The sequence below is a fragment of the Podarcis gaigeae genome, assembly GCF_964106915.1.
Source record: "Podarcis gaigeae genome assembly, chromosome: 17".
Lineage (NCBI taxonomy): Eukaryota > Metazoa > Chordata > Lepidosauria > Squamata > Lacertidae > Podarcis > Podarcis gaigeae.
The window spans coordinates 4,948,715-5,237,072 of NC_139694.1; the positions used below are offsets into that span (position 1 = coordinate 4,948,715).

General features: G+C 44.4%; 1 protein-coding gene and 1 long non-coding RNA gene across 3 annotated transcripts in view; both read right to left on the reverse strand.

Moving 5' to 3' along the window:
• Window positions 1-62,275: 62,275 nt before the first annotated feature.
• CPLX1 (complexin 1) lies at window positions 62,276-216,131 on the reverse strand. Of its 2 annotated transcripts, none has more exons than XM_083720011.1 (4): window positions 215,764-216,131; window positions 213,556-213,670; window positions 118,790-118,965; window positions 62,276-68,762 (listed from the first exon to the last, which is right to left on the reverse strand). In XM_083720011.1, exons 2-4 carry the CDS (start codon window positions 213,584-213,586, stop codon window positions 68,565-68,567), a joined length of 405 nt encoding a protein of 134 aa, XP_083576137.1. In that variant the 5' UTR covers window positions 213,587-213,670; window positions 215,764-216,131; the 3' UTR covers window positions 62,276-68,564. The 2 variants fall into 2 exon arrangements, with proteins under 2 accessions (XP_083576137.1, XP_083576138.1); XM_083720012.1 differs by lacking the exon at window positions 215,764-216,131 and adding an exon at window positions 215,513-215,735.
• A 66,020-nt stretch (window positions 216,132-282,151) lies between these two features.
• Window positions 282,152-288,358, reverse strand: part of LOC310835251 — a 6,824-nt gene continuing 617 nt past the window's right edge. Inside the window, exons 1-3 of the long non-coding RNA XR_014559454.1 lie at window positions 287,577-288,358; window positions 285,634-287,421; window positions 282,152-284,805 (exon numbers count right to left, since the gene is read on the reverse strand). The exon at window positions 287,577-288,358 is cut by the window's right edge and continues 617 nt beyond it. This is a non-coding gene — a long non-coding RNA (uncharacterized lncRNA). The remainder of the gene's footprint in view (window positions 284,806-285,633; window positions 287,422-287,576) is intronic.

The following is a 288,358-nucleotide window of genomic DNA, read 5'->3' on the forward strand; positions in this document are numbered from 1 at the left end:
TCAGGTCTGCCACTAGGTCCCAGCTCACAGAGGACCAACGCCCAGTGGATATTATATACAAAAGTCTTTATTGAAGTTTAGTTTCCATTTCCAAGCTCTGGGCGCGCAGGCCCACGTCTTAACGCTAGACCGGCTAAGTCCCCTCTGACTCACTGCTCCACCCACACCAGTTTAAGATTCTAGCCCGGCTCCACCTCTTGCGCTGCTCTTTCCTGCGTTGGGTCCTTCTGCCCTCTGGGGTTCCCTCCTTCCTGGACTCCTCTGACGCGGAGCCTCCTGAGTCTTGCCCCTCCCTCCGGCGGGCTTTAGGACCTGGCTCCCTTCCCGGGCTCCCCGCTGTGCCGCGCTCCTGTACATTTGAACTTGGCGCGCGCGCCCAGCCGGTGACTTTCCTTCTGACCGTTTCCCCGCTTCCTGATGTGGGTGTTGCCAAACCTGACTCCTCTCCTCCCTCTGGTGGTGAGGACACTGGTCCCGACTCCTGGGACTCCCCCTCCCCACTGCGCTCTGGTGGAGACGCTGGCCCTGATCTCCAGCTGCTGTTCAGGGACTCCCCGCTGGCCCCTCCCTCTTGAGGTTTCTCCCTTGGAATCTCCCTTGCTCTGGCCACCGGCGCTCCCTTCTGTGAGTCCTCCGATTCGCTAGAGAGGCTTGTGGAATAACTCTGGCCACTGTCACTGCCTGCGCCCCCCTCGTACTCCTCCTCCTCACTCTCCATTTGCTCCCCCTCCTGTGTCTCTCCTTCTGAACCCCTGACACATACGCTTCAAGTTACAGACTCTGCTAACCCAGAAATAGTGCTTCAGGTTAATAACTTTGCTTCAGGATGAGAACAGAAATCATGCTTCAGCGGTGCGGCAGCAGCAGGAGGCCCCATTAGCTAAAGTGGTGCTTCAGGTTAAGAACAGTTTCAGGTTAAGCACGGACCTCCAGAATGAATTAAGTACTTAACCTGAGGTACCACTGTATCTACACCAGGATTGAGGAACTTTTGAGCCTCTGGATTTTGCTGAACTATAACTCCCATGCGCTCCAGCAACCGTAACCAATGGCCAGGGAGGTGTAATTCAGCAAGATGTGGAGGTCCACATGTTCCCTGCACCTGTTATACATGATGGCTTTTTCAGACATTCAAGCCTGATGCTGCATATCATACAACAAACCAGCCCTGATTCAACATTTATGCACAAACTGGCCACTTTAGGGCTATAAATAAGGGGATGTGCTCGTGTCTAGACAGCTTTATTGTTGAAATGGCAGGCAAAGAAAGCTACAGATGTTTTGCTCACCTGCTGTTTGTTTCCACAGTCATGATTGTTAGCCTAATGCTTTTTGGTGTTTTTTTTTTAAAGGTCTGTACTGAACTGTGCCATGGTTTCTTCTGCAGCGCATACATATGTTACAGGATGCTAAATTTTCGCATCTCTTATTTGATGGTGCAGTAAGTTAGGCTTCATCAGGCTGGGACACCTCCTCCCACCCTAGCTTTCTGCTGACATAAAAAGGGGAAAAGTGCTCTACTGTAATAACTTTCTTCTTTTCTCATAGCCAACTGTGAGCAACTTGAGTAGAGCAAATGGGGGAAAGATGCTCTCCAGAGACATAAAGGAATGCTCTCAGTATCCAGTAGAATTATGCGATATTAGCATTTCAAAGCTTCTGAATGTGCAGTTCATGGTGAGACTTGAACGCTGGAGGAAGCAGCAACCTGGGTGGAATTGTTTGTGCTTCATCTGTAGATGACAGTAGGTGTTTTGCAGAGCATGGAGAGTGTCATTGAAATGCCGGAAGCAAATATGGTAGCCTCTTTTTCTTGTTTTTTGTTTGGAAGGAATGGGAAGTTGACTCCCATAGTAATGAAAATTAATCACCTTCTGTTTAAGTACTACTGTACCTCTTTGTCAGGGACTGGCAGGACGCTGACAAATGTGCACTGGGGGAGGAGAGCTGAAGTCTGACTTGGGAGAGGAGGCCAGTGATTTGTGGGGAACTGTACAAGCCAGGAGGCAAGAGTCGGAGGCAAGGGAAGCTTCAGAGCTGGAGCACAGAGGTGGAGCACAGGATGCATTGGAAGAAGAGAAAGATGAAGCAAGTCAGGCAAGTGAAGGGCCAAATGCTTCCTCTCCTTCTCCTGCACCACTGTCTCCCAGGACTGGGAGGGGACTGAAGAGAGAAGAGCAGAGGCAGCTTCCACACAGGCATAGTCTCTGGCTGCATGCACATAGCCTATCGGGGAAGGTAGTGGAGGAGGGGAATGTTGCTGCAACTGCTCCGTAGAGCATAGACCACAGAATAGCTGCCTAGATGGCAGATTGGTGTGGGTCAGGCATAGGCAACCTTCGGCCCTCCAGGTGTTTTGGCCTACAACTCCCATGATCCCTAGCTAACAGGACCAGTGGTCAGGGATGATGGGAACTGTAGTTCAAAACATCTGGAGGTTGCCTATGCCTGGTGTGGGTGGGTAATTGGAGCTGTAGAAATGACTGTAACTGTCCACTTTGACAATAAATAGCACCCTTGACACTCTAGGTTTTTCAGTTGGTCTCCCCCACCTCCGCCTGTAATGATCTCAGGCAGGCAAGCAGGCCCTGATAAGAATTAATGACTCTCCGGCAGTTTTATGTTACGTTTATTTACAAAAACACATCCAGAGCATGACTTCTCGCCTGCTCGTATTGACGAGAGTTGGTCAGTCTGAATCTCTGCCCCTTTCACAACAGGAAGGACATCAAATTCCCGCCCTTCCCCTCTTGCCCTTTCATTGCCTTCTGACCTTATCCAGTCTCTGAGAATGAGGACTGAGAGACTGGCCTCCCCCTTCCCCATTTCCACTCGACACAGTCTCAGTTCATTGCTTATCTGCTGATTGCCTAGCAATGCTCTGGCTGCCTCCTAACTCTCCCGCTTCTTGAGAGCTAACAGTGTCTTCTTCAGTAAGGGGAGGTCAAATTCCCCCCCTTTCCAGCTCTGTCAGCCAGCTTCCATCTGCAAAGTTGGTCACTCTCTCACTTGGATCAATTTCTGAGTCTGACTGTTCCCCTGCGCTCAGTTGAGCCATGTCCCTGACACCCCATAGTGTCCTAACTCCATGTCTCGAAAGGCTGAAGCAGACACAAAGATGCCCCATGTCTCCTTCTTCCCAGAACGTTCAAGAATGCCAAATGTGTGCATAGCATGCCTGCATGCTATGTGTTTCCTTTGCCTCTCCAAGCAGCCACCAATACCACAGAAGAAGGATGGGGAAGCTCACAGCCAGGACTGAATGCCTTTGTATAACACAGTAAGCTGAACTATGGCTTACTGCAGGGGTGGGGGACCTTGTGGGTCCATCACCTGCCATCACAAGGATGCCATGTGTGAAGTGCTTTGAAGTCCTGAAGTTGGGACTTCAAAGCACCTTATACAGCACTGCTAAAAGGATTCCTTCCCCTCCATTTCTCTGAGACAGGCAGGGGTTTACATGGAATCCTGCCAACAGCTTAGGATTCACCCCACACTCATCGACTGATGTGGGGTGTGCTAAAGCTTGCTCAATTTGGCTGCCTGTACTCACTCACTCACCTGTCACTGCTATTGGTATATCTAGCCAGCTGTCATGGCAACACTACCCCAGGAGTTACTCATGTTGGGAATCAAGCCTCTATCGGGAGAAGCTGGCAACTCTCCCAGGCACCCGGCTTGATCTCCAGTGACCTCCCTGGCTGCATTCCCCAGCAAACACAGGCAAGGTATCTATAGGCGACCCTTCCCAGCGTGGGAAGAGCACACCCACTCTTTCCTGCTCCCCCGGCAGGGAAAAGAGATAGTCAGAAACATGTATTTACATGGTTTATTTTTGACTCTTCAGCATTACAGAAAACATGTCTGCTCTCTTCAAACATCAGCAAACAAGTGAGTAAGACTTCCTGTACAATCACAAGAGGAAGGTCTCAAATTACACTCTGAGCAAATTCCGGTGAACTGCTCTGTGAACTGACTGGAACGCTGTTTCCCACAGTCAGCCAAATCACATGATGTCAACAAGCTAGATGTCTGCAGCTGCGATGAGCTCATATGCTGACAACTAAGGCCTTCTGTTTTTGGCATGCTACTTCAGTGGAGAGAGGTGGATGAGACTGACATCCCTCCTTTCTCCCCTTATCTGGAGCTCTCCTGGTGCTGCCCAAGCTAGGTAACTGTTTTAAAGGCAAGCAAAAGAGGCACTTGTGGGAATTAGGTGAGTGGAATAGAGAAGGCTTCCCCTACCTCTCTCCACCAAGTATTGTTGGACTACAACTCCCATCATCCTGACCATTAGACACGTTGTATGGGGCTGATGGGAGTTGGGGTTGAACAATTTCTGAAGGGCAATGGGTTAAGGAAGGCTGAGATAGAGGGGCTTGTGGGAAGGCTGGCTGAGAGAAGGAAGAGAGGAATTCTTCTCTGGCTCAGATCTAAATCTGAGCCAGAGAAGTATTTCTGGGCTCTTCAGGATCACCTCTTACTTGAGTCAAGCGTTACGAGACCCGAGACTTGTATCTGCACCCTGATATGATGAGCCCCATTAGCATCTGTAGCTGAAACGTCCAGGTTAATTAACATGCAGACATTGTACCCTATTGCTTGCCATTAGCCACTCTGATGCTGTAGTAGAATATACCACCAAAAGATTGGAGGAAATTTTATTTCATTTTTTTTTTGCAAACCATCTTGGCTTTCTCACACTTATATCGGCTTATATCAGCACACATCTGCCTGCTAAGACATCGCTTCGGTGACTCCTCCACTTCTAGAAGCTGACCCCAGACACCCAGGGAGCTATAACTTGCTTATTAACGTGCCCTTGAATGTGATAAAAACATAACTATTCTTTACTTCGAGCATTTGTGCAAGATGTCATCCCTCTCACGAGATGAAATCACAAGTGCCAAGGCAGTTTATTTACTGTGTGCCATGAAGCAGACTTAGGTGGTCATAAGCATCAGTTTTCGAGGAACTGAGACAATTACAGCAGGGATATTAGGAAGGAAATGAGGGAAGAGTGGGTATCCCCATTGACTTCCTCTGTTGTTTGGTGGGTCCAGCTTGTGACACATGAAAAAATGATTATGGCATAGAACTAACAGAGGAGGTTTTTTTATTACTCACTATCACAACTACCACATGGGCAATCAGCCAGGTTTGTTTCCCCTCCCCCTTTACTTTTTCCAGGCTATCATAAAATCATAGAATCATGGAGTTGAAAGGGACCCTGAGGATCATCTAGTCCAACCGCCTGCAGTGCAGGAATATGCAACTGTCCCATATGGGGATCGAACCTGCAACCTTGGCGTTATCAGTGCCATGCTATAAGCAGCCGAGCTATCCAGCCTAGCTATGGTGGGCTAAAGCAGCTACAATAGCCAGCCTCTTTTTTTGGGCCCAATGGCAGTACAGAAGAGTCTTGGGGGATTTTTAGCATGCATGCTGAAAGAGGTTTGCCCCAAGCCAATGTATTGAAGTTCACTTGCGCAAGAAAAACAGCTGTCTGGAATACCAGTGGTTTGGTTTATTTTTATTTATCAGAGTTTATACTTCAGCCAAAAACAAGCCTCTAAGCAGTTTACATACAAGAATCCAAGATACTCACTTAGAAGGAACTGATAAAATCAAATGTTTAAAAGAAGTTGGCATAAGATTTGTCAAAACAGAAATAAAACAGTATTAAAACAAATCTACACGGCGAAGTTACACGTTAGAAATAAGCCTTAACGGAGACCCTTTTTTTGCCACAAACAATGCAGCGACGGACGGCTAGGAAATGAATTCTTTCACATCAGATTATTTCTGGGATGGATTATGTAACATTTGCTCATCTCCATCCATCCAAAACTGCTCAGGCAAAGCAGCCCTTTATCCTACCGCCCTCTACTCCAACTGGCTTACGGTGGCTGATATCAAGGAAGATTTGCATCACTTTCAGAGAGGAAGGAAGGAAGCTTTTCTTGTTTATTCTTCTTGCTTTGGGACAAACCATCATCCCTGGCACAATTGTTTTGACTGGTGTCCCTTGGAAGAATGCCAGACAGCAGCTTGAATACAACCCTGAGCTTCACTCACATGTCACTTCACCATCTAAAGGATATTGCTGCAGGCTTCCTTTATACAGAGGGATTATTTTCTTTTTTCTTTTAATAGAGGGAGATTTTTTTAAAAAAATAAAATCTTATTTTATTGCTTTGACAAAGGCTAGCACTGCTTTGACAGCTGCCGTGTCACATAAATGCTAAATGAGGAAATGTGAGACACAACACATGACAGACTCATGTTTTTCTAGTGGCTGCTGAAGTATCCCATCCTAAAGAGGACTCCTTAAATTTTGGCCCAGGCTTGGTGTCAGGGACTGGAATGAGAAGAAATGGTGGAGACCACCCCCCCCTCCTCCTGAATCTTTCCAAGAAAAGGAAGACAGTATAGATTTAGAACAGTGGTTTGCAGAAGGGCATAGTTCAGAGGCTGCAGATGGGAGAAGCTGGGAAATATAGGGAGAGCGGCAGAAAGCAGAAGCACCAGGGGAGAGACAGCTGACAAACTCAGTGTCTTTAGAAAGCATTCCCGACCCCCGCTCCCAGGACCCAGCATGCATTGAGAGTAGTAGAACAGAAAGCTCAGAGGCAGAAAGCACAGATCAGTCAACACAGGGATGATGTATCTCCCTATTTCCTATAAAGCAGGCAGGCAATTTAAAATGCTGTCTGAGGCGAGGGGCTGAATCTGCCCCTTTTTACCCTCTATCCTGCATTTTTGCTCCCCGGCAGTTTCTCTCCTGGTTGGCTGCAACCTACACCGAGAGAAAAACAGCCGGTGGTGGGTTGTTTTTGTGGGGGAAGCCTAAGCAGGGGAAGGGGTCAGTGTCCCACCCAAGCCATCAAGCTGTGCTTTTTTAAAATTGCCCCACTTGTTTTTCATTGGAAGTGGACGCACAGCCCATTGTGCTGCCACAACGCCTAATTTGTTGTTCCTCAGCGGAGGAATCTAAAGTGCCATTTTCAATCCAGCTCTTTTCATTTGATTCACAGCGCAAATTAGAACCCGCCCCCTGAATGTTAGCTTATTTATTTATTTATTTAAACCCCTTGTCTATTTAACCCAAACACTTACAGGCTCTTTAAGGGTAATGCGTGTTGAGAGTTGAAAACAGTTTGTAAGTGTTTGTAACAATGCAACCTCCGCCTTTTCCTATGACTCACCGCCAGAACATTGCAAAGGGGCAGGGAGTGATGTCTGGAAAGTTTGTCCCTGAAAAAACTCCACAACAGCCTAATGGAGGTTCAAAACAAATTGTACCAATTAATTTACAAGAGGAGACACCCTCCCCCCAAATACTCAATGATAACCAACGCTGTGAGAACAACGTGAAATAGAAGCAGAATAAGTGTTATTCAGGGTTCCTTAAGCATCCTTATACTTTCTTCACAACAACTTTCCCTGGCGTACTGCAAATTGCATTCTTTTTCAGAGAATTCAGTCTGAGCAGACTTTGGGCACAATCCATCTCCTTGCATGAAGGCAGCCTTACATGTATCATTCTTTTGAAGTGGCTATTTGAAGCTGTGGCGACAGGGATCACCTTTCCCTACAAATGCAAACAGAAGCTTCAGAGGGATTTTTCTCCGGGTTGCAGCAGGGGAGAAAATGGTTAACTTTAACCCTAACCCTGGTGCAGTCCCAGTAATGATCAGCTCCCCTCAATGGATGCTATCTGCATCCCCCGCCTCCCCAAAAAAGGGCATGTTAAATGCAAGGATGGCATTTAAAATCATGTAGGTAGCTGTGTTGGTCTGATGCAGTCGAAATATATATATAAATAATAATAAAAAATGTCCAGTAGCACCTTAGAGACCAACTAAGTTTGTTCTTGGTTTGTTTCTTGCATGCACACGAAAGTTTATACCAAGAACAAACTTAGTTGGTCTCTAAGGTGCTACTGGGCATACACACACACACACACACACACACACACACACACACACACACACTATATATAATCATGTCTAGGTTTGGCCCGCAGATGTCCCTGTGCAACACTTACTTATATATCCCTGGATCTGTAATGCATAGATTTGAAGATACCACTTCCCTGACCATCTGTGAGACTTGCTTCGAGCAATGAGACTGGGTAGTTTTTCTTACTAGCAGTTGAGAGCAAGTGTGTTAGAGTTGTTGTTGTTGTTGTTGTTGTTGTTGTCTAGTCATTTAGTCATGTTCGACTCTTCGTGATCCCATGGACCAGAGCACGCCAGGCACTTCTGTCTTCCACTGTCTCCCGCAGTTTGGTCAAATTCATGCTGGTAGCTTCGAGAACACTGTCCAACCATCTCGTCCTGTGTCGTCCCCTTCTCCTGTGCCCTCCATCTTTCCCAACATCAGGGTCTTTTCCAGGGAGTCTTCTCATCTCATGAGGTGGCCAAAGTATTGGAGCCTCAGCTTCATGATCTGTCATTCCAGTGAGCATTCAGGGCTGATTTCTTCAAGAATGGATAGGTTTGATCTTCTTGCAGTCCATGGGACTCTCAAGAGTCTCCTTGTCTTTGTCCATTGGGTTTTCTTGGCAGGGATACTGGAGTGGCTTGCCAGTTCCTCCTCCAGGTAGATCACGTTTGGTCAAAACTCTCCACTATGACTTGTTCATCTTGGGTGCCCTGCACGGCATAGCTTCTCTGAGTTATTCAAGCCCCTTCGCCACCGTAAGGCAGTGATCCATGAATCTGGGTTCTAATCCTCACTAAGGCACAAAGTTCACTCCGTGACTTTGAGTCAGTCACTGTCTCTCAGTCTAACCACCTTGAGCTCTTTAGAGATAAGCTGGAATATAAATGTCATAATAAATAAAAATACATTAAATTATACTAATCTAATATAATGCTGCTGCTCATATTTCAAGTCCTGCTGGCTTTTTCAGCTCATTATAGTAGATCTTTAAATACTCTGTAAAAGGTCTCCAGCAGTGATTTTTTTCTGCGGCTATACAGGAGTACACACACCCCTAAACATTTTGTGAATCTTTGTACTTTGTCCATTTACTGTATTTATTTTTTTCCAGTTTGAACTATAAAATGGTGATTTTATTGAGTCAAACATTTTTTTTAAAAAAAGAAAAAAAGCACTGGTCCCTAGTCCTCAAGGAATTTTGCGTCACTTTGGTCTCTTACCTCTGCTGTTAATTTTGACAGTTCCTCATACTTCATCATTTTCAAAAGCTATTCTTCCTTCATTGGAACCTGGCAAAACTTTGGTTCCTATTGAGAGTGACTCTAAGGTGACTAAACTCTGGATAAAGTTGCCTGTCAATAAACGTTTACAGAAATATATTGCATGCTTTTAGTGCATTGGGTTTCATTCAAGCACACTCCCTCTGACATTCCTGTCCAGTACAGTGGTACCTCGAGTTAAGTACTTAATTCGTTCCGGAGGTCCGTTCTTAACCTGAAACTGTTCTTAACCTGAAGCACTACTTTAGCTAATGGGGCCTCCTGTTGCCGCCGCGCCGCTAGAGCATGATTTCTGTTCTCATCCTGAAGCAATGTTCTTAACCTGAAGCACTATTTCTGGGTTAGCGGACTCTGTAACCTGAAGCGTCTGTAACCTGAAGCATATGTAACCGGAGGTACGACTGTATATATCCTGGGATATAAATAAGCCTGCAATTAACTCTGGAGGTTTTGGGATGTGAGCTCAGACCAGGTATCACAAATGCCGAATGCCACTTCAAAAGAAGGCACAATTAAACATCTACAGATACCTGGTGCTGGAGGAAAGAAACTGTGCAGTTTCCAACTTGTTCCTCTTAAGTCTTTCTAACTGTACAACAAATGACAGATCAACAATGTTCTTTTGGAAAGATGCCATTTGCGACTCCATCAGTAGAGACTCTGCGTCATGTTGCTGAGTGCAAGCCTGCGCTTCCAAGCTCTTTGATCAGCACCATTTGCTGTGCTGTAATTCATGCCAATCGCCATCATTGCTAGCCATTAAGAATAAGTAAGGCTGCCAACTTTATATTTTCAAAAAAGAAACGCCAGAGCTCTGGATGGAGGCAGACAGATGGAGAAAGGGAATCCATGAATCTGGAGCCTAGGAAACAGAGCATGGGCAGAACTCTGGTGATGCTAAGCAGCTGAGTGCACAGACAAGCCGGAATTTGGTAAGTAAGCAGGGGCAGCCCTACCCTGAGGCAGAGTGAGGCAGCTGATGCTGAGGGGCAAGGGGTTGACAGAACGGTGTGTACCATGTAGCCTGCCCTGTGTCCCCTAGGCTAGCTTTCTTCAGGTGCAGCAGATGTTGCTGTCCAGTGTTGCCAGCCTAGCAATGAGATTCATCTGCTAGTGTGGTCAACTTTTATTCATGGAATAAGGAGAAGCTTCCATTCTGTCTTTTGCCTCAGGCAGCAAAATGTCTTGGGCCAGTTCTGCAAGTAAGGAGTGGAGTCTGATCGGCCTCAGATGGAGTCACCACGGAACGTGCTTGTTCCTGACAGATCCTGGCATTACCTGGCTTTTCAGAACACAGAATACAGTGGTACCTTGGGTTAAGAACTTAATTCGTTCTGGAGGTCTGTTCTTAACCTGAAACTGTTCTTAACCTGAGGTACCACTTTAGCTAATGGGGCCTCCCATTGCTGCCACTGCGCAATTTCTGTTCTCATCCTGAAGCAAAGTTCTTAACCCGAGGTACTATTTCTGGGTTAGCAGAGTCTGTAACCTGATTCGTCTGTAACCTGAGGTACCACTGTATTTACAGTGGCAAACTGTGGGCTTTACAATTTCAGCGGTACCCTGGGCAACGCCAAAATCTGGTACCCCAACCCACCTCGCCTCTCACTTTCTGTTATTAATCATTGTTGCAGCACCTTCTGTGGTGCCCTCTAGGCTTGGCACCCATTGTGGTTGAACTGGTTGTGTTAAGTTGTGGGTGAACATATCTGTAATGGTTCTAGGGGTTGCTCGTGCGTAAGCCGCTGCAAACACCTGGGTGTATTGCCTGAGTGAACCTTTTCTGTCCGGACAGCCACTCACCCGTGGCTGTCTCAATCGCTGGCAGAATCCGTCAGTGGGCATTTCTTAAACTTCTTCCAGCAAAGAAGCTCTTTGACGCCTAGTCTCCTCCTACTCTCCCTGCGCGAAAGCCTTCTGCGCAAGGAGGGCGTAGGCAGTGGAGGACCTCTACTCTCCCCGCTGGTCCCCAGCCAGGAGTCATGGGACCGCCTCACCGCTTCCCCCATCTGCCCCCCTTCTCCACTGGTGCTACGCTGATTCTCTTCTCCAGAAGATGGGCTGCCTCTCCCAATCCCGGGATGCTCTCTGGAATCCCTCTGGATTTTGCTCTCTCCCTCCGGCACTGATGGCAGTTCCCTGACAATATCAGATGACACAGCGATTCTTCAAACAGCTCTTGTTTATTCACAGGCCAGAACAGAACTGAACTGAAGGGTTCAGCCAGCCTGCTTATATAGAGCTCCACTACAACGCAACAGTAACCACTTTCTGTAACTATCCAATCACTGAACGTCACTTTTAATCCCTTATTTGCATATGTGGACCTGAGTGAAAACTATCTACAGTATCCCCCTGCAGGCCCAGGGTGAGAACTTCAATACATAGCAGGTTGTGCTCCCTAATTTTGCCTCTGCTAGTTACCTGGTGTAAGAGACATTTACTCAGGGCTGGATTTAGGCTTGATGAGGCCCTAAGCTACGGAAGGTAATGGGGCCCTTTACATGTCCAATTATCCTTTGTCAACAACAAATCGTTGCTGTTCAACTGTTGAACCTACATTCAAATGTGCTGCATGGCAGTCTGCAGCTACACGCTACATGTTGCCATGAAACCAGTCCATGCAGAATGAAGGCACCCTATATATAGAAATGAGCAAACCAGTGATATTTTAGGGAGCAGGTGGGGCCCATAACTTACATCATAGGAGCCTACACAACACAAAACACTGTTGCTGTATGTAGGCTTTATTTTATTTGTTTTTTATCTTATATTTTGGAAATGTACATCCAGTTTTTCCCTGTTTATTTTTTTGGGGGGCCCCCAAGAGAGTGGGGCCCTAAGCTATAGCTTGTTTAGCTTATATGTAAATCTGGCACTGCATTTACTGGATAGACCAGGAAAATACCGCCTGACAATAAGTGATTTTGCAGTTGGGCTCCCTAATCTTGCTTCTTGTGTTTTGACATATGCTTGTTTCAAAGTCTGCATTCTGTCCCAATTTGGGGAGCTTCCATAGCTAAGTTGATAGAGCATGAGGCTCGTAATCTCAGGATTGTGGGTTTGAGCTCCACGTTGGGCAAAAAGATTCCTGCATTGCAGGGGGTTTGACTGGGTGGCACTTGCAGTCCCTTCTAAATCTACAATTCTATGATTCTACGATGAAGCAAAGTGAAGTGACTGTTTCAGGAACAGCCCCTGGCCATTCCCATCCTCCTGAGCTGAGCGAGCTGGGTGTTTCCTCTCAGTGCAGACAGTTAGAAAAATCCATTGGCCAAGGAAGCATAGACCATATAACACCAGCCCTGAAAGTCCTACATTGGCTCCCAGTACGTTTCCGAGCACAATTCAAAGTGTGGGTGCTGACCTTTAAAACCCTAAACGGCCTTGGCCCTGTATACCTGAAGGAGCGTCTCCACCGCCATCATTCAACCCAGACACTGAGGTCCTTCTGGCGGTTCCCTCACTGCAAGATGTGAGGTTACAGGGAACTAGGCAGAGGGCCTTCTTGGTAGTGGTTCCCTCCCATCAGATATCAAGGAAATAAACAACTACCTGACTTTTAGAAGACATCTGAAGGCAACCCTGTTTAGGGATGTTTGTAATATCTGATGTTTTAGCATGTTTTTAGTATTCTGTTGGGAGCCACCCAGAGTGGCTCGGGAAATCCAGCCAGATGGGCAATGTATAAATTATTATTATTATTATTATTATTATTATTATTATTATTAAAGGGCATTTGAGCTGGTATCATGGTGCAAACTGTTTCCATTGCTGCTGCATGGCAGCATTTGTTTGAGTGGTAGTGATCGTAGAATCTGAGAATTGTAGCGTTGGAAAGGACCCCAAGGGTCATCTAGTCCAGCCCCCTGCAATTCAGGAAACTCAGCTAAAGCATCCATGTTTAGGATGACTGAGCTGTGTGAACCCCACAATCTGCCTTGCACCCCTAAGCTGGCCTTCTGCTCTTAGACACAGTGGGGAGCCCACCGTGCTGTCAGCATTGAAAAAAGTGCCACCTTGTCCTTTGCCTCAGGCAAGCCCTGCCTTCACATCCTTCCTGTTAAAACAGAAAGCATTTATTTTTCCCCAGCCAAGGTTCCTTCCCATTGGGAAGGGAGCATTGTAAATACGCGTCGTTTACATACTTAGCATTTGTAATGCTTTTGAAGCTTCAAGGAGCAATTAGGTAAATAAACTGCTGCTGCTGCTACAGGGAACAATTTGTTGTTGCTCAAAACTACCAGAACTCTTTCCAAGTTGGATGCTTTCCAGACTCCTTTTAATGAGATGTAGGGCAGAAGCCCTGTAAAGGGTCCTCCCCATAGCAGTTCACCGTGGTTAAGGATTGGTGCTCCTGTGAGAAAAGAAATCAGAAGCTGGTATGGTAGTTTTCAGATCTATATTAGAAAAATCAGGTGCCACCCGCACTCTCTGCCGAGCTGTAGCAAAATTCCAAGGGGTTCCTGGCACTTGCCCACAGTCTGTGGTCCTTTGGAGAATTGAGACACGGTAGAGACCATTGCATCTTTAAGAAATATGGTTTATTCACCTATTTACACCATCAGTCTCCATGGAGAGTCATTTCGAGAGGAGCTGTCCCCCACAGCAGTGCAGCCAGCCTTCAGCCAGCCTGCCCAAGATGGATCCCAGTTCTTCTTCCTCCTTCTTCTTCCCAGCAACCCCTGCTCATGTCTCTCTTTTCTTGTCACCTCACACCCAGTTACCCTGGTAACTTTCCAACCCCCCCACCCCGTTCACACCTCAGAGCAAGGGGGAAGGACAGTTCTCTTGCATTGTCAATGACCCTCAATGGCCCTGTATTGTTTCTTAATGGCTCTAGCTTGGTCCCTTACCTTTCCTGCCCCGCCCCAGCCATAGTGATCCATACGACGGTCACCTCCAGGCTTGACTACTGTAATTCGCTCTACGCGGGGCTGCCCTTGAAGCTGTCCCAGAAACTCCAGCGGGTGCAGAATGCAGCAGCGAGGTTCCTCACGGGGTCTCTGCCATGGGAGCATATTCACCCAGTGCTTTTCCAGCTGCACTGGCTCCTGGTGGAGTACAGGGTCAGATTTAAGGTGCTGGTTTTGACCTTTAAAGCCCTTCACGGCCTAGGACCCTCATACCTACGGGACTGCTTCTCCTAGTATGCCCCACGGAGAGCCTCAAGGTCCATAAATAGCAACACCCTAGTGGTCCCGGGCTTTAAGGAAGTTAGATTAGCTTCAACCAGAGCCAGGGCCTTTTCAACACTGGCTCCGGCCTGGTAGAACGCTCTGTCTCACGAGACCAGGGCCCTGCAGGATCTGATTTCTTTCCACAGGGCCTGTAAGACAGAGTTCTTCCGCCTGGCCTTTGGCTTGGAGCCAGTTTGATTCCCTCCCCCTCTTTCTTTTTTCTTTTTCCTTTCTCCTCCTGTGATGAGGCTGCATTTTAATATTTTAATGTTTCAACATTTTAATGTTGTATTTTAATCTTATTTTTAAGTTGTATTCATACAACTTGTTTTTATTATTGCTTGTTAGCCGTCCTGAGCCCAGCCTTCGCTGGGGAGGGCGGGGTATAAATAAAAATTATTGTTATTATTATTATTCACAAACTGATTCAAAACAACCTCTCCAATCTTTGGCTCTGGGGTCAAATGCATTTATGCATTTTTAAACATGGCATATTATACTACTGTTTGAGCTAGGCAACACTTTTCCTTTCCCCTCACTAGTTGCAAGATTCCTCCTTTGAAAAACACCCTGAAATGTATGTCAGAACCACTCTATTGTGATGTGTATTTCAAAGCTATGCTTTTCAAAGGCAGTACTGCAATTTTGCCCTCATTTGCAAGGCTTCTATTGATGTGACGTTAGCAGTCACTTCTTGTTTTCGCCAAAATACCTCATCAAATTGAGGAATGATTCTATACAATATGAAACACTCTGCTAGCTTCTCCTTTCTGGCAATTTGTGGATGGAATCTCTCCCCCCCCCCCCCCCCAGGTCACATACCAAGGTAATCTCAGAAAGGTTTTGCAATTTGTTGTCGTTTTATTTCTGGGCATTTGATAAGAATGTTCTAAATTGTTGTGTGGACTTGCATTGCACATGGCCAAACTATAGTGTGGATCTGCAAGCATTTAGGTGATCTCTGGCTTATCTGCCCAAGTGCAAATCCAATTGTTGGGTTCAAATGCACCAGGGTGCAACTGCCTCAGCTCCACCAAACTGTAGCTGTCTCAGCAATATATTGTTTGTGCTACAACAGCAATAAGCAACATGAGGCCCCCTAAGTGAAATACAACTCCCATCAGCTCCTACCACAATGCAAATGGTCAGGGGTGATGGAAGTTGTAATCCACCAACATCTGGAGGGGATCACATTTGCTACCTGTCGGGTGGCAGGGGAACCAACCCCCACAGCAGGTTGCCAGGAGCAGATAAGACAAGGAAACATCCTTATCATCTGCTTTTTATTCAATATTCACATAGAGAGGCTTGGGAATGCAGCCTCTCAGAATAATGGCGTAGCTCCACTCCCTATGTCTCTCCCACTTACTCGTGAGTCATTGCTATGGGTGCTGAAAACTGCCCTCTGCCTTTGAGCTCTTTGCTCAAAGGCAAAGGCTCACCAGGTTCTGGGAGGGGGGGGGTCTGAAATGCTTTCTAAAGACACTGTTTCCATCAGCTGTCACCCCCCCCCCAGGTGCTTCGCCTTCTTCCTCCCCTTCTCCCATTATTACCTAGCTTTTCCCCTCATCTGCCTCTGAGCTGTGACCTCCCTTAACCCCCTGTTGTAGTTCTGAATTGTCTTCTTCTCTGGATGGGTCAGGCTGGGGAGGTGGTCTCCACCATTCCTCCTCTGCCCAGCCCCTAACACTACACTGGTGCTTTAAGGTACAATGTGGAACAGCATGTCCTCAAAGTGTCCTGATTTTTCAGGGATAGTCCTGGAATTACACTGTTTCCAACCTCTACCTTTTCACGAGGATCCCTCTCAAGCAGACAAAGGCTGTGTCAAAGGTGTGGGCTCCTCTCCTGGGCCTGTCTGACCCATTGCTCAGCAACATGCAAGACTCTCCTCAAGCTGCATGTCAGGTGGGGAGGAGATCCAGCAGGAATTGGACTGTCCTGCTGCTGTGTAGAAAGGCCAACCTCCGACTCCACTCTGTCAGACTGTGCTCACACTGATACGCTCAGCTTCCAGCCCTGTCCTGGAATGGCCTATTGCCAGACTTCAGGGAATAGGCTTCCTCCCCCGTGGCAGTAAATAAGCAGGTCAAACGAAAGGAAAGTCTTACCAGTTAGTTTCTTTAATAAACACAGCGAGAGACAAAAGAAAGTATCTCTCTAGAATGGCAGTGCTCCCAATTAAGGTTTACCCCTCTCTGTCCCTATTAATCTACGCCATTCCTATGTTCTGTAATCTGTGCTTGTATCCTCTGCGCTTTCTGCTCTAATACTTTCTGAGCTCTCCTCGTCCTTGGGGATGGGGGGAATGCTGTCCAGAGACTGTGAATGTGTTAACCCTCTCCCTTCCAGTGTTTCTTCTCCTAGCTGTTCCCCATCCAGTATTTCCCAGCTTCTGCCTTCTGAACTGCGCACCTCTGCAAACCACTGTTCTAAATCTATGCTGCTCCTGGGAAGATTCAGGGTCAGGGGGAGGGCGTGGCTCCCACCATTCCTCCTTAGTGCAGTCCTCCTCCACATGGCCCCTGACATCTGCTTCTCCCGATCCCCTTGATCACTCAAATCTCTTGCTTCTAGCACCTCCCAGCTCGTTCCCTTCCCCAAACTACTCCCCAGCGTCTACCACCACAATCCAGGGTCTAAGCCTTCTGTGTCCTCCCTGGGGGGCTCTTGTGTGGGTTTTCCCTCCACTCTTCCTTATTCAGCCAGTCCCAGACCGGCTGTCTGTTGCAGCACTGTTACCCATTGCTAAATTCAGATGTCATCCTTCAGGTCCTAGGTACAAACTAGCCCTTGGATTATAAAGGCAACCTACTAGTTCTTATCCTCAATGGGGGTCCTGGTTTCTCTTGCCATCTGTGAACCAGCCTAGTAGAAAATTTAATATCTCTTTTCCCAATTTCCATACTGCAAGGATAGTAAAACCAATGTTCGGCTAATGTGTGGCCCTCCAGGTATTCCTGGCTCCCATTATCCTTGACCATTGGCCATGCTGCCTGAGGTTGATGAGAGTTGGAGTGAGGGATCAGGGAGAAATGTGATTCAGATCACATTTAAAGGTGAACTGACCTAATCCACACTTCCCAAAACAATATGCAAAACAAACTAAACACAGCCATCCTTTGAAATCTGCACTACTTTGAATTTTGCAATGCAGTTTTCCACCCAAGTAATGCATACAAAATTGCATACACTTAAGTGTGCATAAAAATCTATACATGAGTGAAAATTTCATACAGAAATGCATTACAGACAGGCAGAATCACATACAAAATGTGTGTATCAGGAGAAATTCATGCTAAAATATTGGTACATTTCCACAAGGACTTCTTTCTTCTTTAAAAAAAAATGCAAACTGATACAGAAATGTGGAGAACAGAATTTAAAAATCTAGAAACTGAGAAACCAGAACAGATTCCCTCATCCTTTGGAGTCCAGTAGCGTCCAGAGGGTCACAGGATAGTCACTGCACAGAGATGCGCTGCTTAAGTAAAGTTCCTTTCGTCATAATCACCAGTCTACCATCTGCATCACTTATAGAATGTGCATCACTTATAAAATATCGCACAACGCATTACGGACTTGCTGTGCATGGAGCATTTCCTTCCTTTGCGACCTCGAGCTGCAGTGGAGACCTGGCCTTGGGTCAGCCAACCTCTTCTTTTTCATTAAAGCCAAGTGACCGCTTTCCTTCAGCTTGGCTTGGATGATGAGAAGCAAAGGAGTGGAACCCTCGAGCTCCAGCACATTTCCTCCTCTGCCCATTAGCACATCTTCATTTGCTTTAGCTGAATGGCTTGCTGACAAAACACCAGACCATTAAATATGCAGGCCCATCTTCTCTTGCGCCAGAGAGATTAATAAGACTTTTCAGTAATCTGCACACTTCTGATTTGTGTAGACTGCGGCTGCACTGAACAATTTAGCTGTGTTATTCGGAGATGTCACATATAATAATGTCCGCAGATGTGCGATGATGGGAAAAGGTGAAAAAAGAAAGAAAGGGGGGGGAGGAAACAGAACTAGTGGAACATCAGAAATAATTTTAAGCTCAATCGGAGCTTTGACCTAACTCCATTTTCCTACATGAAGGTGTTTTCTGATCTGCATGCTGAAATGTATCTTAAATACCACCACATTGCAGCATAATTTGGGAACATCTGAGCATGTCGGATACTTCTTTTGAACACTGAACTTTACCACAAAACATGCAGTCGAGTGCGTTGCATTTGGGCAAAATCGCAGGGGGTCAGCAATTCAATGCCTATTGTATTGCTTCTGATCAGTGATGGCAGGTGGTCATATAACTGCTGACTGACTGTTGTTTAGTCGTTTAGTCGTGTCCGCCTCTTCGTGACCCCCTGGACCAGAGCACGCCAGGCACTCCTGTCTTCCACTGCCTCCCACAGCTTCGTCAAACTCATATTTGTAGCTTCGAGAACACTGTCCAACCATCTCGTCCTCTGTCGTCCCCTTCTCCTTGTGCCCTCCATCTTTCCCACAGATGTCCCTGTGCAACACTTACTTATATATCCCTGAATCTGTAATGCATGGATTTGAAGATACCACTTCCCTGACCATCTGTGAGACTTGCTTCCAGCAATGAGACTGGGGAGTTTTTCTTACTAGCAGTTGAGAGAAAGTGTGTTAGAGTTGTTGTTGTTGTTGTTTAGTCGTTTAGTCGTGTCCAACTCTTCGTGACTCCATAGACCAGAGCACGCCAGGCCCTCCTGTCTTCCACTGCTTCCTGCAATTTAGTCAAACTCATGCTGGTAGCTTCGAGAACACTGTCCAACCATCTCATCCTCTGTCATCCCCTTCTCCTCGTGCCCTCCATCTTTCCCAACGTCAGGGACTTTTCCAGGGAGTCTTCTTTTCTCATGAGGTGGCCAAAGTCTTGGAGCCTCAGCTTCAGGATCTGTCGTTCCAGTGAGCACTCAGGGTTGATTTCCTTCAGAATGGAGAGGTTTGATCTTCTTGCAGTCCATGGGGCTCTCAAGAGTCTCCTCCAGCACCAGAATTCAAAAGCATCGATTCTTCGGTGATCAGCTTTCTTTATGGTCAAGCTCTCACTTCCATACATCACTACTGGGAAAACCATAGCTTTAACTATACAGACCTTTGTTGGCAAGGTGATGTCTCTGCTTTTTAAGATGCTGTCTAGGTTTGTCATTTGCTCTTCTCCCAAGAAGCAGCCGTCTTTTAATTTCGTGACTGCTGCTGCCCTTATTGATATCAATGAGGCTTCATCTGTATCAGAAGCTTACTGATTTTATATAATGAGATAGTAAGCAGAGGTGGTAGACTTCTGGACCATACCACTTCACAGTTCTACTACAAGGCTCATATAGCGATGGGGTGGGTTTCAATTCTGTTTGCATTTAAAGTCAACTTTATCACATCCCCCAAAACAACATGCCACCCAAAACACAGGTATCCTTTGAAATTTGCAATTATCTGAATTATGTGGCGCATTTCTCCAAACAAACACTAGTTACAAAAAATGCATATTTTATTAAGAAGTTGATCATTCCTGTAGTCCTTTCTGGAGTCAAGAATGGCCCTGACAACAGAACTCTTTCTCATTTGTGTTGAGCAACCTGCAGGGAACAGAGGTGGTGGCAGCTGGAAGCTGTTGTTGAATGCTGGCTGGCACAGGGATTTCATTTTTCTTAAACATCCCTCTTTTATTAATTTCGGTTATTAATGAAACCCCCACTGGTACCGGGTGCTCTAGAAACAGAAGCGACAAAAGCATTAACAAATGGGGGGCGGGGAGAGATTACACAAATTATTTGCATTGCTTTCCCTTCCTTATGCTTCCACCAGCCTACATGCTGGCAGCTTTTTCTTCCAAGTGAGTAGTACTTTAAAACCAAAGGAATTGAATCAATGAGGTTTTAAAGAAGCTCTTCAGCAGCTCTTCAGAATGCAAGTGGTCTCCCCTTTTCTGCTGAACAAATAAACCGCAGTGGGATGTGAAGCTGGATTTGAAGCGGCATCAGGAGCCAGACCAAAGAGACCTGACTTGCTGTCCTGTATTTTGGCAGGAGACTACCTTGAGATACTTAAGGATTTTCTTTTAATTGGGAAGTAATCTCTTTTCACTCACTGGTTTGACAGGATCCATCACTTTGCAATTGTGCATTGCATTACCGATTATTTGGCATTGGGGCACGTTGAAGGACACTCCAGGTGTATCTGAGTGGGGTGGAAAGGATTTTATTTTATTTTTCCTGCAGCACTGCAGAGAGTTGGCACGTGTCAAGTGTAAAGGTGCAGGGTCCCACTGTAAGAGACCGCTGGGTGGGATTTTATTTTTATTTGTTTTATTTATTAAATTCATATAACGCCCTTCATCTGAAGATCACGGGAGGTTCGCAACAAAAATAAAAAATGAAGACAACAAATGCATATTAAAACAAAAGCAAAGGAAACCAATAACCCTCCTCCTCCCAAAGACACAGTCCTCCAGTCTCATAACATCTAAATATTCCACTTGGTTGTTGCTGGTTGTTGCACTAATCCTGGTCACATTTCTTCTGCTTCTTCCTTGTAGGCACACCTATGGCAGTGGCATAGCATGGTTTGCCAGCACCCCGGGGCCATGTGGAGCTGGGTAGGAGGGAGGGAAATGGTCAGAGTACACATGCACATTCAACTGCCTAACAGTGTCTGCATCATCCAGGATATCACAGCCACAGAGATAACAAAAGAAGAGTCGTTCCATTGACTGGAGAGGTCACTCCTGGGTTCGCGTTGAGAAGCTGTTTTCAGTGGAACCCAGTGTCAGGGACTGGGGAGAGGGGAATGGTGGAGACCGCCTTCCCAGTCTGACCCTTCCAGAGAAGAAGGAGACAGTTCAGAATTACAACAGGGGTTTGAGGGAGATCACAGCTCAGAGGCAGATGAGGGGGAAAGCTGGAAAATAATGGGAGAGGAGGAGGAAGAAGTGCCAGGGGGATGACAGCTGACAAACACAGTGTCTTTTAGAAAGCATTTTAGACCCCCCTCTCCCAGAACCCAACAGGCCTTGAAAGTAGGAGAGCAGAGAGCTCAGAGATAGAGGGCACCAGTAGTGTTGATGCATGAAGGGAGAGATAGAGGGGGTGGAGACTCATTCGGGGCAACACCATTATTCCAAGAGGCTTCATTTCCAAGCCTCTCTCTGTGAATATTGAATAAAAAGCAGGTGGTAAGAACTTTTCCTTGTCTGCTCTGTTCCTGGTGACCTGCCGTGGGGGTTGGATTCACTGCTGTCTGACATCTAGGAACAGAACCATGCAGCTGTACTGAGGCAGCACTGGGTATTGAAATTTTGTGCCCCTTAACAACAGCCCCCCACGCTATGACACTGCCTGTGATGGCCTGGGATTCGGACTCAGAGGCTGAACCTGAGGAATCCCAGCCTGCACAGGAGTCCCCGCCTCCAGAACCAGCTGAGCCAGGGCTGGGGCTTGAGGCTGAAGGGTCCTCACCTGTGCTGGATCCTCAGGTGCAGGCATCAGCTGAGTCTGCTCTGGCTCCTGAGGTGATGGAGGACCCATTGCCTGCAAGTGCTCCACTCTCAGCCCCGTCAGGAGAAGCTGAAGTTGCCTCTGGGTCCAGTAACCCTCCAGCCTCTCCTGAGCTGCAGAGGCTCAGGGCAGAGAGGCGGAGGGAACTAAGTTCCCGCAAGAGGAGTGCTCGCCTCCAGGCCAGGAGAGGCGAGTCACCTGTGGACCGGGGCCGCCCTATGCCTCGGGGCAGATAAAAGCCAGCCAGCCCCAGTCCCAAGTTGCGGGAGCAACATTGTTGGTAGCCTGTTCCTGCCTGCACCCTGTCCTGCTCTTCTGCCGGAGCTCCTGACCTCACTCGACTCCCTGCCTTGGACCCAGCTTCAGCTTTGACGGACTGCCTCCATATTGCACCCTCAACCTTGGACTAGACTCGGACCTTGCCTCACAGTTAACCCACGGGAGCAGCACACTGCCTTATAGAGAGACACCCTTGGAATCAGTACTGCTGACTCCAATGAGGCCCTCCTTCTGCTCCCAGATTTCTTGCTCCAGCCTTTATCTGTAGCAGTGGGAGTACACACAGTTCCTTGTTGCTTTGTAATAGAACGTTCTGCATTCTCTCTAATTCCGCAGACTAATAAATTCTCCCCAATCAATTAGCCCGCATCTTTGTCTGAGAACTCAATGCACTTGCACTTGGAAAACAGCTTTAAAATATTGACAATTCTTCCTTTAGTTTTGTGAAATTAAATTATACTGTACCAGCATTTGCTAAACCAAGAGGATATTTGCAAAAAAACTGCACACATTAATAAATGAATGAGCTCTCAGAAGAAACATGAAAGCGGGGGTGGGGAGGGGATAATGCGATTGTAAATAGACAATGCCATCATTTTCCTGCAAGGAGGGGAAATCATTTCGCATTCCTTTGAATCCTTTCACTCAAAACCATCTGTCTTTAGCTTTGTTGTGGTAATATGCTTGGGCACTGCAGGAGGATAAAGAGTTAATATTTGCAGATAATACCTAAAATATCGGAAAGTTAAATTGGGTTAATTGGAATGTAGACCACAAAAAAAATATGTAACACAAATGTAGGGGGAAGAGAAAGCAGGCCTTTCTAGTTGGGAAAGAAGGTGTTTGCATGTGGTAGCCCAAGGTCAAATTAACTACGCTCTGCCATTCAGAGCATCTGTTCTTTCAAGAGAAAAGCAATGTCCCAGTAGACACATATGTTTCTGTTGCTGCCTTGCAGGCTGTGAAGGCCAAGCTGCAAAGGAAACACAGTGTTCCAGACTAAACGTTTCCTTAGAAATGCAATTTTGTGTGTGTTGCAGGGCGGGGTGAGGGGTGCAGGAGAACATTTTGGAAGAGAATTAATTGGTGGGAGAGAGTACTTAACCCATTTCCCACCTACCAATGCTCTTGTGCCAATGTCCTCACAGTCTTTTTTTGTTGGAAATACTTTTTATTTGATTTTACAAGTGTAAGGTTATAACAATACCAAGCACATATCCATATACAGTGGTACCTCGGGTTACATATGCTTCAGGTTACATACGCTTCAGGTTACAGACTCCGCTAACCCAGAAATAGTACCTCAGTTAAGAACTTTGCTTCAGGATGAGAACAGAAATTTCGCAGCATGGCAGCGCAGCAGCAGTGGGAGGCCCCATGAGCTAAAGTGGTGCTTCAGGTTAAGAACAGTTTCAGGTTAAGAATGGACCTCTGGAACGAATTAAGTTCTTAACCTGAGGTACCATTGTATGGAGATTTCTCTGAATCTCCAGACTTCCCACCCTCTCCTCCGTGGGTCCTATTGTCAACACTTTCAACTGCATATTATTTCATAATCCATGTTTTACATCTCTCCATATTGTACATAGTGTTTGCTATATTACAAGTGTGATTAAAATCCTGCTAATGTTTTCATCAGATTACAGTGGTCCCCTAGATAAATTACGGTATAAATTTTCCCCATTCTTAAAGTTTTTGTCTTCTTGGTTCCTGAGCTTTCCGGTCAGTTTTGCCATTTTGGCTTATTCCAACAGCTTGGTTTGTTATTCCTCTCTTTTAGGGACTCTGTCTTCTTTCCATCACTGGGCTAGTAGCATCCGTGTGGCTGTTGTTGCATTCATAAAAAGTCTTTTCTGGTCCTTTGGAATATCGGTACGTACAATTCCTAATGAAAAAAGCTTCTTCTTTCTTTTTTTACGAAGGTTATTTTGAACATTTTTTTCAATTCATTATCTATCATTTCCCAGAATGCTTTTATTACCTTACACGACCAGCACATATGCTAAAAGCTACCTTCTTTTTCTTTACATTTCCAGCAAGTAGTTGTACTTGTGTCCTCCCAGTCTTTTTAAAATGAGTTCCAAAATCAGAACTGAGCCTAGCTGATGGGAAACCAGTTGCGGATGGGCGAGGAACATATTGGCAAAGAGGGTCAGGAATGGGAGGGTATAAACATTCATTTTTTACAGCTTAGCAATCTTGTCATCCACGTATGTGGCCCCATCTATGTTATCTCAGACCAGAGCCGGCCCATTCATGAGGTAGAGGAAGCACTTGCCTCAGGCTTCAGAAGTGCAAGAGGAGGTGATCTACAAGCCCCACTAATTCAGCCACCTAGAGGGAGATGTTCTGGCATTCAGCCTTGCCTCCCATCTTCCCAGTCCCTGGGTAGAGAAGACAAGCAAGCCGCAATGCTTTGAGGACCGCCCCAGCTCCCGCCAAGTGGGCAAGAGCCATAGCTGTCAACGTTTCCCCTTTTTAAAGGGAAGTTCCCTTAGCCTTTCTCCTGGGCATGGTCGGCCAATTGGTGCCAAAGAAGGATAGAACTTTCTTTTTGTATGCTACAGCAGCAGCAAGAATTCTTGTTGCAAAGCATTGGAAGACACAGGACCTACCCACCTTGGAAGAATGGCAGATGCAAGTAATGGACTACATGGAAATGGCAGAAATGACTGGCAGAATACGAGATTAAGGAGAAGAGCAGGTGGAAGAAGATTGGAAGAAGTTTAAAAACTACTTACAAAAACATTGCAAAATCTTTGAATGTTGAGGACACTGAAATGAAAAGAAGAGGTTCAAGTAACTAAGATAAATAAGAATATGAAAGAAGGGATAGATATTGGATGAAAATTTGAATAATATAATATTTGAAGGAACTCTTAAAGGATAAAACTAATATAAATGAATTTGCTAAATTAAATTTGAAGTGGAATACAAGAAAGGAGAGCGGGTGGAAGTCAAGAAAATAAGGATATGAAGGACATGAATGTGAAAAGAGTGTTCTTTTTCTTTTTTGTTTTTTTTCTAGGTTAAGTGTTTGTATTTTTGTGGTTTGTATTTTTCTTTTTTTGTGCTTTTCCTATTTATTGTGTATTGTTTATAATTTTTTTACTGTGGAAATTTAATAAAATATCATTTAAAAAAATAAAAATAAATAAAGGGAAGTTCCCTTATTCCGAATAGGATTCCTCACAAGAAAAGGGAGAAGCTGACAGTTATGGCAAGAGCTCCTTCTTCAAGTCCACTTATTGTTTCATTTATTTATTTTGTAAAATCTATGCGCCGCTTGCTTGTAGAAATGACAACAACCCCTCAAAGTGGTTTACAAAGGGAATAAAACAATAAAATTAGCAGTACAGTGGACGCTCGGGTTGCGAATGTGATCCATGCGGGATGCGCATTCGCAACCTGCAGCGGCATATCTGCACACGGGCAAGTTGCGATTCGGCGCTTCTGTGCATGGCGCAAAGCGCGATTTAGCACTTCTGTGCATGCGTGACCGCCAAAACCCAGAAGTAACCCGTTCTGGTACTTCCGGGTTTCGGCGGTCTGTAACCCGAAAAAATACAACCTGAAGCATCTGTATGACTGTAAAAGTAGTTAGAAGAAACTGTTTAAAACATTCAGAATAGAAAACCAGCAATATACTAAAAAACAGACTAAAACACACGCCAGCATTTTACATATCTGGATAGGCTAGTCTAAACAAAATTGTTTTTAGCAGGTGCCGAAAAGAATATGCCTGCCTGATGTCAATAGTTAGGGAGTTCTAAAGTGCAAATACAGCTGGGGAGCTACTTATTGATTTCTTAAAAATGTTGGATGTGTGAAACCTGTAACAGTGTCAGAGCTGCAGGATGCCTTATCAGGATGCATTTAATGTCACACCTAGGTGGAATCTAAACACGTATAAAAACCGTTCTGAAAATGCTTTATTTAAAGCCTTTTAAAAAATAATTTGAATTTTCCATAAGGCTCACCATCGCAATCTAGTGTCACATTGTCTATTGCACTTAAAACACACTTAAAACTAGTTACAGGTAGGTAGCTGTGTTGGTCTGCCATAGTCGAAACAAAATAAAAACATTCCTTCCAGTAGCACCTTAGACACCAACTAAGTTTGTTATTGGTATGAGCCTTCATGTGCATGCACACTTCTTCAGATACCAAAATAATCAGGATCAGAAAATAATTCCATTTGAAGCTCAACCACATGTTCTACTTAGCTTCCATACACTGTCCTTTGATCTCTTATTTAAATTTACATTGCACACACTTAAAACGTTCTATTTGCTGAGTCCCTAATCTGGCCTTGAGTTAGCTGGCAGCAGTGGGGAGCTGAAGCTTCAAGAAAATATCTGTTACACATGGGTTTTGGAAATAATAATATGCATCTTAAAGGTAAAGGTACCCCTGACCATTAGGTCCAGTCGTGACTGACTCTGGGGTTGCGGCGCTCATCTCGCTTTACTGGCCGAGGAAACCAGCGTACAGCTTCTGGTTCATGTGGCCAGCATGACTAAGCCGCTTCTGGCGAACCAGAGCAGCGCACGGAAACGCCGTTTACCTTCCCGCCGGAGCGGTACCTATTTATCTACTTGCACTTTTATGTGCTTTCGAACTGCTAGGTTGGCAGCAGCAGGGACTGAGCAATGGGAGCTCACCCCGTCGCAGGGATTTGAACCACCGACCTTCTGATCAGCAAGCCCAAGGCTCTGCGGTTTAACCCACAGTGCCACCCACGTCCCTTGTATTATGCATCTTAGGTATGCACTTAAAGGAACTTACATGTTCACCTGAAAACTGTTTGAAGTGGAGATTTTAAAACACACACACACACACACACACACACACACACACGAATCACAATTCTCCTAATACAATCTTGAGTGTGGTGTTCACAACCCGGTGTAATCTTAGCACCAAGTTTAATCTGTCCTCTCCCCCAGGAATCTTATACACTGTGTTCCTTCTTATCTCAGGCAGGCAAATCTTTCCTTCTTTAGGAACGGCAGATACACAATCCAGGTACACATTACTTAATTCAACAGGCATCTCATGCAGGCATTGTTATGATTGCTGAGACTGAATTGGCAGTCACGACTCCTGGCTCCATTATGCAAGAATAGGGGAGAAACATTCATAATTCATGGAGGTCATACTTTTTATGGGAGCTCAGGAAAATTATTAGAATTTTTTTTACAAAGGGCTAGACGTCCGGCTATGGAAGCCTGAGGTCAAACGTGGCAGTCTGTATCATTTCAGACTACAGGAGAAGGATGTGGAGGGGAGCTGCTTACGTATCGCCAAAAAGGGGGAAAGCATTAGCAAAAAAGGATGAAATCAAGGACGCAAATTTGCATAGAATCACATTTAGCAACAATGGTTACAATTTCAATAAAATATTGTACCTCTCACCATAGTGGGGAAGACTGCGAGCTGCTGACCTGCATGGCATTAAAGTTTTAACTGCCATTAAAGGTAAAGGGACCCATTAGGTCCAGTCGTGGCTGACTCTGGAACTCATGGAAACGCCGTTTACCTTCCCGTTTACCTATTTATCTACTTGCACTTTGACATGCTTTTGAACTGCTAGGTTGGCAGGAGCAGGGACAGAGCAACGGGAGCTCACCCCATCGCGGAGATTCGAACCGCCGACCTTCTGATCAGCAAGTCCTAGGCTCTGTGGTTTAACCCACAGCACCACCTGTGTCCCATTGAACTGCCATTAAGGTTTTGTTTTATGATTGGGAACTTGAGGGCGGATTGTCTCAGTACTGATATTTCGAAACCACTCTGACTATCAGTCTTTTGGGCAGTGTATAAGTTAGGGCTGATTTGGGCAGAAATGCAGTTTGGCTGACTTGGCTGGATGACCCCAGAGCAATTCAGGGCTGTCAGAGGGTGGGGCGTTGGGAAGGAAAAAGGAGTTTAAGTTGCATGTGCCTGATCCCTGCAAACACAGTCAAACTGAGCAGAAGCAAGCCCTCTGCTTGCCAGAGGATTCTCTCCTGCTGGTTGTAGGGTTGCAGTTCTGCATAGGAAAGTTTTTGGGTTTTTTAATGTTTCATGCTTTATTGTGTTTTATATATGTTGGAAACCATCCAGAGTGGCTGGGACAGCCCATTCAGATGGGTGGGTATAATAATAATAATAATAATAATAATAATAATAATAATAATAACGGGAAGTGGGTGGCGCTGTGGGTCGGCGGTTCGAATCCCCGTGACTGGTGTTTCCGTGCGCTGCTCTGGTTCTCCAGAAGCGGCTTAGTCATGCTGGCCATGTGACCCGGAAGCTGTACACCGGCTCCCTTGGCCAATAAAGCGAGATGAGCGCCGCAACCCCAGAGTCGGTCACGACTGGACCTGATGGTCAGGGGTCCCTTTTACCTCCCTTTTAAATAATAATAATAATAATAATAATAATAATAATAATAATAATAATAATGGAATAGGATGTCCCTATTTTCATCAGATATGTGTTGGAGGGTATGCTATTTTGAAAATACATTGATGCTTTAACTTCTTCTGGCAGAGTTTCCCTTTTTATTGAAGGTTAAGGCAACTGGTGCATAGCTGTCAACCGTCCCTTATTTGGCAGGAAACTCCCTTATCCCAGCGCCGTGTCCCGCTGCTGTCCCTTATTGATGATGTCCCTTAAATTTCCCGGGTTTCAAAGGAAGCAGCTCCTCTCCCTCCCTCCCTGCTGGCCAGGGAGGAGGGAGGCTCCAACTGTGTTGCTTGGCTGCATTGCTCACCCAATAAGGAGTCTAAGAAAGACTGGGGGTGGTGGAGCTTGCATGCCTTGTGGCGATCAAATCGGCCACGTTGCCTGGGGACTCGCCTTTGCTCAATGCTTCCTAGCGGAGAGGTGACGGTGGTTTTCCTTGCTGTGTCCAGGCACTGCAACCGTCTGCAAGGGATTCCCACATGGCAGGGTTAATGTTGCAGGCCTTCATGTCATGTCTGCAGACAACTTTGTAATGCAGTTGGTTTGCTAACAGGCCTAGTTTCCCATAGGGCACGTCCTTGAGGATCCTGCCCTCTTCCATTCTGTGTACATGACTGTGATGGCCTGGGATTCCAGTTCTGAGAGTGAACCGGAGGAATCCCAGCTGGCACAGGAGTCCCCGCCTCCAGGGCCGGCTGAACTGGGGCAGGGCCTTGATTCTGAGGAGCCTGCACCTGGGCCGGATCCTCAGGAGCAGGCACCAGGTGAATCCATTCTGGCCCCAGAGGTGGTTGAGGACTCAGTGCCTGCAGGTGAGTCTCCCCCTGGGCCCAGTAACCCTTCGGCCTCTCCTGAACTGCAGAGGCTCAGGGCAGAGAGGCGAAGGGAACTGGTTTCTCCCAGGAGGAGTGCTCGCCTTAAGGCCAGGAGAGGTGGGTCTCCTGGGGGCCAGGACCGCCCCTGGCCTCAGAGAAGATAAAGGCCAGTCAGCCCGGTCCCAGGTTGCGGGAGCAACGTCGTCATTGAAGAGCTGTTTCGGCCAGCATCCAGTCCTGTTCCTCCTCTGTTCCTGTTCCCCGCCCGGCTTCTTGCTTCTGATCTTCGAGTGTTCCTGTCCCCGCCCGGCTCCCTGCTTCGGACCTCGCCTCGCACCTTGTGGACTAATTCCAGGCTAGTGACTCAGGACTGTACTTTGACTACGGTAACAGTAACCTTCCCCCTGGGACCAGCACAATGACCAAGCCAGCATAGACGTCACTGAGACAGAAGTGCATACATGCCACATACCTCCCCACTGCAGTGGTACCTATTTATCTACTTGCATTGGCGTGCTTTCGAACTGCAAGGTTGGCAGGAGCAGGGAAAGAGCAATGGGAGCTCACCCTGTCACAGGGATTCAAAGTGCCAACCCTCTGATCAGCAAGCCCAAGAGGCAAAGGCGGAGGAAGGAGGGTGCGGTTCCTAAATTGCCATATTGGCAATAACCACAATATGGTATACTTATCTTATGATGTTCCACGTATCGCTGCTTTGAGGAGTCTAACGTTCCTTGTAAGTAGATATTGGATCAGATGGAAAACCTGAAGGTATGCCAGCGTGGTGTAGTGGTTAAGAGCGGTAGTCTCGTAATCTGGAGAACTGGGTTCCCGTCTCCGCTCCTCCACATGCAGCTGCTGGGTGACCTTGGGCTAGTCACACTTCTCTGAAGTCTCTCAGCCCCACTCACCTCACAGAGTGTTTATTGTGGGGAAGGAAGGGAAAGGAGAATGTTAGCCGCTTTGAGACTCCTTGGGGTAGTGATAAAGCGGGATATCAAATCCAAACGCTTCTTCTTCCAGGATAATACCTTGTTTTGCCCAGCAGGGCTTCGTCAGCCGTGCATACTCTAAATTAAACAAACCTTCAAGTTTTCCATCTGATCCAATATCTACATACAAGGAATGTTCTATAGATAATCCTGGGTTTCAATGTAGGTAGGAAGGAAGGAAGGAAGGAAGGAAGGAAGGAAGGAAGGAAGGAGAAATTCTCAGGACATTGAATTTTTTATTTAGTCACTCATTTATTCTTTCGCCGTCTGTGTTCTTCTGAGATTGGCGTACAAGCAGTCCTGCCACAGCTGTTCATCTGAATGTATTGGCAACGACTGAATAATTGGTGTGATTGCAGTAATGAACAGAGAGGCCTCAAATGCGAATCAAAACGCGTTGTAAGCAGGCAAAAGGCATCCATTTGAACGGCTGAAGGACATTTTGCACATTTTGATGCCTGAGGTGTATATTTCTTAGGACCACCCTGTTTTTGTGATTGCATGTTGCTTTAAAGTCTTCTCTGCATTCCAATTTAATTGGTGTCTCCACCCCCATCGTTCTGCCCAGACACTGAGGTCCAGCGCCGAGGTCCTTCTGGCAGTTCCCTCACTGCGAGAAGCGAAGTTACAGGGAACCAGGCAGAGGGCCTTCTCGGTAGTGGCGCCCGCCCTGTGGAACGCCCTCCCACCAGATGTCAAAGGAAAAAACAACTACCAGACTTTTAGGAGACATTTGAAGGCAGCCCTGTTTAGGGAAGCTTTTAATATCTGAAGGACTATTGTATTTTAATATTTTGTTGGAAGCCACCAAATTGTTGTTGTTGTTGAAACCCACCCTTGGACCTTGGAGTGAAGGGCTGGCAATAAATAAATAAATAAATGAACAAAGCGATGGCAAAAATGAAAGTACTCATACAACAGGACTCACTCCAGACTTGAAGGGGCCTTGGCAAAGTTCTATGGTGACCCCCTTTTTCGTTTCCTCCCTCCCCTCCAGCTGTGGGCTTACTGAATGGCAAAAGCCAATGATTACAAGACGCCAATGAATATTTCCCACAATGCCCTGGTGTGCCTGACACAATGTGACTCTGAGACACAGTGGGAAATTTAAACATTGGCCTCCAGTGGTAGTGATGCTGGGCCTGACATTCCACAGATGCCAGGGGTAAACATATTGAGCATGGTCTGACTCATGTGAGCTTTCCATGCATTTTAAATCAAAATGCTGTATGTGTGGACCAATAATAATAATAATAATAATAATAATAATAATAATAATAATAATTTATTTATACCCCGCCCATCTGGCTGGGCTTTCCTAGCCACTCTGGGCGGCTTCCAACAAAACACTAAAATACAATAACCTATTAAACATTAAAAGCTTCCCTAAAGAGGGCTGCCTTCAGATGTCTCCTAAAAGTTTGGTAGTTATTTTTCTCTTTGACATCTGATGGGAGGGCGTTCCACAGGGTGGGTGCCATTACCGAGAAGGCCCTCTGCCTGGTTCCCTGTAACTTTGCTTCTCGCAGTGAGGGAACTGCCAGAAGGCCCTCAGCACTGGACCTCAGTGTCCAGGTAGAATGATGGGGGTGGAGATGCTCCTTCAGGTATACTGGACCGAGGCCGTTTAGGGCTTTGAAGGTCAGCACCAACACTTTGAATTGTGCTCGGAAACGTACTGGAAACTTTAGCACATCAAAGATCCCTCTGGGCAGCTAACTGACTGCTTGAATGCTAAGTTAATATTTGTATGGCCCAGTGTTCATTGTAAATATATTTAAGGGTGACTACATACAATTCTTCCTTTACAAATCAAGCCCTGGTGTGAATAATACAAATATATGCCAACACAACTTTTTCTACACTGGTTGACACTTCAGATCATTGGTCTTTGTCTCCTTCACACCTTGTTGCCCAGTTTGACAAGTGTTTGGAGACTTGTCACATCTAACATCATAATGACAGGAGATGGACAGATGGGCTCTCCTGTTCACCTATCAAAGTTGGCCCACAGGACTGAACTTCTTGCACATCTGCTGATGCACACGGTTTACTGTGTTGCTTTCTGGAGTGATTTGCAATCACATATGTTTGTTTGTTATATTCAGCTTTAATAACTTAGGGCGATGGGGTTTCGTGTTCCAAGCTGAAATGAACTCACAGAGTTCATTCATATTTGAAAACATTCCGAACTTTGCAAGGCATGAGTGATATTTGTCAAAGTGAATAAATTAACAGATTTTATTTTTTTGAATTGAGAAAGGGTTGTGTGTTATTCTTTGGTTGTGGCCATTTAGATACAAACTTGAGTGAACTATATGTCTTGGCAGTGAGGAACTGAGGTCCAAAAGAAAAAAGAGATTTTTCGCTTGTGCACTTGCGGTAGTCTCATGGTACAATCAGAATAAATTTTAAAAGAGCTCTCCAGATCACAGTATTCTACCTTGGGAGGAAAGGGTATTTTCCTCCCTAGAAAGTTGCAGTGGTTTGATTCCTTCTGTTTCTTGCTCTGTGGAATGAGTAGAAATGTTGAAATGTCATACAAGAATGAAGATATGTTCTTCAAGCAGCTTGGCTGCCTCTTTAAATTTTCATCGGTGAAGTTACGCATGCATGAATCCATCTGTCTAGGACTTTATAACTTGGCCTAGAGTTAGCACGCAATAGGTTCACTTCAGTGGAAAACTGGGCATGTAGGCTACAACCCTGAATGGTGTGAATCATCATGGTTTTGTAGCAAACTAACCATTGAGGATCCGATGGAAATCTGTCCTAGTCATGGATGTGAAAATGTAATTATGTGCAGTGTGTTGGTCAGTTTTGCTAAGTGTGGCATGAAAGATAAAAAGTCTAAAGGTCACAACCATCTGATCCATAGCTGGCTGCCCAGCCATACTAGGCAGATATAAGCCCCTCATCACAGGCAGCTGATTATTTGTTGTTGTTTAGTCGTTTAGTCAGGTCCAACTCTTCGTGACCCCCTGGACCAGAGCACGCCAGGCACTTCTGTCTTCCAATGCCTCTTGCAGTTTGGTCAAACTCATACTGGTAGCTTCAAGAACACTGTCCAACCATCTCATCCTCTGTTGTCCCCTCCATCTTTCCCAACATCAGGGTCTTTTCCAGGGAGTCTTCTCTTCTCATGAGGTGGCCAAACTATTGGAGCCTCAGCTTCACGATCTGTGCTTCCAGTGAGCACTCAGGGCTGATTTCCTTAAGAATGGAGAGGTTTGATCTTCTTGCACTCCATGGGACTCTCAAGAGTCTCCTCCAGCACCAGAATTCAAAAGTATCAATTCTTCGGCGATCAGCTTTCTTTGTAGTCCAGCTCTCACTTCCATACATCACTACTGGGAAAACCATAGCTTTAACTATACTGACCTTTGTTGACAAGGTGATGTCTCTGCTTTTTAAGATGCTGTCTAGGTTTGTCATTGCTTTTCTCCCAAGAAGCAGGCGTCTTTTAATTTCATGGCTGCTGTCACCATCTGCAGTGAACATGGAGCCTAAGAAAGTGAAATCTCTCACTGCCTCCATTTCTTCCCCTTCTATTTGCCAGGAGGTGATGGGACCAGTGGCCATGATCTTCGTTTTTTTTTTTTTTTGATGTTGAGCTTCAGACCATATTTTGCGTTCTCCTCTTTCACCCTCATTAAAAGGTTCTTTAATTCCTCCTCACTTTCTGCCATCAGTGTTGTGTCATCTGTATATCTGAGGTTGTTGATATTTCTTCCGGCAATCTTAATTCCGGCTAGGGATTCATCCAGCTCAGCCTTTCGCATGATGAATTCTGTATATAAGTTAAATAAGCAGGGAGACAATATACTCCTTTCCCAATTTTGAACCAATCAGCTGTTCCATATCCAGTTCTAACTGTAGCTTCTTGTCCCACATAGAGATTTCTCAGGAGACAGATGAGGTGATCTGGCACTCCCATTTCTTTAAGAGCTTGCCATAGTTTGCTGTAGTCAAAGGCTTTTGCATAATCAATGAAGCAGAAGTAGATGTCTTTCTGGAACTCTCTAGCTTTCTCCACAATCCAGCACATGTTTGCAATTTGGTCTCTGGTTCCTCTGCCTCCTCTAAATCCAGCTTGCACATCTGGGAGTTCTCGGTCCACATGAGGATTACAAAGCTTAATAAATGCAAGCAAACATTTATTTGCTGAACATTGGACCATAGCTGTCAACTTTTCCCTTTTCTTGCGAGGAATCCTATTTGGAATAAGTGAATTTCCCTTTAAAAAAGGGAAACGTTGACAGCTATGCATTGGACAGGATGATGTATTGTCATGCGCATGGTCCTCTTGCAAATTCTGTGTTTGAATGACCTAGGACTGCAGCTGGCATATATTTTCAGATCCATAGAGAATCAGCATCATGCTTTTCTCAGGAGTGCCTTCATTTCTAGATCACCCCCTGCTGAGAAAGCTTTGTTTCCTCGTTTAATCTGCCCACCACCCCATTAACTCAAGTTAAATCTAATTATAGTGGCATTTTACTTCCATAATTAACTTTGAAAGCATAGCTGATTGCTGAAATGAGTAACTTGCAGTGCCAAATAGGGGAGTGTTAGAGCCCACCCAATGACACAAATAAATACATGTTTGACTAATGGAACTTTTGCCAATATAGTCCTTGAAGGGGAAAAAACCTGCTGGAAGGTCTTTTTCATCTATGACTGACTATCTTTGTGAGAGGAAAAGAGCTAGAAAGAAAATCCAAAGAATGAGACAGATGTAAAGGTGGTTCATTTATTTCCATTAAAGCGTTTCTCTACATTTCTATATCTTTTTGCGTGCAATGTTGGATTTTTTTATATGCATGGCATTTATCAGGTCGCCCCCCCCCCCAATCTATGCCACTGGCACCCAGATAATATTGCCCTTGACATACTTTCAACAAGTACCCATTTCCTAATAGTATCAATTTCTGCATATTCCATAAGTTTTTGTATCCATTCTTCCTTTACTGGGACTTCTGTTTCTTTCTATTTTGAGGCAAGTAACATTATTGCTGCTGTAGTAGTGTACATAAATAAATTTCTATACAATTTAGGTAGTTTTGTCCCTATAATTCCCAAAAGAAAAGCTTCTGGGTTTTTTTTTTAATAAAAGTTAATTTTAACATCCTTTTCCATTCATTATATATAACTGGAAATGATATGTTACAGATAGGTAGCCGTGTTGGTCTGCCATAGTCAAAACAAAAAAAATTCCTTCCAGTAGCACCTTAAAGACCAACTAAGTCAGTTCTTGGTATGAGCTTTCGTGTGCATGCACACTTCTTCAGATACATGGAAATGATATATAATGGCTTGCACTCTTTATAAAAGATTTGAGGAGTGAGGTTATTATCCCTCTACTACTATCCATACCAGATTGCTCAACCATTGCTACTGTGTTCTTTCTTTGAGTAGATCAAGATGATCAGGTAACAGCAAAAACTACAAGGGGCAGTTAGAATAACATCTATTATTTGATTATTGATGTAAACCTCCAAAATGTATTTTGTGTAGTTAAGTTTATACCTCCGTCTTCAGTACATTTTATTTTATTTTATTGTGATGGCTAGTGGCTGATTCTTCTGATCTTCTGAGGAAGAACACAGAAGACACATACATATGAGTTTTCCTCCAATAAAAAATATTTATAAGTATATATTATATGCATTCCTGACAATACCAGGAAAAATTGGAAGCTGCAACATCTTTTTAAAGCAGGCTCTCAGTGCAATCCTATTTTCCATTTATCCTAGCTAGACAGGAAACTTAGCCCTTATATACCAGCAAACAGCACACCGTCAATGTAACTGGACCATGGAATAAGAATAGCCACCCATCCCGCTGTGATTTCAACAGGCATGCAAAACCATTGTGATTTAGTGGACACTATTACTTACAGTCAAACCTCATTTCTCAAACAGAATCTGTTCCGGAAGCCTGTTTGGCTTCCGAAATGTTCAACAACCGAGGCACTGCTTCTGATTGGTTGCAAGAGCTTTTTGCACTCAAGCAGAAGTCACATTGGAAGTTCAGATTCTGAAAATTGTTTGAAAACCAGAGCATTTACTTCTGGGTTCAGTGTTCGGGAGCCAAAACGTTCAAAAACAGAGCCTTTCGAGAACCGAGGTTTGACTGTCCTTCCTTCCTTCCTTCCTTCCTTCCTTCCTTCCTTCCTTCCCTTTCCCCAGAGTGGGACTCAAGGCAGCTTACAGATAAAACAGAAACAGCTAAAAACATAGAGAAGATACTAATGAAAAGTTATTAAACACAAATAAAATTAAAACAACATATTAAAAGATCTAGTAAAAATATAACAAAAAACAAAACAGGAACAGAATGCTCTGGAGTCCTTTGGTTGGTCCTTATTACTGAAAATGAAATAAATAAATTTAAATCCCAGGCTAAATATGGACTCCTTGGAATAAGGCAATTCATGGCTTCTCTTACCCTTTGGGGAAATGGCTTGCATGAGCTCTGCTGAAATTAAGGAAGGCTGTGCAGGAGAGAGTATCCTCAGGACTCATGCCTCAATAACATGCTAAGGAACCATTGCTTCCATTAGAAAACATGTATGTACTTCTTGCTAGAAATTCCTGGGACCAGCTTGTCTGACACATTGGCAACAGCCAGTACCTCCCCATTTTCTACAGAAGCTTCGCATACAGAGTCATGCTGCTTTGTTACTGGCAATGTTCTTTTTAACAGCTGTTTCTTCTGGTGCAAATTATCTTAGATCCTGCTCCCAGTTTACACAGCAACACTTAAATAATCATCAGCTGCATTTTTATTTCCGGAGTGTCATTCATCCATCTGCACAGAAGACAAAACAACTGCTTTACGACCTTTGGAAGAAGAAATGTTGTGCTCAGCCTATAAATAAGAAGGGGAATGAGCCTTCTCTCTCATTCAAACAAAATGACTTGTTTACACAGTGAGGCTACCCTGAGATGATGCTCCATTAAGTCAGCACAATTACTGCTTTGTCTATGTGTTAAAAGGGTTAATTGCAGTGAGCCCATAATGAGGGCAAAGACTGAAAGAATTGGAGACTGCTGAGTTGCCTCTGTTTTATCTCAAGGTCGAGTATTTAGAAAAACCTTGGTGTGACTGATATCTCAGGCATGGTGAGTGAGGCAGAATTCGGAATTTATTGCCTGCATGCAAACACACACAGCCAAGGTAAGGGATCGTGTCTTGGAGATTATTTTGCGATCTTCTGTTTGAAGAAGAAGAGGAGTTTGGATTTGATATCCCACTTTATCACTACCCGAAGGAGTCTCAAAGCGGTTACCATTCTCCTTTCCCTTCCTCCCCCACAACAAACACTCTGTGAGATGAGTGGGGCTGAGAGACTTCAGAGAAGTGTGACTGGCCCAAGGTCACCCAGCAGCTGCATGTGGAGGAGCGGAGACACGAAGCCGGTAATAATAATAATAATAATAATAATAATAATAATAATAATAATAATATATTTATACCCTACCCATCTGGCTGAGTTTCCCCAACCACTCTGGGTGGCTCCCAATCAAATGTTAAAAGCAGTACAGCATTAAATATTAAAAACTTCCCTAAACAGGGCCACCTTCAGTTGTCTTTTAAAAGTAAAATAGTTGTTTATTGCCTTGACATCTGCTGGGAGGGCGATCCACAGGGCAGGCGCCACTACCGAGAAGGCCCTCTGTCTGGTTCCCTGTAACCTCACTTCTCGCAATGAGGAAACCGCCAGAAGGCCCTCGGCGCTGGACCTCAGTGTCCGTGCTGAACGATGGGGGTGGAGACACTCCTTCAGATATACTGGACCGAGGCTGTTTAGGGCTTTAAAGGTCAGCACCAACACTTTGAACTGTGCTTGGAAACGTAATGGGAGCCAATGCAGATCTCTCAGGACCGGTGTTATGTGGTCCCGGCGGCCAGTCCCAGTCACCAGTCTAGCTACCGCATTCTGGATTAATTGCAGTTTCCAGGTCACCTTCAAAGGTAGCCCCACGTAGAGCGCATTGCAGTAGTCCAAGCGGGAGATAACTAGAGCATGCACCACTCTGGCGAGACAGTCCGCGGGCAGGTAGGGTCTTAGCCTGTGTACCAGATTACGAGTCTACTGCTCTTAACCACTACACCACACTGGCTCTGGGTACCATTTTGTGCAGACACCATCTGTGTGGTTATTCCTCTGGGAGCCCTATATTTCTGGCTTACTCCCTGGTTCTATTGCCACAATGTCATGCGACTGACAGGGAAATGCTGAGTCTCTGCAGGCCAGGAAAGGGTTGGAGGTTTGGAATGCAATGGACTTCTGTTTACAGAAAGTAGTACAGCGGGGGTCTCCCTGGCTTGGCTCTTTCAGCATGAGATGTTGCTGGAAACTGACCTCTGGCCCCGTCTTACTCCTCTAGCCTCTCACTCTGGAGCCCTCCCCAGCTGATGGAGACTGTGACATGGGGGTGAGCTCCTCCTCTGGGCCAGGCTGACTTGGCAAAGCGTGTTCACCTTCATGGAGAGCACGTGTTGCGGTGGGGGCCGACAGGACACTCCAAAGTTGTGGGGCAGGCTAATTGATCGTTGGCCACTGTTGTGATTGGGCTTCCCTTGTTGTTGGGAAGAAGTTAATGTTGCCATTTGTTGATTGACAGCCAGAAATGCTAAAACTCCCTGCACGAGGCATAGAGCTTCCTTCTTTCGCTCCGTGCATCATATTGCCCGTCCCCCCTCCCTATATTTAGGGTTGTTCGCTTTGACCTTGCTATGCCTGTCATGGGGTCGTCTGCACTTGGGGCAGGGGCCCAGTAGGAATTTTGTCCATCTGGCTGATTGGATGGGGCCATTTGGTTTTTGCCTACTGCGTAGCAAATCGTCACAACTTGTAAGGTTGTGGTTAGGCATTGGTTTATGGTTTGGTTGGTTGAGGGGCATGGAATGGCTGTGCCTGCCCCTCTAATGCTGCTGCTGCAGGGTATTCCATTAAAGGAATACAGGGGCTCAACATTGCTTTTGTCCGAACCCTGTCAAGGGGCTTGGGCCACGCAAGAGCCCCTGGTTGCATTTGGGGAGGGCTGAGGGCAGGTTCCCTGCTTCATTGCTACCCCAATGTGTATTCCCCTTTTCTGACTTTCGCAGGCGTGCAGAATGTCAGTCTGTCCCCCACTGGAGGGCAGATAGTCGCAACCAATGCCTAAGCAACCACTCACATTTTTGTATTTAATAAAGTTGTGGCCAAAATTATGCCAAAAACCTTAAATAAAATTTCTGTGTGATGTGTGAGTTATTTGCGGTGGCCCTGGGGACCTCGACACGCAACATGCAGGACTCTCCTGGAGTGGGTTGTGAAAGGAGGAGAGCCAGCAGGACTGAGACTGTCCTGCTGAACAATTTGAAGATTGGGAAAAACTGTGGAGAACGGATTTAAAATTTACAGACTGTTCCCTTTTGAAAGAAAATTATATGAAAATGATGTATAGATGGTATATAACTTCAGTACAGATTGCGAGAATGTATAAAACTGGGTCAAATGTATGTTGGAAGTGTAAAGAAAAAGAAGGGACATTTTACCATATGTGGTGGGACTGTAGAGAAATTAAAAAAAGGGAAATGATATATAATGAGTTGAAGAAAATGTTTAAATTAACATTTGTTAAAAAAAACCAGAGGCATTTTTGTTAGGGATTGTAGGAAAAGACCTGCCAAGGAAAATAAAGAATATGTATGCGACAACGGCAGCAAGAGTCTTAATAGCACAAAGATGGAAGAATGAGGAAACCTCGACAAAAGAAGAGTGGCAAGAGAAATTGATGGGTTATGCAGAACTGGTGAAATTGACATACACACTGTGAGATAATGACAACTGTGACTTTAAAGAAGAATGGGAGCTTTTCACAAACTACTTAAAAAACAACAAAATGAATTGGACTCCTTGGCAGGTTTTGAATAAGCATACACAAATTTATTGACTGTTAATATAATACATAAACAATTCAAGGATTTTTATAATTTTACAATAAGCAGAGAATAACATATGTTAAAAAATCAGAGAGAGGAACTGAGGGAAGTCTTGGAGGGAGATGGAGGGTTCTTTTTTGGGGAGGGGGGAAATTGGGGGGGGGATGATGAAGATGATATGTTATAATAATTTGTTACATTATTAATAAAATTATTTTTTTAAAAAAGAGACTGTCCTGCTTAGGGATGACTGGTGTACCCTCTGATTCCCCCCTGTCTGCGCTCACACTGAGACACTCAACCTCCAGCCCTGTCCTGGAAGGGTCTTATTCTTCTGATCCCCCCCCCTCCTGATCGCTCCAACTCCCAGCTCATCCCTTCCACGGTTTCCTTCCCAGGGTCCCACCACCAGGACCCAGGGTCTAAGTCAGCGGTTCTCAACCTGTGGGTCCCCAGATGTTGTTGGACTACAACTCCCATCATCCCTGAGCTCTGGCCTTGCTAGTTAGGGGTGATGGGAGTTGTAGTTCAACAACATCTGGGGACCCACAAGTTGTCTTCCTGGGGTGTGGGTGGGCGGGTGTTCCTGGGCAGAAGGCTCCCACCACTCTTCCTTATTCAGCCAGTCCCTGACACACAGTTATTGTAAAGAATGACATGACCATATGCTTGTGTTGACAACACAATGTGTTGCTAGCATGTCTGGAGGTCTCTGCTGGACCAGACCAATAATCCATTTCGTCCTGAATCCTGTTCCCCACAGTGGCCAGCGAGGTGTCTCCTGGTCATGCCTAAACAGAACATGATGGCAATCGTCCTCCCCCATTATTATATCCATATATACTTATGAGGTATGAGAAAGCCACCATGACAGATGCTTTTAAAATTTGCTATTATTATTTTTTGCAATCTCCTTTCCTGTCTCTTCACCACCCCTGCTGAAATATGAAGATGGCACCTGTTTTCTTTCTTACTGGGGACTTCACAGCCTTCCCCAAATGAAACTCGGTCAACTTCTAAAAAGAGAAGCATATGGTTGTCTTTTCCAGAGGCAATGAAAGCTTTATTTCACCCTCCCTGTAGATTTTGTTATGTGATGATTTCTTCGATATGCATCTTTCCAGCGCGAAACCAAAAGCTGGATAGCTGCCAATTGCAGAACTGGCAATGCATATAAAAATCTGATTTATGCATCTGCAGGATACGGCCCCTGAGAGAAACATGCCCACTGTTGTTGACTTCGCCCTTCACAGAATAAATCTCCAGTAGCATCAGCGAGTCCCAGATGGATGCAAATTCAGCAACTGGTTGACAAGAAAAAACTCCTTGCCAACATATTAGCACCTTCGCCACCTCTTTTGCAGCTAGCCTGTCCCATAATCTCTTCCAACTGCGGCTAGCTGATTTAATGTGGCCCTCTTCATCGTCCCTTCTCCAGAGACCCTGATTGGTTTAGCTTTTATCGCAGGGTCAAAGGCACGAGGACTACCCCAATTAATGCCCCCTTCTGCCTTGAAAAACACGAATCCCATGTAAACACAATCGAGCGATTTGTCTAATTTTGTGCAGATTCCCAAGGCAAAACTAGTAATGAAGTTACTTTGTGTTTAGTTGTACACAGCAGCTGGTACCTTGGCAAGGCTCCCTCTAATCTTCCTTTGGCTTCTTTGCCGCTTCTCAAATGGGTAAAGGAAAATCTTCTGTCAGGAAAGGAGGATGCGGATAGATCAGAGGGTGTGCATTTGCTGGCAAGTGGCGCTGTGGGTAAAAGCCTCAGCGCCTAGGGCTTGCCGATTGAAAGGTCGGCGGTTCGAATCCCTGCGGCGGGGTGCGCTCCCGTCGTTCGGTCCCAGCGCCTGCCAACCTAGCAGTTCGAAAGCACCTCCGGGTGCAAGTAGATAAATAGGGACCGCTTACCAGCGGGAAGGTAAACGGCGTTTCCGTGTGCGGCTCTGGCTCTGGCTCTGGCCAGAGCAGCGATGTCACGCTGGCCACGTGACCCGGAAGTGTCTCCGGACAGCGCTGGCCCCTGGCCTCTTGAGTGAGATGGGCGCACAACCCCAGAGTCTGGCAAGACTGGCCCGTATGGGCAGGGGTACCTTTACCTTTACCTTTTTTACTTTTGTGTAGCTTCCTTCTCTGAATGCAAAGCTCTTTTAATTAGAGATGCTCTTAAGATTGCAAGGGAGGGGGGAAGGATGTGATTCATTAGACAAACAAATCCCAATAACCATTTGTTAACTTAAAATGGATGGTTGCGGTGTGATATTTCTCTCTCTTCAGCCTTAAAGAATTTGCTTCTGCTTTTCTTGCAGGTGGGGAAATAGAGGTTTTTGTTGAAAGAGGTTTGATTGCATTAATAAATGCAGGTATTTGCCAAGTTGTGCCAAGTTTTAGGTCCATTCCTGCTGAGGTCTAGTAGTGAGGTAGGAGAGGTGGGGGGAAAATCACATCTGGCAACCAATGTTCTCCTTTGGTTTCATACAGTACATGAGTAAGGTAAAGGTAAAGGGACCCCTGACCATTAGGTCCACTCATGACTGACTCTGGGGTTGTGGCGCTCATCTCGCTTTATTGACCGAGGGAGCCGGCGTACAGCTTCCGGGTCATGTGGCCAGCATGACTAAGCCGCTTCTGGCGAACCAGAGCAGCGCACGGAAACACCATTTACCTTCCCACCGGAGTGGTACCTATTTATCTACTTGCACTTGACGTGCTTTCAAACTGCTAGGTTGGCAGGAGCAGGGACTGAGCAACGGGAGCTCACCCCATTGCGGGGATTTGAACAGCTGACCTTCTGATTGGCAAGTCCTAGGCTCTGTAGTTTAATCCACAGCACCACCTGCGTCCCACAGTACATGGGTAAATAAGTCTAAAAAGCCCGAGTCCAGCCACAATGTAACCCAAGCATTATCAACTACATATAATGTGGCCCTTATAAGAGAAACTGCATTACAAAATTCAGAAAAATTGACATTTTGAAGGATGGCTGTGCTTCAGTTCTCAGCTTGTTTTGGAAACTATGAATTTGGCAGATTTGCCTTTAAATGTGAACTGAATCAAATCCCTCTTCCCATCCTTTTGAAGCAATATAAGATGCTTCTCAGGTCAGCTAGATGCTAAGCATTTGTACAACTGCAGTCACAAGTGTCTGCTTATCTTTGTGAGGGAGGAGGATGGGGAGGAACCAGAACAACTTGGCCACACCTCCACGATCTCATTGGCCACATCCTTGTGACCAATGCGACCATCCTTCTAGCAAACCTACCAGGCCAAATGGCATCAGCAGCCACTGATACCAAGGTGTTTCAAGCTAGGTGGGCTCTACATCTGAGGAGCAGTTAAGATCACCCTTTAACTTCTCCAGTGTTCAATGTCCATTTCCCAAAACGTGGTGGTGGGAGTGAGTATGAAGGAACAGAAACAGGAGGAGATTCATTTTTTTCTTTCCAGATCAGATTGGGTGGCACCGATCTTCTGTTGAAGCCAAAGTTCTCATGATCCCTTCAATTCCTGGAGGAGAACCATGGAGCAAGACACAAGAACTACCCACTCTGGAAGAATGGCAGACGAAGGTGATTGACTATATGGGACTGGCCGAGATGACTGGCAGAATCCGTGACCAAGGAAAAGAGACGGTGGAGGAAGATTGGAAGAAATTTAAAGTTTATCTTAAGAATGATTATAAAATTAATGAGTGCTAAAATGTCGAGGTTAGAGAAAAAAGAAGATTACAGCTGTAAATGATTAGGTAAGAGAGAAGGGGGGGGGAAAGAGTAATTAGTTAAACTAAGTGAGGATTTGCTGAAAGAAAATTGGAAATAGGGATGCAGAAAGGAGAGGTATGGGGAAGTCGGAGAAGCAAGGTTTATGAAAAGAAGGTTTTGAAATTATATATGTTTTCATGTGTTTGTTTGTCTTTGTATAGTGTATTGTATTGTGTTTAATATGTGTTGGAAAATCAATAAAAATATTATATAAAAAAAGAGAACCATGGAGCAGTGACCCTGAATGCTCCCTGAAAGCCACCAAATTATGATGATGCTGCCCATCTGACTAGGTTACCCCAGTCACTGGGCGGCTTCCAACAAATTAAAACATTATAAAAAGATCATAGTCCAGTTCTCAGGAGAAAAGTGCTCTGATTTATCGATGATGGAGTTTAAGCTCCATTTTAATCCAGTGCAGCAAATCAATAATTGTCTGTGAAAAGCTTTAGCAAGGGTCAAAGGTCTGACTGGCAATCAAATTGATTGCTGGCATTGAAGCCTCAGCAATTTGATGATCCTGAAAAAGGGGAAGAAAAGAAGAATCCATAAAAAAAAACCTTGATGCTTTGTTGTGAAGGCCAGCATTAGAGGATGACTGATTAGCAGGCAGAAGGTAAAACTAACCTTTCCTGAAAGACCTGAGTCTTGCACCTGAAAGGTCTTGGAAGACGTTCCTGGGGCTACATTGACAGAGATAGCAGCATGCTGTGTGCCAATGGCGCTGCGGCATTTCTCCTGGATGAAGCTCCATCTTGTCACAAAGAGCAGGAATGAAATGAAAATGTTTTAGGCAGAGGTCTCTCCCAGACCTAACTGGAACTGCTGGAGATTGAACTGGACCTTTGGCAAGCAAACAGATACTCGACCCCGGACTGAAATTGAATGATTCAGTTTCACCTGAAACAATAACATAGCAGAATCTCATATCTATCTATATCGATCTACAGTGGTACCTCGGGTTACAGACGCTTCAGGTTACATACACTTCAGGTTACACACTCCGCTAACCCAGAAATAGTGCTTCAGGTTAAGAACTTTGCTTCAGGATGAGAACAGAAATTATGCTCCGGCGGCGTGGCAACAGCGGGAGGCCCCATTAGCTAAAGTGGTGCTACAGGTTAAGAACAGTTTCTGGTTAAGAACAGACCTCCGGAACGAATTAAGTACTTAACCCGAGGTACCACTGTATATCTATTTATCTATCTATATATCTATATGTGTATGTGTGTATGTGTATTTCTGTTTAGCAATCACTCTCTATACAGTATCTTGGAACAATTTAACACCAACAGTATTAACAATTAAAAGAATTTCAAACATTAATACAGTGGTACCTCAGGTTAAGTACTAGGTTAGCTGAGTCTGTAACCTGAAGTGTATGTAACCTGAAGCGTATGTAACCTGAGGTACCACTGTACTAATTTTAAATACAATGTAGATCCAAACTGGGATAATAAAATGACCTGCCTTGTGGTGAGGAGGTGGACTGTCAAAAGACAATGATATGCAATTTTTTGGCCTTTTTTAATTTTCCAAATTTTATGCAAATTGGTATCCTCTTTCATTGTATTTTCTTGGTGATGCAAATCCTCTTGTTGGCAATGCAGAATTGCACACCCAATGAGGGTTGGAGTCAGAAATCAACATGGCCAGGTACCTGCTGAGCCCACACTCCTTTTTACAGGATGTAAACTCCTTTTTAAGCATTCCCTTAACTCAAGGGAAGTGACCTCACACAGTGACCTCTCTAGTAATCAGGAACTCTGTGAGTCTTAACCCTTTCACATCCTTATTTAGCAAACATGCTGGGTTATATTGACTGCAAATTCCCACAGAAAGGATCTGTAGAGCTAGGGAACTACACCCATGTCTCATGGACTCCCATAACACAGTAACTGCATATTCCCCCCCCCCCCCACTAACCACCCTGGAGTCTCTTAGGTTGGCTGAGGAGGAAGACTCCTCTACCATTTGAGGCAGGGACAACGATACATTCTCCTATATTATTTGACTGCCAAGTTTGCCATGTTCCACATCCATCCATACAAAGAGGAAAAGGAGCTGCAAATGGATACATACCAGGTCAGCATGCAGCTGCCATTTAAGCAGGCTCTTATGTGGCTGGGATGCATATCAGAAAACAGATTTTCCAGTGAAAAGAAGGAAGCCTGCAGTGAGGACCCTTTAATGAGGAGCCTGAGACAATTCAGCAAAAACAAATCGATTAAATCAGAGATACAATGGGTATTTCTTTACAGGAGCCTGCCACATGCAGCTTCCATTGATTTGTGAGGACTCAGCATCGCTGGGAGAGAAATACAGCAATAATCTAGTTTGTGGGGTTTTAGCTTTCAGTCTCCCACCAGCTGGAAACACCTGCAAAAAAGATCTGGCAGGTTCAGCCCCAGAAAGGCTGATGTTTGGTGCCATTACACTAAGAACATAAGAAGAACGTAAGATGGATGCTTTAGTTGAGATTCCTGCATTGCAGGGGGTTGGACTAGACGACCCTAGTCTATGATTCTTATCATCCTTGGGATGCGGACCATTCAAGGGCCTCAAGGGCCTACTGGGAGCCCCAGGGCATCACAATATTTTTATGTACAGCCGACAAGAACAGCCTGTAAGGCATAGAGTCCAACATTTCTCCAATGAAAATAGGGACATCCTATTCCATAGTAATGAGAGATGTGGGTGGCGCTGTGGACTAAACCACAGAGCCTTGGGCTTGCTGATCAGAAGGTTGGCGGTTCGAATCCCTGCAACGGGGTAAGCTCCCGTTGTTCGGTCCCTGCTCCTGCCCACCTAGCAGTTCGAAAGCACGTCAAAGTGCAAGTAGATAAATAGGTACCACTCTGGCGGGAAGGAAAATGGTATTTCTGTGCACTGCTCTGGTTCGCCAGAAGCGGCTTAGTCATGCTGGCCACATGACCCGGAAGCTGTCTGTGGACAAACGCTGGCTCCCTCGGCCTATAGAGTGAGATGAGCACCACAACCTCAGAGTCGTCTGTGACTGGACCTAACGGTCAGAGATACCTTTACCTTTTACCTTTATTCCATAATAATAACAAAAGCCCTTAAGGAGGAATTCAACATGGCGCTACGGCATTCATTCCACCAGGGCAAGCTTTTTGCCTTGCCAGACAGAACAATCCCTCCTCTCCTTCCTGCACATGCTGCTCTGAGGGTTCTGACCCCACAGAACCAATTTGGGGGGCAGGAGAGGGGTTGGGAAGCCCCACTGTGCTAGCAGAAGTCCTTATGCAGGTTTCTGCTGGCAGAACCCACACCAGCTCTTGCATTTAGACTCACAATCTAGGTTACATTTTATACTGAAACCTCCTTGTGTCAATGGCCTGTCTTTCGTTACAGTGTAAAGCCTCGTGTGCCTTCACAGTAAAATACATAAATACATAATATAGCAGCAGCTGTCAAAAGTTCTTGAAGACCCTAAACTTCTGGATAGTTTAAATACCTAAAGCTAGATATTAACAACCTGGCAATGAAACTCTGAATACAGTCCAGCTGAAGCAGCACTTCTGAGACCTGTTGAAATTAATCGGCAGAGTTAGTCCCATGATTCCTTTCTTTTATTAAGTGACTTTTAAAAACCACATTTCAGGGCACCCTGCAGCCTTAATGTGGGTGTACCAATGTATATATGAGCATCAGATTAAAGCCTACATTGCACTGGGCTAAAACGAGCAGTGGCAATTCCTCAATTGTTGTTGTTTAGTCGTTTAGTCTAAACAAGGCTGATCGCCGAAGAATCGATGCTTTTGAATTATGGTGCTGGAGGAGACTCTTGAGAGTCCCATGGACTGCAAGAAGATCCAACCTCTCCATTCTGAAGGAAATCAGCCCTGAGTGCTCACGGGAAGGACAGATTGTGAAGCTGAGGCTCCAGTACTTTGGCCACCCCTCATGAGAAGAGAAGACTCCCTAGAAAAGACCCTGATGTTGGGAAAGATGGAGGGCACAAGGAGAAGGAGACGACAGAGGATGAGATGGTTGGACAGTGTTCTCGAAGCTACAAACATGAGTCTGACCAAACTGCAGGAGGCAGTGGAAGACAGGAGTGCCTGGCGTGCTCTGGTCCAGTTGGTCACAAAGAGTCGGACATGACTAAACGACTCAACAACAACAAATTATTATTTTCATCGGAGAAATGTTGGAGGGTATCCTTGTACCAGTAAAGGTTGATGATGCATCCAATATTTAATGGCTTTTCCTATGCCCCCCCCCCAACACATGGCTCTCCTCTTGCACTTTGCCTGCTAAGCTGCTGCCCCCCCCCCCCCCGGTGCCTGAAGGACATATTAATCTTACCTCCTTGTCCTGACCTGAGATAGCCCTACAAAAGTGGCACAAAGCACCTTCCTGTTATGCATATTCAGATCCAATCATTTTAATGCTCCCTTGTCACAAAGAAAAGCCAATTTCTTTTCTAAAGAGCTATTACACAGCAATTCGGAGAAGAAGCTTTTTCAGGCGCTGCAAAAGTACCCTGCAGGGTGGCTTCACATCCCTGCTGCAGTTTTCCTCTCCCTGCTCCTTCCTTTACGGTCTTGGAGAGGCTGAACGCAGCATAAGAACTGCATCTTTAGAGCGGTTCCTGGGTTGTGTATGCAATGAGGAAATGCATGGAGGTGTTTGGGGGAGAAGTGATTTGATTAGCTTGCTTATTGCTGAGGGACTCATCCTTACCCTACAACATCTATCCGTATTTGTGTTAGCAACATGTATGGTGGGGTTTGGTTTTTTTTTTTTTTACATTTTTAATAAAAAAGTAATATTTACAGAGTACAACCCCGGGGATGCCTACTGTCTACAGAGGTGTAATTATTTCTGAGATGCCTATTTTGCTAAGCTGAAGCACGGCTTGCTTTTTCATTTCTTTGGTGCAGTGTGATCTATCCTAGTTTAGACTGGAAGCACATTGGGGTGATGTATTTATTTTGAGATGTGCCACGCACTTTGGGGAAGGGCTGTGATTCAGTGGCAGAACATCGGCTTGCATGCAGAAGGTCCTCAACACCTCCAGCGTAGGGCTGGGAATGTCCTTAGTCTGAATTCCTGGAGAGCTGTGAGCACTGTACTAGGCGGACCAATGGTCTGACTCCAGTTCTTTTTTTGGACTACAATTCCCATCATCCCTGACCACTGGTCCTGCTAGCCAGGGATGATGGGAGTTGTAGTCCAAATACAGGTGGAGACCCAAGTTTGGAAAACTCTGATTTAGGCCATGCCCTTCAATGTAGAAACATTTTCAGGGCTCCCTACAGCAAGGACGCTAATGTAGGGATCTCCGCTGCGACCAAGCTGATAAAGCTCATTTTCCTCCGTCCGAGTCCTTCGGAATCGCCCCCGACGATAATTAACGACCTGAGCCTTTGATGAGGCCTCAGGCACATTCCTGTTCAGCAGAGAATCCAAAACAGCACGCGAAAGTGATGAGATTTATGGCTACATCGCTATGCTTTATTTCTTACTATGCAGACAGCAAAGAAATATCCATCCTCTCTCTATGAAAGCAGTGAGCAACTGAACAACAAAGAAACAAAGGAACAGGCAACCAGTAATGTCACATCCGTCTCTCGTCTCCCGTGAGAGTTCCAGCAGTATGGAATGTGTCTGGAATCTAAACAGAGTCCTGTGACTCTAAGCAGCTGCTCAGTGGCAAACAGAAACTAACAGCTAATACCAATGATAATATCAACAATTTAAAAAATAAACAGAATAAAAGCAGTGTTAGAAGGATTCTTATGGGCTGCTGGGACTAGGGATGCCAACTTGAATAAAACATTGGAGGGCCCAGATAGGTAAAAGGTAAAGATAAAGGACCCCTGGATGTTTAAGTCCAATTAAAGGTGACTATGGGGTTGCGGCGCTCATCTCGCTTTCAGGCCGAGGGAGCTGGTGTTTGTCCACAGACAGCTTTCTGGGTCATGTGACCAGCATGACTAAACCCCTTCTGCCACAAAAGGGACACCATGACAAGTGCCAGAATGCACAGAAACGCCGTTTACCTTCTCGCCACAGCGGTACCTATTTATCTACTTGCACTGGCTTGCTTTCAAACTGCCAGGAGCTGGAACAGAGCAATGTGAATTCACTCTGTTGTGGGGATTCGAACCACTGACCTACTGATCGGCAAGCCCAAGGGGTGACACAGCTGGGGACTTGCCTGTGTAGAGGGGAGAGCTCGTAATGAGCCCGCAAAAAGGAAAAGGCTTTGGTGGGCAGGCGCTCGGGGCCCGCAAGAGATTGCTTTTTCAAAATTGCCTGGGGGCCATTTGAAACCAGCCCGGGGGCTGCAACTGGCCCCTGGGCTAGACTTTGGACATGCCTGGTCTAGCAGATTCAGAATGAAATATCTCAACTACAGTTGTTTTAAATTACTTTCTTTTGACCCCAAGTGCTCAGAAAAATCTTTCAAAATCTTTCAACAAATGTAACTTTTAGTTAAGCCCATGCTAACAGTTTAATCAAAGCTGCCCAGAGTTGCTGGGGCAACCCAGTCAGATGAGTGGGATATAACAGTAATAGCAATAATAATTTATTATTTATACCCCACCTGTCTGGCTGGCTTTCCCCAGTGACTCTCGGCAGCTCCCAACAGAACACTAAAAACAGAATAAAATTCAAACTTTAAAAACTTCCCTAAACAGGATTGCCTTCAGATGTCTTCTAAAAGTCAGATCGTTGTTTATTTCCTTGACATCTGAAGGGAGGGTGTTCCACAGGGTGGGCACCACCACCGAGAAGGCCCTCTGCCTGGTTCCCTGTAGCTTCACTTCTCGCAGTGAGGGAACTGCCAGAAGGCCCTCGGCGCTGGACCTCAGTGTCTGGGCAGAACGATGGGGTGAGATGCTCCTTCAGGTATACAGGCCTGAGGCTGTTTAGGGCTTTAAAGATCAGTACCAACACTTTGAATTGTGCGCAGAAATGTACTGGGAGCCAATGTAGGTCTTTCAGGACAGGTGTTCTATGACCTAGGCAGCCGCTCCCAGTCACCAGTCTGGCTGCCGCATTCTGGATTAGTTGTAGTTTCTGTAACCTTCAAAAGTTGTAACCTTCAAAGGTAGCCCCATGGAGAGCCCCATGTACCCATTGCAGTAGTCCAATGTATTGTTCTGTGCCATATTCTCTGTTTTAATGAATTTGTATGTAGCCATTTTAGGGACGCGGATGGCGCTGTGGGTTAAACTACAGAGCCTAGGACTTGCCGATCAGAAGGTTGGTGGTTCAAATCCCCATGACGGGGTGAGCTCCTGCTGCTCGGTCCCTGCTCCTGCCAACCTAGCAGTTCGAAAGCACGCCAAAGTGCAAGTAGATAAATAGGTACCACTCCAGCGGGAAGGTAAACGGCGTTTCCGTGCGCTGCTCTTGTTCGCCAGAAGCAGCTTAGTCATGCTGGCCACATGACCCGGAAGCCGTACGCCGGCTCCCTCGGCCAATAAAGCGAAATGAGCGCCGCAACCCCAGAGTCGACCATGCCTGGACCTAATGGTTAGGGGTCCCTTTACCTTTATGTAGCCATTTTACTGCATTTTTAATTGAAAAAAGAAATTAAATTGCTGTGATGACCAACCTGTCCTCCTGACTGCATCGGGACTTCAAAATGACTAATTTAGGCTCGCTCCCACCCCTTGGTGGGTGCTATGTAAGCGATCATGGTATACCTAAATGCGTACATATGTAGAAAGAGATGTTCTTAGTGCTAAATTCTACTTCTAACATCCCTTTCCATTGCAATTGGAATGAATGCCTGTGCTGGTTCACCAAAGAAGATCAAGCGCCTGTATTTCCGGTACTTCAAAGTAGGAAATCGCCTGCTGAGGGTGCAGGATGCTTTGAACTGCAGCTTTCTCTGTATCAAAGGATCAATAAGGGGTACATGTGGGAAGATTCACCTTCAGCAATCCGTTTTAAAGAAGCTACAGCCTCCTTCGTGGGGTGAGCCTCTCCTTTTTCTCCCTTTCCTAAAAGGACTAAGAAAGTACGTGGAAGGTCTTCCTGACCCCACCCTTTTATCCTTAAAAAAGGAAGAACACGGTGTGTTCTATTCTTTTCTTGGGTTCCTCTTATTTTAACTTATTCATCGTCTGCTTCGCTGTAAGTTATATCGCAGGGCGCCATTGATCTGCACATTGCCCTTCATCTAATATTTCCCCACCGTCATATAATCACGTAACAAAAAGTTGGGATCCAACTTTAAATTCTATACACTTGTCTCTCAGCCTGTTTAAAATGATTGTAATACAGTGGTACCTCGGGTTACATACGCTTCAGGTTACATACGCTTCAGGTCACAGACTCCGCCAACCCAGAAATAGTGCTTCAGGTTAAGAACTTTGCTTCAGGATGAGAACAGAAATCGTGCTCCGGCGGCGCGGCAGCAGCAGGAGGCCCCATTAGTTAAAGTGGTGCTTCAGGTTAAGAACAGTTTCAGGTTAAGTACGGACCTCCGGAATGAATTAAGTACTTAACCCGAGGTACCACTGTATAACAAATGCAAATACAAAAGTATAATTAACATATAGAAGATAAGTGCTAAAGTTCAAGAAAGAAGATTCCACCTAAACATTAGGAAGAACTTCCTGACAGTAAGAGCTGTTCGACAGTGGAATTTGCTGCCAAGGAGCGTGGTGGAGTCTCCTTCTTTGGAGGTCTTTAAGCAGAGGCTTGACAACCATATGTCAGGAGTGCTCTGATGGTGTTTCCTGCTTGACAGGGGGTTGGACTCGATGGCCCTTGTGGTCTCTTCCAACTCTATGATTCTATGATTCTATGATTCAGTAACTAAGGAACATCCAAGAACTATGCTGAGGATAAATAAATAATAATATTTATAAATAATATTTTATTCTTTTTCCATATTGAAAATTACATGTCCCGGTTACAGATAGGTAGCCGTGTTGATCTGCCATAGTCAAAACAACGCATCATCAGAGATCTACAACCTCTCCTGGACAATGACAGTTCTCTTTCTCAAGCTCTGGGAGGAAGACCTTTCATTGCCTACAGACAGCCACCCAGTCTTAAACAACTCCTAACCCACAATAATACTACAACCAGACCTAACACGGACACTGGCACCAGAGCCTGCAATAAACCCAGATGCCAACTTTGCTGCCACATACACCCGGACAACACCATTACTGGCCCCAACAACATCACACATACCATCTCGGGACTATTTAATTGCTCATCGTCTAACATTGTGTATGCCATCAAATGCCAACAGTGTCCTTCAGCTCTCTATATTGGACAAACAGGCCAGACCTTACGCCAAAGAATAAACGGGCATAAATCGGACATCAGGAATCACAAGACAGAGAAACCAGTAGGAGAACACTTCAATCTCCCAGGACATTCTATACAAGATCTCAAAGTAGCTGTTTTACTACAAAGGAATTTCAGAAATAGACTGGAAAGAGAAGCTGCTGAATTACAACTTATCACCAAACTTAAAACCATGGAGAAACCTGGCCTGAACAAAGACCTTGGATTCTTATCTCATTATACATGACAAAGCCATTTTTCACCTTTTCACCCCTTGCTTCTTCCTGTAAGACCTATTGCAGTCGTTAAGAGTCGTCAACAGGCTCATCACAGCTATCTGCCAATCACCCATTCCCACCACCCTTCTGAGTAGTACCCCTCCCCACCTTCTCACTATATAGAAGGGTCTGGAAACTTCTGTTTCAGTGTATCTGAAGAAGTGTGCATGCACATGAAAGCTCATACCAAGAACTGACCTAGTTGGTCTTTAAGGTGCTACTGGAAGGAATTTTTTTGTTTTGAAAATTACATGTGTTACTCAACAGTTGTATTCCAGTGACTTCCCACTCACCCAACATCAGTGTTTACAACCCAAATTGCATACAATTACATTTTAAGGTTCCGTCTTACTTATTTTCATCCTCTGTAATGTGTTTCTTAATATACTCTGCTGTTTTCTTACGCTTCAACCCCTGCTGTGGTCTTCACATATGTGAAACAACTTTTTAAATAGACCAGAAAAGGTTTCCAGTCTTCTTTAAAGGATTCTAAATTTGTGCACTTCAAACGTCAAAAGCCAGCAGGCTGCATTAATGAAGGTGCCAGATGTAACTCTGTGGGAAGGGGCTTCCACAACTTAGGGGCCACCACAGAGAATGCCCTCTCCTGGCTTGCCATCCCCTAAGCTTCTGAGGGTGGAGGAACTATGAAGAGCGTCACCAAGTTTTGCTATAGTCTATAGTCTTAGTCTTTGACCAAGGAGACTTGGTCCTCCCTCAGCCATGAAGCTCATGGGGTCACCAGTCACTATTGCTTCTTAGCTTCCTCGATCAATCTGTTGATGTGAAGATGGAGTTGCGACTTGTATAGGTAAAAGGGAAAGGACCCCTGGATGGTTAAGTCCAGTCAAAGGCAAGTATGGGGTTGCGGCACTCATCTCGCTTTCTGGCCGAGGGAGCCGGCATTTGTCCGCAGACAGCTTTCCGGGTCATATGGCCAGCATGACTAAACCACTTCTGGCACAATGGAACACCGTGACGGAAACCAGAGTGCACAGAAACGCCATTTATCTTTCTGCCGCAGCCGTACCTATTTATCTACTTACACTGGTGTGCTTTTGAACTGCTAGGTTGGCAGAAGCTGGGACAGAGCAACGGGAGCTCACCCCGTCACGGGGATTCGAACCGCCAACCTTCCCATCAGCATGCCCAAGAGGCTCAGTGGTTTAGACCACAGCACCACCCGCGTCCCATCTGTTGATGTGAAGATGGAGTTGTGACTTTTATGCCGTCGTTGAGCTACTTTGGAAGAAACATGGAGTTAAGCTATCATTAAAAAACCATGAGAAAATGAAATTTCATACTATACCCCCAAGTCACCAGCCTTCTCAGGTTTAATTTGACTTCATCTCCTCACACAAAAGAACTATGAACAGCAGCATTAGCTTATGACTGCCAACGAGTAACTTGCTCATCTTATTGCTTGGCCATTTTCTGCTTCGGATTCAGTAAGCCTTAATAGAATAAAATAGCTGCACATTCCATTAACGCCGTATGCAAATGACAGGCCTGCGTTCCAATTACTAATAATTTACAGAGCACTTTGGTGTACAAAACACTTTATGACAGTTATAAACACAAAACACCAGGAAACGACGAGGCCCATTTAATCTCTGTGTTTTACAAATGGGTAGCTAAAACTATATTAAAGAAACACGCACAAACGGTCTTGTCCAAAGTCACATAATTGGAAGGAGGTTCTGCTGACATGCCAGTGGTGCTTGCATGGTAAGGTCTAATATTTGACAATGTGGCTGCAGGTGAGGTACTGAAATAATAGAAACTCAATTCAGTCTTGTATGCTTGTGGCATAATGACACGTATTCTTCCTGACCAGTCTGACAAGCCCCCAGGCTGTTTTTCTGTGCCACCTGCTTCTGGAGCTATTTGAAAGAAAGGGGTTTTAAATTTCTTGCGCGTACAGAACCCCCAGTGCACAGGAAAGGGCTGAAATGGAGGAGAGACTTCTTCATGAGCCAATGTATCAGCTGTCAGCCTGCCAAGGTCACAAAAACCCAGTCAAATAGTTCTGTGGGGGCTTAGTTCTACTGTGGAACCCTTATATTTCAGACAGGTAAAGGGACCCCTGACCGTTAGGTCCAGTCGTGACCGACTCTGGGGTTGCGGCACTCATCTCGCTTTATCGGCCGAGGGAGCCGGCATACAGCTTCCGGGTCATGTGGCCAGCCTGACTATGCCGCTTCTGGCAAACCAGAGCAGCGCATGGAAACACCGTTTACCTTCCCGCCGGAGTGGTACCTATTTATCTACTTGCACTGGCATGCTTTCGAACTGCTAGGTTGGCAAGAGCAGGGACTGAGCAATGGGAGCTCACCCCGTCGTGGGGATTTGAACCACTGACCTTCTGATCGGCAAGTCCTAGGCTCTGTGGCTTAACCCACAGCGCCACCCGTGTCCCATATTTCAGATAGCTGGTCTAAATAAATCCCCTGCACATAGAAAGCTAGCCTGTCAAGGAGAAGGCTCGTTAGGTTGCATGCAGATTGGGGCTCAAAAGACTCAGTCGGTTAGAGCATGGTGCTGATAAGACCAAGGTTGCAGGTTTGATCCCTGTATGGAACAGCTGAATATTCCTGCATCGCATCCCTCCCAATCTATGATTCTAGGATTCTTCCATACAGAAAGAAAAAAAGAAAGTTCCCTGCATCTAGAAAAGTAGATGCTGTGGAGAAGGGCTCTAGTCTAACATGCATCCACAACATGCTAGTTTCATATATGTAGTGTTCTTTTCCTTCATGGGGTAGCTTTGAATCATGTGAGCGATGACTTGGGATATTTCTAAAATTCTTGTCATAACAAGGCTTTGCCATAGCCTTCTGTCACGGCTCCCTGCTGGTGCCTGGCTTGGGAGAATGGCAGGATATAAAATAAATGTTTGTATTCTATGTTTTGAACATGTTTATGTGTTTTAACATTGGTGATTTTTTTCTGCTTGTACAGTGGTACCTCGGGTTAAGTACTTAATTCATTCCGGAGGTCTGTTCTTAACCTGAAACTGTTCTTAACCTGAAGCACCACTTTAGCTAATGGGACCTCCTGCTTCCGCCACGCCGCCAGAGCACGATTTCTGTTCTCATCCTGAAGCAAAGTTCTTAACCTGAAGCACTATTTCTGGGTTAGCGGAGTCTGTAACCTGAAGTGTATGTAACCCGAGGTACCACTGTAAATCCTTTCTGGTCCTTTTGTAGTGGGAAACAATGCATAAATTGAACCAGGGCAGCGCACGGAAGCGCCGTTTACCTTCCCGCCGGAGCGGTACCTATTTATCTACTTGCACTTTGACGTGCTTTCGAACTGCTAGGTTGGCAGGAGCAGGGACCGAGCAACGGGAGCTGACCCATCACGGGGATTCAAACCGCCGACCTTCTGATCAGCAAGCCCAAGGCTCAGTGTTTAGACCACAGCGCCACCCGCATCCCAATGAGGTTGTACATATGGCTATATTCTCATTCTTTTCATGCAATTTACCATTCTGGAGGATCGTAGGCAATCCTCAGTAGAACGCCACACAAAAATAATCTGTATTTATTTAGGTATATGTAGTCATGGCAAGATGTTGCTGCCTCAGCTTCTAAGCAGTTTTATTTATTGGCTGGCATCTGTCTGTCTCAGGAGACCATGGAGGAGTGCTCCTTTGGGGGTGAAGTCAATCTGTTGGAAGGTTACAGCGCCTTTTTATTTATACAGGGTGTTGAATTGCAGTGATTATGGCAGTGAAAAACATGATTATTTCATTGCAATTTATTTTTGGACTTATGTATCAACATTGGTTTTGCACACAGAGAGGCTATAAATAATAAATTGTTTTAATTTGTTGTTTTTAATGATCAAAATTGCTGTTTTGCAATCTTTTATTATCGTGTACTTCATGCATGCTGTTACAACACAAAGGAAGGAAACAATGCTAATGAACTGATGGAATTCAAAGCTCTGTCCAGCTCTGTATGCTGGTTTTTTACTCTTTAAATTATTGTATTTTTATGGTGTTTTTGAAATTGTGCATTTTGGGGAGACTGCCCACTGGGTAGCTGTGGGCTGGCTAGGCCCCCTAGATTTAGAGGCCCTAGGCTTCAGCTAGCGGGTGGCGCTGTGGGTAAAACCTCAGCGCCTAGGACTTGCCGATCGCATGGTCGGTGGTTCGAATCCCCGCAGCGGGGTGAACTCCTGTCGTTCGGTCCCAGCGCCTGCCAACATAGCAGTTCGAAAGCACCCCCAGGTGCAAGTAGATAAATAGGGACCGCTTACCAGCGGGAAGGTAAACGGCGTTCCGTGTGCTGCGCTGGCTCGCCAGATGCAGCTTGTCACACTGGCCACGTGACCTGGAAGTGTCTGCGGACAGCGCTGGCTCCCGGCCTCTAGAGTGAGATGAGCGCACAACCCTAGAGTCTGTCAAGACTGGCCCGTACGGGCAGGGGTACCTTTACCTTTACCTTTAGGCTTCAGCCTACTTAGCCTATACACAAATCCGGCACTGGTTGTTGTATCATCTGCAGTGACTGGCCTCTAACTACTGAACCACCTTTAGTGTTTCGTTGCTGACATTTAAATCCCTAAACAACTGGGGACCAGTATGCCCAGTAGGTTAATACAGACCAAGCCGATTTATAAGACCTTCCAAGGGGAACTTGCAGGTTATTTCATGGTTTTTGCTTAGGGGTTATCCACACTCGCCTTCCCACCAAGCTTTCCAGGCAGGGTCCATGCTATAAAGCTCCATTTCTGAGCACCCATCCCCTTGTTTCAGAGTTTTCCCCATGTAAATCTGTTCTTTACCGCTGAATCGGAACAAAGGGCAATCTGCTGAAAACCTGCATTGCCATTTGTTGTTCAGTGGTACCTCAGGTTAAGAACTTAATTCATTCTGGAATTAATCTGAAACTGTTCTTAACCTGAAGCACCACTTTAGCTAATGGGCCCCCTGCTGCCGCTGCGCTGCCGCCACACAATTTCTGTTCTCATCTGGAAGCAAAGTTCTTAACCTGAGGTAATATTTCTGGGTTAGCGGAGTCTATAACCTGAAGCGTCTGTAACCTGAAGCGTCTGTAACCTGAGGTACCAATGTAATTCGTTCTGAATCTGTGTTCTTAATCTAAATCTGTTCTTAACCTGAGGTACCACTTTAACTAATGGGGCCTCCCACTGCCGCCGCCACGCAATTTCTGTTCTCATCCTGAAGCAAAGTTCTCAACACGAGGTACTATTTCTGGGTTAGCGGAGTCTGTAACCTGAAGCGTCTGTAACCCGAGGTACCACTGTATTTCAGGTTTTTGCGGGGAATGCTTCAGGCTGGAAAATGGATACAGGGGTGTAGTGGGGTGTGTGTGTGCCAGGCGACCGCCTTGCAGATGAACCCAGCACAGCCTGGCCCAGTGCTTCTCTTTGCCCGCAAAGGGCTGCGTCAGCTGGCCGGGTTTCCCCCTGCGTGGGCAGGCAGGCGGCTCAGCGCAGCCCCACTTTGCTCCAGTGGGGGTAGGGTCACTCTGACGGTGTTGGTGGCAAGGACTGGAGACCACCCCCCCAGCAAAGTGTGAGTGGGTGCCTGTCCAAAGTGCCATCGGCCGAGGTTGCTTGGTCATGGAGTTTTAAAGTGCGAAACTGTGCCTGGAATGCAGGGGTCAAAAGCTATGTGTGAATAAGCCCTCAGTGACATTGCAAAAACAGGCTTCTTTGGTGATAGCCACCACCATCTGGAATGCCCTCCTTTGGGTAGTTCATGAGGCTTATACAGTAAGGACCTTTAAACACTTCTTGAAAACATATGTGTATATCCAAACTTTCCTGGACTTTGACCCTTAATTTTTAATTTGCTATTTTTCACACATCCCTGCTTTGCGATATATACAGTGGATGCTTGGGTTGCGAACATGTGGGATGCACTTTCACAACCCGCAGAGTTTGCAACCCGCGTCTGTGCATGTGCGGGTTGCGATTCGAGGCTTCTGCGCATGCACAAAGCGCAATTTAGTACTTCTGCGCATGGGTGACCGCCGAAAGCCGGAAGTAACCCGTTCCGGTATTTCCGGGTTTTGGCGGTCCGCAACCCGAAAAAAACTCAACCTGAAGCAGCTGTAACCCGAGGTATGACTGCACTGGAGTCTCTGTTTTCAGCTCGTTTATAGGGAATTTTATCGAATGCCTAAAAGATCTGGATATCATCAGGCGTGTTGTGAAATTTTGTGTTATGGCAACAAAACAAGACAGGCCGCAGTGACAGTGATGGCCGAAGAATGAGTACTGATTTTAATCTCTGGAATACAGACGTCAGCTGAAGAAGTGCTATTTTTTGATGTAAATGAGTTTATAGAGAATTTTTAATTCTATTTCTTGATGCAGATGTGGCATATTGTGCTGGTCCCGGGGGGGGGGGGGGCTACCGAGAGGCGTGGTCAAAGTCTGGTCCTGGGCCGAGGGTCTGGAGACTGTCCACCAAGGGGGAAGCGGGGTCCAAAGCAAGAAGCCGGGTGTGGTCGGGAACTCCGGATAAACAGGTCTGGGTGCTGGCAGAAACAGGTTTCCAATGTCGTTGCTCCCGCAACCTGGGACTGGGCTGACTGGCCTTTATCTCCTCTGAGGCCAGGGGCGGTCCCGGCCCACAGGTGACCCGCCTCTCCTGGCCTTAAGGCGAGCACTCCTCCTGAGAGAACCCAGTTCCCTCCGCCTCTCTGCCCTGAGCCTCTGCAGCTCAGGAGAGGCTGGAGGGTTACTGGACCCAGGAGCAGCTTCACCTTCCCCTGACAGGACTGGCAGAGGTGCACCTGCAGGCAATGGTTCCTCAATAACCTCCGGAGCCGGAGTGGATACATCTGGTGTCTGCTTCTGAGGATCCAGCACATGTGCGGGCCCTTCAGATTCAAGCCCCTGCCTTGGCTCAGCCGGCCCTGGAGGCGGGGCCTCCTGTGCAGGCTGGGATTCCTCAGGTTCAGCCTCTGAATCAGATTCCCAGGCCATCACACATATGTTGTTGTTAACTTTGCTGTCTGGTCTTTGATCGCAGTTGGACTTCTGTCAAGTATGGGAGTTCCCCTCTCCCTTCTAGTAGCTCACCGATAAGAAGTAATGGGTATTTGGTAGATTTAGTAAATTTATTACAGCATTATGTTGCAAGCACAAACAGGCAACCCTCTGCAAGGATATCAGTTGCCTACTCTGACTCCTCCTCACTTCCACAGCAAGAAACAGGCCAACAGGAAGTCCCTCCCCCCTGCGTCTCCTTTGTTCTCTGACACACTCGGACCTTCAAGTTTGGGGAGAGGGAGGGGGTTCCCCCCACTCTCGATTGATGTATTGCCCAGCTGCTCCCTCCCTTCTGGTTGCTTAGCGACTATCTCATAGCTGGGTAGCTCCTCTCTCAACTGTGCAGCTTCTGTGTCTGCCTGTCTCTCTGCTTCTGGAAACACTGGAAGCAGGGGGTGAGGGTGGTGAATATTCCCCATCCTCTTCTGTTAGGAGCTGATCTCCCTGTGATTGCATTCCCCAATCTTCCGATCCAGACCAGCTGCATACACTGCCCCAATGTGCCTGCACAGCGCTGACCTCTCACTGCCATGCGCCATCTACTCTCCCTCCTGGTAAGCAGCAGTGATGCCACTGCCAAGAGGCCATGTGTGCACAGCCACCCCTCTCACTGACTGCTGCTGCATTTTATTGCTTTCAATAGGTTGCACATTTGAATGCACCCCTCTGTCCATATTTGGATGCAGCGGGACATGTTGTTAATATGTCCCAGTTTTAACATCTCTACAGCTGGACAGCGATGTTAGGGTACAGGTAAAAATGCAACCACAGAGCCTAGGACTTGCCGATCAGAAGGTCGGCGGTTCGAATCCCTGCGACGGGATGAGCTCCGGTTGCTCAGTCCTTGCTCCTGCCAACCTAGCCATGGGGCATTTCCATTTATTGTTTTGCTATTCATTTGCTATTACTTTCTTTGCTGTTTAAACTTCTTTTTTTAATACTTGTTTCTATTATACTACGTACATCACCTTGAAACATACATGTGGAAGGTTATTAATTGATTAATAAAAATAATACCATGGCTGTTTGGATACACAGGCATTGTACAAATACATACACCAGAGAGCTGGGATCGGCTGCAGTTTTCTACAAAGTGTATCCTTGGTTGGAAACCCAAATTTCGAATCATGGGATGTGTGGCAAATCCTATATTCTTAATTCCTAATAGGAATTCCACAGGAAAGCATGGGGGAGGGGGGAGGGATGAAATCACTTTTATTATTACCATTTGTTTGTTTGTTTGTTGTTGTTGTTTATTGGCTGTGATTCCATTTGAAAAGAACATTGTACCATTGAACCCACATCATGCAGGAAAAGGTAGCAGGCAGATTACAAACAGAAATTACATTCACAAAGTCTCTACTTGAAGTCACCTTCTGGCTGCTTCCGAAGGTGCTGCATGCATTCCAAAGAGGGGGAAAAAGAGCATTTTGTTGGTTTGTTTCGTTTCACTTATTAGAAAATGCCCATCTAGTTAGTGTTCTGCGCTTTTTTATTATTAGTATTATTAGTATTACGCGAGTGTGAAAACAAGCATTGTTTAAAAAGACATTTACTGAAAGATGTTGCTGACTGAGCACATAGAACCGGAATCTCGGTTAACACAGAATAAAACGGATACAGGTAAACGGGTTCAGAGAGATACATAGGACATTACATTCAGATCACAACAATGGAATTCCTAACAACAATTGGTTCTAAGAGCCTGTTCGATTGATGTACTGAACATCACTGGTATGTTGAAGGACTGGGCAGATGGAAACTAAGCTAACATATTGTACCGGAAACATAGACAGAGAAATGCCGAAGGGATTTAGCACACAATGCAAAGTTTGTTCGTTGGTTCGTTTAAAACACAGAATAGCATTCATAATGAATATTGCAGTCTGATTTCATATGGCTTTCTCTAAAGATATATGCATGAAGCTCAATGCCAAACTCACTCATAATCACCTGGCTTCCCCCGGAAGCGAAGGCCTTTTGATTAATGCTGCTTTAATTTATTGATTGTTTAAAAATAAAACAGAAAGGCTTTGGGAGAGGGAGGTGAACAAAATGCAGAAATGGGGAACTGCCCAAGCTTTCCATATCAATACAAACTATTTTTTTCTTAAGGAAAAAAAGAAACCCATATACCTGAGATTGAACATATTGTGATTTAATTCTTTTTAATAATAATAATAAAAATGCTGTGGAAGGAGAAAGAGATATTCAGAACCCAAGCGAAGAATCACACTTCTCTTTGGTGTTGGCTTGTGCCCATCAAGTTCCCGAGTGCTAGGTGTTAGTGTTTTATTAGTGGTCCTCAACTCCATAGATACCAGTAGCAAAGAACTGAGGGGTTGTGCCGACATTTCATTTCAGGGAAGGGAAGTGCCCATTGTGACTGTGTTGACAGCAGTTTAGGCACTTTGGAGGCCAGGGACCTTAAAGTTGTAGAGCATTGCTCCTGGCCATTGATTCAGGGCTGATCTGGTCAGCCAAACCAGGTGGCAAGAGTTCTTCTTGGAATGTACCAGTTCATATTTCAACAGGTGATGGGAGAATCTCATTTCTGAATACAACCCCATCTCAAAAAAATAAAAAAATAAAATCCTTGCATGCTGAAAAGCAGCACATCAAGAAGATTGTCTGGCTAGAACCTTTCTGCCTGGAGTGCTAGGTTTGGATGTGCAAGGGCTTTCTCCTAACGTTAGAGAACATTCATAACTTTGAGAAGTTACCTGCTGCCTGAAATGGAACAAGCCAGGAAAAAAATACTACTATACGATTCCAGTGGCTTCAAGTCCATCTATAGAAACATCGTTGGAGAGAAATTCACTCGCTCTGCTTTTAGCAGAATAGCATGTCTACCTCTATTCCTAGAAAAATAAAATATTTAAATATATGTCTCTGTTAATGGGCCAGAATCAGGGGTACACCTCATATAGAACTATTTCTGTTTCTTCATGTTTATAGCTGCAGTTTGAACTCCACTAAACCTGGAGTAGCAAACCCCATTGCATGGGGTTTACTTTTGAGTAGATATGGTTAGTATTGCAGCCTTAATCTCTTTTTTTGGGCCACAGTCAAGCAGGTGCATATGGCCAGCATGCAGAATGGAAGCTGCAAAGCTGGCCGTAGGGTAAATCAGTTGCCCAACTGCTCTTCTGCAAGGTGGGACACTGTGGACTGAAAAGAGATTGGTATTTCTTGGATCAGCCAGACAAAAGCATTGCTATGGACAGAACCAGCTGGAAGGCATACTGAGTGAACTCACCATTCAGCAAGGGCAGATTTTGTGTGAACTGGTCCTTAATAGGGGAAACCTTGCCTAAGTGGTTGTAGATAGACAATACACTGGTTCATGGTTGGTGAAGGAATAAAGATTCCTTTGCCCAAACAGCCAAAGACTCAGTCACTATGAGAATTTGAATAAGAGCACACCCCACATTTACAGATTCTAATAGGTATAACAGGAATCACTTTCCCCCAGAGAACTCTGGGAATCTCAGTTCTGTGAGCAGGGTTAGCGGAAGCGAAGGATGCACTGCCAGGGAATGTTCCTCACCTTTACCAGACTTAATTTCCCAGGATTCTTTGGAGGAAACCAGACCAGTGACATTGGCACATGCCAACAGAAAGCTCATATTCATGCTATAGATGAGGTTTCAGAAACCTGCGGCCTCAACTTGAGACCTGGCATTTGGGAAAGAAAGTGTTAGGACATCTCAGCAGCCTTTTGCTGGCATGGAGGGATGAGTAACACAACACAGTGAGGGAATGCAGACACCCTAAATCTCGTTACACTACCAGTTCACTGAAAATGAAAAGTTTACCTCAGGATTCATGACAAGCCCACTTTCCTCTCATAAGGTTATCTGGTGGGGCTTTCCTTTTGACCAGAAATGCTGGCCACCAGAAACAGTGTTCTCAGTTTGGAACTCCCAACCCAGAAGCCACGTTCAACCTGCTCCCTTATTGCTTTAAGAAGATGGCAGAGAAGCAAACGCTTTCAGAGGGTGCTTGTGGCCCTGTGTAGACCAGGAATGTTAGATGTACTGTATTGTATTTGTATCTGCTATTGATTCTTCTCTTATTCTCTATACTTGTAGGGTTTTGTTTTTTTAAAAAAAGAATTTAAAATAATTAAAGTATAAGTCTGTTTTGTGAGGGTTTCAGTATGTCATAAACCACCTGTCTTTGAACCTTAGATGGGGCATATGTTTTATAAATGCAAAAATTGTGACCTTACCCCCAAACTGCTGGGATTCAAGGGAAAACATACCTAGTATTATCTGTGGAAATATGAAGGTAAGGTTATTGTTGTTTTCAAAAAATAACAAAATTCTAAACTGGATTAAGCAATGTGCTCCAAGTCAGTTTTTTAAACATTGATCTAGATGGGGCTTCAGAATGGAGTTGTTCTGCCTGGACATAGCATATCCTTAAAATTTCTTTTCTGGCATTATGGATATATAACGATAGTCAACATTTTGGAAATTAATCTGTCTTTGTACAATAGGTATGGCCAATATGCTAAGCTAGAACACAGCAAAGCAATGAACAACACCCCACACCTGCCACCTCACACCTTAGGATGCTGGGTGCTAATAAATCTTATTTTTAATATGCACACACATTCAATATGCCTGCTGGTCTTGCCACTGTCTGGCGAAACTGACTTAGCGCTTGGCTGATTTCCAACTGAGCTTTTATTCTGGGGCCAATGCAGATTTGGCCATTCAGACTGGGAAACTTTCAATAACAGGACTGAGCTTCACAATTTGCAGGCTCACATTATATATCTGTTGTTAGTTCGGAATACAGGTGGGGAATTCGAATATTTAAAGGCATTTGCTGGCTCAACCCCTGTTGCTCCATCCTCACCCCCCTCTACCCATGAGCACTGGACTCCCTGTGTGATTCTAAATCATGGGGGGAACCGATCTGTGCACAGCTAGACCCCTGCTCCAGACCTTCAGCCTCAATGCATGCAGAAGCAGCCCTTTGAAAATGTGACTGTGAGGGTTGGGCCAGTGAGGGCGACACCCATTATTCTGATGGGCCGTAATGCCAGAAGATTTCTATTCAACCATTCAGGTTGGAATTCAATTCAGTCACAAAATCCCATCTGCAGAAGTGTATCAGCTTGCAAAACTGAGTGATCCTCTTCCCACTGTGTGTCATTCTGGGGGTTCTCCTTACACCATCCCAGACAATTTAGGGGGCAAGGAAAGTACACACAGGGAGGAGAGGGGGGGAAGCCTCCATGCACAAGTTGAAGCCCCCTATCAGTCTCCCACTTCCTTGCCTACCAGTAGTGGTATAGCTAGACCAGCGACAAACAGGCTTTTCACACGGTCCTGCTGACCATGTGTTTCAGCTCCAATTCCAGGATCAGACCTGGGAATGTTACACATGGGAAACAATGAACACTGAGTTCCACCACACCAGCAAGGTAACCTCAGTTCTGCAACTGGGACAGAATAAATGTTGGTGTGCAGAAGCTGATCTCCTGAAGTATCTAGAAAGCCAACAGTATCTAGAAAGCAGAAGCACCAAGAGAGAATCTCCCTGCGCCTGCTTAACACTTTTGGCTCATCTAGTTCCATATTGCCTTCTTGGCTAAGCAAGAGCTATCCCAGATCTCAAACAGAAACCACCCCCCATCCCTCTGGGATTTCTTACCTCCGCAGTATTGCTATGCCAGTGAACTATGGCCCTTCTCTGATTTGGGATAGGCATCAGTGTTTTCAAACTTCAGTTTCACAAGTGAAAAATTGGCCATTGTCATTGGACAAAGGCTCATACCCATTTGTTTCTGAAGGGGGTATGAAGAAGGATGCCTATCACAAGCCAATACAAAGCAGAGAAGCCTCATATCTACATTTTAATAATAGTTTAAATGACCAGTACCCACCAACTTGGAGCAGGTTTGCTTTGAAATGAACAACAGGGTGGAATATTGTAGTGTGCACTTCTGCTCCCAGTCACTCTGTTAAATAAAGCATTAGAGGTGCGCTTTCGTTTTTTAAGACCTTGGAAATTCAGCCAAGGGACCCTCTGTATCTCCAAGGAAGCATGGTTCCTTTAGCCCTCCCCATCTGGCCATGAAAAACAACTTGAGGGCTTCAACGTGAGTTGACTGGATAGTGCAGACAATCTAAGTGTCTCCAAACAAGCTGGAGACTTTCTAGATTAGAGGAAATGTACTGGCATACTTTTGTTAAGCTAGAAAGGGAAGGCAGCACATTGCAAGCCAAAACTGTAGTTCTATATTCACTTACCTGGGAGGAGTAAATTTCACCATACTAAAAGTGCCTTCATTGGAGATTTTTAAGCAGAGGTTGGACGGCCACCTGCTATGGATGCTTTAGTTGTGATTCCTGCATTGCAGGGGGCTTGGATTAGATGACCCTCAAGGTCACTTCCAACTCCACAATTCTCTGATATTGTGATTTACTTCTGACAGGCATACATAGGATTCTGCTGTCAAGAAACTTCCTTGCTAGCTTCCTATTATGGCTGTTTTCAAGGCTACGAGACCCTTGCCTAGAAGATTCTGAGGCACGTAGATGCTTTCTTATAAAGTGCAGTTGAATGCAGCTCTTCCACTGACATCTGGGCTGGAATTATGGGCAGTGAATGGTCCAGCTTCGACATTATCTCTTATCAGTGATGAGGAATAATGGGAATAGCAGAAAACAAACATGTGTTTCCATTTCAGCTGGGCTGGAGACACCCTACAAGGGCAGGGCTTTGCCGAATATCCTCCCATTTCCATTTTGGGGCCAAAAGTAGTGATTTGTGGAGGCTGAAATATTTGTTCCAAAGCAGCGGTTGTGAATATATTAATGGCCCTCATTGTTTTTGACACTGGCCATTGTTCCCTTAGCTGCTCTGCTTATCTGCCACTTCCACCTGCCTCTATCGCCTTCTGGGGTTAGTCAGGCTGGTCATTGGGACAATGCCCTATTGCTATGTAGCCAATGACACTTGGCATTTTGGTGGCATCGCTGAGGAGAAATCTAAGAGAGGAATGTTGCTTAGATTAATCATGGAAGTGATCCCAGCCAATCAAACATCTCACAGGGAACATGGCGATATTACTACATTATGCAGCGGATCAGTTTTGTCTATGTGGTGATGTCGCTGAGGGCAAACCAAGTCAGTTGGAAGAGAGAAGGAGGGTGGGCAATGTTACTGGAGAGGGGAAGAATTTCACAGGCATTGCCCCGCCCCCATCACTCAAAAGAGGAAGGTGGTTCTTTTTTTATACTATCCAAAAACAGTGAGTACTTTCAACTTGGACCTATAAAAGGGCAACCTAATGGGTGCCTTGAATCTCTGTTAGTTACTAATTCAGTAAATGAGGTGCGTGTGTGTGTGTGTGTGTGTGCGCGCGCGCGCGTGCAAGCCACCTATCATTCACTGTGGGTGAACCCTCCCTCTTGCTGGGAGACAAAAACGAGCATGCTGTAGTCCCTTTCCTCTGCTTAATGTACACCTGCCTCTGTTTAACATACGCAGAACTATGGCTTTATAATAATAAAAAGTTGTGTAGACTGCAGCTCATTCATCTTTACATCCACTTGGAGGCATCGACTAGATGTGAATATGTACAAATTAAGGGATGGATGGGAGAGGGAGGAGGGTGTGGGTCAGGGTGGGGCTTGAGTAAATGGCAAGGGGCTGGAGCTGTGGGTGGGGAGAGGTTGCGTGATGTGTGGCAAGTATAAATTCCCCATTTGGTCAATGGGAAATCCATTTCCTTTACTGTCCACGGACAGACTGGCAGTCTGTAGCCATTTACTTCTTGAACATGTCCTGGAGGGGACCAGGCAGGTATTTGATAACGGTGTCTAGAATGCTCTCCTCTTCCTCTTCGTCCTCGTCGCCACAGCCAGGGGGGATGGCCTTCTTTGGACGTGTCAGACTCCCTTCGGCATTGGCTTCCAGAGCAGCCTGCGCTTCTGCTTCCCTTTCTTCCTTCTTCTTTATTCCGTACTGCATCAGGGAATAGGGGGGGAGGATTGTAGGGAAGTAGAGAGAAGGAAGGGAAAAAAACACAATTTTGTCACTCTCACAGCTAACACCAGGAATTAAAGCAGGAGAGGATGCCGTACCGAATGTTAATATTTGCTTCTTGCAAAGATCTCATCTCTGCCATGGCCTGTTGGTGGTCAATATTGCTGAGCCTTTAAATCAAACAGCCTCTTTAAAATGTCAGGCCAGCCTTGAATGACAAAGCTGACGAAAGAGGCATGACCCCTAAAAATCAAGGAACATTATATAAAGAAACAAATCCCTCTTAATCCCCTTCTCGGTTGCACAAAAGTTGAATACAGAAGACTGAAGAAAAAAAAGTCCCAACCCAACTGGTAATTTACTGAGTGGATTTTCAACCATATGGAATGCTTCTCTGTGGCTGCTCTGGGGAAGAATTATTCATCACACACTCTCCAGGTTGCCTTGGGTAGATGAATGTCTGAAGGGCTGATCATGAAGAAGGTGGAGCAGACTCGCCCTCTGTCACTTCAGAGGGAAGGACTATGGCAAGAAATAAGCTACATTTTAGGAGAGCTGTTCTGACAGGAAGAGCAGTTTGATGTAGAACGGGCAGCCTTGGGGAGGCAGGGAGCTTTTTCTTCACTGGAGATACCTAACACCAACTCCTCCGTCACCTGTCAGGGATGCTGTAGGTGTATCCTAAAGCATGGGCTCTGCATGGCATAGGGAATTGGGTTAGATATGCCCAAGATACCTGCAAACTCTAAAATTTAAGCTTCACCAAACTGGTTCCCTCTAGATGTGATGAACTATGACTCCTACAAGCCCTGTGCTGGGTGGAGCTGATGTGTTCCAAAACATCTGGAGGACACTAGGTTGGCAAAGACTGCTATACTGTAGTTCTGGTGTCTACCAGCTCCATCTGGTACGCAGGCTGAGACCCTACCTACCCACAGACTGTCTTGCCAGAGTGGCGCATGCTCTAGTTATCTCCTGCTTGGACTACTGCAATGCGCTCTATGTGGGGCTACCTTTGAAGGTGACCCAGAAACTACAACTAATCCAGAATGTGGCAGCTAGACTGGTGGCTGGGAGTGGCCACTGAGACCATATAACACCATTCCTGAAAGACCGACATTGGCTCCCAGTATGTTTCTGAGCACAATTCAAAGTGTTGATGCTGACCTTTAAAGCCCTAAATGGCCTCGGCCCTGTGTACCTGAAGGAGCGTCTCAGCCCCCATCATTCAGCCTGGACACTGAGGTCCAGCTCCGAGGGCCTTCTGGTGGTTCCCTCACTGCGAGAAGTGAGGTTACAGGGAACCAGGAAGAGGACCTTCTCAGTAGTGGCATCTGCCCTGCAGAATCCCCTCCCGTCAGATGTCAAGGAAATAAACAGCTATGTGACTTTTAGAAGACATCTGAAGGCAGCCCTGTTTAGGGATGTTTTTAAGGTTTGATGTTTTATTGTGTTTTAATATTCTGTTGGGTGCCACCCAGAGTGGCTGGGGAAACCCAACCAGACGGACAGGGAATATATAAATTGTTGTTGTTGTTGTTCTACCAGTGTTGGGTGGTAAAATCAAAGTTTGACAATTATGCTAAATTTTAACTTTGGGTATGAGCAGTTGAGAATTTCCAGTCCCATTTGAGCCCACAGCTAGGGTTGGGAAAGACTCCCTGTTTGAAACCTTGGAGAGCTAGTGTAGACCGTACAAATGTAGATGGACCAACGGTCTGACTTTGCAGCTTCCTGTGTCCTTATGTAACAGCTTCTGTACTTTCATCATTATATAAAAAGGGAACTGCTGCAGGGTATGTTAAGCCTGGAAAAGAGACTGAGAGGAGATTTGAAAGCCACCTTCAAATACCTCAAGGACTGTCACAAGGAAGATGGAGCAAGCTTGTTCTTGGGTAGGACTCAAACCAGTGGGTTCAAGTTACAAGAAAGGAGATTCCAACTAAACATCAGGAAGAACTTTTTTGACAGTAAGAGCTGTTCAACAGTGGAACAGACTCCCTTGGAAGGTGGTGGACTCTCCTTCCTTGGAGGTTTTTTGGAAGAGGTTAAATGGCCATCTGTCATGGATGCTTTAGTTGAGATTCCTGCAGTGCAATGGGTTGGACTAGATTACCCCCAGGTTCCCTTCCAACTCTACAGTTGATGATTCTATGATTCTATGTAGCTGTTGCATAATAAAATGTTGGCATATTTTTTTAAAAGGACTCCCTAGAAATAAACAGTCTAGCATTTAAAAAATGAAATCAGTTAGCAATCCAGATCCCTTCAGCTCAGACTTACATGAAAATCTATAGCTTGGGAAATGACCTGCTTTTGGCCACTCCAAGCCATTTCAATTATGCTGAATTAAGAAGGCACTTCACCAGCGAAAGGGCACAGAGGGTGTCAGATTATCTCCTGCAAAAGAACTCATCCACCTGATCCAAAAATAATTGCTTTGTCCGAATGATCCCCACCTTTCCTTTCACTTTTGCATTCTAATTAAGCCACGTGTTGGAATCAAGATGAAATTCAATATACATGATTCGCGGGATAACTGTTATGGACAAACTCTCCGCAAAAGCTAGCAAAACACTTGATGAGAATGAGCAGCTTCAAAAAGAAAAAAAGAAAATTACATGGGATTTACAAAGGAATCAAAGGATTATCCTGGGACAAACTCTTCAGTGTTTCCCCTGGACTGACTATTGTAAGTTGCAGGTGCTCTTTTGACAGCTGGTCTGCTGAAACTGCCTCCCGCATTAATGTGACCAGCCAAGTGTCAATAACTCAACTCCACTTTTTCATAAACTCCACCGGGGAACAAGGTACACTCAACATGACTCCAGTTCCTCCGAGACCCTTCTTTGTGTTCCTCCTCCACTAGAGCTCTGGATGATGGCAACATGAGAATGGGCCTTTTCTGCAGTGGCCCCCCATTTGTAGAATGCTCTCCCCAGGGAGGTTCGGCTAGTGCCTTTATAATACTTCATAATTGTTTAGGTGCCAGAAGAAGACATTCCTCTTCAACCAGGCCTTTGGCTGCTTGACATTTGATGCCCTTTTAAATGTATTGTGGCAAGGGGCTTATTGGTTTGTTTCTGTTTTTGTTTTTATTATGTATTTTGCATTCTTTATATGTCATTTTACATTGTGAACCACCCTGAGATCTGCAGAAAAAGGGTGGTATACCATTATTATTATTAATATTATTATTAGCCAAGAGGATTACAAGAATAGCTCCACTGGCAAGTTTGCACCCCTCTGTGATTCATCATCATCATCATCATTATCATTTTATTTGCACCCTGCCCATCTAACCGGGCTGCCAATAAACTCCTTGCTACTTAATAAACATTTTCCTACCGTTTTCTTTTTCTGTTCTTTTTAATCCCTTCCTTGTTCCAGGCAGAGCAGTTGAGCGGCTGAGTCACAGAGGGGTGCAAACTCACCAGTGGAGCTGTTCTGGCACTCCTCTTGGTGCCGTCCTCCCCATAGCCTCTCCTACCCTCTTCTCCTTCCTGGTAAACAGCAAGTGACTCTGTCGTTGGGAAAGCAACGCTGGCAAAGTGCTTATTGAGCTGTGCTGAAAATAACCAAATAAGGCCCAGCATGCCCTGCCTTTCCCCAACTATCTGACCAGGCCCTTGGGATGCAGGTGGCGCTGTGGGTTAAACCACAGAGCCTACGACTTGCCGATCAGAAGGTCAGCGGTTCAAATCCCTGCGACGGGGTGAGCTCCTGTTGCTCAGTCCCTGCTCCTGCCAACCTAGCAGTTCAAAAGCACATCAAAGTGCAAGTAGATAAATAGGTACTGCTCTGGCAGGAAGGTAAATGGCATTTCCGTGCACTGTTCTGGTTCGCCAGAAGTGGCTTAGTCATGCTGGCCACTTGACCCGGAAGCTGTACGCCGGCTCCCTCGGCCGATTAAGCGAGATGAGCGTCGCAACCGCAGAGTCGGCCACGACTGGATCTAACAGTCAGGGGTCCCTTTACCTTTACCTGACCAGGCCCCCTGAGTCCTCATTCTCACTTGGACCCCTAGTGATCACCATCCTTGACCTTGCATAAGGCTCACAGGATTACCAAGGGGCAACGCTACAATGGATCAACAGCCAAGTGGTTGTGTGGTACATTACAGTGTTGCCAAGGGGTAAGCCCACCAATGTGGGGCTCAGTGTAGGCAGAGCTGAGCAAGAGGGACCAGTGACCTGACTCGGTTTAAGGCAGCTAATACGTTCCTATGATAAGAAATGATTCTGTTTTGCTCTTTTGGTTCATTTCCCCAGTACTCCTTGCTTTCCTTCCACCATCCAAATGACCCTCACCTCTTCCCTGCTAAGGTTCTTCCTACCGTGATTACAGATTTTGGCAAACCACACGGGTATTGTTGGGACTTGAAATAAATTGACACAGCCAGCTGGATGTCAGTGCTGACCTTTAGTGCCACATGCCCTGGAACACAAATGCTCACTGGCATATGGGGATGTTTAAAGGGGTGGGGAGGGGATCGGCTTTGGAGAAAGGAGCTCTTCCAACAAGAAATTCATCTTTCATTGATAATCAGCTGGCATCAACTACCCCAGATAAAGGGAGCAGGGAAGTCACACCTTAGTTGCTCTCTTTTGATTGCAATTTGATATGTATTGTATAACCATCTGGAGCACTTTCATTTGTAGCTACATTTTGTGGACTTCCTCTGACGTTATGGCTTTCCTTTGCAGGAGTGTACACATGCAAGGGCTGTACACTGATTCCTCAAAATCTGATTTCTGGATTGGACCTGATTCAGACCAGATCAATCTGAACATCATCTGGTCTGCCCCAGATAACAAAATACAAATATTTGGAAATTGGTTTGATTTGCATTGGGAAACCAAAATAACCATACCTTTCTTGTTTTCTACCAAATCTGCAGGCATGCCAGCCCCTACAAAATTGTAACACTGCAAAATTATAGACAGGAAGCTCCAGGTTGTTGTTGTTTTGAAAAAAAAGAGAGACTGTACTGCGCTGATGTTTGTAATATTACACAATATTTGTGCAGCTTAGTACGCTTGACTGTATACATTGTACTCAAAGGACTCCCACCCTCACAACAAAGTTCTAATAAAGAAAGACACCTTTAAAAGAACACAGCTGTAAGCAAACCTTGTCTAAAAACTAGAGCCAAAACTGGGGGAGAGGGATACTAAGACACAGACAGCAAATGTTTAAAAAAGAATCGGAAGATTGGGAAAGGGTGGAAAACATTCAAACAGATATATACTGTGATGGAAACAAATCACAAGCTGAACAAATGACACCAAACTTTTTCTAAGAGACAGAACTTATGCATTAAGACTTCAGCATCCCTCCCCTCAAACATTGCAAATGGAGATTGATTGAGCCCTGCAGCTCTCAATAAGCAAAGTCCAGCTCTCCTCTCCTCCCACCCTGGAGTTTGCCATATATGGTGCTGTAATTAATAACTGCAACAATTTGGAGACTGTCTGGCTTTCTGAGAGACAGTTTTGAGCAACAGATCCACTATGTAGCAATTGGTAGCTGCTTCAGCAAGGTGCAAGTTAGCCTGAATCAGTTCAGGATTCAGCCAAATCCGATGCACAGCCCCAATACATGCAAGCTGAGAACCTGAGCAGCAGTGGTCAGTCACATTACTGCTGCTTACTAGGAGGTAGAAGCAGAGAGGGAATGAGGGAGCGAGGAGGTTGGCACAGTGCAAACACACCCGAGGAGCTAATCTGGCGTTCCTGTGGGTTTGTTTGCACCACACCACCCTCCCTGCCACCTCCCCTTCTACCCTAGAAGCAGCAACACTACTCTCCAGAGGTCAGGTGAACAGCAGCACTCCACCATGCCATGTGTTACTGCCTTATAGTATAGTTGTAATAGCTGCAGCAATACAGTGATACCTTGGGTTACATACGCTTCAGATTACAGACGTTTCAGGTTACAGACTCTGCTAACCCAGAAATATTACTTCGGGTTAAGAACTTTGCTTCAGGATGAGGACAGAAATCGCTCAGTGGCAGCAGTGGGAGGCCCCATTAGCTAAAGTGGTCTTCAGGTTAAGAACAGTTTCAGGTTAACTACAGACCTCCAGAACGAATTACGTTCTTAACCCGAGGTACCACTGTATAAGGTTTGGTAAGCACTCAGGACACTTGAGAGTGCTGTATCTCTTGAATGAATTTACCTGAATTCCTTCCAAACATACGCAGAAAAAACCATCAAATAGCTACCTCCTGCCCTCACATATGGCAGTCTCACACCTCATTTAAAATGGGGTTAATAAGGAGCAAGGCTTCCGGGTCAGAAAGCATGCCTTCTATGCAGGTCTCTAGCCTGGCAACCTTTCTTAGAAATGGATCACTGCTCTGCTAGCCCTATCCCTCTCGGAACAAATCCCCACAATTCCGTCAGAAGCTTTTGAAAATCAGCCTATTCATTTCAGAAAAACAACTTTCAGCAGCCTGGGTACATAATATTGTTGGCTTCTCAAGTATAATTAAGCACATTTTGTTTTCGGCATTCTTCTCTTCTCCATCCTGTGGATCCCTTTCACCTCGCCTGCAGTTTGGAGGACAATTCTGACAGATCCAGCTGTCTCTGTGTACCCCCCCCCCCAAATCACGGACTGTGCTACAGCTTGCATTTTTCAGCGTGCATCATGAATATTTATTCGTTTCTCAAACACACTTCAAAGTTCTTTATTACGCCTTAGGGAATCTGCAGCATGGACGGTTCTGGAGGGAGGGGAGGCTGGGCATTTGCCAGGGCTCCAAGACCAGCAAAGAGCCCATTGCCTCAGGGGGATAAGCAAATGTGTCAACTTCAGTTTCTCTCCATTTCCCCTTTCCCCAGTCAGAAATTCAAGCCCATACATTTCTGCACCGCATTACCATTTCCTTCAAAATCCCCACAAATTAATTGTCTGCATTTCGGTGCAAGTTTCTCCTGATATCACAGGCTGATTTGGGGGAGGGCAACCGGTTTGGTCGCACTGGGCGCAGAGCCTCGGGGGCACTGCAGGGGGTCCCACAATTATTATGTAGAATGAAAGCTGAGAGGTGGGCGGGGGGATTTGGCCTTGCACAGGGCATTGCTGAAATTTGAGACCCCAGGATCTGCCATTGCTAACATACACATTTTTCATGCAATTTTGCTTTTTATACCCCAGCATACCCTTTGGCTAATTCAATTATAGCTCATTGTATAGCATGATTAATATTGTTTTGCAGCAATGGGTCTAGACCCGTGGTTCCCAATGTGGGGCATGCACCCCACAGGGGGGCAATTTGATTTTTAAGGGGGGTATCGAGAATGAGTCATTAACAGTGAATGGCACTTTAGGCTTCCTCATTGTGAATAGTTCACTTTTTGAAAAATAAGAATTATATGTCATGGGGGGTGTATGTCAGGATTTTAGACATGCTTAGGTGGGGCATGGCCAAAAAAAAGGTTGGGAACCACTAGTCTAGACTTTCAAAACCATTCTCCGTAATTCAAGCTAATCCCCTGGCAGTCAAAACCTACAGAGTTCAGTGGGTACTTCCAAGTATGGATGCAAGGGACAGCAACTTCTGGAGTAGAGGGGAGACTGAACTATTTTATTTTATTTTCTTAGAGCCAGTGGTGGCCACAGGTTTTTGAAGACCTTTGGGCAAGACATCCTCAGTGACCGTTGGCTATGCTGGCTTCAGCTGTAGGGAGTTATAGTCCAACAACATATGGAAAGCACTGGGACTTGGAAGCCTGCAGGAACCCACCACTGACAAGCGGATGTGCTTTTGCAACAGATGAAAGCTTGAGGGGAAATCACCCCTTGCACTGATGAGCTCAAGTATAGTTGTTCTTGTTTCTGTCTCCTTGCCTTGCCTTGGGATAGATAAGACTCCTCCCTGCTTTCATAACAAGGATCTCTGCCATAGCCTTCCCCTTTCCACTGCTCTTCTCCCTTGGCCTCCACTCCATTCCAGCATCTCCTCAGGCCACCAGAACTCACATTCCCTTCTATTTTGGGTACAAGGAGTCCAACTCATGGACAGATAACATTATTTTGCTCTCATCAACCACACCACCCATAAGGGTTGATCGCTGCTGCTTCCTCATGGCTCAAGGTCATAGCATCATCAGGCAGTTGCTGAGACACCCACTTCAACAGGGGACTCCACTACTGGTAACAGAGCCCCCTGGACCTGTTGCTGCTCCCCTTGTCATTGCCACCTCCTTTGTCCCCTTTGGCCAAGAGGGAGGGAGAGAATACCAAAAAGGAATGGGAGTGAACAGAAGGAACAGCAGCTGCCACTTCCACCTTGGTCTTCTGCTTTGCCCTCATGGAATGTTGGAGTGTATGGGATTCACACCATTCCTAATGGTGCGAATCATGCCAGATCACATCTGGCCCTAAGTCTGTGGCTCAACCAGACTGTTCACTGGAGGGCAGGTTTCTTTTCCTTCAGGAAGCAATTTCAACCTGTTTCCATTTGTAGCTTCGGGTGGCGCTGTGGTCTAAACCACTGAGCCTCTTTGGCTTGCCGATCAGCAGGTCGGCGGTTCAAATCCCCATGACGGGGTGAGCTCCCGTTGCAGTTTGAAAGCACACCAGTGTTCATAGATAAATAGGTACTGCTGTGGCGGGAAGGAAAAGGCCATTTCCTTGCGCTCTGGCTTCTGTCATGGTGTTCCATTGCACCAGAAGTGGTTTAGTCATGCTGGCCACATGACCCAGAAAGCTGTCTGTGGACAAATGCCGGCTCCCTCGGCCTGAAAGTGAGATGAGTGTCGCAACCCCATAGTCGCCTTTGACTGGACTTTACCATCCTTTTTTTACCATTTGTAGAGAAGGGTGTAGAAATGTTATGACGATACTTTAAGCCTTAAATTATAAAGACATGGGAAGGGCATTGAAAGAGAGAGAACTCCTTGGAGTGAATTGTGCCTGAGTTTTGCTTCCCTCCCCAGCAACACTAGGCCACGCTAAGGTCATTAGGTGTGATATTACTTCAGTACAATTAAGCACCAAGGACGCTCCATTAATTTACATTAGGCACAGGCATCTGCTTGGCAGTACGCTGTTCACCAGGTGTGAAGAGCTCAATTCCCCTTCTCATAAGCTCATTCATTATCTTCTTCATTATCGTGGGAGCTCACTTTGCTCCAAGAATGCTGCCATAAGGACCCATACGGATTGCCCTGGTGGTAGAATGGGGATGAGTCAATAGATTTGCCATCCAGCTTGAGCCATGAGGCTGAGGCACTGAAGCAGGAAATGAAACATACTCTCTTGCCCCCCTAAGAGTGGGCGGGAGAGGAAAGGACTAATATGCAGCCTTTGAAGGCTAAAAAGAAATTAACTCTTTCCTTGTTCTATGTATTTCATCATGGTAAAAGACTTCACTGATGGAGGGCTGTGCTAAATAACCTCCCAATTTCTGGCATTCATGTTCCAAGTAGAACATTCAGTGCTGTCAGACAAATCACTGGGAATGTATATATTGCCAAATTATTTTGATGTTGTTTGGGAATGCCTTTGTCCCCCACCACCCAGTTTTGACTTCTCAGTACCATTTTTCTTTGCTCTCACTCATCAGGGCCTCATTTGCCCACTCTTCAATTCAGCTGACTGCAGCAACCCACATTATTTTGTGTACAAGCCTCCATCCCATCGTACACAGCAACACAACATCCCTGACAAAATCATTCTGCCTGCCACCTCCAATGGGGAGCAAGGCCAGGGTGTGCCCATGACACCAAGGACAGTGACGGCAAATGTTTTTTCAGCAGATGCTGCACTCCCCGCCCCGACAAAACCCTTTCAACACTCACAGAAATGAACACAAAATTTAGGCGCATAGTTTCAACTCCGTTCTCCACTGATCACGGATGATTTCTCTCAGGCAAGGGGTCAAAGTCAGAATAATTTCACAAGCCGAATCACAAATTTTCATTTGTATGCAGGTTCAGCTGAGTGATTCAAAAACTCTGTGTCTATTTAAAATGTCAGGGGACACATTGATATCAATACACCTTTGCATACTCTAAACTTGGTTTCAGATTATCCGAGCATTAATAAGGAAGCAGTGGTGAAGATCCAGTGACACTTCCACTTCCTGAGGCCTGCCCACTAGGATGAGGGGGTAGTCTGACCAGGAAGGAGACACAGCTTTTCCAGTCTGGTTTTTATTTCCAGGTGCGTGTCTCCGTTTTGCTTTTTTATATTTTCTCTTCCATTGACATCAGCTGGAGGGGAAACTGCTATCCCCACCCCAGGGCTGGTGCGTTAATTTATCTGCTACTCATTTGTGGTATCCCCTAGTGGGGATCTATTTATTTACCCATGATTCCTTGGAGCCAGCAGCAGGTGAGCCCATGAATGTAAGAGGGAGCCCACCTTCCCATCCTATTCTGAACAGAGGAGAGCTGCAAATAACTTCTCTGTATGAGGGACAGTTATAGTGGCTAATGTAGGTGCCTTTTTCATTGATGGAGTGGCTGTTGGTGGTGGGGGCATCATGTCCACCCCATTTCATGGTTTTGTGTCTTTTATGCTCTTTTAGATGTGGCAGCCTGTGATGGCCTGGGATTCGGACTCGGAGGCTGAACCTGAGGAATCCCAGCCTGCACTGGAGTCCCTGCCTCCAGGGCCAGCCGAGCCGGGGCTGGGGCTTGAGCCTGAAGGGTCCTCACCTGTTCTGGATCCTCAGGTGCAGGCACCAGCTGAATCTGCTCTGGCTTCTGAGCTGATGGAGGACCCATTGCCTGCAGGTGCTCCACTCTCAGCCCTGCCAGGGGAAGCTGAGGTTGCCTCTGGGTCCGGTAACCCTCCAGCTGCAGAGGCTCAGGGAAGAGGCAGAAGGAACTACCGTATTTTTCGCCCCATAGGACGCACTTTTTCCCCTCCAAAAATGAAGGGGAAATGTGTGTGTGTCCTATGGGGCGAATGCAGGCTTTCACTGAAGCCTGGTGAGTGAGAGGCATCGGTGCGCACCGACCCCTCTCGCTCTCCAGGCTTCAGGAAGCTATCCGCAAGCCTCGCGCGCCCGGTGGGAGGTCCCGCCAGGCGCACAAGGCTTGGGGCGGTAGCCTGCAGCCCAAAGCATGGGGCGCCCTCCGGAGGGTGCCCCGTGCTTCAGGCAGGTGTGCACAAGGCTTGGGGTGGCAGCCGTGGCTGGGGGGGATAAATTTTTTATTCATTCCCCCCCCAAAAAAAACGAGGTGCGTCCTATGGGCCGTGTGCCCTATAGGACGAAAAGTTCCTGCAGGAGGAGTGCTCGCCTCCAGGCCAGGAGAGGCGAGTCACCTGTGGACCGGGGCCGCCCTATGCCTCGGGGCAGCTAAAAGCCAGCCAGCCCCAGTCCCAGGTTGCGGGAGCAACATTGTTGGTAGCCTGTTCCTGCCTGCACCCTGTCTTGCTCTTCTGCCAGAGTTCCTGACCTCACCCGACTCCCCGCCTTGGATCCCACTTCAGCTTTAACGGACAGCCTCCATACCGCACCCTCGACCTCGGACTGGACACGGACCACGGTTAACCCTTGGGACCAGCACAAAACCATGTTGTGTTATGCCCTCCAAGGCAGTCATTTTGAGACTGATGCCCATGCCGCTTTTTCAAAATTCCTAATGTGCCCACTGGCCCCAAAAGTTTGCCAGTCCTTGCTCTGTGTAAAGGGTACATTCTCCTGGTTCCCACTTACTATCTCACAATGACTTCCAAGAAAACTTCTTAAGCCTGGCTATCTGTGGTCTCTATTCAGGCTACTGAGGGTATGGGTGAAGACGCCATGGCCATTGGCAGAGATATGGCACCCCTAGAGGAACTGGGCCAGGAGAAATCTGCCCCCTTAGTCTGAAGACACTGGTCAGGCCTGCCTAAATACGAGATACTTTGTGGTGATAAAAACCAGCTAAATCCTAGCATTTGGTGAAACGAAAAGAGATTCTTCCAAGTTTCTGAAGCCTTGCAGCAGTAGCTGCAGCTCCAAGCGCTGTTTATGCAAGATTTTATTGCACACAAAGAGAAGAAATCTACTTGGATGCCAAATCAAATGTAAAACGGACGCAACTGTTGATGCAAGGAAGGAGAAATCTCACCATTCACTGCCATGAAGAGAACCTAAGCTGTCATTAATCCAGAGAACTGAGCCCTACAATATCAGACCACAGGTGTGTAAATAACTAAAGCTATATGTCAGCCTTGTCAGCCTGCTGCAGTAAAGGAAATGGAGTTTTTAGTACAGAGCGAGAAACCAATAAAAAAATATGGTGGGAAATAAAAAGAAGTTCCAAACAAATATCAAAGGGTGTATCTTCAAAGTTAGGCTTCCTGTCTGCTGGGGATATGATGGAGTTTTTAGCCAGTATGGGTGACAGATTATAAAAGACTTTTCCAAAAATCATGGGGCATATTGTACTGATTGTTAGACTAGTGCTCTTTGCTGTGAGTCTATTAAAATGGATCGGTGCTTCAGCTTGCATCACAAATAGAGAACTGGCATTCCTACTCAAGGGCGGATGCCACTACTATTTCAAGGAAGACCTTAAAAGCGGCCATCATCTTTTTGGTGAGTGTTCCTGTACCTTGAGCAGCTTTGTAGTAAAGCTAGTAACGCTTCACTGAGGTGCCATCTCTCCTGAGATGAAACTCAGAAATCGGAGTCCTTACAGACAGCACCACCAGCTTGAGGTACGTATCAACAGCTGGTACAGATGTGCATAGAGACTTAGGCATGGTGTGATGGCTGACGAGAAGCTGAGATGTTGCTGATGCATTGCACATCAAGCACCACTCATCCCGTAAGCTCTTCTCCATCAAATTCGGACCCTGAGTTGTCATCTCAGTGGTGAAGACCTGGATCTGGCTGCTGAGATAGATCCTGACCATCTCCACCTCCCTATAGGCAACGTTGACAGGTGAGTGGGGCTGCCCACCTGTCAATCATCTGACATCATTAAAATCTCCGGTGGCTAGTTCAAAGGGGCTTGCTGATTGGCTGTGACGGTGTGCCTTCCAAGGGGATTGCTGTCAGTGCTGATCAGCTGATGGGCGCTGATAGGGAACCCTGCTTTGTCCATTTGCAGACATGGTTTGGATTCAAACTGCAGCTGCAAATGGACATTTTTTTCCCCCTCTGCAAATCTGTATGCAAGAGGGAAAATGTCCACTTGCAGGCTCAGTTTGCACACAAGCCATAGTTGCAAATGGACAAAATCAAAGGGGCTCACCATTAGCCTCTTGGTCCTCTGATCAGAGTGTCTTCAAAGGGGCTCTCTGTTGAATGCCAGTCAGCAAGACCAGTGGTCAGCGATGTTGGCTGCCTATGGCCTAAAATGTACCTTAGGTTCTGAAGATGGGACACCTGTTAGAGAAAAATTGCCTTGACTGAAATTCAGAGTAAATTTGCACAAAGAACCATTTGAGAAATTTTGAGGCACACCCAGATTCAGTAAGACTTGCAAATATCTTAAGGAGATGGGGGGGGGGGCAGAGAGGGCAGAAACTTTTCAGCATTTTTCCAGATGGACAGAAGCAGTTAGATCAGAGTTTATACAAGCATTTTGTCTGTGTGGTGATTACTGTTTTAGGATAAAAAGAGTGGCCCTCTTCTTTGTTATTCCATATCTTAAGTTGTTGTATCACAATTACTTACTTACTTACTTACTTACTTACTTACTTACGTACTTCCTACATATATGCCAAAAAGTTTTCTAAGTGGTTTACAAGTATAAAATCACTACATATTTAGAAGACACAATAACAAAGCCCTCAGGGCCTTAAAACATCCTTTATTAAAATATACAAAGAAAGCATTTAAAACAATAAAATCGGAAATTCTCTTCAGGGCAATGCTTGCCTATATTATTATTATTATTATGCATGTACCGCTTGTATATGGCCAATGACATTGTTTTCATCAATTTAATTCACCTTATGTGAATTTGCAGGTGTATTTTTAGTTCGGATATTCAGGGAGAAGGTCTAATAGGCTAGTTCACATCCAACAAGCTATTATTTGGTTCTCTGGAACATGCTCCATTTCATAATTGCATGTCAGTGCTATCTCACAAACCATCAGCTGCAGGAGCTCAGAGGATGTGTAGCGGTTTTCAAAAAAGTTGGGCAGAAATTGTATTTTGTTGCTGTTCCTGTTGGCGTTTGGGGGGAAAAATGGATTTTGATAGAGATCTCATTGCCTCAGCATTTTTAAAAGCATGTGAATTGCCGTTGAGTACAGGCTGCCATTGCAGCCACGCAGCTGTTAGCAATTGTGGAAAGTTACTGAGAAAGGCATCACTTTAAATTACAAACTCTAGAACATGAGCATTGGATTTTTGGCTAATTGAGTGAAATATACTCAGAGTCGAGAGTGGATTTCATGCTCTTTATTCAGCTCATAGTGGTGAGGAGGAATGAAAGTCCCCTCAAAGTATCTGCTTTATATACATTATTTACACAATGGGCCCCACGTGATTGGCTAATTCCAGAGTTCTCCTGTAGGCCAATCAGGTTGTGGATTCACTTCCATCTGGAGCTGGATTGGGTGGCTCCTGCAGACCAATCATACTGCTGCATTGTTCTGGGACCAATCAGACTGCTGCATTTTGGATCCTATTGTCCTGGGACCAATCAGACTGCTGCATTTTAGATCCTATTGTTCTGGGACCAATCAGACTGCTGCATTTTGGATCCTATTGTTCTAGGACCAATCAGACTGCTGCATTTTGGATCCTATTCAACTCAGGACGTAACATTGAGTTAATTGACTGCCCTCTGTACCACATTTCCCAGATTGTCCAGTGGCTTTCTCCTGCGGAAATTGTAATAATGGTTGGCGTTCTTGAAATACCCTTCCAAATCCGTTTTTTAAAGCTAGAAATCCAGAATTTTTTTGGGGGGGGGAGGGGTAGAATGGGAGTAAATTTAGGACCTCTGGGCCAGTTTGCACTACTTAGATCAGGGATGGCTCTACCAGAATCCAGACCATGCATATGTGTTCTTTGTTGGCATCCATCTGTCTTGAGAGACAGTGGAGTGTGCCTCCGGGGGTGAAGTCAAACTGCTGTGTTTGCAGCACCACAGTGGTCCTTCTGGGACACAAGCCTGGGCAGTGTCTGTGGAGGTCCTGGCTTGGCTGCAGGAATTGCCAGGAGGAGGCATGCAAAGCACCATACAACTATCTGGTTGGGAAACTGGGAGGTTTCGCGAGTGCTGCTGCTGGAGGAAGGACCTGAAAGAAAGTGGGCAAAAGATATTGGCCCTCTCTACCAATGTCAGTCTTCAGGGATTGGCTTCCTCCCCGTGGCAGTAAATAAGGAGATCCAATGAAAGGAACGTCTTGCCAGTTAGATTCTTTAATAATCACAAAATGAAGGATTTAAATTAAGACCGTTTGATCAAATCAAAGATAAACTAGATGGATGGCTACAATATTATCAGTTCAATGAGTTGCATAAGCTTGATAAGAAAAATGGTTTTGCAATGGAAAAATCCAAATTGGAAACGGAGTTGTTAGATACTAATGTTAAAAACTTATCTGAAATGTATAATACAAAGGATGAACAAGTTAAATCTGTAATGATGGATTGGGCAAGAGATGTTGGACACTATATATTGTTGGAAGATTGGGAAAGGTTGTGAAAGAAAGGGGTTAATTTCACTGCATGTACTGTATTAAAAGAAAACATTATGAAAATGATGTATAGATGGTACTTAACCCAGGTAAAATTAGCAAAGATCTACCATGATGATAATTTATGTTGGAAGTGCAAAGAAAAAGAAGGTACCTTTTATCATATGTGGTGGACATGTTCATATCACTTCAGCTCTAACATGTTTTCTGTTCACACATTCAACTGCCACTCATCATCGGCACAGATGTGTAATTGCCTCATAAATCTAAAGTTTCCACATGGGCTTCACATTCGTTTCAAGAGGTGGTGTTCAATTAAGTTTTACTCAGAGCAGACCTATTGAAATTAATGGATGAATTTTTAAAATTTATTTATTACCTACCTTTCATACTAATGTCCCAGGGCAGGTCACAACATTAAAACACAATATTAAAAACAGTTTCAAACAACTAAGTCACTATGTTAATTTCAATGGGTCTACTCTTGGTAAAGCTTAGTTAAATACCACCAAGTGTGAAACTATTGTGAAAACTTAAACGAAGCTTAGGAACTAATATGGGGACCTTTTTAAGTCTCACATAAGAGGCCTTGCTTTGCCAATGGCTACATGCCAGGAACAGTGTCCTAAAACTTGCTTTCCTTGAAAATTCAGCCATTGCTGTTATGTAGAGAAAGAAGAAGAGGGACACAGGTGGCGCTGTGGGTTAAAGCCTCAGCGCCTAGGACTTGCCGATCGAAAGGTCGGCGGTTCAAATCCCTGCGGCGGGGTGCGCTCCCACTGCTCGGTCCCAGCGCCTGCCAACCTAGCAGTTCGAAAGCACCTCCGGGTGCAAGTAGATAAATAGGGACCGCTTACCAGCGGGAAGGTAAACGGCGTTTCCATGTGCAGCTCTGGCTCGCCAGATGCAGCTTTGTCACACTGGCCATGTGACCCGGAAGTGTCTCCGGACACCGCTGGCCCCTGGCCTCTTAAGTGAGATGGGCGCACAACCCCAGAGTCTGTCAAGACTGGCCCGTACGGGCACGGGTACCTTTACCTTTACCTTAGAGAAAGAAGGCAAACTAGGACATTCATGGCACTGGGACAAGGAAGCAAAAATAAATAAATGGAATTTACAAATATCCTGAGTAAAAAAGCTTACTTATTTTGCATCTGCAAACTCTCCCCCTCCCCACTCATCTGAATATTTATGAACATCTGGATTATTAAGCATTTTCTGGCAGGGATGATCAGAGAAAGCAAGACTAACTGCTCAGACTCTCACATGCCCATCTTAATCAGGCTCTTTCTCCACTAGGGCTATTGATACAGACACAGATATAGATTTGCACATTCCTAATTTTACAAGAAGGCAAGCTGTCATTTCCTGCCTTATCTCGCCACATTTCAGACAACTGCGAAGTAATGTGCCAGCTGTCCAGAAGATGCAGCTGTCTCCACCCACATGGTGTGCCAGAGATGCAGTGGGTAACAGAAGCGGTTCAGCCAGTGGGGTGGCGCACCAGTGCTAGCTTTCTGGCAGTTGTGCCACTGAGGGCTTACCTGGAGGGCAAACAGAGGTGGCAGGGAGGTCGTAGAATCATAGAGTTGGAAGAGACCACAAGGGCCATTGAGTCCAACCCCCTGCCAAGCAGGAAACACCATCAGAGCACTCCTGACATATGGTTGTCAAGCCTCTGCTTAAAGACCTCCAAAGAAGGAGACTCCACCACACACCTTGGCAGCAAATTCCACTGTCGAACAGTTCTTACTGTCAGGAAGTTCTTCCTAATGTTTAGGTGGAACTTGACTGGCTTCACTAATACACTTCCTCAGTCCTGACCTCCCTGTAGAACTTGCTCTACCTCCTGGTAAGCTGTGGCAAAACCACCACTGTTGCAGCTCTGTGTTGCAGATGAGCCATTTCTGATGGGTAGGTAAGCTATTTAATCAGAAGGAATAAAGAACCCACCACTTCTTAGCTTGTACAGTGAGTGCTGGATCCAGTTTTTGTTGCTTTCTGGAGGGGGCTCACTGGAGTCAATTCTTCTTCACTGCTGCCTACCTCCTCTGAGACCAGGCCGTACAGCTGCTTCAATCTCTGCTAACTTGGCAAAGTTCCGATTAGCTGTCAACTTTTCCCTTTTTTTAAGGGAAATTCCCTTATTCCGAATAGGATTCCTCGCAAGGAAAGGGAAAAGTTGACAGCTATGATCAGAACAGTTTGGATCAAAATGTACTGCTACTACTACTACTACTACTACGTCTACTACTACTATAGTGGTACCTCAGGTTAAGAACTTTATTAGTTCTGGAGGTCCGTTCTTAACCTGAAACTGTTCTTAACCTGAGGTACCACTTTAGCTAATTGGGCCTTCTGCTGCTGCTGCGCCGCCGGAACACGATTTCTGTTCTCATCCTGAAGCAGAGTTCTTAGCCTGAGGTAATATTTCTGGGTTAGCAGAGTCTGTAACCTGAAGCATCTGTAACCTGAGGTACCACTGTCCTATTATTATTATTATTATTATTATTATTATTATTATTATTATCCCATGCATTGTTCCTTTATCACAGAGGTGGGGGTTCTGTGACCCACCAGATATTATCGGGCCAAAGCTCCCATCATTCCTGATCATTGGCCAGGTTGATGAGAGACAGAGTCCAACGGTAACTAGAGGTCATTATCTGACAAAGAGAACAGACCATTCCCCTATCAGAGAAAGAGAGTGAAACACTTACAGTTAGTTTCTTTGTTAAGGAAAGCAGGACAAAGAACACATGGAGACTTCTAAAGGTTGCTCCTGTCTTGATGAAGCAGTTGTCCAGACTGGCTTGTAGCTCCCCCTTCACTCCCTAGCTCTCTGTGTCAGCAGGAGTGTCTTACCCATAGACATTAGTGGTGCAGGGTGCCAGGGCACCAGATTTTGGAGGGTGCCACAGGCTGAGTGCCTGGGTGCCTGATGGGCCCCTCTCTGGTTGCGTTGCGGCCTGCAGGCCTCCCTGCGAGTTGGGAAACAGCCAATTGGGGAAACAGCCAATGATCATAATTTACATGTGATCAGCTTCCAGGGGAGAACTGTCAGGAATGGCAATTTGGATGGGAAATCACAGCTTTTGAACCTGATCTGTTACCCAAACCATGCAGGGAGGGAGTCCTGATAAAAGGTAAAGGTAAAGGTACCCCGGCCCATACGGGCCAGTCTTGCCAGACTCTGGGGTTGTGCGCCCATCTCACTCAAGAGGCCAGGGGCCAGCGCTGTCCGGAGACACTTCCGGGTCACGTGGCCAGCGTGACATCGCTGCTCTGGCGAGCCAGAGCTGCACATGGAAACGCTGTTTACCTTCCCGCTGGTAAGCGGTCCCTATTTATCTACTTGCACCCGGAGGTGCTTTCGAACTGCTAGGTTGGCAGGCGCTGGGACCAAGCAGCGGGAGCGCACCCCACCGCAGGGATTCAAACCGCCGACCTTTCGTTCAGCAAGTCCTAGGCGCTGAGGCTTTAACCCACAGCGCCACCTGCGTCCTGATACAAACAAGCAAATGGCCCCCGTCGTATTTTGACATTTCTCTTCTGACTGAAATATTTCTTGATTCTGCTTATCCACCACGTTGCCCACTCTTTTTCACACCTCCCCCTCTTTTCCCACCTCCCTTCCCATCCCATTTTCTTCTCAAAGGATGCTCGTAGATTCATGCGAACCTTCCTAAGGGTCATTGACATGAAGCAAAGCCCTTGTTAACGGGGTATTTCAAATTCTGGCATTGATTAATTCTGCCTCTAATGAAGAAATCAAACCCAACCATTTGTTTTCTTCATCTGCGAGTTACGTCATGTCATTAACCTAGATTCCAAGCTGTTTCAGGAAGGGCCTCAAGGTACTTTGGCAAAATAAATAATAAATTCAGTGAGGCAATAATTAAGGCGGTCAGGAAAAAAAAAGTCTCTGATAAAACTCAGCTATTTTCCTTTTCGTTCTGAAGCTAACAGTAATTAATGCGCAGTATCCTACCCAGCGCAGGCATGATTTAATAATGCTGTCTTTTCCCATGGTCCCCACCCCCACCCCAAGCTGCAGAATATGTCAGCCGTACATTCCAGAAGCCCCATATGTCAGACAACAAAAGGTGTGTTGCAGTTTGATAGCTGAATCAAAACACCAATCATCAGCAAAGAAGCATGGTGTCAGCAGCTGGGCAAACAGGGCACTTCCTGTAGCCCAAACTGAAGCCCAGCTGTTTCCTAGGTACAGATTAGCCCTTCTTTAGTGTGTGGTTGGCATCTATCTGTCTCCTGCGACAATGGAGGAGTGTGCTTTGGGGGTGAGGTCAAGCTATTGGAAGGTTGCAGTGCCTGTTCTGGCTGTAGAGACCAATGTGGGAGAGACATGTTTTGCTGCAGTCGGGGCAGAAGAAGGTGTCCGGTTGTGCTGCTGCAGGTAAACCATGGTGTTTCTTCTCTCTGTGTTCCTCCCAGCTGTCATTTCTCCTCTGGTCACTGCTATTGACCTGACTGACCCCCCCCCTCCGACACTGTGGTTATCTGCAAGAGAGACCCACATGGCATGGTTGATGTTGGCAGCCTTCATGTCACATTTGCAGGCATTCTTGTAACACAGAGTTGGTATACCAACAGGCCTGGTGTCTGCGACCATCTTCCTGTACAGCAGGCATAGGCAAACTCAGCCCTCCAGATGTTTTGGGACTACAACTCCCATCATCCCTACCTAACAGGACCAGTGGTCAGGGATGATGAGAGTTGTAGTCCCAAAACATCTGGAGGGCCGAGTTTGCCTATGCCTGCTGTAGAGCACATGAAAAAATGGGGGGCCCAGCACCCCAGATGTTGCCCTTGAATCCACCACAAATGCACTGGGATTGTGCCAATGATGTGTTGCAGAAGGACATACTCATGTATGTTTCACTTCTGCCTTGACATCCTCACATTGCACTTGCCTCTTGGGCTTACCTATTGCTCTCTCAAGGGATGTAGCATAAACTGTCACCTAATTATCACTGTTTAATGAACACAGAATATATATATATATGTCCCCTAAACATTTTGGGAACAATTTGCACCTCTCACTCCTCAGAGAGAATAGATTTCCCAGCACAACTGGAGCATTGCTAGTTACAGGGGGACACAAATACATCTCAACATTTACTTATGCTGTGGCTGCCTCCAAGCCAAATGACACCCTCTCCTGTTATATATACATGGAATGGTACACAGATATTTTCTCCCCACCAAGCAGAATAGGCAATGCAGAGAACAAGTAGGAATGAAAATAAATGTATGAGTAGACAGCCAGAGTGCCAACAGAGAGATGCTATTTAGCGGATTTGCTGCTAGTCATTTTGAACCTCAAAATCATACTCCTCAAGGTGCATCTTCATCCATGATAATGTCAGGGACTGGCTAGATGAGGAGGAGTGGTGGAAGCCACCTGACTAACAGCCCTCCCAGGGAAAGCACAGAGGAAGAGGTTTTAGGTCCTATATCCTAGCTGTCTATATCCTAGACAGCATCTTAAAAAGCAGAGACATCACCTTGCCAACAAAGGTCCGTATAGTTAAAGCTATGGTTTTCCCAGTAGTGATGTACGGAAGTGAGAGCTGGACCATAAAGAAGACTGACTGCCAAAGAATTGATGCTTCTGAATTCTGGTGCTGGAGGAGACTCTTGAGAGTCCCATGGACTGCAAGAAGACCAAACCTCTCCATTCTGAAGGAAATCAGCCCTGAGTGCTCACCGTAAGGACAGATCCTGAAGCTGAGACTCCAATACTTTGGTCACCTCATGAGAAGAAAAGGCTCCCTGGAAAAGACCCTGATGTTGGGAAAGATGGAGGGCACAAGCAGAAGGGGATGACAGAGGATGAGATGGTGGGACAGTGTTCTCGAAGCTACCAGCATGAGTTTGACCAAACTGCGGGAGGCAGTGGAAGACAGGAGTGCCTGGCGTGCTCTGGTCCAGGGGGTCACGAAGAGTCTGACACGACTAAACGACTAAACAATAACAACAGGCACTCACACAGGGTCTATGTTCCTTTGGATAATTGAGACCTGATGGAGACTGTCACAGCTTTAAGAAATATGGTTCCCCCCCCCCACCTATTTACACCTTCAGTCTGCATGGAGGAAGCCCATATCTTACAACACGGTCATTTCAAGAGGGGCTTGAAGTGCCAGCCTGCCCAAAATGGATCCCAGTCTTTCTTCTCCCCCTTTCTTCTTCCCAGAACACCTTGCTAAAAGACTCCTGTCACCTCACACACAGTTACCCTGGCACCATCTGTCTCCCCCGGCCAAAGGATTTCCCATCAACCTCTTTGTCATGTTAACAGATTTGCCCTTCACAAGGCCAACCAGGCTGGTTTGCATAAGTCAGCCCAGGGATTCCTTGTCTGACACTGTTCTGCAACTTGTACTTTCCTCCATATCCCAATTAATCAAAATCCTACAATTTATTAGTTTCCAGGGTTTAGGGGGGTCCCCCAAATCTATAACAATATTCATTGCTCCTCCGACTCTGGCCTTCAGCCCAATACACTGTCATTAAAATTCTACTCAATATCGATACAGAGTAGATTCCAATGTATAGTTAGCAGAGTAACAACTTAAACACATTGCAGGATTCCCCAAAAATGGATCGGAAGCAATCGTATTTCATCCAGCAGAGCTTTACTGCTACGAAAGGCAAATGAGCATAATGGTCACAAATCCAATACATTCAGGATGGGCACTGTCCATAAGAAATCCAGTTGCAGCAGACTGAACTTAAACTTGCAATAACTTATAATAAGTCTAAACCTTAACACTATAGCATACTATGTGCAAAACACCACACCAGAAGGAAAAGAGATAGAATAAGTAAAACCCAGGCTCTTTCTGGCTTCTTATTATAGTCAGAATGACCTTGAAGATGAGATAACAGGACCAGTTTAAACCAGCTTTACTCAGCTTCTCTGAAGGTATAACCCAAACATCATGAAGCTTCTTTCACACAGAGAAGCTTCCAGAACCCTCTTGAATTAATTAGAATAGGATTGATCTCTACCCATCAGATCAATACTTTCTGCACTAAGAAATGCAGACTGACACACCACTTAATAGTGAAAGGTTCCTCCAACCCTGATCTAGAGTGATTGCAGCAGGGGTGATGGCAATTGAATTTGAAACTTGCAGAAACAATTGCAGCAGGAACATATATCAAACAAAACCAATTTCCTAACAGGATATGGTACCAAACAACAGTGGGCAAGGTAAGAAAAGGATACAGTGGTACCTTGGATTAAGAACTTTATTAGTTCTGGAGGTTCGTTCTTAACCTGAAACTGTTCTTAACCTGAGGTACCACTTTAGCTAATGGGGCCTCCCACTGTTGCCGTGCCTCCGCCACACGATTTCTGTTCTTATCCTGAAGCAAAGTTCTCAACCCAAGGTACTATTTCTGGGTTAGCGGAGTCTGTAACCTAAAGTATCTGTAACCTGAGGTACCCACTGTATATGAATGGGAATCCATGCAGGTAAGTATGACAACCAATATATTTTAACACCTTAGCATGATTGTTTGTTTCTTTGTTTTCATTGCAGGGAGCAAGAGTTACAATAGCACGAAAAATCCAGAGGGAAAACAGAAAGTTTTCAGCAGGTAGTCACGAAAGAAGTTCACTTCCAGCTTGTAAGCAACGATGCTCTCGTACATAGATTTCAATAACATCATTTTCCCCAAAGGCCTCTTTCTACTTTGCTCTTTAAATCTGAATGACCCTGTCAGAGTGGTTAATAAGTATAATTAGCACTGAAGCACATCCATGAACTAAAAAGCTGCTATGAAGTCTCAGAGTGTCTCTCTCTCGACGAACAAGTTATATGGAATATTATCCATCAGACATCTATGCCTTAAACTTGTACCACAGGAAGGAGCCCTTAAATCTCTTCTCTGTAGCAATCAATTATGATGTTCTCAGAACTGGCCATTCAAATGGAGGATGTGGGCCAGGATCACATGAGTGTTTATCAGTCACAGCAGTGGGCTCCATCCTGACTCAGTTAAAAGCCGCTGTAATAACACCAGTGATCTTGGCTGAGCGATTGGTCTTTTGCATCAGGAGTGGGTGAGGAGAGGACAGAATCAGACATACTGTTGTGAATGAAAATGCCATCAACGAGGAGGATGGGGTCCTGACTGACTCCAGCTACAAAAGCTGAGGCTGTTGAACATATACTTTCACTGGAATATTGCTTGGTGGAGTTGTGTGTTGGGGGGTTTATGTGGAAATGGTTCCGTTTGGTTGTGTATGTTTTACCGTTTCATTTATTGTTTGATTATTTTTGTTGGGTTGTACTTATGTATTTTATTCATGTTGTAAGCCACGTTGAGCATGGTTTGAATTGTGCAAAGGTGGCATACAAATAAAATTAGGTAGGTAGGTATTTTCTGAAAGCTTTTATTTGCTCCCAAGACTTCCCACACTAGCCTGTTTTTATTGCTGCTGTTTTTATACCTTAATGCTGTTTTCATTACTGCTATTGTGTTTTATATGGTATTTTGGTATACCACTTTTTATGCTGCATAATCATTTAGCGGTACTGCATTATGTATTTTTATATTTTCTTATCAAGTGGAGTTTTGTGTTTTGATATTTTCTTATCAAACAGAGTTCGTTTTATGGGGGACTATAAGTTCCTTGGTGGAAGAAGTTCCTGCAAATTTTGGGCTTAATATTTTAAAAGTCAAAATAAATAATTTAAGGATGATACTGTTTTAGCTGAATTGAAGAGGCCACCTCTAAGACTGCGTTCATACCCTCATTTACTTGCTGCATTTCCAGTGCTGGGCTTTTAATCTGTATTTACATGACATTATCCAAAATGCAAATATATCCCCTAAAACCAGCTTCACTCTGGAAAAACTCAAATTTCCCCCCTCAAACCAGCTTCACTCTGATTGAAGTTCTTAAGCTGTTCTTGATTTGTTTCTAGCCAAGGTATAAACGCCTTAGCACAGTGAAAATACATCTCTGACCATCCTTGGTGTGAGCATGAATAGAAATGAATAGTACTATGAACGTACCCTAAGTAACGCTTCTGATACAGGATGGTCTTTTTGTTCCATTCAGTATTGGGATAGTGGGGGAAGTTGCTCATTCATATAATATGGATTACATACATTAACAAAACCCCAGCTCTGAACCTTAGCTTTTTGCCTGCAAAATGAATCAACCTGAGACAAAATGAATTTTTGCACACATCAAAAACTACTGTACAAATATTTTTTACAAATACTACAGAGGTCACTAAGTCCCATGGCCACCACCAAGCACAGCTCTCCTACTGCAATCTGTACCCTCACAATATTTGGGGAAATACAAGCCTGCAGTTGCTAAAGTTCGGAAATTCTCATTTTGTGCTAGGTTAGGGACAAGAAGCAGGATTCCAAAACCCAGCAAGAACCTGAAGTGAAGGTATGAAACTGAAATCTGTGAAGTGAAAGAAAAGAGTTGGGGGAAAGGCTGGGTGGGAATCCAAACAGGACTTGGTTAAGATGTTATTTACAAAACCGTGCGAAGCCAAGACAGCTCCAGCTTGATTTATCCCACATAGAGAACGACAAAAAGCAATTACGAGACAATCATTTTTTCCTGCTGAACTATAGGGCAATGGTGACAGCGCATTGAAGGCATGAGAAGAGAAAATGAACCAGCCAATCTCGCCCACTGAAATGAAAAAGAGAAATGCACACAGCACTTGTGAACATCACATGCAAGCTTCTCTCCTCCTGGAAAGAACACGTCCCTGACAGAAATGTATGATTAGATATCTGCACATGCCAGACTCACAAATCAGACACTAAAAGCGAGAACAAATTGGGAGCTGCGGGAGACTGCTCCATAGCCTCATTCATCTGGAAGATTGAATCCAAGGAACTAGATGTTTCAAGGCAAAGATGGCCCTGGAAACATGAGGAGACTGCTTCTGTGCTACAAAACAGCACCAGCTGGTTGGGGGGGGAATCATTTGCAGCAGAGAGACAGGGAACCCTAACTCTGACCCTAGCTAAAGTTTTTCCTACAATCCCTTCCAAGACTTCCCCTCACTTGATGTGGGTGGCAGGGGGAGCACACACTCAACTGGGAACCCTTGGAAAGAAACGGTCTGGGGTTTTGGTATAAGAGAAATGTTGTGGGTGGGAGAGAGCTCAGCACCCCTTGTCCATCAATCTCCGCCCCCAACAAATCCTCTCTGCAGCAGGGAAGGGGCTGCATGTGTTCCTGGGTTTGTGTTTGGCACCAAATCTTAGAATCATAGAGTTATACAGTTGGGAATAATAAATAAATAAATAAATAAATAAATAAATAAATAAATAATAATAATAATAATAATAATAATAATAATAATTTACTTATACCCCACCTATCTGGCTGGGTTTCTCCAACCACTCTGGTGGCTTCCAAGAAATAAAAATACAATTAAATATCAGACATTAAAAATTTCCCTAAACAGGGCTGCCTTCAGATGTCTTCGAAAAGTCAAGTAGTGGTTTATTTCCTTGACGTCTGATGGGAGGACGTTCCATGGGGGTGGGGTGTCAATACCAAGAAGGCCCTCTGCCTGGTTCCCTGTAACCTCACTTCTGGAGCTGGACCTCAGTGTCTGTGCTGAATGATGGGGGTGGAAATGCTCCTTCAGGTATACTCTGAGGGTCAGCGAATTCAATGCCCTGCAATGCAGGAATCTCAACTAAAGCATCCATGACAGATATACATCCAACCTCTGCTTAAAAACCTCCAAGGAAGGAAAGTCCACCACCTCTCATGGAAGTCTGTTCCACTGTCGAACAGCTCTTACTGTCACAAAGTTCTTCCTGAAGTTGAGTTGGAATCTCCTTTCTTGTAACTTGAATCTATTGGTTTGGGTCTTACTCTCTAAAATAGGAGAAAACAAGCTTGCGCCATCTTCCTCTCAGTTTCCTCTTTTTCAGACTAAACGTACCCAACTCCCTCAACTATTCTTCATAAGGCTTGGTTTTCAGAGCCTTTATCATCTTGGTCACCCTCCTCTGTGCATGTTCCAACTTGTCAATATCCTTATTAAATTGCAGTTCCCAGAAATAGACATGGTACTCCAGGTGTGGTCTAACCAAGGCAGAATACAGCCTTGATCCCTTGATCGCAACTCTATACTTCTGTTGATTCGGCCTGGAAGAGCATTGACTTTTTTGTTGCTGCTGCATCACACTGTTGACTCGTGTTAAGCTTGTGGTCTACTAAGACCCCTAGCTCCTTTTCACGTGTAAGCCAAGTACAGCTGGTTATTCCTGCCTCAGTGTAGAATCTAACATTTGTCCCTGTTGAAATTACTATTATTAGTTTTGACGCAGTTCACCAACCCGTTAAGATCATCTTGAATCTCGATTCATAAGCTACCTCTACCAGTTTGGTGTCATCTGCAAATTTGATGAGCATCCCCTCAATGTTTCATCCCCTTTGAAACTACACGAATCGGCCTACGCCAGATCCACCCCCATCATAAAACAAGTAGGGGAGGCATCTGATAAAAGGTCATATGGATTAGAAGTATGGAACCCTTTCTTACTTGGTCTCTGCTGTAGAACTTCATTGCAGGCTCTTCAAACCATTCTACAGTTGGGGAGCCAGTCTAACTATTATGCAGGATGTGGTGGATAGACTTGAGGGGGTAGAATTCTGTACCGTACCCCAGGCAGTGCTGATTGGCAGCTGCCCCCAGGAAAGCCCACCCAAGACCTGGCTCAGGCCAATCGCCGGCAGGTGGTCAGTCAAGCCCCCGGTCCCCTCACCAGGTCACCACAAGGCCTGTGGTCTGACTGCAACACCGCCCACCAGATAAGGTGAGCAGACTTTTCAAATACGTCGTGAGGAAATGTGTTTTTATAAAACTGCATTTTGAGAGAAAATACATTTTTAAATGTTTGTTAATATACATATTTACATGAGAATTTTAATGCAGATTTAAAAAAAAACAATAACAGCAAAGCCAAATTAATGCAGAAATGGTATGGAGCTGACTTATACTCCTCCACATTTGATGCTGAGTATAGTAATCTGGCACATTAGGGAGAGGGCTATGCTAGACTTTTCTCCCTGAAAGTGCTAGTTTAATACATGCCACACAGTCTTTCTTTATATCCAGTTACTCACCTCAGACAAGCAGTGAGTATAGACTTGTAGGCACCCCCTCACAAACATCCACACTGAATGAAGGACCTAGACCCACTGGTCTGCAGAACATGAATTTTGGCATTTGAGTAAGTCCCCCACAGAACAATCTCTCACGACTTCCCATTTCCCCTTTTTCCCCCTCTTCTTCATCAAGGTCTAATATAGATTCCTATTAGTTGGCTGACTTTGTGTGCCCATATGTCCCACATAAATAAAACAAGTGAGGCTGCCTGAGCAGTTCAGAACCACCGGAAGAACCTTGAAGTTTTGAAATTCCTGGGTGAAATTTGCTCTGCTCTCCACCAAATGTCAGCCTTGAGAAAGGGGGGGGGGAATTAGAATATAAAACACCCACAACAGTTAAAACAGGCCAATGGCAAAAGGAAAATGGAAAACAAAAACAAAAACCAGCTTGCACAGCCATCTTGGCTCCCCAGCTACTGTCTATTATATGCAGGAATTTTAGTACCAAAATGGTACTACCTCTCATTACTTTCGGGTAATGTATAGTTTTGGCTCAGAGTCAGGGGTAGCCAAAGCAATGCCCTCCACATGCTGCTGGACCCAGCTCCTGCCAGCTCTAGCCAGCATGGCCAGTAATCAGGGATGGTGGGAGTTGTAGTCCCACAGTGTCTGGAGGGCCACAATGTCAGAGTGTGCCAAATAGGATGGATGAATTGATAGCAGGTGCCTGCAGACGGTTACAATGAGAGCCACTTTATTCCATGCCGCTTGTGCTCACAAATTGCAGGTCTGCAGCCTTAGACTAAAGCCGCAGATGATAGTAACTCTGGCAGATTGTATCAAGGAAAACCAAAGTGCTTTTGCAAATGAGTTCTACTTTATGGGTTAGTACCTTAACTATGGTCCTCCTCTCTCCTCCAAGTGCCTTTTCGTTTCACCAGAAAGGACCAAAGGGATGAATAAGGAGGGGAGGGTCATTACGTTTAGAAGCAGAGATTTCTACCATCTAATTAGCTACAAGGCTGTATTTCAGTGTGCAACTTGAAATCCTCTCCAACCCAAATAATCTAGCTGTGCTAATTGCTGAGTAGAAGATACATAAAATGGAGCCAGCAAACAAGACAGTGGTAATCTGAATATCATCCCAGACAAACTGCAATTACATGTCACAGTCATATTCTCTCTCTCTCTCTCTCTCTCTCTCTCGTCCCAACCCCCAACTCCCATCTTCCACTCACTACAATGGATTAGATTCTGGTTTTACCATTGTTGTTGTTTAGTCGTTTAGTTGTGTCTGACTCTTCGTGACCCCATGGACCAGAGTACGCCAGGCACTTCTGTCTTCCACTGCCTTCCGCAATTTGGTCAAACTCATCCTGGTAGCTTCGAGAACACTGTCCAACCATCTCGTCCTCTGTTGTCCCCTTCTCCTTGTGCCCTCCATCTTTCCCAACATCAGGGTCTTTTCCAGGGAGTCTTCTCTTCTCATGAGGTGGCCAAAGTATTGGAGCCTCAGCTTCACAATCTGTCCTTCCAGTGAGCACTCAGAGCTGATTTCCTTAAGAATGGAGAGGTTTAATCTTCTTGCAGTCCATGGGGCTCTCAAGAGTCTCCTCCAGCACCATAATTCAAAAAGGTTTTACCATTAGATGACAATATTAATTACTTACTTCAAAAATGTGGTAAGCTAGCACAGAGATGCAGACAATCTTGCAACAAAGTTGTACCGTTCAAACTGCTAGCATGAAGGAGGAACCTCGTCAAACAAAAAGAATTAAGTACCCAGCCTCTGCTTGGTAATTTCTCTCATTTTCTGGCATTCTAATTGAATCTCTTCATCACCATTCTCTAAGGTAAACATCACAAATAAGCACAAGCTCCTTATTCACTTCTCAAAGTAGCCTGTCAATCACCCTGCTGCTGTCGCAGACCAAGTTGTCCTCACTCTTGTTCTGCAAAAAGTCCCAGGGCTTTTTCCACTGTAGCACTGTTCATTCAACTGTGTGAAGCCCTGGGCTGGCTTGCCACATTTTGGAAGTTTGCAATAAACATTGCCATCTAATGGTATGACCATTAAGTCCAGAATCTAAAATTACCTAACTGCCCACTGGTTTAAAAGCTGATATTAGTTTTATCTATTGCAGTGATTGGGAAGAGAGGGAGAGGGTGAATGCAGAGAACACAACATCTAATTGCAGTTTGTCCTGGATGATGTTCAGATTACTGCTGTCTTGTCTCCTGGCTGCATTTCATGTATCTCCTACTCAGCAATTAACACAGCTAGATTATTTGGGTTGGGAAGGATTTCAAGTTGCTCACTGAAATGCAGTCTCATAGCTGATTAGATGGTAGAAAACTCTGCTTCTAAATGTAATGATCCGTCAATCTATCCCTTTCATCCTTCCCAATGAAGCTAAAAAGCACTTGGGAGCAGGAATAAGGAAGACTGAAGGAAAGGCACTCTGCCTCTGAAACAGTTTATTCAAATGGACAGCCTGGACCTGAAAACTCATTTCACTTCCTTCACTTCCATCAAGACTGGCTCCATGGGATTTGCTCACTGAAGAGCAAAATCATGCCATAAAGTCAGAGGTGAATGTATCTTATGGCACTACATAGATTTTACTCTTTGGCGAGCAATTCCCACGGAGCCAGACATGACGGTAGCATTGGTTTCAGCATCCAGACTTTCCATTTCTATAAAATGTAATGGAAGAGCTGAACTCTGCTACCATTTTAAATAAAAATGCATCTAGCCATTGCTTTAGTATAAAGTAGGGATCAGTATAAAGTATAGGATTAGTATAAAGTAGGGAACTTAAAATGCTGAGACATCACCTTGCTGACAAAGGTCCGTATAGTTAAAGCTATGGTTTTCCCAGTAGTGATGTATGGAAGTGAGAGCTGGACCATAAAGAAGGCTGATCGCCGAAGAATTGATGCTTTTGAATTATGGTGCTGGAGGAGACTCTTGAGACTCCCATGGACTGCAAGAAGATCACACCTCTCCATTCTTAAGGAAATCAGCCCTGAGTGCTCACTGGAAGGACAGATCCTGAAGCTGAGGCTCCAATACTTTGGCCACCTCAGGAGACGAGAAGACTCCCTGGAAAAGACCCTGATGTTGGGAAAGATGGAGGGCACAAGGAGAAGGGGATGACAGAGGACGAGATGGTTGGACAGTGTTCTCGAAGGTACCAGCATGAGTTTGACCAAACTGCGTGAGGCAGTGGAAGACAGGAGGGCCTGGCGTGCTCTAGTCCATGGGGTCACGAAGAGTCGGACATGACTGAATGACTAAACAACAACAAGGGATCAGCAACTGACTGTGCTTGAAGGGTACTGCTGGGCCTGCAAGTTGCCTACCTAAAAGGGTGGGGAAAGGCTGTGGAGGAAGCAGTTTCTATGGAAACTGAAGTTACTAGCAGGTTACTTTGGGGGAAGAGGAATTGAGACTTTGGCCCATTGACCTCTCATTCCAAACTTGAAACCATCCTCCAAGAAAACTAGTTGTTCACTGGTTGTTTAAAAGAATGCCTTTACAACCATGACATCCCTGCAACTCACTGCCAGGTGAATGGGCTGGGGACCAATCAATACCTAAATATAGCTCAAGGTGGCCATGTGTCCTACTTTGCAAAGGACAACTGTCTGATTTGAAGGGCTGTCAGAAGACAGTGCTCTCTTTGAAAGAGTCCTCTGTTTGAACAACTGTCTGCTACAAAGTCAGTGTAAATATCAAGAACTATAAAAAGAGAGGAAAGAGGGTCCTGAAGTTGCCTATCAGTAATCAGCACTTGGACAGCAGTGTAAAGCAGGCAAACACTGGTCTTCTGCACTATGGTGAGATGTACTGTATTTCTACTTAAATCACAGTAATTATTTCTAAATTTGCATCTGTACATATGAATCAGCAGATGCAAATTTTTATATAAATCTGGCAGCTGTGGCAAGGAGTGCGTCTGCCCAGTTTAGGCGGGTGAGCCAGCTGCATTTCTTCCTTGAAAAGGCAAATCGAGCTGGAGCAACGCATGCTCTGTGCACCACTGGCCTGCAGCCCTTCAGAAAGGAATGTGGGCCTCTGGTTGAATATATTTCCCTACCCCAGTATTCTACCTAATGGGAAGCCTCCGGGAGGATCCTCTGTGTTAGAGGCCTGTGAGGCAGTGGGAGAGGAATTAAAGTGCGCCACTGAGATGCACACACGGGAGACAGTGGGTAATTCTGTACATAAAGACCAGGGGTGGTATTCAGCTGTGCTTTACCTAGAGTAGACCTACTGAAGCTAAGAGGACTAAGTTAGCCGCTGTGCTGGTCCTGGGGGGGGGGGGGTTTACCGTGCGGAATGGTCTGAGTCCGGTCCTAGGTCGAGGGTGTGGAGGCTGTCCGTCAAGGGCAAAGCGGGGTCCAAGGCAAGGAGCCGGGTGTGGTCAGGAACTCTGGAAGAGCAGGAGAGGGTGCTGGCAGGAACAGGTTACCAACAACGTTGCTCCCGCAACCTGGGACTGGGGTGACTGGCCTTTATTTCCTCTGAGGCATAGGGCGGTCCCGGCCCACAGGTGACTCACCTCCTCCTGTGAGAACTTAGTTCCCTCTGCCTCTCTGCCCTGAGCCTCTGCAGCTCAGGAGAGGCTGGAAGGTTACTGGACCCAGAGGCAACCTCACCTTCCCCTGACAGGGCTGGGAGAGGAGCACCTGCAGGCAATAGGTCCTCAATCACCTCCGGAGCCAGAGCGGATTCAGCTGGTGTCTGCTCCTGAGGATCCGGCACAGGTGAGGGCCCTTCAGATTCAAGCCCCTGCCCCAGCTCAGCCGGCCCTGGAGGCGGGGACTCCTGTGCAGGCTGGGATTCCTCAGGTTCAGCCTCTGAATTGGATTCCCAGGCCTTGACAGCTGTGTTCATTCATTTCAGCGGGCTTACTGTAAGTAAAACCTACATGAATACTAACCCAGATGTCAAGAATACTTACAGAATGTTGCTGAGATTGCCAACTCAGGAATTGGTGCCACTGAGTTCAATGGGACTTCCCTGCTTTCAAGTGCGCTCAGTTTTAAAGCTCATCCATTAGTTCCATCATTCCATGGATCAGGCTATCAGAACTCATTTGAATTGTAGGTTTTGGAGTCAGAGAGGACAGGGATGATGGAAGGGGAAAATGGTATTTACTTTATTTTTGCTGCTCCAATATGTCTAGGGAAGTCAAAGAGCTTGACACTAATTAATAATATTTTGAATAGGACTAATATTTCCCTTCATTTCCATTTGAATTTTCCAGTTGAGAAGCTTTATGGTAAGTGACTGTAGCAATAATCAGTGATGTGCAGCAAGCCTTGATTTAAAATCTTTTCCCCCCAAAGACCTATCATATTAAGATTTTTTTTTAATTGTCTGATACTATATACTATGCAAACTCCATCCATGCTGACAGGCAGCAAAGAAGTTTAAAAAGGGTCTAGATATGCAGATATCTCAGGTTGTGGTGGTGGCGGCAGCTTTTAAGTAAGCAACCAGTTTGCCGAAGGAGGGGAAATTTCGCTTCTTCTTTCTCTGACCTGCCTTGCCAATTGCAGCCTGCATATGTTGTCCCTCAGAACTTAATGAAAACAGTAGAGGAGGCTCTACCTATTGGGAAATACTTTTCTGACAGACTGTGGGTGATGATCTGCCAAACTGCAAGCGGTAGCCTTCCTAGTGAAGAATGACTTTGCCCACCAAGGCTGACAATTGGTTCTTTCTGGACAAGAAGGGGTATAGCATAACTTCCCTTTCCAGCTGAGCCTTGCTTGAGCAACAAGGACTTCCTGAGCTCTGGTGTAGTCCTGTATCCTCACTTGTGCTTCGGTCCTGGGTTGTGGGCTGCTCCTGAGTGCTGGTTCATCCTTCAGTCCTGACTTGTAGCTTGCTCTTTGATGTGGCCTTCCCATAGGAGGCAGTGAGGGCCACCAACCTGTGTGGCCATGGAGACGAAGGCTCTTGTGGCTATGCACTACCTGTGGGCATTGCTCTCTCTATGAAAGCAGAGAGCAACTGAACAAAGGAACAAAGGAAACAGGAAACCAGTAACGTCACATCCGTCTCTAGTCTCCCGTGAGACTTCCAATAGCCTGGACTGTCTCTGGAATGTAAACAGAGTCCTGTGACTCCAAGCAGCTGCTCAGTGAGAAACAGAAACTAACGCTACCTCCACAATTGGAGGCATCAATGCTTCTGAATACCAGTTTTTGGAAACTACAGGAGGGGAGAATGATCTTGTGTTGGAATCCTGCTTGCTGGTTTCCCACAGGAATCTGGTTGGCTACTGCAAGAACAGGATGCTGGAATAGATGGGCGATTGGCCTAATCCAACAGGCTTCTCTTATGTTCTCGGCCTCCTGGTTTGATCTATAATCCTGGCTTGTTGTTTCAGCTTGCTCTATTGAAGTGATGGACACGAGGCAGGAGTTGATAATGCAGGTGAGCTGCGCACAGGTGAGCTGCAAGCAAGCTGCCGGCTAGCCTGTGGAGCCTCCTTTTATTGAGACAAATATGCAAACCAGGCAGATACATTTTGGGCTGTGACCTTTACACATCTTCCGGTCCCAAGATTGTGGGGTGGTACAAAGTTATTTTGGGACCTGTTTCCACCGCGTCATTTTCCCCTTGCACAGTGTATGACGAAGGAGACAAAAGGTCTCAGAGACAAAGGTTACAGACAGGACACCGCAGACTACTGAGACAGCAAAAGGTTAGACAGAGGCAACAATGTTCAGACAGCTGTGGCTTGTCGGAGGTGTGTGTGCCCAGCACCCCAAGGTCACACGTGCAGGCAGACTGTGGCTGCCTGCTGGTGGGGAGTGTGCTCCCTCCAGACCCCACTCCCCAGTCCGCGATCATCCCTACATCTATGACTTCAAGGCCCTAGTTCCTGGCTCACTCTCAGACTGTTGCCCAAAGCCCAGCCCAGCCCCAACACGATTCAGTTGACAGGACTTGGTCTTTAAGATGAGGTGGCACTCCATACAAACCACCATGGTTTCAATATTTGCACAGCAGACATTTTATACATCAAGCACTGAAAAGATCAAGAATGGGAGAGAGCTAATGTATTGTGAAAAGCTTTTATTCAAATGAGACCAGATGAGGAGATGCTACTCTGAAAAATGTGAGGAGATACTCTCTTGGAAAATCAGAAAAGGATTCTCACAAAGATGAAATTCAACAGAGATGAAAGCGAAGTTCTGCATTCAGGAACAAAAAGACAAAGGCACAAGTGTAGGATGGGGGGACTTGGCTTGGCAGCAGTAATGTAAAAAGGAGTCAACTGGGTGTCTTAGTTGATCACAAGCTGAACATGAGCCAGCAGTGTGATGCAGCTGCTAAAATAAGCTAATGCTGTCTTAGGCTGCATTAACAGAAGCGCACTGTCTAAATCAAAAGAAGGACTATTTCCACTGTATTCTGCCTAGAGCATCCAGAGTACTGTGTCAAGTGTTTGCCAGCACATTTCAAGAACACTAACAAACTGGAGGATGTGTAGAAGAAGGTGACCAGAACGGTGCAAAGTCTAGAAACCATATTCCATGAGAAATAGTTGAAAGAGCTGGTTATGTTTAGCCTGGGGAAGAGAAGACTATGTTCTAGAGGGTAGGGTCAAAGTTAGAAATCTCCCCAAAATGGCTTCTCTTTGGTTTGCACTAGATCCAACATAACAATATGGGAAAAAAATAGTATCATTTATATTCCACAGTTAAACTCAGATGCTCGGTTATGATGCCTATTTAGCAAAAATAGAGCCACTAACAAACAATGTGGCCATTTGCCAGGCATTCTTTAGCTGCAGGTTGGACTAGGTGACCCTTGGGGTCCCTTCCAGCCCTACGATTCTATGGTTCTAAGAGAGAAGTTTCAGTGTGCTCAACAGAATCCCAAGGTTTACAAAAACCAAGGGGGCAACCACCCCTACAATTCAATGAAGATCACAGAATGCTGAATGGCAGAGAAATGGAAAACCAAGGGAGTGCCTTTCTGACTGGAATACTGCACAGAGTACTTCACACTGCAGCAATTAGTTGCTGCTCCCACCTGTTACCAATACAGTGGTACCTCGGATTACAGACACTTCAGGTTACAGACTCTGCTAACCCAGAAATAGTACCTCGGGTTAAGAACTTTGCTTCAGGATGAGAACAGAAATTGGGCGGCAGCGGCGCGGTGGCAGCAGGAGGCCCCATTAGCTAAAGTGGTACCTCAAGTTAAGAATAGACCTCCAGAACCCGAGGTACCACTGTATTTTTGTTTTAGGTTTCTTTTTACAACTACTACTACTAACCAACATTGTTATGGGAGCCATTATCTCAGTAGACTGTCCCTTCACATGCATAAGCGTGTTCTTGATTGTTTGGCCACACTAGAATGTGACAGAGACTGAACTCAGAAACTGGACTTTTGTTTTCCTGAGTACTGAAGCCCAGGCAGTAAGCTTTTATTATTATGAAGATTTTATTAATATGTCAATTCTTAGTGAATAATGGCCCACATTTCTGCTCAGATTTTCAATACTTATTCAGCAACTTCCCTCACTTGAGAATACAGATGACCCCCTTCCTCAATGGCTCATTTTTTACTTATAAACACCAGACCTCCTCTCCATCCACATCCTTGAGTGTATGGCTCCATATGAGCTTGCTCTGGTCATGATCTTGGAGCAAGTTATCCTCAGCAGCACACATCACTACACCAGGATTTAATGGAAGCTACTAAATCGGTGGGGGCCCCAGTTGCTTTTCTGTAGATGGGTGAGGATGGAAGAAGTTCCACTATCTATGGTCTACGAGTATATATGGAAAAGCTCTTTACTAATGGATCCCATCACAGCCTGAGCTCAAATGAATATGCCCTCCAAAATTCTCGTCTGAAAATGATGGTGGTATATATATATATATATATATATGCAAATATATATATACGAAAGCATATATATATATATATATATATGCAAATAATCTCTGACATCAGCATTTGGTGTCAGATTTTCCACTAGTGGTCAGTAGTGGTTCATGACAGGTAGCGGTCAATATTGGATAGCTGGCATACAACCAGTAGCAGATGCCCACTTGATCTCTAGTTGGTCACTTTGCTGCTGCTTACAGGGGCATAGCACAAGCAAAGAAAGGCTGTGAGGAAGTTGTCGTGGTGCAAATGCACCGGCAGTTCTCTGCTGGTGCATTTGCACTGCGCTGACCAAGCCACCACCTTCCTGCTCTCCTTCTACCTACCGGTAAGCAGCAGCCATGAGACCAACTTGAGGTCAGGTCAGGACAACAGCCACACCCAACCCCACCATGTTTTCTGCTCCTACATACAGCAGGCATCAGCGGTTGACTGTTCTCAAGAGATGGCTTGCTAATAGTACATAGCACATTTTCTGTTAACTTCGTCCATCCATCGATACACTCAGATTTCAACCAATTAATGTAAAATATTGAGATTAGATTTTGAGATCAGCATCCAAACTGTGACAGTGGCGAGGGTGGGGAGTTGCTAAATCCTTCAAAGTGATTTTATTTCAGCTCCCATCTAATTGAAGCCATCTGGCCATGACGAAATGTCACTGCACAGTCCTGCACCATCACACAGGAAGCGGAGATGGACCGAGTTGCTTTTTTTACTGCTGGATCACTAGCTCATCACTTGGTATAAATCTAAAGTAACCTTGCTTTGTCCTTTACCAGCTCTGTGTGTTTCCTGGAGCAAAGCAGCTGACTGCAGACTGGGTTCCCCCGCCCCCAACCTGCCATGAGTATTATGTCATTATGTCATTCACACTATGCAAAATAGCCATTTCCCCACATTGTTACTTTCTCTCCCCCCCCCACCAAAAGACAAGAAATATGACAGATCTAAACAACACAGTGAAGCTTATATAACCTAATGAATGGAATCTGTGGCTGGCAGACTTTCCTTTTAGGCAAACCCATCAAACGAAGCGAAATTAGATTGATCAGCAACAGTGCACACCTTTGGGGCATGGCACCACAGGAAGCCAGAAACAGGAGCACTGATGTTCCGACAAGGCGCTACTTAGAATCTGAGGGTCAAATAGGTAAAGGTAAAAAGGTACCCCTGCCCGTAGGGGCCAGTCGTGTCTGACTCTAGGGTTGTGCACTCATCTCACTTAAGAGGCCGGGAGCCAGCGCTGTCTGAAGACACTTCCGGGTCACGTGGCTAGCGTGACGAAGCTGCTCTGGCGAGCCGGCACCAGCGCAGCACACAGAAATGCCTTCCCACTATAAAGCGGTTCCTATTTATCTACTTGCACTTAGGGGTGCTTTCGAACTGCTAGGTGGGCAGGAGCTGGGACCGAAAGATGGGAGCTCACCCCGCCGCGGGGATTCGGACCGCCGACCATGTGATCGGCAAGTCCTAGGCACTGAGGTTTTACCCACAGCGCCACCCGCGTCCCAAATGAATGTGGTTAAATTGACAGCTTTTATTTTGGAGTCAGGGGTGGGGAGTAGGAAGGGCTCCTCTAAGCCGTCTAGTCTACACACCCTCCCTCGTTTGAGACAGAAAAATCCAGAGCTAATTGCCTTCAGATATGCACTCGTTGTCCTACAGCCTGAAGTGGGGCAGCCCCAGAAGAAATTTGACCACTGAATTCTGCTTATCAGACCAAGTGCTATGATCTCTTTTGCTTTCATAGGGCACTACTAGGAATGGGATACACCAAGGCACTGTGGGAGGATAAACCGAATGAGCAACTCTGGCAACAAGAATGCAGCAGATATATTGTTGAGGTGCCGAAGTATTTTATCAAAATACTTATTAGACTGAATTGGATATGTTCCAGTTTTGAAGCCTAGGTTGCAAAGATAGATTTCGATGGTGTAGAAATGTGTGTGCCTGTGAGTATTAAAATACGTTTTAATACCCGCAACTTGCTCAGTGCCATTTTTCAGTCTGATGTCTGCTTCTTTCATTCTTTTAAATGATTGCAGGGGGTGGGGGAAGGGACTGACCAAAGTCATGGGGAAAGGGAGGCATTTATGACACTGCTGAAAATATGGGGGGGGGGGGACGACCCAGAGGGGTTTCTGAATGAGTTCAAAAGTTTGCAGCATCTTATTCAAAATAATAGTGTAAAGGGACAGAGCAACAGGAGGTCACCCCATCACGAGGATTCAAACCGCCAACCTTCTGATCGTAGGCTCTGTGGTTTAACCCACAGCGCCACCCGCGTCCCTGTCCTTGAATAGAGCCATGAAATGTGATGCTGTGGGTTAAACCACAGAGCCTAGGACTTGCTGATCAGAAGGTTGGCGGTTCGAATTCCCGCGACGGGGTGAGCTCCCGTTACTTGGTCCCTGCTCCTGTCAACCTAGCAGTTCGAAAGCATGTCAAAGTTCAAGTAGATAAATAGGTACCACTCCGGCAGGAAGGTTAACGGCGTTTCTGTGCGCTGCTCTGGTTCGCCAGAAGCAGCTTAGTCCTGCTGGCCATGTGACCCGGAAGCTGTACACCGGCTCCCTCGGCCAATAAAGTGAGATGAGCACCGCAACCCCAGAGTTGGTCACGACTGGACTTAACGGTCAGGGGTCCCTTTACCTTTTTAAGGCGTCTTAATTCATACAATGACTTTTGCAAACCTTTCCTATAAGATAGCAGATATTTACCCTTGCTTGTTTCAATGAAAGCTCATCAGTTAATTCACTTGCACAGGCATCCCATTCATGGCCAGTGCCATCTCTGATATATTCAAAGGTCAACAGCAGCCCCCTATATTTCATATCTATTGCATATAATGGATTATTAAACAGTCTTTCCCATTTCACGCAGGATTCTGAGGACAAGCAACTGACACTTATTAGGACGTAAATGAAATGTCCAAATGCCTCAAACAGCACAATTCATTTTGACTAGTGTAGATTTACAAGAAGAGCCAATTTGTAATGTCTACCCAATCAGGTATTTATTATGTCAGCGGGCAAAAAGCTAAACTAAGCCAGCTGTGGTCCTCCTGAATAATTTCAGATGAAATGACTTTCTCGGGGGGGGGGGGAGATCTGTTTGCTTCCCAGCTACAGCATCTAATACTAATAGTACAGGGTTGCCATATTTCAAAAAGTGAAAATCTGGACGGAAAAGTTGCTCAGCTTTCTTTGGGGGGGGGGGCAAAGTTGCTGCTGGTTTTTGTTAGCTGAAATATGCAATGCTGTTGAGAATCACAAGAATGGTTCCAAACCATTCTCAAAATTCTCCTCTACATATATTGACATTAAATATTCCCTGGATTTCCTCTGAATAGTCAAATATTTGCCGAATGGTCTTTGAATATTCAGTATTGGTATTCTACATCCAATGAAACTGATTTCCATCTTTGATATTTCAATTCTCATTTGATAATTGATACATTAGTATTTACTGATAGTATTTCATAGCAAACAAACTATACTATTTAGTATTTGGCAATATTTGCTGAATGTCATGTAATGGTCCTTAGGATTTGATAGAAGTATTTAGGATTTAATAGAAGACATGCAATTACATTTATTTAGTACAGTCATACCTCATGTTACGTTTGCTTCAGTTTGAGCATTTTCAGGTTGCGTCCTGTGGCGACCCAGAAGTACCGGAAATGGTTACTTCCCGGTTTTGCCACTCGCGCATGCGCTGATGCGCAAAATGATGTCATGTGCATGCGCAGAAGCAGCGAATTGCGACCCACACATGCGCAGACGCGGGTTGCATTCCTTCCAGGTTGTGAACGCGCCTCTGGAACAGATCCCGTTCGCAACCAGAGGTACCACTGTATCTGACAACTGGCAACTTATGAGACTTCACGTTTGACACCTTCCAATGTCAAAATCATCAAGAGATATCAACAAGAGTATAGCACTCAATTTCTGAGGTAAAATTTTAAATCTCAGGTATGAAATTTGAATGGCGACAAGTCACATGGAGACAAATTTCACCCACCCGCAATAAATGGTGGTTTGCTCAAGTTAATAGTCATATCTACAAGTCTCAAACTACCAAAATGCTATGGATCATGACAGAAGTAAACTATCCTGTATACCAACGATTCCCAAACTCCACCACCCCACGGGACACTTGAAAATTGTTGAGTATCTTGGTGGATCATTTGGTGGGTTTTTTTTTTTATGCCTGTTGTATCAATTGTGATGCACTGTGCTAGATGCTGTGTGATTTTAATTGTATTTTATTGCTTTTTTTATTTCTTACATTGCACTGCATTCTATAACAGTTTGAATTCCACAGAATTAAAATTGTAATGTTCTTCACAGGCATGCTGTGGAGCACTTGAATGAAGCTTGCGGATCACTGGTGGTCTAGTGGCTCACAGTTTGGAAAGTCCTGCTGTGTGCACTTAATTGAGTGTATTTTCCATTGAATTAAATGGGGAGTGTCTGTGAGTAGACATGTAGAGGACTGCACTGGGGGGCTGACTGACCTCAATTTCTTCAGCAAGCTCTAATATAATGATTACCATATTTTTTGCTCTATAAGACTCACTTTTTCCCTCCTAAAAAGTAAGGGGAAATGTGTGTGCGTCCTATGGAGCGAATGCAGGCTGTGCAGCTATCCCAGAAGCCAGAACAGCAAGAGGGATCACTGTGCAGCGATCTCTCTTGCTATTCTGGCTTCTGGGATTCAGAATATTTTTTTTGTTTTCCTCCTCCAAAAACTAGGTGCTTCTTGTGGTCTGGTGCGTCTTATAGAGCGAAAAATACGGTAACTGGTGTGGGTCTGCTGTCAAGACTGCTGACAATGACAGTGGAGAGGAGCCACAATTCCATAGTAGAGCTTCTGCTGTGCATTCAAGCTCCTTGGTTCAATTCCAGGCATTTCTCAGAATGCCAGAAAACCCTGGAAAGTTGATGCCAGTCTCTGCAGACAATATTGAGCTAGTTGCATCCGTGTTCTGACTCAGGTAAGGCAGCTTCCTAGGTTCCTAATTGCTCATATATTCCCAGATCTCAGGTGAGATCCTGCCTCACTGGAACATGGAAGTACAGTGGTACCTCAGATTAAGTACTTAATTCGTTCTGGAGGTCCGTTCTGGAGCTCTAACTGTTATAATAATAATAATAATTTATTATTTATACCCCGCCCATCTGGCTGAGTTTCCCCAGCCACTCTGTGCGGCTCCCAATCAAGTATTAAAAACAGTACAGCGTTAAATATTAAAAACGTCCCTGAACAGGGCTGCCTTCAGATGTCTTGTGAGTGTCAGGTAGTTGTTTACCTCTTTGACATCTGATGGGAGGGCGTTCCACAGGGCGGGCGCCACTACCGAGAAGGCCCTCTGTCTGGTTCCCTGTAGCCTCACTTCTCGCAATGAGGGAACCGCCAGAAGGCCCTCGGCGCTGGATCTCAGTGTCCAGGCTGAACAATGGGGGTGGAGACTCTCCTTCAGGTATAACCTGAAGCACCACTTTAGCTAATGGGGCCTCCTGCGGCTGCCATGCCGCCGGAGCCCGATTTCTGTTCTCATACTGAAGCAAAGTTCTTAACCCGAGGTAATATTTCTGGGTTAGCGGAGTCTGTAACCTGAAGCGTCTGAAACCCGAGGTACCACTGCATTAAACTATGATGACCTTCATTCTACCTCAGGAACAGTGTAAAGATAAAGGTACCCCTGACCATTAGGTCCAGTCGTGGCCGACTCTGGGGTTGCGACGCTCATCTTGCTCTATAGGCCGAGGGAGCCGGCGTTTGTCTGCAGACAGCTTCTGGGTCATGTGGCCAGCATGACTAAGCCGCTTCTGGTGAACCAGAGCAGCGCATGGAAATGCCGTTTACCTTCCCGCTGGAGGGGTACCTATTTATCTACTTGCACTTGACATGCTTTCGAACTGCTAGGTGGGTAAGAGCTGGGACCGAACAACAGGAACTCACCCCGTCACGGGGATTCAAACCACCGACCTTCTGATCGGCAAGCCCTAGGCTATGTGGTTTAACCCACAGTGCTCCCTGCATCCCTGGAAAATTGATGCCAGTCTCTGCAGACAATATTGAGCTAGATGGATCAGTGTTCTGACTCAGGGTAAGGCAGTTTCCTATGTTCCTAATTGCTCATATATTCCTAAATCTCAGGTGAGATCATGCCTCACTGCAACATGGAAGTATTAGGGAACATGGAAGTTCAGGGAAGTTTTTAACGTGTGATATTTTACTGTATTTTTGGTTTCTATGGAAGCCGCCCAGAGTGGTTGGGGAGGCCCAGCCAGATGGGCGGGGTATAAATAATAAATTATTATTATTATTATTATTATTATTATTATTATTATTATTAAACTATGATGACCTTCATTCCACCTCAAGAACAGTGTATCTGTGCATTAAGAAAAAAAATCAACCTGCTTCTGTGTTGTTCTGAGCTGTCTCTGCTTTGATTTGTGTTTCTGGTTCCAGGATGTTCTTACAAAGCAAAGCTCTTTGTTCTCCCCATTCACTATAATGGGGGATCTAAAAATGCCTGTCACAAGAACATCCTTGTGGAATTCCCACCAATGCACATAGGCTCTGTGACAGGGCATGTAGGAATTTCTCGACAGAGTGGTCAGTGAAGAAAAGGGTCCCTGGAATATCTGAATTGGAGAAGAAGGTGTTTTTAAATTTAATGTAAACCTGGCTGTCCCTCCGATAAAATGGGAAGCCTTGAGTGACAGTGGCTATACCAGGGCTATCAATCTTTGCTCAGCTCAAGCAAGGACCTTTTCAGCAACACAGCACAGCCACTCAAATAAAACCTCAAAAGAAGCTGCAAATAGGGATTGACAAATGTGTCATTTTTGGTTTCTCCCAATTCCTCCTTTTCCCAGTCTTCAGTTCTCCACATTTCCACATCAGTTTGTGTTTGGTTTGGTTTTTTTAAAGTCCTCATGAAAATTCACCAGCACTTTATTGCTAATTTCTTATAATATGCTCATTTTCATGCAATTTTGCCCAATATACACCATTTTGCAAAGCAACTTCCTCTAATAGAATACATTTTGAATGTTGTTTTCTATAATGCTTTCCCTCTATTTGATATGTGCACTTCAACCAAGTATATATTTGTACACATTACTTGGTTGGAGATCTGCATTGCAAAATTTGGAGAAATGTGAATTTTCGAAGGATGCTTGTGTTTCGATTCACATATTGTTCCGGAAAAAGCACCTTAGCGAAGCTTGTCTTTAAAAGTGAACTGAATCAAATTTATCCTCCACTGCTAGCTGCAAGGACACAGAAAGGTTTGACTCATTGGGGTTTTCACTGTTCTGTTCTGTTCTGCTCTGCTCAGTTAGATGTAGCTTAGAAATTTCGTTCTAATCTCTCGTGAATTTTTCCCTTTGCTTTTTTGTACTCTTTGCAAATAGGAGCTTTGTTTAGGTAGAATAAGAACCAAACAGAACTAGACGTTCTGGAAGAGCTGGGATTTGCTAAGGAAGCATGAGGGACCAAGCTGCCCAGATCTCATTAGGAGTCAAGAGGAGGCTTTGATACATATATTGATTTGACACTTTGCTGAGTTTTAGTCTTTAAGGGAATTAGGTACCCACAGCTCCCTGGATTTCAAAGGGAAATCTTCATCCCTAGTTTCAAGCAATTTAGAAGGCTGTTCTGCTTCCATGTACCTGGTATGACCTTCAGGCATCCTTCAAATGCCACCTAGTTTGTGTCAATGTCACTTTCCACTGGGTCAGTGTTGGTGCTGACCTTTAAAGCCCTAAACAGCTTCACCCCTGTATACCTAAAGGTGTGTCTCCACCCCATCATTCAGCCTGAGCACTGAGATCAAGCACTGAGGGCCTTCTGGTGGTTCCTTCACTGTGAGAAGTGAAGCTACAGGGAACCAGGCAGAGGGACTTCTCAGTGGTGGTGCCCACCCTGTGGAACACCCTTCCATCAGAAGTCAAGGAAATAAACAACTATTTGACTTTTAGAAGACATCTGAAGGCAGCCCTGTTTAGGGAAGTTTTTAATGATTGATATTTTATCACTTTACTATTAATAATAAAAATATTCTGTTGGGAGCTACCCAGAGTGGCTGGAGAAACCCAACCAGATAGGCAGGGTATAAATAAATTACTACTACTACTACTACTACCGTATTTTTCAGTGTATAACACACACACACCCCGTGTGTAACACGACCCCTATTTTGGGGAACTTAAAATATAAAGAAACACCCCATATGCAATATCCATGTGTAAAACAACCCCCAATTTTAAATCTGAAAAAAATAGGGGGGAAATATAGTCTTATACATGGAAAAATAGGGTACTTGGTTGGCCTTGGCCAAAATCCCAATAAACCCAGTGGGAAAGAACATTGATGTGAATTGCATTAAATGGAATCACTTAGTATTCCCCCACCACTCCCAGGCTCCGGTGATTGCCCCTCTTCCAAAAAAATAAAATAAAATAAAAATAAAGGTCATCAAAGTGACCAAATCCATTTCAGTACCAAGCATAAGCCTCAAATCAGACTGGGTCTAAACTATCCACTTCCTCCAGGTGTGCTGGGCCCAGGGGTTAACCCGAGCTACGCAGTCCAGGTCCGGTCCCGAATCCAAGGATTCCGCCAGAAGTCAGCCCAACAGGGCCAAGGCAGGAAATCAGGCTAGGTCAGGCACAGGGTTTAAAGCAGATTCCAACAAGCAGCAATGTTGCTCCCGCAACCTGGGGCAGGGTCTGGTAGCCTTTCATCTTTGTCGGGGTAACAGCTGGTCCTGATCCCCCAGTGACTCACCTCCCTCTCCGAAGGTGAGCACTCCTCCTGCGAGTACTCAGGTCTCTCCTTCTCTCAGACCTGAGTCTCTGCAGCTCGGGAGATGTTGGTGGGTTACTAGATCCAGAGGCTGCCTCAGCCTCTCCTGACCCAACTGGTAGTAGAGCAGCTGTACGTGATTGCCCAGCAGAGGGCAACGAGGTCATCCCCGCATCTGGAGCCAAGGCAGGCTCAGGACTTGACTTGGCCCAGCTGGTGCTTGTTGCAGGGGAACTTGTGCAGACTGGGGCTCTTCAGAATCAGGCCCCGGACTCGGTTCAGATGCCGCCTGAGGCAGAGGATCCGGTGTGGACTGAGACTCCTCTGGTTCCGAGTCCGAGCCCGAGTCCCACCAGGCATCACACCAGGCATGCCTGAAGCTGGAATATTCTCCCCAGCTGGTGCCCACAGTATGGCTTTTCAGGCAACAGGTGAAGAGTTTTTTGATCTCCCAGGCCTTTTGATAATAATGTGTACCTCTATTTAAGTGCATTTAGATCTCTTCACCTGTTTCCTGAAAAGCTATACTGTGGGCACCAGCTGGGGAGAACATTCCAGCTTCAGGCATGCCTGGTGTGATCGCTGATCGCCGAAGAATTGATGCTTTTGAATTATGGTGCTGGAGGAGACTCTTGAGAGTCCCATGGACTGCAAGAAGATCAAACCTATCCATTCTTGAAGAAATCAGCCCTGAATGCTCACTGGAAGGACAGATCATGAAGCTGAGGCTCCAATACTTTAGCCACCTCATGAGAAGAGAAGACTCCCTGGAAAAGACCCTGATGTTGGGAAAGATGGAGGGCACAAGGAGAAGGGAACGACAGAGGACGAGATGGTGGGACAGTGTTCTCGAAGCTACCAGGATGAGTTTGACCAAACTGCGGGAGGCAGTGGAAGACAGGAGTGCTCTGGTCCATGGGGTCACGAAGAGGCGGACACGACTAAACGACAACAAGATCTTATCAGTATGGAGTGCCGCCCACTCCCAGCAGTGGCCATCTGAATAAGCTTCTATAGCACAGAAGGGCTGAATAGTGAATCCTGATTAAGAGTTTATTCATATATCCTGTTCATTTGCATGATGATTACACTGTTACCACACATAACAGTCTGGCCATTTTAACTCATTGCAGAAGAAGCCCAGAAGCTGTTAAACAGACTATTGGTTGGGTGATGTTGTTTTAATCAATTTTATTAAATGTTTTCAACCTAATATACAATAAGATTCAAACTAAACTAAAAAGAATAACGCAGAACTATATATCAAACAGAAAAAAGCTAAAGAGAAAAAGAAAGGAAGGTACATTAATAATAATCCTCATATGATCCTCATAAAACACAAAATTATAAATATATCTATGTAGCCCTCAGTCACAGTTTTGTCTTAGAGAGTTGAATTCTCCCACCTCCCTGTACATATCTTCATTTATCACCAATATATGTAAAGATACACACCTAGTTAATACTACTAACCACCAAAAAACAAAGATCACATGAGAAACCCAATCCAAAAGAAAAATAAAAAAGAGAAGAAAGTTAGAGAAAGAAGAACTATTGGTTGGTTGATCAAAGTCGTTGTATGCGAAGTACTGCACCATGAACACTAATTTTTTAATCAAAATACATAACATTCAAAGGAGGTGAGCCCCCAGTTTATTACACAGATTACCAACAGTTTCAAATAATAATAAAGCCAACACAACAAAGAGGATGATTCAATATTTCAAGAGAATAATCTAATACAGAACAAGTACAGAACAAAATAAAAAACAACAGGCCAAAATAATAAAAAAATTAAAAAACTAAGTCACATGTCAGGTTCTAATCTTAAAGGTAAAGGTAAAGGGACCCCTGACCATTAGGTCCAGTTGTGACCGACTCTGGGGTTGCAGCGCTCATCTCGCTTTATTGGCTGAGGGAGCCAGTGTACAGCTTCCGGGTCATGTGGCCAGCATGACTAAGCTGCTTCTGGCGGACCAGAGCAGCACACGGAAACACCATTTACCTTCCCGGCGGAGCGGTACCTATTTATCTACTTGCACTTTGACGTGCTTTCGAACTGCTAGGTGGGCGGGAGCAGGGACCGAGCAACGGGAGCTCACCCCGTTGCGGGGATTCGAACCGCCAACCTTCTGATTGGCAAGTCCTAGGCTCTGTGGTTTAACCCACAGCGCCACCCGTGTCCCTGTAGGTTCTAATCTTATTGCACTCCAAAGGACCATAGCACTGTATACCATCCAGAGGGGCTGTCTGTAAAAGGGAAACATTGAAGACTGGCAATGATAGTCTTCTCCATCCCCCCAGCTGTTCCAGGTGCTAATACTGGTCTTACTGCACTCCAGGGGACTGGGGGTCACAGCAGCTTGGTTTAGGATTGGTGACCCAAGCCAGGTGCCGAACCGAAGTGTATTAGGCATTCCTATCACTTGCTCTGAGATGGTGCTAAAAATATAATAATAATAATGAAAAGGGCACTGTTGAAAGAGAATTGCTAAGCATATGAGCTGTTTGATATTTGTTTTGCTCTGGGGGGTACGGTCCGCAATTATCCTCTGATTCTTTTAAAATGAATTTATGGTAACTAGATTAAAATGCAGGCAATATCCAATATTGCAAATGAAAGGTGTTTATTACAGTACAGAACATTGCCGTTTGTTTATTTATTTATGCAGCTAAATATCCATAATGATCCGAAATAGCAATATAAGCATTTGAAATAAGTTTGGGGGGCACTTTGCGTGCCTCCCTCCTTCAAAACAAAACAAAAACCCTCTATATTTAAAATTACCAATAGCGTTTAATAGTCGTATAAGTTAAGACACGTTATTTATGAAACCCATTAATCCTTGGTGCTAGTTGAAATTCACATCGTTGGGGAGTTATCAATAATTAAAAGGGAAGATGTCATTAAAGTCTGCTGGAGAGGACACGGCAGTCACCTGGGATGTAAACTTTATCTTCAGAATTACAGAACATGATTAATGGGGAGGGAAAAGTATTATCTCTGTTTGAGGCCCCTGACCTTCAGAGAAGCCCAGAATATTCTTCTGCCTGCAGACAGCTATGGCAGTGGCGGGAAATCTCAGATGCGGAATGTACTACATTACCCAGCAGGAAAAGAACATCTTCGAACCTGAATTTCACATAACAAGTTTTTTTCTCTTTTGAGCCAGTTTTTGGGGGGCTTTCAGCGATATCGGCCTACCCCACTCCCCCTTCCAGCAATATGTTTGTAAAATATAGCCAGATAGAATGATGTTCCCTCTCCTACCCTACACATGTGCTGTTTTGGGGATTCTCCTAACCTCTCAAACCTGATTTGTGGCTCAGGGGAAGGACAGAGCAAAAGTTGGACTCATCACACAGCCTCCTTCAAGCACAACTTTTAAGTTGAATCCAGCCCGCTGAAACTAGGGAATTTTGCTAAAATGCCCCCAAACCTGTTTTGTTCTGATTCCTCTCCAGTCTCCCATGTGATTCAGGTAGTGAAGTAGTTATTGATGTATTACAACATCAAAAACTTCAGACTGGGCAGGTGCCTTTCATCCAGAAGGAGGGAGACCTACATTGGGTGAGTGTGTGCGTGGTCACTACAGAGAAGTCCCTGTTCTGGGTCCATACAAAATAGCTCTATCTTAACTTTCAGTCAACAGGAGCCCTGTGCTGTACGCAGTGAATTATGCATTATGTAGCACACAATTACAAAATTAGTAAACCTACAGCAATCTACAGTTTGCTGTACTGTAACCTCTGGTGATTCTATGTATTGGAACTTAATTTTTTCTCCAGATGCTACATAGCTGGCATGAATGAGACTAAAAGTGAAATTAGAGATATGTGGTGATAACTGGAGTCTTGGGAATTCTGGAATGCCTGCTAAAATATTTTTTTAATACCTGCAATATATTTGGATATGCGTATGTGGTACAAAGCTTCCCTCTTCAAAGACCTTCCACACATTAGAAGTACAACTCAGAAAGCTGACACTCCCTAGAAAACCATATCAAAAGCAAACAACGATAAATAAATCATACACCCATCAAAGAGGCTCTAAGTAGAGCTTTGAATCCAGAAAAGGATGGAGGGAGGAAATGAGAAATAGCATTTTGGGCCTTCTCACACAAGGCTTTTGGTGATTTCCACCCCAAAATCGGTTTATATTGAGAATGCAAAACATACATTAGCCAAAATGCTCATATGAATTTAAAATGTGTCTTTCACACATAAAGAACCCCACATTCAAATAATTAGCGAGAGAGACACTCCAAGCAACTGAAACCATGTGAATCCCGTTTTTGGCCAAAAAATTACAATCCAGCCACCGTGATTGGAATGCCTTGGTGAAATATTTCACTGTTATTAAAACCTTCTGCAACTTCCAATTGGCTGCAGGAGCTTCCTGCAGCCAATCAGAAGCTGCGCTTCGGTTTCTGAATGTTTGCTTATGCCCCAGCTGGACTCTGATCAGTCTGATGGTGCGTCTTACCTTATCCCGAATCCCTTGCCTCACATTTTCCCTTTCAGCCTCCATCTTGGCATATTTAGCTTTCCTCTCTTCTTCCTGCTGCCGAAGGGCTTCCTGTCGTTCTTCCTCCTTCTTGGCAGCATCAGGATCCTTCTCTTCTTCTCCACCCAGCATCTTCCCCATATCTTTGGTAGCCCCTAAGGAAAAAGTGTGACGAAAAGGCAATGTGAGGAGGAACCGAGACACTAAGAAGAACCTTTGTGGGTGAGTACAATGTTGCCCTTGTGCATGAGGAGCTGAATCCAGTTACTTTATTTTTAAAAAAGGAGTCCCTTTACAAAGAAGGAGCTTGGATTCAGAGAAGCCTTTTGAAAACAGAAGGAGACAGAATAAGGTAAAAGTTGCTGATTTCCCCCACATGGACCCTCCTGCCAATCAACAGGTAACTTTATTTCCAACGCATGACAGTTTTGCACATGCCCATTTCTAAATCTGTTCTACCTTTCATCCACATCAATCTGTGATTTATTTATTTTAAAAATGCATTGCATATGTTTTGTTCAGCATTTCTGTATACTTTTAATGCATTTTTGGTGCCTTTTACCCTAAAATGCACATTTTATATGCATTTTGCTGTCTTCTACAGCAGGGATGTCCAACAGGTCAATGTGATCTACTGGTAGATCCCTGTGAGGTTTTGGTAGATCGTGGGTTGATCTCTGGCTACCTTACCTCAGTGTCCTTGAAAATGACTCCTGCCCCACCCCTAACCCCGCCCTCCATTGTTCTCTGATCAGTGGAAGGGAAAACTGAGCTTTCTCTTTGTGGCTGTTTTCATTCAAAGCGTTATTACTGTGAGTGACTTTTTCCCTTTGACCCTTGCCTTTAACCCCCCCCCCCCAAAAAAATTGAATTTTCCTGCTAAGAAAGTATTTGTATAAAACGGGGCTTTCCTCCTCCGTAAAAAAGGCTCAACAACTCTGACCTGAACCCCTCCCAAAAATGGGACTTTACTCCTCCCTAAAAAAAACTCAACAACTTTGACCTGAACCCAAAAAAACCTGGGGTAGATCATTGCCAGATTTTAATACTGAAAGTAGATTGCTGTCTCTCGGGAGTTGGCCACCCCTGTTCTAAAGCATTGAAAAATTCAGAGAAGGGTGAAAACTGAATAAGAGCTGCTTTCCAAGCTGAGCATTGGTCAGGAAAGTGCAAATCAGGTCAGTTTACTTAACAATCTGAACCAAGTAAAATCATCAAGCATCTTCATTGGCCCCTTCCAAGTTATTCTGGCACATCTTCCATGTCCTCCAGATATTCAGTGGGTACTAGAAGGAAGGAGAAACCAACCCTTTCCAAAAGTGGACATCTGCTCAATTAACTCTAAATCCAATTCATGCTGTTGTTACTGTGGCTTCGGGAGTAAACCTGGAGGAAAAATCTTGCCGGACATCTTCAGGGAAAGAAAAAGCTAAGGAGTAAACCCTACACAAATCTCTTTTACCCTTTTACAAGGCCACCATATGAAAGAACGTTCCCTCTACCTCTTTGCATCTCCAGCACTTAACTGGTTCAGTCTTATACATCTTAGTAAGCCTACTTGGAGTTAAATACCATCTGTAAATCATTTTCAAGTAGTTCTCCTTCAAAGAATAACATGCTGTGAACTTCAAGTCACTTTTCTAGAGTTTTTCCCAGAACTTAAAATCTATATTGTGACCTATTTCTATTGCCCAGTTTGTCATTGAGGCTTTAACAAGCTTGTCCTTTGTTTCCCACTCTAATAACAAATTATACATTTTAGACAAAAGTTTCTCTTTGTTTTGTAAAAGTTCTTTTTCGAATTGTGAGCTTTGATCCAGAAAATCATTTTTTTCCTATCTAAATTTAAACATTTCATGTAACTGATGGTATTGTAACCAGTCTGGAACATGGCTCCTTACATTTTCCATTGACCTCAGTTTGAGTCCCCCCACTCCACCCTGTAAAGTACAGCAATTCCCTGTAGGTTGCCCACTGTCTATTCAAATTAACTCTCTTAATAGAAATAGCCTTCTTCCCTTCCAGAAGATTTTTATATTTCTCCCAAACTCTATACAGATTCTTCCTAAGAATACAGTTCATAAAACTTTTATAAATTTTCACCTTCCCATACCAAAGACATGCATGCCAGCCAAATTTTAAGTCATGACCTTCTAAGTCCAGGATGTCTGCATTATCCAATGTAATCCATTCTGTTAACCAACACAAACAGGCTGCCTCATAATACATTTGCAGGTCTGACAGGGCAAAGCCTCCTCTTTCTTTTATGTCTATCATAATTTTATGTTTGATTCTTGGCTCCCCCCCCCCCCACGAGATAAATTTAGAAATATCTTTCTTCCATTTTTTGAAGCAGCCTAAATTATTTTCAACTGGACTTGATTGAAATAAAAACAGCATCCTGAGCAATAGATTCATTATAATAGCTGAGATTCTGTCAAGCAAGGAGAGCTTCATTCTCTCCCAAATCTCCAACTCTTTCTTGATCTCTTTCCACAGTTTAACATATAAGTTCAGATTTCTTACTGTCAGCCAGATTCTCAAATATCTAGCTTTTTTACATATTTGCAAACCAGACATTTTTTCTAACATATTTTTCGACTTATCATTCATGTTTTTCACCAACATATTTTTTTAATCTGAATTTATTTTAAACCCTGACATGCTTCCTCATATGATAGACAGCAGTCCATGCAGAATGGCCACTTAAAGTCCATATATATATATACATACACATTTACATATAATATGCATCTGTCCATACATATGGTCAAGGACAAGTAAATCCTATTTCTTCCCATTCCCAAATAAAGAGAATAAACGGGGGGGGGGTGTATTGCCTGATCAATGTGCATAGACTCCAAATGATGCTGTCAACTGTGCACAATCTGGTGGCATAAATAGAGTATTTCACCCTTCACTAGGTCACTAAGCATATAGTTCCCTTGAAGAATATTCCCTTGAAGAGATATTATGTACATTTACCAGTGTGTGAAATTCTCACATTCTCCAGTATCACTTGGAGATTAAGCACATTGACCATTCAGTATGAAAAATCCTGCTTAAGATGTTCATTTGCGCATGTTCCCCATAATGTACAAAATAGCTGGTATTGGGGGGGGGGGCGTTATTGGGTTGTTGCTTTTATTTTGATTATGTATTTTGTGGTTTTATATTTTGATTTTATTCTGTGAATCTGCCCTGAGACCACTGGGTATAGGGTGGTATATAAATTCAATTAATAATAATAATAATAATAATAATAATAATAATAATTTGTGTACATTCTCCATTCAGCCCAACATACACATATTGCAGCTCCTGTTCAGTTTGATGTCTGTACTAGATATTTACCCAGATTTCAAACTAGAACATTTTATTTCCTCTGGACTCAGAAGTTATTATGGATTCTGTCTACATACCCTCCTAAGCTTCAATTCTCTCTCAGCCTCTCATGATGACTTGCGTGCTGGTTTAACATGCATGCATCACTTGGTCTCTCTGGTAGATTACAGTGCATTTGATGATTGGCAGCTAGAAAAGGAAACTAGGCTCACATTGTGAGAAGTGATGTGAAGTGATATATGAGTTTTATCTGAGGTGTTAGATCTGTGGTCTCTCTCTCTCTCTCTCTCTCTCTCTCTCTCTCTCTCTCTCTCACACACACACACACCCAGAGGCAATTCATCCCCTGATGTTGACGAATCTCCTATCCACTGGCATTACCCTTCATCTCTGCTCAGACAGTCATGAACTGATTGTACCCAACTAATATCAACTGGGTCCATTTGCAGTGGAAGAGAGACAGCTCACAGACCGATAATTGCACTCTGTAGAATTTAATATGACAGAGGCACGATACATTTGGAGTGAACAGAAAGGCTGCAAAGTGGAAAATCCTTAGTAGTTTTGTTCATTTTTCAATCAAAGCATTTTCTTTGGAAATGGTGTAATGGAAGGTGGCTGACCCTCCAGTCATTGGTGGCGTCCAACTCCCATCAGCCTTAGCTGGTATTGTTGATCGAAAGGACCGCTGGGAGCTGATGTCCAGCAAAATCCGGAGGACTACGGGTGAGATACCCTAGCTGTAATAAATGAGAATTCTTAAGAGTTTTCATTCTGTATAAATTGAATAACTCTTGAAAGAGGATGTGGACAGAGAAGATGTGACTTCAAAGCCCTGGTTCACCCATGAAACCTGTAGGGTGGCCTTGGGCAAGTCTATGATAAAGAGCATGGAAACAGCATTGGGCTGAGCGTTGTTGTTTAGTCGTTTAGTCATGTCCGACTCTTCATGACCCCATGGACCAGAGCAAGCCAGGCACTCCTGTCTTCCACTGCTTCCTGCAGTTTGGTCAAACTCATGCTGGTAGCTTCGAGAACACTATCCAACCATCTCGTCCTCTGTCGTCCCCTTCTCCTTGTGCCCTCCATCTTTCCCAACATCAGGGTCTTTTCCAGGGAGTCTTCTCTTCTCCTGAGGTGGCCAAAGTATTGGAGCCTCAGCTTCATGATCTGTCCTTCCAGTGAGCACTCAGGGCTGATTTCCTTAAGAATGGATAGGTTGGATCTTCTTGTAGTCCATGGGACTCTCAAGAGTCTCCTCCAGCACCATAATTCAAAAATTGGGCTGAGTAGGGAGATCATATTTGGAGAAGGGTGCAGATGCCTCCAGGAGCAGTGTGGGAAAACGTGCCTTTGAGATGGTGGTGGTGATGGTGCTTCTGTTCTTAAGATGCCTGGAGGTTCTGAACTCAGTTGCACTTTTAATATAAAAATAACAGTTTCTTTCCTAGGGAGCTGTGTCTGTTTTGGTGATGCCCAGGGAACACCTCTAAGTTACTGTTACAACACAGCCTCTCAGGTTTTATGGGAGATTTTAAATTGGGGGTTTCCTACCTTCCCAGTGAGGTCTGCCAGGCACCATCATTAGCATCCTTGCACTGTCAGGTAAAAAACTTATCTTCTCCCAGGTATTTGACAGAAAAGGATATTGACAAGCTGAAACAGATGCAGAGGAGGATGAAGAAGTTGATAAAAGCTCTGGAATCCAAATATTGTGAGGAACGGTTGAAGGAGCTGAATATGTTTAACCTGGAGAAGAGACTGAGAAGTCATATGATAGCCACCTTCAAATATCTGAAGGGCTGTCACATGGAAGACAGAGCAAGCTTATTTTCTGCGGCTCTGGAGAGTAGGACCCACACAAATGGATTCAAATTACAAGAAAGGAGATTCCAGCTAAACATTAGGAAGAACTTTCTGATGCTAAGTACTGTTCTACAGTGGAATGGATACCTTGGAAAGTGGTAGTCTCTCCTTCATCAGAGGTTTTTAAACAGATGTTGGGTGGTCATCTGTCAAAGATTCTTTATCTGTAATTCCTGCATTGCAGAAAGTTGGACTAGATCTCCCTTGGTGCATCTCCTAACTGTACAATTCTATGATTTGCTGGCATGTTTACACTGCTGTTCAGTTGGGTAAGTTTTATAGGTTTTTCCCATGGATTTTATCATTTTTTCTGATTTTATAGAATTATTATTATTATTATTATTATTATTCCCTGCCCACCTGGCTGGGTTTCCCCAGCCACTCTGGGCAGCTTCCAACAGAATATTAAAAACACGCTAAAACATCAAACATTAAAAACTTCCCTAAACAGATGCCGTCAGATGTCTTCTAAAAGTCAGATAGTTGTTTATTCCCTTGACATCTGATGGGAGGGCATTCCACAGGGTGGGCACTGTCGGACTTGCGTTCGACCGAACGACTCCTCCGATCGAGCCTTCCAAATCTCCTCCGACAATGATTAATGACCTGAGCCTTTGATAAGGCTCCAAGCACGTTCCCCCATTACGCAGAGTATGCAGCAGCATGCGGAAGGACGAGATAGTATGAGCTACATGGCTAGGTTTTATTTCTATTTACACAGACAGAAAAGAAACATCTTCTCTCTGTGAAAGCAGAGAGCAACTGAAACAAACAAAGGAACAGGAAACCAGTAAACATCGCAACTGTACAGTGGCACAAACAGAAACTAACAGGCACCACTACCGAGAAGGCCCTCTGCCTGATTGCCTGAAACCTTACATCTCTCAGTGAGGGAACCTCCAGAAGGCCTTCGGAGCTGGACCTCAGTGTCCAGGCTGAATGTTGGGGGTGGAGACGCTCCTTCAGGTATACTGGGCCGAAGCCATTTAGGGCTTTAAAGGTCAGCACCAACACTTTGAATTGTGCTTGGAAACGTACTGGGAACCAATGTAGGTCTTTCAGGACTGGTGTTATACGATCTCGGCGGCCACTTCCCGTCAACAGTCTAGCATTATGCTCTGTGCATTATGAAATTTGCTTGAGGACTCCTTATGCAGTAAGCAACAGATAGATTGAAACAATAATACTGGTAGTAACAACTCATACGTAGAACCATTGCATACGGCTAGCACTGTACTATCTGAAAATTGCTGGTGGAGGCATATCCTAAATTTAGCATTTTTATTTCCACTAGATATTTTTGAGTCGGCAAAACTACATCAGCTTTATCTTCGGTTAGTTTATCTCTGCTTAGAGCTGCCCTGACTGTAATGAGGTAAGCTGCTCAGGAAACTGAATTCAGAGATACAGTGACAGAAGAAAAGATACGGTTATTGCTTCTAAGCATTGCTTTATAGGCTATCATTATGTCACAACAACACAGCCTTAGCCTGGCTGCTTCTGTTGGCTAAGGTGAGGCTGCAAATCGTTGTTGCTTCTGGATATTGAGGGTATAATCCTGTACTATGAAAATCAGTGCTATTGTTGGAGCATCAATTTGTGTTGTTTTTTGTTTTTGTTTAAAGGAAAAATAAGTAAATTAAAGGGGGATTCCTTTGATGCCTCAGATCCAGGTTTGGGGCAAGCACTCTTTTGGTGAGAGAGCCCCAGCAGAGATTTAAAATCATAAAATATGCAGAAAAATAAAGTGTGGAAAAATAGGCTGCTAGACAGTTAAAATAAGTTGCTTCTAAGTTGCTTCCGAAGTTTCCGTCTTCCTTTCGTATAGAAAGAGACTACACATTTGGTAAGTTTAAAATGGTTTACTTACAAACCCTTCAAAGGCGCAATTCATGTGCTTTTCCATACAGCATTAAGAAAAGGTTGCACAGGTAGTAAAACTTGGCTTAGTTACAGTAGTGAAAGTTCCTATATTATTGGTATCGGAACTCAAGAGATGCTTCTTAGATTCATGTTACCTGAGCTTGGAACAGGTAGAATGAGGTACAGCAGTAGGTTTGAGTACCTTCTTCCCAAGGTCAGGGAGAGTGACCTAGCTTATTCTATGACATTAACTCCTCCTTGCTTTACTTAGACTTAAGAATGTTGGTTATATGAAGCTGGTTAGTAAAAGGCAATAAAGCTTAGGTTCTGAAGTGGTAAATGTTTCTAAATTATTTGTATAGAAATACAGTGGAACCTCGGTTCCCGAATGCCTCCGTTGTTGTACGTTTTGGCTTTCAAACACTGAAAACCCAGAAGTAAGCGCTTCCATTTTTGAACATTTTTCGGAATCTGAATGTGTTCCGCTGAGTGCAAGAAGCTCTTGCAACCAATGGGAAACCGTGTCTCAGTTTTCGACCATTTTGGAAGCTGAACGGGCTTCTGGAACGGATTTTGTTCGAGAACTGAGGTACCACTGTACAAAGATGGCTCATGAGGACTGTTTTGGAGCATTCAGCTTAGATCTCGCTGGGTTCACATGGTGGAAAATGGGAAGAATAAAGGGTTCCAGGGGTGTCAACTTAAAAAATATATGGGGGCAAGCCTCACGACACATAATCAATCACAAGAGACACACACATACAAACACAATTTGAATGGCAATGTCCATCAACTTTGGGGGAGCCCAGCCCAGCCCCCTCAAGTGTTCTGATTTAATAGGGACACCCCAAATTTACAGAAGTTGGCCCAGCTTCTGATACCAATCCAGGCCATGCAGAAGACAGCAAAAGTAAGAGAGGGCAGGGAAGGAGGGGGTGAGCAGGTGGGTGGGCGAGGAAGGCAGAGAGGGGATTAGCACCGGAGATGAGGGATGGTCCAGGGTGCCCTGAATTTTTCTCACAAAATGTTGGCGGGTATGCCAGCTCCCTCAAATATTTTATGGGAGGGCAAAGGGACCTCAGCCCCTAGGAGTTGGGTCCTACGTGCCCACCCTAGCTCAGATTCCAACTGCAAGGGAGACCAAAACCTGGCTCAGCTGGGACTCATGCGACTGGGTGCCTGAACAGTACAGAGGTGAAGGTAAAGTTAAAGGACCCCTGGACAGTTAAGGCCAGTCAAAGGCGACTAAGGGGTTGCGGCGCTCATCTCGCTTCCAGGCTGAGGGAGCCGGCGTTTGTCCACAGACAGCTTTCTGGGTCATGTGGCCAGCGTGACTAAACCACTTCTGGTGCAACAGGACATCATGACAGAAACCAGAGTGCAAGGAAACACTGTTTACCTTCCTGCCACAGCAATACCTATTTATCTACTTGCACTGGTGTGCTTTCGAACTGCTAGGTTGGCAGGAGCAGGGACAGAGCAATGGGAGCTTACCCCGTCGCAGGGATTCGAACCGCTGACCTTCTGATCGGCAAGTCCTAGGCTCTGTGGTTTAACCCACAGCGCCACCCGTGTCCCTAGGGAACGTGGTAGGCCCATCTAAAAAAGATAAGGGTGTGGGGATATGGCTTTGTCATCTAAACCACTGAGCCTCTTGGGTTTGCTGATCAGAAGGTTGGCAGTTCGAATCCCTGCAACGGGGTAAGCTCCCATTGCTCTGTCCCTGCTCCTGCCAACCTAGCAGTTCGAAAGCACGTCAAAGTGCAAGTAGATAAATAGGTACCGCTCCAGCGGGAAAATAAACGGTGTTTCCGTGTGCTGCTCTGGTTCACCAGAAGCGGCTTAGTCATGCTGGCCACATGACCTGGAAGTTGTATGCTGGCTCCCTCGGCCTATAGAGTGAGATGAGCACGCAACCCCAGACTTGGCCACGACTGGACCTAATGATCAGGGGTCCCTTTACCTTTTACCATGTCCCCTGGAGCACATGAACTTCTCAATGATGTCTCCTCCAGGTCCATACCGGAGTGATTATTGGGGATATAACTCCCTGTGGGCACAGAAGGCCTGCACACCAGGTCTCCATCTCCTTGCAGATGGAGGCACCTGCCCTTCGTGTGTGTGAACAGAGGAGAGGATGGTGCTCCTCATTTCTAAACCCATATGTGTAGATGACACCTTGGAACAAAAGGACATTTCCCAGAGTTCTTGTAGATGCTCTCCATGTCAGCGAAGACAGAAAAGGCACTTGTTAATCACAGTGACTGTTGCTCTGTGATACATTGCTAATTGTAATGTACGTCGTGTACTACAAGACGTTCTGATGTAGCATTGTTCTTTATTCAGCGTGTTACTTGGGGTGCAAGGGGGGGATTAAAATCTTCCACCCCTCTCCTCCTCCTTACTTTTTTTCCCGAAAGATGCTATTAAGAGCTACATTTTTTTCTTTTTTTCTTTTTATACATTTTTTTATTGCTTTTTTAAAGATACAGAAATACAGAAAAAAGAATAAAGAATGGTTATATGAAAGAGAGATATAAATAACAAATTTCCATATTCTTTTTCCATCTAACCTATAGGACTTCCTCACATCCTCCGAACCCTGCGTTCTCTGTCTTATAAGGCATCAGCAATTTGTTAACTTATTTCAAAACTTATTGTAACTTCCATTTTATCATGTTCCCTATTTTCATTTTTACTGTCACTCAATTCTTATATGTTTTATATTAAACACAATAAAGTTATTTCATTATTTTACCTCTGAATTCTTGTGTCTTAATTTTCATTCCAATAACTTACATTTGCTGAAGCCAGAATTTCCTGAAAGGTGCATTTTTTTTTTAACATTCATACAACTTATAGTGTTTTTTCAAATAGTCCTTAAACTTTTCCCAATCCTCCTCAGTTGTTTCTTCTCCCGCGTCTCGGATTCTGCCAGTCATTTCAGCCAGTTCCATATAGTCCATCAACTGCGATTGCCATTCCTCCAGCGTGGGTAGATCTTGTGTCTTCCAATGCCTTGCAATCAAGATCCTAGCTGCCGTGGTAGCATACATAAAGAAAATTCTATCTTTCTTAAGTACTCTCTGGTCTACAATGCCCAAAAGAAAGGCCTCCGGTTTCTTAGGTAAGGTAAATCTAAGTACCTTTTTTAGTTCATTATGAATCATCTCCCAAAAGGCCTTCACTTTCGGGCAAGTCCACCAGAGATGAAAGAATGTCCCTTCCGCCTCTCCACATTTCCAACATTTGTTGTCAGACAGATGATATATCTTGGCTAACTTGACTGGGGTCATGTACCACCGGTATACCATTTTCATAATATTTTCCTTCAAGGCAGTACATGCCGTGAATTTCAAACCGGTGTTCCATAACCTTTCCCAGTCTGCAAACATAATGTTATGCCCCACATCCTGAGCCCATTTTATCATAGCGGATTTGACTGTCTCATCCTGTGTATTCCACTTAAGCAGCAAGTTATACATTCTCGAAAGTAGTTTACTTTTTGGCTCTAACAATTCAGTCTCTAGTTTCGATTTTTCCACCTGGAATCCAACTTTTTTATCTATTTTAAATACCTCTTGAATTTGCGCATAGTGCAACCAATCTCGTACCTTAGTTTTCAATTTCTCCAAACTTAGCAACCTCCAATTGTCTCCAGTTTTTTCAATTATTTCCCAGTATTTAGGCCAATGGGCCTCCATGTTGGGTCTCTTACGAGCCTTGGCCTCCACCGGTGAGAGCCACCTCGGAGTTTTACTCTCCAATAAGTCTTTGTATTTTATCCAGACCCTCCAAATTGCTCTTCTGACAATATGGTTTTTAAACAATTTGTGCACTTTAACCTTGTCATACCACAAATATGCATGCCACCCAAACGCATTGTCAAACCCTTCCAGATCCAGGACATCAGTGTTCTCCAATAAAATCCAATCTTTCAACCAGCAGAAGGCTGCAGATTCATAATATAGCCTCAAGTCTGGCAGGGCAAATCCCCCTCTTTCTTTCGCATCAGTTAATATTTTAAACTTTATTCGGGGCTTTTTGCCCTGCCAAACAAACTTAGAAATATCCTTCTGCCACTTTCCAAAACATTCCACCTTGTCCACGATCTGTAGGGCCTGAAACAAAAATAACATTTTCGGCAATACATTCATCTTTACAGCAGCTATTCGGCCTAACAAGGAAAGTTTCAGTCTTGACCATATATCCAAGTCTCTTTTGATTTCTGACCAGCATTTCTCATAATTATCTTTAAACAAATTCAAATTTTTGGAGGTCAAGTACACCCCTAGGTATTTTACTTTTTTAACCACATTCAACTCCGTTTCTTTAGAGAACTCATCTGTTTCTGTAACTGTCAAATTTTTTGCTAAAACCTTGGTTTTTTGCTTATTTAACTTAAACCCCGCCACCCGACCAAAATCAGAAATTAATTCTAACACTCTTTTAGTGCTGGAGACTGGTTCCTGAAGTGTTAATACCAAGTCATCTGCAAAAGAGCTACATTTTTTTCTTTGGCTGTACAGCAACAAAAGCCCCAATGATTAATTTATGTTCAGAAGAAATCCTTGCAATTAGAACAGCTGTCTAAAGAAAGAGAAGCAAATTCTATCTTTTCTCGGGGGCTTTGGGGAAAGTACCCTCCAAAAAAAGGTCATGGTTTCCTCTCCCCACCCCAAACAACAACAACAACAACAAAAGCCAGAGAAAAATTGTTTAATTAACTCTTACTGTCAATCTATGGCCAAATGCCCAAGTCTCTTAACCACTGAAAACCTGCCGCCATGACATTGTCTCAGCAACAACTGGTCACATGAGATTGCGTATTCAGCTTGCCATATGTAATGATCCCCCTTCTCTTTTACCCATGCTGTGTTCTGGGGCTTCTCCTCTCACCCCACACCAATTTTAGGATGCATGTGGGAGGAAAGGAGGAGAATGTCTTATTGTGCAAGTCCTTGCCCCTACTTCCACCAATGGGAAGTATCATCTCCTGACAAAACAAAGCTGCTCACCTTCAAACTAAGACCCTTCCTTTGAATCCTCCTTCCACAGCCACACTCAAACCCCAACACCAGATTCTGGTTCTCAGGAGGGACTGGTCGAGCCCCACTAGTGAGATGAATGGAGGAGAACCTGGATCACATCTCAAAAGGGAGCATTATAAAGTTAGGAAAGGGTGGGCTTAGGGATTCTAAATATTTTAGAGGTGAGCAAGGACATGGGTCAGAGGTACAATAAAGCAACCTTCCAGCAGTGCTCTCCAGATGTTAATATGTTATGAGGAATGTCCCCAGGAATGAATTATATAATCATAGATGTGCAGAATTGGAAGGGACCATAAGGTTCCTCTAATTCATATCCAGTGCAATGCAAGAATTTATTTTGTCCAGTGTGGGGCTTGAACCCAACCACCCCAAGATGAAGAGTCTCATGCTATGACCTACAACTCCCATCAGCTCCAGTCAGGACGTCCAATGGTCAGGGATGATAGGCGTTGTAGTCCACAGATGTTGTCTGTGTCAGAGACCACCTATAAACATAGCTGTCAACTTACAGATTTGAAAACAAGGGACCAGCAGCCTCAAAAATAAGGGATCAGCAGCCAAAATAAGGGATCAACAATTACTTTGATAAAATACATATTTTGTTGCGTGCAAATGGCTTTAGATATCTATTAGGTCCATAAATTACCATATAGCATATATTCAACACACAAAAACAGCAACAATTTGTTGTTGACAAAGGACAACTGGACATAGAAAGGGCCCCATTACCTTCAGTAGCTTATTTAAGGGGCATCATCAATAAGGGACAGCAGTGGGACATGGCGCTAGGATAAGGGACTGTCCCGCCAAATAAGGGACGCTTGACAGCTATCTGGGGAAGGGTGCAATAAAACATAGGAGTTAGGAACAGTGGGGCGGTACGTTTAGGACCCTCATGCACATGTGCACACGCACGCGCGCACACCCACACACACAGCACAACTGTATTAGGTTTCCCTTTAACCTCTCCCCCCCGCCACAACTATTTCATTATCTCTCTAAAGCAGCCAGTGTGATTTTTTTTTTTATTAAAGCAAATACCCTTGACATTTTCATAATCAAGCGACTACACGACAACTCATTTTCCCCCCTAAAGACTATTAAAGTTAGACAACTTTTACACGTCTGGACCTTAATTGAAGGTCAATGGAGCTTATTAAAAGAGCTGAGTCACTGTGGGGTGGGAAGGGTCTCCTTTTAAAATGAATAATTATTTCACTTTTCAAAAAAGAAAAAGGAAAAACCCCACAGATTGATTTCAACAGTCGGTCGCTTGGAAGACTATTTTCATTCTCAAAGCTGCTGAATCTCAGCCCCTTACAGGGTTTGGGAAAGGTCTATTTAGAACTATACAACTTTAAGGAGGAGGGAGAAAGCATAGACACAGATAGCTTGCGCTAGTCTTCAAAGCGGCAGCGCCTGCCCCCCACAAGCCACAATCTGCCCTCCCTGCTCCCCAAGGCTGCCTCAGGTCATCCATTTCCAACAACCCACCTGCTCTCTTTTCCACTGGGCACCTTGCAACTGCAGCACCGTTCTGTAACTGGCAGGTAAGGTACCTACCTGTGTTCTTAGCTCCAGGATTATCAGCCAGCCCTCTGTGACCTATTAAGGAAGCCCATTTGACTGGGAATCTGTACAAAAGGCAAGGAGGGCCCCCGCTTCACAGAACACGCCAGCATCCCCATCGCAATATGTTGCCCAGAAGCAATTACATATGGAGAAGCACTTTACACACATTTAATAACATTTTTAGGGCCTTGGCTACAACAACGTTGCCCCCAAGCAGCCATGGTTGTGATTGGATAATGAGATTCCTTGCCAAGACAGGCACACACCTGCCTCCCCATCTCATCCCATCCTCCCCATCTCGTGTTAATCTTTTATCCTCGTCCATCTTAGCACTCTTTTCCTACTTATCTCACTGAAAACAAAGATTGGGCTTGTTATAGTGCCACAGAGGTCACAGACTGTAGCAGGGAAATAATTGAATTAAGAGATGCCTTGTTTCATCCCAATAGTTTTGTACCACACAATTTAGCTGGGGGACCCCCCCCCCCCCCGAAACAAAATGTTGTTCTACTTGTTGTTATAACTCATCTCTTCCATTTCTGTTACAGTTTGCGGTTATAATCATCTGAACCAATTAATGATGCCTACTTTTTAATGGGAATGAGTGGGACTGAGGTTGTTCCAGGCTTTGCTTTATGTGAAACTAGGATTGGAAGGATCTGTCAGTTTCATTTCTCTCAGTTTATCATTATTTACATCTTCAGTTCAGATGTTTTGCAGCTATCTGCAATTTTTTTTAAAAAAAACAAACAAACATGAATATTCATCAGCACTTTAGTGCAAATTTCTCCTAATAAAAACATTTTACATGAAGTTTTGACTAATGCACATTTTTTACAAGCAGTTTCCACCGGTATAATGCATGTTGTTTGTTACTTTCAGTAACCGATTAATTTTTACACACATTTTCCTCTAATAGATGCATTTTTCTAAACACCGTTTGACTGAGGAACTGCACAGAACAATTTGGATAAGGGCGAATTGTAAGAGATAGTTGTGTTTCAGTTTACATATTATTTTGAAAAGTGCAAATTATTGATAATTTGGCTTCAAAGAATTCTGTAGTTTGGAGAGGCTGTTGAGAGATGTTAGGAGATCCCTATTCCACTCCCAGAGCTATAATTTTCACAGAGGTTCAACAGTCAATCCCTCACCCCAGGGAACTCTGGGAATTGTAGCTCTGTAAAGGCAGTAGGAAATCAGCCCTGAGTGCTCACTGGAAGGACAGATCCTGAAGCTGAGGCTCCAATACTTTGGCCACCTCATGAGACGAGAAGAATCCCTGGAAAAGACCCTGATGTTGGGAAAGATGGAGGGCACAAGGAGAAGGGGACGACAGAGGACGAGATGGTTGGACAGTGTTGTCAAAGCTACCAGCATGAGTTTGACCAAACTGCAGGAGGCAGTGGAAGACAGGAGTGCCTGGCATGCTCTGGTCCAGGGGGTCAGGAAGAGTCGGACACGACTAAACGACTAAACAACAACGAAGGCAGTAGGGGACTATTTAAAGTAGAATGATACAGTTTTAGAAGTATACTGCAGCTGAGGGCTTTCTCTTCCCTCTCTACCTGTCATTTCAATTCCCTTATGATTTCTTAATAGAGAAGAGCAAAGCCTCCTGATGTTTGAATCATTCAACACACCAATATTCCCTAGATCAGGTAGTCAATAAATAATGATCAGTAAAAAAGCAATGGCATAGACAACTTGGGAGAAATTAAATAGTCCCTGCAAGGAGCACAATGCAAAATGGAACCATCAGCCAGAGCAGATAGCTCAGTCCATAGAGCATGAGACTCAATTTCAGGGTTGTGGGTTTGAGCCCCACATTGGGCAAAAAGATTCCTGCATTGCAGCGGGTTGGACTAGATGGCACTTGTGGTCCCTTCTAATTCTCTGATTCTGTGAAAACAGCCCTACCTCTGGGATGAGTGACAGAGAGCTGTGCATGTAGACCAGCAAAAATGAAGTTAGATGGCTGGCTTTTTCTGCACAACAATATGGCCAGGCTGTGTTAAAATTCTGTACTCAAGAGGCAAAATAAATTCTGCACCAAGACTAGTTGATGCCTGTGACCTATATAAATTCCACAGTGTAAGCCTATTAGTATAATCCATCTTCTTTTACACCATTCACCCATCAATTTGTATTCAGCTGGATAAGTTATTCAGAGTCCGTCCGTCCGTCCATCCCCCGCCATTTCTGGGAAAGGACAAGGAGTGATGGAAAGCTCTGATGGCTTTGGCTTCTGACTTCAGCAGGTACACTGCACAGACACTGGCAACCATATTGGTGGGAGAGATTGATAGTTGCTTTCAAGTCTCCCGTTTAAAGGGTAGGTTTAAAAGACACAGAGCAAACCTCCAGATTGAAACCTCAGAAATCCCAGCCTCAGAGGGCTGGCATCTGGTTTTATACACCAACTAGGGGTGTATGGGGTGCCAAGGGAAGGTTAGTACCTCTGGTGGGGGAAATGTTATGCTTCTTTTGGGATAGTTTGTGCACCTTGGGTCCCCAAACTACACTTAGCTCCTAGAAGCTGTCATCGTGTGACAGTAGCCACTGTTAGAATTCCTGCATCAGGATTGCAGTCATGGGATTGTTGTATTTCACATTTCGGTATATGTTTTGACTCCACAGAGTGGGAAGTAACGGAGACAGGATGTTTGTGTTACTGTGATCTGTGAAGTGGGACTATTGCCCTTTGTCCTTTTTCTCTTTGCTGTCTGAAGCTAGAGAGAGAGGGAGCCATGTTGCAGTGCTCCGTGTGTGTTCATATGTAAATAAAGTAGATTAGCCAAAATGCTGAGTTGCTGAGGTCTGTCACGAAAAGCTGCAAAGACTCTGCAGATCCCTAAGTGTGCCAGTGTCTGTTGGCATCAGTCACTGTGATGTTCGGGCTGAAGAAAGCTTGTGAAGCTCCCGAATGATCGACCAGGAGAGAGGGAACATGCCAGTCGGGCATGTGTCTCTGCCAGGGTCCTACTCGAGTGTAGGCTGAACTCTTGACAGCCACACTATGGGAACAGCTTCGATTGGCCGGCTAAACCAGGGGAGGGTAGCTGATGAGTCTCAAACCCTCAGTGACCCTCCATATGAAAAGACAGACTCTAGCAAATTGAGCGGACAAGACCCATAGTGGGTCCAATGGTCAAGAAGGCGGTTTCTGCATGGGTTATGGGAAGAAATGAGGGACAGATGGGGCTCATCAACTTGGGAAGATAGCCCATTTGGAAGAAGCAAAATTATGATCCCAAACCTCTGCAATCCTTAGGCTGAAGGGTGGGCTGTAGCATTCAGTATACAGGAAACAGGGATGGGATGAAAATAATTTTGGCTTCAGTGTGAATTTACCTGATTTGCACCTCCCAAAGCAATATGTGCACCTAAGTGCATCTCTCCTTCAAAGCTGGAATTCCTCCAAATTGAGTGATGCAGTGCTCTTACCAGAAAAATGTATGAAAATGTGCATGAATGCAGATATTGGTGAAAAATGTATGAAAATGTGCACCAAAGCAGATATTGGTGAAAATAAATGTATATTATCTAAAATTGCTAGCAAAAATGTGTAGAGCAGGCAAAACTGCCTTCAGAAACAAGTATAATAGAAGCGAGCCTCAAAATGCTGAGAATTCCCCCCTCCCCCCCCAAAAAAAATAACCTACTGCTACTACAGTTCAGTGACAAACTGAACTTTAAGGCTGGAAAAATGAGAAACTGCGAGAAAGCAAATTTGACAGATTTGTCCAGCCGTAAGAGTCATTTCTGAATGCTCCTTCATGTTAAAAACAAACAAAAATTTCTCTCAAGTAAGGGGGGGGACTGGGGGGAACCCAAGACATGAAGAAGACAAATTCTAGCCCAGCTTGCTCCCTGCTGTCCCAGTTATCTGCTGGCAGAGAGCTTTTGATCTAGGAGGAACATGCCCTCTTTGTCACCATGCCCGGCAGTCTGATGTGATCAGGGTAGTGCCATATCATTGCTGCATCATTCCGCTGCATGTGCAGTTCAGGCCCAAGATTTTCAGCACATGATGCGTCACTTCAGCTGGGGACTAGGGGAACAAAACCCTTCCAACATTCTGTTGGCTGAGCCTTGTTTTAGATAGCTAAAGCTAATGAAACTGCGTTTCCAAGCCATCGCAGGCCTTGGAAATGATAATTTAAGCACCTGAGGTGTCACAGTGTGTTTGGCTGGAGGCGAGGAGAACTGCATGGGTCTTTTCTTCTTTTTTGCTTTCCCCTCACTGAAGCAGCTCAGTCGCGTTGCTTCTTACGCCCTATTTGTGTATTCAGTTCCATGTTGGTCCACACAGGACCTGTCAGGCAGCCGACAAGGAGAGCAGGTCGCTCACAGATCAGAGGAAAAGAGTGAAACTCTTGGCTAATTTACAATTTGTTTCTTTATTAAGGAAAGCAGAACAAAGAACACACAGAGACTTCTAAAGGTTGCTCCGGTCTTAGGGAAGCTGTCGTCTGGACTGGCTTGTAGCTCCCACTTCACCCCCTAGCCATCTGTGTAGGTCCCTCCCTCTGTCTACGGCAAGCCCCAAGAGACCATCTCTGTGTCAACCAGGCAGAGGGCCTTCTTGGTATTGGCGCCTGCCCTGTGGAATGCCCTCCCACCAGATGTCAAGGAAATAAACAACTCTCTGACTTTTAGAAGACATCTGAAGGCAGCCCTGTTTAGGGAAGCTTTTAATATTTGATGTTTTATCATGTTTTTAATACTCTGTTGGGAGCTGCCCAGAGTGGCTGGGGAAACCCAGCCAGATGGGAGGGGTATATGGGAGAATGTATAACCTGCTGCTTAAATGTAATACTCAGGATGAGACAGTCAAATCCGCAATGATAAAGTGGGCGCAGGACTTGGGGCATAACATTATGTTTGAAGACTGGGAAAGGTTATGGAACACCGGAATGAAATTTACGGCATGTAGTGCCTTGAAGGAAAACATTATGAAAATGATATACCGGTGGTACATGACCCCAGTCAAGCTTGCTAAGATATATCACCTGTCTGATAATAAATGTTGGAAATGTAAGGAGGCGGAAGGGACATTCTTTCACCTCTGGTGGACCTGCCCGAAGGTGAAGGCCTTTTGGGAAATGATTCATAATGAACTAAAAAAGGTACTTAGATTTACCTTACCTAAGAAACCAGAGGCCTTCCTCTTGGGCATGGTGGACCAGAGGGTGTTTAAGAAGGATAGAATTTTTTTTATGTACGCTACCACAGCAGCAAGGATTTTGATTGCAAAATATTGGAAGTCACAAGATTTACCCACACTGGAGGAATGGCAAACGCAGTTGATGGACTACATGGAACTGGCCGAAATGACTGGCAGAATCCGAGACTTGGGAGAAGAAACAATTGAGGAGGACTGGAAAAAATTTAAGGACTACTTGGAAAAACATTATAAGTTGTATGAATGTTAAAAAACGCACCTTTTAGGAAATTCTAGCTTCAGTAATGTTAAACTAAAGAAATGGAAATTAAGGTACAAGAAGTCAGAGATAGAATAATGAAACAACTTTATTGTGTTAAAATGAAAACGTACATGATTTGGGTTACAATATATTTGAAATTGGGTAACATGATAAAATGAAAGATACAACAAGTATTGAAACAAGTTAACAAATTGCTGACGTTATGTATCACAGAGAATGCAGGGTTGGGAGGACGCGGGGAAGTCCAGTAGATTTGGAAAAAAGAACAAGAAAATTTGTAACTTTCTTTCTCTATTTTTATAATATGCTCTTTATTCTTTTTTCTGTATTTCATAAAACCAATAAAAAATATTATAAAAAAAAACAGATGGGAGGGGTATAAATAAATTACTACTACTACTACAGCCCTTCCCTATCATGTGAGTAGGTGAGTAGGGTTTTACATGCCATTTCCTTGATGGTGGTCAGCTTTCCTCTGGAACAAAAGAAATCTTTTCCCTTTCCATCATCTCAAAAAGGGTCAATTGTTGTTGTTGCTCCTGTTACAGGGAAAGTATACTTGGCCTGGATAGCTCTGTTGGTTAGAGTGGGGTGCTGATAACACTAAGGTTGCAGGTTAGATTCCCATATGGGATAGCTACATATTCCTGCATTGCAGGGGATTGGACTCGAGTATCCTTGGGGTCCCTTCCAATGCTACAATTCTTTGATTCTATGTTTCAGTCTTTCATTGTGTTATTGTTGTTGTTACCGTATTTTTCTCTCTATAGGACGCACCCGACCATAGGACGCGCCTAGTTTTAGAGGGGGGGGGGAAATAATAATTCTCTCCCTCTCTGCTCAGCGCCCCTTCAGTGAAGCGGCAGGAGAAACGGAGCCCCTTCCATTTCTCCTGCCGCTTCACTGAAGGGGCGCTGCACAGCTTTCCCTCTCTGCACAGCGCCTCTCCTGGCTTCAGGCAGCTTCAATCTTGCTCCCCAGGCTTCAGCGAAAGCAACGCAAAGCCTCCGAAGTGCGGCAGGAGTGCTCCCGCTGTGCTTTGGAGGCTTCACGTTGCTTTCGCTGAAGCCACGGAGCCTGCATTCACTCCATAAGACGCACACACATTTCCCCTTAATTTTTGGAGGGGGAAAAGTGTGTCTTATAGAGCGAAAAATACGGTATGTGTGTGTGCGTGTGCGATCTATTGCTCAGCATGAGGATGTTGAACCTGCTGAGACCAAGCTGGTACCCATAAGTGCGGGCACTGCATTTTATGGATGAAATTTCTCATTTATCACCCACACTTGGGGTAGCAGACCCCCAGGCCCTGCCTCCTTAGTGGCTTCTCTCTAAAAGATGCACATCTAAATGAAGTGGGATGAAAATTGGGATGCAAATTCTGAGGAACAGGTTTTGTTTGCCCGTGAGGATGTTGCAATTCCTGCCTTGCTTACCTTGCCAAGTTGTCCATATGCTACCCAGATACCTTCAAGCAACTCTTTCTCCCCCTATAGCCATCTTCATTTTCTCAGTTAGAAAGCCAAATTAGGATTCGAGAAGAAAGGGGAAGGTAGGCAAGGGAGGAAATAGCAGCTCCTTTTCAAGGCATGGTGAACAGTTAATGTCTTTCCAGCTCTGTTCCAGCTCAGTTTTGTGGCCCAAATCAAGATTTAGGCTGTAGTTCACACATGAATGTACATCCCTTGATCATTCACTTGCAATTGAAGGTGTAAAACACAGGTGGGAAACAGGTTTGCCACTCCTTGTTTAAACTAAGTACATTGAAGAGCTTGAGTTAGATCAGACTGTTAGTCACACACTTAGTCCCCACAGAAACAAATGAGAAACTAAGAGTGACTAAGGCTGCAGTTAGTACCCACTTATTTGGAGTCAGTCTCATTGTGAATGTAGACTGGGACTTGGGAGCAAACACAAGAAATTTAGGACTGGTCTCTGAGTTACTTCCATGTTACAGACATACGTACTTTCCTTTACATCAACTTTGTTGGATTGGTCACGTTGTGTGGATGCCTGATTATCGTCTTCCAAAGCAACTACTCTATTCCGAACTTTAAGATGGTAAGCATAATGCTGGTGGTCAACAAAAGAGATTCAAAGACTCTCTCAAGGCAAATCTTTAAAAATGTAGTATAAACACAGACAACTGGGAAACACTGGCTGGTGAGCACTTCAATTGGAAAACACCCTTTACCAAAAGGTGTCATGGGTTTTGAAGACGGTCAAACTCAAGACGAAAGGGAGAAACACACTAAGAGGAAGGTACGCTTAGCAAATCCACACGGTAATCAACTCCCACCCGGAAACCTATGTCCCCACTGTGGAAGGACGTGTGGATCCAGAATTGGCCTCCACAGTCACTTATGGACTCACTTTTAAAACTGTGTTTATGGAAGACAATCTTACTTGGCTACAAGTGATTGCTAAAGAAGAAGAAGACTTTCCTTTACACTGACAGTCAGAAAAGGGGCAAAGTTCCAGTCCTGTGCATACTTACTTGCGAACAAGTCCCACCAAACCCAGTGTCCCACTAAACTCAGAATTCATCCTATATTTCCTTTCCCATGCTGTCATTTTATAGCTTTGTTTTTATAGCGCTTTCTACCTCATGTGTTTTGCCTGACAATTTCTGTGCAGCACAAAAATAGGAGAAGAGAGCTTTGCTGTGCCAAAACTTTTCCACAACTCAATTTGATCAATAGAGCTGATTAAATATGAAGATAATGGATATGACAGTTAGACCACAGCTATAAGATCCTGCATTTCAATTTCAAACTCTGCTGAGACCCAAATGAAACACTGGAATGGCATCATATATCAAAGTTAACAAAACTACCATAAATTTTAAAAAGTAAAAAGCCACCTGTGCTATATTCCATAACTAAGCTGGTGTGGTTGCAAGGAGAAAGAGAATTGGATGTCATCAGTATACTGGTGACACCAAACCCCAAACTCTGAATGACCTCTCCCAGCGGTTTCATGTAAATGTCAAATAACATGGGCAACAGAACAGAACCCTGAAGGACACCACAGGCCAATAGCCAAGGCATCAAACAATACTCCCCCAGTATCACCTTCAGGGTTTGCCCCTCTAGGAAGGAACAGAGCCCATTTAAAGCCTTCAAGTCCCACCCCACAAAGGCAGCCCAGAAGGATACCATGGTTGATAGTACTGAAAGCCTCTGTAAGGCTCGATTTTGGCTCGATTTTGGCTAGATTTTCCACTTTTTTTAAAAAAATAATTTTTATTGATTTTCAATACATCACACTCATACAAATTTTATCTGATTTTAACAAAATTCAAATTTTGGTCTTCTTTCGGTTTCTCTGGTAATCATCCATTTTTACCATTCAGTACACATTCCTTTCATTATATTGCCATTTATCTTCCCTCATTTTTCTATTGTCGGTATTTCGTCTTGTTTCCATTTTTGGGCCATTAGAATTCTCGCTGCTGTAACTGCGTACTGGAAAAGTTTACAGTCTTTTCTTCTTATTTCTTTTCCCGTGATCCCTAAAAGAAAAGCTTCTGTTTTCTTAACAAAAGTGTATCTTAACATCTTTTTCAATTCATTATATATTGCCTCCCAGAAGCTCTTTGCTTTTTTACACTCCCGCCACATGTGGTAGAATGAACCCTCCTTTTCTTTACATTTCCAGCACTTATTACATGTTTTATACATTTTTGCCAATTTTACCGGTGTAATGCGATAGGATTGCATGCGATAGGATTCACTGGGTGAGAATGCACAGCTAAGTTGAGAAGGTGACCTTGTTCCTTACCTTCATAGTCCTCATCAACCTTGTTTGCCTACATTGCTTTTTTCCCCTATCGGCTATGATGATGCACATATTTTGTTCAGTAGCTTAACTGACATTCATGGAAGCTTGCAAACAAAATTATGAATGTCACGGCAGCCAGATTGAATGGCAGTGTGGGTCAACTGAAGTCATAAACACTGAGCCAAGGAAGAAGATGGTTCTGGGTACAGAGACAACATCAAAATACCATGGATGTTTGGGGAAGGCTTTCCTGGTAATTTGCTCCATCGGGTCTAATGTACGACTTTGGAACTGAACAGTGAAATGGGGGATTATTTAGCACAGCCTTATACATAAACTACATTCTGGATCTGTGGGGGATACAACAACCTCTATGGTGCTAAGAAGCTGTGATATTTTGAAGAAGAAGGGAAGAGACTCTTAAATAACGTCCATGAGAATCTCCTACAAATTATGTAAATGTAGCCCAAAGAGGAAAATATGTCAGCAAGTTGTATTGCTTTTCGTTCTACACAAAAGACCAAAAAATTGTAAAACTTTCCTTCTGCATGAAAATCCTTGTAATTCCCATGGATGCAACTCAGCTTCATTAAACTCATAGTGGGATCTGTATCATTGGCCTCAATGGATTACAGCCCACCTAACGAAACTTTACTATTTTTATTATTGTGTAAGGAGACGCTTAATGGCAATGTGTCTTTTCCACCCACCTGACAAATTCCAAAAAGCAAGGTTGCATATGTAAATAACAATCCTTCAATCTAGTTTATTCAGCCAAGGAGACGGCAACCTGCTGAGGGACCCAGAGTGCTGTGCCGTGGCTTAAAAAACCAATTTAAAGATCCTTTGCAAATGCCTCTCTCTCACCAGGTACTTGGGGAGGGGGAGGCACTTTTTTCATCTCTTGGTGCTTGCTGTCCTTAAAACCTCAGGAAAGCTCTCTCTGCCCTGCTTGGGAAAATAAGACAGAGATAGAAAGCTCCTGGATTCCCACACAGCGAATCTTTGACGTTTTAGAACCACAGTGAAGGACTTTCTTTGGGTAGTTAATCAAGTCAGGCAAATTCACATTTCTTGCCTTTCTGGATCTGAGCAGATAAAGAGATTTTGTGTGTGCATGGTTTGTGTGTCTGGTTTTTGTTTTTGTTTAAAGACCCTGGAAAACCTGAACTGGGTCATTTCTCTCGGTCAAAACAGCAGTCCTATATTGGTAGAAGAGGCTTTTCTCTCCTTAGCCTTTGGATAAATGGGCAAAAGCAATCTATTTAATTGATGTAGAATCTGGATATTTATTCTACATATGTATATAGTGTTATGTGTTTGGGGGTACCCCTAAATTCCTGGATCCAGTAAATGGAATTTAATCAAACTTCCTGAACCCCTGGATCCAGCAAGGGTTAAAATATAAGCTAGGCTAGTTTCCTGAGGTCCGTAAAAGGTCCGTATAGTAAAAGCTATGGTTTTCCCTGTAGTGATGTATGGAAGTGAGTGCTGGACCATAAGGAAGGCTGATCGCTGAAGAATTGATGCTATTGAATTCTGGTGCCGGAGGAGACTCTTGAAAGTCCCATGGACTGCAAGAAGATCAAGCCTATCCATTCTTAAATAAATCAGCCCTGAGTGCTCACTGGAAAGACAGATCCTGAAGCTGAGGCTCCAATACTTTGGCCACCTGATGAGAAGAGAAGACTCCCTGGAAAAGACCCTGATGTTGGGAAAGATGGAGGGCACAAGGAGAAGGGGACGACAGAGGATGAGATGGTTGGATAGTGTTCTCGAAGCTACCAGCATGAGTCTGACCAAACTGCGGGAGGCAGTGGAAGGCAGGAGGGCCTGGCGTGCTCTGGTCCAGGGGGTCACAAAGAGTCAGACACAACTAAATGACTAAACAACAACAACAACATGTTTCCTGAGAGATGAGCCATTAAGAAAACAAAAGGAAGTTGATGAGCTATTAGGAAAACCAAAGAATGAGGACTCTGTGCCAGATGGCAAATGGGAGGGGCCCCTCCTCTAGCTCTGACTTAGGAGACAAAGCCAAAGTTTGAAGCAGAGTTTTAGAGTTGCGTGTGATGTGATATGACCTAGTGGGGAAAGGTTGCAGGCTGAAAAAGGCAGAGCATGGCGTTAGCTTTCTGCTGTGACCCAAGGCTGTAGCTATGGGACAAATAAAACCCTTTGGGATGTTAATGCTATGAACCCCTTCTCAGGTTGTATGTTTCTGCAAATAAACCATATATCATAAAGGCACCACAGTCTCCACTGTGCCTCATTTACCCACGAACCCTGAGTAAAGTGCATGGAATCTCGCACCACTCAGAGATGGGGGTGGTATGCAACATTATTTATTTTATTACACTGCTATCCAATCTGGTAAGGTAGCCCATCCACATAAGAGTAGGAAAATCCTGATCCTAAACCTCTGCTGCCTTGTGGGATATCTTCAGGAGAAGAAAAGGCTAAGCAGCAAACCCCACACAAATCCAGAGTGGAGTGGATGGTGCCTTGTCCGCCTCCTTCTGGCAAGTCCTGCAGCCAAGCTGGTGCCAAACATACTGCTCTGCTTGCCTTTGGACCACAACAGCCAGGCTGTAATGGTTCTAGGGGTTGCTCGTGCGTAAGTTGTCACCACTCCTGGCTAGGTTACCTGGGTGAACCCTTTCTGTCTGGACAGCCTCTCACCCGTGGCTGTCTCAATCGCTGGCAGAATCCGTCAGTGGGTGTTTCTTGAACTTCTTCCAGCAAAGAAGCTCTTTGACGCCTAGTCTCCTCCTACTCTCCCTGCGCGGAAGTCTTCTGTGCAGGGAGGGTGTGGGCAGCGGAGGACCCGTGATCTCCCTGCTGGTCTCCGACGAGCAGTCCTGGAGCCCCCTTGCCAATTCCCCCATCTGCCCCCCTTCTCCACTGGTGCTATGCTGATTTCCTTTTCCAACAGATGGGCTGCCTCTCTCCCTACTGGGACCCTCTCTGGCATCCCTCTGGAGCCTTCCCTCCGCCTCTGGCTCCGATGGCAGTTCCCTGACACAGGCCAAGAGGTCTTGTCATCTGGGCAGCCCAAGACCTCCATACACATTGCCCAGGCTCATGCCCTGGAGTGGTGACTTTGGTGCTGCTAACACAGCAGTTCAACTTCACCCCCAGAGGCGCACTCCATTGTCTGTTGAGACGGAAAGATGCCAACAAAAACTGATATCCAGTTTACATGCCCCCCAGGTTATGTGTCACCCAATAACTGAACCAGGATTGTGCACACCATACATTTAAAGCATATTTAAAGAATCCTGGAATTCAGGGTGGTGCGAGGAGCAGCTTACTTTAAACGCATGGTGTGTACAGGTAACAAGTCCACATCTGCTTTGTTTCTCCAGTACTGATCATTCCTAGGCTATCTGTTGGTGTGTGCAGTGACCATAAGGTCAAGTATGTTGTTTAGCAGTGACTTCCACTCAAGAAGGCAGTCTGTAAAGATTGCCATGAGGCCCAGGAGTCCTGGTGGAGATCATTTGCCATGGAAACAAAAACAACCTCTGTACTAACACCTTGGGGGAACACCAACAGATGTTATATCATGGTGATGAAAGTGGGTATTGTTGTTGTTTAGTCGTTTAGTTGTGTCTGACTCTTCGTGACCCCCTGGACCAGAGCACGCCAGGCACTCCTGTCTTCCACTGCCTCCCGCAGTTTAGTCAAACTCATGCAGGTAGCTTCGAAAACACTATCCAACCATCTCGTCCTCTGTCGTCCCCTTCCCCTTGTGCCCTCCATCTTTCCCAACATCAGGGTCTTTTCCAGGGAGTCTTCTCTTCTCATCAGGTGGCCAAAGTATTGGAGCCTCAGCTTCACGATCTGTCCTTCCAGTGAGCACTCAGGGCTGATTTCCTTCAGAATGGATTGGTTTGATCTTCTTGCAGTCCATGAGACTCTCAGGAGTCTCCTCCAGCACCATAATTCAAAAGCATCAATTCTTCGGCGATCAGCCTTCTTTATGGTCCAATAATTAATAGGTATTAATTATTTCCTCCCTCCACAAAGCTGTGATTAAGGAAGTGATGGGAGAGAGGTCCCCTCTGTCCATTTCTCTGCTCGGAACACACACTCCCAGCTACTTCCGACCATGGAGAAAAGATATGGGTCAGGTGAAGAGGAAAGGGTTAGGAGCCACCTCTGCCATTGTGCCACTCAAAGCTCCACAGCTTCTGAGACTGCTTCTGCTTAACAAATAATAATCAGGAGAAAGACAGGTGCCATTGTGTGTCTGAGCTAGTTTGATTGTCACACCAAGGCTCACAGTAAACCAACCAAAAGGATTTCTTCTCTTGCCATGCAATTTAGTAAAAAAAATTTATATATATATATATAAAAAATCTCCAATGCCAAGAATAGCTGCAAAGCAGCTTGAAAGAAACCCTTACTTCTAAAGTAGGTCACCACTTCTCAATGACCTTTACAGGCTGCATAGGAGCAACTCATTCAGTCCCGGGGAGGAAAAAGTAAGGAAGTTCTGGGGGGAAATTTAGATTTTATTTTACTGTGCACACTCTTGTTGAGATTTTTGTATACTTACTAATGCATTTATTTATTTATTTATTTATTTATTTATTTATTTATGCATGCAAGTATTTCTGTAGCACCAAATCACGAAGCATATTATACCGTATTTATTATTTATTATTATGATGAGTTGCATCGACAAAGGAAGAATCTGTGAGTTGCAGTTAAGCATCAAGGCTATCTATAGACCATGTGGACATTCTGAAGCTATTTTTATTTCATCTCCCTTGAATATTTCCATTGATTTGTGCACTATGACAAGATGACCAGGCAGCAGAAGATTTATGAGCTCCTACTGGTGCCTACAAGCCCAGACTTGTCTTATAATGGATTTTTTTCCCCTCACACAGAAATGTTCTTGGAATATATTTATGGGACTTGTCCATAATAAATCAAGGAACTGTTGCCTGATTAAATAAATTAACAGAGCAATCCTCTTATGGTGGTGATAGTGAGAATCCATGGTGAAGCTATCACTCCATCCTATGCCCTAGCTCAGGCATAGGCAAACTCAGCCCTCCAGATGTTTTGGGACTACAACTCCCATGATCCCTAGCTAACAGGACCAGTGGCCAGGGATGATGGGAATTGTAGTCCCGAAACATCTGGAGGGCTGAGTTTGCCTATGCCTGCCCAAGCTATTCATTTTTCTGTTTCTTTGTTTTTTAAATTCCCCCTGCATTGACACCAGTTATGGGGTATTAACCATACCACCTGCAGGGCTAGCACAGTTGTCAAATCTTTGGAGAGGGGCATGTCAAGTGAACAAAGCAAATTTGAAACTTATGTATCCAAACCTGCCCTAATATAACCCTCCCACCTCCCACCAGTGGTCCATCTATATTTCACCATATGTCACAGTGCTGTCAGACAAGGAATGTCCTGGTTGAGGAATGAACTCTTCATTGTCAAGAGTACACTTACAAGTTAGGGAAATGCATATATATCAATCCTAGGTCCCTGCGCAACTCTTAGGTGTGCACCCGATGAGGCAGTTGCAGCAACAGGGAGGCCCTGTCCCTGACTTCAGCTTATGTATCTGCTCTACATGTGCTGTGCGCAAGCAGGAGAAGACTGCTTCTGTGTGCAACCTCCTTTTGCTCCTCCCTCCCCAATTCTTGCCTGGTCCTGGGAGACAGTAGAGCAGGAGAGGTGGGGACCAGAGGAGGAGGTGTGTAAGTCTTTGACTCTACACCTGCCTGACCTATCTCTCCTTCCTCCTGCTGTGCCTGTTCTTCACTCTCCAATCCCACAGTTTCTCCTGCCTCTGACTCTCATCTCCTGGCTGGCACAGGCTCCTCCAGTTCACTGATCCCTTCCTCCAAGGCAGTCTCCAGCCCTCCTCCCAGTGCCTCAGTGTCCAACCAGTCCCTAACAAATCCCAGGGCAGAGGTCAGCAAACTAAGGTCCGCGGGCTGTATCCGGCCCACAGGGGTGGTTTAAGCAGCCCCCGAGCTGTCCCCAAACCCTGCTGCCCAGTTGACAAGTCCCCGCGCGCTGCGCTAAACCAACGTAGCGCAGCTCGTGGAATCACTTCCGCGGCGCTGGCAGCCAATAGGGAGCTGCAGACGCCTCCTTTGTGCTGGAAACAGCATCTGCGCATGCACACACGCAGGCAGACACCTCCTCCATGCCTCTTCTGTGCTGGAAGTAACGTCTGTGCATGCACATGTGCACGCAGACGCCTCCTCCGCACCAGAAGTAGCGTCTGCAAATGTGTGTGCATGCGCGTGCGTGCGATCCAGCCTGCAGAGAGATCTCCGGGGGAGTGGACCGGCCCAGGTTCTGTAAGTTTTGCCAACCCCTGTCCTAAGGGCTTCTCTGGGGTGTAGATGCCTTCTATGGGATGCAGGTAGCGCTGTGGTCTAAACCACTGAGCCTCTTGGGCTTGCTGATCAGAAGGTCAGTGGTTCGAATCCCCACTATGGGGTGAGCTCCCATTTCTCTGTCCCAGCTCCTGCCAACCTAGCAGTTCAAAAGCATGCCAGTGCAAGTAGATAAATAGGTACCGCTGCAGCGGGAAGGTAAACAATGCTTCCATGCACTCTGGTTTACGTCACAATGTTCCATTGTGCCAGAAACGGTTTAGTCATGCTGGCCACATGACCTGGAATGCTGTCTGTGGACAAACGTTGGCTCCCTTGGCCTGAAAGCAAGATGGGCGCCTCAACCCCATAGTTGCCTTTGACTGGAGTTAACTGCCCAGTGGTCTTTTACCTTTACCTTTTAGATGCCATCTTATGAGTGGAGCTGTTCTCTGCCAGCAGCATGGCACTCATGCCACTTTCTACAGCCTCTCAGGATGGCGTCCTAAGTTGATTCATCATGCAGATTTCAAATGATTAATAAGTTGGAGATGCACATGGATCTAAATATATATTCACATTCACTCATTCAGAATGGTCCCATGATTCTAGCCATGAGGTGTAGTCATTTTACCTGTGTGTGAGTGCATTTTGCCAGAGTGGTGGAAGACAATTCATTAAAATCTCGACTGCCAAACAAAATAATTCAGAAAGAGAAAATGCCTATGAAGACCCAACCCAGCTAATTCATCTAAAAATAAATCAGTGATGGATCAATGGAAATTAATTATGGGATGCACAGAAGAATATTCCCCTTGTACAAGCCGTCTTCAAAAGAAGGAACTGTTGTTGTTTCTGATTGTATGCCTGCAGACCTAAAAGATAGGCTCACCCCTTATATGCCCAACAAATCACTGCACTCTGCAGGAGAAGGCCTCCCGCAGATAGCATCTCACCAGGAGGTCCATTCCATATGATGGAGAAATCAGGGGAGGAATTCAGCACTGCACTTCAGTTAGTAAGGCTTGAAGATGTGGACAATGTGCTTGGATCGGTCAGAATAGCCACTTGTGCGCTGCACCCTTGCCCTTCATGGCTGATAAGAACTGCCAGCTAGGCCAGGGAGGTGATTAATGCCTCCCCGCGAGAGGAAGTGGTTTCTGCCTGCGTGAAGGAGGCAGTGCTAAAACCATTCCTCAGCAAACCCTCCCTGGATTTGAAAACTCTAAGTCAGGATTCCAGCTGTTTTTGGACTACACTTCCCAGCATCCCTGACCACTGGTCCTGCTAGCTAGGGACGATGGAAGTTGTAGTCCAAAAACAGCTAGAGACCCAAGTTTGGGAAACTCTGCTCTAAGTAATTACCAGTCAGTTGCCAATCTCCCCTTCTTGGGTGAGGTTCTTAAGTAGGTGGTTATGGATGAGATCCAGGTGCTCTTGGAGGAAACTGATTTTCTAGATTCATTTGTTTGCCCTGTATGGTGAGCTCTGTCAGGAGAGAGACAGGAGAAATGTGTCCTTGTTAATTCTCCTCAACCTCTCTGCAGCTTTCGATACCATTGACCATGGTATCCTTCTGGAGTGGCTGTCCAAGTTAGGGGTGTGTAACACCACTTTTGTACTGTTCCACAATCCCATCAGATATGTCTAAAACAGGCATCCCCAAACTCAATCCTCCAGCTGTTTTGGGACTACAACTCCCATCATCCCTAGCTAACAGGACCAGTGGTCAGGGATGATGGGAACTGTAGTCCCAAAACAGCTGGAGGGCTGAGTTTGGAGGTGTCTGGTCTATTGGTACCCCCCTGCTGGCATCCCCTCCAACAGTATGGTGAAAGTGTAGAATTTATGTAAGACAACCTCTGTGGTGTTAAGATCTGAAACTGCTTTTATGTATGTTTTTATTGTTAAATCACTTCAGGATGTTTCATGGAAAGTGATTTAGAAATGAAATGAAATGTAAATGCACAAGGGTACAGTATATTTGAACTTTCATCCCTATGTACAAATTGAACATGGCATTATTAGTTCCCAGTATTTTGATTCAAAACTTTGCTAGGCATCTTGCTCGCGTATTTCATCCATCTACCGACCTGTGAATCACATCAATAGACTGTGGATTCACATCACAATACAGTATAAGCAGCAATTTAAGTTGGATTACTTGAAATGTCTACATTAGATACTACCAAGGTTCAGACACATAACTGGGCCATGATTCAATTTGCATAGAGAAGAAGCAGGTAACAGGCAAATAATTTTCCCCTGAACCACACACCTGATGGACAATGCAAAACTATGCTATCTTTAGAGGCATCCAAAACAGTGCTGTGTTGAATGGTTCAGTCTGCCATGTTGATTCAAGATGAAGTCCAATTGTTTCCAAACAGAGATCAAAACCCGCTCCTCCATTTTAGGAACTGCCATGACAAACAGAGTGCCAATATATCCAAATCAGTGCAGTGGAGAATAGTTCGATCTGTCAACTTCATTCAAACTGGCGTCCAGTAGTTTCCAAACACAGACCGAAACCTGCTGCTCCATCTCTGGAACTGTCGTGCCAAATTGGGCAAAAGAGGTGTCCATATTGGTGTAGTTTGGGACATTTTAGTCTACTACCTTGATTCACGACAGCATCTGATTGTATCCAAATGTAGATAAAACTGGCCCCTTCATCTTGAGAGCCATCATGCCAAGTTGGCTGGTGATATCTCAAGGGACGTCCAAATGGATGGAGAACAGATGGACCAACAGACAAACCACTTTCCAAAATATATGTATGTAGTAGATTGAGCCAGTGACCCTTCTAACATCATTCCTTGCTTTGAAACTACAGCAGCATATGTCTCAGCCAACCCAACCCAAGGCATTGTTATCCATTTGTATAGCTCGTGTCTGGGAGCAGACAGTTTCTAGCAGTGGAAGGAGCCTTGCTGTTTAATTCTCAAGGCAGAGACAAACAGCAGGGGAACACTTCTTGCATCGCTTCGTCTGTTATTATTTCAGCTTCCTGTCTCTAAGGTTTCTAACATGTGAGTGGGGGCAGGAGCGGGAGGCAAACCGAACTTAAAAGCCATTCTGAAATCAGATCTGGAAAGAGAGGTGATGTTGCCCACATTGTGATCCCAGACATAAGGGTAAAGCAAAGCAAAACAGAAAATCAAGACTGCATGTGCAATTTTTAAAAAAGGTAATCACATTCCCTCCAACATTTCTCTGATGAAAATAGGGATGTCCTGTTCCATAATGATAACTATAATAGTTTTAGTATTTATACCTCACCCAGATAGCTGCCAACTTTTCCCTTTTCTTGCAAGGAATTCTATTCGGAATAAGGGAATTTCCCTTAAAAAAAGGGAAATGTTGACAGCTATGCTCACCCATCTGATTGAGTTGCCCCAGCCAATCTGGTCGGCTTCCAACATACATTAAAACATAACAAAACATTAACATGAAAAAACTTCCCTATACAGAAGTCTTCTAAAGGTTGTATAGTTCCTTATCTCCTTGGCCTGGGGGTCACAATAACTCCACACCCTCCAAAATTTCTCCCATGAAAATAGGGATGCCCTAAGGAAAAGCGTGACATTCCAGGATCAAATCAGAAACCGGGATGGCTTCTGTAAATCCAGCAGTGTCCCTGGAAAATAGGGACACTTGGGAGGGTCTGTAATCATTATCATCATAAAAACAAGCAAAACCAGACAAAGGAACGAACCATTTTCCAAAATGCATAGTAGTTATTGGTTAGTCGAGAGATGGGGAACCTGTGACTCACTAGATGTTGCCGGAGTCCATTTCCCATCATCTCTGAATGTTGGCCACAGTACCTGGGGGTGCTGGAAGTTGGAGACCAACACCACTTGGAAGGCCCAAGGTTCCCTAACTCTGGGCTAGAGCTTGCTTAATTAGGGAACCAGAGGGCTACTAATCTGTTTGAAATGATCTTGAGATTGTGTCCAAAGAGAAATATTCAAGTAAATGGCATTCAAACCTATGCACTTGTAAAAGGAACTGAACATACGAATCATGCTCTGATTTGTTTCAATGTTTATCTCTTCGTTTCTGCATTTGCTTAGCTCTCTCACTGAAATCAACGGGATGCCAGTGTATCACTTGCACTGGCTCGTGCCCACAGGTCTTTAAAAACGTCTCTCTCCAATTAAAACGTCAAAAGCAATTCCTTTTTTGTGTGTGGCGTTCTGAAACAAGAGTACCGATCCTGAAGGCATTTTGCACAAATTTGAAATTCATTTCCACTTCAGGTAATATTGAAAAGTAGTGGGGGAACAGTTTTTTTCTGCTAAAAATTATAGGCTGCCTATATCAGCTTGAAAGGAGGCTCCACCATCTTGCACCTGCCATTGGCAATTCATGAGGTTGAGTAGGTGCAGCAGAAATTGAGAAATAGCAACAAGCTACACTTTGCACTAGAGATCTGTGCTCAGATTCCCCATTTTAAAGAAGCAAAGCAAGCAAACAAACTTAAAAGCAGTTCCAAGGAGGAACAAATTGGATCGGGGCAGCACCACTGAGGGAGGGGAATGCTTTACTATTTTGACCTCACTATTTTTGCAATGCCAATCCTGCCCTCTGCCTTCCTCTCCCCAGCCCTCACTGCCGATGAGAGAGCAGGGACGGGGCTTGGAGGAGAGTGCTTGAGCTCCGAGTGGGGATGGGGCCTAGACATTGACCAAGGCCTCTTCATTCCTGACCCGAAAAACTACTGTATTTACTTGAATGCCATGCACCATCGAATCTAATGTGCTCCCTTACTTCGCAACATAATTTGGCCAAAAAAAAAAAAGGTGTGCATTAAATTCGAGTAAATATGGTATTAGGGGTGTGGGTGGTGCTGTGGGTTAAACCACAGAGCTTAGGACTTGCCGATCAGAAGGTCGGCGGTTCGAATATCCGCAACGGGGTGAGCTCCCATTGCTCAGGTCCCTGCTCCTGCCTACCTAGCAGTTTGAAAGCACATCAAAGTGCAAGGAGATAAATAGGTACCACTCTGGCAGGAAGGTAAACGGCATTTCCGTGCGCTGCTCTGGTTCGCCAGAAGCGGCTTAGTCATGCTGGCCACATGACCCAGAAGCTGTCTGCCGGCTCCCTCGGCCAATAAAGCAAGATGAGCGCCGCAACCCCAGAGTCGGCCATGACTGGACCTAATGGTCAGGGGTCCCTTTACCTTTACCTTTAAATATGGTATTATTTTCACCCTGCTTTGCTGCATGTGGCCACACAAAGCAGCTTACAGTATTAAAACAATAAAGCATTAAGACATAAATAATCATGCCTTCCTCCTCTCCAAATGGGGCTGACAGAAACTTGGAGGTGGGGTGGAATCAAGCAGTTGGGAGGAATGCTGTGAAGAGAAAAGGCTTAACCAGTCCTCTGGTTGCCACCACTGGTGCAGTCCAATTTCAGGTGCTTGCAGATGCTTTTCAAAATATATTGGGAGGTCCAGTTGTGGGTCTACAGAGGGCTGTCCATACCTGCTCTTTCTGCTACTGAGCCTTGATCTTCTCTCTGTGCTAGCTGCGGGGATATTTAACATACTCAAACAGGTTGTTTTATGTCTGCTGGTTTATTTTATTTTTAATTTGCCCCGGTCCTCATGGGGCAGGTATTCAATACGAAGCACTAGAGGAAGGGGAAAGAACAAATTGAAAGAGTTGAACTGTACAGAACCCCTTGCTGACTTAATAGATTATCTGCTAGTAAAATAAAGCACACAGTACTTATGAGTCTCCAATCCATTTATACTCACATAGGAAAACTCACAGTTTTAATGAAACAAGAGGCATTGCTCCATTGGCTTCGGCTAAAACAATACATTTTTGGGTGTACGCCAGTTTATTCAGTGCATTTTGTCTTTTTGTGAACCATGCGCATTGGACCATGGATCAAAAGAACATTTTGCTTTTATATAGAAGAAATCTCCAATGCTCTTTGTATCTTGCCCATTGTGAACTTTCGACATTTGCTTCCAACCCTGAATACAGTGGTACCTCGGGTTACAGACTCTTCAGATTACAGATGCTTCAGGTTACAGACTCCACTAACCCAGAAATAGTACCTCGGGTTAAGAACTTTGCTTCAGGATGAGAACAGAAATCGCGTGGCGGCAGCGGGAGGCCCCATTAGCCAAAGTGGTACCTCAGGTTAAGAACAGTTTCAGGTTAAGAACGGACATCTAGAACGAATTAAGTTCTTAACCCGAGGTACCACTGTACCAGACCCTCCAAGTGTCCCTTTTTTCCACAGACAGTCCCAGATTTACAGAAGCCGTCCTGGTTTCTGATTTGATCCTGGAATGTCCCGCTTTTCCTTTGGACACCCCATTTTCATCGGAGAAATGTTGGAAGATATGGTAGGATTTCCCTATTTTCATCAGGGGGTATGGAGTTATGCGATAAGGAGATAAGTAACTATACAAACTTTAGAAGACATCTGAAGGCAGCCCTTCAGATAGGGAAGTTTTTTTAAATGTTAAATGTTTTGTTTTGTTTTTATATATGTTGAAAGTCGCCTAGCATGGCTGGGGCAACCCAGTCAGATGGACAAGGTATAAATAATGTTATAATGTTGTTGTTGTTGAATAGGACATCCCTATTTTCATTGGAGTAATGTTGGCGGGCATGGTAATAATAATAATAATAATAATAATAATAATAATAATAATAATAATAATTTTTTATTTATACCCCGCCCTCCACAGCCAAGACGGCTAGCTATCAGGGCGGCTAGCTATGATGGAATATAAATCATAGCTGTCAACCTTCCTTTTTTTTTGCGGGAAATTCCCTTATTCCAGCGCCGTTTCCCACTGCTTCCCGCTGCTATCCTGGATTGCTAGATATCCCGTAGACTGTCCCTGGGACAGGTGAGGCTGCTGATCCCTTATTTTCGAGGCTGCTGATCCCTTATTTTCAAATCTGAAAATTGACAGCTATGATATAAATGTTAGAACTGGACCCTATAGAAAACCAAACCTTCTGGCTGAGCAACAGCCAAAAGACCTCCCTGCATTGCTTTTGAGGAAATGCTGGCATAAACGTATGATCCAAGCCTTTTTTAATGAGGGACTTTAAAAGTATACTATTTTTTTAAGTACAAATGGGGAACCTACCGACTTCTAGATAGAAACTCTCATCAACTCCAGCCAGCATGGCCAATGGCCATAGATCTGAGTCTACCAACACCTGGAGGGCCAGAGGTCCCTCAATCCTGTTATAAGCTACAATCCAACAGATCAGAGTTCACTGCATTCCTTCACAATAATGCAGCTACCACAAATGCTTTTTGCCTTTGACTCCAGGAAATGTCATGCCAGCAGAGTGGACAGCATGTGTTTTGGCATGAGTCTGAACACAAGGCCATGGGGAGGAGCAAGGTGATTGGGTCAACATATGGGAGGGCCAAGATGGTGGAAATGAGCAACCCATGAGGTCTTTTGTGGACTAATTGAAAGTATTCTAGTCAAATGAAATCACTGGCAGGATTTGAGATATGAGCAGCAGGGAGGGAAATGATACAATAATTGCATTAGAGGGTTTTTCTTATCATAGATAAGAATTTGATATACAATGCAGTAAAATAAAAACACTGTGGAGGTGTGAGTGGGAAGTCAGTCTATGAAACAAAGACGTTATATCATTATTTGATTTGAAGTTAATTTGTGAAATTCTGAAAATTTTACCAAATATATATATATTAAGAAATGAGCTAGTCATGTGACCAACATTAATCTGTCCTAGCAAGAATTAAAAGGAAAAGGCTCTTCTGAGACTTGTAGAGACCCTTTCAAGCTACTTGTGGCTAGTACTAGTAGTTTCTTATGCAATTCCTCAATTTAAAATAGGAGGCAGTTGCAGGTGGCTTAACAAATCATTTATTTTGGAATGAGAGAGGAATTTGACATTTTTATGTATAAACCTCAGTCAACAATTTACTTTTTTTGTGGTGGCAGGGATTTTTGAGAAGACTTTCTTATTTACAAAAAGTGTTAAATTTTCTCCCATTAAATGTCAAATCTGTTAAAAGGTGCAGGCCACTTGCCTCACATCACACTCGTTGTTTGCCGCTGGCGCATCCATTTCAGAAGTCCCCCCACTCTGCCCTCCGAAAGGAAGAAGAGAATTTGCTATTGTGGATTCTAGTGAAAAGGCACTCTGAAAAGACAGATTTACTTGGGGGACATGGATCTCTTTCATCCTAATTTTCCTAGCACAAAGAACAAAATGAGCAACAGTAAGGAAAATGGCTGCCAGAATGAGATTCCTCTTCCGCTCCAAAAGCCTTGTTCTCAACACAATGCCTTTCAAACCTACAAAGACTGCCTCTTTCTTTCAGAGGAGGGATGAAAGCCATAAAGCAATGCACTGCAGCATAGTCTGCTAGGGATCAGATAAAATTCAGGGGAGACTTCACAAATGGTGCAATATATATATATATATATATATATGCTTTCGTAGATTTTCACGGGTACAGGAATGCAGGTTTTGGTGTCCTCGGGTGTCTTCCCGTGTAAAAGTTGGGGTGTCTAGGCGACGTTTCGACGAGGTCTCACTCGTCATCTTCAGGCTGGTGCTTTCGGCTTCTTGTTACTGGAACAGAGCGGGATCTCAATGTTTGAGTTCCTATAAATACTGTAGAGGGGTGTGGTGTCTAGCCTCCAATGTTCTGGGCAGAGAGGAAGTTCCCAGGCTAGTGTGCCTTTTCTTCTTTTGTTCCTTAATTACTTGAGAGATACCTTGAGTGATTTCTTGAGTGATATCCTGAGTACCACTTAGGTGGGTCATTAGGTGTGGATTAGTTGCTAAAGTCTTTGTGTCTTGACCTCTTGAACACAAGAATGCCGTCAAAAAAGAAGAAAAAACTTCCTCTCTTTTCCAACACATGAAAGAAACAGGACACGAAATTAATTTTGCAGATTCCAAATTGCTCTTTAACACGGAACATCACCACAAGAGAATAATCATGGAAGCCATCGAGATAGAGAAACACCCTCACAACATGAACAAGCGTGACGACACATCCCGCTTGCCAGACATCTGGAAATTAGCCCTCCCCACAAAAACTGACACCAGATCCAGAGGCACACAGAACGCCAACACCAATCAACCACACCAGACCCAAACCCAGACCCTCTCCACAGATGAATTACTGACACCATCCAGTAGCCAATCCATGGTGGCACCTCCGGATGCTGCACCCCCCTGCAATCCCTACACAGATCTGGCTGACACAAGCCACAAAACCACAGCTCGCCCCTATACACGAAGCCAAGCCAAAGCACAACTAAGTGCAATACAGCCATCTTCTCAGGAAAACTCTTCACAAAGTTCAAGAGGTCAAGACACAAAGACTTTAGCAACTAATCCACACCTAATGACCCACCTAAGTGGTACTCAGGATATCACTCAAGAAATCACTCAAGGTATCTCTCAAGTAATTAAGGAACAAAAGAAGAAAAGGCACACTAGCCTGGGAACTTCCTCTCTGCCCAGAACATTGGAGGCTAGACACCACACCCCTCTACAGTATTTATAGGAACTCAAACATTGAGATCCCGCTCTGTTCCAGTAACAAGAAGCCGAAAGCACCAGCCTGAAGATGACGAGTGAGACCTCGTCGAAACGTCGCCTAGACACCCCAACTTTTACACGGGAAGACACCCGAGGACACCAAAACCTGCATTCCTGTACCCGTGAAAATCTACGAAAGCATATATATATATATATATATATATATATATTTGCTTTCGTAGATTTCGTAGATTTCGTAGATTTTGTGAAGGAAAACTCTTCACAAGAATATATATCCTCAAAAGACTTTGGGTAATGAGTGGCTAGAGGGTGCTAGGTCATGCATCTTTAAGATGGCTGCTAATTTTGTTGCTGCTTGCGTCACATATGTTTCATATATCCCAGGGGTTATTGGGAGCAGGGAGATTCCGCTTGTACTATGAAATTTTCCAAATGACCATTTCCTCCACTTCTTTTTAAGGGCCAGTGCTGTAGCCTGAGACAGAGTAGCCCCCTCTTTTTCCCCATTGTTAAGTTGTGGGTGAACATATCAGACGACACAGCAATTCTTCAAACAGCTCTTGTTTATTCACAGGCCAGAACAGAACTGAACTGAAGGGTTCAGCCAGCCTGCTTATATAGAGCTCCAGTACAACGTAACTGTAGCAACTTTCTGTAACTATCACTGAACGTCACTTTGGATCCCTTATTTGCATATGTGGACCTGAGTAAAAACTATCTACAGTATCCCCCTGCTGCCCCAGGGTGAGAACTTCAGTACATAACACCCATCTGCCACCTTCTCCTTCTCACCCCTGCCCCTTTTTGTGGCCAACTGATGTGTAGGTTTGCCAAGGCTTTCCAGGACCTCCCAAATGAAAATGCCTCACTCTGATGAATGATCCTAGGGAATGTTGGGCCTTTTCAGAAGCCACCTTCATACCACACATTCAAAGCGCCATGATATAACTTTAAACAGTCACGGTTTTCCCCAAAGAATTACAGCAGCTGTTGTCCGTTAAATATGCTGGGAGTTATTAGGAAGACTGGTGACTGGGAGTGGCTGCCTAGATCATATAACACCATTCCTGAAAGACCTATATTGGCTTCCAGTACGTCTCCAAGCACAATTCAAAGTGCTGGTGCTAACCTTTAAAGCCCTAAACGGCCTCAGCCCAGTATACCTGAAGGAGCATCTCCACCCCCATCGTTCTGCCCGGACACTGAGGTCCAGCGCCAAGGGCCTTCTGGCAGTTCCCTCCTGGCGAGAAGTGAGGTTACAGGGAACCAATCAGAGGGCCTTCTCGGTAGTGGCGCCCTCCCATCAGATGTCAAGGAAATAAACAACTATCAGACTTCTAGAAGACATCTGAAGACAGCCCTGTTTAGGGAAGTTTTTAATGTTTAATGTTTTTAATATCCTGTTGGAAGCCACCCAGAGTGGCTGGGGAGGCCCGGCCAGATGGGAGGGGTATAGGTAATAAATTGTTGTTGTTATTAGGGTGAAAGAACCCTAGGTAAAGGTAAAGGGACCCCTGGCCATTAGGTCCAGTTATGGCCGACTCTGGGGTTCATCTCGCTTTATTGGCCGAAGGAGCCGGCGTACAGCTTCTGGGTCATGTGGCCAGCATGACTAAGCCGCTTCTGGTGAACCAGAGCAGCACACGGAAACGCTGTTTACCTTCCCACCGGAGCGGTACCTATTTATTTACTTCGACTTTGACATGCTTTCAAACTGTTAGGTTGGCAGGAGCAGGGACCGAGCAACAGGAGCTCACCCCTTCGTGAGATTCAAACCGCCAACCTTCTGATCGGCAAGTCCTAGACTCTGTGGTTTAACCCACAGCGCCACCTGCGTCCCATGAAAGAACCCTAAAAAAAGGTAAAGGTACCCCTGCCCGTACGGGCCAGTCGTGACCGACTCTGGGGTTGCGTGCTCATATCGCTTAAGAGGCCAGGAGCCAGCGCTGTCCAAAGACAGTTCTGGGTCACGTGGCCAGCATGACAAAGCTGCTCTGGCGAGCCAGCACCAGCGCAGCGCACGGAAACGCCGTTTACCTTCTCGCTATAACGCGGTTCCTATTTATCTACTTGCACTTAGGGGTACTTTCGAACTGCTAGCTGGGCAGGAGCTGGGACCGAACGACAGGAGCTCACCCTGCCGTGGGGATTCAAACCACTGACCATACGATCGGCAAGTCCTAGGCACTGAGGTTTTACCCACAGCGCCACCCGCGTCCCTCTGAAAGAATCCTAGAGGACTACTAATCAGACAATACTGAGATAGATGGACCAATGGGGCAGCTTGGTATAAGGCAGATTTCTCTGTTGCTAACTCAAGAATAGTGTGTGCATTTTGTGCTAAGAAAATAAATTCCATGCTAGAAAGAGCTTGATTCAGGATGCTTCTTGCCCAGAGATGGAAAGAAAAAGGAGGACTGACCAAAGAAGAGTGCCAGACCAAGCTGATGGAATATGCAGAAATGGCAAGGCTGACAGGAAAGATCAGAAATCAGGAAGACCAAGTATTTTTAAAAGACCGGAATGACTTTCTAACATATTTGAGAGATCACTGTAAACAGTTGAAATCATTGGCAGGAATGCAATGACACTTGTAAAGTAACATGGATTTTGGATACTATGATTATATAACATATAGGTAAAGGTAAAGGGACCTCTGACAGTTAAGTCCAGTCGCAAATGACTCTGGGGTTGCAGTGCTCATCTCACTTTGCAGGCGCTGGCGTTTGTCTGCTTCCGCAGACAGTTTTTCTGGGTCATGTGGCCAGCATGACTAAGCCGCTTCTGGCGAAGTCAGAGCAGTGCACAGAAATGCCATTCACCATCCCACCAGAGTGGTACCTATTTATCTACTTGCACTGCGTGCTTTCAAACTGCTAGGTTGGCAGGAGCAGGGACAGAGCAACGGGAGCTCACCCTTGAACTGCCGACCTTTCGATCGGCAAGTCCAAGCGGCACAGTGGTTTAGAATTGGAACCCATGGAGGGACGGAAGGAGGTTTCAAGTTTCAAAAGAATCCTTTTCTTTTTTAATGTGTGCAAATATTATGTTTATGGGGTATAATTTTTATGTAAAACTAATAAAAAATTATTATTGTTATAAAGAAGAAGAAGATCAAGAAAGAACTTGATTCCATCATATTGCATAAATTACAGGATGTGCACTGGATAAATCCCAAAATGTATTGGGTAGCTTTGGACAGATCCAGGACTTGCACAGTGTGAAGCTGGGTTTCTCCAAAGTGCCCCAAACCGATGACCTCCAAAATGCTCAAATCGATTCAGAGATTTGGATCTATAAAAACACTGCAGTCGGTGTGTGTGTGTGTGTGTGTGTGTGTGTGTGTGTGCAAAATACAAACATTTGTCCCCATAATTTATCATATAAAAAAACACACCACGGCGGGTAGAGGAGGGAGAGTTGTTTTGTAACTGACAGGTCTAGATTCTAATCAGAATGAATTATTTTAGCAGGACTCTCCAATCACAGGGAAGGAAGTTGAAATAATGTATCACACTGCTCTTGTCTGTTCTGTGTTCTTGTCCTAGTTCTGCTACAATGCTTACCATGTGAATGCTACACATTCAAGTCCTCTTGTCTCTGCACCACATGCCCAGAGATCCACTCTGGTCAAATCAGTTTTACACTTTTAGTACCAAATGAGTAGAACACAAGCCAGAATTAGCTTTCCCCTCCCTTCGCAATTCATTATCTTTTTTTTATTATAAATATGTATTAAAGATTTTCTTAAAACTATAGAAAGAACAAACAAAATAACATATAATTTTTTCCAATATCCACATTTTCATCACTTCTTTGGACTTCCTCGCATCTCTCGTTCCTGCGTTCCAAATTTTCGAACTTTACCCAGCAATTTATCACCTTGTTTCAATTCTTATATTATAATTTTCTGATATTGTATCCCTAATTTTAGATAATTTAACCCAAACCTTAAAAGCTTAATTTTCACATAATATTTATCCAAAATTTATCTTTTCTTATATTTTCATTTATCTTCATATTCCTTTTAACTAACTTATTGGTGCCATATTGTTGATAATCTTACATCTTTCTTAACATTCATACAATTTACAATATTTTTGTAAATAGTCCTTGAATTTCTTCCAGTCCTCCTCCACAACTTCTTCTCCCAGGTCTCGGATTCTGCCAGTCATTTCTGCAAGCTCCATATAGTCTATCAGTTGCATCTGCCATTCTTCCAGTGTGGGCAAATCTTGGGTTTTCCAGTATTTAGCGACAAGTATCCTTGCAGGTGGCGCTGTGGGTTAAAGCCTCAGCGCCTAGGACTTGCCGATCGAAAGGTCGGCGGTTCGAATCCCTGCGGCGGGGTGCACTCCCGCTGCTCGGTCCCAGCGCCTGCCAACCTAGCAGTTCGAAAGCACCTCCGGGTGCAAGTAGATAAATAGGGACCGCTTACCAGCAGGAAGGTAAACGGCGTTTCCGTGTGTGGCTCTGGCTCGCCAGATGCAGCTTTGTCACGCTGGCCACGTGACCCGGAAGTGTCTCCGGACAGCGCTGGCCCCTGGCCTCTTGAGTGAGATGGGCGCACAACCCCAGAGTCTGTCAAGACTGGCCCGTACAGGCAGGGGTACCTTTACCTTTACCTTTTATCCTTGCTGCTGTTGTTGCATACATAAAAAATGTTCGGTCCTTCTTCGCAATTCATTATCATTCCCTTGCCTCTGGATGGATCCTATACCAAACTGGGATAGCTCAGTTGGTATAGCATGAGATACTGAATCTCAGGGTAATTATAATAATATAATATAATATAATATAATATAATATAATATAATATAATATAATATAATATAATATAATATAATATAATATAATATAATATAATATAATATAATATAATATAATATAATATAATATAATATAATAATATAAATATACCCCACCCTTCCAGACTCAAAAACTGGGCTCAGGGTGGCTAACAACAAACCCAAAACACTTAATTGTAAAAGCAGCATAAAATACAGTATAAAAACATGAATAACAATAAAATTCAAAATTCAGAAATCAATTTAGGGGAAATAAGCATTAGATAATCCCCAGGGCTAGCTGGCTGAATTGGTCCTACTTGGGCCAGCTAGGAGGCCAGAGGAGAATTAGCTGTGGGGTAATGGATTTGAGCCCCACATTGGGCAAAAGATTTCTGCATTGCTGGGGGTTGGACTAGATGACACCCAGGATCCCTTCCTACTCTAAAATCCTATAATTCTATGAGACATTACAGGTTACTTTTTACTTTTCTAGAGGAACTTCTGCAGTGCTGTAGGTTATTTGTAGCAATGTTCAGCAGAACACAAATTTATGCTTTATAGGAATAGTAATAAAAAGATGATACACTTTCCCACCCTCCATTCAGTGTTATTTCTACCAAGGTTTGATCTGCCGAGCGTAATCAGCATTCTAATCTTGATCAGCAAAATAAGCACTGTTTACCTGAAAGTGCACATCCCCCAATTAGCTTCATTGTGACTAATCGCGCACTTCAACCTGAGTACCTCCAGAAGTATCTTTGGTGGGTGAGGTCCTCGCTGGGTGTATTTCTTTCAGGCATAATCAAGAAGATGAATTGGAATTCTATGTTCCATCAGCGTTGGAGGTCTCTAATATGGTGCAGGAAGGTCACAACTCTAAATCCTGACATAGGAGAGTTCTCGGAGGTACCAGACCACAGGCACAGCCTCTCCAAATGTGTGTGCCCTTCTGGCAACAAAGAATTTGTGATTACAGTCATTTAATACAGAAGCTGGAGACTAGGCAAAAGGTAGGGATTATGCTGGTTGCCCTGCTTAGTGGTTAAGACTTGGGCTTGGAAGGGCTGTGAAGGGAGAGAGACTTTCTGTTGTCCATCAGACCATGGCTTTTTCCATTGGCCTTGCCCCAGCCTCCAGACCTTGGAGCCTTTCCCAGACCAAGAATTTGAGATAAAGAGAAGCCGCTGGGAAGAGAGAGGAGTTGTTCTCTTTATAAATTTATAAATTGTTTGTCCTTATTTCTCAGTTTGATCCTTTCACATGGTTCTGTGTGTTTTGTGGTATTTGATGCATTGTGACTTGCCATTATTTTTATTGGTGATAGCTTCTTTATTGTAACTGAGGAGTGCTCACTGGAAGGACTGATCCTGAAGCTGGGGCTCCAATACTTTGGCCACCTCACGAGAAGAGAAGACTCCCTGGAAAAGACCCTGATGTTGGGAAAGATGGAGGGCACAAGGAGAAGGGGGCGACAGAGGACGAGATGGTGGGACAGTGTTCTCGAAGCTACCAGCATGAGTTTGACCAAACTGCGGGAGGCAGTGGAAGACAGGAGGGCCTGGCGTGCTCTGGTCCAGGGGGTCACGAAGAGCTGGACACGAGTAAACAACTAAACAACAACAACAACAACAACTATCATAGTCTAATGGATTTTGGAATATTGCTGTATTTAATATGAGTTGTTTCTTTTAAAATTATTGTGACTTTTTTTGTATTAGATCAGATTGCATGTGTGATCTTTGCTGATAATGCCAAGGTTGCAGGTTCAATTCCCGTATGGGACAGCTACATATTCCTGCATTGCAGGGGGTTGGACTAGATGATCTTCAGTGTTCCTTCCAACTCTATGATTCTGTTATTTAACTGCAAAGTGGGGATATAGCACTGACCTTACAGGGTCATTGCAAGGGTTACTAACTTACGTGAAGTGTTCTGGAGACTGAAATGTGCCATGTCACACTAAATAGTATTCCTTCAATCTGACTGTATGATTTGGTTTTGTCTTGTTTGATTGCAGGAATTTAATGGCACTCCTTGGTACAGAATAAGCTTTCTGTTATATTGATCTAGTATAGAATCATATATTGATCCAGAATCCAGATGCACTTTCATTGCACCATCTGAGCAGTTTTTCTCCAAAACCAATGGCACAAAAATAGACCGGTCTAGGTCCAATGGCAGTCCTCCAAGAGAAAGATGCAGTCTCTGTATGGAATATAAATGTAAGTTCATTTTCTGCCTGCATTGACTATTATTCTACATGTCTATCCGTGCAGCAAGTTGAACAGGAAAAAGAACGGTCTGTTGGCAGGAGGAGGACTGCAGTGCAGTTCGACAAGCAGGCAGACTCTCCCAGTAATATTGATTCCGCAGTGATGTTGGACTACTCTATCACATCTGTAGATTCAAGTGGCAAAGTGTTTCCTGGGGCTCCTTCAGGCAGCCTGTTTGTTGAGTATTCATCCTGATTTGCTTGCACGAAGCTCATGCAGAGCGTATACAATGTCTAGTCTTTGCTGAGCATGCATTCAGATTTGTTTGTGGGGAGGTTACTCAGCAATGAGCGTTCATCCCAATTTGCTTGCATAACCGCTATGCATCTTCCCATTAATCACCCCACACTTTTTAGTGCATTTCACCATCATTTTCCTAATTGCAAAAGGTCTGTGCTTTATTAAATTGGATTGAGTGCAACAGAGCACTTTAATCCACTTTAAATGGTGCAAACATAAATTTCTGGTATGCGATTGAATGCCTCCTGCAAAATACTGGCAGGCAAACTTGTGTTTGATTTATAACATAGAACACAACTACTTTATAATATGATCCAGAAAGTATAGAACAATGCAGCTACATAAGAACAGGAATCATTCCCAAAATATAATGATAAATGAAGCTCTTACATATGTACCATAAGTATGTCTACACAGTCACTAAGAGGTGTGAGCTTGTTTTTGCTGGCTAGTCTCATTTACAAGAGGTCTAATTTGAGACAAACAAACCCTCACCTCATCAACACAAAGTAGCCTTTATCTTTCCTGATCTTTCATATTTTTCAGAGCTGAAAATCCCTGCTCACAAAAATATTTTGTGGAGAACTACAGAAGAAAAGCCCATGCTCTTAGAGGTGTGGATACTCTTTCTGGTTGTATATCCATACCACCCTGAAATGTTTAAATGTTTCTTTGGTTGTCCACCACACTTGCCATCCTCTCTTGCCACACCAGAGTGATACACCACACCCTTTGAAAACCACTGTCATAAGGACTGAACATGGGACCTTAGGTCTACATATTAGGGGAAGAGATGCGAGTGGTGCTGTGGTCTAAACCACTGAGTCTCTTGGGCTTGTGGAGGTCCGTGGATCAAATCTGCTTGACGGGGTGAGCTCCTGTCACTTTGTCCCAGCTTATGCCAACCCAGCAGTTCAAAAGCACGTCTGTGCAAGTAGATAAATAGGTACCACTGCAGTAAATGGTGTTTATGTGCACTCTGGCACTCATCAGGGTGTACTGTTATGCCAGAAGTGGCTTAGTCATGCTGGCCACATGACCCGGAAAGCTGACTGTGGACAAATGCTGGCTCCCTCAGCCTGAAAAGCGAGATGAGCGCTGCACCCCATAGTTGCCTTTGACTGGACTTAACCTTTTTAGGGGAAGGACTACATGGTCCTCTCAGCCCAGGAATGCTGTCAAGAAGTGGGGCCACGTGTCAAGTCCTTCTCTTCCCTGCTTTGACCCATAATCTTGCCAGACTGATTTCTTTTCCCTACGCTAGTGAATTGTGGTAAATGGGTAAGACATTTGGCCTTACATACCATGAGCCTCATTCCCCAAGTGAAATTGCTGAGCAATTAAAGCACTGAGACCGATGTTGAATCACATGGTATTGTGATACCAGAGTGTTGCATTTTCACACCCATGTTTTGAAACACTGACTGCCCCTGATAGGAGCAGGGAAATGTACAATGCGAGGACAGCATGAGACAGGCAAAATACCGAGTTACTGGAGAGTAAGTTCCATTGAACTGAGAGGCACTTAATTCTGAGTAAAGAGTATGGGCTTGAGCTGCAAGGCAAAACCCGATATGGACTGTGCCCCAGAGTTTAATGACTCAGCCACATCACTTCAAGAATGGGATAAATGTGTCACGAGGCCATGGTCCTATCAATTTACCACTATTTATTTGTGTAAGGGGCAAAACCAATTCAGCAGTATTATGGTCCAAAAGCATTAGAACTTTTTATAGCTCTTTTCACAAGCGGGATAGCAAAAAGATCTGTGCTTGGTCTATTTTCATCTCTCAATGAAGAGCTGAGTTTCTCCCTCTCTCTAAATATATAGGCCACGTCTGCTATTGATCCACGTTTCTTTAAGCTGTGGAGATCAAGTCACCTCGGTGTGTGGAATTACTTAGAAAAGCTCAAGGGATCAGGGGATAATTGGAGAAGAAAAATAATTGATGTCATTTCAGTTCTTTCCCCCTTTTCCTGGAGGAAAGTCAAATGATAACTGAAGGACACAGAACTTCTGGATTGATGAGGGAGAGAAAAATATATATCCCTATCTACCTAATATACAATTTAGCATCCTTGTTAGATGGGAGAACGCATAAAGGAAAGGATGAATAGCTCTCGGCTTAATATGCTATTTGGATCAAAGACAGTTGGCCTAGAAAAGATGTCACTTTTTGAAATAATAAAAATAATACAGAACTGGGATTATTAGCAACACAATTTCAGACACTCGCATTCAAATGGTGTCAGGAAAAACTACAGCTATATGCAAAAGGATATCTGCAAAAGAGCATCTTGTGATAAGCCCACTCTCTATCCTTTAATGCAGAGGTTGGTGATATGTAGGCCTCCAGATGTTGGACCCTACTACTATCATTCCTCAAAATTAGCCATGCTGCCTCGACCTGTTCCTTTTGACTGTTCTGAGCCTTGTTGTTATTTAGTCATTTAGTCATGTCCGCCTCTTCATGACCCCCTGGACCACAGCACGCCAGGCACTCCTGTCTTCCACTGCCTCCCACAGTTTGGTCAAACTCATGCTGGTAGCTTCGAGAACACTGTCCCACAATCTCATCCTCTGTCGTCCCCTTCTCCTTGTGCCCTCCATCTTTCCCAACATCAGGGTCTTTTCCAGGGAGTCTTCTCTTCTCCTGAGGTGGCCAAAGTCTTGGAGCCTCAGCTTCAGGATCTGTCCTTCCCGTGAGCACTCAGGGCTGATTTCCTTCAGAATGGAGAGGTTTGATCTTCTTGCAGTCCATGGGACTCTCAAGAGTCTCCTCCAGTACAAGAATTCAAAAGCATCAATTCTTCGGCGATCAGCCTTCTTTATGGTCCAGCTCTCACTTCCAATCAATTTCACTGTTTGGCCTCGAGTTGTGGTATTGTAAGAGTGGGAGAAAAAGAAAACTCTCTGCCTGTTCTCAGTATCTCATGCATACTTTAGAAATCTCTACCTCCTCCCTCACTAGCAATCTTTCTTGAAAGTGAAAAAGCTTCAAGGACCCTGTCTCTTCCTTGAAGGAGGGGGCTCTCCAACAGTCCAAACCTTCAATAATTTTGCCTGCTGCTTCTTTTTGTTGCATCTGCATTAAACGCCCTGCCTCCCTTTCAGCCACCCTAAGGAATGTGCTCAATGTTTCATTTGGGGAAACTCGCCTGCATTGATGCAAATATTTTCGTGTGCATTTAGTATTTGGAACATTGCACAAAGTATTAGTATTTCACATTTGAAATAATGCTGAATGGCGTATTTTGTGTATTTGTAATTGACTTACTCAGAAATATTGTTATAGATTTGCCTCTCACCCAAACCATTTGTTGTTGTTGTTGTTGTTTAGTCATTTAGTCATGTCCGCCTCTTCATGACTCCATGGACCAGAGCACGCCAGGCGCTCCTGTCTTCCACTGCCTCCCACAGTTTGTTCAAACTCATGCTGGTAGCTTTGAGAACACTATCCAACCATCTCGTCCTCTGTCATCTCCTTCTCCTTGTGCCCTCCATCTTTCCCAACATCAGGGTCTTTTCCAGGGAGTCTTCTCTTCTCCTGAGGTGGCCAAAGTCTTGGAGCCTCAGCTTCAGGATCTGTCCTTCCAGTGAGCACTCAGGGCTGATTTCCTTCAGAATGGATAGGTTTGATCTTCTTGCAGTCCATGGGACTCTCAAGAGTCTCCTCCAGCACCAGAATTCAGAAGCATCAATTCTTCGGCAATCAGCCTTCTTTATGGTCCAGCTCTCACTTCCATACATCATTACTGGGAAAACCATAGCTTTAACTATACGGACCTTTGTTGGCAAGGTGATGTCTCTGCTTTTTAAGACGCTGTCTAGGTTTGCCATCGCCTTTCTCCCAAGAAGCAGACGTCTTTTAATTTCATGGCTGCTGTCACCGTCTGCAGTGATCATGGAGCCCAAGAAAGTAAAATCTCTCACTGCCTCCATTTGTCTCACTGCCCCAAACCATAGAAATTAACAAATGGTAGGATTTTGATTATTTGGGATGTGAAAGGAGAAATACAAACTGCAGAGGAATTCCTGAGCTAGCCTTTGCAAAAAAAAAAAAAAAAGACCTGGCCAAGCTAGGGCCATTAAGAAACAATAGAGGGCCATTAGCGATGCAAGAAAGTTGTCCTCTCCACTTGTCCTGAGGTGTGAACAGAGACTGGGGGTTGGGAAGGTTGCCAGGGTAACTGGGTGTGAGGTGACAGGGGAAAAGAGTTATTAGCAGGGTGTTGTGGAAAGAAGAGAAGAAGGAAGAAGAAAGACTGGGATCCACCTTGGGGAGTCTGGGAGAGATGTCTTGGACTCAAGCCCCTCTTGAAACGGCCATGCTGTAAGATCTGGACTCTCTCCTTGCAGACTGAAGGTGTAAATTGGTGAAAAAATCATATTTCTTAAAGCTACTACAGTCTCAGCTGTGTCTCAGTTCTCCAAAGGAACACAGACCCTGAGTGAGTGCCTGGAACCCTATGACTTTTGCAACCACTAGGCACTCAACGTTTGTATCAATATGTACTTACATAGTTCTGACTCCAGTTTTTAAAAAATTAAATCTCTCTGCCATTTGGGGGCACCCCTCTGGTTACTTGTAGCCCAATCCTATACATCTCTAATCATAAGTAAGTTCCACTGAGTTCAATGGGACTTAACACCCATTTAAGAATATATAGGATTTAGTGATGGAGGAGAAATTCCGTTCAGTTCAGCTTGAATTTAAAGGCAAGCTGCTGAGTTTGCACTTTCTGAAATAATATGCAAACCAAAAAAACCCCTGTTACAGATAGGTAGCCGTGTTGGTCTGTCATAGTCAAAACAAAATAAAAAAATTTTAAAAATTCCTTCCAGTAGCACCTGTTGGTCTTTAAGGTGCTACTGGAAGGAATTTTTTTAATTTTTTTATTTTGTTTCAAAAAAAAACCCCTGCCAGCCTTTGAAATGAACACTTCTCCAAATTTTGCAGCGTGGTTCTTCAGGCAAGTATTGTGTACAAAAAAGGCACATAACAATGTAAAGTGTGCTTGTATTAGGAGTTGTTTGTGAAAAGGTGTGTATTAGGCAAAATCACATATTAAAATTGTGTAGATTAGGATAAATTCTCACTAAAATGCTGAATTTTTATCATGACTTACAAAAAAAAGGAAAGTAATATAGAAATGTGGATAAATGAGAAACTGAGAAGAACTGACCTTGAGACAATCTCCTATCCCTAATGACATTGTAGAGTTAATGTCTCACATAAAATACATTTGTTTTAAAGGTAATGATGTATTGGCACAACACACTTATTTTATGCCATGAAACTATATAAGAAATGTTTAGAAAATGCAATCTTTTCTTGGAACCTTTATCTTCAAAGGAGAAATAAAGGCTGCCTTTTTTCATTCTTAGGCTTCTTTGCTGTTGAAAACACTGCTACTGAATTATACTGGCATGGGTTAGTAGGTGTTAAATACATGCAATACAAAATGCTATATATTCAACTGTGCCAACAATGACTGTCTTAAATCTGTCAAAAGAACTTTTGATTGAAGCTCCTTTTCCAAACTTGACTGTTAAACATTCTGGGTTTTTGCTTCTTTAGACAAGTGCCTGAGGCCAAGCTGAATGTTAATTTTTTCCTGCAGGTTGTATATTGCCAGATTTTGTCACTAAATAGCTTGCCACTGTCTGGGAGAAGAGAGTGAGATGGATGGTGAGGTGAAATACATCAAGTTCGTGAGAGCAGAGTGTTCCTGTGTGAAAGTCATCTGGGGGGAAAAGCCAATTGTTGCCCTAGATTAACAGTGGAATCCAGCCCATATCTACTCAGAAGTAAGTCCAACAGAGTTTAATGGGACTTGCTCCTGGGAGAGAGTGTATAAGATTGCATGAGCCCTTGCTGGGTTATCAGAAGGCTACATTTTGCGAATTGATCCTTGGACATTCCAGGTGATGCATTTCGCTCAATAACATCAGAAGGTACGCTTTTTATTCTGGCAATATTAAAAAAAGAGAGATGCTAGAGCCTTAATATGTCATCCATGATATGCATGTAAGTATGAACTGGGCTCTGCTTTTTAGATTTTGTTATTCCACCTCCCACACCAATAGGAACTACCATTTCTTAAAAGGAGAGCCCATTTTAAAACATTATCTATTCTGGTAAAAGGCCAGAACCTCAAAAATGCAGTGGTACCTCGGGTTAAGAACTTAATTCGTTCCGGAGGTCCATTCTTAACCTGAAACTGTTCTTAACCTGAGATAACACTTTAGCTAATGGGTCCTCCCGCTGCCGCCGCGCCGCCAGAGCATGATTTCTGTTCTCATCCTGAAGCAAAGTTCTTAACCCGAGGTAGTCTGTAACCTGAAGTGTCTGTAACCTGAATCATCTGCAACCCGAGGTACCACTGTAAAATTTAAAAAAATCAAGAAAATGAACAATTGTACCTTTTATTCTACACTTCAGTAATCAACATTTGGCCTTATTGATTAGCCAACAGGAATATTATTTGATTAATCCACGGATTAAAATCCAGTTCTGTGGTCTGGCAAGTTACTATTTTTATCTGCACAAAAGAATACTCATAAAAGATAATTCAGAAGGTATTTTCTTTCCTTCCCAAATAAAAAGAAGTGAAAAATATCACATTATCCTTATTCCAAACATTTCTTACCTATAGCCACCTTAATTGCCTCAGTATGGAGTCAGGAAAATATATAAAATTCCTGTGGATTATTCTCCCCCCCCCTTTTTTTTTTTGTAATCAGCCAGAACTCATGAAAGCAAAAATGCAGCTCTACTGTTGATCTTTCAGATATTCACCTTTTGCTTGTGGTTGTTGGATATGACTCATTGCTGATGTACTTTGCTTTGGGAATATAAACATAGGCATCCCATAACTTTGCAGAGAGAAGATTCTTTGCCCTGTAAACACATCCCTGCTGTTTTTGCAGAATACTATTTTCTTTCTCTACATTTTCCACCACAGAGAGTTGAACATCTGCCGCATGGGTTTCCTTTTGTAGTGTGCAGAGCAGAGCTCTCTCGCCATCACAAACAGAAGGCAATCATTCTTCATCTTTCCATCTGCTCAGTGATGGAATTAGGGAGTGCATCAGCTCTTGCTTAGCTGAACAGCACTGCCATTCCTTCTTTGGAGATGAGGTTTTGGAGGCGTTTCTGAGTTGTTGCACCCCTCGTCATTATTCAGAGTTCAGCTGCTGAAAATCAGGCATTTCTCTCCTCTTTCAGGTCACCCAGTGAACCTTTTCAAATCCATTCCCTGGTTTCCTGCCCGCTTTGGCAACTGATTGCAACATAAAGTCCATATCCTTAAAGGCTATAACAACAGCCTCTCCAAGTGTCCCTATTTTCCAGGGACAGTCTCAGATTTACAGAAGCCATCCCAGCTTCTGATTTGATCCTGGATTTCTTGCTTTTCCTTAGGACATCCCTATTTTCATCGGAGAAATGTTGGAGGGTATGGAGGTATGCAACCCGTGAGCTACCTGAATGCAGCCCTGTGTAAGGAAGTCTTTTAAAAAATGTTTCATGTTTTATTATGTTTTTATATATGTTGGAAGCCACCCAAAGGGGCTGGAGCAAATAGTGAGGTATAAATAGTAAAATAATAATAATAATAATAATAATAATAATAATAATAATAATAATACCTTTATTGTCATTGTACAACCTGCATACAATGAAATTAAATGAGCCTCCCTCCCTCCCCCAAACACTCAGTCTCATTGCACTCTGTGTTGGCATTTCTATTCCACCTTAAGGAACAGGCATGTGGAATTGTTGTGTGTCATTACAGCACAGTATGCTGGGAACTTCCATTTGTGTACAGCTTTTGCTTTTGCTGTTCTCTCTGAGACAACATGAGAGAGAGACGACATGTTTCTTTGTTCTGATTTATGTTTAATAAATCTGTAGTAATAGTATGACTTCACAAGCCTCATGCCTATTCTGTGTGCACAGTAGTGTGCCTTGGCTTTTGAAGTCTGGGTGGCTGATTTACGTTGGAGCACAGGCCGATGGAAGGAGACGTCCGAGCTGGGGCTTGCCAGCTGGCTCCCTGCCCTCTGCATGTTGACACTCTGTGTGCTTATCGAACAACACACCACCTCACAATTCCTCAGAGGAATGCAATTACAGTGCTACCTCAGGTTAAGTACTTAATTCGTTCTGGAGGTCTGTTCTTAACCTAAAACTGTTCTTAACTTGAAGCACCACTTTAGCTAATGGGGCCTTCTGCTGCTGCCGCACCGCTGGAGCACAATTTCTGTTCTCATCCGGAAGCAAAGTTCTTAACCTGAAGCACTATTTCTGCGTTAGCGGTGTCTGTAACCTGAAGCGTATGTAACCTGAGGTACCACTGTATTATGATTATGGAAAAGGATGTCCCTATTTTCATCCATGCCATAATGGACACCCCCCACACACTGTGTTTCTGCTGTAATCTCTTGGTATATTCCTGTTCCAGGCAGACTAGATGGCCCCTTGGTGTGAGCCAGTGGGACAATTATTGGAGCTCTGCAACTGTAACAGGAACCTGCAGATCTCTCTCTGCAACCTGCACAAGATGTTGCACATGAACAAATAGGCTCAACTGCACTGCAATGCAGATAGCCAGGCTGTATTTCTTTCTGAGCTTCGCAGCTTCTTGCAGGGATCATTGATTAGTTCTACAACTTATTGCAGATGTGCATATACCTTCACATCTGCTGTCAATGCACAGTCCTAGTTGCATACTATCATTTCCCCCATGGCTTTCTTTGCTTTGAGGCCAATACTGTCAAATTATTGTGTTTTGTGTGTATGTGATCAATAAAATAATTAATGGCATGCAAGCAAAACAGTCTCTTGAGAAATGAAGGTTCTCCTGGTTCTCTGTTTTTCTCTTGTTAATGATTAACACTCAGCACAGTTGTTTCCCCTTTTAAGTTTGTTACAATTGGTTGGGAGTCACAAATACATGAAAAATTGGCATCAGAACAGAAGAAACTGACCAACAGATGCTGTGATTCCACAAATCACTCATATCTCTATCTCTATATACACTATTTCTGCTTGCAAAACAGGTTGTTGAGTCAACTTGCTCAAGAGAATAATCCCTGCAGGAGACGTTGAGCTCACGGAAGGTCGATATACATGCTTCTCTGATAAGCAGATTTCATTTCAGTTTCATTTCAATGCATCAAATTAGGCCAGCACTAACACTTCTTGTCTTGAGTTCTGAATTGGCATTGTCCTATGCCAATATGGAAAGAAATGGACTTCATTGTCTCCAAACTGTCTCATTCAGCTTAGTTTTCCCTTCCCAGGACCTTATGAAATAAATCAGTTGGTGCATGGGATATGCAAAATAATGATGATGATGATGATGATGCATTATGCAGCGTTCCAGCCTGTCAGTTGTGCTCTTTCCACAGAATACTTCAATGCATATCCCTTCTACCCTGGTTTTCTGTTCCACTCTGCATCAGACACTCAACATTCCAGGTCCACTGAGCCTGCTCAGTCCTCACTGATATGTTTGGTCCTAGCCGTTGTGGTTTAGAAAAACATCATCCAATACTGATTCCCTTTTATGATTTCACAGCTGTCTATCACACTTAGGGAGAGCTTGTGGTTCCAAAATTCTCTCTCCCTCCCCCCCCCCACCTTCGGATGTGATGAAATATTCTTTTGGATGGTAGTTAATGCATTGAGGTTGAATCCTGACAAGACAGAAGTACTGTCTTGTGTATAGGGGGCAGGCAAGTGTGGGGGACTCCCTGGTCCTGAATGAGGTAACCGTGCCCCTGAATGACCAGGTGCACAGCCTGGGAGTCATTCTGGACTTGCAGCTGTCCATAGAGGTGCAGGTCAATTCTGTGTCCAGGGAAGCTGTCTACCAGCTCCATCTGGTACGCAGGCTGAGACCCTACCTGCCCGTGGACTGTCTCGCCAGAGTGGTGCATGCTCTAGTTATCACCCGCTTGGACTACTGCAATGCACTCTACGTGGGGCTACCTTTGAAGGTGACCCAGAAACTACAACTAATCCAGAATGCGGCCGCCAGACTAGTGATTCAGAGTGGCCACCAAGGCCATATAACACCGGTCTTGAAAGACCTACATTGGCTCCTAGTACATTTCCAAGCACAATTCAAAGTGTTGGTGCTGACCTTTAAAGCCCTGAACAGCCCCGGCCCAGTAAACCTGAAGGAGCGTCTCCACCGCCATTGTGCAGCCCAGACACTGAGGTCCTCCTCCGAGAGTCTTCTGCTGGTTCTCTCACTGCAAGAAGCGAAGTTACAGGGAACCAGGGAAAGGGCCTTCTTGCAAGTGGCACCAGCCCTGTGGCAACTCCCTTCCTTTAGATGTCAAGGAGATAAAGAACTACTCAACTTTTAGATGACATCTGAAGGCAGCCCTATATCTGGAGGTTTTTAATGTTTGATGTTTTATTTAAAAGGAAACCCAGCTTGATGGGTATAACAACAACAACAACAACAACAACAACAATGTTGTGTTGGCTGTTCATGCTAACTGCAGACCTTCAGAGAGAAAGGGAGAGTGAGAAATCCTCCTCTTTTCCTTTGTTTCTTTGTAACTTTCCTTTCCTTTTGGTATAGTTTGGGGGCTAAGGAGAAGACAAGTACCATGCCTCTAGACCAGTGTGGTGTAGTGGTTAAGAGCGGTAGTCTCGTAATCTGGGGAACCGGGTTCGCGTCTCCGCTCCTCCACATGCAGCTGCTGGGTGACCTTGGGCTAGTCACACTTCTCTGAAGTCTCTCAGCCCCACTCACCCCACAGAGTGTTTGTTGTGGGGGAGGAAGGGAAAGGAGAATGTTAGCCGCTTTGAGACTCCTTGGGGTAGTGATAAAGTGGGATATCAAATCCAAACTCTAGACCAGCGGTTCTCAACCTGTGGGTCCCCAGATGTTGTTGGACTACAACTCCCATCATCCCTGAGCTCTGGCCTTGCTGGCTAGGGGTGATGTGAGCTGTAGTTCAACAACATCTGGAGACCCACAGGTTGAGAAAGGCTGCTTTAGACAGAGATTACAACACAATAGGTGAATGGACACCATATTTACTAATAGTGGATTGAGCATGCTCAGTAGACATAGAATGCATAGACTGCTGACTGATGGTTGAGGAAGAGGAATGAAAAATGGTGGGGATGGGATGGAGTGGAATATTATCATTTATTAAATTTGGGATGGAATATTATCATTTATTAAATTTCAGTCTGAGCCTTCCTTTCAAAGGAACCCCAGGCCGCAAACAACAAACTAATAAAAGCAATGCAGTAAAAATAAAACATATTTAAAGCATTTAGAAATGGTTAAGAACATCTAAATACATTTAACTACTAATTTAGAGGAAGCAGAGAAGTCTCCGCATTTTATGTATCTTTCTGGAGGGGAGGGAACTCACATTTATTCAAACTACCTTCAAGTGACCTCAGCCCCATTTTCCAGAAGGTCAAATCTGATTAGCCATGTATCATTGGCATTAAAACTATATCTCAAACTTTAGTTTGCAGACATTACAACAGGCCACTCTCCTTTTATTCTGGCTGTGCTCCCCCTGATCTGCACACGGTGAATGGAGGCTGAGCATAAGGAAGGAAAGATACAGTCCAGCCAATAGGCAATTAATCTGGGGGTCGGTGTGGTGTTTAGCATTCCATTGAGATTTGCCTTCCTCAGTAACTAAAATTGTTTATCTAGCAACCATCTCCCTGCAAAGCAATATGAATTGGTTCGCTCCCTATATCATCCATCAGTGAGGCAGAAATACATTGTTATAAACGGGCCAAAGGACTCCCTGCCGTTAGTGCAGCGGGAAACCGGGAACAATTCTTTACTAAATGTGTTTTGCATCCCTCACTAATTTTGAAAAGGCCTAGAATTTCAGGAAGACAGAAATTAACTTCCTGCATCACTTATTTCCTTCCTGTGCATCATGGCTCCTACTTTGCAGAGGACAGTTGTCTGCTTGAAGGGATGACAGAGGATAAGCTTCTATTTCAAAGTGTTCTCTGCTTGGAAAGTTGTCTGGTCCAAGTCCAGTTTGAAGGTTGGGATTGGCCAGTCTGTCCATTTCAGTTTATCCCAGTTTATCTCATTTTTTTACCTCATAAGCTCAGTTTCTACACATTTGCACATCAGTGTGCAAACTTTTCTAATGTCCTCATGAACATTCGTCAGCATTTTAGAGCACGTTTCTCCTATTATACACAGATTTTTGTGTGCAATTTCGACTAATAAGCACATTTTGCAAATCATCCCCACCTAAAGCGATGCATTTTTGTAAGTTACCTTCATGAATATAAGCACACTTTAGGCCACTATATGACCTTTTTTGGCTGGAGAATTGCATTGAGAAATTCAGAGAAGTGTGAATTTAGGAAGGTAGCTGTGTTTGGGTTTACATATTGTTTCAGAAAGTACAAGGTTTGCCTTTGAAATACAAAGTGCATCAAAATTCTCCCCCATCCCTATTCAAGATAAAGCGCCATAAAAAGGAGGGCAGGAGTCTTAAGGCTGCCCCCTGACTGTGCCTGGACAGTGGCAACGTCAACAAGGTAGGGTATTTTGGAAACCAATTCTAGTAGCAATCAGTAAAAAACCCCAACACAAATTCTTGGCTTCTCTTCTTTTTTAATTTATAATGGTTATTTCCAGGACTGGCATGCTCCATTTTGCCACTTGGGTCAAAACAAGAAGTGCCACACTGCCGCTGCTGTCGCCACTGCCACCACACCTGCTGCTGTCGCCACTGCCACCACACCTGCTGCTGTCGCCACTGCCACCACACCTGCTGCTGTCGCCACTGCCACCACACCTGCTGCTGTCGCCATTGCCATGGCCCACTCCTGCAGTGTCATGCGCACTGCCAGATGGTGCCGATTTCAGTCCAGAGATCCACCTGGGGGCTTCTGCTGCCTGAAGCAGTGGTCTCTCTCTGCCCAATGTCTGGGCTGGCTCTGGTTATTTCTGTATTTGCATCTAAACATTAATTTCAGGATATGTGAATGTGTGCCCTCTTTTGTCCTCCATTTTGGTGGTGGTAAAATCAGATCTGGCTAAAGATATTTTGCCACCTGAGGCAAAAGCCTTCCTGTGACCTATACAGGAGTTGACCAGCCTAACAGTTGACTCTAACTTTTGCACTAGCAATGGGACAGCATCTTCCCCCGTTGCTAAGAATAGCTGACTTGGTTACGGGTGAAGGGTAGTCTGTCTGGCACAATCAGAAGATCTCTCCTGTGTCTCCCCACCAATACCTTGCTGGTCCCCCTAGCATCTGCCACCTGAGGCAGCTGCCTCGCTCTCCCTAATGGTAAGGCCGGCCCTGGATAAGGTGACAGCAATCACCATGCAGTGCTTCGGAAGAGACAGAGCAATCTGTAAATTGAACTATACCTTCTATAGAGATGGAGGGGAGAGTTTGAATAAGTGTTGCCATTTTCAGCAGCAGGAGTTCCTCTTTCTGCCATAGGAGTTTGAGCCATTCAGATCTCTCTTCAGACTCAAAATTCACTAGGTGGCTTGGGAGAAAGCTGTATTCTGCCAGCCTCAGCCTGCATTTGCAACATTGGGATAAGAATGTCAGTCTACGTTACAGAGTTGGTATAAGAATTACTAAGTGAATGTATGAGAGATGTACTGAGCACTTGAAAGGGACACAGTATAGTTACTGACAGTGCTTTTCTTCTGGGAAAAAAGAGATGCAGGTACTCACCATGAAATTATTATAGTAAGTGCCACACTTTTAACCAGTGCTTTTCTTCCAGGAAAAAAAGGTGACAGTACTGCATACCCTTGAATACCCCCAAGAAAAAAGCACTGGTTACTGAGCCCATGTTTGGCGCTGTGGTCTAAACCACATCTAAACCACAGAGCCTAGGACTTACCGATCAGAAGGTTGGCGGTTCGAATCCCCGTGACGGGGTGAGCTCCCATTGTTCGGTCCCAGCTTCTGCCCACCTAGCAGTTTGAAAGCACGTCAAGTGCAAGTAGATAAATAGGTACTACAACAGCGGGAAGGTAAACGGCATTTCGGTGCGCTGCTCTGGATCACCAGAAGCGGCTTAGTCATGCTGGCCACATGACCCAGAAGCTGTCTGTGGACAAACACCGGCTCCCTAGGCCTATAGAGCAAGATGAGCACTACAACCCCAGAGTCGTCTGCGATGGGACCTAATGGTAACGGGTACCTTTACCTTTACTGAGTCTATGTTTTGATAATACTTCTGTGGTCTGCAGCATTCCATGGCCTGGTTCATAAATGAGGGTTTTAATGTCTCACCTGAGAAATCTTCTGATAATTTTTTAACACCTTTGAAAATAATGTCTCTGACACATTGTTTCTGCAGCCGTCCGTTTGTTAATTAGTGCCAGCCTGTGCCAAGATTGGTGCTTCTTCTTTGACACCAATTCCGATTGGACTTCCCAGGAATCTTCTCAGCAATTTTCGTGAATCCTTGGGTTCCAGCTCAGTGAGTTGGATGTACTCAGTACCTTTGTATGTATAGGTGGGAATAATCTTGGATTTAAGGTGCTGCTTCTTAAAAATCAAAACTTTTCTGACATTAGAGCATAGCTTCATGCTAACTTTTCTTCTGCTGGTGATGTCCTGGTTGAAGGTGCCCCATCAGAGCTGGCTGTCTTTCTGGAGAAACATCTTATCTTTTAGGAAGACTGAACTTCAGTATTTGAATATCTCTAACCTGCTGGTCTGGTAATCTCTTGTTGCTGTCGCTCCAGGCAGGAAGTGGGCAAGTGTTGAGGTAGGGCCTGAATGTTGTGGGGCATCATGGGGGCGACGGCGCTGCACTCATGTTGGGTCCTGCTTTGCACTCTCCTTGAATGTTTTTGCCTGGCTGGAATCTTTCTCTCCTCCCCCCTCTCTCCCTCTCTCTCTCTCTCCCCCCCCCCCTCTCTCCTTCTGTTGCTTATATTTCAAATCTTGCTCATGAATTCATCAAGCTATAATTTTTCCTTAAATAGTCCAAAAAGAGCTCACATTCTTCCACGAAGCATTCATTGTTAGGATCTCTTATTCTGGCTGTTCATTTTGCCCTTTCTGCATAGTCCATCACCTTACTTGTCCATTCTTCTTGAGTGGGATCTTCTTCTTCCTTCCATTTTTGTGCATAGAGAATCCAAGTCACTGTTGTTACATGCATAAACAACTTAATCATCTTTAAAAAAAAACCAAAAACCTTCTGTTCCTATAATCTCTAAAAGAAAGGCTTGAATGTGTATCTAATAATACATCTTGCTTGTTTGCCTGGAGGATAAGTACAGGTGTGTGAGTATGTGTAGAAAGTAGCCTACTGAACTAAGGCAATGTGTACATTCACTGCTCTGCTACTTTTGCCTCCTCCTCTTCCAGGCATGTGGTCCTTGGGCAGTTGCCCAGTAGTGAATGTGACTCTCATCTGAAAATGTTCCCAAATCCTGTGATGTGCCCACCTGCTGCCCTTGCTGACCTCAAATGTCTCAGGTAGGGTAAGACTTGGCAACCCCAAGCAGTCTTAGTGGTCATAACTGTTTATGTGGCTCCATATAAGTCAATGGGACCTGTTGAGAACTAAGCCTACCAGCATTCCAGAACTAAGGTTCCATGTGTTGGGCACACATCACTTGGGAAGACAGGTGAACTAATGCCAGTGTACTGGAAGATCACCAATGTCAAAGCAATGATTCTTCAACATCAACTTCGTTGGACTGGTCATGTTGTTAGGATGCCTGATTATCGTCTTTCAAAGCAACTATTCTATTCCGAACTTAAAAATGGAAAGCGTGATGCTGGTGCTCAACAAAAGAGGTTTAAAGACTCTCTCAAGGCAAATCTTTTAAAAAATATAGTAGAAACATCAACAACTGGGAAACACTGGCCGGTGAGTGCTACAATTGGAGAACAGCCTTTACCAAAGGTGTTATGGGTTTTGAAGACGCTCGAACTCAGGATGAAAGGGAGAAATGTGCTAAGAGGAAGGCACGCTTGGCAAACCCTCACCATGATCAACTCCCACCCAGAAACCTATGTCCCCACTGTGGAAGAATGTATGGATACTGAATTGGTCTCCATGGTCACTTACAGACTCTCTGTTAAAACTGTGTTCATGGAAGACAATCTTACTCAGCTACGAGTGATCGCTGAAGAAGAAGACAAGCTAGAACATGACAGAAATCAGGAATTGGCCCCTGCTTTTGGCAATGTCAACAAGCGAAGAGATCCTGGAACACCAGTGCTGGTGTCAATAAATAAAATCCCTAACAAGAAATTCCATTTTAATGCTAAGGCATTTCTTTTAACATTTTTCAAATGACTGGTGACTAAGGATAATGAGGTACTTCTCTTTTAGATGATTGCATGAGCTAGAATTGCTTACACATAGTATTGGGAAATGTATCCGATACTTCTGATCAGAGAATAGCATATTAAAATATAGGGTATCACAAATTAAAGTTGGCTATTCAGGCTTGTCAGGAAATGTGTACTCAATGTTTGGAACAAAACTGGAAATGCTTGAAAGTGACAAGCGTATTCCTATGATTGGTCATTCTTTTCTGCTTATATAAGGAGATTCCCTAAAACAAATTGGATGTATTCATACTAAGGAAGAGGAATGTAAGCACTGAATGAACTATTTAGATAAAGGATCATGTAATTAGTTATTTTCCTTGGGATCTTCGGATGAAGGGCGGTATATAAATTTAATTAATAATATTAATAATAATAACAATTTTGGTGGGTAGTAAAATGCTGGTATATGGAGATTTGTTCGTATAAATTGTAAAACAAAAAGTCCCCTGCAGGAAAAAACCAGCAGCTGTCTTTCATATACATGGAAAATATGTCTTTACAACATTTATTGGCCCACCCAGTAACAAATAAGGCTCTTAAGGTGTCCTACAACCTAAAATCAAACAAGTTAAAAAGCTAAGAACTGTAACAATAAAACATGATACAGCAGAAAACTCAAGAAGCATAGAATGAAAAATGGACAAAAACAGGTTGAGGATGCAATCCTAAAGCTGTATGAAGACCCCCTGAATGTAGAATAAGTAATACTCTGCCATCAGAAGGACTGTTAGAATTCCTGCTCCATGATTGCAGTCATGGGATTTTTGTCTATCACATGACGGTATATATTTTGACTCCAGAAAGTGGAAAGTGACGGAGACAGGATGTTTGTGTTACTGTGTTTTTTTAATGGGTTTTCTTTGTTCTTGACAAAGAATGAATTGGAACAAAAGCATGGGGAAGCTTTCACAAATAATTGAACTCTTGCCGTCTTTGATGAAGGGCAAAAACATATCAGTGTGTCTAAATGTTTAAAGAACTTTGATAAGAACACTTATTCCCCAAAATATAGATAACCCCTACTGAGAAGCTAATATTTCAATCAGTGTTCTTTAATAAAGATATTTTAAAAAACCCAGCAGGTTATTCATCTAAAAGCTTCTGCCGACATTTTCAAGTGATTACTTGCTATAAATGTATTACATTCCGGGAGAACCCTGATGGGAAATGCTAAACGTGTAAGAATTTCTGGAGACTCTTGTTAGCGCCAGAAGTAGCAGCGAGTCTGTCAGGTTTTCCATTACAAAACCATGTTTTCGAGGAGACCTCTGCAGTTTTAAAACAATATTTCATGTGATAGTGTTGGCCAGATGCCAAGAGTAAGATGGTCTTATCAGTACTGCCTTAAATCGGAACTTGTTTTAAAAACAGAGGCTTCTTCCATCAACAACTCAAAATTCAAAAACTAAAAATAAAAGAGAATTCTGAATTTTGGAGGTCAAGAGCAACTTTATCAATCAAACTATCCATTCACTTTATGTGTGACTCCCAATTAGGGTTGCCAAGCAACAATATTAGAAAGACCTTCCAAGTATGGTTGCACCATTGAGTTGTATTTGTCATTATGATATTGCTAATCCTGTTTTCAATCCATTTCCGGGTGATCCCTAACAAAGAATCAAACTTATTTCACTTGCTGCACTCTTGGCTTACATTTTCATTGAGGTATCCACTGTGGTGCCAAGCTCTCTTTCCTAGTCAGTCACTGCCAGTTTAGACCCTATTGGTTAAGGTTTACTGCCTCACTGTGCATAAATGATATAGTTTCTAGGGATCCATGGATCTGTCAATTTCACTTCTCGCTGTTTCTCATTTTTCCAATATAAATTCACTTCTCCACATATCTGCAGTCATTTACAATTTTTTAAAAAACCTTCATGGTTTTTTCCAGCATTTTAGTTCAATTTTCTCCTAATAAACACTACTTTGCAAAACAATTTCTCCGATAAAATAATAGAATCCTAGGATTCTAGTGTTAGAACGGACCCCAAGAGTCAGCTAGTCCTATGCAGGGTGATTCATAATGAAGTATACAGAATTATGATTCACCCTGTACTTTATATGTTATTTTCAATTACATGTGTATTTCTGTGCATACTTTACCCTAGTATATGCACTTGTGTGGACACATTACCTGGCTGAAAAACTGCGTTCTAGTTCTGAAGGAAGGCTGCGTGCTTCGGTTTGTTGTTGTTTCAGAAATTCAGAATTATTTGCAACAAATGTTGGAAATGTAAAGAAAAAGAAGGTATGTTTTACCATATGTGGTGGGAATGTAAGAAAGTGAAGGGTTTCTGGGAGATGATTTATAACGAAATGAAAAAGATGTTAAAATATACATTTGTAAAGAAACCAGAGATCTTTCTTTTAGGAATTACAGGGAACGAAATTAGAAGAAAAGACTGTAAACTTTTCCAATATGCAGCCACAGCAGGAGATACCGACAGTAGAAGATTGGAGACTGAAGCTGACTGACTATGCAGAATTGGACAGATTAACCGAAAAAATTAGATATCTTCAAGATCAAAAGTTCATCGAGGACTGGGGGAAATTTGTTGAATATCTGAAAAGAATATGTGATGTGCAAACAACACTGGTGGGATTTCAAGAAGCACTGTGAAAACAGAGATATATTGTTAAAAAACAAATAGGAGTGGGAGGGAAGTTTAATGGCAATATAAACAGAGAAATGCGTAAACTGAGAAGAAATTATGGATGATTGTCAGAGAAGCCGAAAGAAGTCTAAAAAGTATCAAATTTGTGAAAATTTGTGAAAATTTGGCATAATTGTATTTTTGTGTTGGAAAATAATAAAAATTATTTTTAAAAAAAGAAATTCAGAATTATTACGTTCACATTTAAAAGACGACTGAACTAAATTTCTCAAATGAATGTTGCTCACATTTCCCATTTTAGAATCGTAGAACCATATAGTTGGAAAGGATCCCAAGGGTCATTTAGTTCAACCTTCTGCAATGCAGGAATCTCAACTAAAGCACCCATGACAGATGGCCACCCAACCTCTGCTTAGATACCTCTAATGAAAGAGAGTCCACCACATTCCAAGGGAGACTGTTCCACTGTTGGACAGCTTTTACCGTCAGAAAGTTCTTCCTAAAGTTTAGTTGGAATCTCATTTCATGTAACTTGAATCCATTGGTTCAGGTCCATTTGTAGTAATGTATAGCTGTTGATTGAATAATTGATTGATTTGATTTATGTACCACCTTCCTGCCAAGGCACCATAGGCAGTTTATCATTTTTAAAATACAGTGGTCATATAGTTAAAGCCATGGTTTTCCCAGTAGTGATGTATGGAAGTGAGAACTGGACATAAAGAAGGCTGATCGCCGAAGAATTGATGCTTTTGAATTATGGTGCTGGAGGAGACTCTTGAGAGTCCCATGGACGGCAAGAAGATCAAACCTCCCAATTCTTAAGGAAATCAGCCCTGAGTGCTCACTGGAAGGACAGGTCCAGAAGCTGAGGCTCCAATACTTTGGCCACCTTATGAGAAGAGAAGACTCCCTGGAAAAGACCATGATGTTGGGAAAAATGGAGGGCACAAGGAGAAGGGGACAACAGAGGACGAGATGGTTGGATAGTGTTCTCGAAGCTACCAGCATGAGTTTGACCAAACTGTGGGAGGCAGTGGAAGACAGAAGTGCCTGGCGTGCTCTGGTCCATGGGGTCACAAAGAGTCGGACACGACTAAATGACTAAACAACAACAAACCTCGGGTTAAGAACTTAATTCGTTCTGGAGGTCCGTTCTTAACCTGAAACTGTTCTTAACCTGAGGTACCACTTTAGCTAATGGGGCCTCCTACTGCTGTTGCACTGCTGGCTCGCAATTTCTGTTCTCATCCTGAGGTAAAGTTCTTAACCCAAGGTACTACTTCTGGGTTAGCAGAGTCTGTAACCTGAAGTGTTTGTAACCTGAAGCGTTTGTAACCCGAGGTACCACTGTATACAAGAATGAATCTCCTCAGGCCATTGGGAAGCTGATGGCAGAAGCTCCCTGCCCTGGCTTCCTCACTTCATCCTTCCCTCAGGCCACATGGAGCTCCAGGAAATCATCTTTTCAGGCCCTTGATGGTTCTGTCAGAAGTCAATGGTCTGTGTGCTTCCTGGCCTGGTTTCCCTCACTTGTTCCTTCCCTCAGGGCACATACTGACAAACAGCCAAGTGAGGCCTATAAGGCACACTCCTTAGAAATAAAGTGTCCTCTGATGGTGAAATCTCATGTCTTCCATGCAAGCAGTGTCCAATGTGTCATTTAAATTCTACTCAGTATTGATCCAGAGCAGATTCCAATGTATAGTTAGCAGAGTCACAACTTAAACACGTTACAGGATTCCCCAAAAACAGACCAGAGGCTATTATATTTCATCCAGCAGAGCTTTACTGTTACTGAAGGCAAATGAGCATAATGGTCACAAATCCAATACATTCAGGATTGGCACTGTCAATGAGAAATCCAGTTGCAGGAGACTTAACTTAAACTTATAATAACTTATAATAAGTCTTAACCTTAACACTAAGTATACTATGTACAGTATACTATGTACCACACCAGAAGGAAAAGAGATAGAAAGAGAACAGTATAACCCAGGCTCCTTCAGTGTGTCTTAGGATGGTGGGTTTATTTTTAACAAGCTATCACCTGTGTGTGATTTTTGTGGTTTCAAAATCCTTCTGTTATCAGCTACAGCAGGGGTGCCAACTTGAATAAAATATTGGAGGGGGGCACGGTAAGCCCTGCCCTGCATAATCAATCATATGTTATGGTGCACTCACACCATTTGAATGGCAATGCCCATAAACTTTGGGGTGGCCTGGCCCCCTCAAATATTTTATTGGGGGACCCCTTGGCCCCTAGGAGTTGGCTCCTATGAGCTACAGCAGGCACCCCCAAACTTGGCCCTCCAGATGTTTTGGGACTACAGTTCCCATCATCCCTGGCCACTGGTCATGTTAGCTAGGGATGATGGGATTTGTAGTCCCTAAACAGCTGGGGGGCCAAGTTTGGGGATGCCTGAGCTATAGGGTGCTATGTGAGATTTATTCTGTCCTTTGGGGGTTTTTTAATAGGCCAAAGGATGGGGTTGGGGACGCAAAGCTTCTTTGACCTTCTGGTTCCCTGCTCCCCGCTTTTCTCATTCAAACATCACCCTCACAGGTACCGTATTTTTTGCACCATAACACTCACTTTTTTCCTCCTAGAAAGTAAGGGAAAATGTCTCTGCGTGTTATGGAGGGAATGCCTACGGGTGGCATGCCTACGGATTTTCCTCCTCTAAAAACTATGTGCGTGTTATGGTCGGGTGCGTGTTATAGAGCGAAAAATACGGTAACTGATTTTCCTGTATCCATTGTAGCAGGGACAATTCTGAGCACCTGACACTTGCAGAAGTATGTTGGCCGTCCTAGCTCGCCATATTAGAAACTGCCTGAGTCAGCGCTCAGGCTCTCTGTTTTTAGTTTCGATTCTGCAGCAGTGTGCTCCACACTTTTCTCCTCCACAAACTACTTTGTACTGAAGTTGCTTTTGTTGTGCACCTTCTGTGCGGCCTCCTCTTCACGATACTTTTCACCAACTCTGTTCGACCCAAGCATTCATTTATAAATAGAATATTACTAAAGCAACACCAGCCGTGGCCTGCCTTCTCCTTGGTGATAATGAAATCAGTGGTGCTGAACTGTGGAAGGATTTGCTTCTGTAGAACCAACACCATCACTCCCACCTGCCTGCCTTTCATTTTGGATTAGTTTTTAGAAAAACAAAGACACTTCAAAGTGCTATTTTGGTGCTCCTGGCTGTCCAACTGAGTCACTGTCTGTCAGGCTTGACTCAAGTGCTCTTCAAAAGGCAAAGAACACTACGCTTTTGGCAGATCTGCTGAATACGTGCTTGACTGCATAAATTGTTACCTCATTCCCCAGCCCTGTTTTTATTCACGAGCCTAATAACAGGTTAGGTGTGACGTGAAAAAGCAGAAAAGAAGAAGTAGAAATCAGCCAGTGCTTGAACATTCACTTATCAGCTAAGTGGGGTTAGGCTTTTGACCTAACTCAATGGTGTGCCATTTTTATTTATGTTAAAGTTTAACATCCTGCTCTCCGATTTCTTGGGTTGTAGCCAATGAAGTCGTCCTGTTAGCACAAGGACCTCTGCTTCCGCAATGGGACTTTCTCTCCCACTCTTCCCACCTTCCCCTACTCAATCTGCTCCAAAGGCCTGGGGGAACTTCCAGAAAAGATTTGGAGGAGGAGAAGGCAAAGAAGAGCCTGGGCAGCTAACAACATCTAAAAATGCAACATTAAAAGCACATTGAAATCATAATCAGGTCTAAAAGAATCAGTGCCATAGGACTATCAGAAGGGTCAGTTTTATTGTTCTCCAAAGACCCGCAAAATAAATAGGCCTTGAGGTGACACCAGAAGGAAAATACATGGGGAGGAGGGCAACCAGATTTCTACAGGAAGGGTTTTTCATAGACAGTGATGGACAAAGCCTTATTGGACTGGAACCACCAAATCCTGGGCAGAAATCTGTTTTAAACTGCATCATCCTCTATTCCTACCCAATACTATGATGCTGTGGTCTAAACCACTGGGCCTCTTGAGCATGGGTAGGCAAACCAAGGCCTGGGGGCCGGACCCAGCCCAATCGCCTTTTAAATCTGGCCCTCAGACGGTCCTGGAATCAGCGTGTTTTTACATGAGTAGAATGTGTCCATTTATTTAAAATGCATCTATGGGTTATATGTGGGGCATAGGAATTCATTCATTTCCCCCCAAAAAATATAGTCTGGCCTCCACAAGGTCTGAGGGACAGTGGACCGGCCCCCTGCTGAAAAAAATTGCTGACCCCTGCTCTTGGGCTTGCCAGTCAGAAAGCCGGCTGTTCGAATCCCTGCAACAGGGTGAGCTCCCGTTGCTCTTTCACAGATCCTGCCAACCTAGCAGTTCAAAAGCACACCAGTGCAAGTAAATAAAGAGGTACCGCTGCAGCAGGAAGGTAAACAGCATTTCCGTGCACTCTGGTTTCTGTCACTGTGTCCCATTGCGCCAGAAGTGGTTTAGTCATGCTGGCCACATGACCCAGAAAGCGCTGGCTCCTTCTGCCTGAAAGTGAGATGAGCGCCGCACCCCATAGTCACCTTTGACTGGACTTAACCATCCAGGAGTCCTTTACCTTTACTATGGAACAACTATCAGTGGCTAGATAACTGTGTGAACCAGCCCCAAATGTGCACACATTTGTGTCAACCTTTCCTGCAAATGGTTAGGTAATCTCTTCCTAAGGGTGTTGATCTTGATTGGATGTTTAACACTGCCAAGATATTTGTACTTGGTCAACCCTTGTTTCATTTTCTTTCCAGGATTAGATGAATCCCAGTCTCATATCTACGGCATATCTCATATCTATGGCATATCTGAATCACTTTGCCTAAAAGAAGAAGACTATATTAATTGAATTCATTGGCTACACTAGTTCAGATTCACCCAAATACCATGGCATGCCAACAAACACATGTGGTCAATACAATTGTGAGTCTGATAGCAAATACAGCCAAATGCATGTCATTACATGTCAATCATCAAATACTGTCACAATATCAAGTATTGAAATCAAATGCCATTGGGTGCCACATATAGAAATCACATTCTTGCCACACACTCATCAAGCAGCCTATGATTTCGAAAATGTCTGGAGAATATTAAACATCACATTTCACAGTGTGGAAGTTTTGGAAGCAAATGCATCCTTTTCATTTCTGGGTTTCCAGTTACAGAATCCATCTCTATCCATCCTCTTAGCCTTCACTTTATATTCATCTCTGTGCACCCACATCTTCCTATGCACAGGAAATTATAATTTCCTCAAGAGGATCCAAGCTCCACCCTTAGTGAAATACCCAAAGAATAAAGTGGTAATGAAACGCCTATCATTATTATTATCAAATCTATAGCTTAATTAGCTGACGATAGACCTGTCATCTTCACTTGCAGGCTAACTCATTCTGTGTTCCAAACTTCATTGGCTAAAGCATTCAAACTAATAGATTAGCCTGACCCTGTAAAGTAATATAATCATTTGAATGCAACACTGTTTCATTATGTCACATTTTGAAATGGTTTCCCCCCTCTCAAGTTATGTCTATAGCTCCAGGGAACATTTTCAACTTGTTTCTATGACTAAGTGTCTGCTCCTTCTGTAGCTGGAAAAGGTGATAATGAAGTCTTTTAGTAGAATCTGTACCACTTACTGGAGTACAAGAGGGTGAATGGTAAGAGCTGAATAGATTCTGGCCATCAGCAAATGGAGGGAAGTGAAGGTTGTTTAAACACTTTAAGATGGAAGATAAACACAGTGAAAATGAGGACAATCTACAGTCTATTAAGCTGCTTTGGATCAAGCAGCCCTGAGAGAGCAGAAAGCATTTCACGTTACAATCAGTGATTTCCCTCCACGCTGCATTGCAGCTAAACATGTCACTGCAATGCACAGGATTTTATTTGCAGAATATTCTGTAATACACTCCAGGTTGGGAAACCACTCGTCATTTTGATTCAATGTCTTTAAACTGGGAGAGCTCACTCAAAAAATAGAGCTGTCCGCTGATTAAGGATATTTTTTTTCTTGATTAACCACATACCTTTCAACCAATCAGTTGATTAACAGGTTTTGAGATACCACTTTCACATTACCCACAACTCTGTACAGAGGCTAATTTGAGCTATCGAAAGACGTATAAGAAAAGTTACAATCTGCAGGAGGGGGAGGCTACAATCCGTTGTTGAAATGGGGGGATGCATTTCAAGGTGGGTTCCCCCTCCCATTTTCTTTTATAGAAATATACTACAACCAAACAAGCTTCAGAAAAGAAAGTGTTTCACCAATTAAAAGTTACTCCCAGCTACTAAAACCAGCCCTCACCAACTAATTGACTGAAGTTTTGATTTAAGGCTTACAGACCTACAGTGGTACCTCAGGTTACATATGCTTCAGGTTACATACGCTTCAGGTTACAGACTCCACTAACCCAGAAATAGTGCTTCAGGTTAAGAACTTTGCTTCAGGATGAGAACAGAAATCGTTCTCCGGCGGCGCGGCAGCAGCATGAGGCCCCATTAGCTAAAGTGGTGCTTCAGGTTAAGAACAGTTTCAGGCTAAGAACGGACCTCTGGAACAAATTAAGTACTTAACTCGAGGTACCACTGTACTTGAAAATCCACAATATGACGCAGTTTGCAACACTTTGGTAGTTGTTTTTATCATCAGATCTCTGAAGAGGTACCATTTTCTTGGCTCCAGTTGTACCTCAGTGTTCGTCATTTTTTAAAAGCAATAACAACAAAAGATAATGGAGGCTTGCACTTACAGGAGAATGATTTTGTGGACAGCTCAGTTTCCCATTCTCCGCTGTCAGACAGCATTACACTGTTATCTCTATTCACTATATACACTTGATCTCTCTGTCACGGTTATTTCCCTCTGGTGGCTCATGTGCACAGTGCTTTGTTTGCCAACTTCAATTCAAAAACGGGGACCAAAGGGGCTTTCAGAATGATGAACTCCAAAGCCAGTCATCTGCAGAGCTGGATGACTCTTAAAAAGGAAAGAGGCAGCTGAACCAAACCTAGACCTCATTTTCACGCTTGCTGCTGCTAAAAGGATCGTGGTGACAGTAATCCCTACTAGAGCAGGGCCTTCCCTGACATGGCACCTCAGGTGTGGAACTCCCCTGCCCCCGAGATTCAACTGTCCCTTGCACTATCCACATTTAGGTGTCAGATAAATGCATCTTAAATTTCCCAGGTTGGCTGATGTAAAAGTGAGGTTGCTGGTGGGTTGTCTGAATTTCTGATTCCTGCTTTGTTTTGAGATCTGTTTCACGTTGTTTATTTTGTGGTTCTTGTGCATTTTAATATATTGTTCTCTACTGCCCTGGGAACCTCTGGGTTGAAGGGTGAGATACAAATATAATTTGATAGCAATCAGTATTAACTGATAAGCCTTCTGCTTATCATAGAGAACATGTTTTCTCTCTCATCTGCATTCTTTCTGGGCATATCCACCTTTGGGTGAAATTATGGTGCTACGTGCCTCCAGTCTAATGGCTAGGAGCAATTAAAATGGTCTTTATGCCCTCTGCATGGATCCCCATTTAAATCCATGGAACTGAGTTCTGAAGACTAGGGAGTGCAGAACAAACAGAGCTGAAAGGCAAGTGCTTCATTGATTGGGGCTCGCTTACTTGAAAAGATCATCAGCTCTGAAAGTGGTATCCTCCTGGAAGCCAAAAAGTGGCATTTCCCCCCAACAAGGGCATGGCTGAAACAACTGGGCTGCACAGGAGTCAGTAAAAGACTAATTTTGCCTGCAGGGCTTTGATTACAGTTAATGATATGAGAGACAGAAAGAAACCAGGTTGACTGACAGATCTCCGGCTGAGTGCTCACAGCGGGGCAGCAGGGGGAGAAAGCTTGAATATTTGTAAGCAGAGTGCATTTATGCGAGAGAATAAGCAGCAAGGCAAGCAGATCTGCACTGCAGGGCTGTGGCCAGGCAGAGGGCTGCACCACGGGGCGGTGCTGCGCTGAACATTTGTCCTCAGCTTTTTTTGCTGGTTGTTGTTTCCCCCCATTCTTGGGAAAAGAAATGGCATTTAAAAGAGGGGACAGAAAATTCCTGAGGAATTCTCATAGGTGGGGTGCAGGGTTTTTCATTGGGCTTGCTTTACTTTCAAGGGGTGAAGTAAGTGTCTTTCATTTGACAAATCATATCAGGTCTTCGTTCCCAAGTTTTCCAGAATTCCCACACTTCCTGAAATGAAAACTTCCTGATATCCTCAGCCAGGCTTTATTGTAAGTGTGTGATGTTGCAGAGACTACTTACTGACAGCTGTTTATTGTTATTATTATTTTCTAAAGTGAAGACATTTTTTTACATTTAAATAAATCAGTGTTGTTGTTTTAAAATGGAAAGATTTCCCTTAAAAACAAGATTAGCAGATCAGTCAATCTCAGGTCATTGGTATTCAGCCTCCCCAGCTTTCCTTCTTCACTCAAAACCCAGGAGAAGACATCAAGAGATAACCTCGCTGCTAAAATAGGAGGGGCCCTATCAGCGCTAGCATTCCGCTGCCTGCTGTTTAGGCAAGACATTCTTCTAAACTGTTTTAGCTGATTTTTTCAGTTGTTTTAATTGTTACACTTTCCAGGTGTTTGCTTTATTGCATATTTTAATTAAATATGTTTGAATGGCATTGTATAATAATTATGGATTGAGTTTATAGTTGTAAACTGTTTGGAAGCCATTTTGGCAAATAAGTGGTTGGGTGGTTGGTTGGTTGGTTGGTTGGTTGGTTGGTTGGTTGGCTTGCAAGTACAACAACCCATGGACCTATTTCAGATTTGGAAGTGCAAGCAGTCAGGGAAGTTGCAGAGCACTGGAGAAATGTTTGCTGAAAAGTAAAGAAGGCTGATCACCAAAGAATTGATGCTTTTGAATTATGGTGCTGGAGGAGACTCAACTTGAGAGTCCCATGGACTGCAAGAAGATCAGACCTCTCCATTCTTAAGGAAATCAGCCCTGAGTGCTCACTGGAAGGACAGGTCCAGAAGCTGAGGCTCCAATACTTTGGCCACCTCATGAGAAGAGAAGACTCCCTGGAAAAGACCCTGATGTTGGGAAAGATGGAGGGCACAAGGAGAAGGGGACGACAGAGGACAAGATGGTTGGATAGTGTTCTCGAAGCTACCAGCATGAGTTTGACTGAACTGCGGGAGGCAGTGGAAGACAGGAGTGCCTGGCATGATCTGGTCCAGGGGGTCACAAAGAGTTGGACACGACTAAATGACTAAACAACAACAACAAAGGGAAATGAATGCTTTCCCCACCTCCCTTGGCCAACTACCAATGATAAGGGAAACTCAACCCACATCCAGCAAATTCTTAAGAAATTCCAATGTGTCAGGTAGAAAAGTAGGAGCCTATTTCGTGGAACAATTAAACTCTGGAGAAATTGGAGGACAGAATTTGGCACAGCGCTAAAGGTGACGTTGTTCCTTCTGGAGAGGGGCTTCAGCTCAACAGGAGCTGGCTGCACATTATAGCATCAACACTCTGGGGGTCTGCCCTCCTCCTCTCCCCTCTCCCACTTAACTTTATTCTCCAGAGGTGCTCCTAGGTCTCAGGTTTGGGTCCTGATATCTCTGGGACTGGGATGCTCCAGATCTGGCAACCCTAGATCTTAAAGGGAAGCCCCGCCCTTACCTGCCCCATACCTGACATCACGCTGAGGCATGACTTCCCCAAAAGGGGAGCCTGATGGACCAAGTTTGGTCCACCAGCCAGAGGTTCTCCACCTCTGTGTCATGAGAATGTTGCCAGGGACCCACAGCTAACAAGTGACAGATTCCTCAGCAGTGACTTGTACCCTGGGGTAAATAACCAGTTGGCAAAAGGACATCTGTCTTCCCTCATGGAATAAACAAATCAGAACTGAGCTGTTCAATGCAAGCAACCTCCAAGTCTCCTGAAGTTATTTCATTCATCTGTATATTTGGCAATGAGCAAATATATTTTCACTGTATGCCTACATAAAGAAGCTTCCTTTATGAGACTATTTGATGCGGGTTTCAAGCTATGACTTCATTGTTATTGTTGTTTCAAAGCCAAAGGAGGAGGCATCAAATTTTTAGCCTGCAGACCTAAATTTAGATCTCAACTATGGGAAGTCTATGATTTTACTGTAATAGCCCTGAATTGCATTAACTTTGAATCATATGACCCCACTAATAGCCTATGCAAACCCATTTACCAACATCACATTTATATTAACGCACACAATTTCTTGATTTTACTGGCAATGTACCAGTAAGTGCGTTTTGCTTCTGAATTGATGGCTTGATGCCATTCTGGGGGGGGGGGGGGAGGCTTGCAACTGTATTGGTTGAAAAATCCAAACATGAGAGCAGGGGGCCTGTCTAGGCTGTGCCCTATAATGCTAATAAATTCAATGGGTCTTGCTTGTGCCCTGTTGTCATTTGGGGTTCATCTGAAATATAAGCCATCAAAAGTAAAACTTGACATTTGAGTGAGACCGAGAAAAGAAGTCAGGTCATCCTTATTCCATTAACATTCTATTAAACAAATGTCAGGCTGTCTCATCTCAGAGAGAGACACTACCTCACTTCTTGAAATGTCCCTGGCAGTGTCCAGCTCCAAAGGTCAAAAGGGGAATCATGAAATAACTTACTGATCATGAGTCATAGAGATATAACAACAACAACAACAACAACCTCCAGAGTAACACTCTCCATGGATTTTCAGTTGGGCTATGCAAAATAAATGGTTTGTATACCCCTCATATTCGCTTCATAGAGGTACAGTTTCCAGTTGTCTTTGGGAAGAAGGGTTGATTGCTAAACCACTGGGAGAACAGTAGCTCTGTGAAGGGACGTGGGTGGCGCTGTGGGTTAAACCACAGAGCCTAGGACTTGCCGATCAGAAGGTCGGCAGTTTGAATCCCCACGACGGGGTGAGCTCCCGTTGCTCGGTCCCTGCTCCTGCCCACCTAGCAGTTCGAAAACACGTCAAAGTGCAAGTAGATAAATAGGTACCACTCTGGTGGGAAGGTAAATGGCGTTTCAGTGTGCTGCTCTTGTTCGCCAGAAATGGCTTAGTCATGCTGAAGAAGAAGAAGAAGAAGAGTTTGGATTTGATATCCCGCCTTTCACTCCCCTTCAGGAGTCTCAAAGCGGCTAACATTCTCCTTTCCCTTCCTCCCCCACAACAAACACTCTGTGAGGTGAGTGGGGCTGAGAGACTTCAGAGAAGTGTGACTGGCCCAAGGTCACCCAGCAGCTGCAGGTGGAGGAGCGGAGACGCGAACCCGGTTCCCCAGATTACATGACTACCGCTCTTAACCACTACACCACACTGGCTCTCTGCTGGCCACATGACCCGGAAGCTGTCTGTGGACAAACGCCGGCTCCCTTGGCCTATAGAGCGAGATGAGAGTCACAACCCCAGAGTCGGCCACGACTGGACCTAACGGTCAGGGGTCCCTTTACCTTTACCTTTAACAACTCTCAGCAGTCTTAGCCACTGCAATTCCCAGGATTCTTGGGGGGGGGGGAGCCATGACTGCTAAAGTGGCACAAGAGTACTTCAAATGTATGGTGTGAATGTGGTCATCACAGCTATTTCTAGGGTCCCATTCTGTTGAATGTCAGGAAACTCAACAGTCATATTAATTGCTAATCACTGAATTCACCCCATAGACACGTAGGCCTGGTTCAAATGATATGCCTCCCAAGTTATACATGTTTCATGTTCTTTCTTATCTCTGTGAGCCAAAGTAGGGGAATCTCTGGCCTTCCAGAAGTTGCTGGACTACAGTTCCCATCATCCCCAAACTTTGGTGATGTTGACTGGAGCTGATGGGATTTGGTGTCCAAGAAAATACTGAGGGCCACAGCAGCTTCTCCATCCTTTCTGAAAGGACTTGAGCCATTCCAAGTTGATATTCCATTCTACTGTCTGCAAAGTGGCTCAGAACAGCATTCATGAAAAAAATTAAAGAATGACTAAAAAAAAACTAATATAAGAATAAAGCAAATATGGACAGGGAAAAGGACCAGCCAAATAAAAATGGTATAAACAGAAATGGGAGGGGAAATTGGGAAAATCAGTTGCAGAATATTGCACGCATGATAGGCATGAACAGGTTGTTGGGGGAAGAAATCAGTTTTAACATGGACCCAACCTAGATGCCTCCCTTACTTGTCTAAGAAGGGAGTTCTGTAGTTGGGTCATTTATTCCTTTAAGGCTTTGCTGGACATTGATAAATTGGGGAGAGAGACATAGTCCATTGAGAAAGCATCTGCATTGGATGAAGAAGGCCCCAGATTCCATTCCTGGCATCTCCAGGTTAAGCTGCCAGTCACAGTTGACCAACCTTTCTCAGCCTTGGGTCCCTAGATGTTTGCCCAGGAATCATATCAATGTCCAGTGGTCATAGATGATAGGAGTTGTAGTTCAAGAACATCTGGGGACCAAGGCTGAGAAAGGCTGGTGTAGACACTAGTAAGTAGATCAACCAATGGTCTCACTTGGTATAAAACAGCTTCCTGTATTCCTATGATACCAGTTCACCATAATACATTAGAACGCAAGAAATTCTAACCCCACTTACTTACTTACATACAAACAACCACCATTGGATTCAATAGGACTTAATTCTGAGTCCCTATAGTTAGAATTGCACTGTTAGTTTGTCTGTTCTGGCCTCATGTTGGTTACTGTTTCACTTATTCTGTATGAAAGTTTTAATGTAACTTTAATGAATTTTTGTACAGTGCCTTGTGTTGTTACAAGAAAGGTGATTTAGAAATAGTTTTAACAACATAAATAAATAGCCAATGAAAAAATTATCTCCCTTATCAAAAACTGATTGTCAAAACTTTATTGAGTTGCTGGTGGCATCTTTAGCCTCCAGTCTATCAAGGGTAGCGTTTGAAAAATTATTTACTGTTTTTTTAAAAGAGAGAGAGAAATTAATTATTAACTTTGAACACCTTAACACATTTCAGACCAGATGCTGAGTGCTTCTCTCATCTGATGGATGCATTGTGTTCTATAAATAACGCCAGGAGTTGACCAAAAGCAGAGAGGTTTAAAAAGCTCGTAAAGGTGGGAAAATCTCACACAAACATACTCACAAAAGTTAAGAGCATCCTGCTTCAAATAACATTGTTGAGATGGAGAGAATATTTTTTTCCATCCATTGTCTCCAAATCATGAGACTCTTTATTATAGGGTTCCATGGGGATGCTGTGAAAATTAACCAGGACATTAATAAAGGTAAAGGGAACCCTGACCGCTAGGTCCAGTCGTGGCCAACTCTGGGGTTGCAGCGCTCATCTCGCTTTATTGGCCAAGGGAGCCGGCATACAGCCATGTGGTCATGTGGCCAGTATGACTAAGCCACTTCTGGTGAACAGAGCAGCACATGGAAACGTCGTTTACCTTCCTGCTGGAGCGGTACCTATTTATCTCCTTGCACTTTGACGTACTTTCGAACTGCTAGGTTGGCAGGAGCAGGGACCGAGCAATGGGAGCTCACCCCATCGTGGGGATTTGAACCGCTGACCTTCTGAACAGCAAGTCCTGGGCTCTGTGGTTTAACCCACAGCGCCACCCGCATCCCTGGGACATTAATAGGAGGGGCTTATTTTGAATACAGCCTTGTCAAGATTTCATTCCTATAAAGAAAGGACCATCTGCCAAAAAAGAAAGAGGTTTAGCTGTCTCTCTAGTGCAGAAGTCAACAATTTAGGGAGGCCCATGGGCACCTTTGCAAACAGATGATATTGCTGTGAACAACCCCCATACACACACACACACACACACACTGCAACCAAGCACTCGCCACAACCTATTTTATTGGCTACAATAAATTATTTTATTGGGGGATGGGTGGGGCGAAATGTCTCTGTGGGCACATGTACTGTCATGGTGGTCAGGTTCATCCTAGTGAGGTGCAAGGGGGCTCAGAGGGGGGAGGAGGTGCCCCACTTTGATTAACACTGCAGAGTGGGACTGACCTAGTAGAGAGGATTAGAGAGGACCACTTCTCCATAGTTGGCTACTCTTCATGTGCAAAAGGGGAAGGGAGGATCTTTGAGAGAGCTTCAATGTGCCTGCGTTCCTTCCTAGCCATGCACACCAAATTGTAAACCTTCTGCAAATGTCTTGCTGTGGATCAGGGGTCAGAAAACGTTCTCAGCAGGGGACTGTCCCTCAGACCTTGTGGGGGGCCGGACTATATTTTGGGGGGAAACACGATCAATTTCCTATGCCCCACAAATAACCCAGAGATGCATTTTAAATAAAAGGACACATTCTATTCATGTAAAAATATGCTGATTCCCAGACCGTCTGCGGGCCGGACTGAGAAGGCGATTGGGCCGGATCCGGCCCCTGGGCCTTAGTTTGCCTACCCATGCTGTAGATCAAACTTGTTTGCCAGGCAATGGGGAAGAAAGGTTGTGTGTGTGGTTTTGCCAAATCATCTTATCGGCTCTGGGCAGATCTATACTCACGGTTTTTAATGTTAAGGAAGGGTTTTGATAATGTATTTTGACACAAGACATCCTCCTTTCAACATTCATAATACGTTATTAAACTGTGACACCAGAGGGCGCTGCAGAGAAACCAGCAACCAGCAGTAGAAAGACGGTGGTTTTTTTGGGGGGGGGGAGTTAAAAAGCAGTTTAATTTACAAGCATGCCCTGTGACGTTTTAGAATGATATATCTAATATCGTTCTAATAGCATTAAACAGGTCAGTGTAGATCCGGCCTCTATCTCTGTTTTTGTCTCTGCCTCTCACTGGCCTTCCTGGTCCTTGATGCTACTGCCAGTGGGTTTTCTTTAGAGGGGGCACTTTGTAAATATCGGCCCTTTCACATGTTGGTTTTGATGGGGTAAGCAGTGGGGGCACAGTGCACATGCCAAGAGGGACTCTGGGCAGCACATGGGTCCTGCAAATGGAATGGGTAACAGTTGCACCATCGGGATGATAGCTGGGGTAACAGACAATCATTTTTGCAATAGTGTGAAGGGACTAGGAATGAGATTTTTTTTTCAAGATTGCCCTGCCCATAGGAAGGACTCTGTTTGCAATGTGTTAGCAAATAGGAGGCATCATCTTTTTTACCCACAACACCTCTGAAAACGACATTACTGTATATAGTGAAGTAGCAGCTTTACAGGAGCTGTGTGTGTGTGTGTGTGTGTGTGTGTGTGTGTAGCAGTGAAATGATGACCTATTGCAGTGCAGATTAGTAGCTCTGTGGCAGCAACTATCAGCAGAGCAGTCTGTCAAAGCAAGAACACACGCAGCAAAGCCATTTCGCCATCCTCAACACTTTTCGAGATAACCTCCCTTCAGAGTTCAAAAAATAAAGGAAAGTTCCTTCCCTTTCTTATATAAAAGAGCTGTGCTGATCATTCCAGTTCTTATAGTTCAGCAATGGCAAACCTGTGGCTCTCTAGCAAGAACGGTGGTCACGAATGATGGCAACTGTGGTCTGGTGCCCCTAGTTATCCACACCTATTCTAGCTAAACATTTGCCCTCCTGCTGTCATTTATGAGATAATGTGTGTTGTTTTCAGAAGCCTTAAAATGATAAATAATAAAGAAATGTCAGCATGCTTAATGGGTTTGGCCCAAATGAAATATGAAAGAGACCGTAGCAGCTTATGCTCACCCTAGCTTTCTGCGAGCTTAATGCTTCATTTTAAATCTTTTATCAATGGCCGCGTAACATTTTCCCACGTCTGTACAAACTGCATAGATTTCATCAAAACACTTTGGGGTGGCTTAATAAGTCTGTTGTGGAAGTGAATGCCTTTAGCCTGATCCTCAGTCTAAAAAATTTCTGAAGAGGCCAATAAATAAATAAAAGGAGATGTGAGAATTTGAACAACTGAGGTTTGTTGCATCTGTTTCCTTCTGCTGGGACCCTTCTATTTATAATGAAGTCACAGTTTAACCAACTAAGTGGACTGTCTCTTGGGAGAGGGAGAATCTAGGACATGCTCTTTTTTAAGGGCAGTAGGAGAGAGGATAGTTTCATTTAGATGTGTCAAATGCAGCTTCTTACACAACTATCTTGCCCTCTTCCTTGATTAGCTCTCGAAAGTATATCAAACCCTGGGTTAAAGTTGAGCCTGGTATAAGGGACTTTTCGCACATTATACAGAGGCAATATGACTTCAGTGTACACTCAACAATGAGCTGCAGTCAGTCACAGCTACCTGACAAGTGCACCTATCAGTTCGCACACATAAGCACCCACATGCTTGCAAACATATGCTTGTCACAATGAGGACTGAAACGAGGCATCATTTCCCATCCCACTCTGTATTTATTGCAAGCAGCTCTGTTTCTGTTCCACTACAATTGGTCTTCAGCTAAAAATATATTCATCTCACTGTCTGCTGTGGGCAAATTATGCAACTCGGAATTTCGCAAAGGAAACACAATGCAAAAGGGGAGGGGGTGTAATCAGCTATGTAACATTTGTGGACTGAAAGCAGCAGCAGCAACAATGAATGCCAATTGTATTTGATAGAACATTTACATTCCAGACATGGGACAAACAAGCGAACATTGACAATTTCTGATCTCGTTTTCCTCCCTCCCTCCCTCCCTTCCTTCCTTTCTTAGATCATAAGATCTCAGGGTGGTTCACAGAATAAAAACAGGATAAAAAGAAAAGGTTTCAAAATTCTCCAGCATTTCAGAAATAGACTGGAAAGAGAAGCTGCTGAATTGCAACTTATCACCAAACTTAAAACCATGGAGAGACCTGGTCTGAACAAAGACATTGGATTCTTATCTCATTATACATGACAAAGCCATTTTTCATCTTCTCGCCCCTTGCTTTTTCCTGTAAGACCTATTGCAGTCGTTAAGAGTCGTCAACAGGCTCATCACAGCTATCTGCCAATCACCCATTCCCACCACCCTTCTGAGTAATACCCCTCCCCACCTTCTCATTATATAGAAGGGTCTGGTGACTTCTGTTTCAGTGTATCTGAAGAAGTGTGCATGCACACGAAAGCTCATACCAAGAACTAACTTAGTTGGTCTTTAAGGTGCTACTGGAAGGATTTTTTTAATTTTGTTTTGACTCCAGCATCCCATTACATTTGGAGGTCCACATGCCAGAAGATCCAAAACAGACTGGGCTGCTTCCAAATGCTACATAAACAAAACAAATATAATGGCCACAGCACACCTGTACTAAACAATATTGGACTCACTAGAGCTGAAATTTGCTGGCCATCAGTTACCCTGAGGCTGGTTATCCACCCAAACACTTTTCAGAGCAGTAAAACAAAAAGCAGTAGACAAGCTTGAGAACTCCTAGAACTCCCATTTCATTCCTCATGTCACTTCCATAAGCATTTATAATCCACATCTACATTGCAACCATTTTTTGATGCAGCTTACTATCAATAAACTATGGATGCCTGGGAAGTGCATGCATTTTTCCACAATTCTGCTGCCTAGGAAAGAAAATATCCTTATGAATTGGGATATGGATAAGGGTTCTTCTTTAGATGGTGGTTGAGCTCACTGCAGAGCTTTGATCAAGATGGAAGAAGGTTTTGTGAAGCTATGACAACAGAAGAACTGCACTTCCCTCATTAAGTTGCATCATATCACACCCATGGCTTCAGAGAGGAAAACACAGAATTACATGCCCTCTCTTTTGTCAATTGGACTCCTGTTCTTCAACAGAACAGCCTCTCCTTTATTCTCCCAAAGTGCATTTATATTTTCTCAACCAAACAATCCAATTACTCTGATTTCTATTCTGATTGCTCACCAATCTTTAAGAAAAAGAAGAAGGAAAGCCTACAAGAAACCATATTTTCCGTTAGAAAATGAAATCTGTGAATGTGCAAAAAGACTGTAATTATTAGAGAAACAGTATTTTATCTGATGACAAGATAAGGATACAAAGGGTAGCAAATAGGTTTTGGGTGTTTTTTTTACTTCCATATAGCAGGAGAGGAGCTTGTGGGATTTTCCGCCACTGGTGCCTGAATAACTTGGCTGGGTTTAGATACTAAACACCTTGACTTAGGGGCAGCATTTGCTGGTCAGCCTTAGGCAGGAAAATGCCTGGAGGTAGCATCTGACTTGGGCACAGTCAAATCATGAGCCAAATCCTCCTAAGCCAGGTTGGATCAAATATGGCTGTTGTATCTAGGACTCCACTACTGGACCAGTAGGGTTGTTGTTTTCTAGGCCCGGGATGGGGAGCGTGTGCCCCTTACCCTTAGTGTTGCTATGCTTCAGCTCCTGCTTTGAGATGCAGGTGGCGCTGTGGTCTAAACCACTGAGCCTCTTGAGCTTGCCGATCAGAAGGTTGGCAGTTCAAATCCCCGCAATGGGGTGAGCTCCCGTTGCTCGGTCCCAGCTCCTGCCAACCTAGCAGTTCGAAAGCACACCAGTGCAAGTAGATAAATAGGTACTGCTGCAGTGGGAAGGTAAACGGTGTTTCTGTGCGCCCTGGTTCCCATCACAGCGTCCTGTTGCGCCAGAAGCAGATTAGTCATGCTGGCCACATGACCCAGAAAGCTGTCTGTGGACAAACACGGCATGAAAGCGAGATGAGTGCCGCAACCCCATCGTCTCCTTTGACTGGACTTAACAGTCCAGGTGTCCTTTACCTTTTACCTTACAGCTCCTACCATCCCCAAGTAGGCTCGGAGCCAAGACATAAATTTCCTGGCAACTGGGTCACTGCTGCTTACCAGGAAGGGGAGAGGCAAGGGGGCAGGGAGGCTGGCACAGTGCAAACAGACCAGCAGGGGTTGGCTGGATTGGCTCTGCTGACACACTTCACTGCACCAACCTCCCCGCTGCCCCTCTCTCTCCTACTAAGTGCTGGTTTTGACCTATAAAGCCTTAAATGGCTCAGGACCGCAATACCTCAAGGACCGCCTCTTTCAATATGAACCTTCCCGGACCCTGAGATCACTTTCTGAGGCCCTGCTTCATGTGCCTCCTCCATGAGAGGTCCAGAGGGTGGCAGCACGAGAACAGGGCCTTCTCTGCAGTGGCTCCCCATCTGTGGAATGCTCTCCCCAGGGAAGTTCGCCTGGCGCCTTCATTATAAACCTTTAGGTACCAGGCAAAAATGATCCTTTTTAACCAGGCCTTTGGTTGACCTGATTGATATCCTATATCCTTTTAAAAGTGGGACGCGGGTGGCGCTGTGGATTAAACTACAGAGCCTAGGACTTGCCGATCAGAAGGTCGGTGATTCGAATCCCCGCGACGGGGTGAGCTCCTGTTGCTCGGTCCCTTCTCCTGCCCACCTAGCAGTTCAAAAGCACATCTAAGTGCAAGTAGATAAATAGGTACTGCTCCGGCGGGAAGGTAAACGGCGTTTCCCTGCGCTGCTCTGGTTCTCCAGAAGCAGCTTAGTCATGCTGGCCACATGACCCGGAAGCTGTACGCCGGCTCCCTCGGCCAATAAAGCAAGATCGGTCACAACCCCAGAGTCGGTCATGACTGGACATAATGGTCAGGGGTCCCTTTACCTTTACTTTACCCTTTCAAAATGTGGCTATTGGGGGGGGGAGTTGTTATTGGGCTATTGTTCTTATTTTGACATTATATATTGTGATATTTTTGTGAACCGCCCTGAGACCTCCGGGTATAGGGTGGAATATAAATTCAATAAATAAAAATAAATACTAAGCAACAGTTGCCCACTTATCAGGAACCTAGTATATAGCAGCTCTGCTCCAGCCTACATGCCATTTCTGCCTCTTGCACATAAACAGTTTGGTCTACCTAGGTGTTGACAGCTGGAAAATTCACTATTGGTCTACCAAATGATGACTGCAGTGAACAGCAGTTCTGCTTGGATTGGCCAGCTTGATTGGCCAAACAATTCCATCACAGAACCAAGACCTGGTGGCAGGTAGCTAAAAGGCTATCTATTTATAACTGCTATTAGTGGCAGTCTTTTTGCTCCTGAATTCTTCTCCCACTGCACATAGCTTTGCATTACTTTAAACTACACATACATGCCCTGTAATGTACACCTTCATTTATTTGCAGCAGCATCCTGATGCCCTGTTACGGCCTGGAACTATTTTAACAACCTGTCAATAAAGTGTCGTGTACGCCTGTCTAATCCTATCATTTTTGAAGCATCTGTGCATAATTTGCATTTCGTTAGTCTCTAGCCAGTTAGTTTGTTTTAAAAAATGCTGATGCTTTGCTTTTTCTCGTGTGTGTGTGTAATTTTAGTTCTATAGAATTACCTGGACCGTTGCAGCTGGCAAATGAAGGAGGAAGGGATATTACACAAACTAGGGAAGAAAAGCAGGACATAAAGGAGGAATGTGAAAAGGGGGGAAACCACTCTTTCACGCCATCTGGTTTTTTCCATGTCACACAATGAACCTGCATCCTTCCTTTCTGTTTTTTCACTGCAATAGTACGTGCACTGAGTAGAAAACAACCGTGCTCACAAACTTTTCAGGTTTTAATATTTCGCTTATGTCTGAATTTATGAGTCACTGCAAGGCATTCAATGAACTGTACTACAAAATAAAATATGTTACCTGAATAAAACAAGAAAGAGTAACACACACATACACACCACTGAACGAAACAGCAAAAGAACAGAAGCTGCAGCCCAACCCTGAATGGGCACCCACACACACTATGGCAGCAACAGACCATTGCTATATTCTCCTGCGCCTTTCCTTGCCCCATGCATGCAGGTTACCTGTAGGCTGAACACACACCATTCATATCATAGAATCATAGAATTGCAGAGTTGGAAGGGACCCTGAGGATCATCTAGTCCAACCCCCTGAAATGCAGGAATAAGCAGTTATCCCATATGGAGATTGAACCTGCAACCTTGGCATTATCAGCACCATGCTCTAAGCAACTGAGCTATAGGTGTCCTGATCATATTATAATATTATAGGTGTTCCTAATATTATCATTGTTGTTTATTAAGGGTGCTGGGAATTATAGCTCCGTGGAGATGATGATGATGATGATGGTGGTGGTGGTGGTGGTGGTGATTTATTTATTTATACCCTGTCCATCTGGCTGGGCTTCCTCAGCCATTCTGGGTGGCTTCCAACAAAATATTAAAATACAGTAATGCATCAAACATTAAAAGCTTCCCTAAACAGGGCTGCCTTCAGATGTCTTCTAAAAGTCTGGTAGTTGTTGTTCTCTTTGACATCTGATGGGAGGGCGTTCCACAGGGAGGGCGCCACTACCGAGAAGGCCCTCTGCCTGGTTCCCTGTAACTTGGCTTCTCGCAGTGAGGGAACCAACAGAAGGCTGGACCTCAGTGTCTGGGCTGAACGATGGGAGTAGAGATGCTCCTTCAGGATTCTTTGAGGGGCGAAGTGATGTGCTTTAAATGCATGGTGTGCAGTCAGCAAGATTCTATTGAGCCCTTTGCTGATTGCGTTATGTGTGACCAGCTGCTTGCACCTATATGATAAACAGCATAACCACCAGCAGTAAGGACACTGTAAAAATCATTTGCCAAAGAATTTTAAACGAGAGCCAGTGTGGTGTAGTGGTTAAGAGCGGTAGTCTCGTAATCTGGGGAACCGGGTTCGCGTCTCCACTCCTCCACATGCAGCTGCTGGGTGACCTTGGACCAGTCACACTTCTCTGAAGTCTCTCAGCCCCACTCACCTCACAGAGTGTTTGTTATGGGGGAGGAAGGGAAAGGAGAATGTTAGCAGCTTTGAGACTCATTAGGGTAGTGATAAAGCGGGATATCAAATCCAAACTCTTCTTCTTCTTCTTCCACAGCTGAAACATTTAGTACTTTGACATGTGAACGTAGGGAGCTGCCTTAAACCAGTCTGACCCTTGGTCCATCCATCTCAATATTGTCTACACAACCTGGCAGCAGCTCTCCAGGTATTCAGACTGGAGACATTGCCTAGCCCTACCTAGAGATGACAGGGTTTGAACCTGGGACCTTGAACATGCAATGCACCTTATGAAATTGAAATGCATTGGCCAGTGTTTTACAGCAGAGGGTGAAGGAGTGCCCAAGTGGATTTCTCTAGGTAGACAGTTCAATAGTGTGGATGTTCCACCATGGAAAAATCCCAGCCACATGTCCCAGCAGAACAAATCCCTGCAAAGGGAAAGACACAGCACCAGACCACATCCATAGTTCCTAAGATAGAATAAACCCAAAGATATTATTCCTAAAATATGCAGGACCCAAGCCTGTCGCGGGTTAAAAAGTAACAGCTACTAATCTCTCGAAGCAAACAGAAAGCTTGTGTAGAAGAGTCAGAATTAAAGTGATGTGATCTCTGCATGCTGTTCAAGAGCAGCTTTCGCCAAATCTGGGATTTTTGGACTACATCTCTCATCATCCTTGCCAATTGGCTACACTGGCAGTGGCTGATGGGAATTGTAGTCCGGAAAATCTGGATGGCACCAAGTTGGGGGAGCTTGCTCTAAGCCAATGGGAGAGCTGCAGTGGGAGTTGGTTTCATTTCAGCAATAAGGCTTTTCATCATTTGGCCATCCCCCTGTATCATTCATTCTCCAACCTGAGATCCTCCCTCTTTTTGCTACTTGTTTTTCTTAAGTATCGTATGAAGAATCCCAATTTAAAAAACAGCTTCAAAAAGACGAGTGTCTCCTGCTCTTAATGCATTGTTTCTATGAGGACTTCAGGACTCTCTTTCGGAGACAAGGCATGCTCTAGAGTGGTTTACCATGCCACCTAGCAGGGATTTTAAGAACTGAAATTTGCTCAGAAAGAGCTGGTGTGAACGAGAACACTGGTGTGAAAGCGGTCAAGCAACAAAAGCATGAAAATTTAGAGACAGCCAAGAGAGATTGATGGGTGCATGTCATTATTTAAAAAGGTCTCCTAATATAAGAATGCTTTATGATAACAACGTGATAAGCTGTGCACCCTCAATACCTCACTTTGCTAGATCTCCAAGTCATGTACTGTTGCCGGGCAGTTTTTCTTTCTTTGTAAAACTACAGCACTGCGGAACCACTAATAGAAAAAAAAAAAGCATCAAGGTGATACATGAAGGGAGCTTCTAGCAAATTTGGGGACAGAATGCTCTCGCAGGGATGGGGAATCTGTGGTCTTCCAGATGTTGAACTATAGTTCTCATCATCCCTGAGCATTGCTCATGCTGGCTGAGGCTAATGAGCAGTGGGGATCCAATGAAATCCAGAACGCCACAGGCTCCTCCCCCCTGATTTGCAGACGAGATCACTACCCTGCTTCAAGCCTTAATGATCTTGGATAATTCTGTTCAGGATTCAGTACTTCTACTAGTAAATATCTACCAAAAGCAGAAGAATGCAGCAATATTACCTAATTTCAAGATCTAATGCAGGCTTCCTCAACCTCGGCCCTCCAGATGTTTTTGGCCTACAACTCCCATGATCCCTAGTTAGCAGGACCAGTGGTCAGGGATGATGGGAACTGTAGTCTCAAAACATCTGGAGGGCCAAGGTTGAGGAAGCCTGATCTAATACCAACTGGTTATGCAAATCCATATGTGTTCCGTATGCATAAATGCAAGTAAAAATGGGCATACTATGCCTAGTCAGATGTCTCCATGAGCCATCATGGCAGGTGGGCAGGGCTGCCAACCTGTCAGTCACCTGACATCATACAAAATCACGTAATTCAAAGTCTAATCCATTGGAGGAGGTTAAAGGCCTATCTGTAATCTTAGTGATACAGTTCCATTTAGTCTAGGTGCTTAGATCAGGGAAAATAGGTCTCTGCCCCAGACACCATATGACATCAGGTGACAACTGGTGGATGTGGTTTGCCCAAAGTTGTCTGGTGGACCAAATTTGGAGGCTAGTAGACCTACCAGTAATTAGGCCTGCAGGCTAGAAGTTTCCTTCTGTCTAATGTCTCCCTATACAGGTAAACCACTGATATAAAGTGAATAATATATTTTTGTTTGTTTTCCTGGCTGCAGGGGCAGGAGGAGAAAATCTCAGCACCAGTCCTAGCCAGTCCTCCACTCCTGTGGCTGAAAGAGGGGCAGCAGAGGTGGTGGTGGTCTTCCTTCCCCTGGAAAGTGGCTGTGCTGCCTGCAGCTGCACCCACATCCACGTAAGGAGCAATATCTGTGAAGCCCAATAAAGCAAAGTGTGATGAAAACAAGGTATCACTGTGCATTGCTGGCTCCATGAGTGTACACTGCATCATAGCAGCTGCAGGAGGCAGATTTAGGCTGTGAGTCTACCTTCACTTACCTGGAAGTAAGTCCCATTAAACTCAGTAGGATTTACTTCTGAGTAGACCTAGTGAAATAAATGGACCTACATTAACCATGTTCATTAACTTCAATGGGTCTCCTCTGAGTAAAATTTAGTTGAATGCCATTCTCCATTAATTAATTAATTGCTAATATGGTTGTACCCCATGGGATGGGAACACCAGCTGGATTTCCCACCTCAGGCACCAAAATATGTTGAACCAGCCCTGCTCCTATATTTTTCTATCGATTTATAGCCACTCTCTTCTCCCAAGACAACTTTACGGCCTCTGCCAGCTAACAGATCAGATCATATTGTTTGTTTCATTTGCTTTCTTAACCTTGCCTCACTCTAAATTCCAATGTCTGCCTTGATGCCGGCTGCATGTTTGACATTGTTTCAAGGTCAATATTGCTGCAAATAAGCTCCAGAATTTCAACCACACTACAAATTCTCAATAAGCAGTTCATAAGCAGATTCCTCATTGTTCCTAGGTAATGACAAAGAATATCTCATTTAAAAGCAAAAGCCTTGGTAGATTTAATTTGTTTTGTTTCATATCAATGTGTTTGCACAATGTTGGAGTCCAGCTAGTTTGAAATTAGCTAATTTAAAATTGCCAAACAAATCAATTGGGTCTGAACCTGCTATTATAACCTTGGTCTGCTCCAAAGTGGGGAAATACAGTTGTATTTTCAGTGCAGTTCCAACCTGCCTTGCGAGCATCGCTTCTGTGCTTCTTATTGATTTCCTGACTCATTTGCCTCTTTTCAAAATGTTGGCAGACTAAATTTGTACAAAACATATTCAGAGGTGCTCCCCCCCCCCTTTTAATACTACAAGCCACCACATGTCTAGCTTTAGTGAGACCAAAGCTCACAAACTGTTCTCCCAAGTTCTCGTCTCTGATGTAATACCCAAGAGGGATATGTGAGTAAGTTTATGTTAGAAAGCAGCAATTAAATTGCTGATTGGTTAGGCTGGTGTGTTGTTGTTTTTTTCGAAAAGATCCACTCTCTTCAAGAACAACGGAACTGTAGGTCTAATTAAAAGCCCATAAATAGCATCACCAAAGCCGGTGGGATTTATTGCATCCTGAACCGTAGTCATGCGCTCACCTATCTTAATGAAGCACAAAATGACAGTGTTTGGGCTTGAGTCCTGCATATACACCTACTGGCGAGTTTATGTATAGGTAGAGCTGATGGGACCTTCCACCTAAATCAGTATTCTCCCTCCCAGCAGATGCCAGTCAGGAGGGAAGGCCCACATGATCAGCCATCCACTCATCTGGCAGGAAGAGTTATACACAATGGCAGCATGGCCAGTGTCAGAGGCCAGCATCTACCCTCAGGAGGGCCCAATTGAAGTCATTGAGATGTGATCTCCATGTTGCAGCCAAATGTGCTTACCTGCCTTAGCGCTGGCCAACCTGCCTTGCCTCGACAGGAAATGAAGAGCTCATGAGAATACACATGCCCTATCACATCCAGGTGAAGGACAATTCTGATCAGCCGATTGGCAGGGAGAACAAGTCTCCTGGGATTGGCTGCACTACTGAAATGGATATTTGGTGGTGCAGAGAACTCTTGAAGGAAGCCCACCTTGGAGTCACCATCTATCAGATGATAGTCGGTAACTTCAAGCTCACGGGGTTGGCAGCGCTACCAAGTTCTTCATGCAGAAAGCAAGCTAGGAGTCACCACTTATCAGCTGATTGGCTGTCACTTCACACCCTACTTGGCTTCAATTTATACTTTTTGGTGTGACTTGATATGTTACAAAGGAAGAACGGTTCATTGGGTATCATAGTGTAACTAGATAATGATTGCCAGATGGGTGGAGCTCTGGCCACCTTTCATAATGGTCCACTAAGGTGGGGGATCCCAGGATCTGGCCCACCAGCCAGATCCAGTTCCCTGCTCCTGGTGTATTGCAGTTTGCCATCACAGTCACATTGAATGATCCAGGTCAAGTCACTGTTAGTTAGCATCAGTTCTCCAACTGTAAAAATGGGAATAATGATGCCCTACCTCACACAGGAGTCCAACCGTTGTTACTCTTGCCTCTCGCTTCCTCTCTGCTGATTCCATGACAATGTTATAAGATGGGTGCAAAATGACTATAGACATAATCCAGGCATGGGGAACCTTTGGCTTTCCAGACATCACTGAATTACAACTCCCACCATCCCTGGCCATTAGCCATGCTTGCTGGGATTGATGGGAGTTGTAGTTCAGCAACATCTGGAAAGCAAAATGTTCCCCACACCTGGCATATTAGTAGACCCCCGCAGGAACATGCACGTTGTATTTTAAAATTGCTGTGGCCCAGCCTGGGAATGTATGGTGAAGGGCAAGTAATTAATCAGATTAAATTTATTGTTGTTGTAGTAAGTGAAATTTTTGAATTATGGTGCTGGAGGAGACTCTTGAGAGTCCCATGGGCTGCAAGAAGATCCAACCTCTCCATTCTGAAGGAAATCAGCCCTGAGTGCTCACTGGAAGGACAGATGCTGAAGCTGAGACTCCAATACTTTGGCCACCTCAGGAGAAGAGAAGACTCCCTGGAAAAGACCCTGATGTTGGGAAAGATGGAGGGCACAAGGAGAAGGGGACGACAGAGGATGAGATGGTGGGACAGTGTTCTTGAAGCTACCAGCATGAGTTTGACCAAACTGTGGCAGGCAGTGGAAGACAGGAGTGCCTGGCGTGCTCTGGTCCATGGAGTCACAAAGAGTCGGACATGACTAAACGACTAAACAACAACAACAATAAGTGAAATAGATACTGTACATAGTGCCCCACTTCCTTTCCTCCTTCTGATCCTCAAGGTGTGAGTAAGTTGCAAGTCAGGACACCAAGAATGAGATTCACAAGTGGTTGACATGAAACTCCTAGTACCCACCATGCTATAGTGCTACTTGGTCCCCAAACTGCATCATATAGTAGGTATAATGTTCCCCAGGGAAGGGGAGGGAAGGGAAGGGAAGAGATGTGGCCCAATTGGATCTTTTGACAATCCTTTTCCCATGGATACAGCTATGCCCACAAAGGGATAGAATGCTATACATTTCCAATGATAAGGTTTCTTAATAGAAATTGACTTTAACAGAATTTACAAGCCTAGCCATGTGCAGCACTGCAGCCAAAAAGCCAAAAGGTTTTTTAAAAAATAAAAAATCACAATCTAAATACGAACACTTTCCCTCCCTCCCTCCCTCCCTCCCTCTCTCTCTCTCTCTCATATCAAACCACTCATTTAAATCACTTGCAAATGAGAAAAAACTATTTCCTTGTACATAAAAAAAGAATTAAATTGAATATAAATGTGCCTGATGAAGTAAATAGCTTCATAATGTGTTTATATTGCAAATTGCATCCACACAGCATAACAAACAACAATCCTATCACCAACTGGATAATATGTATGCGAAAGAAAACCTTGCATGACTTGCAAAATCACCAGGAGTCTATCAATGACCTTCAAAGCACACCTTAATAGGACTTGAAATGACAGCCAATGGAAAAGCCTTTTGAAATGCGCCCCGTAATGGCACAGGAGGGAGAGAAGCCCTCCATAAGGGCACTTGAATAGCCAAGTCATACAGAAGCATCTTCATTTGTACTTTTTCTTGTAAATCATTTGTACCATGCCCACTTGATTCTAATGGAGCATCCATTAAAAGATCAGACACCAGCCAAAGCAGACCACAATAGGACTCTTTAATGATCGACACTGGCTTTCTTATTGCAGCATTCTCCATTTCACTTTATCCACACCAGTCATCCAAGTGCCATCTGATACTTCGATACCACAACTGCACATCAGCTTGAGGTTGAAACCGGTGTGACTGATAGGGCTTTCCCTGAGCAACTTGGGCGCTTTGTGGGTGTGTTTCTTTATTTTTATTCTTTATTAACAATATGTGTAGCCCACCCTTTTTATGTGCAGATACCAGGGCAGGGTACAGCACATCAAATAAGGTCATATAATGCACATATATAATACGTAATAAAAACCCTTGTTTAAAAAAATAAAGAACCCCTCCTCAAGCAATAGAAGCAGCTAAAAGCACAGGCTAAATCAACACTAAATTAAAACATCCAAATTGCCTGGGCAAACACAAAGGTCTTAACCTGGTGCCGAAATGATATCAATGAACGCTTCGGTCATATATATCTAAGGAATTCCAAAAAAATAAGGTGCCATTAGAGAGAAGGCTCCAGTGGTGGCTGGTGAGAATTGGAACAGGGAGGGCAGAAAGCAGGAAGACCAACAATAATTGGAGACAGAGCCAAGGAGCAGGAGAGCCAACTCATTATTGCTTTGTTGCCATCCTCCTTCCTATTGAGTTCTACAAGGGCAGTACGGAGGCTAAGGTGGAGGAAGCTGAAAGCCAGAGCCACTCCCTGTACTGATGGAGGTTGGTGGGGCAGCTCCCCATTCACCCAAATGGACCAGCCACCACATAACACATCTCACCCAGAGAAAAGCCTTCTCTGCAGATCACAATAATTGTGCCGAGAATTACACAGCAGAAATCCATCACAGAATTGCAGTCCTCAAAATCCCATGACTGAGCACCATAGCAGATGAACTGGTTTAAAACAGCGTTTCTAATGCAGTTTTGCTGCTGGTCTATTAAGCAGGCTTCCTCAAACTCGGCCCTCTAGCTGTTTGGGGACTACAACTCCCATCATCCCTAGCTAGCAGGACCAGTGGTCAGGGATGATGGGAATTGTAGTCTCAAAACATCTGGAGGGCCGAGTTTGAGGAAGCCTGCTCTTAAGAATATATTTTCTCTCTCCTTCTGCCATAAAACATATGGCTCGTTTCCAGTTATTCTGGTTTGGATCATTCTTCTCTTCACAGTTCCTGCGAGAATGCTGTCAAAGTGGTTTGTTTTTTAGTAGAGACAATAAATAATGAACAGCATCTGAGCATTCAGAATAGGAGTCTGGAAGTTCAGGAACCAGCCATAGGCTTGAGGCAACTTTCAGTGCTGCCCCCTACTGGCACAGTGATTCAGCAAATAGTAAAACCTCAATTATAAGTTGCAAGTTTCACAGTTTGGATACCTTATATAATATATCGGGAGGAGGAATAAAAGGTAAATGTGCAAAGAGAAGCATTCTTTATGTAAGCCTTGCAGTTTGGTGGTCTGCACTGGGCTTCCTCAAATTCCCTTATTCAGTATGAGTGTCCGTTTGAATTCTTCACTGGTTGTTGTCAAGGGAGAGGGAAAGTGTGTAAATTCATGTTTACAAAATAGCAGCAGTCACACCAATTGCCCTTTCATTACAAATTCCAGAGAGGTGACATAAGATTCCTTTCCCATTAAGCAGTCACAAAATAGCACCATTTTCCTCTTACCTCCTAAGGCTTGCTTCATTACAAATTCCATGGTGATGGCTTTAGATTCCTTCCCACCAGAGCAGTTCTCACATGCAATTCAGATGGAGACAAGGACTTGAGTTGCAGCCTGCAGCTGAATTCACAAAGCAAAAGATTAGCATTAGGGTTGCTGCATTTTGTATTCTGGGCCACAGCTCTGTGTCTTACTGCATTAGATCTACATGTCCTTTTGAAAGTCTGCTAGGTTGAACTCCCTCCCTTCCACTCCACACACACACACACACACACACAGCCATTTATCACACTGGAGCCAAAGTTACTTGATCATGTTGTGAGCAACTAGGGAGCACTGTATATTCCTTAACATTCTGTAGTATGATCTTTAGGGAGTCAAAGAATATGGGCAATCTACTGCTGATACATTGCCATGGGATAGCACTGAATTAATGGGGAACTATTCCCAGAGTTAGATGCTATTCACTCTGAATCTTTTGGTATAAAATCAAGCACACAAGAGCTATTTAAGAAAAGAAAAGAAAAGAAAAAAACCTACCTGAACATTCAATTGCTATGTAAATAGATCTGCACACAGAGCTGTTTAATTGAATTTGCCAGGCACCCATTTAGTTTTTATACTGAGTCATTAGAAAGGAATATTCAATTCATTGCAAAAGCTATTGGGTTTAGTTGACATTTTCTAATGAGTAAAGAGTCCAACATTTTCAGCTTGGTAGTCCTTCGTGGTTTTTGAGAGGTGGTGCTTTAAAGGGGGCAAGTTCTAGCTATTAAGAGCAGACGTTTGGCTGGGGGGCATTTGAAGGTTGAAGTGCTTGCGCTCCCTGAATTCTCAGCAGCAGGCTTCTCTGTCAGAATCTCCTAATGGCCAACCGCATGTCTGCATCACTGACCAGAAGAGCTACTCCAGTCAAATTGAGTTAAATATCAGACACATTATGAGAGAGATTTAATGCAAATTGGCTACTGAAATGCCATCAAGATCTTGTAAGCTAGGAGACCCTAAAGTAGACTGGATGTATCTCCCTTTAAAAACAATGTCAAATTCACTAAAAGTTATTAGGAAGTTTTCTTGGGATTCAGCACAATAATTTAGAATTGTAGCATAGAATTTCAGGTTGCAGCAACAAAGTTAAAGCTGCGAAGTAGCAAATAAGACATCCCCACTCCCCAGGGGTAGGAGTTTTCACAAGCAAAATGCTATACCTCATTTGACATGTTCATGTCAAGCTGCTTAACAGAACTTGAACTCCAAAAGTGAACTGGATTATTAGAAAGGGAAGATCGCAGGTAAGACTTATTAACCAATGATGCTCCTTTCTAAAAGCTCTGCAGAGAGAACCAAATGCACTCCAAAAATGCTCCATCTCAGTTAAATAACACACCCTTCTTTCTTTTCTCATTTTAAATAATGATATTGAAGACATTTAGGCAGACCTATTTTCCTTTAGAGAAAGGGGAATGCGAACTAGAGATAACTTGTTAAACAGAACACAGTGCTGCATCATTTGAGCATTTTCCCTCTTCAAACTTCTACAGGCAAAGAAATATTGTGACCTCAGACTTCTGCTTTTTTTGTAGGGGGGGGGTCAATGCATGCACCAAAGGAAAGAGAGACATGCTTGAAATTCCAATGAGGTTGCAATGAGACTACACACAAAATTTGGGGAAAGGGGGCACTTTTCCAGGTATTGTGTTTTGCACCAAGGCATCCAAGTACCAATATTATATAAACGAACCCCTCCACGAGCTAATAAAACTCTCAACCAGTGAACTTGCAAAGGCAGCTGGCTGCAACCCCCTCCGTGCCCTGATTTGGGAGGCTTCGCCAAGCAGTACGTGTATCGAAGCTTGTCCCATAGATCCATCCTTAGCACTTCCCCTCCTCTTCTACACAGCCAACTACCAATCTCTGCAACCAGAAAGTATAGCGGGGTTTTCGGCACCTAGGACAGCTTACCCGCCGCACAGCGAGAGAGAAAAAATCGAGCAATTCCTTATCCGTGGGGGAGCTCGCAGCAGCAGCAAGCAGCAGCAGCAGGGCGTTTGAGCAAGAGAGGGGGAAAGAGCGTGTTCAGCACCAAGGACACTTCCCCGCGACCGGGCGGTGCCTACTACCGTACTAAGGACACATTGCTGAGCACCGAGGCTTCAGCACCACGGACAGCTCCGGCCTTTCGAAAACGGGCGGAAAGGACTAGCGAGAAATACCTTCTTTGCAGCGTCTGGGTTCCTGCCGTTCTCTCTCCCCTCCTTGAGATACGGAGACAAGGTCCTTTCCCGGCTTTCCTAGCAGATCAGCCTCCCGTTCCTAGCCGGGTCCATGTGTTCCTCGGGAGTTAAAAGGCGTCGCTTGAAGGGCATAGGCAGGAACAGGCGCGAGAAGTTATCTTCCTTTGAACAGGGTCCTGGCACGATGAGGCAGCAACGGAGGAAGGACAAGCCGCCAGCTCCTTACTTTCTCTACTCCCTCTTTTTATCACGGGATTTCCGGACCATCCCACTGACACTATTCCCTCCTTACACTACGCTGCCTCCTTCCTCCTCCCTCTTCCTCCTCCCGCCACCGAGGCTGCTGGATCGGCATTTCTTGCCTGGCTCTCGCTTTCCCCCCTCCCCCCCCAACTCCCCAGCATCCCACGGTAAGGGTTGCAAGAGGCGAGCAGCTGCTCCTGCCGCAGGAGGTTGCTGCCGGCACACCTGCAGTTATGGGGAGGGGGCAGGGAGGGGATTGACTGCAGATTGCCGGGGTGTGGGCACCGAATCGAACCGGGAACCCAACGGAACAACAACACTCGCTTGTAGTTTTGACAGGGTGGAGGGGGAGGGGAGCGCGGAAGCCTTTGCATTTGTTCAACGGAGCAAACTGTTATATTTGTAATAAGGCGTGAGAGCATCGGAAACAGTCGTGGAGGTGGGGATTCGGCAGGGTGGGTGGGAAGCGAAGTCAGCAGTTTCTCTGCAAAGCCTCTCGCGCGGGAGCGATACTCTCAGGCCTGACACCCGTGACCACGCTCATTGTTATTCTCGAGAATCTGGGACTCTAGAGAGAAAGGCTGGAGGCTCAGGGACAAATATCAGGGCGACGGTTGTTGGGATGGCATCGCAAGGCTGAGAGAGTAGGGAGATGGCCTCCTGATACATTCGAGACAGAGGGATCTCTTTCTTCTTCCCCGCAAGCTGCTGGTAAATTGTGTTGATTTCGACGAGTAATTTGCCCTCCCTTCTCTCCGCCCGCCTCCCTTGCAAAGGGGCGTCTGAAGGTTAACAGAGCAGTATGGCTGGGGAATGTCAAGCTTTCAAGATGCTGTCCCTAGCGGGGCGTGTCAGAAGCGAAAGTAAACCAGGACATAGAATGGCACCGCCTGCCTGGCGCTCCCCAGGCTTCCACCGAGGAAACGGCAGATTGAACAGGAGGCGGTGTGAGTGTGTTGTGCTTGTGAGGTGACTTTAGGCGAAGGAAGCCAGGGGGAACCCTTCCGTCCTTCGATCCCCCTCGCCCAGCAGCAGCAGCAGCAGCAGCCTCGCCCTCCCCCCTCCCCACCCCGCCTCAATTAAAAATGCTGCAATAGTGCTACATCCTCCTGACTCTTGCTGCAGACCCGGTCAGCTGATGTAGCCTCCTAAGGTACCTCTGTGCTGGCGTGACAGGGAAGGAAACGACCCGAACAGGCTGCAACAAAGACAGCGGGGAGGGGGTGGAGGGAAGGGCAAGCCAGGCAGAATGACGGGGGAGCGATCCAATAATAATAAAAAAACAGAATAAAAAAGAAGGCGGGTGGGGAACCCGTCGCGAGGAGGCGAAGAGAGGAAGCGGGTCATTAGAAGGCGCTGCTACGCTTCCAGTTGGATTCAAGGTCAAAGGAGCGCAAGCCCATTCTGCCACGTGTGAAAACGTGAGTGGGTTGACCCGAGTAAGAAGATGAGGGCACTGGGGATGCTGAATCCTATACTCTTGAATCTATTTAGGTCATACTCAGAGCAGACCCATTTTTAAGCAATAAATCGGCCATGGCTAATTTAACCCGGTGATTTCAATGGGTTTACTCTTGAAGATGACTTGGTCACCCATACACCTTGACTGTAGGCATCTTTTTAAATCGGCCCCATGGTTTTCCATGGCACTTACAGCCATGAAAGCATGCATGGGTTTTGAAAACAGATTTCTTTTATTCTGATGTGAAGGCTGACGCTTCGTGCCAGACCTGATTGCAGATCTCCGTCTCACTCTCGCTGGACTGATTCACAGGGTGTCCTCGCCCCATTGTTTCGCTGACTGCAGCATGAAGGGATGACTTGTGCATATGGCCGTTGCAGCTCTAACATCAAAGGCGCAAATAGTTCTGCAGCATTTCAAATCCAATGCATGACAATGCAGTCAGCTCACCTCTGCGGCTGCCATTCATCAAGGGTAAAAAAGCCAAGGGTGAGTTTTACTCATTGCAGACCCACTGAACATAACTAAGTTTGGACCATTAGTTTTAGTTTTTCTAAAACTCCATTGAACACCACCCCACTATGTGAGCCAGGCACCTGCTATTTTGATTTAGTCTGAGTACTTATACCCTGTCCTTTCGATCAGCAAGGACCCCCTCCCCAAGGTAGTTTACAAAGTTAAAATGACATAGAACAATCAAAGCAATAAAGCCATCCCTTCAATAAAACAATAGAGAAACACCAAAAGCTGCATATAGCAAGCAGCAGTTAACATCAGCCTAGCCCAGACTTTCCCAACATGATTCCCACCATATCATTTGAACTATATTGACCTCATCATCCTTGACTATGGGTCATGCTGTCTGGGGCTGATGGGAGTTAGAGTTCACAGCATTTGGAGGATGTCAAATTGAAGAAGGCTACTCTGGGCCAGGGGGCCACCTAAAAATCCACGTCCTTTCTGCCCATCTGAAGGTTAGCAGAGATGAGTCCAGGCACACCTGCACAAGAGCATTTCAAAGTCATGCTGCTATGTCTGAAGGTGCAATTCTTCACACTTATGGGCATTTGCTATCCCTAGAAAAGTAGTCTTCTGCAGCAAACTGGCACCATAAGATGAAATAGCTAGGCCGCAGACCAAAACCATCGACTTCACTCCCACAGGAGGCAGCAGTGGTTACCAATTTTTAAAAGAGGATTAGACAAATTCAGAGTGGTTACTAGTCACAGTGTCTTTGCTCTGCCTCCATAGTCAGAGACATTTGCGAGCCCATGCGCTAAAACCTTGTCCCTGGAGCCCACTACCCAAAAATGAGACATGAGCATCAGCCCTTTTCTGGCCCTGGCCCCACCCCCAGCTGGCAGCCCCTTGATCTGCTGAGATGGGGGCAGGTCAACAACCAGCCTGTAGCAAGGTGGGGTCACAAAACCCGCCCACCTCTTGGAGGGGGTGAGCGGACAGTGCTCCTGAATATCAGGTGCTGGAAACCACAGGATTGGGGAGTGCTCTTGCACTGAGGTCCTTCTTGTGGATTTCTCATAGGCATCTGGTTGGCCACTGGGAGAGTAGACTAGATGGACTATTGATCCAGAGGACTCTTCTTATGTTCTTATGAGGACCCTATGCTGCCTAGGACCCTCATACCTACGAGACCACCTCTCCTGGTATGTCCCAAGGAGGACCTTATGGTCTGCAAATAACAACACCCTGAAGATTCCAGTGTCATATTCATGGAAATCCCCAAGATTTGCAACCCACCCTTCAAATTATAGCCTAATGAGAACTCAACATATTAAGTAGTTGTAGAATTTTGAGTGTCAGTGGTGGGGAATGGAAGTGATGGGCATCCATCATTGTCCCAAATCCAACACTTTACTTTTCCCCATGGAAATGAATGGTAGCCAGGGGAGGAGGTTAAGGGATGTTCTTAGAGATACCATTGTGTGTGTGGCAGTGAGTTCCTTCCAATTATACTTAATTACTTTGTCCCTTAGAACTCAGTAGGATTCATAGCCAAATAAGCAACCCCACCCACGTTCAACAGAGCCTTGACCCTTCATCTGTGTAATTTCACCTTGGGCTCCATTTCTTGGTAACACAAGAAACTGATGCTAGCATGTGACTGAAGACCAGGAAAGCTAGCTGTCCCGTGGGTGGGTGGCTAAGGTGCAATTCCTATTTGGCACTGCTCACATTACTGAGATGAGCAAACCATTCTGGCAGGAAACTGGCAAAGGAAACCATTAGAATTTTATGTGTTGCGCATACAAAGGTCTCTGAAGTAAACTCAATTATTGAGGGCAGCAAATAATTCATGTGCATGGAACCATAGACTCATATCCTTTGTCAATGCGGGATAGAATTAATTTTACCAGATCCTCAATTCCTTGAATAATCTTATGCTCATCCTTATTCAGGAGGCCATCTCTGCAGTTCTTAGTTTTATGCAGAGAGCAAGGGATAACATTGTGGGAGGAGCAGAACTATCCACAATACTCAAATGTCCAGGGTTTCATAATTATGTTACAGCCATGCTCACAGTGGGCACTTCTATAAACATACATTTGGTCAAGTGCATGCAATTGCAATAGTGCAACATGATGTGCATTGAGTTTGAAGTCTCCCGGATTTTGTTGGACTAAAGCTTCCATCATGATCACTGGCCAGTGGGCTGGGGCTAATTGGGGTTGGAGTTCAGCCTCATCTCGAAGGCACCATGTTGGCCAGCACTGTTGTAGCCCACTGACCATTTGCAAATATTCAAAATTTGGCAAACAGTTTTATCGTGCATCTCTCGACTTCGAATGTTTCTGAATTCAAAAATTTGAATTCACATTTTAGATGTGAAGTTTACACTTTGAAATGCAATTTATTAATTTTTTTACTTATTGACAATACTTGATAGATTTGAGCTTGGCAGCCATCAGGTCTGAAATGCCACAGGCTGTCAGCTGTTGACTGCTGTCAGATATCAATTTAATTTTGTCAGATTAAAAAATACCGTTACAAGAGTCAATACTGTTACAAGAGCCAACTGCAGGGGGCTGTGGGTACTTGGGTCCCCACAAAGTCAAGGAGAAAAGCCGGCAGGTGGCAGTAGCTCTGCCTATGAGAAAAAAGCAGTTCAGTCCCGCCCTCTGCAGCCAACCAGCAAGGCACCCTTTTCTGCGCGGGGGTGTGTGCTCAGATGTGGAAGCAGCATCTCTCTGCCCCTAGTCTGAGCCCCTCCCCACAGAAAAGAGTACCTCGCTGGCTGTGGAGAAGAGGAGGCATGTGAGTGTGATTTCACACGTCCACATTAGAATAGTGAGGCCAGCCTGATAATGGCTGCTAGGTTTGAGTCGTTGGCTTAACAAAGACAGGGAGATGGGCTGTCAACAAAGTGAGGACTTTGTGCCAGACAGAGGAGGGGTGGAACCCCACCCTGAGCTCTGAATTAGTTTTGCAGAGGACTTCCGGAGGCAGCGCGAAACAGCAATGGCGGTCCTCTTTACTTAGTGAAGAGGGGCTCCGCGAAAAAGGGTCGTCCGCTACGGCAAAGCGGAGACCCATCAAGAAAAACCGCAGGCAGAGCGAGCCTGCGGCCGTGGGACTCAGCGGGCGCCCAAAGCCCCCCCGGAAACGAAGAAGGAGCTCCGTAAGGGGCTCCGGAACGCGAAAGGGGGAGCGGCGCTGTGAGTTCATCGCTCTTTTCGTGGACGCAAAGCCGCGCTGCTGCTGCTGATGAGCGCCGACCTTTCTTCTTGAAAACATCAAAATTGGCTGCTACATACCCGTGAGTAAGGGGAGTTAAACATCGGAAAAATTTGGGAATTTGGTTGAAATTCGGCTGAAAACGGGAGGCGAGTAACAGGAAGTCCGCCTCCCGATCCTGCTAACCAGATTAAAGCAATTGCGCAGAAGAGCACTGAAGCGCTTAAAAGGGACTGTAAAAGTAAAACGAGGGTGCATTTGACAGAAGTGAAAAGATAAGTTGGAAATCTTTGCAAAAGTTGTGGATCTTATTTTTGGGACCTTCTTCCTAATTTTGAGCTATGTGGAGTTAAAAGGGACAACCCAGCTATCGGGCTGTCAGTGTGTAAAAGAGAACTGTCAAACTGCTGATACTGTTATTGGAGTTTAAACTGATAAATTGACTGAGGCACTAGAGTTTAAACATTGTTGCTGGGACCTTTCTTGACACCTTGTGGCCTTTCTTCAGGAGAAAGAAAGCCTGGGGAAACTTCCTTTTGTGCTCTGGAACTACTAAAGATTTAACATAGGGAATATAAGAACTTCAATGGCGGACAAGAGCTCTCTCCTTCCTTGAAATTTTGAAATACCCCCACCTAGAGGATTGTGGAGATATAGAGGCCTGGGAACTGTACTTTATTGTGACTCTCTGTGGTTAAATTGTTTACACTCTGGTCTTGTCTAACTTATGAAAAAAAGAAAATTTGACCTTGAACAGAGGCAGGTGTGGAATGAGTGGCACAGGGAGAACAAGAGCAGCTAAAGCTAAAGAAAAAGAAAAGAAACCAGGGCAACTTGTTCAAACAACCCTATCTCATCAACGAAGATCATCCGTCCCAACTGTGCTGACAGCACAGGAGGTGGAAATTGAAGAGCCTGCTGTAGAGCCTGCTGCAGAAGATATGGCAACTGGAGGATCTGAAACAGTCCTGAAACAAATCTTGGAACAACTGGCAATTTTAAACCAAAAAGTGGACAATCAATCATCAAAAATTGACCAAGCTACATCCTCTATTACTAAATTATCCGAGCAAGTTTCTCATCACACTCAGGCAATTGAAAAATTGCAAGGGGCAACGACTGAAAATTATAAACTTGCTGTGGAAGCTAGTCAAAAAGCAGAACAGGCGAACAAAAAGGTTGATGAGATTAGGGGGGAAGTAAGGCCTCTGAAAAGACAGGTAGGGGAACAACAAGCCTACCTGTCATTGGTTGAATTGAAAAGTAAGGAAAATAATCTCAGATTAAGGGCTATCCCAGAGCTGGAGGAAGGAAATTTACAGGGATTTTTAACACTTTTGTTCTCCAAATTCTGGGGGATTGAGGAAGATAAGGATTTTAAGATTGTGACTGCCTTTAGACTGGGAAAATTGACAAAGAAGGACAAGTCCAGAGACTGTTTGGTTATTCTGAGATCGAGAGAGGAAAGAGACAAGATACTAGGCCTACATTTTAAAAAATCTTTGGAGATAGAAGGTAAAAAGGCTGAAATTTACAGAGACATTCCTAAACACCTTTTGGATCTTAGGACCACTTATACAGATTTGACCAAACTGTTGAGATACAACACAATCCCTTATAGGTGGGAGTTTCCGCAAGGACTATCATTTACCTACAAAGGAAGGAAAGTAAGAATTAAAACACCGGAGGACCAACAGAAGTTCCTACACGACCACGAGGAGGACCTCCAGAAAGGAGCTGCAGCTTCTTGGCCTCCACCACCACCGGGACCATCTCCAAAGCCTACACCGCCTGGATCTGGACCAGCACTACCACCTCCGGGATCGGAGGGAAACCTAGACACCCCATTGTAGACCCACCAATTAGACCAGGATGTCGCTGCAGCTTCTTAGTTGGAATATAAATGGCGGAAATTCTCCGGAAAAAAGAAGAAAAGTATTTCACATTTTGAAAAAAGAACAATTGGACATTATTTGCCTGCAGGAAATGCATGTGACAAGGCTCCACAGAAAAGTGCTAATTAATAAAAGACTAGGCCAAGAATTTATCTCTTCGGACAAAGTGAAGAAAAGAGGAGTGGTGATATATGCAAAGGAGAGCCTGTCACCGAAATTCTTATTTAAAGATGAACACGGCAGAATTTTGGCGATTGAAATTCAGACACAAGGAGAAAAATTTTTGATATTAGGAATATACGCCCCAAATGAAGGAAAATCGGAATTTTTCAGGAAGCTGCATGAGATTATGCTGGATTACTTAGACTATAACAACATCATCATGATGGGTGATATGAATGGGGTTGTGTCTGTAAATATGGATAAGTCGCAAAGTGCTAACTTAACGAAAGATGGCAGACTACCTAAAACTTTTTTTGAAATGACTGACAATGTGCATTTAATTGACATATGGAGGGTTAAGAACCCCCTAGGAAAAGAAGGGACTTTCTTTTCTGAAGCTCATCTGACATGGACACGAATCGACCAAATATGGATAACTAGAGGACTGGCACCCAAGACTAGAAAGGTGGAAATCTGCCCAAAAACCTGCTCCGAACATAATGCTTTGAAAATGGAATTGAGACTAAATACAACCGGATCCTTCAGATGGAAAATGAATGACAACTTATTAAGGGACGAGAAGATTGTTAAGAAGGCCCAAAAAACTTTAAAGGACTATTTTGAGATAAATTTAAATACCACTGTGGAAAAAAGAACAATCTGGGACGCAAGTAAAGCAGTCATGAGAGGGTTTCTAATACAACAAAATACGATCAAGAAAAAACTCTGGAATGAAAAGAAGGAGAAGATATTGGAAAAAATAAGAGATGGAGAGAAAAAACTAAGATCCAGGCCTAAGTCGAAGGAGGTGCTGAGAGAAGTGAAATTTTTCCAAGCACAATATTTGAAACTGATAAATCAAGAGGTGGAATGGAAAATTAAACAAATGATACAAAGATCTTTTGAATCAGCAAATAAGTGTGGGAAACTGCTGGCATGGCAGTTGAAAAAGAGACAAAAACTTAATACTGTTACAAATCTAGAGATTGAAGGGAGAATGGTTCAGAAACCTGAGGAAATCAGAAAGTGCTTCCAGAGATATTTCAAAGAACTTTATTCACAAGGGCCACAGAAAGATTCGGAGGTGGACCAATTTCTCAAAACCAATGGATTACAGAAAATACCTCAGGAAATGAGAACAATCCTGAATAGTAATATCACACAGCAAGAAATTGAAAGCGCCATTCAGAACCTCCAATTAGGCAAATCTCCAGGCCCGGATGGACTTACCTCCAAATACTATAAGGTTCTGAAAGACTATTTGATACAACCTTTGTTGGAGGTCTGTAACCAGATTATGGAGGGGAGGAAGGCACCGGAAACGTGGAAAGAAGCCTTCATCACATTGATACCCAAACTAGAAACTGAGAAGACCCAGCTTAAGAACTACCGCCCCATCTCACTCCTAAATGTGGATTACAAAATTTTTGCAGACATTTTGGCAAGTAGGTTTAAAAAAGTGCTTAATGAAGTGATCCATAAGGACCAGGCAGGCTTTCTCCCTGGTAGGCATTTGTTTGACAACACAAGAAACATCATCGACATTTTGGAACTTTTACAAACAAAGCTTAACACTAGAGCGGTGTTAATCTTCATCGATGCGGAGAAAGCCTTCGACAACATTTCTTGGATGTTTATGAAGAAAAATTTGGAAGGGATGGGAGTGGGGCGGGGGTTTGAAAATGGAATAGAAGCAATATATTCAGAACAAAAAGCTAAATTGATAGTAAACAATGTGGTGGCAGAGGAGTTTAAAATTGAAAAAGGGACACGACAGGGGTGCCCTCTATCCCCTCTATTGTTTATTTCAGTTCTGGAGGTGCTATTGAACATGATTAGAAAGGACCGGTTGGTACAGGGAATTGAGGTCGGAGTGAAACAATACAAATTGAAAGCATTTGCAGATGACCTGGTATTAACATTACAGGAGCCAGTCTCTAGTACTAAAAGAGTGCTAGAATTAATTTCTGACTTTGGTCGGGTGGCGGGATTTAAGCTGAATAAGCAAAAAACTAAGGTTTTAGCAAAAAAATTGACAACTGCAGAAATAGATGAGTTCCTGAAAGAAACAGAATTAAATGTGGTTAAAAAAGTAAAATACCTAGGGGTGTATCTGACCTCCAAAAATTTGAATTTGTTTAAAGACAACTACGAGAAATGTTGGTCAGAAATCAAAAGAGACTTGGAAACGTGGTCAAGATTGAAACTTTCCTTGTTGGGCCGAATAGCAGCTATAAAGATGAATGTATTGCCAAAAATGTTATTTTTGTTTCAGACCCTACAGATCGTGGACAAGGTGGAATGCTTTGGAAGGTGGCAGAAGGATATCTCTAAGTTTGTTTGGCAGGGCAAAAAGCTCCGAATAAAGTTTAAGATATTAACTGATGCGAAAGAAAGAGGGGGATTTGCCCTGCCAGACTTGAGGTTATATTATGAATCCGCAGCCTTCTGCTGGTTGAAAGATTGGATCTTACTGGAAAACACTGATGTCCTAGATCTGGAAGGGTTTGACAACGCTTTTGGGTGGCATGCATATTTGTGGTATGACAAGGTTAAAGTGCACAAACTGTTTAAAAACCACATTGTCAGGAGAGCAATTTTAATGGTCTGGACAAAATATAAAGACTTATTGGAGAGTAAGACTCCGAGGTGGCTCTCACCGGTGCAGGCCAAGGCACGTAAGAGACCTAATATGGAAGCCAATTGGCCTAAATATGAGGAAATTATTGAAAAGATTGGAGACAATTGGAGGTTGCAGAGCTTGGAAAAACTAAAAAACAAGGTGCGAGATTGGTTGCATTATGCACAAATTCAAGAGGTCTTTAAAGTAGACAAGAAGGTTGGATTCCAGGTGGAAAAATCGAAACTAGAGACAGAACTGTTAGAACCAAAAAGTAAACTACTTTCGAGAATGTATAACCTGCTGCTCAAATGGAATACTCAGGATGAGACAGTCAAATCCGCCATGATAAAGTGGGCGCAGGATTTGGGGCATAACATTATGTTTGAAGACTGGGAAAGGTTATGGAACACCGGAATAAAATTTACGGCATGTAGTGCCTTGAAGGAAAACATTATGAAAATGATATACCGGTGGTACATGACCCCAGTCAAGCTTGCTAAGATATATCACCTGTCTGATAATAAATGCTGGAAATGTAAAGAGGCGGAAGGGACATTCTTTCACCTCTGGTGGACCTGCCCGAAAGTGAAGGCCTTTTGGGAAATGATTCATAATGAACTAAAAAAGGTACTTAGATTTACCTTACCTAAGAAACCAGAGGCCTTCCTCCTGGGCATGGTGGACCAGAGAGTGCTTAAGAAGGACAGAACTTTTTTTATGTACGCTACTACAGCAGCAAGGATCCTGATTGCAAAACACTGGAAGACACAAGATTTACCCACACTGGAGGAATGGCACACGCAGTTGATGGACTATATGGAACTGGCCGAAATGATTGGCAGAATCCGAGACTTGGGAGAAGAAACAATTGAGGAGGACTGGAAAAAATTTAAAGACTATTTGGAAAAATATTATAAGTTGTATGAATGTTAAAAAACGCACCTTTTAGGAAATTCTAGCTTCAGTAAGGTTAAATTAAAGAAATGGAAATCAAGGTACAAGAAGTCAGAGATAGAATAATGAAACAACTTTATTGTGTTAAAATGAAAACGTACATGATTTGGGTCATAATATATTTGAAATTGGGTAACATGATAAAATGGAAGACACAATAAGTATTGAAACAAGTTAACAAATTGCAGATGTTATGTATCACAGAGAATGCAGGGTTGGGAGGACGCGGGGAAGTCCAGTAGATTTGGAAAAAAGAACAAGAAAATTTGTAACTTTCTTTTTCTACTTTTATAATATGTTCTTTATTCTTTTTTCTGTATTCATAAAACTAATAAAAAATATTTTTAAAAAAAGAATTAGTTTTGCAGAGACAAAGGATAGTAATAGTGGATTATTAGGACTGCAATGGGTCATGATGAGAGCTGGAGGGAAACTAGTTGCAGGTTGTAAAAACGTAGCCAGTTGCAGGGGGTCAGAAAACCATGGTTGATTTCACGTTTGAATCTAGGCTGCAACAATGGGAGAAACTGGTGCTGGATTACCAAATAGGCAGAGTAAGCACTGGCCTATGGGTCTCACAGCTTTTAGGGACCCTGTGACAATGGATCGAAAGAATATTGATTTGATCTTGAAATAAAACTACAATCAAGCTTTCTTAGTTCAATGTTAGCCCACTAGACTGCACACATGAGAAACCTCCAGATAAGAAGCTTTTAAAAACATAATAGGAGATCCTTTGTGAGGAGGGGAAGGGCAAGATTTTGACTACCTAGGAGCCTCCACAGGGTTTAATCCAGCACTGGGGGAAACAAGACCCTCATGGGATGGGATGCTGGGAACCTCTCCATTGTAGACTCAGGTTGCATTCGTGCATAAATAAACCATATATCATAAAGACACCACAATCTCCACTGTGCCTCATTTCCAAAGGAAACACAAACTCTGGGTAAGGGCCTGGTGGAACCGGTGGAATCTCTCACCACTCGGAAACTTGGGTGACATGAAAAATACTATTGCATGTCAGTTATGAAATACTGTGAAGTATTAAATACTACTGCATGGTTATCTAATCTTGCTGAATGCAGTGTACCAGTGTTTTTTCAAATGATCTTCCAGAGAATGCCGAGTTCTTTGGACGCTTATCAGGGGATCCTCAATCATCAGTGAAGAACAGAAGTGGAGCCTCACTGGATCAGGCCAAAGGCCCATTTAGTCCAGCACCCTCCTTTCCCAATGGACAAATTGCCAATGGGAAGTCCACAAGCTGGACATGACTGTAACAGTGCTCTTAACTCTTGTGTTCATTGGTAGTACTCAGAGGCACATTCAAAGTGAAGGGAGAACCTTGTCATCACAACTAGAAGCCATTCATAGAATCATAGAATCATAGAGTTGGAAGAGACCACAAGGGCCATCGAGTCCAACTCCCTGCCAAACAGGAAACACCATCAGAGCACTCCTGACATATGGTTGTCAAGCCTCTGCTTAAAGACCTCCAAAGAAGGAGACTCCACCACGCTACTTGGCAGCAAATTCCACTGTCAAACAGCTCTTACTGTCAGGAAGTTCTTCCTAATGTTTAGGTGGAATCTTCTTTCTTGTAGTTTGGATCCATTGCTCCATGTCCGCTTCTCTGGAGCAGCAGAAAACAACCTTTCTCCCTCCTCTATGTGACATCCTTTTATATATTTGAACATGGCTAGTCTTTTCTTCCATGAATTTGTCTAATTCACATTTAAAACCATCCAAACTATATAGTCCAAAATGTTGTAACATTTGTTCCCCTTTCCCCCCCCCAAAAAAAGTGACTTCTGCAATGTTTTGCAGATATATGGCAAATATACTGGGGTAATTTGGGGTAAACTAGACAATGTGGAAGTCTTCTCATCCTGATTCGCTAGGATGCAAGCCACTGTGGTGGACCACTAAATGTCAGCCATCAATGTTAGTACTGTTAAACAGGAAATAACAAATCATCTATGAGAAAAGAAGTACAGCATCAATTGTCAGGTAACATGATCTGAAGTAAAATCATGCGTTGTCCAACACAGATATCAGCTGTTCAGAAGTTCTTTCAGACATTCAGCACCCAAATTTACAAAGAAGTATGTTGGGAATCTGCAGGATCTAATTGATGTCAGCTCTACATTGCATATAGCTAAAACCACGGCCTTTTTTCCCCAGCCAGAACTCACAGATAGGTTCTGGCACCTGTCAGGTGAGTTCTGGCACCATTCGGGTGGGTGCCATTGCCATTCTAAGAGAATGAGGGAGGTGTTCATGGTGAGTTCCGGCATCTCTTTTTCTAGAAAAACAGCACTGGCTAAAAAGGATTATCAAATATGCCATGGCATTATTATATGGTTTAAAAAGTGCAAGCTGAAAAATAAGCATATAAATGCAACAGGCGAGCTTGAGCCTGTCTGAACTAGGTAGGTCTGGCATAATTTCCTGGTGACTTTCTGTGGGGATGCTCAGGGCCAAGGACCAATTGTGCACTCTCTCAGCTTCACTGCCTAGGCTTCAGGATTTTCCCCTGGCTATACTCCCCAGTGGCCCTCCTCCACACCCTCCTCCACTTCTTTTGCATGGCTAGAATAATTAATATATTATTATTATTATTATTATTATTATTATTATTATTATTTACTATTATTTATACCCCACCCACCTGGCTGGGCTTCCCCATCCACTCTGGGCAGCTCCCAAAAGAATATTAAAAACACACTAAAACATCAAACATTAAAAACTTCCCTAAACAGGGCTGCCTTCAGATGTCTTCTAAAAGTCAGATAGTTGTTTATTTCCTTGACATTTTGCTGGGAGGGTGTTCCAGAAGGCAGGCACCACTACCGAGAAGGCCCTCTGCCTGGTTCCGTGTAACCTCACTTCCTGGAGTGAGGCAACCAGAAGGCCCTTGGAGCTGGACCTCAGTGTCTGGGCTGAACGATGGGGGTGGAGACGCTCCTTCAGGAATACTGGGCCGAGGCTGTTTAGGGCTTTCAAGGTCAGCAGCAACACTTTGAATTGTGCTCAGAAAGATACTGGGAGCCAATGTAGCAATTTCAGGACTGGTATTATATGGGTAGGGAATGTGACCTTGAACTATACTAAAGCCTTCTATTAGTTTGCATGGATAGATGTACCTATAGAAACTCTTGCATGGTGGGACTGTAACCTTTGGTACAAATATAAGAGGCACATCCATTGCCCCCCCACTAGTCTGTGGCCCTCAGAAGGTGGCCTACTATAGAAAAGGGCTAAAAAAGGTTCCCTACCCAGATTATGATATGAAGTTGGACTAGTAGACCCTCAGGGTCTCTTACAACTCTTCATTTCTATGAAGAAATGTTCTATGAACATTTGGCTTTTCTCAGGGTCATAATATATAATAAGTAGGTCATTTTATTTGTTTGTGAGTGTGTTTGAAGTTATTTATTTATTATACATATATGCTACCCATCCAATCAAAATGCAAAATACAATGTGCAGTTAAAAAACCATTTAAATTAAAATGTAAGAAATCACAAAGCAGAAAGCTCAGCAAAAAGAAAACTAAAATCCGCATAAAACACGGCTAAGGGGAGCTCGCTGCATAAACTGGAGTACTTAGAAAATTGTAATTAAAAGGCCACTTGGAGAATTGCGGGGTTTTTTTAATCCTGCTCTTCAGTCAAAAAAGCCTCTCCAGAGTCTTGCAGATCAGTACAAACAAGACAGCCACTAATATGACATGAAAATGAAAATTGATTAGGAGGAAGAGAGAAGAAAGTAAACTCTGGTAGAAGTTCCTAATTAAGAAGCTGTGGTGGAAAAGTTCAAGGAGAGGAGTCAGCAAAAGTTGCTGGTCCCTTAGCTGCATCAGTGGAGTTGCCCTCCCTGCATCCCATCTCTTCCATTGTCTGCTACAGCCTGATGGAATGGCCTCTGCCAGGTGACAACTGGTGGAAGGAGGAGCTTGGCTTCTCATGAGAGCTGCTGGCAGAGCTAGCAGAAGCTTCATAGATCATGTGATGATGGGGTGTGTGGAGCTGTAGCAATTAGCATGGGATGTGCTGGCGAATGAAGCAGCTGAGCCTCAACAAAAATTTCAGGCATCCTAGCCACTGCTTAATATGTGAACATATGAAGCTGTTTTATAGTGAGGGCTCGCCCACATTTCCGCTTATCCTGTGCCTAGAAAGCATGGGTCCAAGCAGTTTCCCCACTTGACCCACATTTTCTAAGCATAGGTCTGAGTGATTTACTCCTTGCCTTTTCCTTTCCCAAGAAAAACCCACTCTTTAATGCTAAATCAGAACAAGTGTCAATCTGGAGAAAACCCAAATTGCCATTTGCTCCAAATGAGCACCAAAGAGCAGTTTTCCCTGAGGGAAAGCAGCGGGAGAAGAGGAAGACAAGCCCTGAATCAGACCAATTGTCCTTCTAACCCAGTACTGTTTGTGCTAATTGATAACAGCTCTGGATACTCTCTGAGATCCTGGATCCTGAGACGCCTGGAGCCAGATTTAAGACCTCCTGCATGCATTTTATTTAAAGCACGTATATGCTGCTTTTGTGAGAGTAAACTCTTTCAAGGTGGCTTCTGACAAAACAGAGAAATACAACCAGGACATTCGTAAATACAGGGAAACCAGCAACTAATAGACCCGGTATTACTAAAATATAATCAGGAAAAGTAGGCCAGTAATTAAAAACTACTTCAATGGAAAGCCAGCAAAAATGATGAGTTAAGGTATTTCCAAAGTTGGAAAGCCACCACACACACAAAAGTTCTTTGTCTATGGATTGGGAGAAATTGGTTCACTTCAGATTATGATGTGTTGTGAGGATGAAGGATGAGGGCAAACCAGCCATTGCACCCAGCAGTTGAACGTCTCCCCTGATGGGTTGGATACGGAGGTGAGTGTGCCCGAAGGAGGAAATTGTGGGAACAGCTAGTCTAGGGTGTTGCTCTTAGATGCAGTAGGTGTTGCAGGGAGAGTCTTGGAATGCTGCAATGGCTGTGTGTGCTTGAACACACAGAGGGAGAGTAAGAAGTTTGTATGTGAGAAAGATAGGGGGAAAGGGAGGGGGGAGAGAGAGTGAGAGGACTCCATGGAAAGGAGTACAAAACTAAGGAGGTTTGGGGTTTGCCAGAAACTTCAGAGCAAGAAGGGTTCAACAGAGGTGGACGTAGCCTGTAACTGGAGAGGTTGCAGGAGGAGATAATTAGGAAGGTGAATGGAAGGTTTCGTTTGCTTAGTCCAAGTAGAAAGCCAGAATTCTCCCAAGTGAAGCCCAGTAATGAAAAGGGTTGGAAACCTTCCAGCCTTACAGTGGCGTAGCGTGGGGGGTGCATGGGGGGGCCGGCCGCACCGGGCGCAACATCTGGGGGTTAGGGTTAGGGGGCACAAATCCACGGGTTAGGGGGTGCAAATTACTTGTCTTGCCCCGGGTGCTGACAACCCACGCCACGCCACTGCAGCCTTATCCTGAAGTGAGGGAACAAACTGAATCCTAATCCTTACACTTACCAAGTATACACATATATGTACAAAATTCACACTTCCTGAACTGATATGCAAGGCAAAACTAAGCTCCCTTTTGAAATTTGCACTTTTCTGAAGTTTGCAATGCAGTTCTCCAAACACACAGTGCATATAGAAATGTATGAAAGTCATATACCCCAAAATTGAAAATAACATGCAAAGCTGTGTTCTGTTGCAGGTATATTCCTTTGTAAAAATGCATATACTAAGCAAAACTGCATACTAGAAGAAGAGCATATTAGAAGACATTCCCACAAAATTGGGTATGATTTTTAATGTAGCTTTAAAAAATATATATTTCTATTGTATGTGGAAATAGATCAAACAGACCTAAGCCTGGAAAAACAGGAAACTAAAGGAAATTGAACTTGACAGGTTCCTCCATTCCTACCTCTGTCTCTTTTTTGCCTCAAACATGAACTCTACTGAGGAGACACGGCCTCATGCCAAATGTACAGATTATTTCTTATTTACTACCAACAAGTCTTAGGTATCAGCTTGAACTAATATCATGCTGAACTATATTCTTGGGAAGTACCAGTCTGTAGAGGGGTGGGGGCACACAATTGCAAACGATGAATCATTCTGATGAGTAATGTGTGGGTAGATGAAATTTTAAGTATCAAGGCATTTCTGTTTAGTATGCCAGTATTAAAAAAGGTGGCTGATTAGGAGTCACGGGGGGGGGGGGAATGTAAAGAATAAATGAATACCTCTCTGCAGTCAATACTGGGATATTCAAATTGTTTAAAAACAAAAGTCAGTGCAGTAAGATATGATTATTTGTTTTGGAATTCTGGAGATTTAAGAATATTTCTCATCTGGAGCAGGTGATCATCAGCAGTCCACTGCTTCTTATGAAGCCCCTCAAATGCTGTAAAGATGGGAATAAGGATTTATTATAAAACACAACAGTGGTGAACTTTGGGTTTTCAAATTTATGGGAGCCCTGTGTGACGCCAAATTTCCATATCCCCTATCTTCTCATCTTCCGTTCTAAGTCATTGTTGTGTTATCCTCTCTTGGCTCAGCACACAATGTGGGCAAACCAGTCAAGTTCATCTAACAGGGGTCAGCAAACTTTTTCAGCAGGGGGCAGTCCACTGTCCCTCAGACCTTGTGGGGGGCCGGACTATATATATTTTGGGGGGGGATGAACGAATTCCTATGCCGCACAAATAACTCAGAGGTGCATTTTAAATAAAAGGACACATTCTACTCATGTAAAAACACGCTGATTCCCGGACCGTCTGCAGGCCGGATTGAGAAGGCAGTTGGGCCAGATCCAGCCCCCGGGCCTTAGTTTGCCTACCCATGCTCTAAATCCACCTTTGCACAGCACTTCAGATCCATCTGTAACAAAACAACAGGATGGGAAGTTCCCAACCATAAGAGCACTCCAGGTTCCTTGAGCAGCACAGCTTAAGATCCAAGTATCCATAGTAGAGTGGTACCTCAGGTTACAGATGCTTCAGGTTACAGACTCCACTCACCCAGAAATAGTACCTCGGGTTAAGAACGTTGCTTCAGGATGAGAACAGAAATCGTGTGGCGGAGCAGCAGCTGGAGGCCCCATTAGCTAAAGTGGTGCTTCAGGTGAAGAACAGTTTCAGGTTAAGAAGGGACCTCTGGAACAAATTAAGTACGTAAGCAGAGGTACCACTGTAACGTCCCAGGGCTTGATTTGTGTCAGCAAATTTGCTGACAGAAGCGAAGAAGTGGACAGTTCTGGCTTGTCTGCTGTGGCTATCAATTAGCTTCTGGACCCAATTCAAGGAGCTGGTTTCTATATTGTAAGACCTTAAATGGCCCCAGTCTTGCATCTCTAAAGAGAGTGCTTTCCCCCATATCAGGAATAGCCAACATGGTGTCCTCTGGATGTTGTTGAGGCTACAACTCCCATCCTCCCTGGCCATTAGCCATGGAGGCTGTAAGGAGTTGGTGCCCAGCAACATTAAGAGGACACAGGATATCCCTGCCCCATACAAACTTCAATAAATGTTAAGATCAGCCAGGGATCCTTCTCTCATTGTCATGAAATCTGTAGGAATGTAAAATAGAGCTTTCTCTTCTCTCTCTCTCTCTCTCTCTCTCTCTCTCTCTCTCTCTCCCTGTTGTAAGCTTCATTTCTCAGGTCAAATGCTATAGCTGATGATATGATACTCCTTATATTCTGTCTTTTATTCCCTTCCTTTTCTTTACAATGATTTAGGGTTGTTTTTATTGATTGCTCATCAGTGCCAGAGCCTCGTGGCAGAAAATGCAACTGGAAAATTTATGAGTTAAGTGCATCAATCAATGGAATTTTTTAGCCCAGGGCTCCTCTAATGACAAGCAAAAGGGGTCTGTGAATATGGGTGGCCCGCGTAGGTGGCATACATTTAGGAGATATGCTCTTAAATATGGAGATGGATTCGTGTGCTCCAACACTTCTCCATTTCCTTTGTCCTGATTTCCACAGATTTTCAGACACTTTCTCCAGAGCAGAATCCAGTCTTGGTGTCTCCAAATGTTTCATTCAGTGCTAACAGATATCAGAGCCAAAGTTTTAGGATACTGATAGACAGCTACTGAAGACCTTCTGTTTCATTTGGGGTCAGGGTCAACGCTCCATTCCATTTGCAATTCATTTATCATGAATATTGCAGCTAAAGTGAAGTGACTATGTCCTTGATATGTGTCGGTCACAGCAGGTTTTTTGTGGGGGGGCCAACAATCCTTCCCCGACAGTGGGAGTCAGCAGCCTCCAGATTACCCCAAAGAACTCTGCTAGCTGGCTACTTGAGGATGCAAGACAGGCTGTGCAATGCACCTTCTTTGCTGCATGTACCGCCATGTTGTAGGCATAAATATGTACACCAAATAGTTTTGGGTTGACCTCAGAGGGGGCTTGCACCACTTACACCAGGCATTCCCTCCAGCTAGGCCCTCCAGCTGTTTGGGGACTACATTCCCATCATCCTTGACCACTGTTAGCAAGGGATTATGGGAGTTGTAGTCCCAAAACAGCTGGAGGGCCGAGTTTGGGGATGCCTGACTTACACTCTAGTCTTCATCTGACTTGCTTCATAGCCCATAACTCCCCAGAATACCCAGCAGCCACAATGCTGGAGAAGATGCTCAGGAACAATTGTGTCAACCACCTGTCTCATCTTGCCATCCCACAGTGAGAACAGGGCCTTGACAGCATCATAGTCTTTTTCAACTGGTAAATCCTCCAGAGCAATTAGTCTCTGGATCTATCAGTTTCTGGATCATGCAACAAACATGGAGGAGGAGGAGGAGGAGGAGGAGGAGGAGGAGGAGGAGGAGGAGGAGGAATTGCAGCCACCAAATCCCTACTTTTGGTCCATCACTCAGGGAACATCTATTCTATGGGACCTCCTCTCCTGGTATGCCCCACAGAGGACCTTACGGTCTGCAAATAATAACATCCTGGAGATCCTGGGTCTCAGGGAGCTTAGTTTGGCCTTGGACCCGGCCTGGCGGAATGCTCTGCCGCAAGAGATCGGGGCCCTGTGGGATTTGACATCTTTCCGCATGGCCTGTAAGATGGAGTTGTTCTGCCAGGCCTTTGGTCAGGGCTCAGCCTGACTCCCCTTCCCTTTTTGTATAAGAACTAGCACGAAAGAGGCCTCCCAGCATTCTCACAGGCGCATATAAGATCAGCGTACACAGTTGAGCCTGATGAGCATTTACTGTTCCCAGCCCAAATCCTGCAGAAAGCCATTCAGATTTTAATTTTATCCTGACTTGTTTTTAAGAAGTGATTTAATTATTGTTTGATTTTATATCGGTTTTTATATTTGATGTTAGCCGCCCTGAGCCCAGTCTCGGCCGGGGAGGGTGGGATACAAATAAATGTTTTTTATTATTATTATTAATGCAATTGCTGCTATCTCCCTCACCTTAAAGGGCAGGGGATGGAGCGGCTTCTTTTTCAAATATTATTTTGCTACTGTTTGTGTCCCTGACTGTAGTAGCATTGGGGGCATTTTAGAGATGAAAAATATATATTGGTTGCCATTATAGCTCCCATTTCACCACTCCCAAGCTCTGGAATGATTCTGCATCCAGATCACTTTGGGGATAAGAAAATGATGATTCATCCACTAAGAGTGGAGATTCATTGCTACTGCTGATGCTACCAGCAGAGGAATCAGCAAAATAAAGTTTCATAAGAAAACAGAAGACACCACCATGACTCTCATCACTCCTGTCAGAGGTGAATTGGAGCGCATACCCTCCCCCAAAGTCAGATAAATGGCTCCGAAATTCACAGCCCACAAACAGGGCTGCAAGGTGGGCATTTCAGTACAGTCCTAACAGTCCTTTGCAATCTATCATTGTAAAATAATATTTGAAAGTGTGCAGAGGGAATCAGATAAAGACATCAATGGATATTGGCAAATAAGTACCGGTATTTGGAAAATATTTGAGGAGGTATCTGAGATCAATGTTCACAAAGATAGATTTCTCAGTGGGGGTCATTGGAAGCACTTTAATCTGAGTTTCCTTAGTAAACTATAAGACCACATTAATGTCATAGAGATAATCCCTTCCATAAGGAATAAATGATTTTCACAACTCTTTTCCTTCCTTGCTTTCAAGTAAATGCTTACATCTCCATAGACTGGCATTTAGCATCTACCGGTACTTAAAGCCTTGCACTCATATTGAAACTTTGGCTCCGTAAGCATTTTTCACAAAGACCCTCCCAACTGACCACAAACTTCAACTATTAATGATAAGCAACTAATATTCTTTTTTTAATAAGCCAACCCATGCTAATAATGACAGGGGTAGTGAGAAAGAGAGAGAATTTCCATTTACTGAATCTCTCTCTCAACACCCTGATCAGTAGCACAGACAGGCTTTATATCCAGTGCTCAAGTCACTTCCCCTAACAACGTCAAAAAGACAACAACTTGGTCTCCTCTGGGTCCTAGCATCCCTCTGCCTCAACAGCTCCCACTCAGGTAGCTGATGGTCAGCTGTCTTGGTAAGGTAAAGAACCCTGGACAGTTACGTCAAGTCAAAGGCAACTATGGGGTTGCAGCGCTCATCTCACTTTCAGGCCAAGGGAGCTGGCGTTTGTCCACAGACAGCTTTCCAGGTCATGTGGCCAGCATGATTAAACTGCTTCTGGCGCAATGGAACATCATGATGGAAACCAGAGCGCATGGGGCCACTAGGTGGCGCATTGGAAGATGGCTGACAATAACATCTCTCCGACCCACACAAGGTAATTTGGAGGCTATGATGGGGGTAATTAGCCTCCTTAACCCCCCTAGGATTGTGGGGGGGGGGACAGCCCTTGCCTGCTGTGCCCTATACCACCCTCGAATTTGTGGGGGTGGGGGCACTAGGCACAAAGCCCTCCTGTGGGATTCCGGCACTCCTTCATGCCGTCCCTGATTCACGCCGCTAGTTGCAATGATCTTTAAAAGAAACAATTTGGACGAGATTAATTGCACATGCTTCAAGGAAAAAGGGGAGTAAAGACTGCTGACAGAAGAGATCTCTGATAACAAGACAAGAATAAAATATGAGAAGATACGTCAAGATACGGTACGACAAATGACTGAGGGGGGAGGGGGAAAAAACTGCCTTCCCTTTTTTCTATGTGATTTAACAAGAATCCCCTCCCCTAATGAGTCAGAAATTAAGGACTTAAGCTGTGGATTTAAGGCTGTGTGGAGATAAACTTTCGATCCAAAGCAATGTTTCAGGATGAAGCTGGAAAGCTAAGAGTTTTGGAATGACGCAGGTAAAAATGCTGTCGCCATTTTGGGAGGCATTGTTGGAGCTCTTGGGTCTGGGAGGAGAAAGAGAGAAATAGAGTTGTTTACATATCGTGGATCAACTCCTTGGTGGGACTTAAGAGTGACAAATGCCAAAATTTACGATGGAAAGAGTGATGTTATCTACGAAGGAGATATATGGAAACCATCTGGACTTAGTGGAGGAACGGGAAATCCACACAGGATTATTATACTTGCTATCGGCTTAAGGAGACTAACAGAAGAGATCATAAAGGAAAAAGAGAAATTATATGAACAAGATATGATGTGGAAACATCAAGATAAGACTGGATAGAATTATGAACTTTGTTTGGACTGATTGGGACTGATTTGGACATTAATGCAGTAATAAGATGATCTGAATCCCCCTTTGGATCTTGAAGTATGGGTTCCCCCAACAAAATTTAAAAATTTGGCTTTGTAATTTGGAATTTATGCGATGTGATTTAATTTGATGTGATTGGCCAGCTAATAAAAATTATTTTTTTTTAAAAAAAAAAGGAAACCAGAGTGCACGGAAACGCCATTTACCTTCTCACCACAGCGGTACCTATTTATCTACTTGTACTGGTGTGCTTTCAAACTGCTAGGTTGGCAGGAGCTGGGACAGAGCAATGGGAGCTCACTCTGTCGTGGGGATTTGAACTGCCAACCTTCCGATCGGCAAGCCCAAGAGGCTCAGTGGTTTAGACCACAGCATGCATAAACAAAATCCTGCCATTCAAGAAGGGCATTTGGTGTGTTTTGGAATTAACCGGATTGAATAAATATAAATTAAATCACATTTACATGTAACAGTTGTTCAATGTGGTTGCTTTTCCAGAATGTCCGGTGCTGAAGATCACCTTGAAGGACTCTGTTCCCTTTTCTCTCTTTCTTCTGCCTAATGATTTTAGGTAATCTTCAGATGATCTCATCCATCACACGGGCCCTTTTCTCATATACCTCAAATCAAGCAGGCAATTCCAGATAAAAATAAGCATCTTTCCAGAAACGCCATGCCCTCAGACATCAGAACATCCATTTTTGTATTGGTTTTGCATGGATCCAATTTGCCTCCTGAAGGATAGTGGAGGAGCAAAAAATAATTCCATTTTAAGTTGGATGTGTGAGAGATGAGGAGGGAAGTTGTGAGCACCAGTTCACCCATAGTTAAGCTTCTTTCAGTGCACTTTTAAAATTAAGTTTGTTACATAATTGTCAACCAATGGACTTGTCATGTCTATAATCTAGAGATGGGTGAATGTATCAAATCTGCATTTTCTGAAACAATATGCAAATTGAAACACTCCCATCCTTTGAAATTCACACTTCCCTAAATTTTGCAATGTAGTTCTCCAGCCGAATAGTGTGATTATAAATGTAGAACAGCATCATTTGCAACCTGCCAAGGCCCACCAGCCATGTAAAATGGAGCCAGCAGAGATTTGATATGCCTTCAGGTTTCTGTTACCTTCCTTAGATGACAAAACAACAGATGAGCTGTCAGGCACCTGTAGGGTGGCCAGAGGAGGAGAAACCTCTTGTGGGAGAGGAAGTTTCAGCCGCTACAGTTTGTGGTGCAGCTGAAACTCCCTCTTGGAACAGCAGCCACACAGCTGTTGAAAGGACAGAAGCCCTGGCCTCTTTTACATCTGGGCACCCGAAGAACCTGGCAGGTACAGAAGACATGACTAGGCAGCTGTCTTCAGCTTGGCAAGCCATACAGCTTGCAGTCAAATTTTAAACAAAAGAGAAACAGTGCGACAGGCTGAGATGTTTCTATGCTGGGAGGGAGGGGTGTAGCAAACCCTTGTTGTGTTTCCTGCTTTTACTCCTTAGTCATTTACCCCATATGTGCCCATTCAACCACTTTGATTGGTGGAATTGGCACTATTACAGAGGCCACACAACGCCCATACCATATCTAATAATAATAATAATAATAAATTTTATTTATATCCCGCCCTCCCCAGCCGAAGCCGGGCTCAGGGCGGCTAACAACACTAAAGTAGTGCAACATTATAAAAACATTATAAAAATTAATTAAAATCAAAATTGATGGCAACCATAAACTAAAGTTTTGTAAAGATTGCCAAAGGAGGGAGTCAGGCTGCACCCTGACCAAAGACCTGGCGGAACAGCTCTGTCTTGCAGGCCCTGCGGAAAGATGTCAAGTCCTGCAGGGCCCTTGTCTCTTGTGACAGAGTGTTCCTGGCTCTAGTTGAGGCCAGCCTAACCTCTCTGTGGCCTGGGACCTCCAAGATGTTTTTATTTGAAGACCGTAAGTTCCTCTGTGGGGCATACCAGGAGAGGCGGCCCCCTAGGTACGAGGGTCCTACGCCGTATAGGGCTTTGAAGGTTAAAACCAGCACCTTAAACCTGATCCTGTACTCCACCGGGAGCCAGTGCAGCTGGTATAGCATCAGATGAATGTGATCTCACAGCGAAGACCCCCTAAGGAGTCTCGCTGCGGCATTCTATTTGTTAGAACTCAGGTCTTTTATTTTTTTTTTTTTTTAAATATATTTTATTAAGGGTTTTCTTGTTTTACAGTGTAAGTGTAATGCCTCGTGTATTTTTTTTTTCCCGTGTAACATTTTTACAAATCCATTTCATTTGTTGAGGCATTAGGAGGAGAAGAAAAAAGAAAAAAGAAGAAGAAGAAAGGAGGGTGGAAGGAGGGGAGATGGATGGGGGTGGGGTGGGGTAGCGGTGTTTCTATTATGCTTAATGTATGTAGTTTGGTGTCAGCGTGCTTGTGTTGTTCACTTGTGTTCCTTTGGTGGTGAGAGAGGTTGGGGTTGGCCTAGGATGTGATTGTTTGTTTGTGATTGGCTGTGGTGGTCTTTGTTTTCGTGTGTGAGTGAGGTGGGTGGGTGTTTTGGGTCAAGTTAGCCATATTGATTTGTATGCTGTTGGTGGATTATTGTCATTGTCCTGTTGGGCTGTGTATGTGATAAAGGGGAGCCATACCGGGGTGAAGGTGTCTTCTTCTGTTTGTCCCCGTGTCAGTTTCAGTTTGTTAGTTAATTTTTCTAGTAGGGCTGTTTCCCATACTATTTGGTACCATTGGTCCATGCTTACTCCTGACAGGTCTCTCCAGTGTCTGGTTATGGTGTTTCTGGCTGCTGAAAGTAGGTGGGTTATGAGTTCTTTGTGGAGTAAATGGGCATTGTTGTCTTGGAAGATGTTTAGTAGGGCCAATTCTGGGGTGAAGTCTAATACTTGCTTTGTTATTTTACATATTTCTTGTATGGCTGTTGTCCAGAATAGTTGAATTTTGGGACACTCCCACCACATGTGGAGGTATGTGCCTGAGGAGGTGCACCCTCTCCAGCATTTTGGTGAGGTTCCTGGGTGTATTAGCGCTAGTTTCCTTGGTGTTAGGTACCACCTGTAGGTGAGTTTCAGTGTGAGTTCTTTTCTTTTTGTTGATATGGATTTAAAGGGGGGTTTAGACCACATTCTGGTCCATTGAGTGGGGTTAATCTCATAGCCTATGTCATTCTCCCATTGTTTTTTGATTGCGTCTAGGGGGTTTGCGGGATTTTGGAGTAGTATTTTGTATATTGCGGATACCGTCCCTTTACCATTTCCCTTTGTTGTTAGGAGGAGGTTTTCAAAGGTTGTCAGGGGCCTAGTTGCTGCTGATTTTACTGTTGGGTTGTTTAAGAGGGCATGTAGTTGGTGTTGTGTTAACCAGGGCATTTGGGTGTCTTCTAGTTTGTCTTGTATTTCTTGTGTTGACAAGGGTTTGTTATTTTTATAAAAGTCTATTAGGCGATATAAGCCTTTGGTTCGCCAGGCTTTTATCTGGAGGTTTTGTGCTGCATGGTGGAATAATGGGTGGTACGCCAGGGGGATTAGTGGGGATGGGGTTGGGGATAGTTTACCTATTTGTGTTTTCCATGCTTTGAGCATGGTCTGTGTGTACCTGTTAAGTGTTGTGGGAATTTTCTTTAGTTTGTTTGGGAGGAGTGGGTATGTTGTGGTGCAGGTGTTTTCAATTGTGTCCCTCTCTAGGTGTACCCATTGTTTTGTCTCATCTTCTAGTATATATGGGATTATATGGCGTATTTGGTTGGCATTGTAATATGCTTCTATGTTGGGGATTCCCCATCCTCCTTCTGAGGTGGGGAGGTGCAGGTATTTGGGGCTTATTCTTGGTTTTTTATGTGAGAAGATGAAAGAGTGTAGTTTTCTCTGCCAACTGCGGAGTTGGGTTGAGGGGATCCAGATTGGGAGGGTTTGGAATAGGTAGGTTAGTTTTGGGAGTGTGATCATTTTGATCATGGCTATTTTGTCTGAGAGAGTGAAATTCGTGTTATTCCATCTCTTTAGGTCTTTGTTAATTTGCCGCCACAGGGGCTTGTAGTTGTGGAGGTACAATTTGTTGAGGTTTCTGGTTATTTGTACCCCTAGGTATCTGAACTTGGTGTGGCAGAGTTTTATTTTGGTGACCTTCGTGAGCTCTTTTTGGGTGTGAGGAGGGGTGTTGAAGCACATAGCTTCTGACTTTGTAAAATTTACCTGTAGGCCCGACACCATTGCAAATTTGTTGAGTTCTCTGATTAGGGAGGTTGCTGTGCTTATGGGGTCTGGTGTTGTGACCATTAGGTCATCTGCAAAGAGCCCTAATTTATAGGTTCTGCCTTTTATTTCCACTCCCTTGATGTCTGTGGCTGCTCGGATGCGGATTGCTAAGGGTTCCAGAGCCAGGATAAATAAGAAGGGAGACAGTGGGCATCCTTGTTTCGTGCCTCTTTGGATAGCTATAGTATTAGAATCCATATTGTTAATTCTGCATTTTGCTGAGGCTTGGGAGTATATTTGTTTGAGGATTTGTAGGAAGTTGGGGCCAAATTTCATGTTAGTTAGTACTGCTAATATGTATTTCCACTCTAAGCAATCAAAGGCTTTGAGGATGTCTAGGGACATAATTGTCAATGGGAGTTTCGTTGCCTTGCTGTGTTCGATCAGGTTCAGTAGTTTCCTGATGGGGTCTGTTATATTGCGGCCAGGGACAAAGCCAGTCTGGTCTGGGGCTATTAACTTGTGTAGGAAGATTTTTAGGCGGTTGGCCAAGATTGATGTGAATATCTTGTAGTCTTGGTTTATTAATGAGATTGGGCGGTATGATTCTACTTTGAGGCTGTCTTTTAGTGGTTTTGGGATGGAGACTATTTTGGAGTGGGTCCAGGTTTTGGGGATGGGGCCCCCTTTTATGATGTCGTTGAATAGGCGGGTCATGTAGGGCATCAAGGGTTCCTTGAATTTCCTATAGAATTCTGCTGTGAAGCCGTCTGGGCCTGGCGCTTTGTGTGGTTTCAGGTTTTTGAGGACCACATCTATTTCCTCTGGGGTGATAGGGCTGTCCATGAATTCCTGTTCCTCATCAGTTAGGGTAGGCATGGTCAGTCCTGCTAGAAATGTTCTGATTTCCTTCTCTGGTGGGTTATGGGAGGTGTATAGGTTGGAGTAGAATTTTGCAAATTCTGAGGTTATTTCTTCAGGGGAGGATGTTATGCTGCCGTCTTTTTTGGTGATGCAGTGTATTCTTGTTTTGAGTGCTTTTTTCCTACATCTATTTGCTAGTAATCTGGAGTTTTTCCCTCCATATTCATAGAAACGTTGTTTAGAATATAGAATGCTGATCATTGTTTTGTTAATTTCTAGGGAGTCTAGTTCTCTCCTTTTTTGTTCTATAAGTTTGAGGAGTTTTTTAGATCCTGTTTGTTTGTAGCGTGTTGAGAGGGCTGTGATGTCTTGTTCTATTTTGCTAATTTTTGAGGAGGTTTGTTTTTTAAGGAATGTTTTCTCTTTTATGCAAGCTCCTCTGGTGACCGCTTTCATTGTGTCCCATAGGAGGGGGGTTGTTATATTGTCTACATCGTTTTCCTTGAAGTAGTTTTGGAGGGTTTTTGTGAGACTCTCTCTAATTTGTTTGTTTGTAGTTAGGATGGGACTGAAGGACCATGATGGGGTGGTTTGTGTTCCTTCTCCTATTTTAACGATGACTTCTACTGGGGCGTGATCTGTGATTTTAATGTTACCGATGTTTGTTGATTCCACTGAGGGGATCAGACCCTGTGTGAGTAGAATGCTGTCCAGTCTGGACACTGTATCATGACGTCCCGATTGGAATGTATGGCTGATGTCTCCCGGGTTTTGCTCACTCCAAATGTCGTAGAGACCCCTGTTTTTTAGCATTTTTAGTAACTTGTAAGAGTTCCTAGTTGTTGGGGGTTTCCTTCGGAGGAAGGTTGCCCATGGGGTTGTAGGGTGGATGTCTTTCAGGGATATACCTTTCATATTTAGATTGAGGTCCCCTCCTAGGATTGCTTCCCCTTCAGAGAAGGAGAGGAATTTGTTTAGTGTCTTCTGGAAGAATTCTAATTGTTTCGCTTTTGGGGCATATATGGAGCCAATTGTCAGTTTGATTTTACCATCTAGTGTCCCTTTAGCGAAAATGAATCTGCCTTTTTTGTCCCTGAGGACTGTTGTGGCAGTGAAGTTCAGGTCTCTACTGAGTATTATGGCTACACCACGAGCTTTCCCTGAGCCTTGTGCGGCCCACTGTTGACTGAAGCGGGGGTCGCTCAGGAGTTTGCTGCCTTTGGGTGGGTTGTGTATTTCTTGTAGGAAGGTGATGTGTGGTTTCATGGTGTTTATGTATGAGGTGATGCGTTTTCTTTTGATGGGGTTTCCCAGCCCCCTCACATTTAATGTAATTGCTTTTAGGTTAGCCATCTTGCTTATCTATTATGTGGGGCGATTCCCTGTCTTGTGTCTCTCTCTTCGTGTTGTTTAAAGAACCAGTGGGGTTGCGCTGACCTAGGGTGTGGTGGGTGGGGGGCTAGTGGGAGTAGAGTGAGATTTGGGTTAAAGAGTAGGGGGTAAGTTGTAGGGAGTTTCCTATATGTAGTCATATAGGTGTTTGTTTGGGGTATTTTGGGCCATCTGGCATTTAGCCGGTTGGTCCTAGGTCTCAGCTGGTGTGGAAGGCCGTGTTCAAGGACAGGCCATCCCCCCTGTTGTCTGCGATAGGGGGTGATCAGCGAGACAGTGTGAAGTGACTTTGTAACGTCGCTGTCAGGTATAAGGTTCGTAAGCAATGTTGCCAATGTTATGAGCAACATTGTTGGTGTGTTGGGGTGTGGGTGTGGGTGCTGGTACGCTCTGGTGCCACCATAGTGCTGGTTGGGTATCAGATTTTAGCCTGATTGTGGGTTGTGTTGTTGAGGTTGGAGGGGTTGTTTTTCCTTAGTATGGAGTATGGGAGTGTTGAAGGTGTGGGTGGTGGGGAATGTGGTTGAGGTCGTCTGGGCTGGTGTTGGGGTGGGGATTTCTGTGGGGGTGTGGGGCTGGGGGGATGTTGATGGTGTTAACTAAATCTATGTTTTTTGGGGGGGGAGAGGGGGAACGGGGGGGGGGGGAATCACCAGTCCTTCGGTTTGTGGCTTCGTTCAGCTGCGGTTGTTGTTGTTGTAGGGTTGTCCATCTGCGATGAATTGGTTTGGTTAATCTTGGTCTGGTTTCTTGTGTCGTATGGCCGGCGTGGCGGTTCTGAGCATGATGCTTGTCTGTATTGGTTTGCGTTGTTGTGCCGCTTCTGTTGTTTCCTTTTCTTCTTCTCTACCGTCGTCCAGTTGTTTGCTGTTGTTTCCTCGTGGTTGGGGCTGTCACTTGGTGGGTTTGTCGGTTGCCATTCTGGTGGGAGGTCGAGTTCAAGGCTCTTTAGTAGTTGTAGGGCCTCAGATATGTTGGTGGCCGTGTGTTGTGTTGTACTAGTTGTTACAATTAGGCGGAAGGGGAAGCCCCATCGGTATTTGATCCCGGCTTGTTGGAGACGCTGGGTGAATGGGCGCAGGCTTTTCCTCCGGTTTAGGGTATCCTGGGATAGGTCCTGTAGGGCCAGAATGGGGGTTTCTCCATATCGAAGGTTGGTTGAGTTTCTGAGGTTGTTCCATACCTCTTCCTTCTTTTTGTAGCGCGTGAAGCATACAATGATGTCTCTTGGGGGGGCGCTGGGTTTTGGCATGGGTTTTAGGGCTCTGTGAGCCCTCTCCAAGTCATCTGCCTCAAGTTTCAGGCCTGGGATTGTGTTTTTCAGCCAGCGTATAATTAGGTCTGCTGGGCTTTTCTCCTCTATTTTTTCAGGAAAGTTGCGGAAGCGGATGTTGCAGCGTCTATTGCGATCTTCAAGGTCGGCTTGCTTAATTTTCATCCCTCTGTGTTCTGCTTCCATTTGGTTTACCAGTTCGTCCAGTTTCTTGTTCACACGTGCGTTCTCCTCCCGGTATTGCTCTATTATTCTTTCTTGCATTTGGTTCTTGTTCTCTAGAGCTTCCACTTTGGAGGTTAGATTGTTGATTAGTGCCTGCATGGGAGCCATTGTGGCCTTCAGTGTTTCTTCTAATCGTGCTTCTAATCTTGCTTCCATCTCCCTCAGATCTCGTTTCGTTACTGGGTGGTCGTCATCTTGAAGGGGAGTTATGGTATTGGCATTGTTTGCCCTGGTTGGTGTCATCTCAGTCTCCCTAATGGTTTTGGTTTGAGGTTGGCTTGGCATCCTCTTGGAGTAGGGCGTGTGGTGGTTAGGAGTTGTGGCAGTGGTGATTCCTGGGTATTTTTGGGTTGCTGGGCTGATCAGGCGTTGCAGGTGGCTTTTACAGAGCGTTTGGATTAGGTGGTCATTTGTGTCACTTCTAGCCTGTGTTTTAAGAACTTGTCTAGAGTTTCTGTGGTTGCCTCAGCGTTGACGCCAAAGCGGGGGGGGGGGCAGGTAAGTAGAGATGGGTAGACTAACGGACAGACAGTTCATATAAGGGGGAGAGGTTAGCAGGTAGAGATGCAAGAGATTAGAGGGGTGGGGCCAGGGAAAATATGTGTTTAGGAGGGGGTTGTATATACCCAAAAAGGGTATTGGGGTCCGGTTAAGGTGGAGGTTGGGGTTGGGGGTGCGCTCAGAAACAGAGACAGACAAATAGGCTATATGTAAAGGGTGGAGGGAGAAAAAGGAAGAAGAAGAAAGAAAGAAGAAGGGGGGAGACGGGGGGGGGGAGAGGGGAGATTGGAGTAAAAGAGAAGAGAGAGAGACAAAAAGAGTTGAAAGAGGAGAGATAGTACAGTAATATCGGCGGTATTAGATTGCCGCAGTAGTTTTAGCTATAGTATGAGGGGGGCAAAGTAGGATATGGTGATATGAATGTGTGTATGTGTTTCCTTTAGGGGAAGGGGGGGGATGGAGAGAGGGAGGAGGAAGAGAAAAGGAGAGGGGGAGGGGGAAGGGTGGGAAAAGGAGGGAGAAGAAAAGAGAGGGGGAGAGAAGGGAGGGGGAGGGAGGGTGAGCTGTGGCAATGGTATGGGGGGAAAGTCTTATTTTAAAAGAGGGGGTGGGGGGAAAGGGCTCCCCCCTCAAAAACAAGCTGACGAACAGGCTAAAAAGGGGGAGTTGATTTTAAAAGATAAAGGGGATAGAGAACAAAATTGGGGATGGAGAAAGGTGGGATAAAAGGAAAAAATAAAATAAAGGGGGTGAAGGGAGAGAGAGGAGAGAAAAATAAACGGGGGGGGGGAGTATCAATAGCAATAGCAGTGATATGGAGGAAATTTTTGTTTAAAAAGAGAGTGGTGGTCGTGGATGGGGGTGAAAGGTCCCCCCCTCAAGAACAAGCTAACAAATAGAATAGAAATAGAATAGAGAGGGGGGAATTGTGTTTTTTTTTTTAAAAAAATATATATATATATAAAAGAAACCTATTTCCCCCTAATTATTATTATTTTCTGTTTGAAAAAAGTAAGGGTGGCTGCTGCAGCAGTGCCCCCTCTTTTAAAAAGAAAAATGATCAAAGTAGGTATATGGGGGGGGGGGGATAAAAAAAGGACTTTAAAAAAAAAAGGGAGAGGGGGAGGAAGGGGTTAAAAAAGGATTTTTTTAAAAAAAAAAAGGGGGGGAGGGTCGTTTCTTCCTTTCTGCGATCTCCTTTGTCATGCGATTTTCCTCTGTTTTCTGGAGGGGTAGGCTCCCGTTGGCTCAGCCACGTGTTTTTTCGGAGCCTGTTTTTTCGGAGCCGTGCTCACCTACCTCTCCTCTTCTTTCCCGTCGGCAGAGATGGGGGGCAGCAGCGGTAAAGTTGGGGCTCTTTTTTCTTTCTTTCCTTTTCTCCTTCTTTCCCCCTTTTCTCTTCTTTTTCTCCCTCTCTGCGTTGGCTGCACTGTCCTCCTGGTTTTGGAGCTCCTCTTAGCTGTTGGGGGGGGTGGTCGGGTGCCTTTCCGGGTGCCTTTCCGGCTCAATCTCAGTCCTGGGGGGGTGTTTTGGCTCCTTTGATAGACCCCTGGGCACCCCCAATTCCTCTCTGCTGGCAGTGCTGGCGGCAGCAGTCCTGGGAGTCCGGGAGTCGGCCAGGCAGAGCCTTTTACTCTGGCTGGCTTCAGGAGCTCTTTTCTGCTGTTGCAGCCGCCATGCTGCCTCGCCGGAAGTCCGAACTCAGGTCTTTTAGTGTGGCAGCACCTACACTTCTACCAGGCAAGCACAAAAACAGGACCTGCACAGCAACTCATCTCCAGCGAATCTTTCCCCAATCAGGGCCATCTTTAGAATATGTGATGCTGGGGTGCAAAGATCATGCCCAGTGCCCCCAGATTTAGTTTAGCCACCCTTTGGGGGGGTAAACTCAAAGTTGTTGAGCTGTTTTTTGGGGGGGAAGCGCTCACCTGTAACAACGACACAGCGGAAAAAATTCCCTGCTTTTGTTCCCTGACTCGTCAGGAATATTTGACGCTATGGAGTAATAGAGCGCCAGGGTGTGTGTGTGTCTTTCACTCCATTGCTTATCACTGCCGCTGATCGAGAGGGACCGGTATACTACAGTACATATACATTTGACGCCCCCCAGGATTCGGCGCCTGGGTGCACCGCACCCCTTGCACCCCCGGGTAAAGACGGTCCTGGCCCCACTGAAGCAGTTGTTGAGACTGAAGGTCCCTGTCTCCCCACAGCTGCCCAAGTCCCCTCCTTTCTGGGGGTTTTCCCAAGCAATATGAGACTGTGCCTGTGCCTTCTCCTTCTCCTTTGCCCTCTTCATACCTCTCCTGGTTCTGGGAGACTAGAGGGGAGGGGAGCTTGTTGCAGCAGGAGGGGAAGAGCTTTTTCACCATTAAGACTCACCTCTGTCTCTTGACCTCCCTCCTCTCCTGCTTCTGATTCTGGACTTCTCTCTGCCCTAGACTTCCCCCCTTGGTAAGCCCTGTTATCTCTGCAGCTTCTGTCCAACCCTCCTCCTCCCAGTCTTCTCCCTTTGACTACTCATCATCGTCCCACCACTGATCCCCAGGCTATGAGCCATCTACCTTTGGGAGTTCCCCAGCTGGTTCCTCCCTCCATTCTTCTGCATCCAACCAGTCTGTGATACCTACCCAGAAGTTTGGAAAGTTGATGTGTGCTTTAATTTCTTTTTAGGTAAAGGTAAAGGGACCCCTGACCATTAGGTCCAGTCGTGGCCGACTCTGGGATTGCGGCGCTCATCTCGCTTTATTGGCCGAGGGAGCCGGCATACAGCTTCCGGGTCATGTGGCCAGCATGACTAAGCCGCCTCTGGCAAACCAGAGTAGCACATGGAAACACCGTTTATCTTCCCGCCGGAGTGGTTCCTATTCATCTACTTGCTCTGGTGTGCTTTCAAACTACTAGGTTGGCAGGAGCAGGAACCGAGCAACGGGAGCTCACCCCGTCATGGGGATTCGAACTGCCGATCCTCTGATCGGCAAGTCCTAGGCACTGTGGTTTAACCCACAGCGCCACCCGCGTCCCTAATTTGTTTTTAGTCTGTCTTTATTTTAACTTTTTCAATGTCTTATTGTTGCTATTTTTTGTGATAGTTCTATTGTTTTATCTTTCTTGCAAACTGTTGTTTTATATTTCTTGTAAACTGCTTTGAGGGTTGTTGTTGTTTTTTTTTACAATCAAGCAGTGGATACGTTTTAGGACACAATTGAATAAATTTACATTGCCATCCTATTTGCAACCCTACTTTATTTGTTGGTCACTGACATTGCAAACTACCAGGAAGTAAGCCCCATTGAGCTCAGTGGGACTTATCCCTGGATAAGAATAGGATTTCAGTCTTAAAGGATGAGGGGAGCATCCCCTTCGTTGAGTAACAAGAAAGCCCTTTTTGTTACATATATAATTCTGCAAGTGTTTATGATGAATTCTAATCACTTTACGTGAAAAGTTTAGTCAAGTTCTAGAACTAGGACTGATTTGCCAGTCTGGTCTATGTAAGCAGACCGAAATATAGAACAATAATCCCTTTGGACCTTAAAATAAATGAAGCTTTCTACACCAGATCTCTCATTCTGCTATTGGTGGTGTATGTATGCCCTAGATAAGCAATTCTTAAACTCTGTTGCTTTGTAGCTCCGTGTATGCAATTAGCTGGCCATCTGCATTCTACCCAATGGAGACCTGATATAGCCAGGTGGGCACCATTTCATAGCTGCTGGATTGTCCGAGAATATAACAAATCAAGTTGTTTTGCATTGCATATACAGACTGTGTTTAATATTTCCTGAGGCACTCTGCCCACAGATGGCCACGGTGATGGGATTTTGTCTAAGGTTGGGGGGGGCGTTGTGGTTCTCAGTGTCCCTGTGAGGGCCAGCTCAAGAAATTTGGTTGCCTGAGGTACAGCAGCAAATGGCATCCTCTCTACATCAAGGTGCACATTTTCCCCCAAACATTGGAACAGCAAGTGAAATATGACCGAGGCTCCGAATATGCATGACATTGGCTTGGGCTGAAGGTCATTCAGACCTGGGCTAATCACTGGGGAAGCAAGGGAGAGACTAGCTTCCATCTCCAGAGCCAATTAGCTAATAAATGTCACTAATGACTAATCATAGGTTGCCACCCATTAGTTATGTTCATATTTCAGGAAATCTGCCCATAACAAGTGGGAAAACTCTCTCTCTCTCTCTCTCTCTCTCTCTCTCTCTCTCTCTGTGTGTGTGTGTGTGTGTGTGTGTGTGTGTGTACACACATCTTTCTCTCACACACACCAGCTTCAGGATGGGGGAGAAACATTTTAATTCAAACCTAACTAATCAATTCTTTCCAAAATCATGCAATAATCAAAACGCACCCATTCCTCAAAATTTACACCTCCAGATTTTGTGATGTGAGTCTCCAACCAAATAATATGTGCAAAAAATGCATATATTGGAGGGAAGTGTGCCTAAAAATGAATGTATCCTTGACAATAATGTACATAAACACATTGTTGGGCAAACATTGCTTACAACGAATGGCTCTTGGGGCAAATTGCATACAAAAAGTTATATTAGGGAAAACGCCCAAAAAATGTGGATGAATTTTCACAATGACTTTTTTTTAAAAGGCAAATTGATGCAGAAATGTGACCAATTTAATTCTGGAAACATGAGAAACTGAAATTGATAAATTCCTGAATCCCTGGTGTGTCTTCAGAAGAAAGACAAAACTCTGGCTGGAGCGCTTTGGGGTTCTTTTCTAATTGCTTAACCTTCTCTCTTCTCTTTTGCTGACTTTGTCTCCTCAGCCCATTGGTTGCTGCACATAGAGAGTCAGCAGAAGCAATCCCAAAGCTTTCACACATTGCAGTGGACCAGGACCCTAGTCCCTCAGCAGGAAAATGTGTCACTTGGACTGTGTCCTACTTTGATGATACCTTTTTGGCAGCTCTCCCTTTTAAGCTGATTGCTCGCAGTGTTTAATTATGAGGGATGTCACCGCTGGAGACCGATTTGCTGTTCTAATTAGAACAGCATTGTGTCGTGGGATCTTAATGGTTCTTGATATCAATCAAATGGAAAGTAAAATCACTGATGGCTACCTGCATGGCACAACAGGTATTTGGGCGAACAAAACACATTAATACTCACCTGGCCATTACTCACCTTTAGACAATGGCGTTTAGGTAGACACTGGTACCTGTGACAAATTTTGGGCGGGTCCCGGGAGGGTGGAAACAGAAGAGGCACATAAGGGGAGAACAAATGAGAGACCCATCAGAAAAAGCAACAGAGATGCTTCCTTCCACCCTTAGAAGGTCAGCGGAAGAAAGCATGGGGTTTACAAAATGCAGGTACACAAACATCACACCTAATGCATTCTATCTAGAAGGTTAAATGTAATTAATACTGGGACAGTTAGTCTGTATCTATATCTAATATTCAATCAAATTTCACAATTTTTGCATCATTGCAGGTGGTGGATTGTTGGCAACTGTACAGCCAAACCTTGGTTGTCAAACTTAATCCATTCTGGAAGCCCGTTCGGCTTCCAAAATGTTCGACAACCGAGGCACGGCTTCTGATCGGTTGCAAGAGCTTCCTGCACTCAAGCAGAAGCGCTGTCAGACATTCGGCTTCCGAAAAACATTCAGAAACTGGAACACTTACTTCTGGGTTTTCAGCATTCAGGAGCTGAAATGTACGGTAAAATAGACATTTGGGAGCTGAGGTTTGACTGTTTCAGTTAGGGTGCCTGACTCCTTTTGCAGGGAAAGGGGGAACAAATGAGAACCTACAAAAGGAAAGGAGGGGGAAGAACACACCAGAGGATGATAAAAATGGGGGGATGTTTTCCTAGCTAGGGATTCCTCCCTTCCCCTGTTTGTATTTCCCATCCAGTCCCACCATCAATCATGTGAATGAGAAGCAACCTGTCCTGAAGATGGATGAGCGATGGCACATGCACAGCTGTGAATATGTAGGAAAACAATTCCTTCAGCCTGTCTTTTTCCTAAATAGACAACAAGGAGGAGAGTGATGGGAAGAAGTCCCCACTTGGTTTTGACAGAGGGAGGAGAATGGTATGCAGGCCTGGCCAGGAGAGCTTTCCTGTTATAGCTTCTGGGGTTGACGAGGCATCTGACCCTCACCTGAGCCTTCTCCAGCTGAGGAATCACACACATCCTCCCTGACTTAATGAGCCCCATGTGGGCTGTGGGTCCTTGCCTGCCTTCCCTCAGAACTGACAGCTGTAAGTTCTGGAATCCTGAGATCAGGGGTGGTACATCCCATTTTGCCACTTAAGGCAAAACAGGAAGTGCCACCCTGTTCTGCCACACCACCACCACCACCAGTGGGGCACTCACCACCACTGAGCCACCTGCCGGAGGAACTGCAGCTGTACCACCAGTTGTGTCACCTCCACCGCTGGTGGAGAAGCAATGCTGGCATTGGTCCCTGAAAGAGCTTGCAAGATCTCTTCCAAATCTCAGGAGATATTTTGCTCTCCTAGGCATCTTGCAAGAGTTTGGTGAGATCTCGCAAGATCTTGCAGGAAATCAGCTGTTTTCCTGAAACACACACCTTTATTATTTTTTTTCGTTTCTCAATCTACCAGATTTGCACAAAACAGCAGGGGTGTGTGTGTGTGTGTGTGTGTGTGTGTGTGTGTGTGTGTGTTACTCCAAGCCAGGAAAGCTGAGATCCTTGGGTATTTGTTTATATACACCCTTTGTGATCTACCATGTGCACATATACCTTTTGTGATCTACCATGTTTGCACAAAAATGCAGACCAAGAATAAAAATAAGCAATGCCTCACTCCAAACAAGGTAAGGATTGGGAGTTGTTCAGATGAAAGGCTGCCTGTCGCTTCAATTCCACACGCAGGCCTGGCCAGGACGCAGGCCATCTTGCAAGACTTTGATGAGATCTCACAAGATCTTGCAGGAAATTAGTAGGGAAATCCGATTCGCTCCAAAGCAGTGCCAAATGCGAGCAAAAGGCCATCTGCAACATTTCCCAGTGAAAACCCCATGTTTCCAAGCACCCTACAAAATCAGCTTTCAGCGCCGTAACCCACGGGGTCGCGATTTCACCGAAAAACCGATGTCATCTAATTCACTCCAAAATGGCATGAAACACCAGCAAAAGGCCACCTGCAATGTTTGGCGGTGAAAACCCCACGTTTTCCTGCAACCCAAAAAATAAGGCTTTGGTGCCCTAACCCACGGGGTCACGATTTCGCCAAAAAACCTGATGTCATCTTATTTACTCTAAATTGGTGCCAAACACTACCCAAGGTCCCCCTGTGACATTTGGCAGTGAAAACCCCATGAAGCTTATCTCATGTTGCTGTATTTAGTTTCTTTCATTATTTTGTTCAAGTGCAACCTGTGTTTATCTGTAGCACAAAAGGCTTGGACACAGAGGCTTCAGGATTATAGCAGACCTGCCAAAGAAAGGTTTGGTGAGGGGAATGGAAATTAAATATTGTAAAGCTGACCTAAATAGTGAAATATGTGAACTTTGTTTGTTGGAGAAGGAAACAAGACCTTCTATCCCCAAGCAAAGCCAGAAAAGTTCCACAGAGCCATGGCAACTTATTCACACTGATATATGTGGTTCAGTTCAACTGATCTCTCATGGGGAAAAAATAACAAAATGGGAAAATAACTTTTCTGTAGTATATGTTGATAATATAATTTTGGTTATTGAGAACAAACAAGATTATACAAAAATTGCTGAGTGTTTAAATTAGAAAGTTTTGAGAATTAACATGCTAGATTAAAATTGATGAATTCAAATTGGGCACATTGAGAAGGGGATTGTAAGAGAAACATTGGGGCCTAATTTGAATAGTAGAGTGCCTGGTATCTGGTGGGTAATCTCATCCTTTATTTCCACACTGTGGCTCCAGACCAAATCATCTGTCAGGAGAGCTATGGCCTGGCAAGGACACAGGCCTGGCCAGGACAGCTTTCCTGTAATTGCTTCTGGGTTTGACGAGGCATCTGACCCTCACCTGAGCCTTCTCCAGCTGGAGCTCACAACCACAATAGGTGATGACAAAGTCTCTAGATATGCTGCACAGAAAGTGGGGGAAGGAGGTAGATAAAAGGAGCAGGTGCGATGAAAGGAGCAAGCAAGAGAAGTCACAGCTGCTTTTGTCTCCTGCCTCATCCTTGGATTAAGCTAGCAGCCAATGAGGTTGCAACCCAGCATCCCTCAAAAGGAAATGAGAAAATCCGCTAAAGCTGGAACTTATTCATAAATATGCAAAAATTCAATTGCTATTCATAATTCAAAATTGGAAAGCAAAATTTGCCTTGAGATTAGACTGCTTTAGACTCATTGGTAACATAATTTGATGCTTGACAAACGATCTCATATGCTGTCAGAGTCCATCAGAAGCTCAGTGCGGCTGCCTGTCATGTATCAAATGCCCTCAGACACTAAAGCACATTGCATGCCAACTATCCGATACCGTTAAGTACAGAAAGCAAAGGTTATAACAAAAAACGTTCAGAAAATACCTGAGTGTTTAGCAAATACTCAGCACCAAAGTTTGCAGAGGATTTTGAAAAGCAAATTGGTTTGAGTTCTGGATCTGTAAACAATCAAAAAACAGAAATCTTATGCCCAGGGAGGACACAGTGGGGGGAAATACATCAGATGCATCTCTACAAAACCACAAAGTACCTAGCTTTATCCAACAAGCCATACAAAGTGGTTCACCTCCAGCAGCACTTGCAAATTTCACTTTTCTGAGCTTCAGTAAAAGTTAGTGATGCACCTGTGCCCAAAATGTCACAGTAGTGATATGTTTTCCCCATGACACAGCAGTCTGTTTGTTTCTGCTTGGATCGACGTAAAATGCCCTACATTTTGAGTTCTTTTTAAGTCGTCGCTTTGAACAAATGCCACGGTAGGGGAGAGGTCTTTTGAAAAAAAAAAGATGGATTTATCATAAGGCGTGCACACACACGCTTCCCTTCTTCATCTATATGCAGTGTAATGTCATGAAAAAGGAAGGAAAATTTAGTCTATTTAAATCAGCATTCTGCTGCCTGCACAGATGAGACATTCTCGTTAGATTTCAGATTGAGACATGCTACACCAAGCTTGGAGGTAGCAAAAAGTAATAATAAAACTAACAATGACCCTTTAAGAACAGATGATATTGAGAATTCTCCACCTGTAATCAGAAGAATAGCTAGCCCAGACATAGGAAAACTCGGCCCTCCAGATGTTTTGAGACTACAACTCCCATCATCACTAGCTAACAGGACCAGTGGGCAGGGATGATGGGAGTTGTAGTCCCAAAACATCTAGAGGGCTGAGTTTGCTTATGCCTGAGCTAGCCGCTCAGGTACCCAAGGGTGGGGCAGGGTGGGTGCACTGCATGGAGCCCCTGCAAAGTTCACTGCTGTCTGTGGGAATGTTGAGGTTGTCAGAAAAGGATATATTTACAGTGCTACAGTGCTACATTTACAGGTTACATACGCTTCAGGTTACAGACGCCGCTAACCCAGAAATATTACCTCAGGTTAAGAACTTTGCTTCACGATGAGAACAGAAATCATGCGGCAGCAGCGGGAGGCCCCATTAGCTAAAGTGGTACCTCAGGTTAAGAACAGTTTCAGGTTAAGAACAGACCTCCAGAACGAATTAAATTCTTAACCCGAGGCACCACTGTATTATTAATATCCTTCCTAACTTGCACTAGCAAGTTCCTTTACTTAGCAGAGTAAGTTTACACAGCAGAAAACGAGTTGCAAACTCGTGTGAGTTTCTTAAGACAATATGCAATGCAATCTGGCTTGTCACAGTAGTGATATTTAATAAATAAAATAATAATGGTTACTTTCCTGGACCCTGGCTACAGGATGCATCTGTAATGCCAAAGGACCTTTCTCTCTGAAGACTGAGAGAAACAAAGAACAAAAATGCTTTCTGTCCTAAAGACACATTATGCTCGAAAATGTAACCCATTTTCCAGATGCACTCTGCTAGCTGCTACATTGCATCAGACGTCCAAATGCAGCTTAGATAGATGGCTGGACACCTTTAGGACTGCAAAGAAAGTAAAGTCCAAGCATGTTGTTTTTATGGAACCAGGTTTGTTTTGAAGGCTTATCTGATAAACAAGGGAGAATTTGTTAACCAAAATGTAATCAAAGTGCAATGCCCTCTCTCTCTCTCTCTCTCTCTCTCCCTCTCTCCCCACTGCCATCACAGCTGATTGCTGGGGAATAAATAGAAACAGCATCTTTTTTTCTAATCAGCCTGCAAGTCTTGGCTGATTTTTCACTGATTCTTGGAGAAATCACAATCAATCACTTTTCATTGTGATGTCAGAAATGCTTCGCTGTGGTGGCAGGAAGAGGAAAAGGATGCCTGAGGATGTAAACAGTGTTAACTTCAGCGGAGAAACTTTTAATAGGTCATCTGGCTGCTCACAGACGGAAGAGGAGCAGGAACGTCAGTTTAAGGAAGGCAGGAGAATGAGTTCATTGAACCACCATCACCATGTTTTAGAGCTCATGTGATTTGTCTTCTTCTTTAAAAGCACCAGAAACTTCGGTTTAAGCCATTTCAGTGGATTAAAGCACCCTACCTCAACAAATCCACCTTTTAAATAAATAAATTAACTTTTTGCAGTTAGGAGAGCAAAGGAGGAAATTCACTGAAAAGCATGGGCTAAACAAACAAATAACAAGAAGACATATAAAACACCCCGCAAGTAAATCGGGACATTTTGGTTAACCTGCTTCTGGCGAACCAGAGCAGCGCACGGAAACACCGTTTACCTTCCTGCCAGAGTGGTACCTATTTATCTACTTGCACTTTGATGTGCTTTTGAACTGTTAGGTTGGCAGGAGCTGGGACTGAGCAACGGGAGCTCATCCCGTCGCGGGGATTCAAACCGCCAACCTTCTGATTGGCAAGTCCTAGGCTCTGTGGTTTAACCCACGGCACCACCCACATCCCTACATGTCAGGTGCTAAATGCTGCTAATCACAGCAGGTACCTTCACAAGGCTGGGGATGCCCACAGCAATCAGAGTGTGTCTTTCTTTGCAGCGTTGAGATGCTCTCAAGTGCTGGCCAAGGCAACTCGGTCCACGTCCCCGTCAGCCGAGTGCCACATTATTATCCACTGCACATCCCAGCTCACTGAATAGTCTAATGAAGGACTTCAGAAATATGAAGTGCCCACTCACACAAATGTCCTTTCAGAATCTCATTCACTCAGAATGCTTCTACCTGGTCAGCTGGTGAATAGACATGAAATAAATGTGGGAAATATGGGAAAGCAAATTGCCTTTCTGTTGTTGTGGGAAAGTTTTCTGAACATAGCATTAAGTTTCTGCACAGATGGAGGAGAAATCCACAGAGCGGACTCACCTCATTTGGTCCAGGTGGAACATGACCTGGAGCAGATAATGAGCCTGTTTTAGATTTTGCTGTCCTCTGTCTCTCATTAAGAGGTGATCTGAGCCTTCAGTGCTGCCCATTCTTTTTTCAATAAAAGTTTTCTTTTTATAGTACTCACCCAGTTGCTCACAGCCATGGCAGCTAAGGTACGGGTCTCCTTGCTGCCATGCGCTTTGAATAGAATAGGGCATGTGCCTCTAAGTGTGATGGGACTTGATGACATTATATCCTACTCAAAAGGAACTGTAGGGATTACTGTTGAAGTAAGGGAAGCAAAAGCGCAGCTAGGAAGCTCAAATAATATAAATAACTGACACCCTTATTGGGAATTAAACCAATGTCCAGACATTAACATTCAAAAACTTTACTTGCAGAAACTTATACAGTGGTACCTCGGGTTACAGATGCTTCAGGTTACAGACTCCGCTAACCCAGAAATAGTACCTCGGGTTAAGAACTTTGCTTCAGGATGGGAACAGAAATCGTATGGTGGCGGCGCAGTGGCAGTGGGAGGCCCCATTAGCTAAAGTGGTACCTCAAATTAAGAACAGTTTCAGGTTAAGAACAGACCTCCAGAACCAATTAAGTTCTTAACCCGAGGTACCACTGTAGTTACAGATGAATAATATTAACAGTTACATAATTCTCCAAGCATGGACCTACTGTCTCTTCTTCCAACTTCCAATAACTGTATTTTTCTCCCTTTCTAGAGCTCAGCATTCAACCTTCTGTATCAACAAAGGTCCGTATAGTAAAAGCTCTGGTTTTCCCAGTAGTGATGTATGAAAGTGAAAGCTAGACCATAAAGCAGGCTGATCGCCGAAGAATTGATGCTTTTGAATTATGGTGCTGGAGGAGACTCTTGAGAGTCCCATGGACTGCAAGAAGATCAAACCTCTCCATTCTGAAGGAAATCAGCCCTGAGTGCTCACTGGAAGGACAGATCGTGAAGCTGAGGCTCCAAGACTTTGGCCACCTCATGAGAAGAGAAGACTCCCTGGAAAAGACCCTGATGTTGGGAAAGAAGGAGGGCACAAGGAGAAGGGGACGACAGAGGATGAGATGGTTGGACAGTGTTCTCAAAGCTACCAGGATGAGTTTGACCAAACTGCGGGAGGCAGTGGAAGACAGAAGTGCCTGGCGTGCTCTGGTCCAGGGGGTCACGAAGAGTCGGACACAACTAAACGACTAAACAACAACAACATCTCAGTTAGGCCATGCCTTGCAGCTCCTATGAGAGATTTCTACTTTTACCTTCTCCTGCAACTTTGCTTTCTTTCTTTCAAGCAGAGAAGAAGCACTCCCAACACTCTATTCAACTTAACAGTGTTCACAGTGGATTCTAAAACACGGTCATCTTGCCTCACATAAAATGGAGTCTCTTCTTCACTAGATACCTCCCATGTGACCAATGTTAGCCAATCACGATTTCATCCTGGTTTACCTCATCATTTGCCCCACACATAGTGCCAATGCACACCACTGGTAAATACATCCTTATAGAAAAGACAGCACAACTGGTGATCCTCCCTAAGCCAAATAGTGCTCAGATACCATGTATGGTGGCCCACCAGGGACAAATCATTTGAGTACCTGACAGCCTGACATATACATATGCCTGGTGGTCTGCATTTGACTTGGTGGGTCACCACTTTTAGAGGCCTGTTATAGCAGGAAGAGCAGAAATCTAAGGACCATTGTGCGATCTCTGGATTTGCGGATCTGGACAAGTTATCTCATAAATCCATTCATTCTGTCCCTGGAATACTGTCCCATCATAGTTATTGGTTCTTTCTATGTGATAGCCTGATCTTCAGGGACAGGAGAGCATCATCGGCTACAACATCATCTTTTTATGCAGTCAGATAAAAAACAAAATTCTTTGTTTTCACTATGAAACATCTCTAAAACTCAGAACAGAACATCAAAAAACAAACACGTGCTCCTCTACTAAAAATAGGAGCAAAAGAGAATTCAAGCATGTAAAATAAAAAAATGAGATTAAGATTTAATAATAAAAACTTTTATTGTGGCGTATTATAAAATGCATGTCAAGCATAACCAGGCTGATTGCTATTTTTGCATTCCAATAATCTTAACTAAATTGGCAGAAGTAGCCACTTGGTAAACAATTTTTGGTGTTCATCGCTTAGAAATGGGATTAAAGGGATCATTTTTAAAAAGAGGATGGAGAGATTTACTAGTGTCAGTATCTGACATGTTCAGCTTAAGAATCATAGATGCTGTGGGATTAATTTTGTAGGTTGCATCCCTTTGAACATTTATTCCACCCTTCCTCCATAGAGATCAGAACATCACTGTAGGCTCAAAAACAACCCTGAGAGGGAGATTTGACTCAGGGAATTGTGGAAGTCTACCAAACAAACTTGACATCTATATCACAGGCAATGCTATAGTGCCACAGTTCAGTGGTAGAGCAGAGGTTTGCCACAGAGTCTTGAACTTTAAATATTTGGAAGGGATTAAACTAACTAAGCCTGGTAGCAGAAGCCTGTGCGAGGACTTGTGCTAGCGCAATGGGGCCCAGAACAGCAAATGGGAGGAGGAAAAGGGTACCGGTAACTGTTTATTCCGGCAAGCTGAGAAGTGTTTTCTGATAGAATGATTGCCATAGCAATATGTTGAATTCCTCCCTTCATATCCCATTTAAAAAATATAATCAAAATAGCTCTCAGGGCAGGGGAAGTAAAAAGAGCAATATGTGCAGAAATAGTTCCAGGGGACAAAAGATCTCAGATAACAGCTCAGGAAAAGATGTTGGCTTTAGTCACACATTTACCAGGCAGCCACTTTCAGTCGGGGCACACAATATTACACTAGATTAAGGGAAGTCTGGGACGTGGGTGGCACTGTGGGTTAAACCACAGAACCTAGGACTTGCTGATCAGAAGGTCGGCGGTTCGAATCCCCGTGAAGGGATGAGCTCCCATTGCTCGTTCCCTGCTCCTGCCCACCTAGAAGTTCGAAAGCACATCAAAGTGCAAGTAGATAAATAGGCACCGCTCCGGCGGGAAGGTAAACGGCATTTCCATGCGCTTCTCTGGTTCACCAGAAGCGGCTTAGTCATGCTGGCCACATGACCCAGAAGCTGTACGCCGGCTCCCTCGGCCAATAAACTGAGATGAGTGCCGCAACCCCAGAATTGGTCACGACTGGACGTAACCATCAGGGGTCCCTTTACCTTTGCCTTAAGGGAAGTCAACATGACACCCTCCAGATGTTGTTGGAGTCCAACTCCCAAGAGCCCCAGCCAACAGGGCCAATGGTCAGGGGATGATGGGAGCTGTAGTTTGGCAACATCTGTAGTTTGGCAACATCTAGATGGTGGGTGCCCAAGATGCTGTCTTCCAGATGTTAGAGACTACAACTCCCAGCATCCTTGACCATTGGCCATGTTGGCTGAGGCTGATGGGAGTTGTAGTCCAAAATATCTAGAGGGTACCACATTGCCAGGTACTAGATAGGCTAACAGTGTGTTTCAGTATAAGGCAGCTTCATGTGCTCAGTGTACTACCTCGGATTGGGACTTGCCCAGAGCTGCTTCAGTGCAGACCAAGGACTTTGGAACAGCAGTTCAGGGTCCAGTTCAGAAGAATGAGCAAGCAGCAGGGATCCTGACTTACCACATTTTGAAGTAAGTGAAGTAATGCTCATTGCCATCTAACAAGATCACTACCACCCAAAGCCCATTAAGTCTATAGTCTAAAAATTATTGAAAGGCACCACCAAGGCCATGGGGCAGTCTAAGTTTGACTAAGTTCATTACTGAGTGTGAGCCTTCAACTTCTGAAGCATCAATACCCCCTTGGTGACAATGATACTTATGAGTTCCTGAGCCTCATGCACCAGGTCTCATGAAGACAAAGAAGCCACTGTGTTGTTCATCTTCTCTTGTAATTTCCTCTCATTAATCATTTCTAAATGATCCGACTTTCAGTGCCTGGTGCAATGAATAGAAGTGTGGGCGACTGAGAAAATGTGCGCATGAAGTAGAGAAGATATTTGAGTGGGTTGGAGAACAAGCAGATGGAAAAGCAGGAGGATAAGGCCACTGGCAGTGGAGGAAGGCTGATAAGTTCACAAAACAACCTTCCAATCAAAGCAAAGCAGCAAATACTGAAATGTGAGGCATTTGGCAACCAAGGGAGACATTGGTCATGAGTAACGCTATGTAATCAAGATCTTGGAAGTAGCATCTATAATAGAGAGAGAAAGAAAGAACTAAATCTAGCTGTAGCATGAGAAGTGGCAGATCACGTGGTGGTCTACAGACAGCTTACCATCTTCCCCAGCTGACCACCACTGCGTGTGGGAGAAAGACCTGAATTCCTTGCTGAATGATATTGTGAGGCATTGGAGGAGATAAAAGAGGAATGGGAATCAGTGATGGGCATTGACCTAAAACAGGAATAGATATTGTGGTATCCTCCAAACGATTAACTACAACTCCTGTCAATCAAGTCTTATAACATCAATCATGCTGCTTGGAGCTCGTAGGACTTGTGGTCCAACAAGTTCTAAAGTGTCAAGTACATTGAAGTGACGATATAAATACCTCTTGATAATCTCAAGGTGGTATGTCTTTGAATGGACATCCAGCACGCCTAGCTGGAGTGGGCAGTCGAGAAGACAGAGTAGGAGAGGATTTGTAATCACATGATCTTTGGGGGGTAAAGGGAAGCTGCGCACATGTCCATGCACACACCAGGGGGCGGGACCCAAGAGGAAACTGAAGTTTGGGGCTTTGGAGAAGTGCATTCTTTGGTCAATGTCTTTAAATCTGAAATTTCCACTCAAAAATCATGATGACACCAAAGGGAAGCTGAGCCCACCTTCCAGTTCCCGGTGGCTGGGAATTAGAAGTGGGGAAAGTGCCGTTGTGCTAAGGTCCTGCTTGCAGGCTTTCCATGGTCCTCTGGTTGGCCACCACTCAGGTATTCTTTGAATGCAGAGCCATTGATAAACTCTGAGACCAACCCACAGGATGCTATATTAGATTAATCCAACAGGGCCCTTCTTATGCTCCTGCTGAAAGGATTCCAAAAGGAGAGAGAATTGGGTTCCAGGATCAAGGCAGGCAACACATGTGTGCTGGTCCCCAGTGGCATAGCGTGGGGGGTGCAGGGGGGGGCCGGCCGCACCGGGCGCAACATCTGGGGGGCACTCGCACTCGCAGTGCTAAAATCAGTGCTAAAATCCACAGATTAGGGGGCGCAAATTACTTGCCTTGCCCCGGGTGCTGACAACCCACGCTATGCCACTGCTGGTCCCGTGGGTTACTCGGGAGGCGAGGTCCAAGTCCGGTTCAAGGTCAAAGGTGTGACATGGAGGCAGTCCATGGTAACTGAAGCTGGGTGCAGGGCAGGGAGTCGGGTGAAGTCAGGGACAGGCATGCAAGCAGGGAGCCAGGGTGGGTGAGGAGCTCAGGCAGGAACTAACAACCAACAATGTTGCTTCTGCAACTTGGGACTGGGGCTGGCCGGCTTTTATCTGCCCCAAGGCATAGGGCGGCCCCGATCCTCTGGTGACTCGCCTCTCCTGGCCTGGAGGTGAGCACTCCTCCTGCGGGAACTTAGTTCCTTCCGCCTCTCTGCCCTGAGCCTCTGCAGCTCAGGAGAGGCTGGAGGGTTACCGGACCCAGAGGCAACCTCAGCTTCCCCCAACGGGGCTGAGAGTGGAGCACCTGCAGGCAATGGGTCCTCCATCACCTCAGGAGCCAGAGCAGACTCAGCTGATGCCTGCACCTGAGGATCCAGCACAGGTGAGGACCGTTCGGGCTCATGCCCCAGCCCCAGCTCAGCTGGTTCTGGAGGCGGGGGATCCTGTGCAGGCTGGGATTCCTCAGGTTCAGCATCTGAGTCTGAACCCCAGGCCATCACACCATCCTTAAAGCCTCATCCCATCACTCACTAAGGAATAAAGATGCAGAACTCCTGAACCTTTCAATGCAGCAGTTCCCAGAGTGAGTGGTCCCATGCCCTAAGGGGCAGTGGAATTACAGTGTGGGATGTATCATCACTGAAGCAGTCAAGTACAACATTTTCCTGTTGCCTAGAGTGGACACACAAGGGAATGTGGCTCCAGATAGGGAGGACATCCTGTCATACCTGTTCTGGAGCCTCCTCCCCTTGTGTGTGACCACGTCGATGGGCGTGACCCTAGCAGACCCTGTAAAAGGTCTGCAGCCATCTTCCCTTTTTCCATTTTCTCCTTTTGGATTTCTCACTTGGACCTCCTCTTCTGGCTCCTAGCCAGCACATGGCTCATCCTTACAAAGGATGGAAGCCACAAAATCGAAAGTCTGAGGTCTAGCTCAGACTTCTTTTCTCTACAAATGTAACTGCTAACCACAAGATAAAGCCTGCTTTCAGATTACTGCTGTGAACTGAATGAAAGTAAAACTTGACTCTTACTTTTAAAGAATACTGTTGTGTGATTATTTTAAGAGGGAAATAAAGGGGGAAACTTACCAGGAACAATGTAGACTGGACAAGCCAGACTGGATTGCTTAATTTAAAGGATTCTAATGAATCATCAGCGGTTCGAATCCCCGCAAAGGGGTGAGCTCCCGTTGCTCAGTCCCAGCTCCTGCCAACCTAGCAGTTCGAAAGCAGGTCCACGTGCAAGTAGATAAATAGGAACCGCTCCGGCAGGAAGGTAAATGGCGTTTCCGTGCGTTGCTCTGATTCGCCAGAAGCGGCTTAGTCAGGCTGGCCACATGACCAAGAAGCTGTCTGTGGACAAACACCGGCTCCCTTGGCCAGTAAAACCAGATGAGCACCGCAACCTCAGAGTCGGCCATGACTGGACCTAATGGTCAGGGGTCCCTTTACCTTTTTTAATGGATCCTCAACTTGCTTCCAGCAATCTGCAATGGAATGTGCTCTGCTGCTTGCTCACTAGCGTGAGTGAGGAGGGATCATATTTAATCAATATCCTTCATTCCTCAACATTCCTACACATAGGGGGACACAAAGAAGCAAGGGGGTGGCAGGGGGATGCTGAAGGTGTACATGACTATATGAAAACCTGATATCACTGGGTCAAATTAATCAATTTTGATGTATTAAACCAACTAAATAGTTTTAATTGAATTTTTGAATAAATGTGCAATTTATCATTACTGTTTTGAATTTTATTGTGCTATTTTCTTCCTTACTGGGTCATGCAAACTATTCTGAATAATGCTTTTGGGTAGGGTAGAGGGGACTGTGGGTGAGGTTTGTCAGAATATGAGATCATCGCAGCTGCAGCCAGCCAGCTTGTTGACACCACATGATGGGGCTGACTGTGGGAAACAGTGTTACAGTCAGTTCACAGGGCAGTTCACCGGAATTTGCTCAGAGTGTAATTTGAGACCTTCCTCTTGCGTATGTACAGGAAGTCTTTACTACTTGTTTGCCGAAGTTTGAAGTGTACGGACATGTTTTCTATAGTGCTGAAAAGTCAGAAATAAAACAATGTAAATAAACGTTTCTGACTATCTCCTTTCCCTACCAGGGGAGCAGGAGGGAGGGGGTGTGCATCTCCCACGCTGGGAGGTGTCGCCTATTGAGACTTAGCCTGGATCCTGCGGGAATTGCAGCCAGGGAGGTCATCGTAGACCAAGCCGGGAGCCTGGGAGAGTTGCCAGCTTCTCCCGAGGGGGCTTGATTTACAACAAGTTTATGGAACCAAGCAAGGATATCCGTCAGAAGTTTGGGAACCACTATTTTAATGACTTAATACTCATAATCCTTCAAACATCTCAAAAAATGAAACTCAGGGTGGAGCTATGCAGAGAGGAACAGGGGCCAGCTAAGGGAGAAAATAGATGAAGTCCCAGCCTCAGTAGAATGTAGTCCCAGGTTTTACTCCCCGCCCTGTAAATGAGAGGTGCCTTGTATTCCTATAGGGCAGTGATGGCCAAACTTGGCCCTCCAGCTGTTTTGGGACTACAACTCCCATCATCCTTAGCTAACAGGACCAGTGGTCAGGGATGGTGGGAACTGTAGTCCCAAAACAGCTGGAGGTCCAAGTTTGGCTATCACTGCTATAGAGCAATGAAACCCCCTACACCCTTCCCGAAGTAGGTGATCCACTCACCTTGACATGGATTCTGTCCTTCAGGGGAGAACATCCCTATGCGCAGTGGTCTCTAGGGTCTTTGGACTATATTGCCCTTACACACCCATGAGACATTTTGTGAGGATGCTCAATTTGCAAAGGTGACTGTAGCACTGATTGGAAAGGAACGGACAGGAGAGCGTTCCATCTCTTTGCCCAATCAAAAGATTGCGAGGAGCCAGCAAAGACCTTGTAGCTCCTCTGAAGGATGCTGACCTCACATTCTGAGAACTGTGGTCTCATTTGCCCTGCGCTTCAAGGTCTGTCATTTCCCATTGCTGTGAATGCTATAAAAAGGAATGCTTTCTTCACGCTTATTAATTGGCTTTATCCTACCACGTGAGAATTAAGGCAGTATTTATAACTGGCCGGTGGCGATTCTGAAGTCATTGGGAGCATGAGTCATGTGTGATCCAAAGCGAGTTTTTAGCGTTTCTAATTTCATCTTCATTTAGTCCCTTGAAAATACAATTTGTCTTGCAATATGCTGTTTCAATAAAGCCAATTAGCGCGTCTGTGGTGCATCTGATTATCAAGAACCGTCCCTAACCTTTGGGAAATTGGAAGGACTTTGCGCGCCCCTTATGTGTGCCTTGCGATGCAATTATCTCATTACAAGCATATCCTCTGTCATTAGTGTCATTTATTAGTATTTTGCAGAATGCAGGAGAGGAAAATCCACAGAGGAGGGGCGGCAGGAAAGTAGAATCTACATGCATAAATCAATTTAAGAAGAGGCAGGGAACTAGATTCCATTCCTTCTCTTGAGTCCAGGCTGGGACTATAAGCAGTCATGTGTGGTATTGCATGCTCTGTGCTAGATACAGAGTACAAGCTATGACTGCAGAAGGTTCCAGGTTCCATTTTGACATCCCCAAGTAGGGCTGGGAGAGATTCCTTTCTGCAAAGCGTGTTCTCCTTCATGGAGAGCACGTGTTGCGGTGAGGGCCGCCAGGACACTCCAGGGTTGGGGGCGGGCTAATTGATCGTTGGCCACTGATGCGATTGGAGCTTCCCTTCTTGTTGAGAAGTTAATGTTGCCATTTGTTGATTGACAGCCAGAAATGCTAAAACTCCTTGCACGAGGCTAGGGCTTCCTCTTTTTGACTGTGCATCGGATTGCCCGTCCCTCCCTCCCTAGAATAGGGTTGTTCGCTTTGACCTTGCTATGCCTGTCATGGGGTCGTCTGCTCTTGGGGCAGGGGCCCACTAGGAATTTTGTCCATCTGGCTGATTGGCTGGGGCCATTTGGTTTTTGCCTACTGCGTAGCAAATTGTCACAACTTGTAAGGTTGCAGTTAGGCATTGGTTTATGGTTTGGTTGGTTGAGGGGCAGTGGTTGAGTGACTGCCCTTGGTAGGTTGAGTGCCTGCCCCTTTAATGCTGCTGCTGCAAGGGATTCCGTTAAAGGAATTGGGGGCGAACTATTGCTTGTTCACTCTGTCAAGGGGGCTCGGGCCATAGCAATGAGCTCCTGGTTGCATTTGGGGTGAGGGCAGGTTCCCTGCTCCATTGTTACCCCCAAGTGTATTCCCCTATTCTGACTTTCGCATCATGTGGAATGTCAGTCTGTCCCCCATGGTGGGGGCAGATAGTCGCAACCAATGCTTAAGCAACCGCTCACAAATTTGTATTTTAATAAAGTTGTGGCCAAAATTATGCCAAAAATCTTAAACAAAAAATTCTGTGTGATGTGTGAGTTATTGGGGTGGCCCTGGAGACCTCGACACGCAACCTAAAGCACATGACTTCTGCAAAGATTCTTGGGAACTGCTGTTTACCCCCTCACAGAGCTACAATTCACATCATCCTGAACAAACTACAGTGGTACCTCGGTTGTCAAACTTAGTCCGTTCCAAAACCAAGGCGTGTTTTCCCATAGAAAGTAATGCAAAATGGCTGAACTGGATTCCACACAGTCACAAAAACGAAACAAAAAAGATCTGCAAAAAACCGAAAAACAGATAGCAAAAAACAGACAGACCTCAGCGTAACACTCAAAATGGAAGTGTGGCACTAAAATTGGAAGTGTGGCTCTCAAAATGGAAGTGTGTCACTCAAATTGGAAGCATAACTCTCAAAATGGAGCACGTTTGGCTTCCAAAAAAAAGTTCACAAACTGGACCACTTACGGTACTTCCAGGTTTGCAGTGTTTGGGTTCCAAGTTGTTTGAGTACCAAGGCATTTGAGAACCAAGGTACCACTGTACATATCCCAGGAGTCTTTGGGAGAAGCCATGTGGTGTGTCTGCAATCTCATTTGAATTTCTCTCGCTTTTTCTCTCACCCTAACACCCCCGCCCCTCAAAAGAAAAAAAAAAATCCCTAAAAACAAATGGAGTAACAATCCAGGATACAAAATGTCCCATTTATTTTACTTAGCCGAGGTGTCGGGAACCTCATAGCCTATCTGAGGCTGAGATGAAGCCGTGGATGTTATCTCTGTGTGTGTTCAGGCCCCCGGGAGCCCTCTTCAGGCACGAACAGGAACCTGAATGTGCAACATCAATCTTTGCGATTGACAGAGAGTAGAACATCTCTAGATTAGAGATGACAACCAGCTGGAAAAATCAGCCTTGCTGGTTTGCAGGGTTTTTGCAACCCCAACCGTTCCATTCCTGCTGTCAAAACGGGGGGAAAGGCAAAATCGACTTCCTCATCTATTTTTCTGATGTTTCTGGACATATGTACAAAACAAATGCATATTGGGGCATTAGAGGAAGTGGCGTGTGGATGTTTTGCTATTTTAGGGGCGAGAAACCCTTTTCAGCCTCAGGGATACATTCGCTTTGGGCAACTTTACAGAGCCCAGAATGGAAACTGAGTGACACATGTAAATGTTCATCTTTGTACAGTAGCCTAGCTTCTGCACACATTCACACACTTCTCTCTGTCCTCCTTCCAGACAAACAAGAGGTGTGGCCTGGGAAAAGGGGTGTGGCCTTGTTGAAGATATTCAAACGATCATCTGTTGTTTTTGACTAAAAGCCATTAAGTTTTTAATGTTTGAAGCTTTATTCTGTTTTTAATATTCTGTTGAAAGCCACCCAGAGTGGCTGGGGGTCCACATTTGGTCCCTGGGTCAGATGTTCCCTACACTTGCTCTATATAAAATGGGGGCTTTATGAAAAAGGGTATTTTCTGTCTTGTTCATTGTAGAGATGCTTGGAGGACTTCATATTGCAGTCTTCTGCTCCTTATGTCAGTGCAAGCAATTCTACTTGCCAGGTGAAATTATTCCTCTCCCATCTGCTTCCTCCACGTGCTGCTCTGGGGACTCTCATGACCCTCTAGAGCAGAAATGTGTGGAGGAGAGGAGGAGGAGAGGGAGGAGGCCCTACTATGCTAACTGGAGTCTTTGCTCTGGTTTTTGTTAGTGCACCAGGTTACTTGGATCCAGGCTGTAACTTCTAGAAATGCTGCAATTCTTCTAGAAAAGGAGGTGCCATAAAGCCTCTCCTCCTGCCAGAGGGGAGGGGTTGTGATCTGAAGCCATTCCCGTGCTTCGCAGGGGGCGTTCCGGCCCCTGCTTGCCATCATTGCTGCCACACCATGCTCCCCGGTCAGTCTTCCAATTGGAGGGAAACTTGGGGTGGGGGTTAGCCACTCAAATGCGGCCGCGGCAGCTCCTTCCCCTCATTGCACTGCCGGGTTTCAATGGGTTACCCACCCTTCCCTTCCCTTTAGTTCATCTCTTCATTCTTGACCTTGCTATGGACCTCTGGTTGGTCGCCTTGGTTGCCCAGGGGGCCTGGTAGGAATTTTTACCCAATTGGCAAATTGGCACCGGCCACTTGGTTTTTCGTCCTCTCTTGTTCTCCTATAATGACAATGGCACCCACCTGAGAGGTGCCAGAACTGAGTTCTGGTGAGTTCCAGCTGGGGGGGGGACTGGCTGGAGGTGGGATGTTCTGAAGTATTTGTGTGCACATTTCCAACATTCCCCCACATCCTACCCCTTGAAAAAAAATCTCCAGACCCTGGCTATGAGTAGAATGGAAACATCTCATTGCAACCAAATCATTATTTCGATTACAATTGTTTATATGCTCCTAAGCGCCTTTAAAAAAAAGTAAGGGACTGGATAATAACTAGTTTGCAGGCTGACCCAGATTCCACTCGTATAAATTCATTAAGACCCTAGTCACTCCTATTTGTCCTGGGGCTTTGCATCAGCAAGTGCTATCATTTCCTTTCATCTTTCACATTCTCTCTCCCTTTTTGTGTCCCCGGAGATTGCAAATCCTTGGCGCCTTTAGTAGCACCATTAATCCGATTTTTGTTTCTCGCCATTAGAAGTCAGCCAGTTTTGCCCTCCTTGAGATCCTGTCTGTGCTCAAGCTTTCTCCTGACATGCAGTGCCATTTTCTATGTTGCATGCCAACGATTTATATTTTTCCTCTTCAGGTATGTTTTTCTAAGGGTGTGGCAATGCCACAAGATGAGAAGAATTATTTCATTAGTTAGTTAGTTAGATTTATATATAAGAAAACATAGAATCATAGAATTGGAGCGTTGGATGAGACCACAAGGGTCATCTAGTCCAACCCCCTGCAATGCAGGAATATTTTTTCCCCAACTGGGGTTCAGACCCATGACCCTGGGATTAAGAGTCTCATGCTCTACCGACTGAGCTATAAAATACAATAAGGTAAAGGTAAAGGGACCCCTGACCATTAGGTCCAGTCGTGACCGACTCTGGGGTTGCAGCGCTCATCTCGCTTTACTGGCCAAGGGAGCCGGTGTACAGCTTCCGGGTCATGTGGCCAGCAGGACTAAGCCACTTCTGGTGAACCAGAGCAGTGCAAGGAAACACTGTTTACCTTCCCGCCAGAGTGGTACCTATTTATCTACTTGCACTTGGACGTGCTTTCGAACTGCTAGCTGGGCAGGAGCAGGGACCGAGTAATGGGAGCTCACCCCTTTGCGGGGATTCGAACCACCAACCTTCTGATTGGCAAGTCCTAGGCTCTGTGGTTTAACCCACAGCACCACCCATGTCCATTATAAAGTACAATAACAGGTGCCAAATAAAATACAGCAAAAGTAGAAGGGAATATCTAGAATGGAAATTTGTTCCTATATATTTGGTTCAAGAACAGCTACGTATTTAAAAGGGGGCATGAGACCAATGGGTTTCTGCTGCACCAAAAATCTCCAATGCATTGCAGCCAACTGGAATGCATCCAACAATCTGCTCCAGGCAAACCTCGACTAGATCTTTCTACTTGTTCTCTGAAGCTTCCAATAGTCTCTTGACTATTTGAGGATTCTTATTTCTTTTTACCAGAGTGATGTGCTGCATTTATTATGGATGGTTTAGTGCTTTATATTATAGCATTATATTATATATATATATATATATTATAGTGCTTTATAATTGTTATTTCGTTGATCATTAGCAGTCTCATAGCCGGCATTCCTCATGAATTCTAAGAAACAGTACAAGTGGAAGTGTCCATGAGCCCTAATATAGCTTGCTCTATCAGAATAAATGGCTAACAATATGACAATGGCACCAGTAAAGGTAAAGATAAAGGACACGGTTAAGTCCAATTGAATTTGACAGTGGGGTGCAGTGTTCACCCCTGTTTTCAGGCCAAGGGGGCCAGCGTTGTCTGCGGACAGTTTTTCCGGGTCATGTGGCCAGCATGACTAAATCGCTTCTGGTGCACGGAACACCATGATGAGTGCCAGAGCACACGGAAACGCCGTTTACCTTCCCGCCGCAGCGGTACCTATTTATCTACTTGCACTGGTATGCTGTCAAACCGCTAGGTTGGCAGGAGCTGGGACAAAGTGACAGGAGTTCAACCCATTGCGTGGATTCAAACTGCTGACCTTACAATCAGCAGACCCAAGAGGCTTGGTGGTTTAGACCGCAGCACCACCCAAGTCCAATGGCATCAGTATTATGCTTGCACTCATAGACTTACTTTTATATTGCTGGATATTTCATACATGGACTTCCTCAAAGAACTCAGAGGTTGCAACAATAGTTGATAGACAGACAGCAAGCAGCATCAGTTATACCTCCCTTGTGGCCACGTCACTGTCTTCTTGCTGATTGATCCAGTTTCACTTTCTTAAGATGTATGAAGTCACAAAGGGTTCTTATATACATGCTCACCACAAAGTCTGAAGCATCACAATGGTGATGTGTGTTTGCATAAGATCAAAGACCTAAAACTGCCGGTGATATTGTTGTACCACTTCATGCTATCCCAAATATAGTAGTTCACATGTGTCACAGCCACATCAACTGATGTATATGCATATGTGAATTGGCCCATCCTTTCAGAAAAATGTAAATGAGTGCCATACATGAGCCTTCACGGGGGGGGGGGGGAGGCACCTGCCCCCACAATAAGCCATGACCCTCAGATTCCTAACTTTTTATTCTTATTTTTATTTTTAAGAGTAAGTTTCTAGCATTTGTAGAACCTGAGATGTGGGGCAAAATGTGCAGACACTGTTTATCTGCTTGCTTGCTTGCTTGCTTGCTTGCTTGCTTGCATAAATTATTTTGTCTTCCCCATAAAAAAATTCATGTGGATGCCCATGGTGCCAACTTGCCTTGAAAGGATTCCTCCAGCAGGCAGATGTTATGCATTTAAGGTAAAGGTAAAGGGACCCCTGACTGTTAAGTCCAGTTGTGACCGACTCTGGGGTTGCGGCGCTCATCTCGCTTTACTAGCTGAAGGAGCCGGCGTACAGCTTCCGGGTCATGTGGCCAGCATGACTAAGCCGCTTCTGGCAAACCAGAGCAGCGCACATAAATGCCATTTACCTTCCCGGTACCTATTTATCTACTTGCACTTTGATGTGCTTTCGAACTGTTAGGTTGGCAGGAGCAGGGACTGAGCAACGGGAGCTCACCCCATCACGGGGATTCGAACCGCCGACCTTCTGATCGGCAAGTCCTAGGCTCTGTGGTTTAGACCACAGCACCACCTGCGTCCCTATGTTATGCATTATTTTACCAATATTCCTCACAGTCTTTTAAGAGATAATTAATACAGATAATCAGGAAGTGTCTACTTTATACTAATACATGCCACATGCTTTGTATTGAAGTGTCTACTTTAAAGTATCTACTTTATTCTGACTTTATACTAATACATGCATCTTGCCTTTGCTTTGAAGTTTAGCAATGTAATTTTTGACAGCCATTGGCCAATCAATACCAGGCAGGGTGTGAGTTCTGACCGAAATATACCACAATTCTAACCAGTTGCCTTTTTTTTTTTTTTTTTTTAGTCCATTTTCCCCTGAAAGCCTTTTGTTGATGGAGCATTTGTATAATAGCCTAGCTTTTTAAGACCTTGCTGAGGGAAGCACAATTGCTTTCAAGCTGCTTCCAGTGACCCTGCAGTAAATAGTAGCAGGTTGTAAAAGGCAGAAGGCAAGGAAGATTTTCATTGCTCCGGGGAGCTGTGGCAAATGAAAGGCTTAGAGCAGTGAAATCTCTTCCACAGGATCTGAAGAGAGCTGGCTTCTCAGTCACATGTTTACACCATCTATGTGGCAGCATCTCCCTATCTTATAAGGCAACCTTTAGAAAGCTCATGGTAACAAGGTCTGCCTTGTATAGACTCAGAATAAGGCAGCTCCCTATGGCCCTATGCATGTCTCAGACATCTGTGAAATAAGTCATAACCCTCACATAAATTGTGAAATAACATAAATTGTCTACCAGCTTCATCTGGTACACTGGCTGGGACCCTGAATGGGGTAACTGTGCCCCTGAAGGACCAGGTGTGCATCCTGGGAGTCATTTTGGATTCACAGCTGTCCATGGAGGTGCAGGTCAATTCTGTGTCCAGGGCCGCTGTCTACCAGCTCTATCTGATATGCAGGCTGAGACCCTACCTACCCGCTGACTGTCTTGCCAAAGTGGTGCATGCTCTGGTTATCTCCCGCTTGGACTACTGCAATGCGCCTTACGTGGGGCTACCTTTGAAGGTGACCCAGACACGACAACTAATACAGAATGCAGCAGCTAGACTGGTGACTGGGAGTGGCCACCGAGACCATATAACACCGGTCCTAAAACATCTACATTGGCTCCAGTACATTTCTGAGCACAATTCAAAGTGTTAAATCTGACCTTTAAAGCCCTAAATGGCTTCGGTCCTGTATCCCTGAAGGAGCGTCTCCACTCCCATTGTTCAGCCCAGACACTGAGGTCCAACTCCCAGGGCCTTCTGGCGGTTCCCTCACTGCGAGAAATGAGATCACAGGGAACCAGGCAGAGGGCCTTCTCAGTAGCGGCGTCCATCCTGTAGAACACCCTCCCATCAGACATCAAACAGAGAAACAACTATTTGACTTTTAGAAGACATCTGAAGGCAGCCCTGTTTAGGGAAATTTTTAATGTTTGATGTTCTATGGTATTTAATGTTTTAATTTGTTGGAGGTCGCCCCGAGTGGCTATGGAACCCAGTTAGATGAGCGGCAAATAAATAATAAATAATTATTATGACTATTCAATAAAACATTGGTAAGATCTGCATTCCTTTCTGCACATTGTGGCTCAACAGAGATGTGGGCAACATGGAATTGATTCAGTGGCAAGTGACAAAAGTAGGTTAGGAAGGCAAGTTATCGCTAAGTGCCAGAACCCCCTTGCCTGGGGTAGCATCTTTCTTGACGTGAAAGAAGCATTGTAAGTGCTGCATGAGCTACACTGCTCCAAGCAAGAACATGACTAAAAGCAAAAAAGAAAAGAAAAGTAGTAGGACGAAGTGTTAGAACTGAGGTTTCTCCAAGTTAAAATGTGGCTAAAATTGATAGGAATTTTTCAGACGTTATGGGAGAGCCAAGCCATTTGCTCCCTCTTTTTTAAACAAACAAATAAACTTCCCTCTTCCCTGTTATGGGTGTGTCTTCCAACATGTGATGAGAGCTAATAGGGTCCTGCATCCTGGCATGGAAAGAAAAGAAAAAGGAGGCTGTTAAGTTGTGGGTGAACATATCAGACAACACAGCGATTCTTCATTCAGCTCTTGTTTCTTCACAGGCCAGAACAGAACTGAACTGAAGGGTTCCGCCAGCCTGCTTGTATAGAGCTCCACTACAACGCAACAGTAACCACTTTCTGTAACTATCCAATCACTGAACGTCACTTTCAATCCCTTATTTGCATATGTGGACCTGAGTGAAAACTATCTACAGTATCCCCCTGCTGGCCCGGGGTGAGAACTTCAGTACATAACAGAGGCATTCTATTAAAGGAGGGCTTTTATTTTTATTATGTTTTATAATCTGAGAAAAGAAAAGGCTTTGCCCTCAAGATGCCATTTGTTCCTTGAATGTTAAATCACAATGAAGCCCCAAGTCAGATCACTGAATAGCCGACATGTGGCTGAGGCTGCACACGCAATGTACATTTAAAGGGTATTTCAGGTGCATGGCTTTCCCCCCAAGAATCCTGGATTTGATGCTCCTGCTGCAGCTTCTCCTCCTCACAAGCCTCCCTGCTGCCTCATCCCTCTCAGTAACCAGCAGGGATCTTCAAGGGTTGGGCAGCCAGGTGAGCAATGCGGCCCAGCCTGTCCCACCGCTGCTACTGTGGCTCCGACACCAGTTTATATCTTTGACTTTCACTCTACCACCCACATTGATTCCCCAAAGTCCTCTAAAACCATGTTGTCGTGTTGGAATCACAAGGAGTTTCCTGCAACAGCAGAACTGATCACCTCATTACTGTTGCTAACTTTCACCACCCATCGGTTTCCATCGTCCCCACAAAGTGATTTCTATTTCTGTCAAATGGTTTTTATTTCTCTAATGAAGCTGAGGAACTAAAAGCAAATAGATTGGCCCGTTAAAAAACAACAAAGCAACCTAATGAGTAAAATGGCTGTTAATTAGATGCTAAGTTTAGCTTTCTTCCCATAGATTTGAGCAGGAGAGGCAGATTTCTGTATTCTCAGAAGCTGTTTTTCAGAGAGTGGTCCAAGGGATGCAAGGGACGGGTCCCATCATAAAGTCCATGCCGTTTAGCAGCAATAACTTTCTGTTTTTTATTGTTTCATTTATATCTCGACCTTCCAGTAAAGAAACATCACTCAGGCAGCATACAACATATGATGTTATTTCATGGGCTGGTAGGACGCAGAGGAATGGTGCGAGGAACCAGCTGGGGAACCACCAAGGGAAGAAGGCTCAGAGCCCAGAGATTGCTGGGGGTATGACAGTGAGTGTTCAGAGGGAGAAGAGGCAGAAGACTGGGAGGAGGAGGTGTTGGAAGCTGAAGAGGTAACTGGGCTTAGTGAGCTGGGAGATTCAGTGTCAGAGTGGAGTCCAGAATCAGAGGCAGAAGCTGAAGTAGGTGAGAGGGAAGGAGGAAGTCAAGGGGCAGAGATGAGTCAGGCTGGTGAAGAGTCATGAGAGTCGATGATACCTTGGGGAAGAGGTTTTCGTTATAATATACAATTGTCAGCATGGGGAAAGTTATGGAAAGAGGATTTGAAGTTTACTGCCTGCTGTTCGTTGAGAGAAAATTGTATGAAAATGATGTATTGTTGGTACCTGACTCCGAGTAAAATTGCGAAAATGTAAAAGTAAAGAAGGTACCCTTTATCATAGGTTGAGGTCTTAAGGAGTGGTAAAAGCTTTCTGGGAAATAATGTATCATGAATTAGTAGTAGTAGTAGTAGTAGTAGTAGTAGTAGTAGTAGTATTTTACTACTGACTGGGTAGTAGTAAAGGTTGTATAGTTACTTATCTCCTTGGATCATGACTCCATACCCTCCAACATTTCTCCGATGAATATAGGTATGTCCTAAGGGAAAGCCGGACATTCCAGGATCAGATCAGAAACTGGGATGGCTTCTGTGGGTCTGCAACTGTCCCTGGAAAATAGGGATACTTGGAGGGTCTGTGAGGATAATGTGGAAGTCAGAGTGGAAATCTGGGTTGATATAAATCCTGTTTGCAGTACACACCTACATTATGAGGGCATTCCACCCACACCATACATGGAAAGCACACCCAGTGTACATTTAAAGCACGTGACTCCCCACCCCCAGAAAATAATCCTGGGATCTGCCATTTACCCCTCACAGAGCAGCAGTTCCCAGCACCCTTGACAAACTACATTCCCCAGGATTCTTTTTGTTGGGGCATTTACTTTAAATTCACATTGGATGTGCTTTCAGTGTTTGGCGTGGATCTCCTAGTGTCATTCGGTTTACCTAAGGACTTGCAAGCAGGATACACAAGCACACCATTCTGTGCGCTCGGGGGGGGGGGTGCTGTTTTTCCAGCAAGTTGGCCTAAGTAGATCTTTAATTAATACAATTCCTTGGAAGGGAGTTAATTAAAGAAAGTTAATAACGGCTGCCTGACAAATTGATCTATTTGGCTGAAGAGGAAAGTAGCACTAGTTTACTATGTGGCTGGTTGGCTTTGTTTTGTTTTTTCTTCCCCCCAAGCCACAAACAATTTTGTCATTTAACAGCCCTGTGTCATTTGCTACTTGGGATCCCATGGGGAATGAGAGCAAACTACCCTGTTTCTCAGACCAGGAAGCTTTGACATCCTCCTCCCAGCTCTTGGCAGCATGTAAGAACTGGGGGAAAGATCAGAAATTGGTCTGTTCTGCTCCCAGTAACAAATGACAGAGACAGGGAAGGCCAGCTCATATCTTCCTATTAATAAATTGTTCGAAGGGATCTATTTCTAGCTTGTGTGTCCAGCTTAGTTTTAATTTCCCTAGCGACAAAGCCATCAGTTCCCTGGGTGACTATTAAACCTAGTATACACGTTTGTCATGACCACATTACAGTGAAGCCAATGGAACAGTGGTATCTCGGTTTTCGAATGTAATCCGTTCCAGAAGACCGTTCAAGTTCTAAACCTTCAAAAACCGAGGCGCGGTTTCCCAGCCAACAGGACTCAACAGCCAACAGGATCTTTCACTCAGTGGAAGTCACTTCAGAAGTTCGACTTCCGAGATGCGTTTAAAAACTGAAGCATTTACTTCTGGGTTTGAGGCGTTCAACAACCAAAACGTTCGTCAACGGAGACGCTCAAAAACCAGGGTACCACTGTATTTGTGGTTAGCACTGAATCAAGCTACACATTTCACAGCCCCAACGTTTAGCTGATTCAGCAAGCCTGCAGGTGGTTCAGAGCCTTCACTTGACTTTGCAAATATTTACAAGACAAAAAATAAAATAAAAAAATTCATGGTGTGGCCAGGCAAAATGATCCCACTAAATGATTAAAATGAGCAGGGCATCAAATCTGTGAAACAAGAAGGTCCTGAAGCTGTGGTTGAAACCGTTATGTAACTGTGGTGTTTCAAAAGCAAAATAGCATACCTGGAGGCCAAGATCTCAATGATTTTTTTTAAGGAGGGGTAAATCCCAAGCAGTATATTATAATATTATTATTATTATTATTATTATTATTATTATTATTATGCATAAAAGGAACCTGCAAAAAATGTTGCAGCACAGTGTGCTGCTGTTACCCCAGTCTCTCCACCAGTCTATCCCACTTCCCAGTTTTTTTGTTGCTCTCCCTTTCCAAGTCAGGCTATGTAGACATTAAAAGGGACAAGGGAGGCGCTGTGGTCCAAACCACTGAGCCTCTTGGGCTTTGAGATTGGAAGGTTGGAGGTTCAAATCCCCACAACAGGGTGAGCTCCTGTTGCTCTGTCCCAGCTCCTGCCAACCTAGCAGTTCAAAAGCACACCAGTGCAAGTAGATAAACAGGTACCGCTGCGGCAGGAAGGTAAATGGTGTTTCCATGTGCTGTAGTTTCAGTCACAGTGTCCTGTTGTGCCAGAAGCTGTTTAGTCATGCTGGTCACGACCCAGAAAGCTGTCTGTGAACAAATGCCGGCTCCCTCGGCCTGAAGCGAGATAAGCGCCACGACCCCATAGTCGCCTTAAACTGGATCCTTAACCTCTTTTACCTTTTTATGTAGACATTAGCAGCTTGAGATACAGCAAGGTTGTTTTGCCCTGCTTATTTTTCAAGTTGCATTCTTATGCTGCAGTAATTCCCATAGAGGGGACGGACTGCCTTCTCCGAATGAACATTACCCAATTTGTTTCCCTGTGCCCAGAGGCATCAAGTTCCACCCGACATGGGGAGGGGGACTCATCGCTTGTGCATGACATCACATGTGCAACACACACGTGTGACATCATGTGCATTGGGAGGAGGCCATAAGCCCTGATGAGGCCCGATACCAAGGGAAGGCTCGGCTGCACCTGGCCCCTCAAGACTGGGGTGCGGGCCCAGCCCCACTACTTTGTGGGGGCGCTGAATAGAGTTGGCACCTGCACCAGACCCCAATTAACTGAAACTGTCATCTGCACATGCACTGGCTTCTACACACATGCAATGTCTACCAGAACTATATACACCTCAACTTAAACAAAGCTTCCATTTTTTAATATGATGGAAACTGGTTTGAAGGAAAGCACATCAAATTGGGGTACTTCTCAAGAAGCTGAGCTTCAAACACCAGGGGTGAGGGTGTGCTGGAGCCAGGGTAGACAGTAATATATACACAGCCTCAGTCAGTCACTGAACATAGAATACATTGGGCTATTCAGAGGGTTTACCCCTTAGGGCTTTCCCCCCAGATTTCTGTACTTCTTCTGCAAAGCACCACAATCTCCAGAACCTGCTGCTACTTCCATCTCACTCATGCCTGGTGCCACTTTGCATACATGTGCAGAGGGAATGATAAAACCAGGCTGTTCTGTCACATCACAATACAGTGGGAGATGCATCATCATGAAACATGCACAAGCAAATGGAGCAGAAACAAATGCAGCATATTGGATAGCTGGAAAAGAAATCTGTTTTTTCTTACTCCCAGGAGGAATACATCTCTACTTTTTGTTAAACATTTAAGGAGCCGTAATCAGCGGCATTTGACATCCTGGAAAATCAGTAAAATCTATAAAAGAGGAGGTGGTAAGTGACAATTTTGGCACTCTGATAGAGGAGGTTTCCATCGTATGTGGTGAGAAATAGTAGTAAACACTCTTGGCAAAATATTTTGTTCAGAGTCACTCCTCTATATTTTGGGTGTTGCTCAAAGCAGCTAGAGCAACATTAGCCAAGGCACTGAAAAGAAAAGAGAAGAGAAGAGAAGAGAAGAGAAGAGAAGAGAAGAGAAGAGAAGAGAAGAGAAGAGAAAACTGACTGGCTTAACAAAGTTTGGCCTCTCTGTAATCTAGGTAAGGAGAAAGTCTGTTAAAAATGAGTTAACAATTATAAAATAACCTGTAAATGTAGAAGTCCTTTTCACAATATATTTTAAGAGACTTTCAGAATGGTTTCCAATGCAGAAAATGGACATATGAATTTGGTGGGATTATGTTCCAATATGATATAGTTTGCTATAATTTATGTTACTGATTGTTCTTCATTTGTAAAGTTTGCATTCTGATAACACCAATGTGATCTGCAACACAATTGTTACAGTATATCTTCCAATTCCAAGAAATGTGTTTCTGTTCAAAACAGCAGGCAGAAAGCCTGTTTGCCTCCTGTCATCAGTAAACATCCAGAACAACAGTGGCCGGATCTAGACACATAAAAAAAAAATTCAGGGAAACATGTTCTAAACCTCATAACAGGAAATCACGTGCCAAAAGATGGAACTCTACAGCGCCATCTGGTGTCACAGTGTTATAACACATTTAAAACCCTTTTTTCGGATGTAAAGGTACAGTGGCACCTCGGGTTACATACACTTCAGGTTACAGACTCCACTCACCCAGAAATAGTGCTTCAAGTTAAGAACTTTGCTTCAGGATGAGAACAGAAATCGTGCTCCAGCAGCTCGGCAGCAGCAGGAGGCCCCATTAGCTAAAGTGGTGCTTCAGGTTAAGAACAGTTTCAGGTTAAGAATGGACCTCTGGAACGAATTAAGTACTTAACCCGAGGTACCACTGTAAAGGAACCCTTGATCATTAGGTCCGAGGGAGCCAGTGTACACCTTCTGGGTCATGTGGCCAGCATGACTAAGCCGCTTCTGGTGAACCGGAGCAGTGCACGGAAACGCCGTTTACCTTCCCCACCGGAGCGGTACCTATTTATCTACTTGCACTTTGAGGTACTTTCAAACTGCTAGGTTGGCAGGAGCAGGGACCGAGCAACGGGAGCTCACCCCATCGTGGGGATTCGAACCGCTGACCTTCTGATCGGCAAGTCCTAGGCTCTGTGGTTTAACCCACAGCGCCACCCGCGTCCCTGATGTGGCTGAGTCCAAAGTCAGGCTCAAGCAATTATGAGGGCGCTGAGTGTAGGCCAGCCTTTGTATGTTGTCCTTGAGTAAGATCCACTCATCACCTGGGGTTCCATAACTCACCTAATAATAATAAACCGGAAGCCCTATGAGATAAAGTTCCAAAACCATAAAAAGTAGTTTAGGTTTTGGAGAAAAAGAAAAATGAAAGGCTTCATAATTCACTGTGCACATGGATATGGAACAACAACCCACCCATTTCAGTGGGGTTTCAATCTTTTCTATGAAATGTAATCTCTTTTCCATCTTTCTTTTTTGAAAATATTTTTATTAATTCTCAGTTACAAAAATCCAATCAATGCCGCATTGTATCAATACCAAATTACCATTCCAATTCCAGTATCAATCAATTAAAAAGCTAAGTACACATTTTAGATGGCCCCCTGCATGCTAGATTTCAAGGTAAGATAATTTCATTTAATTTCATTTAATTCTCCTTCCAGAGTCTTATTTAATCTAATTACATTTCAATCTCCATCATAATCCCTTATACAACAGCTACATTTTTAACTTCCATTCGTATTAACACATTTAATAATTTGTATTCCTGCAAGCAAAGTTCTATGTCCTTTATTGTTCCTGTGTGTGATATTTTATATTTGTGTTTATTTATTTTGTCCATATTGTTTCTTTTTGGCCTTATAAAACATTGTGTCTTCATTCTTCCTGGTTTCCATCATGCCCTGCGCAACATCGCTGTTTCCACTATCTCTGTTTCTGGAGAGTGAGGCTCTAATTACAACTGAGTCATTGTTCCACGCTTTTTCAAGTCTAGGAAATGGGTAATCTGGCACCATGCCAAAGCCTTGGAGAGTCTCCAGCTTCTGCATCGCCAACCAACTCTCAAAATAATGACCTGGCATCCCACCAAAGCCTTGGCACGTCTTCTCTGCTAAAGCAGTAATACAGTGAAAATTAACTCTGTTCAATAGTTTAAAATCCATTTCAATTTTCACACACATTTCTATTCTGCATTGTAATTCATAACTATAACCCCATTCTCTTTTATTTTCTCTTGCCATTTATTAAAACTGGTTAGCATTCAAGGATGGGGGGTTGTCGAGTCATTTATGTAACAAACAAGATATATATAAAAAGGAAGCTGAAGTCTCCCCCTGCCCCACGTACCATCTTTTGCATCAAAGGAAGTCTTCTTTCCAGTTCAAATCTTTACACCTTTGTAGCTGTTTCAATTTGGCAGTTTTTGATCTTGTCCCATCATTACCAGCATGCGTCTGTACATTAATCTTAATTAAACTCTTAATGAACAGAAGAACCACTGCTTCTTAATGGCAGCCTTAGAGGGTTACTGACGGGCAAAGCGTTTTTGCGTTCAGAGCCTCCCTGCCTCTCAGATTCCATGTCAGAGCGAAAGCCAGGTACTGAGACGATCTGAGAGTGAAGCTCTCTCCCCCCCCCGACCCTCAATCATCTTTGTTTGTTCCTTCACCTACGATCTCCCGTTGTCTTGGGAGCTGCGCCATTAAGGCAACCAAAACCGGAAGCCCTATGAGATATAATCTCAATGTTAATATCATTGCAGCCATGCGGCCCAGTGCTTACTCCAAAGTCAGCCCTGTTTTCTTCCAACAGAATTCAGTAGAATTTACTTCCAGCAAGCATGCTTCATATTGCAGCCATATAATATATATTAGTTTTCTAAATTATGACAAATCGATCCTAATTATTAAGATTTAATACAATTTAAAAAATAATAATTAGGTTTCCCACTCCTGTTACAAACATATGGTCGTTGCTTCCTGATGATGCTACTTCATTCTTCTTTAATCACCTTCTCATCCTTCTATTAATTTTAATCCATTTGCTAAGCTGATCTTTCTTGTTCCCTTGCAATCAGCACCTTTGTTGTTTCACAAATATATAAATATCCATTTCATGCATGTAGTCCTTCCAGCACTCTGTTCCCAGACCTGGAGTGCAGAAATAATTTATTGCCACCGTCCTTTGTCCATTCACATTCCACTCCTTTGAAAACATTCCTTCCATTGTTCAAGGACTTGCTGGGCTATACATAACTCCCCGACAAGATGCCTGCTCCGCCATTTATCTCCGCCATTAAAATTCTGGGGGTTATTTTCCTCAGCCCGCAGTTAAAAAACAAAGTCACATATATAAACTCCTGCCAGATGTAATTAGCAGTCCTTCACCTTGCCAAATTCCTCTCTCCTCCACTCCTGGCCCAGTCCAAATATGATCTGAATTGCATCCATTCAACCTCAGTCAAAAGGAGAGGGTATGGAAAATCCTTGCAGCAGCCGGAACAGAAGGGGGAGGCAAGGTAATGTTTGCTATTTCATGATTTCCAAATGGTCTTTTTTTTTCCCCTTGACCTCCCCTGCAAAATGAAAGAATTGTGTGCAATCATGATGTTATTCTGTCTGATACTGAGGAAAAGAAAGGGGAGCCACTGATTTATGCTCTACAAAGGGTTTTACAATGTTTTTTTTCCAGATTGCAGCCTTAAACATCTAAAATGGGGTTTCCCAAACTTGGGTCTCCAGCTGTTTTTGGGACTACAAGCCCCATCATCCATGACCACAGGTCCTGCTAGCCAAACCATTGGAGAGCTACAGTACCTGTTGAGGTATGTTTTATTTCAGTTGGGGCAGATGAAAGTGTCTTCAGGTGCACCTTAGCATTTATTCTCCCTGCGCTCTTCCCAGTTAGGATTCCTTCTCATGACCTGTCTGTCTGTCTCCAGGCACTGTGGCTGCCTGCAAAGCATTCCAACGTGGCAGGGTTAATGTTGCCAGTCTTCATGTCACATTTGCAGACATCTTTATGACGCATAGTTGGTCTGCTAACAGGCCTGGTGCCTGAATACAACTCCCCGTGGAGCACATCCTTAGGGGTTCTGCCATCTTCTATTCTGTGTACATGATCAGGCCAGAGTAGACATCACTGAGACAGGAGTGTGGACATGCTGGGAACGTGGACTTGGGAGAGCACATCTTTGTTTGAGACTCTGTCCTGCAAAGTCTTCCTTACATCCATCAGACGCAACATCTCAATGCCTTCCACATGCACTGTGTCAGAAAAAAGGCCCCGAATTAAAGAGGAGTGTACCATTGTAACATAAGACAGAATATCCACAGACCTAAATGCAATTACTAGTATTGACATTTACATACATATCAGATGGCTATGGCTTTCCTTATGATTCTTCTAAAAAAAGTTCTTCTAAAATTCTTCTGACAGAAGGTACCGTACTTTTCCATCTATAAGACACCCCCTTGTATAAGATGCCCTCTATTTGGGGGGACTCAAATTTAAGAAAATGGGGTGTGGAGATGCCTCAGAGTTGTTGAGCTTTTTTGAGGTGGATTGACCAGAGTTTTACAGCTTTTGGGGAGCAAGTTGCCAAAAATTGCCCACTTGCCACAGCAATAGCGAATCGCAAACAGACCCTTCCCAAGCAAAAAAATCTCTTACACACATCCCAGAACAGCAGCCACCAATCATGGCAGCGACAGCCTATCCGCAGCAGTGTTTCCTGCAGAGACCAATCACCAACCCAATTAGAGAAGTGGCAGCCAATCCAAAGCAGCCCTTCTAGCAGCCAACAATCGTTGATGACAAGCTCTTGCTCGAAGCTGCAGCCAATCACCTGTCCATCCCATTCACTATCCATGTATAAGACGAGGCACATTTTTGAACATAATTTTAGAGTAAAAAACCCTCGTCTTACACACGGAAAAGTATGGTATATATTTTATGCTTTGGGTCCAGGACATTTCCAGTAGAATTATTGCTTTCTTCATTTTCACATGCATTCTGTGCTGTAATTATTAGAAAGCAAAATTTAGTGACTGCAGCAAGGACTAGTTTGATTGACTGGAGTATTAATTTCTTACCTCTCAGCTGTTCCTGATTCCTTTCAATCTAGATGAAAACACCTGGGCTGTTAAAATTCCTGTAGACAAATCTACCTCTTGGCTTCATAAGACAGTTGGATTGATTTCATGGATTGTCTTCAATATTTTAAAATATAATCTTTCCCTCTCAAGTATTCATTAGATGCAGTGGCAGCTGGTGTTGACTGGAGCTGGCAGGAAGGAGGACAGTGCAGAGATCAGTTAGTTAAAGGCAGGTGGGACCTGGACAATGGAGGAACCAGAAGTGTCACAAAGGGACAAGAGGAAGTATGGATAAGCTCTGTAGAAAGAGAGCAAAGCTGGGGGATGATTAGTGTGGTTAATGGAGAAAAGAAAACAAGACTCAGATAGAGGACTGGGGACTAAGAGAAGGCTGATGATGGGTCTCAGCTGTCTAGAACATACACCAGAAGAACAGAGAGAGAGATGATTTTAGCATGGCTGATGCCAAGGTAGAGATCAGGCTGCTTGCTGGGTCTGTTTCATCCTTGGGCATCCCCACCAGGCTCCCCTGATAAGGTGAAGAATAGCCACTGGAGGAGATTGTATCTTTAAAGAATGGGCATATTACAGCTCCTTTAAAATTGGGAAATTCCTTTTCAACCTGCAAGAAGACATCATAATGAACAAGGAACTTTAAACACTGATATTTTCAGTTATTGGTTTGAGAAGAAAACTATAGATACAAAGAAAAGGAAGCAAAGAACCTGTGTTTTGGGGGGCAGGGAGACATCTTCAAGACCTACCAGAGATGCTCTTCTTTGATGCTTCATACATCATTCTTCCTGCAAGAGTGCAACTTACATTTCGTACATTATGCTAGACCTCTGGTTACGAAATTGTTTCTTGATCCTGCAGATATCTTTGTAGTTGTTTGAGCTCTCTCTTTGAAGAATGGGCAGATTACAGTTCTGTTTAATGCAGAAAATCTCCTTTCCAATCTGCAGAGAAGTTACTCTATGGTCAAACAAGTATGTACATGTCATAGATTTCTCCAGTAAGGAAAAATGACCAATACAAGTTACCTCTCTTAGATCTACCTGCATGTTGGCAATGCCCATCTGTGATGTTTTCTGCTTCTCTTCTTAAAGCAGTGCAGCACCTTTCATTTCTTCTGTCACATATTAGTTCTTATTAGTTGCTTTCCTGCTTGATCCTACTGAAAACAAGGCTTTTCCTTAAACTTTTCAACTCTTTTTTTGAGAATAGACAGATTATAGATCTTTTTAAATTGGAATGCCCATTTCAAATCTGCAAAAAAGCCACTGGATGATCAAATAAACATTTTTGCATCATCAGTTTCTCCAGTGATTAACCAGGTCAGCCAGCAAACAAAAGGATACATATTTGCAGTAGCTCCTTTGGACTTACCTGCATGGCTGTAACACTTACCTGAGAACTTTCATACTTCTCAAGGCAGGGCAACACGTTCAGTTTCTTACATCACATCAGTTTATTTAAACTTAGTTTCATTCCTGTGGTTGTTTTTTTTAAGGATTTATTTTTGCTTTCCAACGCTCTTTCAAGGATAGATTGCAATTCCTTTTAATTGGGAAGATCCCTTTCAAATCTGCATAGAAATTACCAAATGATCGAATAAATGTTCGTCTGTTTGTAGCTGTCTCCAGTGATTAAGTTGTATAGACAGAGAAAGACAAACAAGCCAAGAAGTTGCTTTCTTTTCCATTTTGGAAGTACCTCTTAAAGACTTACCGTGCCAGTGAGGTTAACTTCTCTGTTCTTGATGCATGTTATTATATTCCTTACCTCAGATCATATTTTCATTCATTTGTTACTTAAGCTTTCTTAAGCTTGCCATAAACTAGATTTTATAGCTTTCCAATACAAATGCTCAAAGGTCTGTATTGCTGCCAGTTTTGCTTAGTTTTCCACCTTGTATATATACGTATATGTTTGTAGGCCTCATATCATATAATTTCGTTCATTTGTTAAGGATCTGTTGCTTTCTTGAGCTTGCCATAAACTAGATTCCATAGCTTTCTAAAACAAATGCTCAAAGCTCTTTATTGCTGCCAGTTTTACTGTAGTTTTCTACCCTGTATATATGTTTGTAGCCCATGGCATTATCTTCCCTGGTGAATTATCAGCATCAGTATCAGAATCTCTGAATCAATTCCTATGAAAGTTCTCAAAGCAATTTCACAGCATAAGAAAAACATAGAGAAAAATAGTTAAAACAATTGTATCTAAAAAACAATTTCAAACCATTACAGATACCGACTAGGATTTATTTATTTTTAAGTATTATTTCCCCGTGTAAGCAAGCCTTGACAAAGTAATATTTAGGAAGCCAAGCAAATAAATGAACTGACAGGGTGTGGCGTTTAGAGACTCAATTGCTCACCTCGAACTCTGGAGTGCTTCATCTCAGTCCCCTTCAGAATATGCCATTTCTTGTGCTAGAACTGAAAGATGTTTCTTACCTCTCCAATGGAAGTCCTGCTCTTGTTGTTCTTGAATTAGAAAAGAAGCCCAACTTAATTTATTATCCCATATATTATCGAAATCATTCAACCTCCACCCATTCATTGGTGGGACATACAAGCAGTAGCACTGTTTGAAGCTTGACCAGTCTTCTCTCTGAGTGTCCCTAATATCAGACATCTAAACAAGAAATCAGGAGTCTTAAACAGGCAAGGTGAAGTTTTAAGCTGTCGTATGTTACGGATTTTTACTCCTTGGA

Excerpts from the sequence above, each read along its gene's own strand:
- CPLX1 (XM_083720011.1), bottom strand. The coding sequence starts at position 213,586 with ATGGAATTTGTAATGAAGCAAGCCTTAGGAG. Across the intron at positions 118,966-213,555 it reads AATGAAGCAAGCCTTAGGAG|GGGCTACCAAAGATATGGGG; the intron begins GTAAGAGGAAAA and ends CTTTTTCCTTAG. Across the intron at positions 68,763-118,789 it reads GGCAAGGGATTCGGGATAAG|TACGGAATAAAGAAGAAGGA; the intron begins GTAAGACGCACC and ends TCCCTGATGCAG.